This window comes from Podarcis melisellensis (genome assembly GCF_964234715.1).
Source record: "Podarcis melisellensis genome assembly, chromosome: 13".
Lineage (NCBI taxonomy): Eukaryota > Metazoa > Chordata > Lepidosauria > Squamata > Lacertidae > Podarcis > Podarcis melisellensis.
Genome location: NC_138545.1, coordinates 20,229,683 through 20,511,031, shown reverse-complemented (window position 1 = coordinate 20,511,031; position 281,349 = coordinate 20,229,683). Strand labels below are relative to the sequence as shown.

At 47.4% G+C, this 281,349-nt stretch overlaps 12 protein-coding genes and 1 long non-coding RNA gene across 32 annotated transcripts in view; 9 read left to right on the top strand and 4 right to left on the bottom strand.

The window, feature by feature from the left end:
• The window catches only part of PIH1D1 (PIH1 domain containing 1), an 11,097-nt gene extending 7,877 nt beyond the window's left edge, over positions 1 to 3,220 (top strand). For 3 of the 4 annotated variants that reach the window (XM_081886062.1, XM_081886064.1, XM_081886063.1), the window contains exons 10-11: positions 82 to 225; positions 1,340 to 3,220. In XM_081886062.1, the coding sequence (XP_081742188.1) occupies positions 82 to 225; positions 1,340 to 1,387 (192 nt within the window). In that variant the 3' untranslated portion in view covers positions 1,388 to 3,220. Of the gene's footprint in view, positions 1 to 53; positions 226 to 1,339 lie in introns of those variants that run through there. The other variant, XM_081886065.1, reaches the window with a different exon arrangement.
• A 13,538-nt stretch (positions 3,221 to 16,758) lies between these two features.
• On the top strand, positions 16,759 to 70,839 carry SLC17A7 (solute carrier family 17 member 7). The gene is made up of 12 exons (XM_081885974.1): positions 16,759 to 17,620; positions 53,302 to 53,554; positions 54,591 to 54,709; positions 55,440 to 55,554; positions 55,824 to 55,911; positions 57,189 to 57,275; positions 57,808 to 57,950; positions 59,634 to 59,783; positions 61,563 to 61,695; positions 63,475 to 63,585; positions 65,962 to 66,089; positions 69,009 to 70,839. The coding sequence occupies exons 1-12, from the start codon at positions 17,559 to 17,561 to the stop codon at positions 69,363 to 69,365; spliced, it is 1,746 nt and encodes a 581-aa protein (XP_081742100.1). The 5' UTR covers positions 16,759 to 17,558; the 3' UTR covers positions 69,366 to 70,839.
• A 13,035-nt stretch (positions 70,840 to 83,874) lies between these two features.
• LOC309355300 (trans-1,2-dihydrobenzene-1,2-diol dehydrogenase-like) lies at positions 83,875 to 96,361 on the top strand. Its single transcript, XM_081886059.1, has 7 exons — positions 83,875 to 84,022; positions 88,118 to 88,229; positions 90,669 to 90,832; positions 92,498 to 92,750; positions 94,589 to 94,713; positions 95,733 to 95,883; positions 96,131 to 96,361. The coding sequence occupies exons 1-7, from the start codon at positions 83,930 to 83,932 to the stop codon at positions 96,238 to 96,240; spliced, it is 1,008 nt and encodes a 335-aa protein (XP_081742185.1). The 5' UTR covers positions 83,875 to 83,929; the 3' UTR covers positions 96,241 to 96,361.
• Positions 96,362 to 100,514: 4,153 nt separating this feature from the next.
• LOC309355301 (trans-1,2-dihydrobenzene-1,2-diol dehydrogenase-like) lies at positions 100,515 to 106,678 on the top strand. Its single transcript, XM_081886060.1, has 7 exons — positions 100,515 to 100,823; positions 102,740 to 102,851; positions 103,978 to 104,141; positions 104,286 to 104,538; positions 105,620 to 105,744; positions 106,229 to 106,379; positions 106,465 to 106,678. The coding sequence occupies exons 1-7, from the start codon at positions 100,731 to 100,733 to the stop codon at positions 106,572 to 106,574; spliced, it is 1,008 nt and encodes a 335-aa protein (XP_081742186.1). The 5' UTR covers positions 100,515 to 100,730; the 3' UTR covers positions 106,575 to 106,678.
• Positions 106,679 to 108,775: 2,097 nt separating this feature from the next.
• On the top strand, positions 108,776 to 115,633 carry RPL13A (ribosomal protein L13a). The gene is made up of 8 exons (XM_081886101.1): positions 108,776 to 108,887; positions 109,711 to 109,783; positions 110,539 to 110,604; positions 112,420 to 112,521; positions 113,515 to 113,600; positions 113,805 to 113,864; positions 115,048 to 115,170; positions 115,509 to 115,633. Exons 1-8 carry the CDS (start codon positions 108,873 to 108,875, stop codon positions 115,593 to 115,595), a joined length of 612 nt encoding a protein of 203 aa, XP_081742227.1. The 5' UTR covers positions 108,776 to 108,872; the 3' UTR covers positions 115,596 to 115,633.
• A 919-nt stretch (positions 115,634 to 116,552) lies between these two features.
• Positions 116,553 to 127,676, bottom strand: LOC309355318 (trans-1,2-dihydrobenzene-1,2-diol dehydrogenase-like). The gene is made up of 7 exons (XM_081886093.1): positions 127,379 to 127,676; positions 124,151 to 124,262; positions 122,511 to 122,674; positions 119,270 to 119,522; positions 119,030 to 119,154; positions 117,579 to 117,729; positions 116,553 to 116,735 (listed from the first exon to the last, which is right to left on the bottom strand). Exons 1-7 carry the CDS (start codon positions 127,466 to 127,468, stop codon positions 116,596 to 116,598), a joined length of 1,035 nt encoding a protein of 344 aa, XP_081742219.1. The 5' UTR covers positions 127,469 to 127,676; the 3' UTR covers positions 116,553 to 116,595.
• A 6,358-nt stretch (positions 127,677 to 134,034) lies between these two features.
• Positions 134,035 to 158,550, bottom strand: LOC309355262 (tubby protein-like). 6 transcript variants are annotated; one of them, XM_081885958.1, is made up of 16 exons: positions 158,423 to 158,550; positions 154,792 to 154,841; positions 153,006 to 153,050; positions 151,159 to 151,210; positions 150,178 to 150,334; positions 149,266 to 149,391; positions 147,827 to 147,946; positions 145,780 to 145,974; positions 143,946 to 144,137; positions 143,472 to 143,608; positions 141,277 to 141,459; positions 139,341 to 139,453; positions 138,160 to 138,274; positions 136,639 to 136,737; positions 136,353 to 136,524; positions 134,035 to 134,854 (listed from the first exon to the last, which is right to left on the bottom strand). In XM_081885958.1, exons 2-16 carry the CDS (start codon positions 154,839 to 154,841, stop codon positions 134,721 to 134,723), a joined length of 1,890 nt encoding a protein of 629 aa, XP_081742084.1. In that variant the 5' UTR covers positions 158,423 to 158,550; the 3' UTR covers positions 134,035 to 134,720. The 6 variants fall into 6 exon arrangements, with proteins under 6 accessions (XP_081742084.1, XP_081742080.1, XP_081742081.1 ...); XM_081885954.1 differs by lacking the exon at positions 158,423 to 158,550 and adding an exon at positions 157,399 to 157,494; XM_081885955.1 differs by lacking the exon at positions 158,423 to 158,550 and adding an exon at positions 156,942 to 157,287.
• Positions 158,551 to 159,328: 778 nt separating this feature from the next.
• NUCB1 (nucleobindin 1) lies at positions 159,329 to 174,799 on the top strand. Its single transcript, XM_081886015.1, has 13 exons — positions 159,329 to 159,463; positions 160,481 to 160,614; positions 161,821 to 161,928; positions 162,492 to 162,624; positions 163,302 to 163,405; positions 165,131 to 165,316; positions 165,444 to 165,534; positions 166,468 to 166,526; positions 167,708 to 167,800; positions 170,088 to 170,177; positions 172,279 to 172,449; positions 172,748 to 172,862; positions 174,025 to 174,799. Exons 2-13 carry the CDS (start codon positions 160,507 to 160,509, stop codon positions 174,150 to 174,152), a joined length of 1,386 nt encoding a protein of 461 aa, XP_081742141.1. The 5' UTR covers positions 159,329 to 159,463; positions 160,481 to 160,506; the 3' UTR covers positions 174,153 to 174,799.
• Positions 174,800 to 177,738: 2,939 nt separating this feature from the next.
• PPP1R15A (protein phosphatase 1 regulatory subunit 15A) lies at positions 177,739 to 186,769 on the bottom strand. The gene is made up of 3 exons (XM_081885975.1): positions 186,549 to 186,769; positions 181,672 to 183,154; positions 177,739 to 178,674 (listed from the first exon to the last, which is right to left on the bottom strand). The coding sequence occupies exons 2-3, from the start codon at positions 183,145 to 183,147 to the stop codon at positions 178,414 to 178,416; spliced, it is 1,737 nt and encodes a 578-aa protein (XP_081742101.1). The 5' UTR covers positions 183,148 to 183,154; positions 186,549 to 186,769; the 3' UTR covers positions 177,739 to 178,413.
• PLEKHA4 (pleckstrin homology domain containing A4) lies at positions 178,689 to 228,540 on the top strand. 5 transcript variants are annotated; one of them, XM_081885907.1, is made up of 22 exons: positions 178,689 to 178,711; positions 202,672 to 202,780; positions 207,702 to 207,812; positions 208,578 to 208,650; positions 210,418 to 210,518; positions 211,164 to 211,279; positions 212,259 to 212,522; positions 212,690 to 213,251; positions 213,351 to 213,428; positions 214,230 to 214,331; positions 215,220 to 215,288; positions 217,015 to 217,095; positions 217,207 to 217,356; positions 218,447 to 218,545; positions 219,493 to 219,595; positions 219,729 to 219,811; positions 220,628 to 220,741; positions 220,846 to 220,978; positions 221,956 to 222,011; positions 223,351 to 223,512; positions 224,357 to 224,525; positions 224,856 to 228,540. In XM_081885907.1, the coding sequence occupies exons 2-22, from the start codon at positions 202,697 to 202,699 to the stop codon at positions 225,419 to 225,421; spliced, it is 3,276 nt and encodes a 1,091-aa protein (XP_081742033.1). In that variant the 5' UTR covers positions 178,689 to 178,711; positions 202,672 to 202,696; the 3' UTR covers positions 225,422 to 228,540. The 5 variants fall into 5 exon arrangements, with proteins under 5 accessions (XP_081742033.1, XP_081742031.1, XP_081742032.1 ...); XM_081885905.1 differs by lacking the exon at positions 178,689 to 178,711 and adding an exon at positions 184,746 to 184,876; XM_081885906.1 differs by lacking the exon at positions 178,689 to 178,711 and adding an exon at positions 191,637 to 191,908.
• Positions 228,541 to 230,069: 1,529 nt separating this feature from the next.
• HSD17B14 (hydroxysteroid 17-beta dehydrogenase 14) lies at positions 230,070 to 241,820 on the top strand. 5 transcript variants are annotated; one of them, XM_081886068.1, is made up of 9 exons: positions 230,070 to 230,211; positions 233,147 to 233,191; positions 234,327 to 234,427; positions 235,163 to 235,229; positions 236,156 to 236,247; positions 237,373 to 237,477; positions 238,268 to 238,335; positions 239,823 to 239,919; positions 241,292 to 241,820. In XM_081886068.1, exons 1-9 carry the CDS (start codon positions 230,085 to 230,087, stop codon positions 241,454 to 241,456), a joined length of 867 nt encoding a protein of 288 aa, XP_081742194.1. In that variant the 5' UTR covers positions 230,070 to 230,084; the 3' UTR covers positions 241,457 to 241,820. The 5 variants fall into 5 exon arrangements, with proteins under 5 accessions (XP_081742194.1, XP_081742198.1, XP_081742197.1 ...); XM_081886072.1 differs by having other exon boundaries at positions 239,798 to 239,919; positions 241,292 to 241,378; XM_081886070.1 differs by having other exon boundaries at positions 230,116 to 230,282.
• Positions 241,821 to 244,915: 3,095 nt separating this feature from the next.
• On the top strand, positions 244,916 to 275,925 carry LOC309355294 (branched-chain-amino-acid aminotransferase, mitochondrial-like). 2 transcript variants are annotated; one of them, XM_081886049.1, is made up of 11 exons: positions 244,916 to 246,630; positions 264,771 to 264,845; positions 265,035 to 265,235; positions 265,499 to 265,609; positions 266,180 to 266,299; positions 267,662 to 267,825; positions 269,119 to 269,261; positions 270,509 to 270,594; positions 272,797 to 272,937; positions 273,037 to 273,111; positions 275,388 to 275,925. In XM_081886049.1, the coding sequence occupies exons 1-11, from the start codon at positions 246,592 to 246,594 to the stop codon at positions 275,424 to 275,426; spliced, it is 1,194 nt and encodes a 397-aa protein (XP_081742175.1). In that variant the 5' UTR covers positions 244,916 to 246,591; the 3' UTR covers positions 275,427 to 275,925. The 2 variants fall into 2 exon arrangements, with proteins under 2 accessions (XP_081742175.1, XP_081742176.1); XM_081886050.1 differs by lacking the exon at positions 244,916 to 246,630 and adding an exon at positions 249,059 to 249,108.
• LOC309355332 lies at positions 246,637 to 255,683 on the bottom strand. Of its 3 annotated transcripts, none has more exons than XR_014162483.1 (4): positions 255,288 to 255,683; positions 248,969 to 249,042; positions 248,018 to 248,154; positions 246,637 to 247,612 (listed from the first exon to the last, which is right to left on the bottom strand). It is a non-coding gene; the product is annotated as an uncharacterized lncRNA (long non-coding RNA). The 3 variants fall into 3 exon arrangements; XR_014162484.1 differs by having other exon boundaries at positions 246,637 to 247,014; XR_014162482.1 differs by having other exon boundaries at positions 246,637 to 248,154.
• Positions 275,926 to 281,349: the final 5,424 nt, after the last annotated feature.

Below are 281,349 nucleotides of genomic sequence, written 5' to 3'. Positions count from 1 at the left end.
GGTGCTCTGGTCCCCAAGCAGGGGAAATAGCAATGAAATTGTATTTTTTAAAGTGTTTCTTTGTTCTCCCACCCTAATCAGACCTCTGTAAGATCTCTCGAGCTGGACCTGGGAGAGGACCGCATTGTGTTACAGGGACACCCCCAGCTGTACCATTTGGACATCTTCCTCCCCTACATCATTGTTCCCGAGGAGAGTAGGGCCCAGTTCCACAGAGGAACAAAGGTGAGTAACTAGGATGAGAGAGAGAGTGAGACTTGCAGAAACCTTCTCCCTCCTTCCGATCTACACCTGAGGTCTTTAGCTCTTAAGAAGCTTCCCCTTCCTTTGTAAAGGTCTAAGTTGTTAGTGCCTTTGACAATGTGATGAGGTGCTACAGGCCGGTATCAGAAGACCGGCATCACCTTTGTCAGCAGTAGACTGATAACTTAAGAAAGTGTCGCTTTAGTTTAAAAGAAGCCTTGTTGTGGCTGCATCCCAGGCCACTTAGCCCGTTCTCTCTTAGTACATGACCCAGTAGCCTCTGAGGCTGCTTTCCAGGGACACTGGTGGTGTTAGAAGAGCACAAGAGCCCAGCCCAAGTGCATTGCAGCCTTTGCTATGAAAAAATTCCAAAAGTGGAGCTGGTTGTTCTTTTGACCATCGTGAGAACCACTTTGAATAAGGAAGGAACAACTCTTTGGAAAGGAAGAAGTGATACAGGTGTAGGTGTTTGTGATGGACACTAGAACACCATAGTCCTTGCCAGGCAATAATAATAATAATAATAATAATAATAATACACACACACAAGGGGAATGTGTGTCTGGGGATTTCCTAAGGTAGGCAAATTTGCATGCCCCAAGCATTTCCTTTAGGGCTTCCCCAGTTGAAGGGGACGTATAACGACATACAGAGTTTCAATGCTGGCCTTTCCAGCACCCCTACGAGACTCAGGGGCCCCCCTGTGGCCTTGAGCATGTGATCTGGCTTCCTTTCTTCAGCCACTTGCAGCTATAGTTTCCTGGCCTGATAATCCAGCCAGTGGCTTCTCCTAGATTTCCCTGGTCCTGATCAGGACGCTGTGCATTCTGCACTATTTTCAAATAATGGTTAAAAAATTCTTCACCGTCGGTCATTCCAGATTCTGTGATCTGCATAAGTCATGCCAAGCTGTGTGCCCTTAAACCACAAATGGCCGATGAGCCGGCAGCTCCTTCTTTGCTTGGCATCATGCGGTCTGAACTCAATTTAGCTTCTGCACCATTTACCGTAAAAACCCCTGCGCAGCTTCACTGCAGCAGCAAGGGGGTGCTCTAGCCTCTGAAACAACCCATTTTCCTCTCTCCTCCCTTTCCAGGTCCTGACTTTAGTGATGCCCATCCAGCGCCCCTTACTGTTGCCGTGAGCTGGGAGGAGGAAGAACCACCTTGGAGGCGGAGGCATTTCTTTGAGATACCAGCCCTCGGAGGAAACAGCAGGGTGAAGAAGGGAGGTGCCGGGTGAGGGCTGGACTTCCTGTCGAAGGAAGGGGGCTAGGTTTTGGTCAGGGGTGGCAACCTCCACAATGCAGACTCTGCACCTAAATACGCACACACACAGCGGAAGAGAAAGAGAGAGTGTGTGTTGCACACGTTGGATGGGACCCAGGACTTGCCTCCATCTCTCCTCCCACGATTTGTCTTCTCAAACTTCCCTTCCACCCACAACAGCTGCTGTTCTTTTTGGCTTTTCTATTACCTCCTCTTTTTCGGTCTGTTCTTTCGACCTGCTTGTCTCTGTTGATGCCTGCAGTCAGTTCAGCTCCGCTCTCTCTGTGTGTGTTTTGAATTGGGACGGGCTCTGGGCCTCCAAACCTGCCCCCTTGACCCCGTTAGCAAAAAATGGAGGACCTGCTCTGAGTCAAAACATGCTGGGGTGAGAAAGGACAAATGAATCCTGTGGCAGAGGGACGGGTTATATGTACACTTCGGGCTGCAGGTGGGGGACACTTTTTAAAGCTTTAAAAAACAAAACACAAAAAACCACCTACCACATCAGGAAAGTGGGTAGGTCAATATTTTTCTTCCTGTTGTGTTACATTTGCACATGAGAATGCCGAAGGACCACTCAGAAACAGAATACCCCCCTGCCATCTGATATGGTACAGTCCGGTCTACCCTCTGCCACTGCATTCTTAAGGCCTCCTTGCCAGTCCTTGCCTGACTGCAGCTGGCAATGGTTTGTTTTTTCCTCATGGCTGCTATAAGATGCGGACTTCTCTGGGTCTCTTTAATGAGGAGCCCAGGGTGCAAGTGGTTTCATCTTTACTCCCCCCTGGTTCTGAGCTGTGTGGGTTTTTGAAAGCATCCTTGGAGAGAGCAAGGCAGCCTTCTCTGGAGAGAAGGTGTGTTCAGTGATGCTGTATTGGAGGCCCAGCTTCTAACCATGGCAATGTACTCTAAAGTTCATAGCCTCCCAGTTAACCCAGCCTCCCTCATGCATGGTTCCACCTTTTTCATGGATCTTGTAGTAGTACCCTTTATCTAATTCTGCTGCCGCTAGCGCATCCCCTGTATTGCATAATGCTCAGAAGAAATGAGATGTCCCCTCTCCTCCTGAGAATGGTGACCCACACATTTATTTTCCAGAGTCGGTACATTATGTCCAAAATTCTTTGTGCCAACTCTTCATCGTCACAACAACTCCCAATGCAGTTGTGAAAAACTCATTCTCGGGCGTCTTCTGTTCAAACCATGTTCAAGTTTCCTGGGGGGAAATGCCAAGATTTCTACCTTTGAGCTGAAAAGAGAAGTCTGAAATAAGCCACATAGCTGAATTGTGTCAGCATAGTCTCTTCTGAGAACTTTGGGCTAAATCTTCTCTTTGGTAAGAAGATGAAGGATTCCTTATGATGCTGTTTTTAATTTTTGCCCATCTCTGCAACCTCCCAACATTTTGGTGTGTGTTTTTTTTAAGCTTAAATCTCTGTAGGTTTTTGAAGCAAGTAAGTGTGAGCCAACATAACACAGGTTTTTGGTACAGGTGTTGGCAGTGCTTCCTTTGCATGCTACCTGTCTGCCTTTTCAGTGGAAGGTGGGATGGTGTTGAGGCAGGGAGAGGCCCCTCCTGCGTTCCCATACTTAGGGAGACAAGGGAGGGTGGTGCATCTTCTGTAGGGGGAGAGGAGCAGGGGCTGAACTATTTGTATCCTGGATTGGTTTGGTTTGGCATCCATTAAAACATTTCATGTTTTTGGTTATTTTACATGTGGACTTGTGTGTATGGATGTGCGTGTAATATTAATGTACAGAGGACGCTTGGGTTGCGAACGTGACCCGTGCAGGATGCACGTTTGCAACCCGCAGCATTCACAACCTGCAGTGGTGCGTCTGCGCACACGCAGGTTGTGATTCGGTGCTTCTGCAATTGCGCAAATCGCGATTTAGCACTTCTGCTCATGTGCGACCACCGAAATCCGGAAGTTACCTGTTCCAGTACTTCCAGGTTTTGGCGGTCTGTAACCTGAAAAAAACGCAACCTGAAGCGTCTGTAACCTGAGGTATGACTGTACTGTACTTCAAAAGTGCAAACAAACAGAAAACATGAATAGAAAACATAAAATAGAGAGCAGATCATGTAGAAAAATAAAAGAAGCATGGCACATCATGAAAGCCAAATTCTGTGATTTGGTGGGAGAAGAGAGTTTAAAATGTTCCAGGTCTTCTTTACCCCTAGAAACGCCTAGTATGTGAGTTACTTTCTCAGCAATGTCCAGAGTCCCCATATCTTTGCACCACAATGTGTAGGCTAACTGCTGCCGTGCCTTCCACTTCTGGGCCAAGGATGTTTTCAGTGCCGCCAGCATCCACCGAAGAAGCTCCTTAGATCAAAAAGTTGTTGCTTGATTGCTGCACAAGTTCAGAAGGGAAAGTTGCAGAGTGGCTCGAATGGGGCATTTAAAATGTGTGGATACTTCTTGTGTGAACTTAATAATTAAGAGAAAAGGTTAACGCAAAGTTTCTTAGCCCAGATGCAGGCAGACGTCGTGATTTGTGGGAATAAAACGTGGTGTCCATCTGCACACATCCTCAGCCCAGGGGATTTGTTTTCAATACCAGAATTGAGGTCCTTCCAGACTGGTGTGATCCCCCCCCCCCGCCGTATTCAACAACATGTCATTGACGGAACAATGGTGCATTTGTGGTGGATCAGTTGATTGCATTTATATCCCCCCCGTTCTCCCAAGGCCTCAAGGTGGTGTACGTGGTTCTGCCCCTCATTTCATCTCCACAACAACCCTGTGAGGTAGGTTAGGCTGAGAGGCAATGACTGGCTCAAAACCACCCAGTGGGCTTTGTGGCTGAGTGGGGATTTGAACCCCCAACCTACAGTGTCCTAGTCCAGCACTCGTAACCATCACACCACACCAGCTCTTTGATCTTTCAACCTGATAAGTGGGGGATGAAACCTGCAACCTACTGCATGCAAGGCAGGGGCTCTACGACTGAGATATTGGATTGCCCTACTAACCTTCCTTTCCATTAGTTTTAAATATGCAAGTTTCTGGTGTGCACACACACACACACACACACACACACACACACCACTCGAAGCTGCAAATTCTCCTTCCTCTGTTCCTGTCTCAACTTGCTCTCCTCTCCCCCCCTGCTTGTACAGCCTGTTCCAGAAGCACATGCCCATCACTGCCACCCCCGCCAGCTCCCCCCTCGCTCCTTCTGTCTCTTCCTTTTTTTCCTTCATACAACCTGTTTTCCCTCACATCCACTTTGCTGGAGGAGAGAGATGAAGGGGACTGTAGGATATATGTTTACTACAAAGCATATATCCCTTCTTCAGGGTATCTGGCTACAGGGCAGGGCATCTGATGCGGCAGAGTGCCTAGAACATGGCTAGGGAGCCTGTGTCGTTGGACTACAACTCCCATCATCCCTGTCCATTGGCCATTATGTTGACTGGGGCTCATGGGAGCCAAAGTCAAATGTTCCCTATCCCTGCTGCAAGACTAATGGATGCAGCTGGACTACAATTCCCATGATCCATGACCATGAGATATAGTGGCCAGGGCTAATAGGAGTTGGAATCAAACAACACCCAAGCAGGCCACAGGTTCCCCATCCGTGCGGTACGACACCCAGGTGAAGTTGGACTACAACTACCATGATCCACGGCAATTGGTGATGCTGCCTGGGGCTGGTGCCAGCTGGAATCCAGTGTTGGGAGCAAGCAACGAATCACATCGAGTGAAGTCAACTATTATAAAAACAGGCTCTGCACTGGAGTGCCAGGCCTAGTGAGCACAGCAACTCTTCTTTGGTAACTCTTGCCCGCTATGAAGCAATTGTGGAGTAGGATTGCCCCCTCCTCTCCAGGGCTTTCCCCGAGAAATCTGAGACTTTGCCTGCATGTCTGTCTCTGCTCCTCTCATCTCATGCCTCTCTGGGTTCTGGGAGACATGGGGGCAGCGGAAGCGGGTGGGTTGCAGTGGGTGGGAGACATCTGTGACTCTTCACCAGCCGGACGCCTTTTAGCCTCCCTCCTCCCCTGCTTCTGCTTCTGCCTCTGATTCTGGTCTCCTCTCTGCCACAGACTTTCCCAGCTCACTAAGCCCTGTTACCCCTTTAGCTTCCAACACCTCCTCTTCCCCTTCTTCTCTCTTTGGCTGCTCATTGTCATCTCCCCACCAATCCCCAGGCTCTGAGCCTTCTTTCCTTGGTGGTTCCCCAGCTGGTTCCTTCCACCATTCCAACCGGTCCATGACATCCAACAACGCCTAGTGGGCCGCCCTTGCTTTAGTGGGCACTGTTGCCAAGCTTGCTTTGCAGAGCGTCTTTGTGTCCCTGTGAACTGCATGGGAATTTCCACACTGAGCTGCATTGCTAGGCCTGTATGGCAGAGGTGTGATCTTGCAGAAAATAGATACAGCTTTTAACGTACCACGTAGACAGGGCTAATGATTCATGTTAGGTGCCAATTTATATTCCCTAAGGGCTCTTTTGTCTTCCTTTAATGTTGGATTTAGGGACGCGGGTGGCGCTGTGGGTTAAACCACAGAGCCTAGCACTTGCTGATCAGAAGGTTGGCGGTTCGAATCCCTGCGACGGGGTGAGCTCCCGTTGCTCAGTCCCTGCTCCTGCCCACCTAGCAGTTTGAAATCACATCAAAGTACAAATAGATAAATAGGTACCGCTCCCGTGGGAAGGTAAACGGCGTTTCCGTGCGCTGCTTTGGTTCGCCAGAAGCGGCTTAGTCATGCTGGCCACATGACCCGGAAGCTGTACGCTGGCTCCCTCGGCCAATAAAGCGAGATGAGCGCCGCAACCCCAGAGTCGGTCACGACTGGACCTAATGGTCAGGGGTCCCTTTACCTTTAATATTGGATTTGTTTGTTTGTTTGTTTGTTAGTTTAATAAATTTCTATCCCAACTCCAAGGAGCTCGAGGTAATGTACATAGTTTTCCTCTCCATTCTATCCTAACCCCGTGGCGGGGATTCGAACCACTGACCTTCTGATCAGCAAGCCCAAGAGGCTCTGTGGTTTAGACCACAGCTTCACCCACATCCCAATCCTTACAACAACCCTGCGAGGTAGGTTAGGCCGAGAGTGAGTGACCCGGGGTCACCACCATAAAGCCATCCGTCGCAGGAAGAATTCTTGCCCTGTCAGAATTAACCTGGCCAGGGCACCAGTGTGTGTGTGTGTCTGTGTGTTGTGTGTGTGTCTGTGTGTCTTCCCTTCACTGTTTTATTCTCTTCCCCACCCTGCTTCCACACAGCAGCAGTTGCCAAATAGGGAAAAGCTGGGAGAGGGAAAGGGGTGATGATCTAGCGCCGGAGAAATATCCGAGCCCCCCTCCATACTGTCCTCTGCTGACACTGCTTCCACTGTGAATATATTTGCATCTTATTAGCACTGAAACACACACACACAGAGAACAGCTCTCACTGTGGGGGATTTTCTCTTCCCCCGCTGCGATATCTGTTAATTGCCGCTTGGCAGAGAGCGTGTCCGTGAGATCTTTGCAAAGAGCAAAAACGGGCTTGGGTCAAGGGGCTGCCGCTTTCTACTTAAGGGAAATAGGATTGATCTGCTCAGGCCGCTTGCCTCTTCCCCCCCCCCCTCCGAGAAGCGATTTCGTGGGAAAGAGCAAAGGAAAAGAGGCACCATCTGTTGCATTTGTGCTCTTAAGTTGGGGGAGACAGCAGTCCTCCTCCCCAGTTTGTGCTTTAATGGAGACAGGAGACTAACGCCACATTCACACCTTGCCCAGCATGAGTTGCTGGAAGAAGAACAAATCACTCTTGCCCCCTTGAGGGCTTAAGCCGCGGGGGTGCTGGTTGCTCTCCCCTGCCTTACAAGCTTGGCAGCTGCAGGTTCCTGGGCCCAATCCAGTCCCCTGGGGCGTATTCTTTGCCCTCCTCCCTCCATCCCTCCCTTTGGCCAACTATGGCCCTATTAATGTCATACATTTAAAGAACTATGATGCTGCTTTAAACAGCCGTGGCTTCCCTCAAAGGATTCTGGGAGCTGTAGTTTGTTGTGAATTCTGAGAATTGTTAGGAGACCACCCCTCCCCATTCCCCTCTGCTGGTCCCCCTCCCCTGTGAAGAGGGCTTGATAGTTAAAGCACTGTGGCAATTGTAGGTCTGGGAGGTGACTAGGGGCCTCTTAGCAACTCTCAGCACCCATAACAAACTACAATTCCCAGGATTCTTAGCTATGATATTGCTTTAAATTTATAAATTCATGATCATATGGGGACTTCCGGCAAGGAAAAATGGCGGGTGCCATGGCAGCGAGCAGCTCTTGACTGCGCTACCAGGCTGGCTCTGGGCTGCTGAGGCTGCCGCTGCCCAGTGGCGTAGCGTGGGTTGTCAGCACCCGGGGCAAGGCAAGTAATTTCCACCCCCTAACCGGTGGATTTGCGCCCCCTAACCCTAACCCCCAGATGTTGCGCCCGGTGCGGCCGGCCCCCCTGCACCCCCACGCTACGCCACTGCCGCTGCCACATTTCCCGGGGACAGATTTGCAAATCTGGGGACATTCCGGGGACAGAATTTGTCCGGGGACAGATTTGCAAAATCAGGAACTGTCCCTGGGACGCAACTCCCATCATTCTCGACCCACTGGCCATGCTGGCTGGAGCGGAGGTGAGTTGGAGTCAAGCAGCATCCAGCTGAAGTGAACAGGCTGGTGTCATATGTTGGATGGGATGACATAATTGACCACTTTTCAGTATAATGTGGATCCACGTGATTAACCAACTTTGAGCAAATGAAGGCAATTGAGAGAGATAGTGAGACAAGTGAAGGTATTTTAAACAATTGACACTTTCACAAATTCTCTAAGGCCTTTTGCAGGAGCGGGGTGGGGGGATAGGGTGGGGGGGGTGGAACTAAAACCCTGAGATATCCATTTCAGCGTCTAGCAGGTTGTTACACTGCCGGGAAAGTATCTGGGGGAATTGCCATATTTTTTGCTCTATAAGACTTATTTTTCCCCTCCTAAAAAGTAAGGGGAAATGTGTGTGCGTCTTATGGAGCGAATGCAGGCTGCACAGCTATCCCAGAAGCCAGAACAGCAAGAGGGATTGCTATTTTCACTGCGCAGCGATCCCTCTTGCTGTTCTGGCTTCGGAGATTCAAGATATTTTTTTTCTTGTTTTCCTCCTCCAAAAACTAGGTGCGTCTTGTGGTCTGGTGCGTCTTATAGAGCGAAAAATATGGTAGTTCTTGTGGAAGGAATTCTAGCATTGCAAAAAACAGGTGGCTTAACTATTCTCCGCTCATCAACACCCCTGCCTCCCCCCCCCCGCCCCCAAAAGACAGCAGGGTACTGTCAATTTGCTCAAGTACATCTCTGCCTGTACTTCATGCAGCCAGTGGTTCATCTCTGGCATTTCCTCTCCCATAGAGTTCATGCTGCTTGCACCACCTTCCACCATCCTCCAGCCTCCTGTCCTGCTTGGAGAGCAGCAGGGAAGCTGCGTTAAGGACCATGCTGGGCTCAGGGCACAGATTGGTGGAGCCCAAAGGCCCTGGGGATCTCCCAAATGTTGCTGCATGGTTGAAACAGCCGTCTTCTTGTACCCTGGACACTTTCTTTAATTTCAAATAGACAGAGCTTTGAGGCTGCAGTCCTATATACCCATTTCCCTGGGAACAAGCCCTGTTGAAGCTGGTGGGGTTTACGCCAAAGTCAACATGCATAGGATTGCGCGGTTAGTTCAGGGGTTGTAGGGTCTTTGGCCCTCCAGATGTGGGTGAACTACAACTCCCATCAGCCTCGGTAAGCATGGCCAAGGGCCAGGGATGGTGGGAATTATCTCACAGTAGCAGAGGTGGATTTAGGGCAGGGCAACCTGTTCCATCGCACTGGGTGCCAAGCCCAGGGGGCACCATAGGGTGGCTCAACTCTGAAAACACAAATTGAGCTGAACGGAAGGTGGGATGCTGGGAGGGGGATTTTGGCCCCTGAAATTGAAAAGACTAAAGTCCACCCCTGACAGCAGTGTATGGAGGACGAAAGACTAACTTAGGCATCATTTATTCTTCTTCCAGAGAATCCAGGAGTCCCTAGATTCCCACCCAGACATCTTCAAGGGGAGGGACCATAAGAACTTAGTGGTAGTCTAGCTTCGCATGCAGGAAATCCGAGGTTCGGTCACATGTCTTCCAGTAGAAAGGGTCAAGGATCCAGGTGATGGGCAAGACAACAGCCGATCTAGAAGAGTGTGTCTGGTTCTGTCACACCGCATGTGGAGCTTCTGCAGGGCTGCAACTATGATGCCCAACAGAAGGTGAGAGGCGGGGGCACATGCTGAATTTTGCCGTTGCAAAGGGTGCCACTGAAATTTGAGATGCCAAGGTCCACCACTGAAGCTTGGCTTGAGACTCTGGATGAACTAGAAAACACTGGGCAAGTTGGATGAACTGCCTTTGAGTTTTAGCTGTTTTTAATTATCTCATGTGTAAATTGTCAGGCGCTAGTTTTGAAGATTAATGAATCAATTGTAATAATAATAATAATAATAATAATAATAATAATAATAATAATAATATCCTGATATGGTGTAAGATAGCTTCCTTTGCACCTAGAAAGCAGGAGTGGGGAACCTCAGGCCTGGAAGGCTGGATGTGGCTCTCCAGACCTTTCTATGTGGCCCTCAGAACATTCTATTCCCCAGGCCACACCTTGTTATGGCCCAGCTGGACAACCCAATTCTGTTTTCCTGGTTGGAACTCATGATAATGCCTCTTAGGTTGCCTGGAGGAGCATGTGTCAAAACTAGCCTACCATACAAAGATAAAAATTTACATTCCTTGCTCTGCCCATGTTTGGCTCCACCCACCAGTATCATGTGACCTCAAAAGTTGCTCAGAAGGGAATGTGACCCTCTGGCCGAAAAAAGGCTTCCCACCCCTCCTATCAGGCTCTTTGGTCTTGAATGTGGTTATGGACCTTCATTGCAGAGACTGAAAGGAGCAACCTGGCCAGACCACAAACCTGGCTGGGTTTGCGTTGCGGTTTTATTCTCTCCCAGCACACAGCAAGCCTTGCGGTATTGCAAGTGGGGAGAGGTGATGGGGGAGCAGCAGCCAGCCAGAGTGGATGGGAAGAGCCATAGCTCAGTGGTAGAGCATCTGCTTTGCATTCAGAAGGTCCCAGGTTCAAACCCCAGCATCTCCAGGTAAGTCTGAGAGACACCCTGGGAATTCACTGCTGGCCAGACTGTACTGAGGTAGATGGACCAGATGCCTGAGTCAGTATAAAGCAGTTCCCTGTGTTGCCATGACTTGCTGTAAGGAAGCTTCCTGTCTTCAACTCATCTCCCCTTTGCCCTCAGTGCTACTGGCTCCTTCCTGTACATCAGCCCTTTCTTCATCCCGACACACAGTGCCATCTGGGTCCCGCTGGGTCCCCCCTCCCTCCCTCCTTCCCTTCCAGAGTCACACTCCTCATCCAGAGCAGCCAACTCCCCGGCCGTCTGTGACTCAGCTGACAGCTGGCCTATCCCCAGAGCCCAGTGGAGGCTGAGAGATGAGCCAGCCTCAGACAATCCTGACATCTTCTTGCCTCTGCCTGTTTACGGGGCCCAGTGCTGGATTTACATATAAGCTAAACAAGCTACAGCTTAGGGCCCCACTCTCTTGGGGGACCCCAAAAAAATTAAAGGAAAAAACACACAATGGATGTATATTTCCAAAATATAAGATAAAAAATAAAAATAAAACCTACATACAGCAACAGTGTTTTGTGTTGTGTAGGCTCCTGTGATGTAAGTAATGGGCCCCGCCTGCTCCCCTGCTCCCTAAAATATCACTGGTTTGCTTATTTCTATGTATAGGGTGCCTACATTCTGCATGGACTGGTTGCGTGACAACATGTGCAAATGGCTTTAGATGCCTATTAGGTGCATAAATTACCATATAGCATATATTCAACACAAAAAGTCACTGTTTTGTTGTTGATAAAGGACAGCTGAACATATAAAGGGCCCCATTACCTTCAGTAGCTTAGGGCCTTGTCAAGCCTAAATCCAGCCCTGGCGGGGCCCTCCAAGTCCAAAACAGAAGCCCCCGTCTCACATGAGGGAGGGTTGAAGGATGATCGGCTGGGCTTCCTTGAAGCCCTGGTTTGCAAAAGTGTAAGCTGCAATCCTTAGTGAAAGGGAGACCCCAGTGCCACAGTGGGACTTGCGCAGACACCATTTAAAGTAGATTTAAAGCACATGGCTCCCCCCCAAAAAAGAATCCTGTAGAATACTGTAGTTTTTAAGGATGCTAGGAATTGTAGTTCTTTGGGGGAATGTGCTTTAAATGTATGGCATGTACACATGTAGAGGATCAGAGTCTACACTTGTCAACTGATTAAAGAGTTATTTTTAAATCGTTGGTGTGTCCAGCTGTTTCTGTATACCTTTGTATATTCTGCCATGTTTCCAACGATTTCATCAAAACAGCGTGTTCTCTCTCTCTCTCTCTCTCTCTGTGTGTGTGTGTGTGTGTGTGGAGGGGGTTTGGCACCTGCAGGAGATACCTGAGAACTTGCATATTCAGCAAAGGAAAGCTCCCCACTCATTGGCTGAGTCCTCACTAGGGATGGACAAAGCTGTCCGTTTCGATTCTCTCTGCTTCTCATTATTCCCAATCTCACAGTCAGTTCTCCACATTTCTGCAATTTGCAGATTTTAGTTAAACTAATACTCATGAAAAGTCACCAGTATTTTAGTGCGAATTTCTCCTAATAAACACTTTTTCTTTTGTACACAGTTTTGAATAACGTGCACACATTTGCAAGCAACTTCCTCTGATGTGGTGCATTTTAATGTTACTTTCATTCGCATACGCATTTATATGCACACTTTGCAAGAGCATATGAATTTCCGTACACATCACTTGGCTGCAGAACTACGAGTGTGAATTCTGAAGGATGGTTGTATTGCTCCTTCCGAGGACGTGTGTACAAGCCTCAGGCAGCCCAGGCACTTCCAGGGGAAGGAAGCCCCTCTTCTAGCCACAGGACTGGAGCCAAGTTTTTTGCTTCCTGCCCCTGCAGCCAGGAGGGCCTGGCTTTACAGTATAGTGCAAACATAACTTTTATATCCACCAAAAGGTAAAGGGACCCCTGACCATTAGGTCCCGTTGTGACTGACTGTGGGGTTGCGGCGCTCATCTTGCTTTATAGGCTGAGGGAGCTGGCGTACAGCTTCCGGGTCATGTGGCCAGCATGACTAAGCCGCGTCTGGCGAACCAGAGCAGCGCACAGAAATGTCATTTACCTTCCCGCCGGAGCGGTATCTATTTATCTACTTGCACTGGTGTGCTTTCGAACTGCTAGGTTGGCAGGAGCAGGCACCGAGCAACGGGAGCTCACCCCGTCACCGAGATTCGAACCACCAACCTTCTGATCGGCAGTCCTAGGCTCTGTGCGACTCGCTTTATTGCAATATTCACTCAGGTGGTCTGGAACCAAACCTACAATATCTCTGAGGTATGCCTGTACCGTTTTATATATTTTCTGTAAAATGCTTTGAAGCATTTGTTGTTGTTACAACCAAGTGGTGTATATATTTAATGAAAGAAAATGGACTAAACTGTCAATATAGCTTTATGCAGAGTCAAACCATTGCTCCATCTAGCTCAGTTCTGCTTACACTGACTGGCAGAGGCTCTCCAGGGTTTCAAATGGGGAATGTTCCCAGCCTTACCTGGAGATGCTAAGGATAGAACCCAGGACCTTCTGCATGCAAAGCAGATGCTCTACACCTGTGCTAGGATCCTTCTCTCAAGCTCCTGCTCCTTCTTGCTCTCGTCACTGCAGCCCTACTAAAACCTTGGAAGCAGCAGAAGAGAAGCCAGGGTCCCTGGGCAGTAGGTCAGCAGCTGTGGGCCACCTGCTGGGGTGAGGAGCCTCAGCAGGTGCCCAGGGATGCCAATGCTGGATGCCATCCCTGCAGGTGTATCTGATTAGCAGCAGCTGGTCTGGCAAGCAGGTTTTCTGAGAGAGAAGTTCCTGAGCCGACAAACCAGAGGGAAACAAGAACCTTTGCAGGTCGAATTCTTGACATTTTGCTGCGTCAAGTCCTCCTTTCCTCCCCCTGCTGCTTCCTGCTTGGCCTAGGTCCACCCTCCACCGCCTCCCGCAATCAGAATTATGAACAAACCTCATTAGGAAGTCCTTGAGAGCACACACTTTTTAGCTGCTTTGTGCATGGCAAGGTGGGATGGGGAGGACCTTCGGGGTGGGGTGTGTGTGTTTGAGGACTCCTGCTTCCCAGCACCCCCCCCGCCCCTTAACCCCCCCCCCGGCTCATGAAGAACTCAGAAAAGACGTCTCCCCCTGTAGTGTCTTTTTTCCTACCTAGCCTGACATGTCTCAATGCCCGGATTGTCAGCGCCTTTGCTCTAAATTTCTAGTTCCTGCTTGCTTTGCTGGTGTGATGGGACAATTGCAAAGGGTGTATGTGTGTTTTGATTTTACAAAACCTGTGGACCCCAAGGATGCAGGCAAAGGAAAATCCCCCTTGTAAGGCTGGCTTTCGTGATGCATTTAAGGGAGAAGGTTTAGAAATAAGCACTAAAATGTGTGGGTTCTCCTCGGATATTTATCCACATAATAAAATTCTAATTCAATACCCAATTAACCAGGGAGCAGACTTTCTGAACTCCTGTTTTGTGCTACTATTATATTTACTATACTATAGGCTCTATATAAACTCCAAAACCTGAATTCTATACACTGTGGCTGGGGTGTGTGTGTGTGTTGTGTGTGCATAGGTGCATTATTACACTAATGTAATAATATGCAGTATGTATAATTTGTGTAAAAGTGTGTGTGTAATTCAAAAAGGCAATTCTTAGGTTTTTTCATATTGGTGTATGAAGTTCTTTTTTATAATTCCCTTGAAAATATGCACATACGTATTTCAAAAGTCATTTTTCACTGAACTCTTTTATTTTATTAAGAAGAACGCCCCCCAAATCATAATTGATATAGTCAACTTAGTTCTAACCCCCTGCCAAGAAGCTGGCTGAGGGGGCCTTATACCACTTGTTATCTCTCAGCCTATGTGGGGTGACATAGCTGTAGCTCTCCAGGGGTTGGACTACAACTCCCATCAGCCCTAGCCAGCATGGCCACTCATCAGGTTAGCCATAGGTTCTCTTGGTGGGCTACTTTGGGAATTAAGCTCCAATGCATCCCATGCTGAGCTCCTTGGTGGAAGAGAAGGCTAAACATGTGACCCATCACTCATTCAACCAATCAATAAAATATGCATCTGCCTAACCCAAAAAACAAACAAACAAAAAAGCCCTCATCAGCTTCTGCTGATGTCAGTGAGGACAAAAGGAAGCCACACAAGCACACTTCTCTCTATGGCACAAAAGGAAAGTATTACTCAAGTGAAACACATCAGTCCCATATTGCAATGCCCAGAATGTGGAGGACAGGACTCCTGAACCTTTAATACAGGATTTTGCTGCAGAGACAATGTTCAGCAGATGCCGTTTGTCATGCAAGCTCCACCTACTAATATACTGTCAATTAAAGTCCAGGAGCCCTTTTCTGTTTTGCAGTTGCCCACTGTGTTTTTTACACAGTGGCTACACAGTGTATAATGTATTGTGAACACACAAAGCAGGGAGTGTTGGGTTGTTCTCTCTCTCTCTCTCTCTCTCTCTCTCTCTCTCTCTCTCTCTCAGAAGCAACCCCATAAGTGCATGCCAACTGGAAGCCCATGTCACAAGGGGTTGGCCATGCCATTTCCCCCGGAAAGATCCTGTGAATGGGTTGCTTCGTGCCCTTACTACTCATGAAATCATCATGTGCTCACAACAGGAGAACATTGAGAATATCCCTGCTGAATCAGGATAAAGATCCATCTGGTCCAGCATCCTGCTCTTACAGTAGCCAGCCTGATACCTGTGAGAAACCCACAAGCAGGACACCTGAGCACAAGAGTCTTCTCCCATCCAGCCGTTTCTAGCAAACGTAGGGCTACCATACGTCTTACTTTTCCCGGACATTACTGGAAGTTCAAAGGCGGAATTGATGTCCAGGAATTTCCAAAAAGTGCTTTGTCCTGCATCTTAGAGAAGTGAACCGAAAAATCATGGTTTCTTGGGTTTTGTTTTTTAAAAAAGCTCAGCAACTTTGTGTTTTGTCTTAGCTCAACAACTTTCGGGGTGTCCTGTTTTTTACTTTTTGAAATAGTGCAACCCTAAGCAAACGATACTTAGCTAGTAGCCACTGATATCCTTAATCTCCACGAATTTGACTGATCCTCTTTCAAAGCCACCCAGCTTGGTGGCCGTCACTGCCTCTTTGCGGGAGCCAATTCCATCGTCTCCAGAGTCCAACACAATTCCTTAGAAACCCCGAGTACCAGCTTAAAATGTTGGGAGAGGCCCCGCGCGGAGATAGAGGAACGGTCGCCTTGCAGAAAAGCTATGGATCAGCAGCACCTCCCCGCCCCTCTTGTTACGCAACACACCCTGGAGTGCCCGAGTAATCGGGTGCTGCTGGGCTGTATCGTGGGAACGAGCGGAATCCATTCCCAGGTCTGCAGGTGTTCGACTGAGCAGTTTCTCAGGAGACCTCTCTCTCTCCCCCCCCCCGCCGCCCCCAACTGATCTCCCAGCCCCGGGCGCGTCTGAGGTCTCGGGAAGAGCAGCAGCACCCCTTTGCCTCCGCCAGCAAAGAGGCACCTCCGCGCCGCTGTCTGTTTGACCTGCTGGGTCTGCAGTTGCTCCGCTCCCTAAGCCCTTCCCAGCTTCCTCCTGCCTCTGCTTAGTTAAGTACTTTTGAAAGATTAATGACGGAGCTGTTTGCCTGCCTTCCTCTTGGGACGCGCCCGGGACTTGCAGGGAACTCGCTCGCTCGCACACGCTCTCCCGTTGCTCGCTCCGCTTTCTCCAGAGAGAGACGCAAAGCCCTCGTTCGTATTTATTGTGTCATTATTATTATTTTTCCTGCAGACGTCCGTCCTCATTAGAGTGTATTTCTCTTCCCAGCCCTAAAAATAAGAACGGGTCGATACATTTGTCCTCCTCCTCCTCCTCCTCTCTCTTTTCCTAGTTTCCGTTCTTTCTTTTATTATTTTTCTTTCGTGCATTCTTTCTCTCCCTCTCTACTGCCCAGACCTTCCTCCTCTCGACCTCTGCTTTCCTCCCAATAAAGCTCTCTGTCCGCGCACTCTTTATCTGTCCGCCTATCCATCCCCCACACCTCTCTAATCTCGTATCTAGATTCCCCCCCCCCTCTCTCACACACACTCGTTCGCTCGCTCACACTCACACACGCGTAGATTGAGTCCCTTAATCCCGCGCCGGAGTCCTGCGCTCTCCGCGCGCGTCGCTGTCCGCGGTGCTGAAATCCCCTCTCCGGGCGCCGCCCAGTTCTCTGGGACGCTCAAAGTTCTCCGCCGGCCCGGAGCAGCGCCGCGCCTCCCCTCGCAGACCCTCTCGGGCCCGGGAGCGAAAGGCGGACCCGAGCCAGGCTGGTGGAAATCTTGCCTGCGGAGAGGGAGGAGTTGTCTAGGTGTGCGTGTGAAAGAGAGAGAGATCGGATGCCTCTGCAGCGTCCCACGCAGGGCACGGGCATTAGTGCATGTGGGCAAACGCTGCCCCAATGACGCTTCAAGCCCGTGTCGGTGGCGGAACGGGCACGGGGCCAGGCAGGCAGAGCCGGTGATGGTTGCATCCCCACGCACCGTTCCTCAAGTTGAGATCGTGGTGCCATAAGAGAGAGGGGGGGGGGGAGAAAGAAAAGGATTTGCGCTGCAGGAAGAGGGAGGAAGAGGAAGAGGGGGAAAGAAGAAAGAGAGAGAGAAGGAAGGAGAAGAGAGGACAGAGAACGAGAGAAGGAAAGAAGAAAGAAAGGGGAAACGGATAAATAGAGAGATCCTATTATCTGTCCATCGACCGCAGTGACCTCGCGCCCTCCCCAAAGAAACCTCCGCGATGTTTTGGTGGAGTCTTTAATTTATTTTTAACCTCCGTGTCGCCAAAGGTGATACTGGGACATAGCCCGGGGGGACCCTGCCTCTTTCTCTTAGCAGAAGAAGCCAGAAGCCATGGAGATTCGAACAGAAGAATTAAGAAAGTTCGCTGGGAGGACCTTAGGGCAGTTAAACAGGTAAGGTTTGCAGTGTGTGTGTGTCTGTGAACAAGATTTTCAACGTTGGAAGTTAGTTTAATGCAATGTTGGGAAGACGAAAGCTCCAGTTTAGCTTTAACCACAAACAATATTCTGTGTATGTCTACTTCATGAGCTTATTAATAAATGTCATTGGGGTGTGTGTGTGTGGAGTGCCAATGGTTCAGATCTGAAGTGGGAATGCTCACTCCTTGTACACTCATAGCCCCATATGCAGACCCAGATGCTGTGGGCTCACATCCCTGTGCGCACGTACGCTCACAAGTGTGCCCTTGCATTTGCACTAACGCAGCCTATTGTGCTCCCTCTCTGTCACCACGGCTCCCTCATCCCAGCAATATGATCTAGTGCAAATTCTCTTGTTCACGGTCAGGATAGGAAGTGCGGCATAATGGCTAAAGCCCGTGGAGAGGCTTAGGCTTCAAACCCACACTCAGCCAGGAGGCTTGCTGGGTAATCTCAGGCCAATGGCCACCTCTCAGGTCAAACCTACTTTGCAGGACTGTTGTGAGGATAACATGGGGGGGGGGTGAAGAGAATATGTCACATACAGTCTTGAGGGTCACACCCTATTGTCACAGTCCCACTTTCCAGCTGCAGACACACCATATGTTTAAAGTGCAGTTCTCTCTCTCCCCCTCCCCATAAATCCTGGGAACTGTAGCATGTTAAGGGTCCTAGGAATTGTAGCTCCACAAGGAGTAAACTTCAGGATTCTTTGGGTGGGGCAAGTGTGCTTTGAATGTATGGTGTGTGCTCAGCCTTATTATCTTTTCTGACACTCTTCCACAAGCTCTCTCCCGCAACATACCTCTTCCTTTTCCTCGCAACTTTTGTCCTGCACGTACATCATCTCCACCGCAGCCGTAGTCACCCCTCCCTCTCTACCAATCCACCTTCCATCCAGTTTATTTTTAAAACTCTCTTCCCTTGCTTTTAGCCAGATGGAGTCTCTCTCTCTCTCTCTCTCTCTCTCTCTCTCTCTCTCTCTCTCTCTCTCTCTCTCTCTCTCTCTCTCCTGCAAACCTGGGCATTTGGGTGTGCAAAACAAATTTTTGTTGTTATTGCTTTGGCCTTACCAATTGCATTAAAAAAACCACCCTCTCTCCACCCTCTCTGGCACTTTTGGCTTTACCATGTCACCACTTGACACTTAACTCTTACTAACCATTGCGTGTTGGGTCATCAGGAAAGCAGGGAGTGGTGGGGGGGTGGAGAAAGAGGTGAATGCAATAAAAACAAGAGGAGGGAAACAATTTTCTATTTTTAACCTTCATCCATTCATCTGCCCACCCCACTCCCCCCGTGCGGTAATCTCCCCCGCCAACCCCACAACGCACACAACTCCCCAATGTATCTAGGTTTATTTATTTATTTTGCCGGGCTGAATGCTCCGTGTTCTTTTTCCTCTTGATTAAATTTGATCTCTCCTCCACCAGCACAGGGGAAATAATAGAGAGGAGAGGAGCCCCTGAATGGCTTAAAAACAGTCAGATAGGACGTGGGCGGGAGAGAGCAGTGGCGATTATGAATGTATCAAACCCATATTATCTCCTTAAGCCTACCGGGGGTTGAGTTCGGAGAGGTTGCCAGTTTCTCTAGGGTGGGGAAATGGAGCTGGTGGAAAGGAGAGCAAGCGAGGAATCCTTCAGGAGTTGAGCAAGATGAGCTGTGGATCCTCAAGGCTCGGGGCAACCAGACCCACCATGGCTCAACACAACCCTAGTTTAGGGATCAGTAGGGTCTAGATACCTGGCATAGGCCCAACTGAAGAAGCAAACTTTTCAACAAGGAAGGGGCAATGGGGCTTGCTATTTCACCAATCCTCCTCCTCCTCCTCCTCCTCCTCCTCCTCCTCCTCTTCCTCCTCCTCCCAGGTTTCTGTCAAACCAAAGCTCTCCAGGGCTCAGAGAGGTCACGCAAGGTCCTGATTGATGCAGATAGATAGAGGATGGTTGCTTTCTTAAAAAAAAAAAAAAAGTTAAGCCAAGCAGGGGAAATAATAATAAATTAAAATTCCCAGCCCACCTTGGAGAGGGGAGCGAAGGTTGGCGGCCATAAGCAAAATTGCTTTACATAACTGGCATGAGTTCCAGTTCGAAATATGCACCGTCATAGCAGAACTTCATAAAATATTCACCAGAGTTATAAGTGGCTACGTGGAGATCTCTCTTGCCTCTCTCTCCCTATGTATAAATATATTTACTCACATATATTCTGTGGCTCTTGACGTGTTTGGCTGAGATGGATAACTGTGCAGATGCAATGGAACGTCCTTCCCCCAAATGTGGATGCCTGGGGACATCAGAAGCATTTATAAAGCATGTTTCAAATAGGGAAATTCTATAACTAGGGCTGCCATATTTTTTAGGAAAACCCCCAAGTTGTTCAATTGACTTGCCTAAGATCCAAAGGTTTCTAGACCTTATGGCAGCAGAGATGAATTTGGAATTAGTCTTAATTATGCAAAATATATTCTAAAGGGTTTATTTTTCACAATCCATTTGGGTGGCAAAATCTGGCTTTTCATCCTGCAGAATTCAGATTGCATTTGGATGTTTTTAAGGGCTGGGTTGCACATCAGGGATGTGAAACTCTTTTCTGCTTGAGGGCCACATTCCCTTCTGGGCAACCTTCCAAGGGCCATATGGTGGGCGGGGCCAGAGACAGGTGTGGGTGGAGCAACACATGCAAATATTGTCTTTGCACAGTAGGCCAGTTTCTACACACACTCAAGTGACCCGTCTACCCTCCGTCTAGATAAGCAAGAGGCATGATCAGAGTTCAGGGGCACATTCCGACCAGGCAAAAACTCTTGGGGTGTGATGCTTGGCCAGCGAGACAGTGAGGACTTGAGAGAATCCAGAGAGCCAGATAGAAAAGCCAGGAGGGCCACATTTGGCCCCTGGCTTCGAGGTTCTCCAGCCACACTGTATATAATCCTTTTATAAAATGTCTGTTACAAAGGCAGGGTCTAGGATGGGGGTCACAAGATCTCACTGCAATGGTGCATCCAGGCTGAGGGTTTTTAGACCTGCCCATTCCTTGTTCTCCTACTGACAGCTAAAACCACTTTCCATGCCTCATCAAGTACTGCCATCATCCACCATGCCAATTTTCCCTCACTTTTTCGCAGGGCAAAGAGTGGGAATTCTGTATTTAAATCCCTGGTGTAGAAGTGCCCTTAGTCAGAAGCAGCTACCCACAGAATTAGGCTGGATTGAGCCCGGTGCAGAATTAAGCCAAACATTATCATAACTTTCAACTCAAATTTGGACTGATGGGAGGGGGAGAGGGCAATTAGCCCTCCCTCCATCAATTGAAGGGTGGGGTTAGGTGGGTTTTTATTTTATTTGTTTAAGAAAATTATATACTACTTGGTTGTAAAAAAGAAACAACCCTCTAGATGATTTACAGTAGTAGAAAATAAAACATTGAAAGCTGTTGTTAAAACAAGTATTAAAATATTTCAAAAGGTGATGAAAATCAACAGTACAGTAGCTTAAAAAAGAAGAAGATGAAAACAGTTCAGCGTTCTACAGACTTGCCCAAACAAAATTGTTTTTAAGCAGCTGCTGAAAAGAGCACAGTGAAACCCAATGTCAACAGTGAGTTCCAAAGTGTAGTGGGGCCACACAAAATGTTCAGTTTCTTACAGGCATGAAGCAAGTATTAAGTAGCACTTATAGCAGTGCCAGTTCTGCAGATCAATGTGGTTTAGCGGGCCCGGTATGGGGTGAGGTGATCCTGCAAGTAAACTGGTCCCAAAGTTGGGAGGAAATTCGTCACCGTGGCCTTGTGGTTCCCCTTCCAAAATTTCTACGTTACTTGTGGGCGTAGGGTCAGCTTAAGGGGAGCTTCTTGTTCGAGGGGCGGAATGGCACCTTCCACTGGTGACCATCATTCGTTCCTGGAAGCTCCCACCAGTGTCATTACAGAACATTACAGAACTCCCTGACAGTAAGAGCTGTTCGACAGTGGAATTTGCTGCCAAGGTGTGTGGTGGAGTCTCCTTCTTTGGAGGTCTTTAAGCAGAGGCTTGACAGCCATATGTCAGGAGTGCTCTGATGGTGTTTCCTGCTTGGCAGGGGGTTGGACTCGATGGCCCTTGTGGTCTCTTCCAACTCTATGATTCTATGATTCTATGAACATCATTCTGGGGACTTTGGGTGGGTGTTTAGGAAGTGACATCTGCCAACGGCCAACAGCTGCTTGGAGAGCCTCTGGCTTTGGCTGTGACTTCCGCCTCATCCCGCCAAATCATCCCAAGCCCCCTTCACTTTGCAACCTGCAACTTGGGAGGCAGGTCTTTTGAGGACCAAGCCTATGAATGCTCACTTGAGTGGGAAGTAAGTCCAAAAGGATGAGGTTCAGGTAGGACATTCCAAGATGAGCATCCATACTCTAAGGGTGGTGGCAGCTCACTGGAAAGGATGGCTTAGGAACACATGACATTGTCAGCCCTGGGAGTCTTTGAGAAATGGCCAGGCTAATATTTCAGCCGGATCACTTTAGATGGGTTTGATTCATGAGTCAGGAGGAGGAGTTGGATCAGAGGTGGCCAATGAGCCACATGTGCCCCCAAAGCAACTTTATTTCACACACACACACACTACACTGCCCCTGGTAGCTCTACTAAATTTTAATCTAGGTGTGACGTCGGATAATCTGCATTTCATCAGGGAGATGCAATGAGGCTGTCTGTGTATTTCATGCAAGTTTTATTGCATTGGTCTCTCGTGGCCTCTTAAAGGGAACTTTCAGGAAGCACATTCATTCTTCAGCACTGTTCCTTTCATTAATGATGACCTCATAATAACCAGGAATATGTGTCCTCTATATGCTGGTGCCTCAAGGACCTTCTCCCCTGCTCCCCGGAACCTGGGATTGGGATTTGGGGGCCATCTCCCAAGGCCCACACCCCGGCAGGGTCTCCCCAGCTCCTCTCCATGGCCCCAATCCTTTTGCCTGCTGTAGCTGTCTACTCACTTGCAAGCAGGGGCACGAGCAAGGCGAAAGCGTAGCAGCCTGCCTTTGCTTGCCTTCCCTGCTCCTTGTGGACAATGACGCCAATTGGGCTTATGGGAAAATAAATCAAACAGGCAGAGCTGATGGTGGCAAGGAGGTGGGATCATTTAGGAAAGCGGGGATCCCAAGCCCACCACACAGCTCTGAAGCAGACAGTGTGATCCTGCCTGCTTTAGGGGAAATAGATGGATTCTCCTCTAAAACGTGCATTTTGGGGTACTGACGTGTATCTTAGAGCCAAGAATCAGATGAATTCAAGAGGGAGGGGATAAATGCATTCTGATTGGGGTGGTAGAGTTTGCATTTAAAGGTGGACTTAATGGTTCTGCGCTTTCCAAAACAATACCAAAACAGAAATGCAGCCTGCCTTCAAAATTTGCTCTTAAAAAATAAAATAAAAACACTAATCAGTTCTTCAGCCAAGTATTACGTTTTTCAAAAATGCATATAGCAGGGGAAAGTGTGTATAAAAATGCACATATTAGTGAAAATAACTTTGAAAACACTTTGCAAAAATGTGTTTATTGGTGGGGGGGAGGACAATCTTACAACCATGTGCATATTATGAAAAATTAAGCCAAAAATTATCATTAATTTTTATAAGGACTGATTAAACACACACACACAAACTGTTTCAGAATTGTGCAGAACTGGATTTAGGACTGGGGAGAAAAAGAGACAAAAATGAAATGCACCAATTTGCCCATCCCTAATTCTTATCAAAGTCACTAGTCTGGGCAGTGCAGTTCAGGTGTGTTATCTTTAAAAAATGCAGACTCAAAGAAATCCCTGCTGGGCAGATGGACTTTGGTGTGAGTGACCCAGACAGGCACAATTCCTGTGTTAAGGTTCAAGACACCCTCATCCTGCACCAGCTAGGTCATCCTGACTAACAGCAAATCATTTCCCAAAGCTAACGAGGCAGCAAGACAAAATTTGTGTGTGAAATGGGTGCCCCTAGACAGTCAAAGCTGCCCTGTCTTTGAATGCCAAGGCTGGGGGTGAGGTGGAGAGAGGGACGGATTCAAAAGCCTGAAGATTGTTACAACAATTTCGAGTGCATTTTCTGCTAACCTGAGCCTCAGTGCACACAGTGGCAGAGGGGGAAAGGGGGACTTTTTCCATCACCTATAACATCACCTAAGCCTTTCCATTTCCTTACCCATTTGTTCATGAGGCAAGAGTGTTGGCCTGCGCCTGGAGAGGTCTCCAAGTTCAAATCCTCGCTCAGCGCTGATTCTTAATGAGTTAACGCTCGGCCTAGTCTTTCTCTCAGCCCATCCTGTCACCCAGGGCTGTGGTGAGGATAAAATGCTTAGTGGGGTCTTTGTATGCTACTCAGATCTCCTTGGAGGAAAGGTAGGAAATAAATGAAATTAAAAATAATAAATCTGTTCTCCTGCGGCTCCCTTTACTTTCTCTTTACATATCTTCCCTAATCATAGTTTGATTCCAAAGCAGAGTCAGAAGCCATTGCTGGTTTTGGAGGCAAAAATGGTGAGTAGTAACCATGGTTTGCCAGATTTGGATGTCCCAGTAAACTGTGGTTCCCATGACCCAGGGGTCTGCAACCTTTAAGACAAAAAGAGCCACTTGGACCCGTTTCCGAAGAAAAAAACAACTGGGAGCCGCAAAACCATTGCGACATTTAAAACAAATATATCTCTGGAGCCGCGATCTGACAGCGGGCGGGAAGGTGACGTCGGGACGGTGCGTGACTAACGCACGCACTGCCCCCATGCGACGTCACAGCCAGTACAGCGCCTGCCACAGTGGGAATGTTGGGGCGCACAATGCGCCTCCTCCCCTTGCTAGTATCTGCCACGGAGCCGCGGCAAAGGTGTAAAAGAGCCACATGCGGCTCCGGAGCCGCGGGTTGCAGACCCCTGCCATGACCCAATAAGTGCAGGAAGAAACTGAAGCCTGTCTTCAGCACTTTCCAGATATCTATCCCATTGTTTATTTCTGCACCATCATTGCTACACATCAAGGCCTGATTAAGACATGCTTATATATATATATATAAAATAAGGGACGCGGGTGGTGCTGTGGTCTAAACCACAGAGCCTAGGGCTTGCCAATTGGAAGGTCGGCAGTTCAGCCCCATCTCCTGCCCACCTAGCAGTTCGAAAGCATGTCAAGTGCAAGTAGATAAATAGGTACTGCTCTGGCGGGAAGGTAAACAGCATTTCTGTGCGCTGCTCTGGTTCGCCAGAAGCGGCTTAGTCATGCTGGCCACATGACCTGGAAGCTGTCCGAGGACAAACGCCGGCTCCCCCGGCCTATAGAGCGAGATGAGCACGCAGCCCCAGAGTCGTCTGCGACTGGACCTAACGGTCAGGGGTATCTTTAGCTTTATATATATAATAAGATGACTGCTGCCATCACAGATGACTTGGATGTGTGAATAGGCAATCACAGATCTAGCCACAGCAACAGAAGTAACACATCACCACACACACATCGGAGTTAGTTCACACATTCACCTGCCAGTCATAAAATGCAGATAAATCAAGTGATCTTGCATTTAAGAACCTGGTCCTAATACATCACTATCTGTCAGTTTGTTATCCATACGCATACATACACCATCCACCCACTTTGTCTCTTTATAACTCCTATTACAACTAACCAACCATCCATCTGCCCACTGTCTCCTTTTCCTTCCCATTCTCTCCTTCTAACTTTTGCTGCTACCACCTACTTCTGAAATTCACAGCAGACTATGATACATACACAGACACATATATCTATAAAGTCCCCTAACTGGAGAAAATAAACAATGCATAGGCTCAGTTCAAATGTAAAAAATCTTGGTCCAGTAAACCATGGCTTATTGGGCAAAGATTGAGCAGTGTACCCATATACTCCCTCTTCCTTTCATGCAGCCAGTTTCAGTGCTTATATCCTGTTTTGTTAAACCACAGTTTCCCGTGACACCTGAATGAGGAAAGGGTGGTTTTGATGGCTCCCAACAAAACGGGATATGAAATCAGGATCTAATTATGCTGTTGATTTCAGCCGCACTGCAGTGTGTGACTAACTCTCTCTCCACTGAAGCCAAGGTGTTAAAACCTTTCCTTTTCTCTTCCCCTTTTCCTGGCATTCATTCTTGTCTTACATGCCTTTCATCCTGGTATTGTGGGTCATTTAGGCCAGACTTTTCCCAAAGGTCCTTCTTCCACTCTTAGCGCTCCCCAGACCAACACCTTTCCCAATCTAGTGCAAAAGGGTAATATCAACCCTACATCAATCAGTACCAGCGGCCAAAGAACTCTGGGAACTGCAGTTTTGTGTGGATCTTGACATTTCCCCAGTCATCTGTCCATCTAGTTCACCCACCTGCCCATACTACCTCCCAATCTCGCCTTCCACCTTTCCAGCCCAGAGTTATGGCTCTGTCACAGTCAAAAATGGAGTTTCCAAGTTGACTCCAGCCAAATATATATCGGCACCTTCAACGCCTGTAACAGAGGGAGAATCGAAGCTGTATCATTCATTTGCCGGCTCCCTTTTTCTCTGGAGCCGGCCGACAGCTGTAACATTTTGTGTGCGTTTGCAGAGAATAAGACAGCTGGCCCCAGAGCTAATCCTCCGCCTAGCATCCGGCATAAAATCTTTTCATAGATGCTGTTTGGCTTTCCCGCCCCCAATACTCTAACCCTTATATAATGTGACTGTCTCTCTCTGTGTGCGTGTGTGTGTGTGTGTGTGTGTGTGTGAGAGAGAGAGAGAGAGAGAGAGAGAGAGAGAGGGTTTGTGCATTCAGTGGATAGAAGAAGTTCAGTTGCCAGTGCTGTACCTGAAAAACAAAACAGAATTAAAACACACACACACACAGTGGGGAAATGTGTGGAAATTCACCCTGTCAGGTTCTCAGCTATGACTGAGACATTTTAGCATGTGGGAAAAGGCTGCACATTCTCAGATGTATAAGCCCACACAATTAGCCTTTGGCAGATGGACCTGTTACATGATTTAACTTAAGTGGGGCCTAAATCAGCAGTTCTTGTTCTCAGGGCATCTTATTGTGATAATCACTTATCTAAGAAGGGAAAAAAGAATGAAAGAATGCTGTTTCCTTGTTTAATAATAAGTGAGCCAAAGGCTTCCCTATTTGCAAGCATGTGCTGCAATTATAAATGTGCTTACAAGGGAGTAAGTACCCTGCCTAGGACTTCCTTCTGAGTAGACATACAAAATATTGCTCCGCCGAGCCTGTTTTGTGACCATATTACTTCTCATGCAGCTGCCAAAGGAGCCTGGGAATTTGGGGAAACCGCAGCTTAGGGGCTGTGCGTGGCCCTCGACTCCTTTACATGTGGCCCTTCAGGTGCTGTGGGCCCACTCTTGCTACCTGGATGCACCCCCCCAGGACACACATAATGTGTATGTATGTAAGAAAGAGAGAAAGGGGGATGGGAATGCTTCACCAAACAAGAGATGAGAAAAGAGGACAGATATTTGCATAGAATTTGCACATGTTTATTTACTTATGCAATTTATATACTTCTTAGATATCATATTCTATAAAACTACAAAATGAAACTTTAGTTAAAATGCCTGCTGAAATAAAAAGGTGCTTTCAGTAGGTGTCAGAGGTTCAGCAGGAAAGGGGGTAAAGGTAAAGGGACCTCTGACCATTAGGTCCAGCTGTGGCTGACTCTGGGGTTGCGGCGCTCATCTCGCTTTATTGGCCGAGGGAGCAGGGTAACAGCTTCCGGGTCATGTGGCCAGCATGACTGGTGAACCAGAGCAGCGCACGGAAACGCCGTTTACCTTCCCGCTGGAGCGGTACCTATTTATCTACTTGCACTTTGACGTGCTTTTGAACTGCTAGGTTGGCAGGAGCAGGGACCGAGCAACGGGAGCTCACCTCGTCGCGGGGATTTGAACTGCTGACCTTCTGTTCGGCAAGTCCTAGGCTCTGTGGTTTAACACACAGCGCCACCTGCGTCCCATTGCCACCCGTGTCACTCAACTAGGAAGAAGTTCCATAAAATTGGGTCCACAATACTAAGCACATGACTCCTGGTGGATGCAAGCTTTGCATCCAAGCCATAGGGGACCACTAACAGTGACTCTCCCCAAGACCTCAGCAATTGGACACAGATATAAGGGATCAGGTGGGCTGTCCTTTGTAAAGTAGGTCACATGGCCATTGCTCCACCAACAAGCAAAACTTAGGTTGCATCATTCATTCATTCATTCATTCAGCAAATACACCTGCTGCCAAGGAACCTGCAGTGGTTTGAATTGGGTAATGAAGGTTGTGTATACTTGTTGTTCAAACTGTTCATTCATTCATTGCTTAAGCATTCACACTTTTTAATCTTATGATATCAAATAGATATTGTTATATTCATTAGCCTGACTGCCAATCTGCCCTCCTCACCCTGCTGAGGCACTATCATTGTCCTGATCTGCCTTACCTTCTGTCTCCTTACCTGAACTTCCTAATTTCCCTTCAATTCCCCCCCACGACGCCTCTGCTCACCCTCCTGTCTGGCTGACCAAGGACCAGTTACTAGAGAGCAGCATTGGAAGAGTGCTGGGGCTCTTGTCTCCTGCTTATGGCTTTGGTGGGGCATCTGATGAGCCACAGTGAGGAAAGCACAGTGCTGGAATGGCTAGATCAATGGACTTTTATTATGTTCTTAGGATGCTGGTGGCGCTGTGGTCTAAACCACTGAGCTTCTTGGGCTTGCCGAGCAGAAGGTTGACAGTTTGAATCCCCACAACGGGGTGAGCTCCTGTTGCTCTGTCCCAGCTCCTGCCAACCTAGCAGTTTCGAAAGCACACCAGTGCAAGTAGATAAATAGGTACCACTGTGGTGGGAAGGAAAACAGCGTTTCCGTACGCTCTGGCTTCCATCACGGTGTTCTGTTGCACCAGAAGCAGTTTAGTCGTGCCTACCACATAACCCAGAAGGCTTTCTGTGGACAAACGCCGACTGCCTCGGCCTGAAAGTGAGATAAGCGCTGCAACCCCACAGTCGCCTTTGACTAGACTTAACCGTCCAGGGGTCCTTTACCTTTTACCTATTATTTTCTTATGGCCACACACTTTTGAGCCCCTCTTTACACACCCTTAATTGGCTAGAAACCTACCCTAGCTTTAAAAAGCAATGGTGTTGAATTTCAGCTTGTGGAATAAACTCATGCCTGGATTGTGACAATTTAGTCCTGAAATTTACTCAGTCGGTGGGGTGGGATTGAGGAGACATTGCAGACATCAAGTGTTCCCAGATAGCTGCTCAGATTATATTTTAGGTAGAAAAGCAAAGTAGAAATCCTAAGGAGGAAGGGTTTTTGAGGCACCAGATCAATATTCAAAGCATTTCCCCCCCCCACTGGTTTCCCACCACTCAGTGATTTCAACCCCCCAGTAATTTAATAATAATTTTATTATTTACACCCAGCCCATCTGGCTGGGTTTCCCCAGCCACTCTGGGCGGCTTACAGCATATATTGAAACATAATGAAACATCAAATATTAAAAACTTCCCGATACAGGGATGCCTTCAGATGTCTTCTAAAAGTTATGTAGTTCCTTATCTCCTTGACATCTGAAGGGAGGGCGTTGCACAGGGAAGGCGCCACTACAGAGATTAAAGTAAGTCAGGAGCTGGGCATTGGTGGAGGAAGGGGATGCAGTAGGTGTGGCCTGCCCTGGGTGTCATCCCTGGGGGGGGAGTGTGACATCACACACACCCGTCACCCTGGGACGCTCGCCCTGCCCCCGCTCCAGGTGCCAGAGTAGCTAGCTCTGCCTCTGAAGCTGTGTACGCTGATGAAAATTTCTGCAGAGCATCTTCCCTGTTACCGAGACCATAACAATAGCCTTACATAGCAAAGGGTGGAGGAGGGAAAAAGGCATCCTTATGCCTCTTGCTCTCGTGATCATGCCCACTTCCTGTTTCTCAGGGAGTGAAATTGACTAGTCCAGGCAGAGGGTGAAACTTATGATGATCCATCCAATCCATTCCACAAACCCTTCCATGGAATTGTTTTGGGGGTGGGGGAAGTAGTGGAGAATGGAGATCAAGACGAGAATCAACAGGCTTCGGCCAGGCCACACCTCCAGGAAGAAGATACTCTCCCCATATGTTTCCCCCCATTGTCTATAGTATGGCTCTCAAGATGTACTGGACCATTGCAAGGGGGAAGCACTCCCAAACTGCCCTAGCTTTGCTATCTCTGCAGAGCCTCAAAAGTTTACCATCTGTGCAGAGCCCGACTCTTGTCTTATCCCACTGCCTTTTAGGAAGCTGCCTTGTACTTGCTCTGTGGTCTCTACGCTGCCTGGCAGTGGCTCTCCAGGTTTTCAGCCAGGAGATCTGTCCCCGCCCTAGCTGGAGATGCCAGGGATCAAACCTGGGACCTTCTGCATGCAAAGCAGACGCTCAGCTACTGAGATGCAGCCCTCCCCGCCAATGTCCCACCATACGTCTTTTCTACGTGGGTGGGTGTGTCGTGGCTGCTTCCCAGTGTGCCTCTTAAGGCTCTTATCTCCACCCTTTCATCCAACCAGAGAGCCAAGCTCATAGCACTAATAATATTATTAGCACACCACATTCCTAAAGATACACATGCGCAAGAAAAAGCAAAATTGTTATCCTATTGCCATCTGTTGATGCCTAACAGTAGATTTTAAGGCTTCTTTTGTTTCTTGCTGTTCGTGAGTTCTCATCTTAATTGACATGCAGCTGGCTGCTTGCCAAGCTTATCTCGCTTATTTCAATTAACTTGCAGAGAATCTCTTGAAAGAACAGTGGATTTGTGCGGTAGCAGCTCAGCTCTCGCTAGTCTTGTCCACCCTAATCAGAGGTGCTCTAATATGGCCTAGCAGCTCTGTTCCAGTCAAAGCTTATCTAAATTTGCAAAGGAGCGCTTTTCAAAGTTTGGTTTTAGGATCCAGTCGCTCCACTCTGGCCATTATTATTGCAGTTATCCTGGTAGCCTCACAGAGGAGGATTTTCAAGGAGCTTTGGTTTGCTATAGCACCTCAGCTTTTGCAAAGTTCATCTTGCTTTTATTCTGAGATTATTTTGATAAAGGGTGGTATATAAATTTAATTAATAATTAAACTGCCAATAACATCAGCTAAGATGCTTCAAGAAAGAGACTCTACCTAGATAAGTATGCTGCAATGAAAGCAAGGTAGGAAGTAGACTGTAAGGTGGCGAAACTGTAAGGAGATTGATTGAATCAAACGTTAATTGTATTGCATGTCGAGATATCAAAAAGCTCGCCTCCCTCCCTCCACCTGGGTGAAACGGTACAGGCCAGATATAACTGTCAGAATTCCACCTTAGCAAGTAACACAACTGTCAGGGACTCTAATTCAAGGGTAGTCCACAGGGTTCCCTTCCTGATCATGCGGGACTACAACTCCCAGAATCCCCTGCGAGAATGGCCAATAGTCAGGGATGGTGGAAGCTGTACTCCAACAACATCTGGAGGGAACCATGCATTCTGAGGCTATGGATGCCCAGGCTTCAGAGTCCTGTTTAGGAACAGAAGGGAATAGGGATATAGAATAACAGATACTGTGATTGGCAGGTGATAAGAAGAAGCCTCTGGATTGGCCAGGCCTTCTATAAATTCTTGTAGCCTATCAGTCTTTGCTTTTAGAGCCATCTAAGCTACGGTAATTCCCACAGCCATATCACGCAGCTGCAAATCAGCCATGTGTTGTGTGAGAAGTATATTTAGTATGTTCGCCAATCAGTTTCACAGAGTTATCCTGTGATGAGATGGGAAGGAGGGGAGAAAAAGCTTTATCCACTTTCACTATACCATGGATGGGGAACCCATGGTCCTCTGGGTGTTCTTGGACTACAATTCCCATCAGCTTTAGGCAGCATGGCCAATGGTCAGGGATGTTGGAAGTTGTAGTCCATCAATGTCCAGAGGGTCACTGCTTCCCTATCCACGTTCTGCAGTGTGCTTATAGAAGGCTCCTGGTCTTCTGAATCCCCTCTGTGTGTTTGCATCTCTCTCTGTGTGACTGTTCGAATCAGGGTTCAAATCAAATTTTGCAAATTATCTAGAATTTGATGCAATGACAGAGTTCAAATTAATCTGTCACCATTTCAAAACATATCATATTTTGTTTTGGATATCCAAATTTGCAGGAGACAGAAAAAGGCAAGAATCTTTCCTCTTGCTGTTAAGTTGCAAAACAATGAAACCTCAGTACTGTGCCAAATTCACAAGCCCCAGAGTCTTTCTGACATTTGTTTCAGCACATCGTTTTGTCAATCCATCCATTGTAAGCAGTGAACTGTTATTTAGAGACACAGATGCCAACGTTAGCCAGTTAAGACCCTTTCACGCGATTGTATGTTGTGGGATTGGTGCTATTCGTATATGCAAGGTTTTCGCAGAGTCTGTGTGACATTGTTGGCCTCAAAATGCCAACCTGTATTTTCCCTCCCACTGAAGTTGGAAAACACAATAAGTTCAAAACAACAATGATGCGGTTGCCAAATTCACAATATCTGAGTGGCCCATTTGAAGCACAGCAGAAGGTCAGAAGACCCCCGCTGGGTCAGGCCAAAGGCCATTCTAGTCTAGCATCCTGTTCTCTCAGTAGCCAACCCAGATCTCTCTTTGGAAGACCACAAACAGAACCTCAGCGCAAGATTACTCTCCCCGCCTGTGATTCCCATCAACTGGCATTGAGAGCCATACTGCCTTCAGAGGTATACTGCACTTTAGGCATGCTCAGAGGCTGTTCTTCCTTCTGGCTTTGGCCAGGTCTATGTAGTAGAATAAAAACAGAAACCTATACATATGCCATTTTTAATGATAAATTAGTCAATGGTTAAGCATTTCTCTTTTCTCTCTTTTCTCTCTTTTCTTTTTTAAAATTTATTTATTTGGTTTTTCAGATTAAAACTTTACAGTCACATATCCAACATACAATGTAAAAACAAGATTCCAAGGTATCTCTTAGACTTCCCTCCTCCCCTTTGTGGGTCCTACTGTTCATCATTTCCTCCTGCATCTTTTATTATAATCAAAATATTTTACTTCTCCATTGTATGCAAAATTCACCATTAAACTACAAGTGATACTCCAATCCTACTGACGATTTTAGCTGTCTGCAATGGTCTTTAAGTTATAAAATTTCCCCATTCCTTATTAAAATTTTGGTCTTCCTGATTTCTGATTCTTCTGGTCATTTTAGCCATTTCGGCATAATCCATCAACTTGGTCTGCCATTCTACTCTGGTAGGGACTTTATCTACTTTCCAGAGCTAGTCTCAGTTGACTGGCAGCTGACTCCTTGGCAAGCTTGATCTTCAATTCTAAGCTTGAATTCTTACAAGGAGATGTGGCCAATGTCACCACTGCTCCTTTGGTGTCCTCACTCAGTGTTTGCAAGCTTCTCCTCACCTACATACCCCATGCTGGATCAGACCAAAGCTCCAGCTTGTTCATGACTCTCTGTCCAACAGTGGCCAAGAGATGCCCTTGGAATGTGTATAAGTAGGGCCTGGTGGATATGTTTCTTCTGTCACCACTGCCCCCAAGACACTCGTCCCCATGCAAAAAGAACCCAGGAGATCCAAATGCAAGGCAAAGTTAAAAATATTTTTTTTAAGGAAGCAGTGAGGCGGGGGAGGGGGGAGAAAGCACAAGCAAAGTTTTAATTACATGAAATATAGATGGAGGAGGAAGCACTGAGTGCTAGAGGGGCATGAATTATTCAAGATGGCCTGGAGCAGGTTTAAAAGGCATCCCGCGTGCGCATTCCTGCGGTCCCTGGCCACCTTTGTTGCTCAGCATGACAGGAAAGGTTGCGAGACAAGGCACTTGCGTCTCCCAGCACCTTTGCTAGAAGCCATTACGTCGCGATGCCTTGGACTCACTCTGAACTGAAAACAATGGTTGCCTTTGGAGCAACGGATGCTCCGGCCAAAGGGTTAATGTATGTGACCTGAACACCTGGAATCTCCCAGAAGCTCAGCCATTGGCCGGTCCACTGAGACAACACACGGAACCCTTGGGCACATTCCAACTGCTCTGGGGAAAAGCTTTCCGTGACTGCATGTTGACCGGGTACACTGTTCCTGGGAGGAAAGGTTAGCTTGGAAGCTAAGGCTTCCTGTGGGATCATGGGAGTTTGAGTGTGATTTGCAGGAAGGTGGTAGGAAGGATGAGAGCTGGGAAGCATGGTGGAGAGATGGACCTCAGGGGAGCTAAGAGATTTAAGAAACCATTGCGTGGGGTCGTAGTTCTGTCCTGTCTATGCAGAAGGTCCTGGTTTCAGAGATGCCAGCAGGACATGTCAGGGAGCAGAGCTCAGGAAATGCCTTCCCCTGAAGATCTCAAGAGCAGGTGCCTGAAGATCTCAAGAGCAGGTCCTGTCATAGGACCATGTGAAGCAGCTGCTTCACATGGTCCTATGACAGGAAGCCCAGAGAAGAGTTGCCACCTAGCTAAGGAACACAGGGAGCTGCCTCACACACCAGGGCAGACTATCTGTCGTCTGCTCCAGGTGTGGGGGAAACTAGCTCAGCCTGAGGGCTATGTTTCCTTCTGGGCAACCTTCCAGAGGCCACATGCCAGGGGTGGGCAGCGCCAGAGGCAGAAGTGGGCAGGGCAACAAATGTGGATTGGCAAAGGAGGCTTGTCTCAACACATGTGCACCAACACCCCTCTCTGTCCTCCATCCAAGCATGCGAGAAGCATGCATGTTCCGGGTTCAAAAACTAATTCCAACCAGGCAAAAGCCCATTGGCTGGGGAGATGAGATCGCCTGAGGGGGAGTGCAAAGACCAGACTGAAAATTCTCCTAGGCCAGAGTTGACCACTGGGCTGGAGGTTCCCCATCCCTGCCCTGTTGGTACTAGCAGTGGCTTCCCAGGAGCTCCGCTAAGGGTCTTTGACACCCCCCTTGCCCCTTTAGCTGGAGATCCCAAGGCTTAAACCTGGGACTTTCTGCATGCCAAGTTTATTTATTTGATTTATATACTGCCCTTCAGCATAAGATCTCAGGGTGGCTCACAGAATAAAATCTTATTCCATCAAGTATGAATGAAGCCCACTGATTCTTGACCCGATTTGCCTGGTTAGTTAAACTAGACCGAAGGTTTTCAGTTTCTTGAGCAGTGTTCCTAAAGCCGTGCTTCTGCAGCGAGATGATTTGAAATGTCCAAAAGTCAAATTCAGAGCAAGCCGACAAGGTGGCCAACTAAAGAAGCGAAAACTCTGGGTGGGAATTCAAGGTAGTGCTAAGGAGATTGCAACCATTTCTGCTTGCCTGGCAGTAAGATCTCCCTTCTCCTCTCCCACCCCACACTGTGTTGTTGTTTTTTTGGGGGGTCTCCTGCCCCCTCATAGTGAATTTGGGGGAGGCATGGGGGGGGAGAGAAAGGGGAGAAAGGCCTGTTGCTCTAGCAGGAGTCCTTACACTGGCTTCCCCTAGCAGAACAGGGTAAAAAAAATGCATTAAAAAATGTCTTGTAACTTGCTGTAAACTTAGGTTGAACTTGCGAATGTACACCTCTTTCAAGAGAGTTGCCAAGTTACAGAATATATCCAGAGCCCTACCTGCTCAGACCAAAGGTGCATTTCCTCCAGCACCCAACTTTTACACAGCGGCCAAGGAGATGCTCCTGGGAAGCTCATAAGTGGGGCAGGAGGCGAAAACTCTCCCCTGTTGTGTGTCAGAGGTGTGCTGATTTCCACTCATAGAATCATAGAGTTGGAAGGGACCATGAAGGTCACCTCTAGGCCAACCCCCTGCAGATGCAGGAATCTTTGGCCCAATGTGGGGCTCAAACCCACAACCCCGAGATTAAGAGTCTCATGCAGACAGAGCCGAGCCACTGTCGCCACAACCGAGACAGCCTACCTATATATCTCCCCATTCTACATTGAGGCAGGATAATAGCAAGCAGGACTCCAGGGGTCCCAAGTGAAAGGGTCGTCGGGAGGGAATAGAGGCAGGTCTGCTAGCTAGACATAAGGCTGCTGGCCACCGTGACTCTGTTCCGCCTCCACTGTCAAAGCCAGTATTTTTCTGAATGCCAGTCACTGGGTGTCACCAGCGAGGAGAGTTGCTGCTGCCCTCAGGTCCTGCTTGCAGGCCTTCCCTAGACACCTGGTTGGCCAACTGCAAGAACTTGACAGGAATGAACCATTGCCTCTATCCATCAGGGTTTTTCTTGTGGCCATAGGGCCCATATTGCATCCCTCTTGCTGGAGCTGAGCAGGGCTGCATCTGGTCCAGTAGCCGTGTGTGTGGCAGGGCAGGAACTGCTGCTTACCTGGACAGGGATGGGGCAGGGGAGCAGCAAGGTGGGGCCATGCAGTCGCATTGATGTGTTGGGGGAGGCTCTGCGCTCCTTTGTGTCACCTGCCACTTGTGGGAATGTTCAGGGGTGCAGGAGAGGATATATAGCCTTTCCAACTTGTGTTAACAAGTTCACAATTTAGCAGAGTAACATTCCCCTTTTTAAACTCAGTGGATACGTTTGCTCAGGCTCGCTAAAGCCTCTATAATAACTGTTCTGGTGTTTTCCCCTTATTCCCTCATAAAAGATAAGACACGACATAATCTTCTATAAAAGTATAAAAAGAGTTTACTCACATTCTGTTCACGATTGGATCCCAGAAGGCAGACTTAGCTTAGAAAAGTAACATACACTTGGAAACTATCCCATAAGAAGACAGTCCCTTTGTCCTTTCTTGGCTGGAAGCCAAGAGAGCATCTTTGGCTAAGCAGATGTTGCTTCTTCAATGCATGTAGACAAAGAGAGAGAGATGGTTGCCTGGCCTGTGCTTTTGTTGTTACCTGCACAGGTGAGGCCACGCCCACCTCTAGTCACATGCAGAAGAAGTCTGTCCCAGCCCAGAAGGAAACAGGAAGTTTACCTGCTGGCTGGACAAACATTCCTCCCCATGTGTAAACATGTTCACTCTAGGAATGTTGTACTTGACTGCTCTTGTGTTTCACATCCCACACCACTAGCTTCACAACAACCCTGTGAGTGCCTTGCCTAAGCTCACCCTGTGGTCTCCATGGCTGAGCCTGGCTTCAAACCTGGCCCTGCCTGGTCCTAGCCCAGCACTCTCAACCACTCCAGCACACTGGGATAGTTAAGAAACATGTCGCTGGCAGAAATTCACGAGGCGTGGCTTTCTCCCCAGCATGGAGACACCATGTTGGGCAAAGCTTAAACTTCTACATGGCTGCCCTCTCTCTCTAAAAAAATATAATATGGAAAAAATGGACAGTCCTGTAATCACAGCCTAAGGAAGTTGTCGTATTCAGAGTGAGATCGCAAGTCCATCTAGCCCAGTATTTTCTATGCTGGCTGACAGCATCTCTCCAGGGTTTCAGAAATCTTTTCCAGCCCTACCTGAAGATGGCGGGGATGGAACTAGGGACCTTCTGCATGCAAGGCAGTTGCTCTGTCACTGAGCTATTGTCAGAACCCATATATATGCCCACCACCACCCCTTTTTTTTGCTGCCTTTCTCCGCCCTCATTGCCAGGTGTCAAATCTAAGGTTTGACTGCTTCTTGGAAGGGGATCCTTGCGGCTTTCAGACCCCCCACCCTTTGAACCTCCCCGCTGTGCAGTGACCTTCCTGGTAGGGAATTAAACACAGGAGTTAATCCCCCCCCAACACAGGTTCAGGTTGCTGCTGCAGGCTACAAATCCCTCTCCCCTTATCTCCCAGAGGAGTGGAAAAGGCAAGTCACGCACAGCCTGAAATGGAAAACTAACGGGTGGTTGGTCATTTTCTAAGTGGCACCACCAGGGTGGGACTTTGTGGCAGGTGCCCAGGACTCCATGCAGCAGAATGATAATAGAAACATAGAATAATAGAATTGTACGGTTGGAAGTGACCACGAGGGTTGCCTAGTCCCACCCCCTGCAACGCAGGAATCAGTGTGGGGCTCAAACCCACAACCCTAGGATTAAGAGTCTCATGCTCCACTGACTGTCCCTGCTAGCTAGCTATGGTGGCCCTGAGTTTAGCAGGGCCAACTTACCACATTTTGAAGTAATACACAATGCCCTCTAAAGAGGGTGAGGGGTCCCCTTTAAGATGACTAAGTCCAGAGTCTAAAGGCCCTCTCTCCATGTCCCAGGTGCCTTATACCCAGTCAGACTATTGGTCCATCTAGCTGAGTATCATCTGCACTGATTGGCAGTGTCTCTTTCAGGGTTTCATAGGTAGCATTTCGCCTGAAATCCCAGCGCACCATTGCCAGTCCGTGCTGGAGAGTTCTGAAGCATCACTCCCAGTTTCCCAGCCCTGTCGGCAGAGACCCCAGAGATTGAACCTGAGGTCTTCTGCATGCATAACAAGATGCTCTGCTCACTGGGCTACGGCCTCCTTCCCCCAAAAAACATAAGCACCATGCTCTTGCGGTCAGGCACACGTTGCTCAGCACTGATGTTGCTATTTAGGGTCGTGGCTGATTCTCCATCTCCTTTTGCACATCACCCACTCTTTGACTTTCTCCCCCCGCCCCGCCCAACAAATATAGATCATAGATGTTGCCCAAATTTCCGAGTCCTCTGTGCGCGCATGCATGCGTGCGTGTGTAAAACGCCTGCCAGTGACAGCTTGTGAGCAGGATGCTTCTAGGAAGGGGGGAACTGTGTGTGCCCGGATGCCCGTGTGTGTTTGCGCATGTGGTATTCTCGGCTTCCTTGCTGCATATTTCATGAGCAAGGTGATGGAGGAGGAGGGGGAGGCTGGGAGAAGAGGCTTTGGCTGCTGTACAGAAGTGCTGAGCTTTAAAGCTACCTCCATATGTTCCCCGCTGCCTTCTTATCCAATGCCAACAATCTCTCTCTTTCTCTCTTTCTCTCTCTCACACGCATGCAGCGATGGGCTCAGAATCGCACCAGGTTTTGCCTTCTGGTCCCTGTTCCGCAAGGAGCAGGACACAAAGCGTTCTGTAGGGGGTGCTGTGTTGCAAAGGGAAAAGGCTCAGGGCAGGGCAGGGAAGTGGAGGAAGAGAGACGTGCCTCCCTTGTTCTGCAACCTCCTCGTCTCCACATTCTATTTTGGAACACAAAAAAACTGACAAGGTGCCATTTTTGACACCTGTTCCGTTAACACTGCGAAAGGAGGAGAGGGAGGACAAAAATACCAGTGAGATAAGACAGCCACGCAGGGAGGCCGTGCACGTCCCTGTTGCTCCTGGTGATGCAAATCCACAGGGGTTAGCTGAATGGTGGTGCACACACCAAGCATCTAAGGCCCAATTAAAGTGCATTACTTCCCCAACAGAATCCTGGGAGCTGTAGTTTGTTAAGGCTGCCGCATGTCGTAGTTCTGTTTGCAGGAAACTACAGTTCCCAGAGTTCTTGGGCAAATCCACAAGGACAGGAATTACACACCTGGGTTTCTTTCCTGATGTTGCTGGACCCCAACTCCCATTGGCCCCAACCAGCATGGGCAACCGTCAAGGGCAATGGGAGATCTGGCTCTAGGCCAGGCAATGACTGATGGAACATTTGGTCCATCTAGCTCCTTATTGGCTCTGACTGGCAGCAGCTCTCCAAGGTTTCAGACAGAGAGTCTCTCCCAGCCTAATCTGGAGATGCCAGGGACTGAACCCAGGACTTTTTTTTATGCAAAGCAGATGCTCTACCAGTGAGCTACAGTCCTTCCCCTAAAGCAGCCTTTCTCAGCCTGTGGGTCCCCAGATGTTGTTGAACTTCAACTCCCATCACCCCTAGCTAGCAAGGCCAGAGCTCAGGGATGATGGGAGTTGTAGTCCAACAACATCTGGGGACCCACAGGTTGAGAACTGATGCGGTCTAAAGCAAAAGGCACTGGTCTGGTGGCTTCCCCAAGACACTGGGATTTATAGTACAGTGGTACCTTGGGTTACAGATGCTTCAGGTTACAGACGCTTCAGGTTACAGACTCCGCTAACCCAGAAATAGTACCTCGGGTTAAGAACTTTGCTTCAGGAGGAGAACAAAAATTGTGCGGCGGCAGCGGGAGGCCCCATTAGCTAAAGTGGTATCTCAGGTTAAGAATAGTTTCAGGTTAAGAACGCACCTCCGGAACGAATTAAGTTCTTAACCCGAGGTACCACTGTACATCCCTCCCGCCTGGATAGCAAAACTAAAGAAAACAGTTTTGAAAACAGTTAGAGAAAGAAGTTTGGTTTGTCGCAGGTGGTTGGCTAGCAGGAGCCGTGGGCACACTGGGAGCCTGCTTGCATTGCACTATTCAGCTTGTTCATTTGTAACTAAACAATAACAAACTCAGGTGGGCAAGTGCCTATCAGTTTATAAGCACTTACACAGATCAGATCAGAAGAATCTTTATTTGCATCAGCCACTAACCATAGCAATAGCAATAAAATAAAATGTACTGAAGATAGAACTTAACTATGCAAAATACATTTTGGAGGTTTACATCAACAACCAAACAATCGATCTTATTCCAATTGCCCCTGCTAAAAATGTTGCAGTTTTTGCTGTCACCTGATTATCTTGATCTGCTAGAAGAAAGGACACAGTAGCAATGGTTGAGCGACCTGGCATCTGGCATGGAGAATAGTAAAAGGTAAAGGTAAAGGTACCCCTGCCCGTACGGGCCAGTCTTGCCAGACTCTGGGGTTGTGCGCCCCTCTCACTCAAGAGGCCAGGGGCCAGCGCTGTCCGAAGACACTTCCGGGTCACGTGGCCAGCGTGACATCGCTGCTCTGGCGAGCCAGAGCCGCACACGGAAACGCCGTTTACCTTCCCGCTAGAAAGCGGTCCCTATTTATCTACTTGCACCCGAGGGTGCTTTCAAACTGCTAGGTTGGCAGGCGCTGGGACCGAACAACGGGAGCGCACCCCGCCGCGGGGATTCGAACCGCCGACCTTTCGATCGGCAAGCCCTAGGCACTGAGGCTTTAACCCACAGCGCCACCCGCGTCCCTAAGAATAGTAGAGGAGAATAGTAGAGGGGTAATAACCTCACTCCTCAAATCTTTATAAAGAGTGCAAGCCAGAAGCACATGAGCCACTGACTCAATACTGCCATCTCCACATGGACAAAACCATTTTTCCAGCGGAATTTTTCAAAATTGACCCTCAAGTACAGCCAAAGGCAGTATTCTTGTGTAAGTGAAAGTGCGTCTGTATTTTGTTAACTTTTGCAAGTAGGGTGCCAACGTGACAAAATGACTAGGTGGAAAATAATCATACCGTGGACAAAATTTCCTTATCGTGGCCAAATTATTCTGTCGCTCGATATCATATAGGCGCTGTCTAGTTAAATTATTGGCTTTACTGAAGCCCAGTGTTAATAACTGTTGTGGTGATAAACCAGAAAAGTAAAGTTTTGGTGGACAATTTTAGTCCAAGCGCTCTCATGACAATCTTGTGGTACTAAGGGTAGTTAGACCAGTGGGGTTTAAATTTAGCCCAAGCCAATAATTAAATGTTTTGTACATCCAAGGTGAGTGCCTGTCCAAATCTGAGCCCCGTATAATAACTGTGCTAGGGGTTTAGCTTTAGACACTTCCAGTGCTGATGGTATGTGATTGCCACCTTTTGTAGGGAAAAAGCATATCAGAATTTTGGAAGCATTTATATCACATGCCACCCCAAGCTGAATACCAACTGCCTGGGAGCACAGGTGGGGAGAATTCCTGTTGTGCTCAGGGCCTGCTTTGGGGTTTCCTATAGGCATCTGGTTCACCCCTGTGAGAACAGAATGCTGGACTGTGATGGGACTTTAGTAGGCCTCTCCTTATGCCCAGACTGGCCACCACTTTGCACCCACCCACCCACCCACAATGCCCCATCCGCACTATAAATTTAAAGACAGCTCCATTCCAGTACACTTTTGACTAACTTCTTCGTCTTTTTTTACCTCAGGAATGTTTTTAACTGTTGATATCTGTTGTTGTTGTTCTCTGTTTCACAGCTTTATCTCCTTTTGTTTGACTGCTCTTAGTCTTATCCCCTGAGCTGCCTTGTTGCAGAAAAGCGGGATAAAAAATGGTGAAGTAAGGATGGCGGGGGCAGCATTCATTGAAATAATGTGTTTTGAGGACTGGTTTAAAGGAGGAGGCCTACTCTGTGACATGCCCAGGGCCCACCTGTAGATCTCAGGTTTGGGCCCTCAAATCTTGAATTATGCCGGTATATGATTGGATGTTACCCCAAAACAGCCACAACCAGGAAGCACCTTGAGAATTCCAGGCTTAGCGCTGCTTTCAACTATCAGGGAGCCCCTTCCAGGCTGAGCCGCCTGCCAGGCTCTCAGTGCTGGTCTTTCTTTGACAGCTTCCAATTCACACACAGCTAAAGCCTTTGCCAGAACTGGAAACCTTTTATGGTCCTTCCAGCTCTGGAGGACCCAATGGCCAGCCTGGGTGGGCAAGTTCTCTCCAGGCATCAGTCATGGTGAGACAGCCACCTCAGGCATCAGATGCACCCTAGAAACTAGGGATGCAGTCCAGATAGTAACTCCTCCCAATGGACCTGGTGGCTCATTGCCCAGGGCAGCAGCACACAGATCAGGAGATTCCTAATTCTAGTTCCTGCAATTTCTGTCCTGCAATTTGCTAAGGAACCCACAAAGAGGCTTATGACACCCTTAAAACAGGTTTATTGGACCAAGGGCCAAAGTCAGCCTGATCAGATATAGATCAGTTGGCAGGTGTAATATATAATTATGCACACACATACACCATGTGTGTTTATAGGTGGCTCATTGTGTGGCAATGGGATGCAGGGCCTTCTCTGGTTTTCCGTCATGTCGCCTCTGTTGTGGAGTCTCCTCCATGTTGACAGTTCCAACAGCAAGTGAAGCTTTTTCCTTTAGGCTTTTGGCAATGGATGGATTAAAGAGCTGGTCTGTCTGCTGCAGGAATGTACGTTTTGCCGCAAATTGCTTATTGATGCTTATTGGTGTTCTGATGATTTTTTAAGAAAATCTACATGGATAATGTTATACTTTATTGGAATATGTTTGTATACTGCCCTGGGAACCATTGGGTTGAATGATGGTGTTAAAATGTAATACAACAGAATTGTTATGCACACTCTAATGGTGTCGTTTCAGGGGATCCAGTGAGTACATTTAGGTTGGTTTCCTTTGAATAAGAGTGTTTTGTAACTACCGTATTTTTCCGTATATAATTTCCCCCCTTAAAAATAATGTCAAAAATTAGGGGGCATCTTATACACGGATAGATCTCCCCCCATTTTCTTAAATCTGAATCCCCCAAAATAGTCTTATACATGGAGGCGCCTTATAGACGGGAAAATACGGCATATGCATTTAATTGCAAATATACAGGTTGGGCTTGTTTCGCAGCTTAAACCTGCTCCAACAGATATTATTCTCCCACCAGGTTTCGGGGGGGGGGTGTTTCTTACTCCAAAGAAACCCCAGACTAACTCTGCTGCCACTTTAATCTGTTTGCATCTTCCCAGACACTGAATTCACTTTATTTGTTAGGGGAGAGAGTCCTAGTCTTTATAACCCTGTACCTTCTTCCGGAAGGCAGAAGCTGAAAGAGATCATTTCTGGGGTGCGCACTATCCTGCACTATCTCTGCAGCTTTCTTATGGCACCTGGAAGCATAGATTTGATCCAAGGTGGATGAGTGCACCCAATTATTCTCTCCGCAGTCTTTGCAACCTTGGACAGCATTGTTTTTTCCCTGACCGTGCAGCTCCCAAACCACACACACAGACCATAGGTTAATATAAGTTAAAGTTAAAGTTATATGATTCAAAATGCACAAAAACAAACATTTTCTTGTTCCATTAATGCAACACTTGTCAGCCTTACAAGTGAACTGTTTGTTTCAGCTATCGGGCAGACATTTGAGCTGAATGCCTGTGACAGGTGCCCCTCCCCAAAGCCCATTGCCCCTCCCCCATGCCCAGTTCCTAAGGCAGATGCCTGCCTCTAAATCTAGACCTGCTTACTAGGTAAATTGGTGCTTTTGGGAGGTATGCAGTATCACACAGTCTAGGAACACTGCCTTCCAAGCCAGTATCCAGGATAAATGTCCAACCTGTCCAACGTGAGGGACAGGCCCTGATTTTGCGGGTGGGTAAAAAAACAACAACACCCGCACTGACTATTTAGGAGATGGTGTCTTCAGTTAACTGGGGGAAATCTGTCCGTATGATTGGCACATGCAACGATCTGTCAGGTGGACACATGACAGAAAGGTTAGATCACTTGCAGTCCAATCATATGCAATGCTAGGTGTGCATAAGCCCATTGTTTATAATAGGCATAGGGGTCCCTTATTTTGCATAAAGGATAAAGTTGTTTGGGTGAAATTTGAAGAACACAACTGAGAGTAAGGTCAGGTTCTCTGGGATCAAGCAAGCCCAGGATTCAGCAGTTCATGCCTGATTTTGGGTCACCGTTGCGCATGACCATTATAGCACTCATGTCTTTGGGGCTCTCTTTGCGCTTTCAATGGGTTGATGGGATCTGGTGGTGTGAACGTGAAGCCAGGAAAGAAACCGGAGGCTGATAAGCTTATGGCACCACCCAAGGTCACTCCAAACCTGCTGGCGGTGGGCAGCTTAGCCAGGGATATTTAAAACCTCGTCTCCTAAGCTGCCAGCACGGCCGTCTTGAGCTGACGTCAGTGAAAAGCATCATATCCAAAGTCGGGCAAGATCCAGTGCAGGACGTGTGTGTGTGTGTGTTGCTGTATTACAAAGAGAAGGGTGTGTAGCCCAACCAGTAGAGGGCGGTCTTCCCCTTTGGAAGGACTTGGGTGTATCTTCTTCCATTTTTCAAGCAAGGAAGCTATTTGGTTGGGTGTGACCAATTCAACCCTTTCAAAAGAAAGGAAGAAAATACTTATTGTTGGTGTTGCTCTTGGAGTTCTTCCATAAGGCCTGTTTATTGAGCCTGATTTGCTTGCACAAAGCATACGTAGAGGGGTTGTCTATGTTTGGTCTTTACTGAGCATGCCTTCTGCCTAGTTCCCAGGGAGGTTATACAGCAGTGAACATTATACAGCAGTGATTTGCTGGCACCGTGCTGATAAAGTCTGCTTGCTAATTTGTTCATCCTACACTTTTCAGTGCATTTCCCCATCAGCTCCCTAACCGGAAGGATCTTGTGCGTTGTGGTGCTTTCATCCGCTTCAGTCGTGCAAAAGCTAAATTTCCAGCATGCACTCGAATCTTCCCCTGGCAGTCTGGAGGTGGCTTTGCTGCATTTTCATTTATTTTTATTTTCGTTGTTGCTGCTGCTTTTATATTTTGCTAATTTCCTTTTTTCGTAATGGCTGTATCATCCTTGCATTTATGTGTGCTTTGATAGCTGAAAGCTGCTTTGAGCAACTCCTTTGAGGAGGGGAAGAGTGGAGTACGATTCCAGCAAAGCAAGGAAGCCATTTTTCCGTGCGTGTGCTTTTTTTTTTTTAAAAAAGGTGTCAACAACCAAAAAAAATGACAACAACCAACCCTTGGAGCAACCTGGATCCACAACTCCTTCTCCCCTTCCATGCTATAGTCGCATTACCTCCCCAGGCAGCAGCAAGAGGACAAAGGCAGAGAATCTCCCTCCAAAATGCCCAGATCAGCACTTTGATTTGGGCCTGGAAACTGATTGGTAGCCAATTGGTCTCATGTGCTCCTGTGTGGCAAACCCAGGAGCTCAGGGCTCGGTATGCTTTTCTCCCCTCCCCCCTTTTATATCAGAAACAGCCCTGCAAGGTAAAGGTAAAAGTAAAGGGACCACTGACCATTAGGTCCAGTCGCAGACTTTACTGGCCGAGGGAGCCGGTGTACAGCTTCCAGGTCTTGTGGCCAGCATGACTAAGCCGCTTCTGGCGAACCAGAGCAGCGCACGGAAATGCTGTTTACCTTCCTGCTGGAGCAGTACCTATTTATCTACTTGCACTGCGTGCTTTTGAACTGCTAGGTTGGCAGGAAGGCTAGGCTAAATTAATATACGTACATAAGCAGCAGTTACTGAAATGAAATCATGTAGCACAGGAGTGCCCTATAAAATCAGATCAAGAGGCGTGTGATGGAGAGGTGCTGGGTCCCCCAAAGTATTTCTCAGAGAGTAAGGAAGGATGGCATTGCCAGCTGACAACAAAACAATATTCTCTTTTTTTAGAGAGAGAGGGTTGAAAGCAGCGTGTCGCCGCCCAAAACTTGTCACCTAAACACCATCCCCCCCACCGACGAGGACTGCTGTTGTAATTCAAGCAATATATATGGTTTAATGTCAGACAAATTGCACCCAAATGCTTAGGGGTGTTTCCAGCGCTGTGTGTTTGTGCGCACATGTGATTTCAGGAGTCTTTTTTGGTATGTGATAATAGCACATCTTTCTGAGCATTTTGGGTGTTGATGCACGATGTGCTTTAGTCACCGTTTGAAGAAATGGCAGTCTTTCAGATTTTTTTTTCCTGAGGCAGAATGAGTTGTCTGTTAAAGAGACAGCGAAAAGGGCTTTTTGTATTTTAAAAATAGTGGCCCTAAGGAGGCAGTCTGAAATGCTGCCCTCGGGAAGGGCTCTGATGTGTAGAAATCTAGCAGGCAAAGATTTTCCTGACAAGTTGGTGGGAAACTAGTCACTAGCCAAGTAGTTTCTGTACGCTGAGATCCTGTTAAAGGTGTAATCCAGGTGGTCGTCTTGCTTGTGGGATCATATTAGGGGGCGGGCTAAGAGGAAACGAGCCTATCCTAGCAACAGCTGCCACCAGCGTCAGAACTCTGACATAGTCTATCAGATTTCTATATCATTTTTTCATCCAATGAGCCAGTGGCGTAGCGTGGGTTGTCAGCACCCGGGGCAAGGCAAGTAATTTGTGCCCCCTAACCCGTGGATTTGCGCCCCCTAACCCTAAGCCCCAGATGTTGTGCCCGGTGCGGCCGGCCCCCCCTGCACCTCCCACGCTACGCCACTGCAATGAGCTCAGTTGTAACAAAACAGTCCTGTGAGGGAGGCCAGGTTTAATATCTGGCCCAAGGTCACTCGGCAAGCTCTGTGCCAAGGATTTTCGCTCAAATGCTCTCACCGCTACATGACAAATGACAGTCACTTGTAGTTTCTGGCTGGATTAGATTGAACAGCTTTAAACAAGTTTTCATGGAAAAGTGGAGTGTTCAGTGCTCCAGTGATGTGGGGAGAAAGGTAGGGGGGAAGCTCTAAGGAAATCCAGAACCCTCTTCCCTCTAACCACCGCCACTATTCTGGGCTCTTCAAGAATTCAGCACACAGGCCCATGACACAAATTTGGGGGCAAAATAAGATGGTGTGTGCCTGGAGTCACACCAGCTCAACTAGGGCTTGTGTGCACACCATACATTTAAAGCAATTGGCTTCTGCCAAATAATCCTGGGAACTGTAGTTTGCTGCTCACAATTCTGAGACCCTTTAACAAACTACAACTCCCAGGATTCCTTAGGGGAAGCCATGTGCTTTCAGATGTAAGGTGTGTACGCAGCCACTTTGCAGCATGCCAGCAGAGGGTTTAAAAAATAAAAAAATAAAAATTGTGGGGGGGAGGGAGCAGAGATCTGGGGCCTGACACAAAGGACCTGGAGCTCAGGACCCCTGGGCCACAACCTCACAATGCCACCTATTTGCAATTTTAGCCAAATTACGATCCATAGTCCCCTGTAACTAGGGGGCTTGGGAAGAGTGTCACCCGATTGTTTTAAGAATCCCTCCTTGCTAAGATACGGACTCTGCATGTACACCATACATTTAAAGCACATTCCGCCACCTCAAAGAACGCTGGGAGCTGTATTTTGTTAAATGCGCTGCTGGGAATTGTAGCTCTGTGAGGGGCAAACGACGTCTTCCAGGATTATCCGGAGGCGGGTGGGATGTGCTTTAAACGTATAGGATGGGTGCGCAATGTCAGGTGCATATTTATACTCACTAACACTGGTTGGCTTACGGATCTGGCGGAGGCTACGTGTGCAGGAGAGGGCAGGGAGGAGCGAGGGACTGAGGGGAAGGGACGATATGAGGGGGCTCAGAAAGAAGGCCTTTCTGTCACCTCCGTTGCTAAGGGAAAGGAGTTGTTCTCGGGCCCGGTGCCGAGATTGAGCTCAGAGCCCATCTGCACCAGCTCTGATGGGAACAGCTTCTGCGTGGGCACCCGCCGCCTCCCCACCAGGCTGACGAGACAGTGTGTAAGAGCGGGAAGGGGGCGGTGATGGACGAGGACTTGGGGGTGCTCCAAGCCCCTCTGAAATCTTTGGCAGGGAGGGACCTTCCCCACGTCTGAGCCCACCCTCTCTGCTCTCAGGTCAGTCTGGCCCTACTGCCTGCATCTATGCAGAGTCACCTGACAAGGATGAAATGGTGGGCTTAGCTAATGCTATAGCTATCCCATTTCTGCTGCTCCTGTCAAGTCCATATGTAGCTCCCTGTCATCCAAAACAACCCCCCTGCTCTCCTAGGATACGACTGCCACACTTTTCTCCCTCTTCTGCTCTCTGCCTTACAGCTTTGGCGTGTTGAGCTCGAACAAGCCAGGGGTCGGAGGACCAGCCAGAGGGCCACATTTCCTTCAGGGCAGCCTTCTGAGGGCCGCATGTCTGTGGTGGGCGGGGCCAGAGGCAAATGTGGGTGGAGCCATGGATGTGAATTTTACCTTTGCACAGGAAGCCAGTTTGTAGACATGCTCGCACATCCGTATCCTCCATGTGGGCAGTCCAGAGGCACCATCAGAGCTCAGAGACACATTCCAGCCAATCAGAAACATTTGTGGGAGTGAAGGAAGGCCAGAGAAGGGTGTGGTCTGGGGAGATTTCTGAGGGCCACATAGAGGGGCTTGGAGGGCCACGCTTTCCCCCAGACCTGAGATTCCCCACTTCTGTAATACACAAGGGGGGTAAGGAGCCTTTTTCTGCTGGCTTTTGTATTTTAAAAATGGAGTGGCAACACTGCTTTATCACTACATGCTTTGAGGCAAGTCAACCCACAGATTCTGCACAGGACCTTGCAGAGCCAGGCAGAGGCCCGGGCCAGGTAGATAATGTGCCCCCCCTTTTTTTACCTTGGGGGGTAACTGAAGTCTTATAAATAAGTAAGTATATAAATAATTTTCACAAAAAGTAAGTATATAAATAAAATTCACAAAAGTTATGCTGAGAAATAATTTTATTTCAAGGCTTGAACTGATCCTGCATATTTCGCCCCAGCGCATCCCCTGCAATTGTGAATATGCTGACAGAGGCCCCCTTTGGAATCGGTGGCCCGGGCCAAGTGGCCCATATGGTCCCCCCCCCTCTGTCTGGGCCTGATTCTGGACCCAAACTAACCTCATTAGTCTGCAAGACTTCTTAAGTCGCCATCTCAAAACTTGTAATCTATTGCCCATGGGCCTTTCCCCATGGCAGGAGGCCTTCCTCACCCTCTTTCCCTCTTCCTCCACCCAGTTTTCTTCATTTAACTCTGAACATTGAAAAGTTCTGTGAAACTCTAAAGTGAGTGAGATATGATTGGCAAGAGTGGATTCCGGACGCCAGCGGGGCCACCGAATGAAGTTTCCAAGCTCATTTTCAGAGGCAGCCCCACAGAAGGCATATTAGCGTCACTGGCAGAGGAACGGGAGTGTGGAGGGAGTGGACTGCCCTCAGCACCACTATTCCAGTAGGGTGCCATCGCAGTAGCCCCCCTGGACATGCGCTGCACACACACCCCGCGCACCAGGCACCAAGCCCCCATAGGCGGTGCGCCACGACCTCAGAATGTGTGCCACGACCCCCGGGGTGCCAGCCACGCCATGCCTGCTCTCCGCCCCCGGTAGCGGAGCATGCAGCTTCGCCACTGGTTAGCGTGAAGGATGGGGGAGAATTCAGATTCAGATTCAGATCACATTTAAAGGTGAACCTTCCTCACTCACACAGTGGTACCTCGGGTTACATACGCTTCAGGTTACAGACTCTGCTAACCCAGAAATATTACCTTGGGTTAAGAACTTTGCTTCAGGATGAGAACAGAAATCATGCTCCAATGGCACGGCAGCAGCAGGAGGCCCCATTAGCTAAAGTGGTGCTTCAGGTTAAGAACAGTTTCAGGTTAAGTACAGACCTCCAGAACGAATTAAGTACTTAACCTTAGGTACCACTGTACACAGAATGGAACAATATCGTCTGTGAAATTTGCACTTCTCTGAATTTTGCAAGGCAGTACTCCAGCCAAGCAAATGTGTGCAAAAATGCATATGTGTAAAATGTGTGCATAAAAGTAAAAAAATATAGTGATCAAAGCGTGCAAAAATGCATTATCTTAAGGGAAATCTCTTTGCAACAGGGTGCGTTTGAGGCAAAGCTGCATTAAAATGTGTGCTTTAAGAGATATTCACACTAAAATGCTGGTGAATTTTCATAAGGACTTAAAATATATATATCACAAAACTGATGTGGAAATGTGAAGAACTGGAGAACCACTAAGGTGTAGTATTTAGTGTGTTGGATTAGGACCTGGCAGACCAGGGTTCAAATCCCTAGTAGGCCATGAGGCTAACTGGGTGACTTTGGGTCAGTCACTTCCTTTCTCTGCCTCACCTACCTCACAGGGTTGTTGTGTGGATTAATTGAGAAGGGGGGAAGAACCATGAACAGTGGTACCTCGGGTTAAGAACTTAATTCATTCCGGAGGTCCGTTCTTGACCTGAAACTGTTCTTAACCTGAGGTACCACTTTAGCTAATGGGGCCTCCTGCTGCTGCCACCACGCGATTTCTGTTCTCATCCTGAGGTAAAGTTCTTAACCTGAGGTACTATTTCTGGTTAGCGGAGTCTGTAACCTGAAGCATCTGTAACCTGAAGCGTCTGTAACCCAAGGTACCACTGTACACCACCTTGAGTTTGTTAGAGGAAAAGGTGGGTTATGAATGAAATGGATGGATGGATGAATGATTTAAGAATGGAGATATGGGAAACTGAGAAAAACAAAAATGGTCAGATCCACCAACCCCAAGTTAACAGTCAACACAGACCAGGGTATGCATGACGTGTTGTCCATGTTCTAGAGCATGTTTGCAAAGCGCTGCCCGAAAAAGATCTTGCCACAACCGCAGATGCAGCACCATCACATTGATTCTGCCTCCCCTTCCCCCCACTTTTCTTTGGCAGCGTTTTATGTCATAGACAGGTTGGACACAGAGGGATGGTGGGAGGAACCAGCTGGGAAGTCCCCAAGGAAGAAGGCTCAGAGCCCAGGGAGTGGTGGTGGTGGGACAACAATGGGTGGTCAGCGGTAGAGGAGAGAGAAGACTGGGAGGAGGAGGCGTCAGAAGCTGAAGGGGTAACATGGTTTAGTGAGCAGGAAGAGGCTGTGGCCAAGGGCAGTCCAGAATCAGAGGCAGAAGCTAAAGTTTGTGAGTGGGAGGAAGGTGGCCAAGAGGCAGGGGTGAGTCTGGCTCCTTCCACCCTGTCTCCCAGAACCAGGAGATACATGAAAAGAGCAGAGCAGAGATTGGCTGCATGCAGGCACAGTCTCTGATTGCTTGGAGAAAGCCCTGGAGAGGAGGAGACATAGACGGCTGTGAGGAGGTGGGGACCTTTAGTCTTGGCAATTGATTCCGTGGAGTAAAACCACCAAGAATGAGATGCGGTGCTGATAAGGCCAGACACCCAGCCAAGTCCGTGGAGATTGTGTTTCCGCTAATAAAAACTCCAACTTTGCACAGTGTGATTTACTTTTATATATATATATTATATTTTTATTAGTTTTCAAATACAAAAACAAATTTATACATTCCATACATCTTAATTACATCTTACTTCTCTTTTTTGACTTCCCTCAATTTGTCTGCCATTCCTCCCTATTGTTACTTTTTACACATTTCTGCCCTTTTAACCCTTTCCCCTCACAGAGCTTCCTTAAAGCTTACAAACGTAATTTTATTATCACTCGGTTTTTGCATATATTGGATAAACTTTTCCCAATCTTCTGTAAATCTTTGATCTCGTCGATTCCGGATCCTTCCTGTCATTCTGTCCAATTCTGCATAATCACACAGTGTGATTTACAGACTGGCTCGCTCTGTGATACTTCAGGTGCTTCGTAAACAGAGAAGTGAGAGGAGGAGGAGAGGGGGAGACATTAATGAAAATGGAGGAACTGAGAGCTGTGGCGGAGAGGGCATCTTCCAGCTTCAGAATTAGTTTAGAAAATTGTCCCAGTTCAACCCACATTCTGGAGGGCAGGGCGGAGAGTGCGTCCCCAGGGCCTTCCCCAAATAATGTGTTCCCTGAAGCAGGGCATCAAACAGGAGGACTCCCCTGCTGAGAGCCTGAGGGTCCCTTTCCTGCCTCTCTCCACCTGGCCCAGGGCCCAACAGGCTTCATAAGAACTGCTGCTGCAGCTGTTGCCCAGCAAGAACTGGAGTATTTGGGGGAAAGTTTTGTTGGGAGGTTTTGCTGTTACTGATATTAACTCATATTACTGATATTAACTTTTTGTATCTTTATTTTTATGTGGCAGTTGTACAGTTTGGTTATGTAGTTTTTAATGTGTTTTATTTATTTTTATGACTATTTTGCTATGTTTGTAATTATGTGTCGTATTTTTCGCTCTATAAGACGCACCAGACCATAAGACGCACCTAGTTTTTTGGAGGAGGAAAACAAGAAAAAAAATATTCTGAATCTCAGAAGCCAGAACAGCAAGAGGGATTGCTGCGCAGCGAAAGCAGCAATCCCTCTTGCTGTTCTGGCTTCAGCGATAGCTGCGCAGCCTGCATTCACTCCATAAGACGCACACACATTTCCCCTTACCTTTTAGGAGGGAAAAAAGAGTCTTATAGAGCAAAAAATATGGTAAATCTTTTCATATTGTAAGGCGCCTTGAGCATTGTTTTAACTGTGGAAAGGTGGCATACAAATAAAACGATGCTGATGTTGATGCCCCCTTTCTCACCTGAAGGCAAGGTGCAGGGTGGCCAAAGCCAGCCAGGTAATTTTGGCATCTGAGGCAGAAAATCCCACAAGTAGGGATGGAGGAGAAATTTGATTCAGTTCGCGCTGAAAGGCATACCTATCGAATTCTCGCTTTCCAAAAGAATACACCAACAGTAAGAGCGATCTTTCAAAATTTGGACTTCTCCAGGTTGTTCCATTCGGTTTTCTAGCCAATTGATGCATACAAAAATTCATAACTTGGGGTAAAATGTACACATACTTGTGAAAATATAGTGGGAAAATACAGTATTGCTTTGCAAAACTGCATACAGAAATGGGGGTATTAGGAGAAATCCACACCAAAATGCTGGTGGGTTTTGGGGAGAACTTTTAAAACATAAAACAAAGAGGCCACAAGCCAATGGAGAAATGTGGAAAACTGAATTTAAGATTGGGAAAAAAATGAGAAACCAAAACTTCCCAATTCACCCATTCTTTCCCACAAGTACCTCCTTCCTCTCCCTGGCAGAAAAAAATACAACAATAACCACTTAACTGACAACTTGTCGCCCTTTCATGACTGCCTGAGGCAGCTGCCTTCCTTTCCACAATGGTAGAGACGTCCCTGATACCAATAAAGGAGTGGAAAGAAGGCAGTGAGGCAGAATCTGCTCACCTCATGGGAACAGATTTGAACCATTGCTTTTTCTGGGTCGTCAGCTTTCGGTCCTACCCAACCCTTCAAGCCTTCCTCTTATCTCTGACTTCTAGGATCCTTGATAAGAAACAGGCAGGTGGGGAGACCATCGAGCTAACTGAAGAGGGCAGGCCTGTTGAGGTGACCGAGAAGCACCCGCCCATTGTCGACTGCACCTGCTTTGGCCTCCCTCGCCGCTACATCATCGCCATCCTCTGCGGCCTGGGCTTCTGCATCAGCTTCGGAATCCGCTGCAACCTGGGCGTGGCCATCGTCAGCATGGTCAACAACAACACCGTCTACGAAGGGGACAAACTCGTTGTGAAGGTGAGACCTCTGGAGCAGGGGTGGGCTTTTTTTTCTGTTGAGGGACAAGGGACGCGGGTGGCGCTGTGGTCTAAACCACTGAGCCTCTTGGGCTTGCCGATCAGAAGTCGGCGGTTCAAATCCCCGCAATGGGGTGAGCTCCCGTCGCTCTGTCCCAACTTCTGCTAACCTAGCAGTCTGAAAGCACACCAGTGCAATTAGATAAGTAGGTACTGCTGCAGCAGGATAAATAGGTACTGCTGCAGCAAGATAAATAGGTACTGCTGCCCACATGACCTGGAAAGCAGTCTGTGGACAAACACCGGTTCCCTCGGCCTGAAAGCAAAATGAGAGCCGCAACCCCAGAGTTGCCTTAACCGTCCAGGGGTCCTTTACCTTTAATCTGTTGGAGGCCACAGGGCAGTGCTGGGTGGAGCCAGAACCGATTATGGGCAGAGCCAGAGACAAAAGTGTTCTGGAATAACTAAGCCAGAATGAAGTTTTTCAGTTTTTCACCATGCCTAATCAGATCAGCACCCCCAATCCTGCGCAGATCTACTCAGAGATAAGCACCTCTGGATTTTTTTTTTTACTATTGCTTCACACATTCCAGAGCCCTGACTGTTTCCCAGGGCCAGTTTTCTATAACAGATGTGGGGACCTTTTGGCCCTCCAGATGTTGCTGAACTACAACTCCCATCAGCCCCAGCAAGCGTGGTCGATGGCTAGGGATGCTGGGAGTTGTAGTTCAGCAGCATCTAGAGGGCCACTGGTTCCCCACACTTGGACTAGGATGACCTTCCAACTCTATGATTCTATGGTTGGATACACAACATACACTTGAAGCACAAGCTTCCTCCCAAAGAATTATGGGAAATGTAGTTCACTCCTGACAGAGCTACAATGCAGAGTACCATTAACATAAACTACAGTTCCCAGGATTCTTGGCTGGAGGGGGAGCCATGAGCGTTGAATGGATGGTGCGACTGTGACCGAAGTCCTGCTGCTGGCTGTAATCAGGAACGAAATCTTTCCTCTGTTCTTCTCCCCACTTTAGAAAGCGGAGTTCAACTGGGATCCTGAGACAGTAGGCATGATTCATGGATCCTTCTTCTGGGGTTACATTGTCACCCAGATCCCCGGAGGGTTCATAGCACAGAAATTTGCTGCTAACAGGTAAGATGCAGGTAGGGTATTTTTGTTTGTGTGTGTGTGTGTAAATCAAAGAGGGGGAACATGCAGATTTTGGCTCACCCCTGGTGATCTCATTCTCTAGAACAGGAACAGAAAGATACCTTGGTCCATTTGGGCTAGCTCACTATCTGGTGAAAGATAAAGATCATGAAAATTGACTGTACCTTTGTATAAACCAGATTATCACAACAGCAAAAAATTTGGTATTTTGTGTCTTTTTTTAAAGTTTGTAGTTCTTTTCAAGTAAACTTCAGATGATAATTTAAGAAGTTTAGCATGCAAGAAATTTGCAAGCATGAGGAGCAGCACTAATCCCAGAATAAACACCTATCTCGAAACACACATGCGTACATAGACCCTCGCTAGAGAAAGCAGAGGTTCCTTGTGGTGTTTCCTAGGCCTGTCCTCTCACTGTGCAGGTCTCTAGTCTCTACAGCACTTGTGTATATATTATCCTGCGGGAAGAGGCAGGGAGCTGTTCAGAGCAATTGGCTGATCATCAGAATGTGGATGTGGGACATGGGTTCGAATCCTCCTTCAGCCATGAAAGTTGCTGTTGATTAGGGCCATTGACTCCCTTATCACTTCACAGGCTCATGTGGAACAAAAAAACCTCTGTAAATATCAAAAGAATAATGATGAGAGGGAAAACGGGCTGGGCTTTCTTTCTTTTCCTTACAGCTTTTCTTAACACCTGCCTTTCGGTCCACAGGGTTTTTGGCTTTGCCATTGTGGCGACATCAACCTTGAACATGCTCATTCCATCGGCTGCAAGGGTCCACTTTGGCTGCGTGATCTTCGTGCGGATCCTGCAAGGCCTTGTGGAGGTAAGGCCCGCACCCCTAATCTCCATGCTTTCGCACCGCCCCGTAATATCGACCTCTCCACCTTCCTCTCCGAAGCCTCAGCTCCCTTCCCTCAGAGCACCGTCGCTGTCCTGGGGGCACTTAGTCTTCTTGTAAAGAACGGAGTCAAGGTGGGACAGAGTTATGGGTCGGAAGCAGAGCTTGTTCCTTGGGCCTGCCTCTTTTCTCTCTCTCTCCAGTGGAAAGGTAGCTCTGATCTCTATGTAACTCTCTGTGCCCTCCACCTCCAGGGGGTCACCTACCCAGCATGCCACGGTATCTGGAGCAAATGGGCACCCCCCCTGGAACGCAGCCGCCTGGCGACAACAGCCTTCTGTGGTAAGGTAACATGTTCACCGACCATCGAAGTTAAATGGGCGGGGAGGGCCTCCCATGCCATAAAAAAAAACATGGTTGCCCCCTTGAACCTGATGTCCTTTGGCTTCTGACTTGTTGAAACTTCTTAAGCGGAAGCTAGAAGACCTGTCCCAAAGTCTAGATCAAAACACATCACATCCTGGTTTGGTTTTACATGTTGGAACAGCTCTTGGTGAGTGACTCGCTTTAGGAAAACTCACTGGACGCACCCTGTTAAGTTGCTTTCACACGAGGACTGCTTTGATTCTGAGGAATTGAAACAGTGGTTCCATACAGAGTTTAACATAATGCCACGTTGTCTAGCAATTCCTAACTCCACAGCCAGGATCCTTCTCGCTCTCCAGATAGCCTCGGGTTCCTTTCGCTTGTGGGGCTGGCCGAGCTTCCCTCACCGCCAGCCCCGGGGAGCAGTGGGAAGGCACACAGACTTTCCGCTTCTCCCCGCAGCTTGTGGGGCTGGCAGTGGGGAAAGCCGAGCTTCCCTCACCACCAGCCCCAGGAAAGCCACTGCCAGCCCCAAAGAGCAGGTCGGGGAGCAGCGGAAAGGCTGTGTGCAGTCTTCCCACTGCTCCCACAGCTTGTTGGGGCTGGTGAGGGAAGCCCGGGTCCCCCCCCCTCCAGCCCCAGGGACCACACATTCGCTCCGTAAGACGCACAGACATTTCCCCTTAGATTTTAAGAGGAAAAAGGTGTGTCCTATGGAGCGAAAAATAGGGTAAATTTCCAGATAGCAAAGGTCCTTCTCGACTTTCGCAGTTTCCCCCTTTGCAAATTCTGTCCCTCTTACTGTTCTTGCTGAACAGGAAACAGCACAGCTGGTGGGTAACTGATGAATTGCCCCCGAATTGCCCCGTTATTTGACAGTTCCTGTTCCACAAGGAGAGGGTTTGAACACTGCTTTCCTCTTGTCCCCCCCCCCCCAGTATTTCTTCCTTTTTCATAGCTATAACAAAGGATGGCAGCTAGTCATGGAACGGCGAGTGTGGGAGCAACCTCAGAGGGGTAGCAAGGGCTGCTGGGAGTCAGGCAGTAAAGGCTGGTGCAGTCAATCAAATAGGGGCACTGCCCCACTAAGCTCAGCCTGCCCTCAGCCAGACCCCACGCCCAGCTGCCTTCTTACTTACAGCCAGCTGGTCACCCTGACCTCTGCCCTGCCAGTCCCAGTGGGCACCAGTCCCCACTGGAGTTAGGAATCTCGGCTTGTATCCCTGGCTAACCCTTTCCCTCTGCCTTTACAGGCTCTTACGCAGGGGCTGTGGTGGCCATGCCTCTCGCGGGGATCCTAGTGCAGTATTCCGGGTGGAGCTCAGTATTCTACGTCTACGGTAAGCCAGCCAAGAGGCCATGCCAAGAAGAGTGGAAGAAATCTAAAGACTATTTAGCTAGATATTGTAACATACGATAAGTAGAAGTCACTTGAAAGGACCAAATGGGCCTAGGACTAGAGTGAATTGTAAAATATTATGGATTTGGATAATTATGAAAAGAGAAGAAGATTGTAAACTAAAGGTGTTAATTTGATTAGAAAGAGGGTATTGGAAAGCTGTTAAAGAGTGATTCAATGAAATTCAGTAAGGAGGGATTCGAGGAAGTCAGTTAACAATGAAAATTAAATTAGGCCTTAAAGATTTGGTATTTATATGTTTGCTTTTGTTGCTTTTTGTTTTAGTATTGTAATTTTTTTCCCTTTATTTGTATGTCTTATTTGTTATAAATTTGGAAAATTGATTTTAAAATTTGGAAAAAAAAGAGAGGCCAACTCTTTGGCTACCATGCCTTCTCGGTTGCCTAAACCTCGTTGGATCAGATCGTAGGTCCCTTCCCTCCAACCGCTTCTGCAATTCTGTTCCTTGGCAGGCAGCTTTGGTATCTTCTGGTATATGTTCTGGCTGCTGGTTTCCTATGAGAGTCCTGCCCAGCACCCAACCATCACCGAGGAAGAGAGGAAATACATAGAAGAAAGCATTGGAGAAAGCGCCAGTCTTATGAATCCCCTTCTGGTCAGTGCCTTGCATTGCTCTCTTGCCATTCATATGGCGCCATTGTAGCAGGAACCCCCCCCCCCAATCATTCAGTTTGTACAAACTTCACACACACTCACACACTACATACGCTACACTTCTGTTATAAGTTCATAGAAAATCAACCATACATCGGATTTGCACTGTTCCACTTTTATTTTACTCCATGAAGGAAGGACTACAAAACGGGGAAGGTTTGATACAGGGCAGCCATAATCCTTGAGCATACCAGTACATACACAGGAGCCCTGCACAATTGCTATGCCAACCCTGATGGTCCTAGACAGAAGACCATCAAGATCACAAAGAACTTGCGTATGGGAGTGGATTCAGCACGGACTGGAACAAGGGACAATAATCAGCTCTTCCTTCTGGGGGCAGGAAACTGCCAACCCCCCTTTGTCCTCTGGAAATTACTCATCGGGAGGGGGGAAAGGGGGAACCAGCCAGATGACAGGACACTCAGGTTACCACCACAACCCGTCCCTCAACCCCTCCTTTCTGTGATGTATGTATGATGTTTCTGGGGGTGGTCTTGATCTACAGGGTGGCAATTTCAAAAGTCTTTATAAGACCTTGCACAACATTTTTCTGGGTCTTTCCTCTCTCCTGCAAGTGAGGGGAGCACCCTGTTGCAACAGATCAATAAAGGCGAAGCCTACAGGCTGCTGTCTTGCTCCAAGTTATCCTGGTTGGTGTCTTTGTTTTTGTCCAAGGGAGTCCTCGGATTTTTCCATTAACACCAACAAGGTGCACGGAGCCTTAACAGAGTGTGGCGTAGTGGCTAGAGTGCCGGACTACGACACTAGGAAACCAGGGTTTGAATCCCCCCTTGGCTGCGAAGCCTGGTTACTGCCTCTCGGGTTAACCTACCTCACAGGGTTATTGTGGATAAAATGGGGAAGGGGGGAGAACCACATACGCTACCCATGAAGCGTTGAAAAATGAAAATAAGAAAGAAGGCAGGAGGTCAAAAAGACAGGTCCCAAGCTACAGAGTTCCCTGGGAAGAGCGGTTGACTGCTAAACCACTCTGAGAATGGCACCTGTGTGAGGGGAATAGGGGTCTCCTAGAAACACTCGGCACCCTTAACAAACTACAGTTCCCAGGATTCTTTGGGGGAAGCCTAATTGTTCAAAGTGGTAGAATACTGCTTCAAATGCCGAGTGCATATGGGGCCTAGTGGTGGTATCAGGCAGCTCCAAGCATACTGGGCTGCAGGGCAGGTTCATATGAGACATTTGGACAGGTGAGGGTGGTGAAGGTGGAAGAGCAAAGGCCATAGGCAAGGATATGAGAGAGCAGAGAGAAAGAAACTGCGCACACACCATACATTTAAAGCACAACTTCCCCCAAAGAATCCTGGGAACTGTAGTTTAAGGGTGCTGAGAGTTAGAGCTCTGTGAGCGGGAAACTACAGCTCCCAGGATTTGGGGAGCAGGGAAGCATATGCTTTAAATGTATGGTGGTGAGGCGGCAGGCGTTGAAGATCTCTCTGCAGTAGGGAAGCTCTCAGCAGCTTCATGGGGCGCCATTTTTGAGGAGGCAAGTGGCCTCTGAAGTCCTGCGACAGCACTGCGGTGGAGATATGCGAGGATGTGAGGCAACTCCATTAATATTTTCATATTTTTCTCTCTCTCTCTCCTCCCTACCTCTTGGCAGAAATTCAAAGCGCCCTGGCGCAAGTTCTTCACTTCCATGCCTGTCTACGCCATTATTGTGGCCAACTTTTGCCGGAGCTGGACCTTCTATTTGCTCTTAATTAGCCAGCCGGCCTATTTTGAAGAAGTCTTTGGCTTTGAAATCAGTAAGGTGAGAAAAATTGCCCTTGGTTTGAGGTGTGTGTGTGTGTGCATGTGTCGGGGCAAGAAATTGGAGACTTGTCCATAAGTTCTCTTCACTGTTTTTAATACTGAATTTGAAATTGTTCTAACCCGGTCTTGGGACCTACTGGTGAAGAGTAGCGAATATTGCTGTCGTCATTAATTAATTAGCAGAGGGTGCTTCATTCTGTGCTGAGAAGAGAAAGAAAAGATGGCCCTAGCCACGTGCCAATTGTTCTTCCATCGTATGCTGGGGCAAGGCTGAGCAGGAATGCACTCTGAGAGAAAACAGGTTCAAATATCCAAAACAAATTCACACACAAAGAGAGAAGGAACCAAGGTGTTCTGTTTTTTTTATTCTATGGCTCTTTGTGCAGTATAGACTTTTTATTTTTTTAAAAAAGAAGAAAAATATAAAACTTCAGAAATTAGCAGGATCAAATTTCAGGGTTCCAAAACATACATCTACACAGCCGCAGCGCATGGGCAGGGTTTGTGTGTGTGGTTGGAGTGGCAATGGCAATGGCACCCTCCCAATGGCAATGGCACTTGTAAGGAGAGGATTGGGGTAATGTGAGGCTTCAGCAACACCAGGGGCTCCTTGAATCGACATTGACGGCCCTGCAGGTGCACTTGAGTGGCCACTACCAGCCCAGAGCTCCTCTGACCTCATCACACCTCGCCTTGTCTCCTCCCTCTCTTGGCAAGTTCAGTTCCGTCACTCTGCACCCTCGCCTGCCACCACTGCTCCTGCCACAACTTCTACTAGGTAGCAGTCGGTGATGGCGAAGAGGACTACTGGAATTGGATTTGAAGTCCTTTGACAGAATTATATAATGTTTTCAACATGGGTGTCCGTGGAGGGGCAGTTCCCCCACCACCAGGAACCATAATCCTTTGATTCGCTGCTTTCATTTTTGTTTTTAAAGAGAGCACAGGTTATATCCAATGGGTGGCTGGCAACTAAATTTCACTCAGACTAGACCCATTGGAATTAACAGGCCTGACTTAGCAATGTTCATTCATTCAGTGGGTCTGCTTTGAGTAAAACATATTTAAACACCACCCGATGTTATCAGGCTAATTTCTCACCAAAAAAAGCGAGAAAAAAGGTACAGTAGTACCTCGGGTTAAGAACTTAATTCATTCTGGAGGTCCGTTCTTAACCTGAAACTGTTCTTAACTTGAGGTACCACTATAGCTAATGGGGCCTCCCACTGCCACCGCGCCACCACTGCGCGATTTCTGTTCTCACCCTGAAGCAAAGTTCTTAACCCGAGGTACTATTTCTGGGTTAGCGGAGTCTGTAACCTAAACTGTATGTAACCTGAAGCATCTGTAACCCAAGGTACTACTATACCTGCACATTTTGTCTTGTACATCAGTTTTACACAACTTAAGAGTTGTCTTCAACTGAGCCCTACGTATTAGTCAACCCACTGAAATTCATGGTCATGGCAGTCTCACTTTCAGTGGGTCTACTCTGAGTAAGACTTCAGCTGGATAAAACTCTTAAGTTTGCAGAACCTGCTACATGAGACAAAACGTATAGGTACTATTCTCAATTTTTGTGTGAGAAATAAGCCTTATCCCACCCTTCCAGTGTTATACTTGGACACACACACATACACTGCCCTTCTCCCCACTTGCAAAATATCCTGTGGGTGCCCTTGGTCATAAATGTAATGTTCAAAAGAAAAAAGACCCCACACAACAGCTGGATTTTCTTAACTGTTTTTAAGCATCCTTTTTGTCCGTTCCTGTGCAGGTGGGCATGCTTTCTGCTTTGCCGCACCTGGTCATGACGATCATCGTGCCCATTGGGGGCCAAATCGCCGACTACCTGCGGACACGGAGGATCATGTCTACCACAAACGTCCGCAAGATGATGAACTGCGGGGGTGAGAGAGAAAGGCATTGTTGGAGAAAAGGCTCGGGGAGGTTGAGAGATACCCGGACTCCAGTAAGGGGCAGGTGGCTGGCTTGGCAGTGGGAAAGGTTTCTAGAGAAAAGTGCCCAGACCAGGAGTAGGGGACCTGCTGCCCTCCAGAACCTGCTGCTGAACTCCAACTCCTATCTGCATGGCAAATATCTAGGGATGGTGGAAGTTGGAGCCCAGCAGCATCTAGGCAGTACTGAGAGTGCCACAATATTTGAAGCAAATGCATTAGAGACAGAATCCAGGAACTCGCACAGGTTTCTGAGAATCTCTGTTTTCATTTAGATGTCTTTCTTTCGCAGGGACGGGCACACCTCAGTTTTTTAGCACTTGTGGATGCAAAATCACTTAGAGGTTTTCATCTCCCACTTAGAATGCTTTTCTGGGGTTTCTAGTAGGCCTGGGCGATGGCGCCTTCATCCATCAGTATATCGTGGGTGAAACTGCCGTCGCTCCTGAGTCCCTCAGCCACCAACGCCTGGTGCGCAGAGGAAGGAAAAAGCTACATTGGGAGCGGAGGCAGTTTCACCCCAGCACCTTGCAGGGCTGAGGACAATGCAGCTTGCTTCTCCCTCTGCTTTTCAACATTGCAATGTATCACAATGTTTAGCTGGTGATACATCACAGTGTTGAAAAGCTGATATCTCCCAGCCCTAGTTTCCAGTAGGAGGGCATGAGAAATCACCACATATTCCTGTCCTGTATCCCTGTCCTGTGGGTTGCAGTGGACCCTGCACTCTTGCTTTTAGCAACCTCTCCTCTTGCCAGTTCACTTCTCACAAAGTTGCAACCTCCCCTGACCCTCATTTATTCATGAATCAGTCTTATATACCAAGACCATATAATCCAGGACCATACTGCTGACAAAGACCTTAATGCTGGCCTTCCCCAATTTGGCACATTCCGGGTGTGGTTGGACTACAAATCCCATCAGCCCATGGTCAAGGATGATGGGAAGTGTAGTCCAGCCCAGGTTGGAGAATCCTGCCTTACACAGAGAAAGGTCTTTCTCATCACTGCCTTTGATCTTTTCCGCTCAAGGCTGGCTTTTTATTCGTTAGCTCATTTGTTACATTTTCATCCTGCACCATCAGCGCATCTCAGCTCTCAGGACAGCTTAAGACGAAAATAAAATAAAGTTACACAATCAACCATAAGATCAAACAGAGTAAAACATCAGCTATAACACAATAGATTTTTTTTTAAAAGCAACCACACAGTGGATAAATAAAACACAAGCTTCCAGAGTGGCTTAAAAGGATTTTTAACGCCTGGGAGAATGAATTGGTGTTGAAATGACACATGCATACCATGTGTTGCAGATGTTGGGGGATTGAACTTAAGAACATCACACGATCCCTTCTGGACCAGGTCAAAGGCCCTTCTAGTCCAGCACTCTGTTCTCACAGTGGCCAGCCAGATACCAGAGGCCAGCCAGCAAGTGGGATCTGGGTGCAACAGCAATTTTTTCCACCTGTGATTGCCAAAAACTGAGGCCTTCTATATGCATAGCATATGCTCTTCGGCTCATTTGCAGCCCCGCTAAGTTATGACGCCCTTCCCCTTCCATTAGCAAAGAAAAATTAGCAGCACGCAAAGCCACATGTAGGTTTTATGTACACCCTGCTCTAGTTTCTTATGCAGCGCGATCACAGTCAGAAGTTGAAAATAGACACAGCTGTGCTTGTGTGCAGGAGCTGTGTGTCCACACTCACTTTCTCTGTTCTTCCTTCTTCATCAGGTTTTGGCATGGAAGCCACACTCCTCTTAGTGGTTGGCTATTCCCACAGCAAAGGCGTAGCAATTTCTTTCCTCGTTCTGGCCGTGGGTTTCAGCGGTTTTGCTATTTCAGGTAAGCTCTTAGTCACTGGCGGAGGAAGAGGAGTGCGGGGGGAGCGCACTGCCCCCGGCAGCACGATCCTGGTGGGGTGCCATCGCGGCTGCCCCCCGCCTGCACTGGGCGCCACGCCCCCAGAACGCGACCACGTCCCTGCAGGAGATGCACCACGTCCCCAAGGTGTGTGCCAGCCCCGCCCCTGCCTGCTCTCCGCCGTCTGGTGCCGGAGCATGAAGCTCTGCCACTGCTCTTAGGGAGCTGGGTTGACCTTCTGAGGAAGGTGAGACCCTCCAGTTGTTGCTGAACTACAACTTCCTATGTCCTTGGCCACTTGCTGGGACTGATGGGAACTGTAGTCCAGCCATGAAAGATTCCCCACACCTGTGTTAGGGCATTGTGGCATTCCAAATTAAAGGTCCTCTGCTCCCCCCCCAACAAGTAGGGATCAGAGAGATATTAAGTTTGTGCTCCTACCTAAGTTGCACTTTCTGAAACAACACACAAACCCCACAGCCGTGCTCTGAAATGCGAAATTCTCTGAAGTTTGCAATGCACTTCTCTAGTCAAGCAATGTGTATAGAAGAACACATACTGAGGTAAAGTGTGCATCAAATGCATATATTTGTGAAAATAACATATGTTATGTATATATAGTGCATTATATCAGGGGAAATTGTCCTGCAAAAATATGTATACAGTTGTACCTTGGAAGTTGATCGGCTTAATTCCTGAATGTTTTGGCTCTCGAACTTTGCAAACCCGGAAATGACTGTTCCGGTTTGCAAACTATTTTTGGAAGCCGAACATCCGGCAGGGCTTCTGTAGCTTTTGATTGGCTGCAGGAGCTTCGTGCAGCCAATCAGAAGCTGCACTTTGGTTTTCAAACATTTTGGAATTCCGTTTGACTTCTATGGTACAACTGTATTAGGCGAAATTGTATGCAAACATATATGTTAGAAGCAGGGCTTTTTTCCAGCCAGAGTTCAGCTCTAGCACCTCTCAGGTAGGCGCCACTGCCATTCTAAGAGAATAAGGGAGAAGTTCATGGTGAGCTTTGGCACCTCTTTTTCTAGAAAAATAGTACTAGTTAGAAGAAATTCACAGTAAAATACTGATGAACTTTCATGAGGACTGTTTTGTTTTTGTTTTTTCAGCCGACTAAAGAACCAAGTCTAAGATTATTTAAAATTGGAAAAATAAACTGAGAGAACCTGAAATTGTAATGTTCGCCCATCCTTGCCCACAACTCCCACACAGTGGGACGCCTGACATGGAGGCTCTCTGATACCCATATAGTCCAACCCTGTGAAGGGTTCATCCTCATTAGGTGCACCTTTTTTTGCATGGCCTTTGAAGTCTAGTCCATGCCCCCTCTCCTTTGACCACACCCCCTAACCCCCTTGCCCTGTGCCCTCTGAGTGGTTTTGCCTGGCCAGCATATGCATTGAGCTGTGATGTCCTCCATGTTTCTGCTGGCCTCAGCCAGAAGTTGGGCATTTTCTGCCACTGCTCCTAAGCTGTGGAAGGAACACTCTTCCAGCAGAGATTTGGCAGGCATCCCTACTTTTGATTTTTGGGAAAACTCTTTTTTTTTAATGCTATGTGGCTGTTTACATTTTTGGATGAGTAGCCAGGTGTTTCAATCATTTTGATGATCGTTTTGTACTGCGTTTAATGGGTTTTAAAAATCTTTTTTAACCAGAGCATAGGATTGCTCTGTAAGAGGCAATAAGGGTGATGCCTCTTTCAGGAGATCATGATTAGGGAAAACGCAAAAGGAGGGCGGAAAATCAAGGCAAGGGGCCCACATGCTTATTCCTTTGAACTTTGTTTCTGTTTATGACTGCAGAAGTAAGCGATCTTTCAAGTATCTCATAGAAGCAACAGGGAACTCCATGTGGACTCTCTAACTGCAATCTAATACCAAACGACTGTGATCTTGCGTGAACTTACAGGGGCGGGGAATATCCGTTAGTAGTTCTAGTGGTAAACTGTAACATTTTAGCACATTTGGATGCTTCCAGACAACCTGATATGTTTACAGAGAGAGTAGATGACATTGATTATTTAATCAGCATTCATTCTGATTTGTTTGTGGGGAGGTTAGAAGATAGTCCTCAAAACAAGTGTCATCCCACTTTTTCCAGTGCGTATTTTCTGTCATTTCCTTTATTGCAAAAAGTCTGATCAGTTTAGGGAAGCAGGTTTGTTCAGGACTTCCCAATCATTGCGCTACCAGGATTGGCCAGTATATAATTGCATACCACTTAAAAATAGTGATAATCTGGAAACAGCCTCACAGTTAGAGGCAATCTGTGGCCTACGTTAGCTCCAAAGTTAGAGGAGAAACTGATGTAAATTCCTTTCTATAACCCGCCTCCTCGCTTCTAGGATTTAATGTCAATCACTTGGACATTGCCCCCCGATATGCCAGCATCCTCATGGGGATCTCCAATGGTGTGGGAACTCTGTCAGGGATGGTGTGTCCACTCATCGTTGGAGCTATGACCAAACACAAGGTAGGAATCAAAGCTCCTGAAAACAGGGGGGTTGCTTGACTTGAGAACTTCCTGTCCCCATAATTTCTAACCTTCTGATTTGGTTCTCCAAGTGCCGTTTATGTAGCCAGAATGGCAACAGCCATCAGGAGGTCTGAGCATGCTGCCTAACAATATGCTCTCTTCCTGACCGTTGAGAGCAGTTGGGTGGGGAGGCTGAAAAACGGATGGGGGGCAATGGAATGGAGCAGCTAGAAAAGGAGGACAGAGGAAGAAATACGTTGTTGTTGTTTCGTTTCACTCACGTGGGGGTTACGTTTCTGGGAGCTGCGCGTACGTGAAGTCCCGTATAGCGGTAACACCAACTAGAAAGCCTGCAAACGCTCTCTAAACCTCTGGAAACTCTTGAAAAACCCTTTAAAAAACTGCTTACCAGACGTCCTCCCAGTGCTTTTTTTCTGGGAGTGTGTGCAGGAGTACGCATACCCCTAAACATTTTGTGAATCTAAGTTTGGCCTCATTAAGGGGCAGTATTTCAATATGTGTAGGAAAATGAGAGTACAGTGGTATCTCGGGTTACATACGCTTCAGGTTACATACGCTTCAGGTTACAGACTCCGCTAACCCAGAAATAGTGCTTCAGGTTAAGAACTTTGCTTCAGGATGAGAACAGAAATCGTGCTCCAGTGGCGCAGCGGCAGCAGGAGGCCCCATTAGCTAAAGTGGTACCTCAGGTTAAGAACAGTTTCAGGTTAAGTACAGACCTCCGGGACGAATTAAGTACTTAACCCGAGGTACCACTGTATTTCCATGATCCACAGTGATAGGACCTTCTCTTCTCCATTGTTGCTTGACCAGGCAATCCTTTCGTTGCCCACCTTGCTGGTTAAAGTGGTTTTTTGTTTTGTTTTGTTTTTTTGTTTTCTTTGGTCCTGGGCCTAGAATATGCCCAAATTCTGAGTTTTGCACTCTTTGCCTTTTTTCTCTTTGCTTATTCTCTCTTACAATTTAATTGGTGTTATCTGCTGGTGCTTCCCCCCCGCTTCATCTTTCTCCCTCCCCCCCCAACCCCTGTTTATATATTCCATTGATTTTCTTAAGTGCCTCATACTGCGTGTGGCAGAAAGGCAGGGTAAAAATGTTCTCAATACACAATTTTTTTATTAAAAAAGCAACAACCAAAGTGTGAATTTAGAGTGCCTGCTATTAGAAAAGAACACAGATACTGTGGGAATATCAGAAATCTGGTAGGGCAGGGATAATCAATGTGATACAATTATCCCCAGATATAAAATATACAGGAAGGACTGAGGGGTTTGCACTGGTAATGGTGCTGCTCTATAGGTCAAAGAGGACATTGACCGCAATAAATGAGAAACCTGAGGAAGGACAAATCCAGTCAAGAACCACTGCATATGGAAATAACAGTCTAAAAATGTAACACAGTACTGCTAATAAAGCTTCTGAGAAGGAGAAAGAGCCATAATAGCTAAGTGAAACATTCATGTTCAGAAGCAAAGTTAACATACCTAACATGTCAACGGTATATCCACGGTATTCATGTAATATTTTAACCGTTTGTGATTCTAAATGTTAACATTGCACCCTGCCCTGGGACCTGCTGGCGAAGCATTAGTAATACAGGAAAGTCCCCACTTGTGTGAGACCAGCTCGCATGCCACCATGTACATGTGTGGCGCTGCGAAATAAAAAAAAAAATGATTCGAACCCAGAAGTGGTGCAAAAAAAAGGGCAACAATGGCCCAAGAAGAGCACAGAAATGGCAAAAAGAGCAGCTAGCAATCCCATGAGCCATTGCACCGACCTTTGAAACCTGTGGAGAATTGGAGTTTGAGAAAGGAGGCTTGGAAGAAGCAGTGCTTCCCCCCCCCAAAAAAAAATGTTTACGGGTACAGTGGTACCTCGGGTTAAGTACTTAATTTGTTCTGGAGGTCTGTTCTTAACCTGATACTGTTCTTAACCTGAAGCACCACTTTAGCTAATGGGCCTCCTGCTGCCACTGCACCGCCGGAGCACGATTTCTGTTCTCATCCTGAAGCAAAGTTCTTAACCTGAAGCACTATTTCTGGGTTAGCGGAGTCCCTTCTGTTGGAGGAAAATTCAGACTGAAATTCCCAGGTGTCAAAAAAGGTTATTTATGTATGCCACTACTGCAACCCATGTTTTGTTAGCCCAAAAATGGAAACCGAGTGAGGTCCCAACCAAAGAGGAATGGCAGCTTAAGTTGATTGAATATGTACAGCTTGCAGACTTAACCTATAGAATAAGAGAACAAGGAGAACATACGTTTAGAGAAGATTGGAAAACGTTTATTGAATATATGGGAAATAACTGTACAGCTGAAAACGCTGGTGACATTGATAAATTCAAAAGTGTAAATAAGTTTTGATGGGTGTAATAATGGAATACTGAATGGTATAGTCTTTGTAAAATAAGCAGGGATTTATGATATGTAAAATGAACCATGGAAAGAGAAGAAGGGATATCTTAAGGATGTAAAAATTAGTACTTTAAATTGTAAAACAGAAAATTTAATTATGAGAAAAGGTCCTATCACATGTCTCTGTTAAATGGGCCTAGTCCATTAGGGCAAATGAGGCACTATGGTCAATGCTGCAAAACCAGGACGCATGGTTTCTGAACTGTACTCCTGAGTCACATGACCCACATGAGAGAGCAGCACCTAAAAACATGCCTTTGGGGCCACTGCAGTCTTGTGAGTTTTGGCGCGCTGTACTCTCACGTCCCACAAAACAAGATGTCCCAGACAGTTGATGGATACCTGCCATGGACCCTCTGAGTGACCTACATGGACTCCCTGGGGTCCGAGGGCCAACCATTAAGAACCACTGGACTAAACGAATGAAGTACTTTCTTTGGTTATCCACACTGACCTCTTCCCTCTTTCATTCCCCACAGACACGGGAGGAGTGGCAATACGTCTTCCTCATTGCCTCTCTAGTGCATTACGGGGGTGTCATCTTCTATGGGATTTTCGCCTCTGGCGAGAAGCAGCCCTGGGCCGAGCCGGAAGAGATCAACGAGGAGAAGTGCGGCTTCATCAACGAGGACGAACTGGCCGACGAGGAGGACGAAGCGGCCCGCATGGCCGCAGGAGGGGGCGGGGGAGGAGGAGGTGGGGGCTATGGCGCTACCAAGAGCACCAGTTTTGCCAATGGAGGCTGGACGGCTGACTGGGACAAGAAGGAAGAATACGTCCAGGAGCCTGGCAAAGATTCGTATATGTACGGCACACCAGGAGAGCGGGACTTGTAGAGATGCCCCATCCCTCCTTCCGCGTGGGGTGCTGGGGCCTTGGTTCAGTCCTCTGGAGTGAGGGGGGGAAAGCCTGTGTTTAGGTTGCTTCTCCCCCTCCCCTTTCTCTTTACCGTCCTTTCCCTCCCACCCCTCAGTTCTGGTACAACCGTCCAGATCCACTGAAAACTGCCTCCCTCTTCAGTCTCATACGCCTTGGTAAAAAAAACCCCAAGGGCACCCACACACCCCAAACCGCCCTCCTTCCTTTTCCACAGGCCCCCGTGTGTTGTCATGACAGCCGCCATGCCTCACACAGACCCAACGCTACCTACTCTAACCCCTCCAGTGGTGGTACCTCCCCCTACCCTCTGGATATGGGGGCAAGGGGTGGGTGGAGTTAAGTTACACCCACACACCCCTTGAGCCCTACTAAAGACCTTTGGACACAGCGCAATAGCACTGATTTATGACCTATGGCCTTTGGGTTACCCAGGTGGAGGAAGCCCATAGGTCTGTGGCAGAAAATGTGCTTCACATACATCAAGTTCTAGGTTTGATTCCCAGTCTCTTCTAATCAAAGGACGTCAAGGAGCAGCTCCGGGAAAGATGGCTGGCTGAGCCTTGGAAGGCCTCTGCCAGCTAGAGTAGACAGTACTGGCCTAGATGGACCGATGGTCTGGCTCCATGTGAAGCAGGCGCCTCTATTCAGCATCCCCCACCCCCGGGATGGAGCTGTGTTTGGTCGCCTCGCCCCCACTCTGCCACTCACTGCTTCAGCACCTTAGACCAGCCTGTCGCCAACCTAGTGCCAACCAGGTGTTTTGGACTACATCTCCCATCAGCCTGCAGCCAGCCTGGCCATTGTGGCCGGGTTGATGGGAGTTGTAGCGCACGACGCCTGGCAGGCACCAGGTTGACGAAGCCTGCCTTAGACTATGCCTCAGGCCCCTCTCTTTCTTAGGAACAAATCAAATATTTTCCCCTTCCTGTGAATGTATCTGGGGAGCTTTAATTTGCGAGGGGCAGAGCATCTTATGCCTTCAGCATTCATGCGCCAAAAATGACCCTGCACTGAGGAGGGGGCGGGGAGCAGCTCACCTTGACCCTAAGGCAGACCCCTTGCTCCTATGCTGAGAACCAGTCAAGCCATGCTTCTTCTGTGGCACAAATCCAGCCTGTCCGTTAAAAATGCCCACAGGCCATCATTTCTAAATACTCCACTTGCTTGTCACTGTAAACGTGTGTTTATCCCACCCCCAAGCCACAAAATGCTTTCAGTGCTACACTGGTTGACGTTTTCTCAATGGACAAGTGAAAATCTGCATAGTGGTTTCGAGTGACACCGCCTCCCCGCCCCCAAATACTATGGATGGTAGTTTCAAGAGCCCCCCCCCTTTACTCGCTCCAAAAATAACTCTAGGCATGTGTTCACACAGTGTTGTTATAGCGCTTTCAGGCTTACAGTGCTGCAAAATTATTTGAAACCCAAATTTTTAAAAAAACCTAAAAAAATTATAATCCAAGCTTTGTCACCAAAGACCTCGGCGGGGGGCAAAGGGTGGCTATGCTCCCTTCAAATGTTGTTGGACTCCAACTCCCATCAGCCCCAGCCAGCAGGGCCAATGGTCAGGGTCAATGGAATTTGTAGTCCAGTAACAATGGGAGGGCCACAGGTCCCCCTCCCCGCTCTAGATTCTTAACTAGAACATGATAAAGGTTCACACTATGCTTAAAACAGTATATATTAAATGTGTTTCAAGTGCAGTTTTGAGTGGCTGTGAAACATTATGAAACTGGCCACATCTACATTACAAATTTAAAGCAGCTTAGTGGTATTGTGTTTTACCTATTTTGGTTTCTGTCAAAGAACCCTGGGGGTTGTTGGTGCCCGAGGGTGCTGATCTGATTATTTTACTTAGCTAGTTCATAGATCTCTATCCCGCTTTTTAGGATACTCTCCTCACAAAGCTGATTATCATTATGAATTGTCTTTTCACCCCTTTTTTGACTCCCAGAAGGTGATTGCATCCTTTTGTCCTCACATCCACCTCGTGAGCTAGGCTAAACTTATAGAGAATGACTAGCTCAAGTTCAGCCGGTAGTTGAATGAAGAATTTGAACCCAGGTCTCCCTGGGCAAATTTCAAAATTCCAGCCATTATATACCACGCTGAACCATTATCAAATCAGCAATTCCCAGAGATCTTTGCTTAGAGGGCTCGGGGACTGGTTTAAATGTGTAGTACAGACATACTGTGTAAGCGCAAATTAGTTATCCGTGTTGTAAGCATCACAAGCTATTTACAGTGCAATTGTATGCATGTTTACTCAGAAGCAAGCATTGCTGAGTTCAATGGGACATACTCCCATTGCAGCTGCAAGGTGCTTTAACTGCCTTAGTGTGAACACAACGTAGGGTTTTCGCACCATGAGAGGAGCCAGCATAACCCAGTGGACACTAGAATGTTCTGTTAGGATGACCATCCCCAACCTGGTGCCCTGTAAGATGTTTCGGACTACAACTCCCATCAGCCCCAGCTAGCACGGCTCCCTGGCTGGAGCTGATGGGAGTTGTAGTCCGGAATACCTTACAGGGCACCAGGTTGGGGGAAATACTGCTTTAGGGTCTGAGATGTTTTGAGAGTTTCATCTTAAAATGGCCCTCAGCGACGCGTACAAAAAGGAGAGCAGCCTACCTCAGAGGATTGTTGGAAGGATGGGCCAAAGAAGATTGTAAAGCACTCTGTTAGGAAATGATTCCTAACGGTGTCAGCAAATGCTGGGGTCGGTGGAGCTGTTGGTTTCTGAACACCCCAAAACACACCTGCAGCTTTTGCATCGGAAACTAACTTGCTTGAGTTCATTGGAGTTCAAGTCGTTTGCCATATTCCAGAGGCACCTCCAATAATCCCACAGCTCCTTGCGGCAGTTGATCCAGTCTCACAAAAGCCGGTTCCCAGAATATCAAGGGGTTGGCAGCGTCCAGGCCCCATGCTAGGGAAAGGCTCTCTCCCCACCCCACCCCATAAGTTCTTGCCCCCTCCGCCCCAAAGTTCCCTCTGTGGGTTGGTTGGTCTGTCTGGCGTTTGCTCTGTATGTGTAACCTCCCTCCCTGGATAACCCCCAAACAGTTGGAATAAATACCCTGTTCTTGTGTAAATATATAAATATAAATATTATATACGAAACCAAACATGGGTTTGGAAAGGAGCGTGCTTGTGTGCGTGGCGCTGGGGGACTGAACTGCCGCTGCCTAACTATCCTTCACCCAGAAATTTCTCCATATATCCATTCTCTGTTCAATTATGATCAGTTTGGGCCTCTTTCATATAACGTCAGTCACAGTTTCTGCACATGCACCATAAATTTAATGAGGTTTGTTAAGGGTGCTGAGAGTTACGAAGAGACCCCTATTCATAGCTGTCAACGTTTCCCTTTTTTAAGGGAAATTCCTTTATTCCGAATAGGATTCCTCCCAGGAAAAGTTGACAGCTATGCCCCTATTCCCCTCAGAGAGCTACAATTTATAGAGTGGTTGGACAATCCCTCTGGGAACTGTAGCTCTGTGGGGGGAGTAGGGGCCTTCTAACAATTCTCAGCACTCTTAAACTACAGCTCCCAGAGTTCTTTCAGGGATTTAAAGTAGTATCGCAATGCTTTGAAAGTGGATGCGACTTTTGAGTGGAATATGGCATAAGTCAAGCATGAAAGGAGAAGGGGAAAAGAAATGGCAGGAGATGAGTAAAAATTATTTCAGCGTTGTGTGTATAACAGACGGGAGAGTATATATATATATATATATATATATATATGCTTTCGTAGATTTTCACGGGTACAGGAATGCAGGTTTTGGTGTCCTCGGGTGTCTTCCCGTGTAAAAGTTGGGGTGTCTAGGCGACGTTTCGACGAGGTCTCACTCGTCATCTTCAGGCTGGTGCTTTCGGCTTCTTGTTACTGGAACAGAGCAGGATCTCAGTGTTTGAGTTCCTATAAATACTGTTGAGGGGGTGTGGTGTATAGCCTCCAATGTTCTGGGCAGAGAGGAAGTTCCCAGGCTAGTGTGCCTTTTCTTCTTTTGTTCCTTAATTACTTGAGGGATATCTTGAGTGATTTCTTGAGTGATATCCTGAGTACCACTTAGGTGGGTCATTAGGTGTGGATTAGTTGCTAAAGTCTTTGTGTCTTGACCTCTTGAACTTTGTGAAGAGTTTTTCTGAGAAGATGGCTGTACTGCACTTAGTTGTGCTCTGGCTTGGCTTCGTGTATAGGGGCGAGCTGTGGTTTTGTGGCCTGTGTCAGCCAGATCTGTGTAGGGATTGCAGGGGGGTGCAGCATCCGGAGGTGCCACCATGGTTTGGCTACTGGATGGTGTCTGTAATTTATCTGTGGAGAGGGTCTGGGTTTGGGTCTGGTGTGGTTGATTGGTGATAGCGTTCTGTGTGCCTCTGGATCTGGTGTCAGTTTTTGTGGGGAGGGCTAATTTCCAGATGTCTGGCAAGCGGGATGTGTCGTCACGCTTGTTCATGTTGTGAGGGTGTTTCTCTATCTCGATGGCTTCCATGATTATTCTCTTGTGGTGATGTTCCATGTTAAAGAGCAATTTGGAATCTGCAAAATTAATTTCGTGTCCTGTTTCTTTCATGTGTTGGAAAAGAGAGGAAGTTTTTTCTTCTTTTTTGACGGCATTCTTGTGTTCTGCGATACGTGCATTTATTCGTCTGTTTGTTTGTCCAATGTACGTGGCTGGGCAGACTTTGCAGGGTATTTCATAGACCCCTTGGTTTTCCAACTGGATTTTATCCTTGGGGTTTCTGAGGATATTGGCTATTTTTTTTTTTGGTTGGTGCAAAAGGCTGTTTTGATATTGTGTTTATGGAGGATTTTGCTAATTTTATCTGTAGTGCCCTTGATATAAGGAAGGAGGGCCATGCCATTGTTTTCTTCTGTGTCTTGGTTTTTGGGGGGTGTTTCTTTTTGGATTAGCTTCGTAACCCTGTTTTGCTGGTATCCATTGGCAATTAACACATTTGAGAGATTCTGTAACTCAGTTGTCAAGTGGTCTTTGTCAGCCAGGCGTTTGGTTCTGGAGATGAGAGTCTTGGCTACGGAGTTTATTTGTGCAGGGTGGTGGTGTGATTGTGCATGTAAGTAGCGGTTGGTGTGTGTTTTTTTCCGGTAGATAGTGTGTCCTAGGGAGCCATCAGGTTTTTTGTAGATTAGGACGTCAAGGAAGGGAAGTTGGTTGTTGGCTTCTATTTCCATAGTGAATTGTATTTTGGGGTGTAGGCTGTTGAGATGTGTGAGGAAGCTATCCAGTTTTTCCTTCCCGTGTGGCCAAATTACAAAGGTGTCGTCAACATATCTGAGCCAAAGTTTGGGTTTGTGTTCTGACTTGTCTAAAGCATTGGTTTCAAAGTGTTCCATGTACAGGTTTGCGATGACCGGTGAGAGGGGTGATCCCATAGGTGCTCCTTCTATCTGTTTGTATCTTTGTCCATTGTGGATGAAGTACGTGTTGGTTAGGCAGTGGTTGGTCAGGTCCAAGATGTATTCGGGGGGATTGTATTTGTTTTGAATGGCTGTCAAGGCTTCATTAATGGGCACTTGTGTGAAGAGAGATACAACATCGAAGCTCACAAGTAGGTCTCTCTGCCCAGAACATTGGAGGCTATACACCACACCCCCTCAACAGTATTTATAGGAACTCAAACACTGAGATCCTGCTCTGTTCCAGTAACAAGAAGCCGAAAGCACCAGCCTGAAGATGACGAGTGAGACCTCGTCGAAACGTCGCCTAGACACCCCAACTTTTACACGGGAAGACACCCGAGGACACCAAAACCTGCATATATATATATATATATATATATATATATATATATATATATATATGCTTTCGTAGATTTTCACGGGTACAGGAATGCAGGTTTTGGTGTCCTCGGGTGTCTTCCCGTGTAAAAGTTGGGGTGTCTAGGCGACGTTTCGACGAGGTCTCACTCGTCATCTTCAGGCTGGTGCTTTCGGCTTCTTGTTACTGGAACAGAGCAGGATCTCAGTGTTTGAGTTCCTATAAATACTGTTGAGGGGGTGTGGTGTATAGCCTCCAATGTTCTGGGCAGAGAGGAAGTTCCCAGGCTAGTGTGCCTTTTCTTCTTTTGTTCCTTAATTACTTGAGGGATATCTTGAGTGATTTCTTGAGTGATATCCTGAGTACCACTTAGGTGGGTCATTAGGTGTGGATTAGTTGCTAAAGTCTTTGTGTCTTGACCTCTTGAACTTTGTGAAGAGTTTTTCTGAGAAGATGGCTGTACTGCACTTAGTTGTGCTCTGGCTTGGCTTCGTGTATAGGGGCGAGCTGTGGTTTTGTGGCCTGTGTCAGCCAGATCTGTGTAGGGATTGCAGGGGGGTGCAGCATCCGGAGGTGCCACCATGGTTTGGCTACTGGATGGTGTCTGTAATTTATCTGTGGAGAGGGTCTGGGTTTGGGTCTGGTGTGGTTGATTGGTGATGGCGTTCTGTGTGCCTCTGGATCTGGTGTCAGTTTTTGTGGGGAGGGCTAATTTCCAGATGTCTGGCAAGCGGGATGTGCTAATTTCCAGATGTCTGGCAAGCGGGGAGGGCTAATTTCCAGACATCTGGAAATTAGCCCTCCCCACAAAAACTGACACCAGATCCAGAGGCACACAGAACGCCATCACCAATCAACCACACCAGACCCAAACCCAGACCCTCTCCACAGATAAATTACAGACACCATCCAGTAGCCAAACCATGGTGGCACCTCCGGATGCTGCACCCCCCTGCAATCCCTACACAGATCTGGCTGACACAGGCCACAAAACCACAGCTCGCCCCTATACACGAAGCCAAGCCAGAGCACAACTAAGTGCAGTACAGCCATCTTCTCAGAAAAACTCCTCACAAAGTTCAAGAGGTCAAGACACAAAGACTTTAGCAACTAATCCACACCTAATGACCCACCTAAGTGGTACTCAGGATATCACTCAAGAAATCACTCAAGATATCCCTCAAGTAATTAAGGAACAAAAGAAGAAAAGGCACACTAGCCTGGGAACTTCCTCTCTGCCCAGAACATTGGAGGCTATACACCACACCCCCTCAACAGTATTTATAGGAACTCAAACACTGAGATCCTGCTCTGTTCCAGTAACAAGAAGCCGAAAGCACCAGCCTGAAGATGACGAGTGAGACCTCGTCGAAACGTCGCCTAGACACCCCAACTTTTACACGGGAAGACACCCGAGGACACCAAAACCTGCATATATATATATATATATATATATATATATATATATATATATATATATATATCCCACCTCCTCCAGTTAGAACCTTTGAGCAAATGGGGAGGTTGAGTCATTATACTTTCCAAGCCAACGTCTGTACATAGCTCTAAGAAAGTTTAACTATAGAAGTCGCATCTCCTTACCAGAAGAAAGTCACTGTGGCTAAGAATGTGGCCTATTCAAAAAATGCATTAGATGTTAATAGAAAACGATTGCCAGTAATTGCCACCTGATTAGGAAAAACTGCCTCTGCTACCATTTTGTTACTGGCTCTGCCCCAACACTGCTATTTTGTGACTGGTGGGCCTCAGTAATTTTCAGCCGTCTCAAGTGGGCCCCGAAGCAGAAAATTTGAGGGCCCCTGTTTATAAAATGCTTATTCTACTTTTGGGGCAGCATTTTGACATGGGCAGTGACAGAACAGGAAATGGGGATGGATAAATCTGTCAGTTTCTCTCAAGTTTCTCATTTTTCCAGTCTCAGGTTCACTTCTCTATGGTTCCCCATACGTTAGACTTTTTTATTTTTAATGTCAGATTTGTGCCGGCACACACATTTTTATATGCACTTTTGCCTAATATACACATTTTTGCAATGCAATGTTCTCTTTTCTAAAGCCTTCTGTGTGGTATTTTCACAGATTTATACATTTTTTATGCATTCTTTCCCCTAGTATATGTACACATTAGTACACATATGTACACATTTAGTACACGTTACTTGGCTTGAGAACTGCTTTGCAAAATTCAGAGAAATGCAAATTTTGTAGGATGGTTGCGTTTCAGTTTGCATGTTGTTTCGAAAAGTGAAGATTAGGAAAGTGCCCCTTTAGTTCCAAACTGAATCAGATCCCCATTCCCCACATCCCTATCACGGAAGGGATCCTATCATTTCATAGCTCAGCATACATACATTCTAGTCTATCTACACACAAGGAGCTCATCCCTAAAGGACAATCCTACTGAATGTACACAGGCTGTCCCCAGGACTGGAATCCCTGAGCTAGGGACACAGAAACAGAGTCTGAACACCATTAATTCCCTCTGTTTCTCAGGGTCAGGCTGAAGATGCCATTGCCATCCATCCACGAGAGGAAGGCTTGTAGGGTGGGGGGTGGGGAAACCCCACAAAGTTTGCAGAAGTGCCAAGCTTTTTCTAAGGAAGCAGCCTTTAAGCAGGAGAGGGGAGAACTCTTGAAACACCCCCAACAAGAGCTGAGCATGCTCTGTGGCTATGGAATTCTGGCTTTTGGGGAGGCAGAGCGGCAATGGAACGGAGTATCTGGGACAGGGGCAGTCCGCTCTGCTGCTGCTTCTTGCTGCCCCCACTTGTAGAACAACAGGGCACAGCTGTAGACAACACAGAGCTGGGGTAGCCAATTGGACGCCAAGTACCCATCAGCCCCAGCCAGCATGGCCAACGGTCAGGGATGGAGTCCAATACCATCTGCAGAGATGATAGAGCCAGCTTGGTGTAGTGGTTAAGAGCGGTAGACTCGTAATCTGGGGAACTGGGTTCGCGTCTCCGCTCCTCCACATGCAGCTGCTGGGTGACCTTGGGCCAGTCACACTTCTCTGAAGTCTCTCAGCCCCACTCACCTCACAGAGTGTTTGTTGTGGGGGAGGAAGGGAAAAGAGAGTGTTAGCCGCTTTGAGATTCCTTCGGGTAGTGATAAAGCAGGATATCAAATCCAAACTCTTCTTCTTCTTCTGGGTCACAGGTTCCCATCCTAGTAATCTAGAGAAGCAAGAGATGGGCCAGTGTCCAGGCACCTCAAGATAAGGTAGCCAGTTCCGGAACCAGCAGGCCCAGCAGCTATTCCTTTACAAGCCATTTGATATCCAGCTGTGCTTTGCTTTGCTTACAGATTTATTTATTTTTTACATATCATCCACCCCCCTGTTAAAGGGGTAGGAGCAAGTCAGGTTGCTTCCTGGCCCGCCCTGCCTGTTGGCAACTTTATCTGTAGGCGGGAGGGGACAGCTAGGTTGGCACGTGGCTGGCCAGCTGCAGTCGGATTAAACCAGGAATAGACAGTTGGCTCAGGGATTATTAGGCGGAGGAGAGGGGCAGGGTGGGAGCCGAGGGAGAGGTTCAGGCAGGGCAGATCAGAGATGCAAAAGGAACTGGAGGGGAGATAAACTAGCTGGTGTCGTGTCCTTTCAGCCCAGCTTCAGGTTGGCTGCTGGGAAACTGCATCGTTTCAGGGTCACTCAGGTTCCTGCTGTGCTGGCTCAGGTATTCACAGCTGCAAAACCCTGCAGTGTGTACTCCTGGGAGCACAGAGGGGAGAGTACACAGAGTCGATTCACCAGGGATCTCCGAGATAGTGGGAGAGAATCTTGTCCCAGAATGAATCTCATTGAGTAGGTCTTGAGGTTGTGGGGAGGATAAAGGAGTCAATTTCAGGTTCTCTCTGTTTCTTAGTTTAGCTGTCTCCACACTTCAAAATCAGTTTTTCAAGCTCTCACGAAAATTCGCCACTGTTTTAGCATGCAGTTTTGCAAAGCAGTTTCCCCCTGGAGTAATGCATTTGATTTTCTTTAACAGGCTTTAGTCTAGTCTGTGCAGTTCTGTGCATGTAACTTTCCTGGAGAGCTGCCTGGCTAAATTCAGAGAAGTGCAAATTTGGAAAGATGGCTGTGTTTCAGTTTGCAGATTGTTTTCAGAAAGTGCGAATTAAGTTCGTTTGCCTTTAAACGTGGACTGAATCAAATTTATCCTCCAATCCTACTTTACATGAACTGAGTTCTATCTCTTCAAGAATGTCATGAAAAATTATAATTTGTCATCACACATCTCTATTATTATTACTTCATATTTATGAAGCGCCTTATTCAAACATGTCTGGAGGTGGTGTACAATATAAAGTAGCACACATCGGGTAGAAAACCCACATGCAAATTGAAAGTTCAAGGCACAATAAAACAATCAAATGTGGTGAACACATTGAGAAAATATACCACAATCCACAAAGCGTGTTCTCTCGCAGCCATGAGCACGATTATTACAAAATAATTAAAAGAATGAAATCATCCCCAAGGGTGATAAAATCAACACTCAAATACCTGGTGATAGAAACAAAAATTTTGTCTGGCTCTGCTACGTTGTCAAAGTTGGCACCAGGTGAGCCTCTCTTGAGAGAGAATTCCACAAACAGGAACGAAGGCTGGACCACCGAAAGGGCCCTATTCCTTGTTGTCATCCTGTTAAGTTATGGGTGAACATATCAGACGATCAGAACATATCAACAGCGACTCTTCAAACAGCTCTTGTTTATCCACAGGCCAGAACAGAACTGAGCTGAAGGGTTCAGCCAGCCTGCTTATATAGAGCTCAACTACAACGCAACAGTAACAACTTTCTGTAACTATCCAATCACTGAACGTCACTTTCAGTTCCTTATTTTGCATATGTGGACCTGAGTGAAAACTATCGACAGTATCCCCCTGCTGGCCCAGGGTGAGAACTTCAGTACATAACAAATCCTTTACTCAGTAACCAAGTCCTCAAATGGGCTCAGAGTCAATGCCATTCATTATTTCCATAGTATTTTCAGGCTCCATGGCCCTTTCTCTCTCTTTTTACAGTACTTAAGGCTGGCAACCTTGGCTGGAATCTTTACAGCTCCCTCAGCCAGGGTGGGGAACTTTAAGCCTAAAGGCCAAAAGCAACCCTACAGCCCCCCTCTCCCCCCACCCCCCTCTTGCTTGTCTGGGCAGAGGACAGAAGTGTGTGTGAATTTAGAAACGCATGACTTCTATATGTCTGGAACTTGGCCAAACCAATCAAAATCAATTCTCAATAAAGGGCGCCTCCAGACCCCCTTTCTATTGTTCATTCATCAGGCACTTATACAGTGCTGGGAGCTGATGGGAGGCCCCAATTCCCCTCCCAGAGCTACAACTCACAGTGTAGTTTAACAATCAAATAATTGTAGTGAACAGGGGCCTCCTAACAGCCCCCAGCACCCTTAACAAGCTACAGCTCCCAGAATTCTTTGGGGGAAGCCATGACTGCTTACAGTGGTGTCATGTTGCTTTAAATTTATGGCGTGACTTTAGCCTTAGAGCCAAAGGACTGTGGCCACAGAACCCTGCAAGCAGACCAGTTTCGGGTTGAGAGGTGGCTTCCAGCACTTCCTTCCATAGAACCCAGCAAATGACCCAGCCCCAGTCCCTATTATTAATATCACTGGTAAAGCAAATCATGGGTGCCTTAAATTGCACCTGTGTCGTGCACATGGGTTTCAGACTGCAGGCTCGTTTATTTTAATTTTTTGAGAAGCCTGGCACAGGTTGCATCTCCTGCCTTTTTGGTCGCAGCTGGATCCCAATGCACTCGGCTCCAATTTCCCCTGGCTCAGCAGCGCAGCCCTCCATCGCCTTAGATCAGTCTTCGGTGCAGACAGGGAGGGGACAAGGTGACCCGAGCTTGAATTTCACTTGTTATCATGCCCAAAAAGAAAGAGGCCGACTGCTCCCCTACCCCACCCACCCACCCACACCAGAACCCACCTCTCGTGCCTCCTTACATCTATGCCACACGCCTCTCAACAGAGAATCCAGGAGCACCAGCTCCTACCCTGCTCTACTCACTATTGATTATTTTATTGATTTCGAGCTAAACTTTCTGCTAAGGTGCTCAAGGTGACATATATTTTATTTATAGCCTATATGTCGCACACTTAAAGAATATCTAGGCGGCAAACACAGCACAGCCGTAAAAATACTTTGCCATCATTTCCACTGTATAATCCTGATGTAAGGAGCATCAGAAAGTCTGTTTTGGCTTTTGGAAGTCTTCTCAGGCCACACCCCCTATCTCCAGGCTGCACCTCCTCACCGGCCCAGCTTCAGCTCCTGAGTGTTTTCGGCTGGCTAGGAGGTGACCTTGAGCTGATGACGTTTCCTGGTTGCCCAGACAGAGGAAAGAGTGTTTGAGTAGGTGCAGACATTTGCCTCCTGTCCACAGATGACGTTGACATTCATTCCTCCACCCACTTTCACCTCTGGCCCCGCCTACCACCACCATGTGACCATCAGAAGGTGGGCCAGAAGGAATGCAGATCTTGGGCCAAAAAAGGATTACCTATCCTTGTTATAGGGACGCGGGTGGCGCTGTGGGTAAAAGCCTCAGCGCCTAGGACTTGCCAATCGAAAGGTCGGCGGTTCGAATCCCCGCGGTGGTGTGTGCTCCCATCGCTCGGTCCCAGCGCCTGCCAACCTAGCAGTTCGAAAGCACCCCTGGGTGCAAGTAGATAAATAGGGACCGCTTACTAGAGGGAAGATAAACGGTGTTCCGTGTGCTGTGCTGGCTCACCAGATGCAGCTTGTCACGCTGGCCACGTGACCCGGAAGTGTCTGCGGACAGCGCTGGCTCCCGGCCTCTAGAGTGAGATGAGCGCACAACCCTAGAGTCTGTCAAGACTGGTCCGGACGGGCAGGGGTACCTTTACCTTTACTATCCTTGTTATAGAGATGTGGGGGGTGTTATGGATTAAACCACAGAGCCTAGGGCTTGCCGCTCAGAAAGTCAGCGGTTCGAATCCCCATGATGGTGTGTCGGTTCCAGCTCCTGCCAACCTAGCAGTTCGAAAACACACAGTGCAAGTAGATAAATAGGTACCACTGTGGTGGGAAGGTAAACAGCATTTCCATGCGCTCTGGTTTCCATCACGGTGTTCTGTTACACCAGAAGCAGTTTAGTCATGCTGGCCACATGACCTGGAAAGCTGTCTTTCGACAAACGCCAGCTCCCCCAGCCTGAAAGCGAGATGAGCGCCGCAACCCCAGAGTTGTCCGTGACTGGACCTAACAGTCAGGGGTCCCTTTACCTTTACCCTTGTTATACACAATAACTGATGAACGAGCGATACACCAGAGCTATACATCACCTGTGTAAGCAGAAAGCAGATTTGTGCATCCTTCCTCGTCGTCCCTACTGCCGCCTTCCAAGGCAGCCTGTGTTCCACTGCCAAACAGCTAAACGTGCAAGGAGAGCCCTGCTGAATCAGGCCCATTGCAAAGGCGGATTTAGGGGAGCGAAACTGGTTTGCCTGCATGGGGCGCCAAGCCAAGGGCGCTACAGGGGGCACCGCAGCAATGAACAGAAGATGAGAGATGAAGAGGGGATTTTGGCACTGCACAACACGCTGCTGAAATTTGGAAGCTCCAAGTCTGCCACTGTCCATGGTCCATCTAGATCAGCATTCTGCTCTTGCAGCGGCCAACCAGATGCCCCTTTGGGGAGCCCACAAGCAGGACCCAAACGCCAGAGCCCTCTCCCCCTCCTGAGATTTCCAGCAGCTGGTATTCAGAAGCATTATTTCCACCATCTGCAAAGGCAGAGCATAGCTATGGCTGCTAGTAGCCACTGAGAGCCTTTATCTCCATGTGAAAAGGTAAAGGACCCCTGGACAGTTAAGTCCAGTCAAAGGCGACCATGGGGTTGTGGCGCTCATCTTGCTTTCAGGCCAAGGAAGCCGGCGTTTGTCCACAGACAGCTTTCTGGGTCATGTGGCCAGCATGACTAAACTGCTTCTGGCGCAACGGGACACCGCGATGGAAACCAGAGCGCATGGAAAAGCTGTTTACCTTCCCGCTGGAGTGGTACCTATTTATCTACTTGCACTGGTGCGCTTTCGAACTGCTAGGTTGGCAAGAGCTGGGACAGAGCAACGGGAGCTCACTCCGTCACGGGGATTCGAACGCTGACCTTCTGATTGGCAAGTCCCAGGCTCTGTGGTTTAGACCACAGTGCCACCCGCGTCCCTCCATGTAAGACTGTTTGCTCACTGCATGCCATAGGGAAGTTCTTCCTAACATGGCAGCCTATGAAGCTCTGAAAGGTGTAGAGCCCTGTTGCCAGTGTTGTGGGGCGGCGGGAATTGTTCTCTCCTTAGGGCACAGGGTGGGGAACCTGCTGCCCTCCCAATATTGCTGCCCTCCAGTTACTATCGACTTGAATCAGTGGGGCTAATAGTGAGGCATGATGGAAGTTGTAGTCCAGCGACATCAGGAGGTCCACCGGTCCCCCAACCTTGGCTTAAAAGAACCCAGGATTTTGAGGCAGTGAGGTTCCCTTTCCCGGATTCAACCCCCTGCCATTCCCTTCCCTATCATGAGCTTCTGCTGCCCCCTGCTGGCTCCTCGCCACTCCCGAGAGTTTTTAAAAACAGCAAACTCTTAAACTGTTACGAAAGTTTCCCTCCTCGGAGCAGCTCGCAGCTCTGCCATTAGCTTCCTAGATCTGCTGCCTCTCGCCCTCTTCTGCCATGGTGGTCACACGCTGGGGGATCTGCTCTGCAGGGAAGATCGCCCACGACTTCCTGGTCGCTCTGAAGACTTTGCCACCCGAGGATCACAAGGTAGCAGGGGTGGTTTTTGAGAGGGAAAGCACTTGGGCAGCAGAAGCCCATTTTCTATCATTAGCTTCCTGTCGGAGGGGGTGGCACCCATGTGCTTGGGGTTTTGCCAGCATTTCTCGTAAGAAACAAGATCCAGTCCATGTTCCATAGTTGGGAGAATGGCTGTTCTCTTTGAAGCAACTAGTCAGTCTACAATACAGTGGTACCTCATGTTAAGAACTTAATTCATTCTGAAACTGTTCTTAACCTGAAGCACCACTTTAGCTAATGGGGCCTCCCGCTGCTGCTGCACGATTTCTGTTCTCATCCTGAAGCAAAGTTCTTAACCCGAGGTACTATTTCTGGGTTAAAGGAGTCTGTAACCTGAAGTGTCTGTAACCTGAGGTACCACTGTAATTATTTAAAAATAAAAGAGAATAATGGGCCTCTGGTTTGATCTGATGTTCTTAAATGACTGGTTGATCCAGACTCCTAGGTACTCACAGTTTCCTGTTCCATGAACCGTCTGCCAAATCTGAGACTTTCATCTCCTTGGGGCAACAGCTGTCTCTTGCTTAGGTTGTTAAATACCACATACAGTGCTATTTTTCTGGAAAAAGAAGAGCCAGAACTCACCATGAGCGCCTCCCTTGTTCCATTATAGTGGCAACGGCACCCACATGAGAGATGATAGAACTGAGTTCTGGCATGTTGTAGCTGGAAGAAAGCCCTGGTGGTGTCTCATTCCAAAGATTCTTATGAACTGAAAGTGAGACGCTATGTGTACTTTTCCTTGTTTATTTGTTTACACAACAAATTTTTAATAAAAGCTAGTATGATAATAAAAAGTACCACATACAGCAGATAGATGACTTGTTTCGGAGGACTGGGGGCTGGACAAATGGACAGAACCAGGAGAAGTAGTGCTGGAGTTGGCTCTCAATAGCTGACCCCAACCCGCCATCCCAGCTAGGAAATGATGAGATTTAGGTGGCTTCATGCAAAGAGAAATGAAACTCGGAGTGTGAGACTAAGTCTGTGTACACACCACACATTTAAGGCAGTCTCCACCACCCCGCACTGAAAAGAATCATGGGAAGTTTACCCAAGACAGAATTACCATTACAGCACTCTTAGTAAACTACTGTTCTCAGGATTCTTTTCTGGGGGGCGGAAATGTGCTTTAAATGTATGGTGCCTATGCAGTCACAGAAACTAGACTGTTGCCATTTTCTTCTGAGAAACACATTTTTGTATGCCGCTTTGACTGATGTGCACATTTTTGCAAGCAACTTCTCCTGATATAATGCATTCTTATATACATAAAATTTTCGCTGGTATATTCATTTTCAGGAGGAGTTTACCCTGATATGTGCATTGTTGTAAGCATTGTTTGGTTGGAGAACTTGCATTGCAAAATTCAGATAAGTGCCACTTTTGAAAGATGGCTGTGTTGGAATCTACACATCACTTGTTTAAAATGTTGTGAAAATGCTTTTTTTTAAAAAATCGTTTTGAAAAATGCATTGAATTTGCTATAGCTCACCACCGCCACCTAGTGCCACAGTTGTATATTGCACTTTACAATACATTCACAATGTTTTATTTGCAGCTGTATAGCCGAGTCCTAAGTTTCCATTCTCACACTGTTTTGGAAACTGCAAATTTGATATATCTGGCTTTAAATGTGAATCCAGGCACATTTCTCTTGCATCCCTACAGGAAGTGACCAGAGTGGAAGACACAAAATGAGTGGAATGGGGTTAGGCTCTGTGAACACTTTCAGCAGCTTTCTGTCCCAGAGATCTGAAGGGGGAGTTTGGGGCCTCGGCTGTTTATCAGAGGCTGCATACACAACATCCCTTGAAGGCACACTCACCCAAGAATCCTGAGAACTGTAGTTAACCCCCTGACCTACAGTTCCCAGCACCCTTAACAGACTACAGTTCCTGGGATTATTGGGGGGTGAGCTATACATGTCTGGTGTGTACACAGCCCAAGTATTTTTATTTTTTTGTTGTTGTTGTTTTGAGTTCAGCATTTTTACATACATTATATTGTTGTTGTTTAGTTGTTTAGTCGTGTCCGACTCTTCATGACCCCATGGACCAGAGCACGCCAGGCACTCCTGTCTTCCACTGTCTCCCGCAGTTTGGTCAAACTCATGCTGGTAGCTTCGAGAACACTGTCCAACCATCTCGTCCTCTGTCGTTCCCTTCTCCTTGTGCCTTCCATCTTTCCCAACAGCAGGGTCTACATTATATTATCTCCTTGCAATTTTTAAATTTCCTTCCCTTCCCACCCCCCTCCTCCATATCCATTGGAAGGGTTCAAACAATTATCCTCAGCCACGGGCATAGTGTCTTTCATTTCCACCAAATGTCTTTTGTTCCAGTAGTTTATATCCATTGAAGAGAGGGGTTTCATCTGTTCCTTATCGTGGTGGACTTGACCTTCCACGTTGTTTCCTATGACGTGGCTACAACAATGTCCAATTGAATAAATTCAAACAAATAACTATTTCATGCCTCTACTGTCCATTTTTCTCTCTCTTTCCAACCTAAAGCTATTGTTGCCTTTCCCACTAAAATCATAGCTTTGAAGGTAAGCTGGTCACCTTTCTCTATAGCCGTGTTTCCACGTATACCCATTGTCATGAAATCAAAGTCTATTGAAAGCTTCACTTTAAAAAAATCATTAATAACTTTTAGGATTTTATTCCAGAATTCCTTTACCTCTGGGCATTCCCAGCACATATGGGAAAACCATCCCTTGGCTAGTTTACAGTGCCAACAGTTAGAATTCAATCCTGCTACCATTTAATCTAGCTGGGCTGGAGTTCTGTACCATTTTAGAAAGAATTTTAATTCCAGCTCTCCACAGCCCAAGTGTTTAACCTGTGAGCCCCACCTATGGCGCAGGTGCTGGAACTGGAGGCATGTTTGCAGACGACGTCTCTTTCTCGTTATTGGTTGCATGCGCTGGAGAGTGTTTGGTTGAGTCTGTTTGCAAAGTGCTTCGCTGTGCCTTGTGCGTCGGTGTTTGTCCTAGAAGGAGAGAGGGAGGCAGCTGTGGGACTGAAGCCCAGATCTTGTGACCTCAATTGGCAGCAGAAACTTCCTCTCAGCTTCGAGAAGACGCCCTTCCTGGATTGCTGCTCCCTTTCTGGCCTCTCTAGGAAACGGCTTGCGCTGGAACATAGTAACCCTTCTCACTCCTTTGGTGCCAAGGATCCTTCTACACAGGCACTTGACTTTATAAGCAGCCTGGCAAATATCACAAATGGGTTGTTCGCCACATCTTTAACACAAAAACAACTCTTCAGGTTTTCTCTGGAAAGGGAAGATCCAGATTAAAGAGGCAATCCTGTTCACAAGAAGCTGGCCTAAAGCTCGCCCATACAGTGGTACCCCGGGTTACATACACTTCAGGTTACATACACTTCAGGTTACAGACTCCGCTAACCCAGAAATAGTACCTTGGGTTAAGAACTTTGCTTCAGGATGAGAACACAAATCGTGCGGCAGCAGCGGGAGGTCCCATTAGCTAAAGTGGTGCTTCAGGTTAAGAACTGTTTCAGGTTAAGAACAGACCTCTGGAATGAATTAAGTACTTAACCCGAGGTACCACTCCAAGTGTCCCTATTTTCCAGGACAGTCCCGGATTTACAGAAGCCGTCCCGGTTTCTGATTTGATCCTGGAATGTCCCACTTTTCCTTAGGACGTCCCTATTTTCACTGGAGAAATGTTGGAGGGTATGGAGTAATGGAACCCCTGAGCCAAGGAGTTAAGTAACTATACAACTTTTAGAAGACATGTGAAGGCAGATGTCTAAAAGCATCTGAAGGTATATGGCTTCGTATCTTCAGCTGAGTCAAGGTCAAGGGACTTAAGGACAGCTGAGCCACAAATCCAGCTGTGGAGCCAAAGATCCACTGGATCCTAAACTGCTCATCCTGGTGGATCCTAGCCATAGGACTGGCCCCTCAATAAGGGGGGAAAATATGGGTTGGCATTTTGATACCTAAGACATAATGCAGGCACGGTAAGAAAGTTGGGGGGGGGATGAGGCGAGCAGTTCCTGCCTGTTAACTCTTTCTCCTACTCCTCCTCCAGGTGGTGGCCATTGCTTCTCGCGACCTCAGCCGGGCTCAGCAATATGCCAAGATCCACGGGATCCCCAAGGCCTATGGCTCGTACGCAGAACTGGCTGAGGATGATGATGTTGGTAAGCTGCCTTCCCTCCTAAAACAGGGCTGGGGAACTTGTGGCTAAAGAGATGGCAACTCCCATCAGCCTTGACCATCCTTGGCACTGCTGGCCAGGACTCGTGAGAACAGGAGTCCAGCGACATCTGTCAGGCCACAGCTTCCACATCCTTGCCCCCAAACCTGAGTTCCCACTTGTGTGAGTATAAAACTTGCTTCCCGCCGAGACCATATAACACCAGTCTTGAAAGACCTACATTGGCTCCCAGTACGTTTCCGAGCACAATTCAAAGTGTTGGTGCTGACCTTTAAAGCCCCAAATGGCCTCAGTCCTCTATATCTGAAGGAGCATCTCCACCCCCTTCGTTCTACCTGGACACTGAGATCCAGCACCAAGGGCCTTCTGGCGGTTCCCTTCCTGCAAGAAGCCAAGTTACAGGGAACCAGGTAGTGGCACCCTCCCTGTGGAATGCCCTCCCACCAGATGTCAAAGAGAACAACAACTACCAGACTTTTAGAAGACATCTGAAGGCAGCCCTGTTTAGGGAAGCTTTTAATGTTTGATGTATTACAGTATTTTAATATTTTTCTGGAAGCTGCCCAGAGTGGCTGAGGAAGCCCAGCCAGATGGGCGGGGTATAAATATTAAATTATTATTATTATTATTATTATTATTATTATTATTATTATTATTCCCAGCCTTCTTCCAAGGGCTGCTGGGGAGACCTGGGTGGTCTTCCAGGGATTCAGGCAGGACAATCCCAGCCCTTTCTGGAGATGTCGGGAATTGAACTCGGGTCCTTCTGCCAACGAGCTACTATGGCCTTTCCTTCGAGGCAGCACTGGGGTCTTTCCAGGTGCTGTGACCTCACTGTCTGTCCAAGGTTGATGCCTGATGCCAAGCGTCCCCTTAGGGCAGCCATTCTCAACCTGTGGGTCCCCCGATGTTGTTGAACTACAACTCCCATCACCCCTAGCTAGCAAGGCCAGAGCTCAGGGATGATGGGAGTTGTAGTCCAACAACATCTGGGGACCCACAGGTTGAGAACCGCTGCCTTAGGGCTCGTGCCTGCCAGCTGTCTTACAGACAATGCCACATGGCTACTACAGGATGATACAACAGGATCTGTCCCCTGAGGAACACTGATGCCCTTTGTATCCTTCGCTTGCATGTTTCTGAAGCTTTCTAATTATTGTTTTTAGGAACAAAGGATCTATTGAGCTGCCGTAGCGACCCACTTCTTGGAAATATAATTTGTGGCCTTTCTAAACTCTCTCCTCAGAAAGAAATAATCTGTTATCTATGTGCCTAACCACTTTTTGCTACATCTAAGAAAAAGCTTCTGTGCTGGTGAGCAGCTGACTCAGCAAACACGGACATATCAGGCTCATCTGATTCCCTCCCTTCTTTCTTCCAAGGTTATCCAAGGTTATGTTGGGAGCCAGCAGGAGCTTGAGATGTGGGGTATTTAATTGGTTACCATATGCACAATGCGTAACGCTTGATTTGATACCCTGTTGTATGAGGGGCTGGCACTCGTCTGTGCCAGGGGTTCTTTTGTTAGTGAACTGCTTGACAATAATATAGTGTGCAAAACTAAAGCAGACTTGGCTCTGTATACCTGAAGGAGGGTCTCCACCCCCATCGTTCAGCCCAGACTCTGAGGTCCAGCTCCGAGGGCCTTCTGGTGGTTCTCTCATTGTGAGAAGTGAGGTTACAGGGAACCAGGCAGAGGGCCTTCTCGGCAGTGGCACCCTCCCTGGAGAATGCCCTCCCATCAGATGTCAAACAGATAAACAACTATATGATTTTTAGAAGACATCTGAAAGCAGCCCTGTTTCAGGGAGTTTTTAATTTTTGATGTTTTACTGAGTTTTTGTATTTTGTTGGAAGCCACCTAGAGTAGCTGGTGTAACCCAGTCAGATGGGCAAGGTACAATTGTTGTTATTGTTGTTGTTATTTATTATTTCCAACATGCAATGACCTTCCACGTGGAGGTGAGACTGGGTCACGAAAGCAAATCAAAAGAAGCATGGAGACAAGATCTTTTACGATGACCAGTCCTTTCAAACAGTACCTCTATTGTTAGCTGGAGAACAAAATTTCAGCTTACCCTATGTACCGTGCAAAGATTGTTTTTTGTTACCCAGTTCTTTCTTGTAGCCATTAGGTGGTCTGTGAGTCTGATTCACTTTAACACACTTTAGTACTGCCAGGTGGTCTGCTAGCAAAAGACTTCTCTGCAAGGACTGCCCAAATTGTGGAAATGGCTGCTGCTTCTTGACATTGGTAGCAAACACTCAGTACTCGTGGGCATAAAAAAAAGAGATGATCTCAACTGTACAGAACTAAGTAGTCGGGTAGAGTCAGGGTCTTTCCCACTGTGTCTCGCCCACCCCTCATTTCCTGCTGGACTTGGCTATGTACAGTATTCACTCTCTCAAATCTGTGTTACAGATGTGGTCCACATTGGGGTGGTGAATCCATACCATCTCCCTACCAGCCTCCTCTTCATCCAGGCTGGGAAGAACGTGCTGTGTGAGAAACCGCTGGGCATGAACACCGCAGAAGTGAAGGCCCTGGTGCAGGCAGCCCGGCAAAAGAACGTCTTCTTCATGGAGGTACAAGGCAAACACAGTCCCCCTGAAGCAGAGGCAGACTTAGGGGATCCCAACCGGCCCGCCTGCACTGGGCGCCAAGCCTAGAGGGCATTGCAACAATGATGAACAATGGAAAGCATGAGGCGAGGGGGCGAGTGTTGGCATTGCACAGCGGCATTCAGCGCCGCTGGAATTTCAAAGCCCAATGTCCACCACAGCCTGTCGGTTCACATATAACACCAAACCATGGCTTAGGGCTTACCCACGCTTACTTTTCCTCTGCTCTTTCTAAACATGGCCTGCACTTTAAAGTTCCACGTCCAAGCATCCCCCCCTTTTTTTTGGCTTCCCCCACAAAAACCCTCTCTTTAAAGCTGAATCAGAGCAAACGGCAACACATGAAAGACTCAAATTGCCATTTGCTCCAAATGAGCACTAAAGAGCATGTTTTTCTCAGGGAAAGCTCCAGGGCAGGGGGAAGAAAAAAAGGTCCCTTGGACATGGAACTTTAAAGTGTGGACCTGTGCCTGGAAAGAGGTAAGTGAGGATAAGCCCCTAGTGCCAACTAGCAAAGGTGCAACTTCCCAGAGCGGAGATCCCACTCCTGCCTAAGGCCCTGCTGCTGCCACATTGCTGTAAGCTAAGTTACAATTTGCCTGAGCATCAGAATCAGATCCAGGGTTGTGGTTTGTCTGGGGGAGTGCTAAACAAAGAACAAGCATTGCAGCTCATGCTTTGTCTGGAGCAAACTGTGAGCCTGGGTTTGGACATAATGCTAAATCAAACCATGGATTAGCCCCATGTAACACAGCAGCAGCAGCAGCAGGACCAGGGGAAGAACATAGCAGCTGCGGTACTTCCTGTATGTTTGCTTCTTTGCGCTAAACCATGGTTTAGCTTAGCATTATGTTCAAACCAAGTCATTGGCTATGTTTGGACGTGATTACAAACCATGGTTTATTGTGGTGTGAACCAGCCTAGCCTCCCCACTCACCAGGCTTAGACAGCTTTCCCCCTTGAACATTTGACTCCTGTTTTTGATTAATTGCTGCTCATTGCATCATCTGCACTTATGGTTTGTTTGAAGCAAGCTCGCTCCAAACCATAGGTTAAGAAACTGACTTGTTTAAACAAGCCATAGTTGAACTTAGCTATGGTTTAGGGTTCAAATATAAACACTAAACTGTGGGGAATTCAAATGGGAAGCAAATCTGGCCACCCTGGAGGGAGGGGGGAAGTCCTGCTGGAAACTAGACCCCCAATGTTTTGGCATTGCTTGTGGAAATGCTGTTTCTTCTGGCCCAGTACTAAAAGTCCCAAAGGGCTGGCAGCTGGTTGCCAGCATTCAAATCAGCCCTTCTACCTGCCTTCCCTAGCTGGGTGCCTTCCAGATGTTTTGGACTACAACTCCCATCAGGTTGGCCAATGGTCAGGGATGATGGGAGTTGCAATCCAGCAACATCTGAAGGTTCAGCCATTCTTGGCATCAAACTCCCCATGATGTTCTCAAGACTATCAAAAATGCAGGCTGGGGGTTTTATCACTGTATGCACAGCTTGAAGAATAATTTTTTTACCTTGCTGGCTTCTTTATGGGGTTTTAAGTAGCTTGTCTTAATAAAGGACTAGCTCTGCATATCCGCCCCCCAGTGTGCCAACATGGCTACCTGCATTTTTTGTACGCCAGGGTCTGTGGACGCGTTTTTTCCCTGCTTCAGAGAAGATCCGTTCCTTGCTCAGCCAGGGTTCCATGGGGGATGTGATGGTGTTACATGCTGAATTTGGGAGCCCGCAACTCTCTATCCCCAGATGTGTGGAGAAAGAGCTGGGGGGAGGTGGCCTTCTGGATATTGGCTGCTATTGCATCCAGTTTGCCTGCATGGTCTTCAATGGAGAGAAGCCAGAGTCCATTCTGGCCTCTGGATTCCTGCACGATACAGGTGAGTACTTGGCTGGTCACTTTCCTTGTCAGGGGAAGAAATAAGGAGTTTCAGAAATTGTCCATTAAGGAAACCAAACAAAAAAAAAGGGCTGGCCCAAGTCATGAGACAGAAAGTTCCCACAGTATTTAAGGTGCCCTCCTTAAAGAAATATCCTCCTCTTCTTTGGTGATCACTCATAGCCGAGTATGATTATCTTCCATGAACACGGTTTTAACAATGAGTCCGTAAATGACTGTGGAGGCCAATTCTGGATCCACACGTCCTTCCACAGTGGGGACATATGTTTCCAGGTGGGAGTTGATCATGGTGAGGGTTTGCCAAACGTGCCTCCCTCTTAGCGTGTTTCTCCCTTGCGTCCTGAGTTCTTCAAAACCCATGACACCTTTGGTAAAGGCTGTTCTCCAATTGGAGCGTTCGCAGGCCAGTGTTTCCCAATTGTCAATGTTTACACAACATTTTTAAAGATTTGCCTTGAGAGAGTCTTTGAGCCTCTTTTGTTGACCACCAGCATTACACTTTCCATTTTTAAGTTCAGAATAGAGTAGTTGCTTTGGAAGACAATAATCGGGCATCCGCACAACATTACGAATCCAACGAAGTTGGTGTTGAAGAATCATTGCTTCAACACCGGTGATCTTTGCTTCTTCCAGTACACTGGTATTACCGGTAGTTTGCTTGTCTTCCCAAGTGATGTGTAAAATTTTTCAGAATGTGCTCTTACATACGGGGAGAAATTCAGCCCAATTCGCAATTAAAGTCAAATCTATCAAATCCATATAATATAAGAGCTAAAACACAGTCATGTTTCTAAACTCTCACTTTTCCAAATTTTACAGTTAACAGATCCTTCCATCCCTGCAGGACAATAGAACCACTATGTCACATCTGTTCCCCACAGAGGCCACATGCTTTCTGCCATCTCCCTGTCTCTGTCCCTCTTTCTTTCAAACTTCCCTTTGCTACTTCCTGTCTCTGACTATTCAGCCAGAAGAACATCTTCTTCTCCAAACTCTCTCTGGGATCTCATTCACAAGCACAGAGAGTGCCTCAGGTTTTAAGAGACCGTCTCCCAACCATTAGCTGACAAAACAAGATGATCCTGGAATCTGACCCAACAATCCAGAAAGGGAAGGAAAAACAAAGGAAAGGTCAGCCAGGAGCTGTAATTACATTTTACTGAATCATTTGCTGCCTTTTTAAAATATGGTGTCTCATTCTGCTGCCTGATGTTACTCACTTCATTTTGCCCAATGGTAGAGCTGGCCCTTCTTACTGGGGAAGGAAGGGGAGCAGTATGGATGTGGAGGTTTGGGATACCTTAATTCCCACAAACAGATGAGAAGAACTGAGGAGCTACACTAACGTTGAAGATATAGAAATCCAGAAGATGCACCTCTTTGCAACCTGAGATGCGTTCCTCCAGAGTCCATCAAATTCCTGTGACTATAATCTGTGACTATACTGTAAAATGTTTTCAGTTTTCAATTGTTGTCACCTGCCTAGGACTTGCTAGTGAAGGGCAAGTAATACATAGGATGATGATTGTTGTTGTTGTTGTTGTTGTTGTTGTTTTGACATACTATAGAAACTTTTTGCTTTGTCAAACTTCGGGCATAGTTTGGTTTTTCTTCCCTCTGGGGTGAGCATTTATAATCCCTGCCTCTGCTTTTCAGCCTGAGGGGGGACAGGGTGGCGGGTTTGTGCTGTGATGCTAACATTTAAAAGAAGAAATAAAAACTGCTGTGTGTCTGTGAGTGGGTGCCAAAGAAGACTGAGGGCAGGAGAGGTCGTCCCCCGTCCCCCCCAGTGACAGGCTTGTGTTTCGTTTTCCTCAGGTGTGGACAAAACCGTGTCAGTCATCCTGAACTACTCGGGAAATCGCCAGGCTGTCCTCACCTGCACCATGACAGCCAGGATGCCAAATCGGGCCAGCATTAACGGCACCAAGGGCATGATCGAGGTAACTCCTAGTTTCTGATCCAGGGGCTAAGGCAGTTTGAGGGGGGGAAATGTACCTGGTTTGTTAAGTTGTCAGATGACACAGCAATTCTTCAAACAGCTCTTGTTTATTCACAAGCCAGGACAGAACTGAACTGGAGGGTTCAGCCAGCCTGCTTATATAGAGCTCCACTACAACGCAACAGTAACTACTTTCTGTAACTATCCAATCACTGAACGTCACTTTCAATCCCTTATTTGCATATGTGAACCTGAGCGAAAACTATGTACAGCATCCGCCTGCTGGCCCAGGGTGAGAACTTCCGTACATAACATGGTTAGAAATGTATTTTTTCAACCCTGACCCCCTCCCCCAATATTGTTGGACTACAACTCTCATCGTCACTAAGCATTGGCCAAACAGGCTAGAGACGATGGGATTTGTAGTCCAATAACATTAGGGGACCCGGGGTCAAAGAACTGGAGCCCAGGAATGGAGGTAGTCCTGTGCTGCAATCCGAAATGGAGTCCTTAGCTTGAAAGCAATGTCACATTTACTCCCATATTTAAGGCACTACGATACCACTTTAAACAGCTGTGGCTTCCCACAAAGAATTGTGGGAACTGTAGTTTGTTAAAGGTGTTTATAGGCAACTCCCAGAGCTAGAATTGCTAGAGTGGTTTAACTACCTGTCCCTCTTCCAAGGGAGCAATGGGAAATGTAGCTCTAGAAGGGGAATATGGGGTCTCCTGACAGTTCTCAGCATCCTTAGCTCCTGGAATCGTTTGGAGGAAAGCCATGACTGTTTAAAGCTTCCTTACATGTAGGGCATGTGAATATGGCCCAAATGTTGCAACAGAAACACCTTATATGTAAAGAAGGGCATTCTAGGCAGACGAGGAAAAGGAAGCAGGAGCTAGAAGAATACAGGGTGGCGTTGTCCGTTTCCTTCGAAGGTGGCTGTGCGAAGCCAGTTTTGTGGCATAGGCAGGCGTACACACCCTCCCCAGTTCTCTCTCAGTTCCCTTGCTTCCTGCCAGATTCCATCTCATTTCTGGTGCCCAACCGAGTTGGTGATCAACGGGGAGAGAGAAGAGTTTCCCCTGCCTCCCCCGTCCCAGAAAATGCACTTCCAGAACAGCACCGGCCTGCGCTACGAAGCGGAGCATGTCCGGCAGTGTCTCCTCAAAGGTAACAGTTCAAAACACCGCTGACCCACTTTTATTAGATTGCCTGGGCAGAAATTCAATAAGCCACCCTTTTTTAAAAACAAGCTGGAGGGGGTAGAGTGAGAGAAGGGGGAAAGTTTACTTCAAAACCAGCCTTTGGGACTACATCCCCTGGTCCAGGTCCCCCAGTGAGCTACCTGGCCAAGTAGGAATTTGGAAACCTGTTGTTTTGTTTTTAGCCTTCTCTCCTCTCTTCCCACATCTTCTAGGTTTGAAAGAAAGTCCCATCCTGACACATGCGAACAGCGAACTGGTCAATTCCATCCTGGAGGAAGCTCGCCGACAAGTGGGTGTGTTTTACCCTCAGGACAAAGTGTGACACACACTCCATTACCACTCCTGCAAGACCCCATATTCCGTTTCAAAAAATTAAATTGCATGCAGATGGACTTCAGCTGTGGTACAGACATGTATGGCCAATAAAGCAGCTCTTGCCAATTTTGGACGGTGAGTTATTGTGTCATTCAAGGAGGCCGGGATAGGGAGTGGGAGAAGGGACTGGGAGCATGGGCAAGGGGAGAAATTTGGAACAACGGGGCTGGGAATAAGGGCTGTGGGACATGGGGAGTGGAGGGGTTAAACAGCAGGCCAGGTATTCCCCAGCTTAAGAAGGGAGGCAGAAACACAGGATAAAACTGTCCTAAGAAACCAGAGGTGCTCAAGTTCTCCTTCTGCTGGGTTTGGTGATAGCCTTCTTTTACATTTAAATACAGTGGTACCTCAGGTTAAGTACTTAATTCACTCCGGAGGTCCGTTCTTAACCTGAAATTGTTCTTAACCTGAATATCACTTTAGCTAAAGGGGCCTCCTGCTGCCGCCGCGCTGCCGGAGCACGATTTCTGTTCTCATCCTGAAGCAAAGTTCTTAACCCGAGGTACTATTTCTGAGTTAGCGGAGTCTGAAACCTGAAGCGTATGTAACCTGAAGCGTCTGTAACCCGAGGTACCACTGTAATACTTTGGTTTAAGCAGAGTGGGATTCCTGAATGTGCATTTATCCAGAATTCTTTTTCCTTTTTCTTTTTTTAAGATTCATTTCATTCCACTGTTTTAAGACTGAGAGCAGGGTTAATAGAGCCAGAAAGACTGACCTTTTTTTTTTTTTAGTGTCTAGCAGCAGGCCACACACATTTTTGTTAGGGAAATTCAATCAAACTTAAGGTTAAATGGTCCACAATGGACTGGGCTGTTTCCAGATGTCTGTTCATTGGGCACAAATCCTGATTTGTTGGCACAACACATGCCAAGAGGTTATACATCACTTGTGTCACCTCACTTGTTCCATTCTGCATTCATCCGAATTAGCACTTGCAATATTTTTACGAAGTTATACAACATATAATGATGTTATATAACTATCTAGTGGTTGCTAGATAGTGCGACTTTACGTCACCCTTCCACGATCAAACTTTTTGCAGCAAGTGATGAAGAAATGTACAGGATAACAACCGCTAGATGGAGCTGTCCTATAACCACTGCACAATTATTATTTTTTGAGAAAAACGAAATCAAGAGGAACGCTGAATAATTCTGAAGCCCATCTGTTGGTCACCAGAAAGACAGCTGAAAAGACACGGGGTGGAAATGTGTTAGGCAGGGGGAGCCTCAACCGCTTCAAACACCACTACGTAAATTCCATACCATGTGGAGAATAAGCAATAACTTCCACACCTGTGGAGTTTGCGCTATTCCATTATTTTCCTTTTTTAAAAAAAGGTTCCTTTCAGTGTGGGAACGACACAGAACAACTGGTGGGAAATGGACAAAAGGACAACTCTGTCATGTGGAAACACACACACACGTGTAAAATGTTCTCGAACGAGGCATGATCATTCCACATTAAATGCATTGGATTGTATCCAGGTAAGTCATTGTGACTTCCTCTCACACAATAGAGCTTCCTCTCCTCTCGCTGGGTGCCCACCAAATCTGCCCTGAGAGAGCGGAAGGGGCTGGCGGGGGGAGCAGAAGGGGGGGGGCGTTGCACAAGCAGAAGTCGCTTCATGAGTTCAATTATTGGATTCTAGCCTCCCCTCTGCTGTTTGGTTGCCATAGTGTGCATAGCAATGCCAGTCCATATCTCCCACCACCCTCCAGTTTAATTCAGATATACCCTTTCTAGAAAAAAAAATCTGAGAACCTAGAAGAAAGGAACAAACCACACCCTGTGGCCAATGACCTGTTTGTCTCCATGACCCGTTTGCCAATGAAGCCCTGAAGCACTCCTTCACAAGGTGCCCAGTTAAACTGTGACCAATGTAACACTGAACTGTTAACAATTAACTTTGCCAAAACCAAAATTGTACATTTTAACCACTCCTTCAGGAAAGATAATTGGAGCGTAAAGGGAAACGCCATTGAACAGACTAAGACCTTCCAATACTTAGGCATCACTTTCTCTTATAATGCCGAATTGTCAACACACCTGACCACATCAGCTATATCAGCAGGAAATGCCATCCTTAGATTATTCAGAAGGAAAGGAGCTGGCTTCCTCCCGATGGCCCTAAAAGTTTTTCAGGCAAAATCTTTAGCCCAACTCCTGTATGGCTCTCAAATTAACCCCTCTGCCAACCTTAAGACCCTTGAAACAGTACAATCAAAATTCTTAAGATCATTATTTGCTACCCCAAAGTGTACACCTAATGCAGTCTTAAGGCAAGAGGCAGGACTGCCCAGAGTGGAATTAAAAGTCTGGGAGCAAGCAATATCCCTTTGGCTGAAAATCCATTACAATCCTAAGGGATTGTTACCTTGCTTCCTGGCCGCAGTTCCCTATCCTCCTTGGCTTATGCAAATAACTAACAAGATCAGACAAATTGGCCTAAACCCTGAAAATCTTCTTATTGGAACTCTGAACAAGGCAAAAGCAATTATCACTCGGAGACTTTACGATGTCGAATTACAACAAGAAGACGCCCTACTCCCGGAGACGTATAGATGTTTAAAAGCTTGGCCTAATTTTGCAGCTGCCTCTTACTTAACTAACATCACTAACAAAGCTTATAGATGGGCTTTCTCCAGAGCCCGCTTTGAGACTATGCCCTCAGCAGTGCTGTACGGCAAATTCACGCGGGTACCATCTTGGAACTTTGAAGTGTCAGGCATAGCTCTAATGGCTTTAGCCCAAACGTAGCAGAGTTTTCCTGCACAGCGAAGAAGCTAGTTGAGGTGGAAATGACTAGTCAGCTAGACTCAGAATAACTATTTACAGGATTTATTAAAAGGAAAAATAAAACCAGCAGAGTTTCTGCATACAAAACAAAGCACAATAAATCCTTTCTTTCTCTCTCTCTACACAGCACTCCTAACTCCTAACACACCCTCTTCACAAACTGTGCTAGCATTCCTAGATAACAGAGTTGAGTGCTGGTCGTTAACCAATCAGAGTAAGTAGTTTCTAGGTCAAGCAGACCTTGGCTTTCTGCCAAGAGCAAATTGACACGGCCTTGAGTTAATTGTGTGAAGCCAGAATCTGTAAGTTTCCATGAGAATCAATTAACAGAAACTGAACATACCAATGCATGCGCGTCTCTCTCTGCCCCTGTATGTCTAATAAGGTAGAATCTGTCACACACATTCTCCTATTTTGCGAATTTTATAGTGAAGAACGAGTTCAACTTATTTTGCCGCTTTTATCAAAATTTATACCCCTACAACAATATCTGGAATCCTCCCCCGAAATTCTACGAAAATACCTTCTGGAAGACTCCTCAAGCTCAATATCATATGAGGTGGCCAAATTTTGCACTTTAGTAATCAGGAAGCGTAAATCTCTTCTGTTGAATGGCACACTGCGAAGTTCCCCTGTGTAACCTTTTTTTTCTTTTCTGATGTTGTTGTTGATTTCTTTTTGTCTGATCTCGTGGTGTTTAGTGTCACTGGCTTTTGCCGCAATAAAACTTGGAACTCAGTGCCACATGAACACTATTTGGTCTGAATCCAGCAAGGCTCCTTTTGCAGAGGTGATGGAACATCTGGTTTGAATGCAGGAGTCCCTAGGTTCAATCTTCGGCCTCTCCAGGCAGGGGTGGCCCATCCATGAGGCAAGGTGAAGCCACATGCCTCAGGTGGCAGATCTGACCCCTGACTCCACGCTGCCAGCCTGCCCAGGCTTTGCCCTCCCCACTGCCGCAGCACCGTGGTCCTGACCACTTCGTCCTTGCCACTGCGGCTGCATTGTGGCGGCAGCACAGGTGTGCCAGCAGGAGAGTGAGGAGCCAGATCTGTGGGGCAGGGGGTAGCATGGGGGAGCTTTGCCCACAGTGGCAAAACATTATGGGATGGCCCAGTCTCCAGGTATGTGTGGAGAAAACTCCTGTCTAAAATCCTCAGGAGCCGCTGACAAGTCAATGTAAACGAGGCAGCTTCCTACATCCCCTCCAAATGTCCCAAGATTTTCCAGGGACAGTCCCAATATAATGGCTTATCCCTGATGGTTTTCAGAGCACCCAGACACAGATCTTTAAAGCATGGGCCTGGGCCTGGAAAGAGCGGGGCCAAAAGTAACTGTGGATAACTCCTTGTCCAACCACTTCCCCCCCCCAAATTGAAGCCCTCTTAAGATACCTGGCTCCTGGAATAACCCCCACATACATACCTGTGCTGAACCTTCTCATTCTGAGGGATTTGAAGCCCCCTGCTGGTTCTCTCGCTCCATAGCTGGCCAGGTGCCCAAGTCCAGAGTCCAAGCTTCACGAACGTTGACTGAGGGGCAGCGGTCCTTTCCCTGCGCTAGAAGCCACACCAAGCGCTGCTTGCCTTTCTCCGTCCACGCACAACGCCTCTCTCTCTCTTCCTCTCTGCTACCATGACAGCCACCCGCTGGGGGATCTGCTCTGCTGGCAAGATTAGCCATGATTTCCTGGTGGCTCTGAAGACTCTGCCGCCAGAGGACCACAAGGTAATAAGTGGAGCCCAGACTGAAGATGGATGGAGGGGGGCTATTCCCACCTATGGAACTGAATGGGAAGCTCAAACTGGGAAGAATAGAATAGAATAGAATAGAATAGAATAGAATAGAATAGAATAGAATATTTATACCCCGCCCATCTGGCTGGGTTTCCCCAGCCACTCTGGGCGGCTTCCAACCAAGTATTAAAATACAGTGGTCTATTAAAATACAGTGGTCCTAGGGCACCTAGGACTCCCAGGTCTTCGGGAAAGAAGGGAGAACTAGAATTAAAGAGACTGGGGTCTCTGGAGGCCCAGATGCTACAACAAGGGTGGGGAATCTGTCGCCCTTCTGATGATGTTGGACTACAAATCCCATCATCCCTGACCATTGGTTGTGCTGGCTGGGAGTGATGGGATTTGGAGACCCACAACATCAGGAAGGCCAACAGTTCCCATCCCTGTGTGGAGAAGGCAGGTGGTTCTGTGGTTTACATTATAGATGCAGAGAAGATATGACTTCAGGCAACTTGCGATTCGGAAGAAGGCAGCAGGGCTGGCTTTAAGGAAAGGAGGAATTTGGATTCCTTTATTAAAGAATTCGTAAACCTAGAGGCTCTTCCTGGCCTACTAACTAGACGCTCCTCCAGATGACCTATTTGTTGAGCATTCATCCTGATTTACTTGTGTAGCTACTATTCACCAATAGCTGGCAGGTTCTGTCTGATCTGGCCATAGTTGCACTAGCCCGGTGGTTCTCAAACTTTTTTCTCTGGGCCACCCTTTCTCGTGCAACACCATATTTTTTAATGATAAGGAATATGTTGGAATACAAAAAGAAACAACAAGCCGTGCTTGATTTATAAGAACACAACTGCTTCATGATAAGATTGCGGGACATTCAAAAAGTATAAAACAATGCAGCTGGATCGCTGTGGCCCCTAACTCAGTTGGCAGCCTCCCCTGGGATTCATCTGGCAGTGGGTCAAACAGTCACAGACCCTCCAAATGCCCCTATTTTCCAGGGATGTCCCTGATCTAGAGAAGCCGTCCCAGTTTCTGTTTTGATCCCGGAATGTCCCACTTTTCCTTAGGATGTCCCTATTTTCATTGGAGAATTGTGGAGTTAACCGACCCCTGAACCGTCTGAAGGCAATCCTGCATAGGGAAGGGTTTCTTAATGTTTTATTATGTTTTTCTATATGTTGGCAGCTGCCTAGAGTGCTGGGACAACCCACTAAGATGTGTGTGGAGTATAAATAGTAAAACTATTAATATGGGATGGGACATCCCTATTTTCATCGGAGAAACGTTGGAGGTATGCAGTCACACGTCTCTATACAATGTCTAATTCAGTCGACAGCACCAGGAAAAGCACCAGGAAAGGCTTTTGGCTTGATCCAACAGGGCAGATGTTATGTACTGAGTTAAATAGGATCCAAACTGCAGCAGTCTGATTAGTCCTAGAACAATAGGATCCAAAATGCAGCAGTCTGATTGGTCCTAGAACAATAGGATTCAGAATGCAGCAGTCTGATTGGTCCTAGAACAATGCAGCAGTATGATTGGTCAGCAGGAGCCACCCAATCCAGCTCCAGATAGAAGTGAATCCACAACCTGATTGGCCTACAGGAGAATTCCGGAATTAGCCAATCACGTGCAGCCCATTGTGTAAATGATGTATATAAAGCAGATACTTTGAGGGGACTTCCATTCCCTCCTCACCACCATGAGCTGAATAAAGAGCATTAAATCCACTCTCGACTCTTGAGTATATCTCATGTCTTCAGATGGAGGACGGACAAGCAAAAGCTGCTCAATCTGGCCAAGCCCCTCCAGCAGAAGGTGGTGTTTCTTGTGCTCCAGTCCTGGGCTGTTTTAGAGTCACACTCTGTTCCTCTGTCTCTCGCCCCATCCACCTCCCAGGTGGTGGCCATTGCTTCTCGTGAGCTGAGCCGGGCACAGGAATACGCCAAGAACCACAGCATCCCCAAGGCCTATGGCTCTTATGCAGAACTGGCTCAGGATACGGACGTTGGTGAGAAAGCTTCCTCGAAACCCTGGGGACATCGGGAGGGAGGAAACTACCTTGTTCCAAGTCAGACCATGGGGTCCATCCAGCTCAGTATGGTCTACACTTGACTTGCCCCGCCTGGAAATGCTGGAGGTGGAATCTTCAGATCTTCTGCATGTGCAGCAGATGCGCCACATCTGTCCCCCAAGGGAAAAGGGAAATTCCCCTGTACCGTACAATGTAAACTGGGTTTTGGAATGGGAACATCATCCAACAGCAGTGGAGAAGTTTTTCCAACCTGGGGGCCACATTCCCTTCTGGGCAACTTTCCAAGGGCCACATGCCCCTGGTGGGAGGAGTCAGAGGCAAAAGTGGGCGGAGCAACCGATATGCATGTTTACATTTGTACAGTAGAGCATTTTCTGTTGGGAATGGATTGAACTCTGTATGTAGGCTTAGATTTAAACCTCCTATCCCACGTGCATAGGAGAAATAGAAAACATGCATTTGTGATTTGGGCTGCAAACTCCACAGTTTCTACATAAACTCTCTCACCCCTTTCTGTTCTCTTTCCAAACAAGCAAGAGGCATTGTTGGAGTTCAAGGGCATACAGTGGTACCTCGGGTTAAGTACTTAATTCGTTCCAGAGGTCCGTTCTTAACCTGAAACTGTTCTTAACCTGAAGTACCACTTTAGCTAATGGGGCCTCCTGCTGCCGCTGCGCTGCTCCTGCATGATTTCTGTTCTCATCCTGAAGCAAAATTCTTAACCCAAGGGGTTAGCAGAATCTGTAACCTGAAGTGTCTGTAACCTGAAGCGTATGTAACCCGAGGTACCACTGTATTCCAGCCAAGCAAAATACTGAAGGAGGGTGAGAAGCAAGGTCGTTGAGGAGTGGGGGAATGAGGCTAGGGAGCGCAGGGAGGAAAAGTACTAAGAGCAAAGGGGGGGATGGGCAGGCCTGGAGGGTCTCCCCAACCATTCAGACTCTAGCTGCATACATTGGAAGCACATTTAAAGCACAAGAATCCTGGGAACTGTAGCTTGCTAAGGGGTGTGTGCTTTAAATGGCTCTTTCTCAAGAGAAATGTTGGCTGTGGCTGAGCTCAGGAGCGAAGCTTTCCTCTGGACTTCCCTTACCTTTTGCAGATGTGGTGTATGTGGGAGTGATACACCCCCACCACCTGCCAGCCACCCTCCTCTTCATCCAGGCTGGGAAGAATGTGCTCTGCGAGAAGCCCCTGGGCATGAACGCTGCAGAGGTCAAGAAGATGGTGCAGGCAGCTCGGGAAAAGGAGGTCTTCCTCATGGAGGTAAGAGGCAGAAGCTCTCCCTGAAGGCCAAAGGGGTACCGTATGGAACTGGTAGGCTTTGGCCTGGCATCTCCAACCCCTGCAAAGGGAGCACGAGCCCCTGGTGTGGGGCTGCAGCAGGTGAAGGTTCTGGTTTGTCCTCAGGCTTGCTGGACCCGCTTCTTCCCTGCTTTGGAGAAGATCCGCTCTCTGCTCCATCAAAGGACTGTCGGGGATGTGTTAGTGGTTCAAGCCGAGTTTGGTGTCCCTCTCCTAACTGTCCCCAGGGCTCTGAAGAAAGATCTTGGCGGAGGCGGCTTACTGGATATTGGTATCTACTGTGTTCAGCTGGCCTGCATGGTTTTTGATGGGGAGAAGCCAGAGTTCATTGTGGCCTCGGGGTTCTTGCATGAAGCAGGTTAGTGTTGGGTTGGTCCTGCTCCCCTCTAGAGGTCAGTATTTTGCACCAGGGATTCAAGGGTATACCAGATACAGTGGTACCTTGGTTCTCACACTTAATCTGTTCTGGAAGTCCGTTCCAAAACCAAAGCATTCCATAACCAAGGCGCGCTTTCCCATAGAAAGTAATGCAAAATGGATTGATCCATTCCAGACTTTTAAAAACAACTCCTAAAACAGCAATTTAACATGAATTTTACTATCTAACGAGACCATTTATCCATAAAATGAAAGCAATAAACAATGTACGGTGGAACCTCAGGTTGCGGACGTAATCTGTGATGGATGCACATCTACAACCCGCAGCGTTCGTAACCTGCGGCTCCGCATCTGCGCACGTGCGTGACGCGATTTGGCACTTCTGCACATGCACGAGTGGCGAAACCCAGAAGTAACCCTTTCCGGTACTTCCGGGTTTCCCGCGGTCCACAACCTGAAAACGCATAATCCAAAGCGTTTGTAACCCGAGATACCACTGTACTGCAGTCACACAATCAATCAGTAACTGAACTGGGTTCCACACAGTGTCAAAAACAAAGCAAAAAAGCCTCAAAAACACAAAATAAATAGCAAAAACAGACAGACCTCAGTGTAACACGCAAAACGGAAGCGTGGCACTCAAAATTTGGCTTCCGAAAAAAGTTCGCAAACCAGAACACTTACTTCCAGGATTGCAGTGTTTGCTTTCCCAGTTGTTTTGAGTACCAATGCATTTGAGAACCAAGGTACCACTGTACCAGTGTGGTACGGTCACGAATATAAGCTGCACTTTAACTTTTCACGACCCAAATTTGGGGGGGGGCAGCTTATATTTGGGCCAATACAGTACTTAGTAGAAAGGCTGCATTGTGCTTTAAAGGTATGATGTGTGTACACAGCCCAGTTTGTGAAAAATTGCCTTCAGGGGTATAAAATGTGCAAATAGGTCCAGACCAGGTAGGAAAAACAAGATCTCAGTGTGCAGTGGATGCAGAATATGATGTGCCTAACACAGCCTAACTGGCATGTGGATATGACCACTGTTGCTTGTTTCCCCCAAGATGTAGATAAAACAGCTTCAATCATCCTGAACTACTCTGGCCAACGCCAAGCTGTCCTCACTTACACCATGATGACCTGGATGCCCAACAAAGCCAGCATTACTGGCACCAAGGGGATAATCGAGGTAAGTCCTGGACCACATGGAGAAGGGGATACACTTTGCATCTTCCTGGAAACAAAAGGAAGCTTCAGGAGGTTCACAATCCAGGATTCCATAGGCTCTTCTAGGGACCTAACCTCATCCCTCCCTGGCCAAGAGGGTAAGGAAGGACAGTTTGGGTGGGTGAGGGTAGGACAGAGAAAAGCACACATACACACACACATATGTGTATCTGGAGATCGTGGAGTTAAAACAACCACCACCGGGTAGAAATTTATTTAATTTGCACATTTTGCACTGAATGGAAGAATCAGCTTTTGACCTACAGTATGTGCAAAATGTTGTGGAATACATAAATGTCAGCATAAGCACAGCCTGGAGCTTCCCTCCTGGGAAAGTTTAAGCCCCATAACTATATCTTTACAAATGAATTGCCCAAAATAACCCCTTTTTGAGAGCTCTAGGGCCTGCTTTGGTATATGCTTCGTCTCACAACTGTGTTCGGCAGATTCCCGGTCCCTTCTGGTGCCCAGAAGAGTTGATTGTCAGTGGACAGAAGGAAGAGTTTCCTCTTCCTCATCCTTCCCAAAAACTGTACTTCATCAACTCCACTGGCCTGTGCTATGAAGCAGAACACGTCAGGCAATGTCTCCTTCAAGGTAAAAGTCTCGGGCACTCCTGGGCGGACTGTGTGCAGCAGCAGAGCATCCTGCCTTATTCTCCTTTCTCTTTCCTCTCCCTCAGGCCTGAAGGAGAGCCCCATCATGTCTCTTGGAGACAGCGAGCTTCTCCACTCTATCCTGGATGAAATCCGTAGGCAGCTTGGGGTGTCCTATCCTCAGGACCACGCATGACCCATTCCAGGCTTGATTTCAGTGACCTCGCTCATACATGCGAGGCGGCCGCTAGACCAGATTTTAATATTAGAAACACCAGTCTGGTGGGTGGATTTGCAACAAACGTTAGCAAATGTTGATTGTAATCTTTGAAATAAAATGCAATTAGATATGTACAAAGGGGGTGTCTGCTTATTATGTGAACCTCACCCGCCATGAGATGTTGATTTATTTAACATTCTGTAAATAGAAGCCTAAGATTTGTTGTGTTTTGCCTTTTTATGAGTTTTGTAGCCTCTCAATTTTTTCTTTCCAAATCTGGCATTTTAAACTTAAGGTTTAGAGCTGGAGCAGGTGAAAGATCTGACTTGACCCAAACAGGAGTTGCAGGAGCCATCAATCAGCTGACCAGCAGATTGCACTTGCCAAGTGCTAAGCATGGGGCTTGCCAAGTCCTCTGCATAGTGATCTGCAAGCGCTGACCATATTGTCAGCATTTAGCAGGCTGTGTCTTTGTCCGCATGGATTGTGCCAGTATGAAGACGAAGCTGATATGCTTGGTTAGAGTTTAACCATTGCTGACATGAATTAATAATGTTGAAAAAGCTGGGTGTCTGCCCCTCTCTCTGCCAAGTGGTAGCAAAAGCCCATGGAGCCCCAGGCACACACACAGGATCTGTATTCCTTTGGAGAATAGAAGACACAGCAGAAGAAAGATGGTTTATTCACCTATTTACACCTTCAGTCTGCATGGAGGGAGTCCAGACCTTACATGGCCCACAGCAGTGCTGGGAAGCTTTTGTCTCCCTTTCCAAGATGGATCTCAGCCCTTCTTCCTCCTCCTCTCTCCCAGAAACCCCTTGCTTGAAAACTCCCCTTTCCTGTCCTCTCAGCTGGATATCGTTCTAGAGTGAGTGCTTGGAATAATTTCTTTTATGTAATGCACAGGCGGAAAATTGAAGAACCCCTCTTTCACCCCTTTGGTGTTCTCTACTCCGGGCCATTTTGGGGGTCCAAAAATGGGTGGTTGGTGGAAGGACTCTGAGAGGTAGGGAAGGGAAGACCTCCCAAGGTGAGAGACTGGGAGAAGGAAAGCTCCCAGGTGAGAGCTGGGAGGGTCCACCACTTTCTGTGTGAGACAAGAGGTACCTTTGAGAGAGGCCTCGCCTTTTTTATTTTCTTTCTCTCTCTTTGTTTTTATTTAGATTAGTTTCTTTTATTGTTTAGTGGTACCTCAGGTTAAGAACTTACTTTGTTCTGGAGGTCCATTCTTAACCTGAAACTTTTCTTAACCTGAGGTACTACTTTAGCTAATGGGGCCTCCCGCTGCTGCCGTGCCACTGGCGCGCAATTTCTGTTCTCATCCTGAGGTAAAGTTCTTAATCCGAGGTACTATTTCTGGGTTAGCAGAGTCTGTAACCTGAAGCGTCTGTAACCCGAGGTACCACTGTATTATCAAAAAGTTTCTATCAAACTTGGCCACAGGTCGGATGGGATAATGATCTACTGAACCTGACCTTGTCTGACGATCAGCAGCAATCCAGAGCGGCTGCCAACAGGGCAGAGGGAACAATTCTACCTGGAGATCATGCAGATCGAACCTGGAACATGTTGCATACAAAGCAGCTTCTTTACCACTGAGCCACATTGGAGCACCTTGGGAGCCCACCTAGTGAGCCACCTAGACACACTAGGTGGGATAGCAAGTGACACGGAAGGGATCAGTAAACGCCATAAGGCAAGAACAACTGGGTTAAGTACTTAATTCGTTCGGGAGGTCCGTTCTTAACCTGAAACTGTTCTTAACCTGAAGCATCACTTTAGCTAATGGGGCCTCTCGCTGCTGCCGCACCGCCGGAGCACGATTCCTGCTCTCATCCTGAAGCATCCTGTAACCTGAAGCGTCTGTAACCCGAGGTACCACCGTACTTTGCAATATACCGTAATAAAGATTTTTTTAAAAGGAAATAAAAGACTAATTAATAAGCGTGACAGCTCTAATACGTTACAACAAGCTGAGGGTGGGGTGGGGAAAATGAGGACCAAGCAAAAGGCGCCTCGCTCCCGGTCTAATGTCGGAGGTTGCTCCAATACATAGGTACGCAAAAGGCGGCGAGAGGCGAGGCTGCGTTCGACGTCATCAAGCCCGGCCGACGAGGGCGGCGTTCACACTGTCAGCTTCGCCGCGCGGCCTTGTCCGTCGATGTCATTTCCGCCCCTGCGCTTATCCAACCTTTTCGGTAGCAGCCGGAAAGGGTAACCCCGCGGCGTGCGCTGGGCGGAGCCTCTTTTTCGTTCGGCCGCCGAGGAGCAGCCATGGCGGAGCCAAAGGTGCGGCTGGTTCTGAGGGGTTTTCGGTTGCTTTTCACGGAGGTTAACGGGCAGGGAGGCCGCCGGGAGCGCGGGCGGCGAGCCCCGTGCTGGGCCGCATCCTGCCGCCTCCTTCCCTGCCGCTGGCTGGTGGGGAGGGGGCCGGGGGGCCCGTGGCGTGGAGGGAAGCGCGGCCTGGCGGGCGGGACGAGGCTGCCGCCTTTGCGTGCGGGGCCTGACCCGGGGCCACGGCCTCGGACGGGGTTAATCATGCTGATGATGCGCCCGTGTGGAGTGGCTCCCCGTCACCGCGGACTAGCCACTTGGATGGGGGATACATATGGACCGCGTGGTTCCTGCAAGCGGGCCTCGTCCCCCCATCACCACGTTGCTGTTTTCCTTTAATCGGAAGCAACATCTACGGAGGACTTGACGTTTTCAGGTTTATGTTGAATGGAAGGAAGAATTGGGGGTGTTCAACAGCATATGTGTGTTATTTCTTAATACTTAAATGTAAATCGGTAGGCTAGGTATGAAAAAGAAAAAATGACTAGGTACAGGCCAGACTTGCTCATCTGGAGTGAAAGGAGAGGGGCTCCTACAAGCAACGGCTCTCTGCACCTTCACAATCTTTCTCTATATATTAAATGTGGCAGCACATCTTTTTCCAGCAGGAGTGCTTCTGTGCAGGATCCCAGGCAGGAACCTGCACTCCTCTTCGGGATACCATTATAATTGCTGTAGCATTAACATTTACTTGGACTAATAAAATATTTGTTTGCTCCCCCCTCATTTCCTTTATCAGCTTACATGACCCCCAACTAAAACTCATTTCTTTCTCCAGGTATTGGTGATTGATGGACGTGGCCACCTGCTGGGTCGTCTGGCTGCCATTGTGGCTAAGCAAGTCTTGCTGGGTAAGATTCAGTTTCAGAGGGGAAGAGGCTATTACTGGCAGGCAGAGGACACACAGTTTTCTGTGCTGACAATTCTCCTTCCGATATACTTTGGAGTAGACTGTGAGGATGTTTGTTTTTTGAGTCTTGCAACTGTGATAGCAAATTCTTTTGCTCTGGGAGTGCTTCGAACTTAGATTTCTCCAAGGATTGCAAAATGAATGTGGCCTTTCAAATAAAGAGGCATAGTTTCTAGTGTTGAGCATAATAAACCTTTATCTCTCTTGAGGGTTACATTCCCTCAGGGGTATTTACTGGGGGGTGCATGCCAAGTAGGAGAATCAGACAAAACGGAACCAGGGTTCTGCTGTTACTCCCCAAATGCTATTAACCTTGCTACATGGTATGTTCTGAACTGTGGCTGTGCTGGCGGGCACTAAGTTGCCAAAGCCTAGGGTAGGGGCTTTGAACCTAGGTTCTTATACTTGAAACACATGTGCTGTTACATTCATTCATGAGGGAAGATCCATGTGATTTTTGAGCTTTTGCTTGGCCAACTTTTGAGCACATAGCTGAGAAGGAGTGGGATGTGTGTTGTGTACTAGAATGATGGAGTCAGCTTGCAGTTTTCTAGTCTCTAGCTAGGGGCTGGGAAACATGAAATTACCTTGTCTGTAGCAGGCAGGTAAAGTATTGAGTTCCTCTTCTGAACTTTAGTGTCCAGCCTGTGCTCTGGTGAGGACACAATCTCAGTTTGCACTCTTTCCCCTTCCCAGGGCGCAAAGTGGTAGTCGTGCGATGCGAAGGGATCAACATATCCGGCAACTTCTACCGTAACAAACGTAAGTACCATAGCAGATTTTAAAATCTGTCTAAATGTCTGGCTACGATTCTTGTTCCACTGTTGTCTCTCAAAGTACTTGCATTATGTTGTGGACAGAGTGTTTCTCCATGCCTATAATAAAGCAATGTCTCCATCTGTGACAAGCACAGCCAATCCTTCAGTCTTTGAGGCTGAACATTCTTTTCCCCTACAAGGCTGGGAAACCTGTGGTTCTTTAGATGGTGTTGGACTCCAGTTCTCATAATCTCTTAACCATTGGCCATGTAGACTGGAGCTGATGGGAGTTCAAGTCCAGCAGTATCTTTAACATTGCAAGTTAATCTCCCCAGGTGTAGAATAAAGTTGGCATTATTACAGAGACCAAGTAGTACTGACTTTACAGGTTTGAAGCATAAGCGTTATATACTATGAGGCCCAATGTTTTTTTTTGTTTACTGGGGAATGTGTATAATGTGTATGCTTCCTCAAATCGGAGGATTGGCAGTGATCCTTGAGTCTTCAAGAAGACGCACTAGAGAGCAACAGCATTTATATGAAATGTAGCTGAAGACCTTTTTTCTTGCAAGTAATAGCTAGGGATCAGAGATCAACCTAGGAAGCTGCCTTACAGCAAGCTCCAGACCATTGTTTCATCTAATTCCATATTGTCCGTGGCAGCTTTTTGGTGTTTCAAATAGGTCTTTCCCTTGATCCTTTTAAATGGAGTAATTCTCTAGTCATTATAGCTGCAGAGGTCGTTTGGGTCAGATGTAGATGCTACCTGGTAAAGACTCCATAATGAGTATTCCAGAGGACAAAGAGCCAGTTAATGGTGGACTGCTCAGCTCTTTACCCTCCCCCGTGCCAGGTCTAGAGGAAAGAAATAGCGTTGTGCCAACTGACCATCTCTGCAAGTCTCATGTTTGCATAAATTCAGATTCTGGCTTTCCTTCTTGCCCAAAATACATAGCATTGAGCTTATAACTTTAATAATAATAATAATAATAATAATAATAATAATAATAATAATAATAATAATATCCCACCCTATTTCCCAAATAAACCCAGGATTTGGTGTCGTATTGTGTTATAATTTGTTAGAAGTTGCCCACAGTGGCTGGAGGAACCCAGTCGGGTGGGTGGCATATTAATTATTATTAACATTTAAGAGCATATTTCAAAAGTTTACAAACAATTTAAAACCATCTGCAGATATTGAGAACATCTAAAAACATTTTTAATTGTTCTGTTGTCATTCTTGCCAGCTTCCGTTGGCACATTTATGATACTGTGCCGTGGACTAGCTAGCCAGTCGTAACTGCCACTGTTGCTCATTGGTGTGCAATGGCGTTGACTTGAGGAACAGGATGGGTGAGATGGTGGTCAGTGATGATGCCTTTCCACCATTAGTTCGAGTGTCATGGCCATGAGATAACTTTACATGCACTACCATCTGAGACCACCACTCGCCTCATGGCAAGTTCTGCCTCTTTGGTATCAATTTGATATAGAATATTTCCTCGTCAGCATGCCTTGTTTTTGTACAAAAACATAGAGTCTGTAAGACCTGTGGTCTGCATGAAGACCTGAAGCCTATTACGTTCTGCGGGGCCTGTTCGAACTGCTGTGGTTATTAACCTGAGACAGTGTAAACATAGTTTCTAGACAACAAGAAATGAGTAGGTGGGTCATGAAAAGTCTGCAAACTGGCTTGATAGCCATCACGCTTAGGTAAGTAGTATATATATAACTGCATATCTGCCAGCCTTGTGCTCATGGTAACTTTCTTGCCAGCCTGCTCTAACCGTGCCATTCTCTCTTCCCATTCTCCCAGTGAAGTACCTTGCTTTCCTCCGTAAGCGTATGAACACCAACCCGTCCCGTGGTCCTTACCACTTCCGTGCCCCTAGCCGGATCTTCTGGAGGACAGTGCGAGGTAGGTGTATTCTCAACAACTTTTATCTGACCAAGAAGATAAATTGATATGTTGGGGCGTGCCCATCACATGGTATATTCACAAATCAGTATTCAGTGGGAATCAACAGTTCTACTAATTTGTGTTTTACCACTTTTACTAAAACATGTTAAGACTTTAATATGAAACCGTTTCTAATCTGTGTCTTTTTCACATATTCACTCATGGGTCTCTTTGCTTCCATTTCTGTGTTGAATGCGTAAATTTTTATCTGTCTTTTACACATGCACTTAGATACAGGCAAGCCCCAATTTACATGGGGGTTATATTCCAAGGCACCACACGTTGAAATGATTGAGTATATTTGAAACACATTGGAAAAGCCTGCAAACACCCCCTTTTGTGATGTTTTGGGGTCCTTTCCAGGTTCAGCGTGCGTGGTCATGCACATATCAGACACTCCTAAACTGATCACTCACTGCCTGTACATATTTAATGTGTGTTTTATCAAAATACAGAGTTCTCTGTGCATTTTGATGTGTTCTGAGCTACAAACTATATCACAGTATTCGGAGAAGTGTGATATCCAATGGATAGCTATGTTCCAATGCCCGCTCATGTGTTTATATTGCAATTAGCAAAGATCAGGGGTTTTTTAAGCTACCCTAATACTGGCTGGTCAGTATATACATCCCAGTGGGTGTTCATTTCCAGAATTTGCCCTAAAGAGGCAAGTTGTTGTTAATAATAATAATAATAATAATAATTAATAATAATAATACATTTATTATTTATAACCCGCCCACTCTGGGCAGCTTACAGCATAAATAAAACAGAATAACATCAAACATTAAAAACGTCCCAATCCAGGGCTGCCTTCTAAAAGTTATGCAGTTCTTTATTTCCTTGACCCACCCTCAAATTTTTATTCTAAATTTCACGCTTCTTTTTAGAGGACACGTACTGCTCTTCTGTTTCTCCTCCAGCCTCTTCACATCTCCTCTCCCTTTGCAGGAATGCTCCCACACAAGACCAAACGGGGTCAGGCTGCCTTGGAGAGGCTGAAGGTCTTTGATGGCATCCCTCCTCCTTACGATAAGGTAACTTTCCTTCTGTCTTTGGTGCTTTGCCATCATTATTCCTGATCATGTTCTGTCAGTGATGTTTCTCTTATACCTACATTGTTTGACTTGAAGAGTGAGAAAAAAATTCCAAACGCTGAGGCAGATTTTGCACCTCTGGGAGTGCTCACAGTTGCCTTTGTCTTGCATATATTGCTTAATGGGACATGTGTTCTCTTACAGCGCAAGAGGATGGTGGTCCCTGCAGCTCTGAAAGTGGTCCGCCTCAAGCCCACACGCAAGGTATTTTTTACCATTTTTTTTAGTAGACGTCTTACAGCTCCAATGAGGGGCACAAAGTGGTTTGCCAACATTTCTGCACTCCAGCGCCATAAAGCACTAACTGGGGGAGGGCCTATAACGCTGCCACCCCACCCCCCAAGTTAGACCTGGAGCAATACACTTTGCATGAGTAAAGCCTCAGGTTCACCCTCCGGCATCTCCAGTTGAAAATCTTGTGCAGTTTTGTAGAGAGGTAGCCTGAGGCCTTGGAGAGCAGCAATACTGGAGCAAATGGACTGACTCACAATAAGCTTTATATGTTACTTCTGGAAGCCCCCACAAATAGTATTTAAGAACAAAATTCTGAATTTGGGAGCATCCTTAGTCTATTAATGGGACCCATGGCAGCTTTCTTTCTCCATGTGATCATCTTGAAACCTCATGTCATAGTCAAACCTGCCTTGTCCCCTATGCAACTGGTTTCTTTTGGTGCTTGCTTCAGCCTATCAGAAGCAGCCTTAATAGACTGTTCCTGGCAAGATGGCCTTAGCTACTGCGCTCAGCAAGTGTCGCCTTCTGCTATTGGCTGGTCAGTGATGATGACACTCCACCATTAGTTCGAGTCTCAAGACCATGAGACCACAACTCTTCATGCACTACCATCTGAGACCAGCCCCTCATAGTTGGAGCTTTGTGCTTTGAGTGGGGGCAAAACAGCCCTTTGGGTAAGCAGCAAGGCATATATAAATTAGAGCAGTTCGTGTGCAGCAGGAATTTGGGCTCTTAAGGAGTCACCTGTGGGGTCGTTCAGATTTTGTTGCGTTCCAACTCCCATCATTCCTGGTCGCTCTAGTTGGGGCTGATGGGAGTTGGAGCAACAACTACCAGAGGGCAACAGGCTCCACATCCCTGTTTATAACGTGTGCTGCATTCAGGGCTTTGCCTGGTGGTGAAAGTGCTAGGAATGGAGCCAATAGTCTCCCTAGGAATATTATTGAAAGCGGAATTCTGTGGGCAGTAGCATGTGGGTTGGGAGAAAGGCCTTCATGCTGTTGGTGTGTGGGATTCAGTGAATAGAGGCAAGAAGGGGCAAGCAAGGAGGTAGCTCCCAACTTTGTGTGTGGGCAGCGACATCTTGTGCACTGGAACAGCACCCTGCAGTGCTGGAGACTTGTAAGTTAACACGTGTCTTTCCCAACCACAGTTTGCCTATTTGGGTCGCCTTGCCCATGAGGTTGGGTGGAAGTACCAAGCCATCACAGCTACCCTGGAGGAGAAGCGCAAGGCAAAGGCCAAGATTCATTACTCAAAGAAGAAGCAACTGAAGGTGAGTTAGCCTGAACTCATAATTATTGTGGGGAGTGTTCTGGGTTTAGTGGAGAAAGGAACACCTCTCCCTCCCTTCCCCCTTTTAATTTAAAAATGGAGGGGGAACCAGAACCTTTAGATTATTATTACAGGCAAGAGTGTCTATTTATGCCACTCCAGCAGGTGAATAGGCTTCAGATCGTTGAAGATACCTAAGCTGAACTTTGGTTAATTCCCCCCAACTGTCTGTCTTGCATCTGTATGTAAAGTTGTGTGTACATGTTGTGCTCTCTTAACATCAGACCTCTTCTACTCTTACAGAGCCTACCTATGAATTTACCTTTTCTTTTCTTGTAGAAACTCCAAAAGCAGGCAGAGAAAAATGTGGAGGGCAAGATTGCAAAATATACAGACATCTTGAAACATTACGGCATTCTGGTTTAAATAAAACTATTCACAATAAATGATATAGTTTACAGGTTCTTGGTTTTGTGTCTGTGCTTTAAAATCACTTTTAAGTTAGCCGATCAATAATTGCTACAGCCAAATTCTCTTCTGCAGTGGACTGGAGTTGAAAGGAAAAGAGGCGTTGGTGTGAGTAAATGGTTCTTGATTCTCTGGCAGAGGAACTGCTGCACTTGGGAGATCATAGTTCTATGAATGGGTTGGAATGCTTTATAAGAGGTAAACAATGGAAGGGGTATTGGTCTTAGTCACTTTTAAAAAAAATTGCTTGACTGACGCTTTATTTCTCATTTGGTACTCAGTCCTGTAAGCCCCTCCGTCTTTTGACCTTGTGCCGTACACAAACCTCTTTGTGCTTTGACAGTAGGGTTGCCAACTGCTGAACCCGTGTTAAGCATGAGAATAGTCTTAATCATCAGAAAGAACTTCAGCTCCAAGCCATGAACTGTTTTACTTAGGTCACACTTAACAGGTTTGGCCTACTTCAGGCATGGCCAGACTTGGCCCTCCAGATATTTTGGGACTACAACTCCCATCATCCCTGACCCCCCCCTTCTATAAATGTTCTGTTTAGGTACCATTAGAGAGAATACCACTAGGGTTGTGAGTATTGGCAATAAGGAGCGGGAGATAAATATTTTAAATCAAAAACATGACTTCTTACCCCATCCTCTCGCTCAAAATGCTAATTATGGCCTTGTAGAATACATCCAAAAATGGGAGTAACTAGATTAGGAAGGGATGACCATTTCTCCCCTGAGTTCCATGCCATCCCTTTGAGGAATTAACAGGCATGCATTAACTAGGTGTTTTGAAACAACAGTAGATGCAGGGAGAATATATCCTGGACACATTTTCAGATAATTTGTTTTCCAGGTAGACGAGTTTCCATGTCCTCACCCAGACAGTACTCAACAGCATTCATAAATGCAGCCATTCTTCAGGTACTAGAATGTTTTCTGACAAAAAAGTGCAAATTTTATTTTCTGCTCTCAGATTGGTTGATACATTGGACCCGATCTTGTTCGTAGATCACACCCACTTGCCTCCGTGCTTCATCAGAGATGGTTGCTATGATTTCACTCTCGTGTAAAGGCATGACAGGACTTTCCTTCAAACCTGCATAAAAGACAGGTTAATAGAACCTGGATTAATAGGTACAGTTCTGAGGTCTGAGTTTCAAAGTAGATTTAGACTGCAATTCTATGCACATTTTCCTGGGCCTGTAATAATGATGTAGGAAATGGGCCATTCTAAACTACTCTCAAGTTATATAGGATCACATTTATGGCAGAGTTTTTAGGAGAGCAGTGTTGGTGGACAGAAGGGGGATTTGCTGTGATGTCTATATGAAGCTTCCAGATTCAGGGCCAGTATGCCTCTGGGTAACAGTTGCTGGTGCGTAATATAGTAGGAGAGAGGTCTTTCCTTTCATGTGCTGCTTGTGAGATGCTTGGAAGAGGAGGTGGCCCAATAGATTTTCTTTGAGCCAAGCAGCAAATGCTGCCTCAGCCAATCACACCCCATAAAGTGCAGGGCAGGGGCATATAGTGTCCAAGGTTGTTACTTTGGCACCTGAGGCGAAAATATATAATTTATCCTGCAGGTGCCTCTCCCCTCCCTGGTATTACAATAAATTTCCAACAGCAATAAAACATTAAATAACTAATGACTTGCTGTCCTTTCATGTAATTTAAAATTTTGAAGGCTCGCTTTACCTCTAATGTTGCTAGGGGGAATCTTGCCATCCAGATTTTGCTGAACTTCAACTCCCATCAGCCCCAGCAAGCAGAGCCCAATGGTCTGGGAAGATGGAAGGTGTAGTTCAGCAACATTCTGGAGGGCCAAAGGTTCCCCACACCTGACCTAATGGTAGGGCCAGCCCTCCTCGAGACATGTGGTTGCCCTCACTGGTTGAGCTATTCACATTCCTCAAAAACACCACCTCCACAGGAGCCTTACCCTTCAGTAGGCACAGCCGGACATGTTCAGCTTCGTATCGCAGCCCAATGTCGTGCTCGAAGAACAGCGGTTCAGGAGAAGTTGGCAGGGGCCATTCCCACCGCTTTCCTTTGAGAAACATGACTGTGGGGCTGTTCATATGGTTGGGGATCTAGAGAAAGAGAAGCAGCATGCATTTTCTGATGGAAAGCAGAGAAGCTCTGGGATTTGCCGACTCTGTGAGAATCAGACTCCCATCTCCCTGATCAGTCTCAGCTAAAGGTGTCAGAGAATTCCAACAGAAATGGAGAAAGGAGTGGAAGTTGCCCCGGTTGGCATTTTCGTTCCATGTGTGTGGATCAGAAATCAGGGTTCACTGCCATTCTGTGAGGTGAATGGGGAACATAAGCCGCTGCTGCTCAGAGGCAGAATTGCCAGAAACACAATTGGTATTGGTATTGCTGCCCTTTGGTTGGTAGGGGCCTGCCCTTGTCTGTGGGGTGTTGCAGCTGCTTGAGGAGTTCTCACTTCTGAGTATTATAAATGTAGTCGGGTGAGGTGGCTCACACTGAGGACTAGCAACTTGCTAAGGTCACCTAGCGAGTTCATGGCATGCAACTTATGAATCAGAGAGCCATTTGGCTGGCAGCTTGAATTCTACGGGAACTCTACCCAAGCCTAAAATCTCTCTCTTCTTCATTGTCCTTGCCATTTGGACATAATTTCCCTCCAACATGACCAGTGGGGTGTAGATCCCTATTCAGCCACAAAACTCCCTGAATGACTTTGGGCGTCATCGTTCTACTTCACAGGGTTGTTGTGACTTTAAAAGTAGTGAGGGGCAGGCCTATTTGGGAGGAAAAATTGATAGAGTAGTAAGTAATCCTAATTTTTAAAAGTAAGTGTGCATCTTCCTCATCTCCATCATGTATAATTCACTCGCCATTTATGAATCCACAATATTCCATGCTATGGGTGGGCAGAATGGAGATGACATACTTACTATATGATTTACAGTAAATTCACGTGGGTTTCCGACTAGCTTATCTATACTGTAGTAACAACAAAAATTGTGTCCGTCCTGTTCTCCCTGAAGTTTGGTATTTAAAATTCTTCATCTCGAAGTAACTCAGGTCTGGATTTTAGAGCAGTGTTTCCCAACCTTGGGCCTCCAGCTGTTTTTGGACTACAAATCCCATCATCCCTAGCTAGCAAGACCAGTGGTCAGGGATGATGGGAATTGTAGTTCCAAAACAGCTGGAGGCCCAAGGTTGGGAAACACTGTTTTAGAGCATCTCTATCCCAGGGTATGGATCACAGAGTACAGGAGGCCAATGGCTCCGTTTTGCTGAGCCTCCATTTTGTATACCCAAGCCTCCATTTTGTACCTGTCGGTGGACCATGTGCTTCTGGTAAAGTAAACAAAGCCCACCTCACAAGTCAAGCATCTGCCCACACAGTTAGCCAAGTACCTTGATAATCCCATCGGTTCCCCCAATTAATGCCTCTCCTGGTAGATCGATCATCATGGTGCAATTAAGCACAGCCTGCCGGTTCCCTGAGTAGTTGAGGACAATGCCAACGGTTTCATCCGCTCCTGGGAAGCACAGAAAAGGATGTGATGCAGCACTAATCCATATCTCCCAAACATTAATTATAGCCCTAGGGCTCCCACAAACTCCACTCTCTTCACCCCACTGTAGCAGCCTCACCTGACTCAAGTAGGAACCCTGAGGCTGTAATGCTTTGTGGCTTCTCAGGCCCAAAAATCATTGATGCAAACTGAATGAGGTAGCAGCCCAAGTCCAGAATGACGCCTCCACCCAGTTTCTTATCCACCAGCCTTGGGATGTCATCCATCCGAAAGCCTAGTTGAGCTCGAAGCACCCTCAAGTCCCCAAGATCCTTCTTACTTAGCAGAGTGCGGATCTGCTCAGATACAGGGAAGAATCTTGTCCAGAAGCCCTGGAAGAGATGGAGGCTAAGTTATACCCTGCATTTCCATTTGGGAAAAGAAAGAGGGAGTGGGTATGAAGAACAATTTGGCATTCGACGCAGAGTTTCAGAATCTCTGGAACTTCAGCCTGTGTGTCATACTAACAAGTGTCTCAGCAAACCAAGTTTCTAGTCCTTAAGATATTTAAACGTGTGTGGGCAATGCCTGGTGCAAACTGTAAAACTAAGAGAAGGCTGAGAAGCGGGTGAATCTTCTGAATTATTTATTTATTTATTTGCCCCTACACAGTGACTAGTGTTTAATGCAAGGGTCAGCAAACTTTTTCAGCAGGGGGCCAGTTCACTGTCCCTCAGACCTTGTGGGGGCCGGACTATATTTTGGGGGGGGAAACAAATACGGTATATGAAAGAATTCCTATGCCCCACAAATAACCCAGAGATGCATTTTAAATAAAAGCACGCATTCTACTCATGTAAAAACACCAGGCAGGCCCCACAAATAACCCAGAGATGCATTTAAAATAAAAGTACACATTCTACACATGTAAAAACACGCCGATTCCCAGATCAGAAGGTGATTGGGCTGGATCCGGCCCCCAGGCCTTAGTTTGCCTACCCATGGTTAAATGTGTTAGGTGCACTGCAATTTTAGGTAAGAATAAAACAAACAAGCCCATTGGCTTATAAATCCTGCAAATAAAGCACTAGACTGGCTAGGGAGAGCCAGTATAGTGTAGTAACTGGCAGGAGATAAAACTGAAAAAATAAGTGGGATGTATGGAAAATAAAGAGTAATTCAAACATGGGAACGTACTAAAGAACAGGATTTGGGGAAGAGCCATTGCTCAGTGGCAGACTGTCTGCCTCGAGTGCAGAAGGTCGGTCAGATTCAATCCCTGGCAGCTCCAGATAGGGCTGGTTGAGAACTTTGCCTGAAACCCTGGACAGCTACTGTGAGTCAGACGATATTGAGCTAGATGGACCGTTGGCCTGATTTGGTATAAGGCAGCTTCCAATGTAAAAGGTAAAGGGACCCCTGACCATTAGGTCCAGTTGTGGCCGACTCTGGGGTTGTGGCGCTCATCTTGCTTTATTGGCCGAGGGAGACGGCGTACAGCTTCCGGGTCATGTGGCCAGCATGACTAAGCCGCTTCTGGTGAACCAGAGCAGCACACGGAAACGCCTGAGCGGTACCTATTTATCTACTTGCACTTTGACGTGCTTTCAAACAGCTAGGTTGGCAGGAACAGTGACCGAGCAACGAGAGCTCACCCCGTCGCAGGGATTCGAACCGCTGACCTTCTGATCGGCAAGTCCTAGGCTCTGTGGTTTAACCCACAGCGCCACCCACGTCCCTAGCTTCCAATGTAGAATGTGCAAATCAGGCAACTTTTCATTATTTATCCAAGTTGGAGAATCCTCATACAGATTTCAATTTTATCCTGGCAATCATAAGGGCTAGAAACTTCAGGGTGTGTTATAAATCGAAACAAAAAGCTGGAATTCCGCTACACTCACTCACCTCTTCGCCTAAGGTGGGAGATGAACTGGTAGAACAAGGAGGGAGGGAGTGCAGGAGGCAGGGGAGAGAATGAGCAGGGAGTGCAGTAATATATACGGGTTTATTGGAGTCAAAATCTACAAAAGCAAATGTGCAGGATTAGCAGCATGTGACTGGAAATCAGTGACAGCCCAGACTGCTAACAGTCTTGCCAGGAACTTGCCAGTGCCCCAGAGTTCACATGGTAAAGGTTGCAATGTCAGCTCGCGACTTGCAAAACTTTAAGCTTGCCACATTTATTAGACTGCCAGTTTCCCGTCTGTGCCTGTCACAGCTGCACAATGCTGACGTTCCGCAGACAAAACATTCCTCCTCATTATGTCTGCAATCATAAGGGAGAGCTGCACCTGCTGAATTTCTACCTGTTGCACAGTATCTATATGGGAGTGTTGCCAGAAGATGGTCAGTGGGGACAACTCTGGTTCCTGCATTGTTCAGAGCAGCTTAATTGTGTTCTCTTGCTAGCAGTTAACCGCAATTCCTTTGGTAGCTAGATGTCTAAAAGAGAATCTCATCGCTTATATATCCAGCTGATCACCATGCTCTGCAGGAGAGGGCCTTCTGTAAATATCATCTCATTGGGAGGTCCATTCTGTACAATGCAAGAATCGAACCTTTAGCATAGTGACACCTACCTTTTAGAAATCCCTCCCATTCTATGTCAGCCAGGAGCTGTCTCTGTAAGGTAATTTGGGCCCGTGTTGTATAGGGCCATATGAATTAACACGAGACTCTTGAACCTGTTACCAATTTATCAGTCTTCCCATTACCAGAGATTGTGGTTTGTTGCTTTCTAATAAGCCAGTATCAGCAAATGCCAGCAACAAACCACAGCTTTAAGATTGGCTAGCAATCATCAAACAAACCATGATCCCTGGTTGAGATGTAACAGGAAACTAAGGCTTCCTGGTTGCAACAGGGGAGGAATGTGCAATAGCATAGTGCTCATTCACAGTAAACCATAATTAGCTAGAAAGACCTCCTCTAGAATGTCAGTAATTTGCTGGACGGATTCAACTGTTTACCAGAAATTTAGGTTTTGCACAATGAAAGTGGATTAAAATATTCTGTTGCTCTTGTACGACAAATCCACTTTTTAATTTTTTTTAAAAAGGACTTCTTGCAGTTAGGAAAGTGATGCAGAAATGTACTAAAAACTGTGGGATAAACAACTGATTAACAGAAAGATGTAGAACGACTGGGCAAACAAATCAGATGAGTGCTCATTGCCATATAACCTCAGTGCAAATCAAGCAAAATGAATGTTCAATGAAGACCAGACGTAGCCTAACCTCTGTGTAAGCTTTGTGCAAGCAAATCAGCATGAATGTTCAATAAACAGGCAGAAATAGGACTTGAACCCATATCTTGCAGACAGTCTCTACTCTTTTTCTGCTGTATCACACTTCTTCCCACGTTGCCTCAATATTTCCTACCTCCATGAGGAACACATTGTTCTCTTTGGCCACTTGTACCATGTCCCAGACTTCTGCTGCATTCATGCCCATGGGTTTTTCACACAGGACGTTCTTCTTCGCACGGAGGAAGAGGAGGACGAGTGCATGATGCTGAGTATGGACCGACCCCACATAGACTACGTCTGAAGAGGGATCCCAGCAGATGGGGGGGGGAGAAAATGAAAGCCAAAATTTAGCCACAAAACCTGTAGGCTCCACCTCAGTCTGTTTTCTGTGGTCTGAAACTAGTGAAATGATAAAGGTGTTTCTGAGCAAATGTAGAGAGCATTCCCTCACCACTAACTATCACAGCCAACCCCTCAAAGATCCAGGATTAGTGGGCAAAGCTTCTATGTTAGAAGGTGGGACTTTCCATGGTAACTTGAACCCCACCACTACGAAACCACCAGAGGGAAACCAAGAATCTGAGTTTTGCTCCTTATTCTGGCTGGGTTCCAGATCCTGAGAAGGCTGGAGTATGTTTAATATAGGGGTCTGTTTAATATAGCAGCCTATGGGCTTGGCCTGATCCAGCCCACACAGCCTTCCCAACTGAGCCACCAGCATCTCACTGTCTTCTCAGCTGCTTAGCAATCTGTCCATGAGGTGGCGGAATGGCCTTCCCCTTCTCCGTGTGCAGATCATTTAGCTTCTGTTCTGCTCTGCATGAAAAGGACTGTCTTTCCTCATAGCACAGTCCTTCCATGCAGCTTCTTCATGGAGAAAGAGAGACATCTATTTTCCTCTGACTTCTGTGCTGAAGTGGGAAGAGGAAACTCCTGTTTCTCACACAGCTCTGTCTAGAAATGCCACCATCTCCTCATAGAGCTGTGGGTTGAGGGGCTATCTGAGCTGAGCCGAGCTATTGTATTTCTATGCTGCTTTTCATTCAAATGAACCTCAAAGCGGCTTACAAACAATAAATAACAATAACACAATAAAGCAGAATAGAACAAATACAACATAAATCATATAAAATAATTAACGAATCTGCAACAAAATGATTGCAACCTGTAAAACACTATTAACAGAAAATAAGCGAAACATCATGATTACAGCAAAAGTAATGTTATGTGATTAACAAATCAACATTTATAATTTATAAAACAATATTAACAACTCCAACAAATAGCAACTAAAAAATATAAGCTAAGCGCTGTTAATACACACACTCTCCACTCCCCTATGCCTCATAATCTTTCACTCTATTCAGTGCATTAAAATACACATAAGATACATATAATGTCATTGTTAAGCAAGCTCAGCAGTCTGACCGGCTATGAGACAGCTTCCTATTGTTCTTTTGCAGAGTCATTGAGAGATGTGTACAAGGGACAGAGAGAGGGTGGCGTCTGATGTCTTCCTGTCTGAAAGCTGTTTCTAGTTTGATATCCAGATTCCATTAGAATAGCCTTCCCTAACTTGGTACCCTCAAGATGGGTACAACTCCCATCATCCCTGACTCTGGGCATGGGTGCTGGTTGGGCCTGATGGGAGGCATAATCCAGAACACCTGGAGGGCACCAAGCTGGGGAAGGCTGCCTTAGAAGATCACACCTTGTTCCCCTTTCCCCACTCATGACCACTTGGGCTGATTTTCCAAGCTCCATCTGCCTCACCTATGTCAGGGTCCTCCGCCAATTCTTCGTACGATCCATAGGCCTTAGGAATATTATGCTGCTTGGCATAATCCTCAGAGCGCTTGAGGTCTCGAGAAGCGATGGCGGCTACCTGGGGAGGGAAGAGCCAGCCTATGAGACAAGAGATCATGATTGACAGAGCCTCACGTCACCCTAGTTTGTAACTGAATGTCAAAGTAAGTTGCAAACTGATCACTTTTTGTACCATCACAAGAATGATAAGAGTGAGTCAGCATTGGCCCATCTAGCTTTAATATTGTCTGCACTGACAGGCAGCGACTCCAGGGTTTCAGTCAGGGCAGGGGTGTGGGAAGGAGGGGGTGGGGGGCTGCCCTGGGTGTCACCCTGAGGGGGGGGTGTCAAAATGGCAGCCAGCCAAGGGCTACACTCACTGTAGGGCAGCCAAGGTGCATGCGTGCTGTCATTATGGGCACTGCTCAAGTGCCGTTGGTATTGGTGCCACATGTGTGCCGTCTGTATCAGTAGCGTGCATGCACCGCCGGGCGGTTTGCCCCACCCCTGTGGGTGGTTTGCCCTGCTCCTCGACACCTCGCCCCAGGTGCTGGAGAGCCTTCCTTCGCCACAGAGTCAGAGACCTCTTCCCTCATCCCTACTTGGAGATGTCAGGAATTGAACTTGGGACCTTCTGCATGCAAAGCAGGTCCTCTCATAGCTGTCAAGTGTCCCTTATTTGGCAGGACAGTTCCTTATCCCAGCACCATATCCCGCTGCTGTCCCTTATTAATGAGGCTTCATTTGGCTGCTGGCTGGCCTTTCTGCCTTTGGCTCAGAGGAGCTCAGAAGCTGAACATACCTGTGCCTGGAAAATCCCTTATTTTGGCTGCTGGTCCCTTATTTTCAAGGCTGCTGGTCCCTTATTTTCAAATCTGTAAGTTGAGAGCCATGGGTCCTCTGCCTACTGAGCTATGGCCCCTTTCTAAAGTCAATATAAAGAATGGTTCCTTTCACCCTCACCCTCAACCATGTGAGTGATGACAGTGCCCTTTGGTGATTATTAGTACAGAAGCAGGGAACAGCTGCTCTTTTTGCAGCATTTGGCTGTAATGTGCATCAAGTTCTGACAACTCCCGAATCTCGAGGTGTGGCTCCTAGGAGGGATTTCATGCTTGCCTGAGGTGAAGAGGGATCTGTATAAGGCTGCACATCTCAAACCCAGGAACCCAGGTGGGTGATGAAGAGAGGGAGCAGCTTTGCAAAACTAAAACTTGTGTCTCTAAGCTTCAGGGAAATGCCAGGATCAGGGGCAGGTGGATGGGCTTTGTCAGCAAGTGAGAAGTGTGGCGTGCACAAATGTTTAACAATGAGATGTATAAATGCTGCACAATCAGATCAGGATGAATGTTCATTATCACATAACAACACCACAAACAAATAAGAGCGAATGCTTAATAAGAAACTGGCACCATCTAACTATGTGGAAGCTTTGTGCAAGCAAATTAGGATGAATGCTTAGTAATCAGATCATGCGGAGGAGATCGTTTGGAATCTTTCTGGAATCTTTTTGTTTTGTCTGTTTGAATGAGATACCCATCAGAGCTTGAAGAAGATGACACCCTTGAGCTGAGAGAAGGAAGAGGAGAGGTAGCAGAAATAACAGCTGGCAGTTTTTCAAAGGCAAGAGACAGAGATTTGCGAGCTTTTAGCTGATGTTAGCTGAAACTGGGGGTGTAGCCTTGGGTGGATGCCCAAAACGCACTTTTCTCATGAAGACATCTTTTCTCTTGAAGGAGTGGCAGTCGTGCTCTGCTTGATGTTGTTGTTTTTGTCAGTTGGTTAAAAGAAAAGACTACTACTCAGAACTGCAACAAAATGTTGCAGTGTGAACTGCTGCTTTTCAAGACGCCAGCTACTCTTTCCCTTGTAACCCTTTCTACTCTGGAGAGCTGCTTCTAGGCAGTGGAGACAGGCTAGCCCAACCTTTGCCGGCCTGCTGCCCTCCAGATGTTTTGGAGGGCACCAGGTTGGTAGAGCCTGGCCTAGACGAAACCATGTGCTGACAATCCTGAGCTAGATGGACCAAGTGGTTTGACTTGGTATAAGGCAGCTCCCTGATAGATCACACAGGTCCTGCATGCAGGTTCACACAGACAGTGTTATATGGAAGCAAAGTGGCCGAGACTGGAGCACCAGCAGTCAAAGAAAATGATGGTTCCTGGAATGGAAGGTCAGGAGAACAGCAGCCCATCATGTAATGGAATAAAACTGCTGTTGGGTTCCACCCCTGCACTTCATGGTTTTAAGTTACATTTATACCCCACCTTTCCTCCAAGGAGGTCAAGGCGACGTGCATGGCAATCCCCTCCCCATTTTATCCTCACAGTAACCCTGCGAGGTAGAGATTAGTCTGAGAGACCGTGAATGGCCCAAGGACACCCAGCGAGCTTTATGGCTGAGCCATTCAACACTCTAACCCCAGTTTTTTCTCAAACTTGGGTCCTCAGCTGTTTTTGGACTACAACTCCCATTATCCCTAGCTGGCAGGGCCAGTAGTCAGGGAGGGTGGGAGTTGTAGTCCAACAGCAGTGGGAAACCCAAGTCTGAGAAACACTGCTGTAACCACTACGCCACGTTCGCTCTCATTTTCAACAATTTATGGCAGGACACCTGTGTCTTTTAACATCCGCCTGTGAAGCAGAAACAGAGAAGGCAGGGGCTTTTGAGGCACCAGAAACCGCCCTACACCATGTTAAACCACTAGTCCACCTCACTCGTTCGGTATTGTCAGCACTGACTGTCTGCAGCTTTCCATGGTTCCAGGCAGGGAGCCTATCCTAGCTTTGAGCTTCCCCTCAAAGAAAATGGGGCAATTTGTCCCTCTACTCCACTGTTCTCTACTCTGACTGGCAGCTGTTCTTCCAGGTCTTTCTCCAGAAAGTAATTCTTTCTCCAGAATCACTACATGAGAATCTATTTTTTTAAAAAAATAACTGGCAATAGCAGAGATGCAACTTCTGCCTGCAAAAACCACGTGCTCCACCACAAAGCTAAGGCACCTCACTTTTCTAGCATGGGGAGGGAAAGCTTTGCCAGCTACATTTCTAGCGACAGGGAGCTCTTAATGGCACAGAAGCTCTCACAGAAGAAAGCTGGCAATTCTATCCGCAAAGTGTGACAGAATCTGGTTTTGGCTGCCCTGTGCCCCCATGCCACCCACCCACCCCATTCATTCCAGGCCTGTTATCCAACCTTGTGATCCACTGCCGGCAAAGTCTTCAAGGCCACGATGAAATCGTGGCTGATCTTCCCAGCAGAGCAGATCCCCCAGCGGAGAGCCATTTTGAATTCCTGAAGCGATGCGGCGGAGAGGTGCTGTTCCTTCTGCCTGTTTTCTTCAGGAGGGTGCAGCAGTTTGTCACTCAGCTGCCCACACAGAGGGCTGAGGCTTAGCGTAAAGAGGCAGGCTGGGGAGCCCAAGGGCAGGTAGAGGCCTGCTTGCCTACTTCCAGAAGTGTTCGCGCAGGTGAGAAGAGGAATGAGGCAATGATGCACAGGACAGGGAGGAGGAATCCTGGCTTTTCAGGGCAAGCGCGTGGGGTGAACACATGACCAGCGCTAACTTATACTGAGTCAGGCCACTGATCCATCTAGCCTGGTAGGGTCTATTTTGAGTATGGGCCAGAGGGTGGGGAGGAAGACTCATTTCGCATTTCAAGGTAAATCTGTGTAATCTTAACCTTCCGAGACAACAAAGCCATCCTTTGAAATTCTCCGAATTCTGCCATGCCACGTAAAGTTCGGCAAAAAAAAAAAAAAAAGGATTTTCAAAGGTCCATAAGAATTGCAAGAATTCATGAAAATAACGTTCAAAAATTGCATCGCATCAATGGAAATTGTTCTGCAAATGTCTGTATATTAGGCAACATTGCATACAACCATGTGTGTGTGTATGTATATATGGGGAGAAATTCTTACGAAAATGCTGGTGAATTTTCATGCGGACTTAAAAAACAAACCCAAAAACCTGATGTGGAGATTGGAGGATTTGGGGGGGTGTGTGTGAGAAATTGAGGGAACCCAAACTTGACAGTTTCCCCCATCCCCAATTCTAAACCTGATTGCTGTTCAATAATTCAGAGAGGGTGGGATTGGGCCCTTCCCCCAGTCTTGGCGCTAGAGATTCTTGTAAATGGAGATGTAAGAAACTGAAACATGGACCATCTTTCTCAGTACTGCGTCATGAAGCTGCAGCCCCTTTCCCCTGATTCCTGAGGATAAGTGGATGTTTTGCACAGTTTCTCCACCCCCACCCAGCTGTCCATTACTGGCTCCCACCAGCAGGCAGCAAAACTGGGCAGCGGCTAAGTTCAGCAGACAGCACAGAGCTGCATAACAGGTAGAAATCAACTGACAAAGCTTTTTCTCAGTGATGCTGGCGAAAGCTTGTTTCCTGCTACTTAGGTTCTGTGTCTGTTACAGGCAGCAGTCTTCACCCTGTGAATCTTCCTCTCTCTCACACAGCTCCTTCACTGCTTGCATTTCAGAGGGTAGTGAAAACTTTGCCATTTAAACAGGCTCTTGGGCCCTCCTAGTTATTTGCACAGTTGTGGGTTTCATTGTTTTCTGTCATTCCTTTCTCTCATCTTTCTTTGTTATTACAATATTACTGAATGAGCGCTATTTGGATAATGTGTTTGTTTTTAATTGTTCTTAAGCTTTGCGTGTGTTTCATGGATCTGTATGTCACTTTGAGACTTTTTGGTGGGAACTTACGAATAAGTGAAAATAATAATAAAATAATAATAATAATAATAATAATAATAATAATAATAATAATATATTTTATTGGGTTTAATTGTACACTGCTCTGCACTTTAGAAAGGAAGAGGAGATAAATAATTTAAATTAATCAATCAATCACTCAATTAGCTTTCTTTTTTCTTTTTTTATTATAATTCTTATGTTAAATTAATAAACATTATCATATTACATCACATCACAGGACTTGTTATACTATATACGTACAAGGATAATATACAAAAGGGGGAAAAAGGAAATATTCCAGAGCCATATATGTACCAACACTTTGGACTTCCTGTCAATCCCGTTGTATATTCCTTTTTTACAAATGAATGTACTCTTATTGTTATAAATTTATTCACATTTTATCTAAGACATTCCTATATCAATATGTACCCTTGATCTTATTTCTCAACTCAATCTCTCTCCAAAGTCAATCGAATGCTAGCACAGATCGTGAACCCTTACTGTATATTTGAACATATATCTTATATCTATCCCACGTTTCCATAATTTTTTGTTTTGAGCTGTCTCTCAGGCTATTTGTCTACTACGCCATTTCAGTTACCTGTCCTCTCCTGCAACATCCCATGGCTGGTTGCAGCAACATAATCATACAACTGAAAACAAATGTACGAGTTTATATATAATTATAAACAGTGGCGTAGCGTAGGTTGTCAGCACCCGGGGCAAGGCAAGTAATTTGCGCCCCCTAACCCGTGGATTTGCACACCCTAACCTTAACCCCCAGATGTTGCGCCCGGTGCGGACGGCCCCCCCTGCACCCCCCACGCTACGCCACTGATTATAAAAGCAAAGAAAACACCTCCAGAGAAAAGAAGTGGGTACCACAAAAATATCTTAACAGTCAAAGGCCACAGTAAAGAGGTGTGCTTTCAGCATATGAGGGAGGATGTGCAGTGAAGATGCACCTCTTCACCCTGCTCATTGCACCATTGGCAGAGGAAGGGGGTGCGGGAGTGCGGTCTGCCCTAGGTGTCATCCCTGAAGGGGGTGACATTGCTGCCCCCCCCCCCCGGGACGCTTGCCCCGCCCCTGCGGATGGCTCGTCTCACCCCCGGGTGCACAGCAACTAGCTTTGCCTCTGCATTGCACACTCCCTTTTCCCCATGAAACCCAGGCATCCTAGAACCTGTTTTTAATTAGAGGAATTAGCTTTGGAATATAGTGAGTCATTGTGAGGAACTTGCCTCTAGGCATGTGTGAAGTGCGTTGCTGTTCCTGAACCATTAATGCCATTATTCTCATCACCCCCAGATCTGAGGAAGCTGTGATAGGGTTTCTAGGTAAAAAGTGATGGTTGTTTCCTAGAAGGGTTGTCTTTTATGTCTCTCATTTGGTCATTTTTGTGACTAGCTTGATGAAGAGTTCTGAAGCTTCTGCATACTATTTCCTAACAACTTGGTTGGTCTAACCTTCCTATATACATAAAAGTGTAACGCTGTCATCACACAGCTACTGTTGATTTCAAAATGGTAGTTTCGAACAACTGAAAAGCTTTGGATAAAGCTGTTTTTTCTGCAAGAGGGGTAGGTGGGATTGGCAAGCAATGTGAGCAGAGGTGCACCCCTTAGTCAGAACATAAGAAGTCCGTGCTGGATCAGGCCAATGTCCCATCTAGTCCAGCATCCTATTTTTACTTTGGCCATTCAGATGTCCATGGGAAGCCCAGAAACAGGACCCAACCCCCAAAGTTTCCAGCAATTAGGATAATAATGGCAATGCGGATTTTGAAATTCTCCTGAAATTCATAGTAGTGAGTGGAGCCCAACAACACTGAGCTGACTGCAGTACAGTGGTACCTCAAGTTACAGATGCTTCAGGTTACAGACTCCGCTAACCCAGAGATAGTACCTCAGGTTAAGAACTTTGCTTCAGGATGAGAACAGAAATCGCCCGGCAGCAGCAGTGGAACACCCCATTAGCTAAAGTGGTACCTTCAGGTTAAGAACGGACCTCCAGATCGAATTAAGTTCTTAACCAGAGGTACCACTGTAACTTACTGGGCCGCCAGGAATTTGTGTCTTCTGTTTCCTTGTTCCTCCTCACCTGCTCTCTTAAGCTGGGTGGTTGCAAGATTTTATCTCTTAATCCCTCCCTTGTTGTTTTGTCAACCTTCTCCCTGGAAAAATGGGGTGCTAATTTTAATTTCAGGTGCCATCTGTTTTCCTGGCAGCAGCGATGCATTTTGCAACACCCAGGGTGTAAAGCCTGTGTCAAACTTTGCCTTTAAACTGGCTTGATTAAAACTGCTCTGCTATCCAGACGCAATCTCCATTTAGTTTAATGAGATCTGCATCCTAGGATGGATCATTAGGAACAGTCTAAACACTCATTATTTCCTCCCAAACAAAACTTGGAATTGTGGGTGTCTTGAGAATACTTTAAGCATGCTGCAGAGAGCCTTGTGGGTGCGGCAGCCATGGTGTGTTGTACAGTGGTACCTTGGGTTACATACGCTTCAGGTTACATACGCTTCAGGTTACAGACTCTGCTAACCCAGAAATAGTGCTTCAGGTTAAGAACTTTGCTTCAGGATGAGAACAGAAATCGTGCGGCAGCGGCAGCAGGAGGCCCCATTAGCTAAAGTGGTACCTCAGGTTAAGAACAGTTTCAGGTTAAGAACGGACCTCCAGAACAAATTAAGATCTTAACCTGAGGTACCACTGTACTTCTCTAGGTGTGTACTGAGAGATTCTATTAGAAACATATCCTTGCTGACTAGAGCTCTCAAGATCTTTTGGACTACAGTTCCCAAACACCTTGAGAGCTGTAATCGGGACTGCTGGGCTCTGCAGTCTAAAGCATCAGGGGAGGGGGGACCAGGATGGCAAAGGCTGCTCTAGAAGTAAGACCTATTTATTTCTACTTCCCTTAATCTTGTTTTCCCCCTACACGCCTACACAAGCTCAAATAAAAGCCAAGCCTTTTTGATCTGTAGTGTGACTGTTTCTTCTCTGATCACAGTGACTAGACAGCCAAAGCTTGTTGCCTTCAGCAATCTTGCAAAGCGACTGTGACACCTGGCCTAACAGAGCCCATTGTGTCCCAATAGCCCAAACCTAATCCATTATTCTAGGTGTTTCCCCATGCTATTCTATTGAAATATTAATTTTTCACAGCACAATCCTATTCAAGTCCCGTTGAATACAATGGAGCGTTTTCTGATTGCCACCACCTTTGTCACATTTTGCATGAAGATCCCCAGGCAACTTTCTCCCTAATCTTACAATAGCTCCTTTCTTTAATCTTCTTAAATTCTTGCCAGCGCCCAAATTGGTTGGCTGGGATGAAATCTTACAGGCTCAGATGGTGTAGCCTGGCTCACACCGTTCCATAAAAAAGATGCTGAACGACTGACACTGTTGTGGCACCTGCAGCCCAGGGAAAAGCACTGAAAACAGCTCTGTCCGGCACCTCTTGTGGTGTAGTGGTTAACAGCGGTAGACTCGTAACCTGGTGAACCGGGTTCGCTTCCCCGCTCCTCCACATGCAGCTGCTGGGTGACCTTGGGCTAGTCACACTTCTCTGAAGTCTCTCAGCCCCACTCACCTCACAGTGTTTGTTGTGGGGGAGGAAGGGAAAGGAGATTGTTAGCCGCTTTGACACCCCTTAGGGGAGTAATAAGGAGGATATCAAATCCAAACTCCTCTTCCTCCATTTTGTGTGCTGTTACATAAATGCTTTTCAAAGGGTGACCTGCCTAACTGCTGGAGTAAGCTGGTATTGACATTAATAATCATACTGAGTCAGCCTATTGGTCCATCTCGCTCAGTAGTGTTTACTTTCCAGGGTTTTGGGGTGGGGGTCCTCTCCCTGTCCTACCTGGAGATGCTGAGGAGTGAACCTGAGACACAGTCCTTCCCCCATATCCTATGCCCCCTCTTTTTCCATTGATCTCTGTACTGTCAAACCAAAGGGATGTGAAATTCGCAGAGTACTTTTCTAGGCTCTCGATCCAGCTGAAGTTACTTGTGAGTGAGATGGTGACCCCTGTGCACGCTTACTGGGTAAGGGGGACTTGCTTCTGTGTAAACTTAAGAGAGCACACTGAGCTGCCTGTCCCATTGAAAACAATGGAGCAAGTTAAAGTCACGACAAAAAAAAAAACTTCTGCCCCATTGCTTTCAATGGAAATTGCTTGTCATGGCTAATTTTAATTGGGGCCTAATCTTGGAGGCTGTATTGGATATTTTTCAGCTTACTGTATTAAACCAAACTGCCATCTTGGAAGTTAGAGATTTGCTATAAACACACACACACACACACACACACACAGAGAGAGAGAGAGAGAGAGAGAGAGAGAGAGAGCGCCCGAATCTAGTGGATGCAGTTCATACTACTTTGCAATCTACACTCCATTACAGTACTTAGATGTTATAAACCACAGGGGGGAGCAACCTACAATCTAAAATGCAGCCTTTAATACCTCCTGATAAAATAAACAGATATTCTCTATATTTTGGAAAGCTGTTTGTTTGTTCACTATACATTTGGGCACCTTTTAAGATAATGGAACCAAATTTTGTAAGATGGTTCCTGAGATCAAGGAGCCAGGTTTTCAACGAAGTTTGTATATGATTGGGTGCCATTTTGAATCAAGATGGTGGGCTGAACTTTTCAAAACTGCACCCATTTTTTTGTTTCAGAATTCCCAAACGGTGCCTGGTACAGGCTATTAGTAATATATGATTATATGTTGTATAATCTCATCCATGCTTCCTCTTGCCCTCCCCCTTCTCCCCAGGAAAACCTGCTGCTTATTGTTGGATCAGAACAAACATAAACTGGCTTTTATTGACGTTTGCTCTGATTGAGTTTTCCAGGGGAAAGCCACTCATGCCAGTGCCAAAAAAGCATGGGACAAGTACAAAATTGTTTGTGTTTTCTAGGCAAGTGACAAGAAGACTGGGTGAGCCCTAAAATACAATATAAATCAGTATCTCTGGTTGTGATGAGGTTGGAAACAGAGATGTGATGAAGGGTGGTTTGGAATCCCCAACTGATGTAGTCAAACCCCTCTAGAAGCAGGTTTTCCTGGAAAGAGCCCCATCTTCTCCCAAAAATAAGTCAGGAGGCCGGACTGATCTCTGGGTAAGCTTTATTTCCAATCTATTACCCAATTTGATAGAGAAGGGAAAATAGGTGGGGTTGCAGCTTCAGCCCATAGTTTCAAAATGGCTGCCCCTTCCCTTGTTCTGAATTCATGAAGCTGGCAGAAGTTGCTGTTTCTTCAAGTGCTTTGTTGTTTCTTCAATAACGGAGCTTTGGTCCACATCTGGTGAGATGGTATGTTTCTTGCATAGATGGATATTAATTAGTTACTTTGAAGGGGGGGAGGCCGGGGGGGGGGAGAGAGTTAGGACATAACAAGCCTTAACCAAAGTAGCAAGGTTCAAAGGTTAAGTGACACAGGTCAGAAATCAGGTTGGGCAGGGGGAGTTTCAAAGCGAATAAAAAACCAGAATCAAAACAAGAAAGATGGAGATGAAGTCGAAGGTTTGGGGGCTACAGGAAATGGTGAAGATACTTTGGCAGGAAATGGCTTGTCGGGATTCAAATGGGGAGCAGCAAAAGGGGAAATCACATGCCAGCTTGACGGCAACAGGTCATGTGGAGGTCCAGCCTGACAAAAGTGGGGAGGTCGGAGGTAGAAGGTGGGCAATACTGAAAGCAAAACAGTTTGTGTCCAGTTTTACGAGGCAGCAGGAAACAATCCAGGGCAAAAGCCAAAGAGGTTGGATGTGAGAGAAGTCGGCGGGATGGCTCTCTACTCGCAAGCAATTTTCCCGTCGAAGCTAGACAGGCAGATGGCAAAGGCCTGCACTGCACAGAGAGGGAACCGGTAATCCATGGTGAACACATCGGGCGCCACACGACCAAACTGCAGCATAATGTAGTTAGCTGGACAGCAGGGATGGGAAGAGAGCACCAATGAGACAGGAAACTCTGTACATAATCTCTGCTGCTAAACATGCAGACAAAACGCCTTTGAATACATCCACCCTGGTCCACCACCTCGCCGGCCTGCCCACCTGTTATGTACTGAGTTGAATAGGATCCAAAATGCAGCAGTCTGATTGGTCCTAGAACAATAGGACCCAGAATGCAGCAGTCTGATTGGTCCCCAGGAGCCACCCAATCCAGCTCCAGGTGGAAGTGAATCTGCAACCTGATTGGCCTACAGGAGACTCACGGAATTAGCCAATCACGTGGGGCCCATTGTGTAAATAATGTATATAAAGCAGACATTCTGGGGGAACTTCCATTCCTCCCCACCACTATAAGCTGAATAAAGAGCATGAAATCCACTCTCGACTCCCGAGTATATTTCACTACCCATCTTCCCATTCTTCAAAACAACATGCTCAGGGACCTCTCCTCCAAAGATACATACCCCACCACCACCTCCGTTTACTAAAGGTAAAGGTAAAGGTACCCCTGCCCATACGGGCCAGTCTTGACAGACTCTGGGGTTGTGCGCCCATCTCACTTAAGAGGCCAGGGGCCAGCGCTGTCCGGAGACACTTCCGGGTCACATGGCCAGCGTGACATCGCTGCTCTGGCGAGCCAGAGCCGCACACGGAAACGCCGTTTACCTTCCCGCTGGTAAGCGGTCCCTATTTATCTACTTGCACCCGGAGGTGCTTTCGAACTGCTAGGTTGGCAGGCGCTGGGACCGAGCAGCAGGAGCGCACCCCGCCGCAGGGATTCGAACCGCCGACCTTTCGATCGGCAAGTCCTAGGCGCTGAGGCTTTAACCCACAGCGCCACCTGCGTCCCCTCCTCCGTTTACTACATACAGCCAAATCTCTGCTCAAACTTTCCTTCAGCCTGTGATAAACAGAGGGAGGGGTGTGTATCTTTGAGAGGTCCTGTTCTTTTGAAAGATGGTTGCTGGGTGGTGCAAATAGCTTCCTTACACCTATGGAGCTTGGTGAATAGAGGTAACTTGGTTACACAGAGATCCTCGTGTAGCATGTCTGCACCAGGCAATATGTAAATATGTAATTTGTGCACTCAGGTCTGCTGTGACCTTTATGTCCAACGGTTTCTTGTGCACTGCCAAGATGCAGCAATATCCAGGCTGAGACTGTTAGGCCAGAGCCGGTCTCCCTTAATTTGGTGCCCTCTGTTTGTTCTGGACTACAACTCCCATCATCCCTGACCATTGGTTCCACTGCCTGGGGCTGATGCGAGTGGTTCGTCCAACAACATCTGGAGGGCACCAGGTTGGGGAGGCCATACCAGAGAATCCCTTGCCCACAAAGGAAGTGGTCCTTCTAAGCCTGTTTGATTGGAAGGAAGTCCCGGCCTCGCTTATGAGCGGCTGTGGCTTAAGTTACTGGGCTGCAGCACATTCGCCTCAAATCGCCTCCTCTCAACTCCGCCCACTACTCACGGTCGTCTTCTGAGATGATCTGGAAGTTCTTGACGGAGGCCTGTGTGACGCGCCCTCGGAAGTTGAGAACGTAGGACTGGGTCTCCTCATTCCAAGCCGGCATCTTGTTCTGGAGTTTGATCAGGTTCTGCATGTTCCGGTTCTGGTACCGAGTCAGGAGGGTCTCATGTTCCTACCAACAACACAGACAGGCGGGGATGTTTTATGCTGCCGGTTTCAAGCCCTAGAAGGGCACTGGAAGGAGCGGGACTGCCTGCCAGCCTCCATTCCGCAGTGAACCACTCACATTCTTAGGCCGGATGCAGATCCTTTCGTTGTCCGCGTCCACACCAGGGATTATCACTGTCATTTTCCGTGGGCCTCTGAATCCCAGCACATTGGTTTCCTATAAAGGAGGCGAGGAAAGGAGCAAAAAGCAACATAAACTCTCCTATTGCCCCACGTTGGACAGAAGATTTCTGCATTGCAGGGGGTTGGACTAAATGACCCCTGGGGTCCCTTCCAATTACAGTGGTACCTCGGGTTACAGACACTTCAGGTTACAGACTCTGCTAACCCAGAAATAGTACCTCAGGTTAAGAATTTTGCTTCAGGATGAGAACAGAAATCGTGTGGTGGCACCGTGAGGCCTCATTAGCTAAAGTGGTACCTCAGGTTAAGAACAGTTTCAGGTTAAGAACGGACCTCTGGAACGAATTAAGTACTTAACCCGAGGTACCACTGTATATGATTCTATTCACTCCGCCATCGGGTTGTTACTGTCACTTTATTATTCATTTATGTAGCATGTTGAGAATTCTGCAAATGCATATCCAAGAAGCCACCTCGTACCAAGTCAGACCACTAACTTATCCACTCAGTATTGTTTACTGACTGGCAGCAACCCTCCAGGGTTTCAGGCAGGGGTCTCTCCCAGCCCTACTTGAGGGTGGGTGGGTGCTAGGAATTGAACCTGGGGCCTTCTGCATGCAAAGCAGCTGCCGCAGCAGCAACTCTTCCCCTATCTGTGTGCAATGCAGTGGATAGATTCTAAAGCTATCACCTGAAACAGAAGCCAACATTCTCATTTTGTAGTAATAATAATAATAATTTGTACCCTGCCCATCTGGCTGGGTTTCCCCAGCTACTCTGGGTGGCTCCCAACAGAATTAAAAGCACAATAAAACTTCAAACATTAAAAACTTTCTTAAACAGGGCTGCCTACAGATGTCTTCAAAAAGTCAGGTAGTTGTTTATTTCCCTGACATCTGATGGGTGTTCCACAGGGCAGGCACCACTACTGAAAAGGCCCTCTGCCTGGTTCCTTGTAGCCTCACTTTTCACAGTGAGGGAACCACAAGAAGGTTCTCGGAGCTGGACCTTAGTGTCCGGGCAGAACGATGGGGGTGGAGATGCTCCTTCAGGTATACCGGGCTGAGGACTCAACCATCGTTGTCCCACTGGGAGAAAAAGCTGCTTCACACCAGAGAAAAACACCACAAGTGGCCAGAAGGTGATAAATAAAGCAGGGTGGAGGAGCTCTGGGCCTCCGAATGTTGTTGGACCCAAACTCCCGTCAGCCTCAGACTAATCGCCAGGGATCGATGGGAGTTGTAGCCCAACATATTTGGAGGACTACAGGCTCATCTCATCTCTGTAGTAAAAGCAGCACCATAGCAACAGAGGTTTCTGCTTCTACAGGCCATTCCCCCATCTAGCTCAGTGTTGCCTATTTTGGCAGCTGGTGGCTCTTTGAGATCTTGCGTCTTTCCTGCTGCCCAGGCTCCTCCCCTCATTCCAACAGGGCCCACTCTCCATTCAAGCTTACGTAGCAAATGGCAACCAGCTCTTGCCGCAGCTGGGCTGTTTCTGGAACAAAAGGTTTCTTATCTGGGTTCATCCCATTGTCAAACACGGTAAATTTGGTTCCTAGTACGTTGGACCTAGAAGCAGGGGGTTTTTTTGGGGGGGGGAGGAAAGAAATGTTTATTGTAGAAATGTTATACCTTATCCTCAACTCCCCCACTTCCCAATTAATAAATAACAATACAAAACCCAATATCAAAGGAAAATATAAATTAAGAACAAGAGCACTGCTAAAAACAAAATGCAGCGGCCTAGAATGAAACTTAAGTGTTCTGTGTCTCCCAGCTAAGGATCATTTGTGCATATGTTAAAAAATTAGGACAAATGCTCAATAAACATGATGCTTGAAAGGACAATGGCTTAATAGTCACTTCCTGCTCCTTATGGGAATTGTTTTTGAACACCTCCTCCAGAAAAACTGGGCAACTCAAAAGATCACTATCATCACTTTGAACTTTAAATTGCTCTAAGAAAAGAGGCTGCCTCGCTTGCTCTGTGGTTTTCTTTGGCGATAACTTATAGGAGGTGTTGTAGGTCCTTGCCTATGAATGCTCTCAGCCCAATAAATGGGTAGGTTACTAGAGACGCGGGTGGCGCTGTGGGTTAAACCACAGAGCCTAGGACTTGCTGATCAGAAGGTCGGTGGTTCGAATCCCCATTACGGGGTGAGCTCCCGCTGCTCGGTCCCTGCTTCTGCCAACCTAGCAGTTCGAAAGCACGTCGAAGTGCAAGTAGATAAATAGGAACCGCTCCGGCGGGAAGGTAAACGGCGTTTCTGTGCGCTGCTCTGGTTCACCAGAAGTGGCTTAGTCATGATGGCCACATGACCTGGAAGCTGTACGCCGGCTCCCTTGGCCAATAAAGCGAGATGAGCGCTGCAACCCCAGAGTTGGTCACGACTGGACCTAATGGTCAGGGGTCCCTTTACCTTACCTACTAAGGTGCTGCAGGGCTGGATGTTTGGGGTGACGTGACCACAGCAGCGTAACGCTGAAAGGCCCTAGCACTCCAGGGTCTCAGTCTTTCACATCACCTGAGCTTCCTGAGATGGCAGGGATTCAACCTGGGGCCAGCTGCACGCAAACCAGACACCCAACTGTGCCACAGCCCTGCCAACGCAAGATGGGGTTGAAACAGACATACCTGACTTTCCCAATGTAGTTATCTCCATCCCTTGACAGATCAATGGGATCCAGTGAAATGAGGTAGTTGGAAGTCTTGCTTTTCTTCCTCTTCCGCCCAGACATAATGAATCGCTGAGGGAGAATACACAACAACAGTCGGTGAGACGGGTCCCTGGCAAGCTTCCCTCCCAAAATGGCCAGCTTCCCCTTTCTGATCCACACAGGTATCTTTACATGTCCCTTTCTCTGGATGTTGTTGGACTACAACTCCCTGACCGCCAGCTGCGCTGAATGGGATCAATGCGAGATGGAATCCAAAGGTATCTACAGGCCCAAGGCTCTCCGTCCCAGTTCTAAGCCACTTCCATCCAGAATAATTGCAGAGACTTTATTGCAGGTGTGGGGGACTTGTGCACCCCACAATGTTGTGGGACTACAACTCCCAGCATGCATGGCCATGGGAGCTGTAGTTTGGCCAGATCTGGAGGCCCATGGGTCCCTCATGACCTACTTTTAACATCTCCAGTGAAGTTCCAAATGTATTGGGAAACAACCCTGGGATATAATTGCTAAGCAGTGTCAAATCACAGGAAGCGGTACAAATTGCACCTCCTTCTAGAGTAATTACCTATAGGTTCTTGTACAATATTATTGATAAGATCACTAGTCTGGATATCCCCATTGGCAGCTTCCTCCTCTGAAGCTTGTTGCAACCTACTAAGAACATGGATCCATCTAGCCTTTCATTACTGTCTACTACACTATCTGACAGCAGTTTTCCAGAATTCCTGGCAGGGGTTTCTCCTGGCCATGCCTAGAGATTGTACCTGGGACCTCCTCCATGGAGCATCTTTCGAAGGTGAGATAGAATACATATACCAGTGTGAGGGCTGGCATATGTGAGGCACTTGCCTTTTTGCCTCCAACGACATCGCTGAGAGGTTGGTAAGGCCAGGGCCCCAGTGGTTGCCATGGCAGTGGGGAAGGCCCTCATGAGGCTGGAAGCCATCCATTAAGAGAGAGATGAGCTCCCAGGATTGCCGCCTTAACTGAATTGCCAGACATTTCTTTCCTATTAGACCCCACTGTTCACCATTTCTGACCTTTTCTTTCTCACTATATATCCCCACCAAGTAAGGCTAAAACATGGGTAGGCAAACTAAGGCCCGGGGGCCGGATCTGGCCCAATCGCCTTCTAAATTTGGCCCACAGATAGTCTGGGAATCAGCGTGTTTTTACATGAGTAGAATGTGTCCTTTTATTTAAAGTGCGTCTCTGGGTTATTTGTGGGGCATAGGAATTCGTTCATTCCCGCCCCCCCCCCAATATAGTCTGGCCCCCCACAAGGTCTGAGGGACAGTGGGCCGGCCCCCTGCTGAAAAAGTTTGCTGACCCCTCGGCTAAAACTTCATTCATCTGATGGACTCCAGTCCATGGGTCGGCAAACTAAAGCCCGGGGGCTGGATCTGACCTAATTGCCTTCTGGATCCGGCCCGCGTATGGTCTGGGAATCGCCATGTGGATCGGCATGGGGATCCTGATTGTTTGGGCTGCACCATCCCCCCCCTCTCCCTCACACACACTGCCGCCTCCTCCCTCCCTCCTCCTGGCTTCTCCCCGCCCTGCCTAGAGGAGGAAGGGGGCTGGGCTTTGTTGAGCTGCAGTTGCCTGACCACCATTTTAAGCAGCCCCTCTCCAGAGCCAGCCCTTTCATCCCTCCACTGCCGCCAGCCCTTGCCGCTCGCAAGACACAGGTAAGCAGCCACCGGGGCTCGTCTGGTGCTGTGGAGAAGGGAGGGGAGAGTCGTGGGGGGGATGCCCCCAAAAATATAGTCTGGCCCCCCACAAGGTCTGAGGGACAGTGGACCGGCCCCCTGCGGAAAACGTTTGCTGACTCCTGAAAGCAGGGTTGTTGTTGTTGTAAAGGCACAGAATTCCTTCTCGCTTGCAGATACCTTCTTTCCGTTTTCCATCTCCAGATGCAGATAGTAGAAGGGGAAGATGCCCTTGTCCATCCCCTTCCGGTCCCGTGTGATGCGACACTGGATTGTACTGCCTTGAGGAGCGGGTTTCAGTACAAATTCTTCTAGGTCATCCAAATTGAGGGACAAAGGGGTGCTACATTCTTCACTGGGAGACTGAGAGGGGAGAAAATAAGGATAGGCTGCTTCTTAAGGCTAGTTAGAGACTGCTTTGGGGGAAAACCTCACAAAGCAGTTAACATGGAAATAGGAAAACAATAAGCATCAATTGAAACAACATTAAAACAACCAGGACAAGGGGGAACAAATCCTTTTGGATAACTCAACCTTCTCCTCCCTTTGGGGCAAGGTGGTCCTTAAGTAGACCATCTGAAGGAGGGAAATGCCCTCAGGTGGAATACTGGGAATTAGATGGCAGCTTTTCGGACAATTCAGTCTTCTCTCTTTCCTTCCCAAAGCAAGATTGTCCTCAGATGGGAGGTGTTTTGGAAGGAATGAGGTGGGGTAGCTCAGTCAAAAGCAACTGTTCTCTCCTTTAACTGCTTGCTTGGCTCCTTGCTCTTATATGTGGCCCACAAGTGCTTCAAACACATGGAATCCTGTGGATTATAGTTCTGTGAGAGGCTAAAGCAGGGATGGGGGACCTGTGGCACTTGATATGTTATTGAACTACAACTCCCAGCTTCCCTGGTCATTGGCAATACTTGGTGGGGCAATTGGGAGTTGGAGTCCAACAACTTTTAGAGAGCCAAAAGCTGACAAATTTTATGGAACACCTCAGGCCATGTGATTATTAATTCCCTCAAAGCTAATGTCGGATCAACTTGAATATCGGGATTTCCCATACAGGCTCTCTGTTCCTGTATGGTTTATGACCTTGTAAAAGGAATACTGTACTCTGTGCCACGGCCATCTTGCCCATGAGGTAATGTGAGGTGACCGCCTCAGGCTTCTGGATCCACTGGAGCAGCAGATCCCAGTGTAGATCTTTACTCCCCTCCTTGTTCCTGATGTAGATATTCACTCACCCCTTCTTCCCTGGTGGGGAGGGGGACACCATTTTGCCTCAGGTGCCAAAAGGTCTTGGGCTGGTCCTGCTCTGTGCTAAAATCTTAAAATAGCAGATTTTGACTCCCTGGTTTTTAAAAGGTAGTGTGTTTAGGGTGTGTGTGTAAAGCTGGAGAAGAAAACCAGGCACTTGTTATGTAGGCCTATGCCCGGCCAATCTTCTCCTGGCCTAAAAAACCTCTAAGAGAGAATTCTCAGCAAACCCACAAAAAGAACCAGAGTTTCCAAGTTACCTCAGCAGAAACAGAGTGCTCTTGTGCTCATGTCCAGTTTGCAGACTCCCCACAGGCCTCTGGTCTGCCACTGTGAGAACAGGATGCTGGACTAGATGGGCCACTGGCCTGATCCAGCAAGCATGTCTTATGCTCTTAAACTATGACAGTTGAACCATTTGAAGACCCTGTTTTAAGTTTGCGGCACCGCCCTTCAAGGGAGCAGCACAGCAACAGATGTGTTCCACCTGAACCCATTTTTTAAGTCCTTCACCCACCATACTTTCCACATATTTGGGAGTGCCTTTTTCCACCTTTTGATAAAAGTATGTTGAAAGGGAAAAGCTTCTCCATTTCACTGTGGCCAGTTTCCATTACTGTTCTCTAGCCACGGGTAAGGGGGAAGAGAGAGACAGCGTTGTCCATTTCCACAAATGGAAATGGACCACCCCAAATTTGTCTGTCGAAACTGACAATAATTTCCCCCAACCTTGTCCGTTTCTGTGGAGACCAGGGCAGCGGGGCAATGAACGAAATGGCGCTGGGGTGAGGTGAAGGTGTACCTATGGAATAGCAACCGAGTAGAGTTGCAGGACATTGGGGGCAACAGCTAGGATAGGGGGGTGGGGGGCCTTCTTTCATATTAGCACAACTGCATACTGTACCCACCATATATTTAAAGCATGCGACGTTTCCCCTAAAGAATCATGGGAACTGTAGTTTGATAAGGGTGCTGAGGATTGTGAGTATGTGTAAACTACACTTCCAAGGATTTTGGGGGGGAAGCCGTGCACTCTAAATATAAGGTATGCGCCCAGCCACACATATCCCGAGTGATCATTCAGATGCTTGAAAAGGGGATGCTCAATTTCAGCCGTGGGCTCTTACGGTGGCCGAGTCAATTTCCTCACGGAAGTACATAAGGATGTCTTGATCCTTGTCCTTGAAGTCTTCATCTTCGTCATCCTTCTCTTCGTCGTCTTCGTCTTCCTCACTCTGGCTCCTCCTTCCATTGGTGAGAGACCCTGAGAAGAGCAAGGAGGATTGCGAAGGATGGGGTGGAATCCAGTCACTGACCTCTCTCTGTCTCTCCCTTCTACCTCTTTAGATCAGGGGAATGCATAGCCTATACATTGCATACCTATTTTAACAGCCATTAATGCTAGAAAGTTGTTTTTTTTAAAAAACTAGCTACCTAAGGTCCTCATGACACTTAATTCTGTGCCAAACATCACGCAACTGGATGTTTGCAGAGAGCTGCAGAAACACACACAACTCTTGGCTATATCTCAGAACTCTTTGCCAAGATCAGTGAAAGAGCAGTTCGGCAGATGATCCCTTTCCAGATGGAAGGCCACTCACCTCTGTGTGCAAGCATCCTGTCCCGGGGCTTTTTCATGGGTGAGGGTGGGACTGTCAACTCCTGGGATGACTCCCCCTCACTGTCAGAATTGCTGAGCAGTGTGTCAACATGGCAGGCTTCGCCAGTGGTATCCTTGGACCCTGTAGATTCTAAGTCCATGTCTTCTCTCTGAGGTTCATTCTCGAAATGGTCTAAGATGTGAAATCAATTCTGTTACTGCCCTCTTCTGGCTCGTTCTCGTCTCCACGCCACCTTCTACCTCCTGTCCCAGGGCTGCTTCAGACCTTGTATCAGGCGTGTGGGGAGTCTCAGGCCCGCTAGATGTGGCTGAACTACAGCTCCCATCGTTCCTACCCATTGGCCCCTTTTGCCGGGGCTGATGGGAGTTGTAGTTCAACAACGTCTGGAAGGCCAAAAGTTCCCCACACTTGCCTTATATTTTAGAGACTGGAAGTACATAACACACAAACCATGTCATTCACCAATGTGTCCCTGTATACCCCGCAGCGTTTCCAGGAAAAAATACAAGTGAGCAACAGCCTAGCAAGGATTGATGTCAGGTAACAGTTGATGGGAAAGACTGGTCCTGAGACCCTTAACTGCTGCAAGTCAGAATGGACAATACGGGTGCGATGGTCCATTCGCTTGGCTCATATAGGATAGCTTTGTGTGTCTGTATATTCACTTCAGCATATATTTTTTGAACATCAGATGTAATTTCTGCACCCAGGGAATACACACATCAGTCTATATTCCTGTCTGCATGCAGTTCAGGAATAATGGCTCATATTTGACATGAGGAATAATGTAAGAAGATGGGCCTTGTTGTCTTCCTACTTCTTCCTTGTTTGCTCCCTCCCTCCATGAACCCATTGGACACTCTTTGCAGTCTGTTTTATTAAACACAAATCCACTGTGCATCCCCCATACTTGCTCGCTCATTCCCATTCCTGATCTTGTGCTAAAGCACAGGGTGACCAGTGCTGGACTAGGACCAGGAGGCCAAAGTTTGAATCCCTACTCAGCCATGAAGCTCTCTGGGTGACCTTGGGACAGCCACTGCCTCTCAGCCTAACCTACCCAAAGGGTTGTTGTGGGGATTAAATGAGGAAGGGAGCCATTATGTACTCAGTGGTCTGTGTTTGCTTGAGCTTGAGTCTGGACTAAGGATTCTGAGCTCCTGTGTTCTGATTCGATACATGCTGTCCAATCACAGAACATTTCAAGATTTGGGCTTCTGCCATTGGCCCTTGAACTCTTGAGTTGTGATTCGCAGCTTCGAAGTTTAGACAGCCAATCACGTTGGGAATGGGAGTGGCCCAGGCTTTCAGAAATGTATATAAGAAGTTGCTTTGCCCCCGTTTCCCAGTCATGTAGTTCAATAAAGGTCCTTGCTGTTATCACTGTGTCTTGCCTCATGGGAACCCACCTAAACTTCAGGAGAGAACTGTGTATGTCACAGTTGTATGAAAGGTGGGGAAAATGTAATTTATTAACCAACATGGTCATTTGTATACTACATAATTGTCAAGGTGGCTTCCAAGCTTGAGCCAGGAAACTGTTTAGCAACCAATGAAGTCGATGCATTTAAAATGGAAGTTCCTGAGCTGCCTTTTTTTGCAGCTTTTATACAGAAAGCATTGCAGCAGTGGCATTTTATCTTACTACTCGCATATGCACAGCTTTAAATGCAAATTTTCCTGCCCTGTTAAGAGTATACATGCTTCCCTGGCAGTTATTTAGAAACGGGGCACATGCTCAAAACACAAGCTCATACTCTCTTGCCTCAAGAGTGGGCTCCCTGTACTCTTATGCAAAATTCTGGAGTCTCACCTTCCATATCCATGATGATGGATGGAGCTTTCTGTATTGGGGATGAGGCCTCCTTTTCCAACAGGGGTGCCTGGAACTCGCAGCCAGGAGCCTCGCCTTCCATGTCCACAATGTTAGACGGAACAGCCTCTCTGAAGGATAAAACTTCCTTCTTTGACCTGGAAGCCTGGCTATGTCGCTGGGCGTTGGGGCGCCCTGCAGGTGGTAAGAGAGAGATGACAATGACCTCAGGGGTTATGCATGAAATGTGCCTTACTGTAAATAGCAAGCCAGCAAAAAGTCAGTTCTGTAACTTGGGGTTAAAGGTAAAGGGACCCCTGACCATTAGGTCTAGTTGTGACCGACTCTGGGGTTGCGGTGCTCATCTTGCTTTATTGGCCGAGGGAGCCAGCGTTTGTCCGCAGACAGCTTCCGGGTCATGTGGCCAGCATGACTGAGCCGCTTCTGGCGAACCAGAGCAGCACACGGAAACGCCGTTTACCTTCCCGCTGGAGCAGTACCTATTTATCTACTTGCACTTTGTGCTTTCGAACTGCTAGGTTGGCAGGAGCAGGGACCGAGCAATGGGAGCTCACCCCGTCGCGGGGATTCGAACTGCCGACCTTCTGATTGGCAAGTTCTAGGCTCTGTGGTTTAACCCACAGCGCCACCTGTGTCCCTTGTAACTTGGGGTAGGGGGGGTATAAATAAGAAAATGTGCATTATTTATGCTGTTAGTTTCCAACCAGGGGAAGGGAGCAGGAAATACAGTATAGTAAGCCCTGAATTCCCACTGGAATTTGATCAGTGGAAGTCTGGCTCAGTCTCATTCTCTGGTTCCTGTGATTTCACCAGACTGTGCTCTCACATTTTTCAGCTTATATCTGCACCAGAACTAGAAACTTGCCATTTTAAAATGAGGCCCAAAGTATGAGATTATTGATTGGATCTTCCGGTTTCTTTTTGTAAAACCTGCTGCAGGAAGACCTATGAGGAGGCTGGACTGAGGCCCTGTTCCTAGGGGACTGGGGGTAGGTAATTTAATTACTCTTTTATTATTTATTAAAGTTGTATGCCACCCTTCACCCGTAGATCTCAGGACGGTTCACAACATAACCCTTTTTGTAGCACCATTTCGCCGATTTAATTTGCCACTTCTCTTGAAGCTGCTATTTCTCGTATTATACTCATCTTCCCCAACACCAGTTCATAGATAAAAGCAACTTTGGTGGTGACTGTTTCAGAAGTTGGCACAAGGGAAAGGGTTAAATCCCTTCTTTTATTGATTTTGCTACAATAGAAAATAAAAGACGGCAACAAACTAACAATGAAACCCTTCTCCAAACCCCGTTACCAGAGTGACTAATTAAGCAGCAATTCCTCACAAGCTCTGCTGAACAGGAAGAAATAAAATGGGCAGAAGCTTGAAGGGGGAAGTTTTTAACTAAAGGCACATTAGTTCTGAAGCCTCGGTTGAATTTTGCCTACCTACACTGGGCAGCTAAGCCCTATAATTTTTTTTCTTTTTCCCACAGATCAGGTCTGGGGGGAAACACGGGAAGAATACTGGAATGCAACAATCTGGTGAGTGGCAACAACATGATTATCCATTATAAAGCCCCCTAAAATTCACTAAACGCTGTATATCTGGAATGAACAGGGGTAAAAACTTTGCTACTCCTTATTCCCACAGCAACTCCTTGTAGAAACCACACCACCAGCTACCTCCTCCTCATAAATTTAACTTTTAGACCTTCTCTTCCTTCACTGAGGAAGCGACTAGTAGCGGGAATCCCCTCAAATCAACTAGGAACATTAGCTGGGGTATTTCCCGCATTGGGGTACCTGTGCGCCCTGCGGACTGCCTAATATAGCTGACTCTGCCTTTAGGGAACCCCTCTCTGCATAGGAGAACTTCGTCCTTGGACATGTGCAAAACAGTACGAGTCTTGTTGACTCAGCTCTGTTGCCTGGCAACCGAGCATCAGAGGCAGTTGCTTAGCAACCGCTAACTGTATCACAGTGGAGAATGTTCAGCAACCTGGTTCTCCTCCCCGCCCCCCCTCACCTTCTCTCTGTTTGGCCTGCCAGCCGTTCTTGGGAGCTGATTCGTTCCTGTTGATAGGCTGGGTTTCTTCCAAAATGGCCACTTCCAGCTCCTCCTCCAGCTGGGCCTCATCAAAGAAATCTGTGGAGAGGACAGGGCACAAAGACCACATAGAGGCTGTTCAATCAAGCACTGTATAAATTTTGTTGAATAAAATAAAAAAGAAATAAAGGTGAAAGGGTGCTGAAGACCTCAGGGAATAGAGGAAACAGGTGGTGGGGATTATAATAATTATACGTTCTCAAATATAGAATACATGTTCATAAACGTACAAGGCAAACAAATACATAAGTATATAAACCACATGTCCGAAATAGTACAGGAAGCCATTTTGACTCTCCCAAATTGACCTCAAATATTTCTCTGCAAGGAGGAAGAAAATGGGAAAAGCTTCCAATTGACTTTGGACTGTAGGGCCTTACACCTCCCTGTAAATACAGTCTAGCAAGTATGCGTTAAGCTGAGCAAACTATGATATGCCTAAGAGATTAGGGAACTAAAGTATTTACCATCACAAAGTGATGGCCAGGCTACCCAGAAAATGCTATCAAGTAAGGCATTATCAGGTATCCTGGCAGACAGGAGAGAAGCAGCGCTCTCACATTTCTGCTGCGGACCACCTCTTTCTGTGATGTATGTATGATGTTTTGGGGGGTGGTCTTGGGTTACAGGGTGGGCAATTTCAAAAGTCTTTATAGGGGCTTGCACACCATTGTTTGAGGGTCTCCTCCCTCCTGCGTGTGGTGAGTGGGGACCCTGTTGCAATAGCTGATTCCCTTTAATAAAGATCAGGCTTATTAGCCACTTTGCTTTCAGTATACTCTGGCTGGCCTCTGCTTTCTCTCTGACCGATAGAGATTTCCTGAGGGACTCCTAAGGGCTCCCCATAAGGAAAATAGAGATATTTTCTTATAACAGGGATAATCACCAGCTATTCCTGGAAAGAGAAGTGCAAGATTTCAGAGCCTATGGAGTGGGGACCTTTTTTCTTCCCAAGTGCCATATTGCCTTCTGGGCAATTACTCTGAGGGCCACACGTGCTGGGCGGGGTCAGAGGGCAAAAGGGGGAGGAGCAATGAAGGTAAATTTTACCATTGCACGGTAGGCTAGTCCCCACCCACCCTTGCCTCTATCCTTCCTCCAGACAAGCAAGAGTCATTATTAGCCATGCAAAAACACTGAAACCAGGCTAATGAGGAGTGTGGCCTGAGGAGAGGAAGTGTGGCCTGGGAAGGGTTATGAGGAAGTCTCAAGGGGAGAGACGGCTGTTGTGGTCATTGCCCTGATTGTGGGCTTCGCAAGGGCATCTGGCTGGCTACTGCGAGAATAGGATGCTGGACTAGTTGGGCCACTGGCCTGATCCAGCAAAGCTCTTATATGACCGTACATTCTTTTGTTACCTGGAAAGGGTTCCTGGCATTCCCCTTGGCCGTTGTGTGTCCGGTTCATCTGCACAGAGCTACCCCACACATGAGCGCCAAGGTGGGCCTCTGGGACCGATTCCACGAGGAAAGGGTTGCTTGTACCTTTGGAAAGACAGGCGGATTATCGTTCAGCGGGCATCAAATCTCATCCGAGAAAAACTCCGAACTCTCCACACCATCCATTTTATCTACCATTTAGCTGAAAAGGGCAAATTTTGGTCCAGTACCGAAGTAGGTTGGTTGTGGACCTCAAGGATCTGAGTTCAAATCCACCCACAGACCCACTGGGTGATCTTGGTCTAGTCACGATCTCTCAGCATAACCTACCTCACAAGGTGGTTGTGATGATATACCGGGGGGCAGGAGAACCATTTACACCCCCTCGAGCTCCTTGGAGGAAAGGGGGGGTGCCTTTAATATAATTATCAAAGCTCCTCCCTAAGACTGCTTTCCCCCTGAATATTGCCCCCTTCTGTAGCCTTCAAAAGTGCAAGTGTAAATGCATGCAGTTTAAATGTGTGCACATTTGAAGTTACTAATCACTCTGCAGCTCTGTTTATTTAAAAAATAATTATAACAATAAAAAAAGGGTCTGGTGACTTCTGTTTCAGTGTATCTGAAGAAGTGTGCATGCACACGAAAGCTCATACCAAGAACTAAGTTAGTTGGTCTTTAAGGTGCTACTGGAAGGAATTTTTTTTGTTTTGACTATGGCAGACCAACACGGCTACCTATCTGTAAATTAAAAAAAGCCTCCTCTTAGATTGGAATTTCATCCTACGCGATGGGATATGTCAACGTTCCGGAAGCCCCACCCAACAAAAGGATTTAAATGCCGAAAGGAGGCTGCTAGGCCATATGATCTCTCTGGGCAGTGCTGATACTCACTATTGCACAGGCTATGCTCGCTGCAAGACTCCATGAGTGGGATGCGTTCCTCCGGCTTGCGCCTCCCACGGCGCCCCTTCACCTTGGCCTCCGTGTTGGCCTGGACCATGAGCGGCTCCTGGCGCTTGCGCCGTTGCTTCTTTTCGATGATACGGCGCTGGAAGGGTGTACAGAGAGATGCTCAGAAACGGAAGCAGGGTTAAATAGAAGAAGAAGAGTTTGGACTTGATATCCCGCCTTTCACTCCTCTTAAGGAGTCTCAACGTGGCTAACATTCTCCTTTCCCTTCCTCCCCCACAACAAACACTCTGTGAGGTGAGTGGGGCTGAGAGACTTCAAAGAAGTGTGACTGGCCCAAGGTCACCCAGCAGCTGCATGTGGAGGAGCGGAGACGCAAACCCGGTTCACCAGATTACGAGTCCACCGCTCTTAACCACTACACCACACTGGTATAGAGGCGGTGCTGTGTATACTCAGACATATTCAACACTTTGGTGGCTGTGGTTTGCAGTACAGTCACCTCTTTCTTTGCCATTTTATGCCAACACCCACAGCACTTTTATCAATATATGAATACCGACATCCCATTTTTTTACCATATAAAATCACTGGATTGGGGATTAGATGACCTTTTGTGTCCCTTCCAATTCTACAGTTCTATGATTCTAAGACTCACGTCAACTGCATTGATTCCCCTCTATTTGCCTCCCCCATTAAGAGATCCCACAGACGAGTTCTGTCAAAAACCCAGATCTAAACCCTTGTGCTGGAATACAATGCAGCAGCTGAATTATAGGGTGTGTTGCCCTTGCCATACTCAAGAACCTTTTAAACAAGCATTGCCACTTACAGATAACACATGTCAAGCGACTGCATCCCTGCACCTCGAGAGCTGTTTACCCCACCCCACCAAGAAGGTCCCCAGCAATGTTCAAGCTCCTCCCCACTCCTGAGAGTTTGGCCCGCTCCTAAGATCCTAACCTGGATCTCCAGTTTCTGCTTCCGGATAAACGCTGCTTCGTCGTTGCCATTGCTAGAAGAGAAAGGGGTACCAGCATCAGGAGGTGAATTGGAGAGGGAGTGGAGGCGGCGGTACAAATTCCGGTACATTCTGAGATGTGGCATCACTCTGCCAGCTCCGGGGCAGCCCCACCTGCTAGAGGGGTCAGTCCCCAGGATTGCTGCTCCCTGGGGATTCTGAGTGCCATGGCGCTGAAAGGATTTTGTGACCTCACAAAAGCCTCAAAGGCCCAGCCACGGTGGAGGCGGAAAAGTGGACAAGGCCATGTCCACACGCTCATCGTAACTTATAAGTTATAACGCCCTCAGTGCCCTCGAACTCCTGCATCACTCACAAAAAAATGGCAGTGTTGTGGCACCTTAAAGACTATGGTCACATCCACACGGCACATTGAAAGCACATGGCTTTCCCCAAAGGATCCTGGAATTTGCTGCTTACCCCTCAGAGAGAGCTACAATTCCCAGCATCCTTAGCAAAGGTACGGTTCCCATGATTCCTTGGGGAAGCCACACGCTTTGAATGTACGGTGTGGATGATGTGACCTGCCACAATTGCACTGGCATATAAGCTATCATGGACTATGGTTTTATTTCAGCAAATGGAGTCCACTAATTCTGAGGTGCTGCTCAGATGCTGTGGATTGTACAACTCCCATCAGCCACAGCCAGCAGAGCGAACTGACGGGGACAATGGAATCTGCAGTCCACAACATCTGGCTTAGGTGCCATAATAAATATGTTCAGGTGGCTCAAAGACACACTGTGATTTTTGGTGGAGCAGAATAACATGGATACCCTCTGTATTGTTCACACTGACGGACAGAGGAGTTACAAGTGAGGAAGAAACTAGATGGGCTCCACTATTTTTAAAGTAGACCCGTTCCCTAAAGCAGGGATGGGGATTCTGTGGCCCTCCGGACGTTGTCAGATTCCAACTCCCATCAGCCCCATTAAGAAGGCTAACAGTTAGGAACGATGGAGCTGTAGCAAGACAGCATTTAGGACTGAATGGAGCTGAGTTTTAATCAAAATAAGGCTTAATAAAGATGCTAAGGATTTCCAAAGTGCTTTGAAACATTCAAGGCCCTTTACACGCACAATTGTACGGCAGGCTGGTATTATTTAGAGGTGCTGCCTGAATAAGTAATGGATTCGTTCACTCATGAGACCCGCACAGATTTTCTTATGACTAAACCGATAGTTTTGAAGGGAGAAAATATGCTGGGCTTTTCTTTATATGTATATATATGATGGCAATGGGGCCAAGAGGCATCCCTTCTGTGTTACAATTAAAGGGGAATGGCTTTTTTCAGCTGAAGTTTGTGTAAGTGCTTTTACTTAAAAGTAGCGAACATTCACCGAAATGTGTTGCCTGATTAATCGGTGTCGTTTCCGTCAAAAAGGGCCTTAATATATCAATCCAACCAATGAATGGTTGCAGTCCTGATGTTCGTTTACCTCTGTTTTATACCATTTTGAAATAGGCGTTTTTGTCAATAAGTGCATAGCTAGGGAACATACAAAGCTGTCCCAACTGCTGGCCCACCTGGCTCCATATTGTCGACACTGGCTGTGGCTCTCCAGGGTTTCAGACCTGGGTCTGAGCATCCCAGTCCTAACTTTCTGCATGGAAAACAGGTGCTGCACCTTCCCATTGACACAGCTGTAAATGATTCCGCGTACAACCAGCCTCTGCCTCTTAACCACTATGCTGTTATCTCAGTTGCAATACTCAGCTAAGCAGCTAGCTAGCTAGGCAGACTAAGAAGCACCAGTTCTTACTAAACCCCCTTCCTCCCCTTCCTTACCTCCCAGGGGTGGGTGAAGCATTTTTACTTGTGGATTCCGTGAGGCTGCAAGAAAACGGTGCAGGTGGGTCAGACCACCAAAAAGAAAAATGCTTTCTGAACGCTCGGGCCCTAAATATGTGCTGACACTAAGCGAGCAGAAGAGTCGTCTTTGCTGCAAGATGTCCAGTGCACCTACAGGCAAACCACACAGGGACAGCGCCAGTCCCAATTGCAGGCTGGGAGATTAGCGCAATCTGCAAGAATAGTGCAGCACAGGCAAGGGATTGCCGAGACAGTTGCACAACACCTCTCTTTATTTAATTACGCTCACATACCGCTCCTCCTGCCAAGCTCTCTGGGCTGTTTGCATCTACTATATATTTTGGAAAGTTGTTTGTTTGCTATGCCTTTGGGATGCATAACGGCAGAAGGAAGCAGGATGGTTTTCACTTAGCACCCAAAGGACTACCACATTGGCAGCCTCAAGCAAGTGTCTCTGGGAGAGAGCATCCCGTAAGTGGTATATTCATTACGTTTTATATGGAGAGGCCAGGGACTGAACCAGGGACCTTCTCCAGCCCAAGCATATGCACTGCCAAAAAACTGCAGCTACTGGAAGCCTTGAAGAGCCAGTCTGAAAGAACCAGAGGAACCCGACTCAAACTCCCATCATCCCTGACCATTGTCTATGCTGCCTAGGGCTGATGGAAGTTAAGAGTCAACAATATCTGAAGGACATCAGGTTGAGGGAGGCTGTAGGTGCATCGCTGCAGCTCTACATGGGGCTACCTTTGAAGGTGACCCAAAAACTACAACTAATCCAGAATGTGGCAGCTAGACTGGTGACCGGTCCTAAAAGACCTACATTGGCTCCCAGTATGTTTCCAAGCGCAATTCAAAGTGTTGGTGCTGACCTTTAATGCCCTAAACAGCCTCGGCCCAGTATACCTGAAGGAGCCTCTCCACCCCCATCGTCCAGCCTGGACACTGAGGTCCAGCTCTGAGGGCCTTCTGGTGGTTCCCTCACTGCGAGAAGTGAAGCTACAGGGAACCAGGCGGAGGGCCTTCTCGGTGGTGGCGCCTGCCCTGTGGAACGTTTCCCATCAGATGTCAAGGAAATAAACAACTATCTGACTTTTAGAAGACATCTGAAGGCAGCCCTGTTTAGGGAAGTTCTTAAATGTTTGATGTTTTATTGTGTTTTTAATATTCTGTTGGGAGCCGCCCAGAGTGGCTGGGGAAACCCAGCCAGATGGGCGAGGTATAAATATATTATTATTATTATTATTATTATTATTATTATTATTATTATTATTCCATTTCTTTTACATACATTTAAGCTTCAGTGCAAAAGTGGGAAACCTGTGGCCCTCCAGATGTTGCTAAGCTATAATACAAAGTCCTGCGCCTTCACAAACAAATCTTTTAGGTGCCAAAAGGCTCTTGGTTGCTTTGTGCAACAGACAAACACAACTGCCTGCCCTGAAATGTATTCCTAGGGAACATTTTTGGGGGCGTGAGGGGCGTTGAGCCAGAGCAGCTAAACTGACTTTTAGAATTGATTAAGTCTGTGGCACAGACATCTCTTCTGACAGCAGCCGAACAAGTGGGTTCTTAAACGAAAATGACATCCGGAGGCTAAGAGCATGGATTAAAAGCGTGAAGGCGAACGGGCGAGGCTATCCATGCAAGGCATCTGTTCTCTTTCTAAGGTGGACGGGATAGAATTAGCCTCAGGAGGGATTAGCAAGAATAACAGCCAACAGTACACACCCACCCACCCAGAAGAGCCCTGTTCGCTTACATTTTATGCCTTGCTGGAGATGGTTGGACTGAAGCAGGATCGAACTGCATCTGCCAAGCAGAAAAAACCAGATGATGGATAGATAGAGAGGCACAATATTACATACTTTTGATTTTTAAAATCAATTTCCCCCCTGCTGTCACCTACGACACAGCCATCTTTGCCCTGAGCCTTTTGGACTTTCAATTCACTGCCAATCATGGCTTCTCTTTGCTAGTGTCACAAATCACTAGTTCTCGCTCCTCGATCCAGAGTTTCCAGGTGTGACTCCTGACACCTTCCAACACTCCCTTAAAAAAACGGTGTCAGATATTTATCTTTCGGTAGAGAACGAGGAGACAGCTTGCCGCGATTTGATCAATGCAATCAAATGACACCCTTCACCCGGATTCCTGCTCAAGGACGAGCCCAAGCTCCCTTCTTAACTCACCGCTTTCACCCAGGGAAAGCCCCAAACCGCTCAAATCCCCAACCTGCAAGGCTGAGGTTGGATCCTGTCTTCTCCCTCCTAGCTCTGGTCTTCGGACTGCAGCTGGCGAAGGTAGGTGTGGAAGGGCGGGGGGAGCAGGCAGTGGAGCAGCTCCTTTTCCCCCGCCAAACCAGCACCAGATTCTCCTAATCAGCTTTGTGACTTAAGTCTGCAGGACCTGTGGCTGCCTTGAAAGGTGGCTGCTGCCCAGTGGCCTTGGGAGTCAGGTGTGCGAGCAGCCAGTGGCTGGGCTGCTGAACCCTGAGCAAGTCTTTCCTGCACAGTGCATGTCTGTTGAGAGCAAGAGGAAAAGCTTGCATTTGAGTGAGCAGCTGCAGCACTACGGCTACATCCATGCACGTATATACGAATAGGAAAGTGGTTCCCAATCGTCTCCCCTCTCCCTGCCCACTTGAAGGCCGCTGTAGGTCTTCACAGACCACTTCATAGTTTTTCTGCCAGCTGTAGCAACTGTACTGCGCTGTGGTAGGCAGGGTTGCTAAGTCAGGAGCATTTCAGACCCTGACATCTCATGGTCCAAACCTGAGACCCGGGGGCAGCCCCTGGTGATGTTATGGTGGGGGCCCCCCAGTGATATCTCAGGGCAGGCCCTGGAGATGGAGGTTAATTGGGAGGCAGTAGCAGAGGAGGGCTACCCCCCCCCCCAGAGTGTCTATGCTGCAATTTGCACCCAGCTCCTGCTGAGCTGAAGCTTGCAAGATGCATGAACAGTAAAGGCACTCTCTCCCACCTGCAGATTCAGACTGGCAAGCCTAGTGGTAGATGCTGCATGATTTTTAATGGTGCTTTTTATTGCTGCTTTTATTTCCTATTGATTGCACTTTATTGTACAGTGGTACCTCGGGTTACAGACGCTTCAGGTTACAGACTCCACTAACCCAGAAATAGTACCTCAGGTTAAGAACTTTGCTTCAGGATGAGAACAGAAATCAGGCAGCGGCGGTGTGGCGCCAGGCGCCATTAGCTAAAGTGGTACCTCAGGTTAAGAACTGTTTCAGGTTAAGAACGGACCTTTGGAACGAATTAAGTTCTTAACCAGAGGTACCACTGTACTACAATTTGAATTCCCAGAATTCCTCCTGGCCCCGTTGCTCCTCCTTGCTGGCCAGAGCAAGGAGAAACAGCACCAAGCGTTAGTTGCCTCATGCTCTCCCTAGCGGAAGTTGGTCCATTAGGGCACATGTTGGCCCTGCCCCACCAGCCTCAGCCTGCCCTGAGCCAGCTCACATCTGCTGACTTTCTTACCGACAACCAATCCAGGGACGTGGCACTGCCTCTCCACTTCCTCTTACTTACTCTCAGTGTTGCCCCCTGTACAATTTGGCAGGGAGCAGGATGGGGGCAAGACTAGAATTGGTCGGCTCCCCTGATTGCCACTGGCTCTAGCGCCACCTACTGTTGACCTCCAAGGTATTCCACCCTCCCCGTCCAAAGAGCACAGTCACAACTGACTCTCCCCCTGGTGGTTGTAGAGACTGAGCCCAGAGGTAGGGGGCAAGCAGATGGGCAGAAGGGAGGAGGAGGTGGTGGACCCACCACTCAGCAAGGGGGTCCACTGGACATCTTGTCCGACAGCCTGAAGCTGAAGACACCAACTGTTCTCCAAACTGAACTAAAAAATTTCCCATTAGCTTCACCATCCTCCTCTGTGTTAGCTTACCTCCTCTGGCGAGATCAGTCTTAGTGACATGTTGATATCATTGTTCCAATTGAGCATGGCTCCAGCGTCCTTTATATCCTTCCAGGAAATCCACGAAACCTACGGCTTGTATGTTTTGAGTCCGCTTTGCGTAAAGGAGCCCTTTCAGGCTTTGCAAAGACACCACAAGTTCTAAGACAGCATTACAGCTGGGAAAGAACAAATTCCAGTTCAGGAACTGAGGTCAGTAGATCAACCAGAGTTGAAAAACTTAGAACTTGCGCTTAATATATTTTCCCCCCCGTCCTCCAGCTCTCAGCAACTGCTTTACACACTAGTTCCTTCAGTGCTCAAGGTCACCATACAAGCTACCGTTTGCTGATTGGACAATGGGTAATCTTGGCGATGCCACAAAGGATTAAAAAGATGTTCCATTCTGGAATAAAGAATTCCAGAATGTAGAGACAGAGGCACCCACCATTCTACTGGATGCCAACATAGACGTGGCTTGGCTGGTTCCAGAGGGGCTTAGTATCTGTGCCAACGGAGGCTCTTCCATGGGCAGAGGGGAGTGGATTCCAGTCTTATCCGTGCCCTAACTTTCCTCCAAAAGGAGCCCAGAGCAGCAAACACATGCAAAATAAAACAATTTTAACATCTAAAAATAATTCAAATGCAGATACAGACTGAGAAAGGTCTCTGTTATCATTGGAAGCCAAGTTGTTGGCTTGCTGGGAGAGGAAAGTCTTCACTAGGCACTGCAAAGACAACTGAGGCAGCACCTGTCTTATATTTAAAAGGGGAATTCCAAAGAGGAGGTGCCATCACATGAAAGGCCTGGTTTCTATATTGTGCAGAATGGACTATCTGCTGCAGACCTTCACCTGCAGAGCAGTGATTGATTGGGTATATAAGGGGAAAGAAAAATGCTCAGGCATCCTGGTCCCAAACTACATATATCTTCCAGGTGGCTCATTGGCAGCCTGTGCAATTCTTTTAGCGGTATGCGTCGTAACATGGCGGCAATATCCTGCTCTGGTGAATGGTAGAGCCACTGCTTTTTGCACTAGTTGCCCAACAGTAAGGGCTTATTTGCTCCACCCATGGCTACAGATGCAACTTACCGGTACATTTCATATGCAGTGGTACCTCAGGTTAAGTACTTAATTCGTTCCGGAGGTCCGTTCTTAACCTGAAACTGTTCTTAACCTGAAGCACCACTTTAGCTAATGGGGCCTCCCACTGCCGCCGCACGATTTCTGTTCTCATCCTGAGGTAAAGTTCTTAACCCAAGGTACTATTTCTGGTTTAGCGAAGTCTGTAACCTGAAGCGTCTGTAACCCGAGGTACCACTGTATACACGTACTAGCTGGTACGCTTACCATTTCTTGCAGTAATTGAGAAATGCATACTTACCATGCAGATAAAACTATCATTTCTGACATTTCTATCCCCTATGCATTTTGGAAAGTTGATTGTCTGTTTGATATGCATTTGCACACCTCTTAAAATCCTGTAATTTTGCACGATGGTTCCTGAGATCTTTGTTTGGACTCCACTGGACACCATTTGAATCAATTTCGAAATGGCTCTGATTTTCTGGTTTCTTTGAATTCCCAAACAATGCTGGGTATGCGGCTGTTTGTGAACTATAAACAAGACTTCTTTCGTTTTGCTGCAAGAGACAAACATAATTAGCCTTCTGGAAATACTACCAACAGAGTTATTTTTAAATTATTATTTACTGGAATGACTTCTAGCCACTGTTATCACTGGGTGGCATTCGGGCAAGTTTTACTCAGAATACTGTAGACCCACTGAAATGAATAAGACTGAGATACCTTAGTTAATTAACCACTCCACAATCTTTGTTTTGCTCAGTAAAGATCTCCTCCTTTATTGTGTCTCCATGCTGAGGCATCTGCTCCTGTTGAATTTCTGCCTGACACTGGAAGCAGCAAAGCCTAGTGCCTCCGTCAGCAGATTTTTAAAAGCAGGCAGCCTTACGAAGGCAAATTTCAGAGGGGTAACCAGCATATTAAGGAATACATTTTACTGTAGCAGAAGCTTTCCCGGATCAGCGCTCGCGAAGCGCCTTATACCTCTAGCTTGTGATTTCCAATGCACTCTGCCCATGCTCAGAAATACATTCGCCAGTTAGCAGATCACATGCGGCCGCTGCTAAATTCTCGCTCTCCAAATAAATCCGGGCTCTAATTGCGCCTTAAATTAACTTCTATCGCCTTCCTCTCTGCGCCCTCTAGCGTCCGTTTACCAGAAAACACGGGTAAAGGGGGGATGCAGCTCTTTGGGAAGGAGGAGGACGGGGGCGTGGCCGTCTATGCAAAAGAGGTTGGAAGGTGGGGGCATGACGCAAATAGAGCGCCGGACGTGACAGAGCGAAGGTGGCGTAGCCGGCGAGGCCCGGACTAGAGAGGGGGCGTGGCTAGGCATGCAGATATAGGGGCGGGTCCTGCTTGGGAAAGAGGAAGCGGACTGGAGAAGGTGGCCGAACGTTCGGTCGCAGGCACCTTTGGACTCAGGTGAGTCGCGGAAGGGTCAGCGCCGGGACCTTTGCTTCAGGCGCTAGGGCCAAGCGCTAGGGGGTCGCCAACGCCGGGGGCTCCTAGCCCTACGACGTTCAGAAACAGTATCACAAAGGAGGGGAAAGCGGCCCTCTTGAGCATGTCCAGAGTGCATTTCGCTGGCCGCCCAACCATCGCCCGCCTCCTCGGCGTCTCCGGCAGGAGGGATTGGGGTTTCCAGGTCAAAGGATGCAGCTCACCGCTCAAGCTCTCCCCACTCCGCTTTTAGGTTCCGGGGACTGCTGAGGTTGTGTTTTGAGGCTTGTGAAATGTCGGGGATTACAGCTTTGCTCTGGGACTTGCAAGCCCTGCCCCCTGATCCAAGATATGTTGAGGGGACATAGCAAGTGAGGAACTGCTCTGCACTTGCTCTAGGGCTCCTGGCTTTTATTGTTGTTGTTATTATTACTACTGTTCTCAAGTGCTGTATTGAACTTTGGCATTGGCAACAAATTACACTGGTCAGCCGCAGTCTGTGGACTTCAGATTTGCATTTGCCACGTGGGACAAACTTGCCCATTCCTGGACTTTTATGCATGCCTTTTCTTTGGGGTGGGCAGTGCCGGATTTACATATAAGCTAAACAAGCTATAGCTTAGGGCTCCACTCTCTTGGGAGCCCCCAAAAAATTTAAAGGAAAAAACAAACTGGATGTACATTTCCAAAATATAAGTTCAACAATTACTCTGATAAAATATGTATTTTTTATGTGCAAATGGCTTTAGATACCTATTAGGTCCATAAATTACCATATAGCATATATTCAACGCAAAAAAAAGCGGCAATTTGTTGTTGACAAAGGACAGCTGGGCGTATAAAGGGCCCCATTACCTTCAGTAGCTTAGGGCCTCATCAAACCTCAAACTGGCCCTGAGGGTGGGGGGAGGTGTGGAGAAACGATTGCTCTTGCCATTTCCTTCCTTTTTGGGAATTCCATTTCTGCATTCCTAATATAGTGTTTCCTGGTTTCCATAGGATCTCGGCGACAGGCACGCAAGGCAATGCACCTGACGTGGCTCCTGAGCGCTGCCCTTTTAGGGTTGGCAAGCTGTGTGCCCATTGAACGGCCCAAGGAGAAGCAAGAAGAGGAGACTCCCCCTGAGGCGCCAGTAAGGAATCCTAATCCTAAACATCTCTGTATTCTTGAGTAGTGCCCTAAAGTATAATGGTGGTTGGTGATATTATCATTATCCTATCTCCTGGTTAGCAGAACTTGGAGTCAGGAGCCAGTCTCCTCCTACTTCAGAATATATATTTTTATTTCTGATTTCAGTCCAGGAATTGCTTATGTTATTCTTTGCAAGCCAGTACCAGAAATCATTCCATTTATCAATTGGTATTTTTTTACTTGTAACTCTGAAATGGGAATATTTCATTTTTGCTTGAACAAACCGGAATGCAGTGTAGGAAATGGTGTAAAGAGGGATTATAAAACATGAAGTGGACATTTAAGGTCTTTGATGTCTTCCCATGTTATCTGGTGACTATATAGGTATAAAATAAATTCAAGGATGGAAGTTTAGCTCTTAAAATGTTTTGGTTCATCATGAGACAAAGCAGATAACTTTTAAATCAGTGAGTAAGTAAATATAGGTTCATATGAAATCTCAGGTGTTTAACATGCAGAACATCTCTCTGGGCTTGTTGTTTTTTGTCCCATCTTGTTGCTGGATTTGCTCTTACATAGTTTTGCTGTGGAAATTGAGAACTTCATACTTTAGTGGAAGTGAATAATCTCTCGTTTCAGAGAGAGAGAGATAGGACTAGGTGGCCTGATTTTTGTCCCAAAAGTTTGATGAATCCCACACCATATATATGTCACTAATTGTCTTTGTCTCTTAAACTGTATCTTTCCCATATTTCAAGGATGAAGCCTCTAGTTTGAGCAGTTTAGGTTGTGAAAGGGAGGGGAAGATTTACAGCCTCTGTCTCAGCCAGAGACCAGATGGCACCAAAAATTTGTTGGTCTCAACAGTATTTATGAACTGATTGTGATAAGGAAGTTGATAGATCTTGGGGTGCAAGAGCAGGAGCACGTCACACTGCAGAATTTTGTTACAGCTCTCCATTTGTTATTGATGATGATGAGGATGATGGATAGCACATGGAGTTTGCTTATGTTGCATTGGACCTCTTGAGTCCATTAAGCCCAGTTCTGTATCTTCTCTAACCAAGCATCTCTCCCAGGTCCCCTTCTCTGGAGACCCCAGGGACTAAATCGGAGAACCTTGCGTGTGCAAAGCAAACACTTTACCTCTGACCAACAGCCCTTCCCCGGATGGTTGCCCTGACCCATTGCTCTCGCTTTTGCACAGGACACAGGCCTCTATTATCACCGCTACCTCCAAGAAGTGATCAATGTGTTGGAAACAGATGGGCACTTCCGGGAAAAGCTCCAAGCAGCCAATGCTGAGGACATCAAGGTGATCTGAACTATGTTGTGTGGTCATGTGTGCTAGCAAGATAGTTTTCTTCTTTAGCCAACATTCAGAGGTTTGGGGTTTGGTGGATAGTGAAATATGGCTTCCCTGGGAGCCGGACTTGGATTTTTGTGGTAGTGATGGATCCATATCACTCTGCAGTGTGGTAACACTTCACTTGCTGAACGTGGACTGAGAAAACCTGGCCTTAAATCAGGGTGGGGAACCTTTTTGACTCCATGGACAAGACGCTTATCAGGCCAAATATGACAGCCTTGGCCACTCTCAAAATCCCTTGCATGGGTTTTTCAAATGGCCTGGTGGGCCAAATTGGACTCCCGGTGGGCCAGGGCTGGCCCCTGGGCTGGAGGCTCCCCACCCCTGCTTTAAATCCCAAAGCTCACTTAGATGACTTTAGTCCAATTGCTGTCACTCAGCCTATCCCATCTCATAAGGTTGTTGTGAAGATGGGATGAGATGCATGTTCTGCGTTGGTTTCCTTGGAGGAAGGGTGGAATTAGCATGGCTAATAGTAAACAAAACCTGCCATCTGTGGCTTCTTTCAGAGTGGAAAGCTCAGCAAAGAGCTGGACTTTGTCAGCCACCATGTCCGCACCAAACTTGATGAATTGAAGCGTCAAGAGGTCTCCCGGCTTCGGATGCTTCTGAAGGCCAAGATGGATGCAACCATGGAACAAGGTGAGCTGGGACAGAAGTGGGTGGCGTGAGTGGGGGCTCCTGGAGGGATTTGGGGAATAGAAATAGGGGGGTGCTGAGAGTCAGGGATCCTGGTTTTGTGGTTGGGACGGTGGCATTTTGGATAGTTTGTGTTAGATCAGGGTTCCAGCATGAGAAGCTCAGGGCCACTGCAGAGTTAATCTGTGTGTACACTGAGTGGTCTTTGGACACTTATCCCTTCTGATCAGGGATTAATTGTTTCTGACAGCCTATTGCACATACTTATTAGTTGCATTTTCAGCCTGGGCTTCTTCAGATGTAGCCATAAAAATGGTCTTGTTAGATTGGTCCATCAGCAGCCAGCCTGGTCTCCCCACCCTCACACTTACTTTTCAGGAGACTTATGAGTTAGGCTTCATAGTGAGCCCCATCCCCTGTTGTCACCAGGAACTGATACAGTCTGGAAGTTCCATTTTCATTTGTTCTAACCAATAGCCATTGGCTTAAATGGAAGGTGGGGGATCTGCTGCCTTCTGTGTGCTTTCCCTGGCCAGGTTGGTTGGAGCTGATGGGATTTGTAGCCTGACAACCTGTGGAGGGGTGCAGGCTCCTCATCCCCATTCTCTGTGACCTGTTGGAGCTTCAGTTGTGAACCAGCATCCTTAACCTCTCCCCTGCAAACTCCTCTCCCCCTCCAGATGTACAGGTTGATCACCTCTCTTTGCTGAAGCAGTTCGAACATCTGGACCCTCAAAACCAGCACACGTTTGAAGCCCGGGATCTGGAGTTGCTCATTCAAGCCGTATGTCTGAACTTATTTCTTACCAAAATCGATGTGGCTGTCTTGTCAGCCTGTGGTGTGCTGATCCCCTGGTGTTTGCTCACCTCACCCTGGTCCATACAGCGTACTTGTGCAACGTAACACAACTGCCTGATTCAAGTGCTGTGCAAGAAGACATCCTTGTTGGCAGCAATGGGTCTTATTGCCCACTTAGCAACCATCCTCTGTTGCTGCTGCTGCACTTTTTGACAGCTGTGTGAGCCGTGGCAATTAACAGGTGATTGCATTTTGCTCCAGGGTGGAAAAAGCTTCACTTGCTAATTAATATCTATAAGTATGGGTGACTGGTTTAAAAGCAAGGCCTTTTGCCTAACGCTCCATGTGGTTCAGTGTGGGATCAGCCATGTGTGTCGTTTTCTCCTCCCCCCATATTGTTTAAAGGAGTGAAGGTTTCTTCCTTATGCTCTGGAGGAAAACAGCCACAAAAAGAGCAATTCTTTGGGAATTAAACTGGAGGTAATTGCCTGTGTTGCGGATTCAATTCCTCTGGAAGGAGAGCCAAGACAATAATTCTCATGCACAGTTTGTTCGAGGAAGTAAGATAATCTCTCTTCCCACCCCCACAATGCTCCTCTGCTTTTCTGTAAAGTGTTTTCTTTATTGGCTCATCCCCTTTTGAAGAAAGGCAGGCTGATCAGGATGGGAGATACTGTGTTTTTGTTTTGTGCATGTGCATTTAGTAATCACAGCACATCCAGATTTTTAATATGTATCCAATCTATTCTGCTTTTGATCTCAAGGGATGGGTGGTGGATGGCAGGTCTGAGATCAAGTGGGGTTGCAAGACCCAAATCCAGAATAGCCTTTGAGTTTGCAGTCCTAGTGCAATTCTGTCTGAGCTCTGTCTAGCTCAGTAAGACGGTGGCCCTGTCTGCACTATACATTTAAAGCAGTATTATACCGCTTTAAACACTCGTGGCTTTCCCCAAAGAATCCTGGGAGTGACTGTAGTTCATTAAGTTGTTAGGAGTCCCTTATTCCCCTCATAAAGCTGCAATTCTTACAGTGGTTTATTGAGAGAACTGAGAGAGGAGTTAGGAGTCTCTTGTTTTAATAACTGAGTCAGATGTCTCTAAAGAATCTGTTTCTATATGCAACCACGGCAGCTGGGATCGTATATGCTCTGAAATGGGAGGGAGGGAACAGTACCAACGAAGGAAGAATGGCAGACGAAGCTGGAGGAATATGCAGAAATAGCAAGTTTAACCAGCAGAATAAGAGATCGGGAGGAAAGAGTGTTTAAGGGAGATTGGAAAACGTTTGTATAATATTTGAAGAGTTATTGAAAACAAAACGTTGGCAGGATTAGAGTAAATTCAGCGGTATAAATTAAGTTGAGAAGATGAGAAAGAATTAATATGGCGTTAATTAGAATATGCAGCAGCAGAAGATAATTAGAGTGAACCATGGAAAGGAGGAAAGTCAACGATTGTTTATTTTTTGTGAATGCAAATGTGGAAAAAAAATTGTAAAAGTTAAAATTGTGTGTGTGTATGCTGCACTAGATGGATCACTGGCCTGATCCAGGAAGCTCGCCTTACATTCTTGTGTTTACTTTGAGCTTTGCGGGGACTTCAGGCATCCGTCTTCCAGCATCCCGGGTTAGAGCAGGGGGAGTTGCTTTTGTCCCAGCTCTCCCACCCCACTTTGTCACTGTTGACATTATCTTGCCTCTTCGCCCCGCAGGCTACTAAGGACCTGGAGAACTACGATGCTGCTCACCACGAAGAGTTCAAGCGTTACGAGATGATGAAGGAGCACGAGCGCCGGGAGTACTTGAAATCTCTGGATGAGGAGAAGCGCCGGGAGGAGGAGGCGCATTTTGAGGCGCTCAAGAAGAAGCACAAGGAGCATCCCAAGGTCAACGTCCCGGTAAGGGAACCACTTCTAGGGGTTTTTTGTGGGGGGAGGGCGTGCGGGTGTCCCTGTGGGAGGCAAAGATGGGAGCTATTACTACTTTTGACTGGCCTTGATTGCCTCATCTGTAACCCCAATGCAGGGGAGCCGTGATCAGCTCAAGGAGGTCTGGCAGGAGACCGACGGCTTGGACCCCAATGAGTTCAACCCCAAGACTTTCTTCAAATTACACGGTGAGGAAGGGGAGGAAAGGTGTTCCTCTATTTCTGTCTTTCATCACTTCTCTGAAGGGAGCTCTGGTATCAGGCTTATAGCAGTGGAGGGCTGACAGGTTTAGCTGACGATCAGTAGATTAGTGACATTTTATAGTAGTTGGAAGCTGCTCTGGATGGCTTCCAACACATAAAAACACAGTAAAACATCAAACATTAAAAATCTCCCAATACAGGGCTGCCTTTGGGTATCTTCTAAAAGTTGTATAGTTTTTTATCTCCTTGACATCTGATGGGAAGGCCCTCTGCCTGGCTTCCTGTAATTTCACTTCTCACAGTGAAGAAACTGCCAGAAGGCCCTCGGAGTTGGACCTCAATGTGTGGGCTGAACAATGGGGGTGGAGACGCTCCTTCAAGTATACAGGACAGAGGCCATTTAGGCCACAGTCTTGAAAACATGGTTTATTTCTGAACGTGCCTCACCCTGTCCCTGCACAGCTTCTCTCTTCTCCCTCACCTCCACATGTGCCCCAAACGAGTCACATTATTTTCTAGATCTGATTTATTACTCTCCCTTCACCGCAAGGTCCCAGGGTAATGTAGAAACACAATCTTGAAATTAATTCAAACAATGGACAAAGCCACATTCTTTTGGCTGTAATGTTGTTCAAACCCAGAGCAAGGTTTTTTCCAAACCTGCCACGTGCAAAAAAACCAAGGTTTGTTCTTGGATTAATTGGTAGCTCACCATATTGTTTGAAGGCAACAAGGCACAGCCTAGGCTTTAGGTAACATGACAGGCCGTAATTTGTGTGGGGTTGGGGTGGGCATAAAACTCTGGCATATTGTGATGTACAAAACCAGGCCACTGGCTCTCCCATAATTACTCATTGGGGACAGAGAGAGAGAGGCTTGCTTAGGTCTAACTCTATCTTCCTTACTTTCCCCCCTCAGACACAAATAGTGATGGAGTTCTAGATGAGCAGGAACTGGAGGCTCTCTTCACTAAGGAGGTAAGTTCTCTGCGTGGTTCTTAGAAATAAGCCTGTGCCTAGGCTGTACCACAGCAGACTGCAGCTGGGAGGGGCATGCATGTTTCAATGCTCTTCTATACAAAAGCAAGCCCGCAAGCCCCTCTGCATGTAGAAAACTAGCACATGGGAGGAAAGCTTCTCTCTGACACTTTGTTATCTGTATACAAAGAAGTTTTTTCTTGTATTTGGGGGCAGAAGGGGATGCATTCAAGCATTTGAGCCTCCCCTTGCAGTCTGCTGTGGTGCAAACTTGAAACAGGTCCTCATAAGTCCTCTTGCCTGCATATAGTGACCAGTTTTATCTGGCAGGGGTCCCTTTACCAGCCCAAACTGGAGGTGCTGGGGATTGAACCTGGGAAATTCTGCGTGCAGGGCAAGCACTCTCCTAACTGAGCTACAGCCCAGTTGTCAAGGGATGATCTTATAAGAGGGCTGATAGGTGTGGGTTGTGAGTAGTCTCGAGAGGCAGGTTTCCCTTCTGGGGAACGACATGAGCTCAGGCATACAGCATGCATATTGTGCATGCCAGAGGTCCTAGATTTGATCCTTGGCATCTCGAGGCAGGGCTGGGGGATGCCTCAGCTTGAAGAGCCAGAAAGACACTGGCAGTCCAGTGTAAAGGTAAAGGGGACCCCTGACCATCAGGTCCAGTCGTGGCCGACTCTGGGGTTGCGGCGCTCATCTCACTTTGTTGGCCGAGGGAGCCGGCGTGCAGCTTCCGGGTCATGTGGCCAGCATGACTAAGCCACTTCTGGCGAACCAGAGCAGCGCACAGAAACGCCGTTTACCTTCCCACCAGAGTGGTACCTATTTATCTACTTGCACTTTGATGTGCTTTCGAACTGCTAGGTTGGCAGGAGCAGGGACTGAGCAACGGGAGCTCACCCTGTCACGGGGATTCGAACTGCCCACCTTCTGATCGGCAAGTCCTAGGCTCTGTGGTTTAACCCACAGCGCCACCCGCGTCCCGGCAGTCCAGTGTAGACAAAGCTAAATAGACCCAACTGGTCTGATGGGGTAGGAGGAAGCCTCCTATGTGCCCGAGATTTAGGACCTTTGGACCTTTTTTGTGGGGAAGAAGTTCCTCATGGTTAGAGAAGGGAGATGAGCACAACAGGACTTCTAAGCCTCTCACCTTGCCCTTGTTCCCCACTTTGCAGCTGGAGAAGGTCTACGACCCCCGGAACGAAGAGGACGACATGTTAGAAATGGAGGAGGAGCGGCTGCGCATGCGGGAGCATGTCATGCACAATGTAAGCATCTGGGCCGGACTTAGAGGCCGATACAGCGCCATTGCTCCTGCGATCAGAGAAGGCAAGGGGGGTCCACCTGCGAGACGCTTTTATTATGACACCTTAGCTTTTCTCCCAGTGAAACACTTGCTTCTTTCCCTTTCTGTTCTATCCCTGCGAGGCTGGTTAGCCCTGGCGAGCTTCATGGCCGAGTGGGGACTTGAACCCTGCTCTCCCAGGTCCTTGTCCCAACGCTAACCACTGCACCACGCTGCCTCTTTCGCAAAGCAATCCACAGTGCTAGCGTATCAGCTGAGAGTGAGGTGCCAAGTTCCCACAGCCTGTTGTCGTTGGTGGGAGGACTTAATATACCTTTCCTCCAACTTACAGCCCTCCTGATTTTTGGTCTGCCCCAATGACCCTCAGCCCCAGCAGTCACAGTCTGTGGGAGTTGCAGTCCGGCTTACTGTCTCTCAGCCCAGCCTATTGCCCGCAGCATGGCCCTACCGTACAGGGTTCTTGTGCGTAATGTCCTACGGAAGCGAGTTCCACAGTTTATGCTTTGTGGTGTTGCCTCTGCTCATTCACAGTACAGTGGTACCTCTGGTTACGTACTTAATTCATCCCGGAGGTCCGTTCTTAACCTGAAACTGTTCTTAACCTGAAGCACCACTTTAGCTAATGGGGCTTCCCGCTGCTGCCGCGCCACCGCCACGCGATTTCTGTTCTCATCCTGAAGCAAAGTTCTTAACCTGAAGCACTATTTCTGGGTTAGCAGAGTCTGTAACCTGAAGCACATGTAACCTGAAGCGTATGTAACCCGAGGTACCACTGTACTGATCTGGGATGTCTAGAAGACTCATCTTAGTAGAAAGCTTTGCCAAAAAATAAAAAAATGCCCAAACCCCAGAATTTGTGGGTGAGGGTGAACACTAAGAGACCACAACAGGGGTGGCAGACCTCATTGCCAGCCTCCAGGTGTTTTTTTGAACTCTTCACCATCTCTTCACTCATCCCTGGGGCTGATGGGAGTTGCTGGAAATGGAACGGAGGCAGCAAGCGAGGTCATTGAATCTCTGCTAATGTGCAGCAAGCACAGAAAACATTGGCCGTCTATAGTGACGGAAGCAGCTTGCAACTGGAGCGGAGGAGGACTGAACTGCTTCCCTCCAGTTAACATCCTTTCACTACTAGAGTGGTTGAAAGGGCCAGACCACACGTTTCCTTTCCCCTGAGAGGTTGTGGAGAAAGAGACTGACTTCAGGAAATATGTGGGTGGCAGAGCCTGTGTGTTTATTTGTGTGTGTGTGTGTGTACTGGGAAACTTGGCTTTCCCCTTTTCTCTCCCACACATTTCGCTTCTGAGATCTTTCTGCATATTGTTCCCGTTGGTGTCATCTACACCTCGGTATTTTTCCAAGTATCAAGAATAGATGACTGGAACTTCCCCCAACCTGATGTCGCCCTCCCACCTGAGGACCCAAGACTGGGGGAAAGGCTGTTGTGTTCTGAATGTTTACCAGCTTGACTCATCACTGGGGCTCTGTTTCTGCTTTCCCCACCTTTTGATGTGAGGAGGATTGTTAACGAGAGCAGCTTTTGCCAACCTGGTGCCCTCCAGGTTGGGGGTGATGGGAAGTTAGCCAACCTGATGACTTCCAGATTTGCTAAGGCTGAAATGGAGACGGGGCCTTTTTGGTAGTGGCACCCAGCCTATGGAATTCCCTCCACAGGGAGGTTTGTGTGGGTTCTCCCTTCCTCCTAAGGGCAAGTCAAGGCTTTCCTTTCTAGAAAAGCCTTTGTGGGGAAAGCAGTTGTTTGTCCTGTCCTGCTCCTGCTTATTGTCATCTACTTGCTTCTGTTTCTGTAGGTTTGATTGTCAGGTTTGTGGTGATTGGTTTTGTTTATTTATAATTCTATGTTGATTTGAATTGGGGCCTGTTGTAAAATTAAGATGAGGGTTTTTTTTTTCCTGTGGGTTCAGAAATGCAGCATATAGATAACCAAAATTTACTTCCAAGTCTGTTTCATAGCAAACAAGGCTAGAAGCTTGCTCATTATTTTCTTTAAGAAGTGAAAGCTTTAAGACGTGTTGTTCTGTAGCCAGTATAGGTATGGAGTGACCCAGAGTCAAGAGAGAAGGGTGGAGGACCCATAACTCATACGCTGCAAATTTCTGAGGCGCCAACAGGCTTGGAGGGGAAAATGTCAGAAAAGCAGGGAGGGGCTGAAATAGATTGAGGCCTAATAGAGGGATTGAAGGCTCAGGCAGATTTCTGTGGTCAGTTCACAATTTATCTTCTTGCAGGTGGACCTTAACAAAGACCGCCTGGTGACTCTGGAAGAGTTCCTCAAATCCACTCAGAAGAAGGAATTCAACGAAGCTGACAGATGGGAGGTGTGTGGGTTTGTGGAGGGGAGATTGCTGTGCAAAAAAGATTCTGAATGTCTGCTAACAAGGATCAATGATGCAGGTCACTAGTAGCAGATTGCAGGCCCAGGGGTGTGGGGCACCTCAGTTGCAGGGGCCAGAAATTATCTCTCTCTCTCTCAAGCCCTGGGACTCTCCATGGGCCAAACACTTGTTCCAGCCTTGTTCCAAGTGCTTTTCCCTGTCTGAAACCTGCCATTGGAACTGTGATTATGCCTTGGATATGTAAGGATAAATTTAGGTGGGTAGGTGCTTAGAGAAGTCTGGGTTTGGCAGACCTGGAATGTAGCCTGCTGTACAGAGGTAAAGAGTCAGATCATTAGCCACACCCATTTTGGTTCTGGCCACACCCACCTTTGCCTCTGGCCACACCCACTACTGGCATGATGCAAGGTTGCCCTTGAGGGAGTGAGCTCCTCTGGTTAAATAAGGTCTGCCCATCCCTAGGCCAGGAGCAGACAAATCTAACACACTCTCTGAAACTAGGTCAATCTTGCTGCATGCATGTGAAGTTTCTAAAAAGCAAATCATCTGTCTTTGCTTGAGGCAAGCTAATTCCCTTGGCGTGGAAGGAGACTTGTCTTAAATTGTTTGGGGCTGTGTATCAAGAGGGCCTACTGTCCCTGATATTCCTTCGCTATAGTGTGGGAATTTTTGAAAATTGATTTTATGAGAGACTTCAGAGTCAAGAAAACAACATTTCAGTTTCATTGTCAAAACGTGCTGACTTTTCCTTGGCTGTCTTTGATGGCCCTAAGCCTCAAGGTTCTGGTATTTTTAAAGGTAAAGGTTGTTTCAAGCTTTTTTAATAAAAAAATGTGTCAAATGATTTGAAGCCATGCAATTAAAAAAAAAAGATTGGGGCAGAATATGTTTTTAATGATAAATGAAGGTGACTGGTTTTTCCTGCCCTATGTATGTTAGGAGAGTTTTCTATAAATTGCTCAAAGTTGCTTGCAGCATTTCAAAAAATTAAACTGATTGCTTTATTAGATCTGACAGTTGTTTTTGCAACTTTATAAAGCAGTTTTAATATGCAGCATAACTACGAAGCCAGCAACCTTGTGTGGCCATTTCTGATTCTCACCCCTCAGCTTGATTACAGTACATTTTTATTTGTTGAGCAAAAATGCTCAGAACCTTTCATTTTTGCAGCAACAGCCTTTTAGGGGCTATAACAGTATTCTTCAGCGGGTACTTGTTCCAGCCATGGGAACATAAGCCCAGTAGCTGCCGGTGCCCATTGGGGCAGGTGGGGTAGAAGGCAGTGGGCCCAAGAGCCAGAGACTAGTGGAGTTTGTACTCTGTTTGTTCCCATCCTCATCTTCCCTGTTGAGTTCTATGGGGCAGTGCCCCATTTGCCCCAATGGGCCAGCCTCCTCTGCTTAAGACTTGGTATTTGTGAAATCTGCAACAGAGGTACTTTGATCCATATTACAGGCAACTCCCCACTTAGGCACATTCGAGGCATATGCTACTTGCACACCCCAGAAGTGGAACAAAATGGCATGAAAACCACGTTTAGCAATCCCACAAGCCTTTGCGAGTGCAATCCCAGGAGCCTTTGCACCAACCTTTGAGGCCTGCGGAGAGTGGGAATTTGAAAAAGGAGGTTTTAAGGGAGTGATTGCGGTGGAGAGTTTGGTGTATTTGGGGGGTTTTCAAGAGTTTCCAGAGGCTTGCAGGATTCCTCAAACTTGGCCTTCCAGATGTTTTTGGCCTACAACTCCCATAATCCTTGCCTAGCAGGACCAGTGGTCAGGGATGATGGGAATTGTAGTCTCAAAAACCTCTGGAGGTTTGAGGAAGCCTGGTTTAGAGGGTGTTTGCAGGCAGGCTCTTTCAGTGATTTTCCCAATATACACAATTTCACTTAAACGTGCGCTGCCTCGGAACGTAACCCCTGCATCAATGGGGAGTTGCCTACATACACAATCACCACCACTATCACCCTTCGTTCTGTGTTGGACCAAGTCCATGTCACGTGACCTAAAAGAGCTCCCAGATTCAACGATCTCTCTCGTCAGTTAAGCCAGCCGCTCTGTTTCTCACTTCTTCCCCCATCCAGACTGTGGAAGAGACCCAAGTGTACTCGGAAGCCGAGCTTCAGCGCTTTGAGGCAGAGCTGGCGGCCCAGCAGGCGGAGTTAGGCCGGCAAGCCGAGCAGCTTCGCCAGCAGCACCAGGAACTGCAGCAGCGGCAGGTGGAGCTTGATGCCCAGAAGAAGGAATTTCAGCAGGTGGGAAGCATGAGGTTGCAGGGTGGTGGTGGTGTGGACATTTGGTTGGCATAGCTGTTGGGTGAGAGAAGTTGGATTGGGAGACAGGTTAACTGAGGGGAAAGGGCTTTGGTGTGGCGAGAAGGGTGCAGTTGCAGCCCTTTCTTCTGCAAGAAGATCAAAGCATGGGGGGAACATGTGCAAAAACCAAAACCAAAGAAGGTCCCAGCATTTTGTAATTGCGTGCATGCCGTTTTCAGGATGCAATTGCACTTTGAGGGTTTGTGTGTGAGCTCACTCGGCTTCCCGTTCCTTACAGGTTGTGCTCCAGATGGAACAGAGGAAAGCCCAAAAGCAGCCTGAGCAGGCACCCCATGTTGGACCTGACGGAGAACTGAAGTTCCAAGCCCAGCCGCCGCACGCAGCCCCAGCAGGTAGGAGGAGCCGTGTCCCCTGGGTTCTCTTGGAAAATAAGGGAGTCTGGTCCGTTGAGAGAGGAAAAGTGGTTGGCAGCTGGGGTCTCTGAGCTTTCTTGAAAGGGACGAGGATCTGAGCCTGTATGCAGTGCAGCTCTTTAAAAAGTACTTCGAAATACGCTCCCAAACGCCAGAAGCTGTGTGGCAAAGTGACCAGAGTGTTGGTCCAGGACCGGGGAGACCAGGTTTCAATTCCCCACTCAGCCATGGGACTCGCTGGGTGACTTGGGGCTAGTCCCTGTCTCTGAGCCTAACCCATCTCACGGAGGGGGTGGTGGACAATGAAATGGGGAGGGGGAGAATCATGTAGGCCACCTGGAGCCCCTTGGAGGAGAGGTGGGCTATAAACGGGGGGGGGGGGGGTAAATTAAATCACAAGTAAAACTGGCTTCAGAACTGTTTATAATGTCTGGCAGTAGTTCTCCTGGGTTCCAGAGAGGGAATATTCCCAGTCCAATACGGTGGTACCTCGGGTTAAATACTTAATTAGTTCCAGAGGTCCGTTCTTAACCTGAAACTGTTCTTAACCTGAAGCACCACTTTAGCTAATGGGGCTTCCCGCTGCGGCCGGAGCCCGATTTCTGTTCTCATCCTGAAGCAAAGTTCTTAACCCGAGGTACTATTTCTGGGTTAGCGGAGTCTGTAACCTGAAGCGTATGTAACCTGAGGTACCACTGTATGGAAAAGTTGGGGAGTGAACCTGGGACCTTCTGCATTCAAAGCAGTTGCTCTACCACTAAGTTACGGCCTTTCCCCATAGCAGGAGAGTGCGGGGGGGTGGGGAGGCTTGCCTGGCCATGGCGCTCTGGATTCTTTGCAGTCTCCACCAGCCACCTCCCCAATTCTGATGCTGGGGAAGGAGGGAGGGATGTCCCCGTGTAGCTGCCAGGATGATCTCTGCCTGCAGCTTCAGATTTTCGAAGAGGGCTGGTCACTTCTGTACCCTCTCCAGAGGGTAGCACCATCCATGACAGGTGGAACCATCTAAACCTGTGTAGTGGGCACCTGCGCCAGGAGGGCAAGCGAAAGGGAGGAACAGGATTCCCATGCTCTTTCAAAGGCAAGTGAAGTCCTGTCGATGACAACAGCTCCACGCTCTTGTGTTCTCCTTTCCCCCCAGACCAAACACCTCCTCCTCCACCCGAGTCCCATGCTGGAGGCCCTGCGTTGCCGGATGCTCCTGCCCTGCAGAACCAGGTGGAACCTCTCCAGAACCAACAGCATCACGCGAATCCTGTGGAGCACTGATGGGTGTGGTTGTGGGGAATTAGGGTTGCCTTTTCCTCTTGTTTCCCCATCCCCTTTGCACCTGGAGCTCCCAAATCCAAACTTTCCCGGTACCATGGGCAAAGGGAATAGGCAAGAGATCTCTCCTATCGCAGAAAACTGTGGGAAGAGTCTTTAATGGAAGCCCTGCCCCTTAACCAGTCTCTGCCCACTCCTCTTCTGGTCGCACACAAGAGAAAATAGGTATGGGAGCTGTTAAAAAACAACGCACACACATAAATCCTCCCCTTTTTAAAATTTAACCGATCGGGGCTCTCTGCTTCTCTCTAGCCACAATGAGCCTCTGAGGGAGCCCTTAGCAGGGCTCTAATGAGGGAGGTGGAGGAGCGTTTGCCATGGAAGATGAGCAGAGGGAGGGAGAAGAAACTGAGCGAGAGACCGGCACCACACCTGCCCTGGTCATTTTCTACTATGTTCCTGGATGCACTGGGGGGAAACCAACAGGGTTGGGGGACATGATGTCTCTCTTGCTGATGTCAGTATTGTAGACTCGGGCCACTACCTTCCTCCTTTTCAAAAGTTGATTCCTTTATAATGGGATTGCAGTGTTGACCTTTTTTTATTTTTAATTATTTGGGCCCTTGTATTTAAATAAAGCTCTCAAAACACATCTGATTTCCAGCGGCTTCTCTTGCTTCCTTCTGTAGGAACTTATCTCAATTCACATACATCTGAGAAAGTCCCACTGTGTCCTGTGGGGTCTTAAGGGAAGGAACAGCAAAAATTGCTCTGAGTCTGTGTCAGTATCAGTCGGGGGCCCCAGGCGGAGGTTGAGCCATCCTTACTTTACAATAAATAAACTGTGTAGATGTGTGTGTATATCCACCCTGGCCACACACACCCTCCATGCCAGTGGTTGCATCCTGACCTCCACATGGAATCTAGAAAGTTGCCTTGTACTGAGTCAGACCATTGGCTCATCTAGCTCAGCACTGTCTGCACGGACAGGCAGCAGCATTCCAGGCAGGGGGATCTCTCCCAACCCTCCCTGGAGATGACAGGGATTGAACCCAAGACCTCGTGCATGCAAAGCGGATGCTGTAACCATTGAGCTGCAGCTGGGCCCCCCTCGTTTCTGAGTGGTCATGTGGTAAATGCAGGCAGAGCATTTATCCGCAGTCTCTTCTTAAGAGGCCTCCTGTGTGCGCAACCGCTTCCTGCAGCAGCAGGACCATGGAGGGGGCAGAAATGAAGGCAGGAACGGGGGTCCGGTGCAGCAAGACTTTGGAAAGGGTTGCAAAATGTCAGGGGTTGAAACTCTTTGGCATGTCCCCTGCACGCAATTTGGGCAGAGGGAAGGCTTGTAAGTGGCTTGTTTATTTTTAAAAAATGTTTTTATTAGCAATTTCAACATATGAAAACCTATCGTATTCATTATTCTTCCCCCCTCAAACCCTCCCCCCTCCCCCAGAGACTTCCCTCAGCTCCTCTCTCATTTCTCAGCCCATATTATTCTCTGCATATTGTAAAGTTATACAAATCCTTACGTTATCGGTCTACCATGTTGTATGTGGCCTGTTTAAATGGGCCAAAGCGCAGTCCTGTGCCAGCTGCCATCACGTGCCCAGGTGAGTAGCCTTTACCCACTCTCTCATTTCATAGGCACTCTCCCCCTTGGATGGAAAATAATGTGGGTGTGACAGAGAGCAACCTGTTCCTTCCCTGAGTTGTGCAGTCTGCTCCTGAGCTCCACCCACGTGCGTCTCATGTGCCCTGTGGTTTCATGCATCTGCTTTTGATGTGCCACCTACCTTCCTTCCTCCCCCCCCTCCCAATTTAGAAAAAACAAAAAAAAATCCTTCCAGTAGCACCTTAAAGACCAACTAAGTCAGTTCTTGGTATGAGCTTTCGTGTGCATGCACACTTCTTCAGATACCAGCTGACTTAGTTGGTCTTTAAGGTGCTACTGGAAGGAATTTTTTTTGTTTTGACTATGGCAGACCAACACGGCTACCTATCTGTAACTATCCCAATTTAGAAATTCACCATAGGGCCAGGCCCCACCTGCACTCTACAGGTAAAGCAGCATTGCACCACTTTCAATGACCCCCAAAGCATCTTGCGAAGGTTAGTTTGTTAAGGACGCTGCTTGAGGGTTGTTGAGACCTCTATTCCCCTCACAGAGTGACAGTTCCCTGTGAAGAGGGCTTGACTGTTCCCCCTTTAGATGTCAGGCTCCTGCTTCCGTCAGCTCCAGGCAACATGTCCAGTGGCCGGGGATGATAGGAGTTGGGAGTCCAAGAAGCTACAGCAGGAGTGAAGAACCTTTACCCAGATGTTGCTGAACTAACCCCCCGCCCCCCAAAATTCCCGGCCATTGACCGTGCTTGCTAGGCTGACAGGAGCTGTCATTTAACAAGTTTGCCTTTTGCATAGCAAAAGTCTACCTTTGGGTTTCATAGAACCAGATCTTTCTTTTTCTTACTTGTCCTCTCACACTAGGCCGAACAGTATGGTACCAACAGGCTGCCATTTTGCTTAACTGTTTACCTCACAAAACCCATCTACCACCCTCAACTCTAGTTAACAGGACAGAAGCTCAAGTTATTTCTAGTAGGTGCTGGCTTCAGTTTGCCAGTCATTTATTTTTAAGGCCTTGTGAGTCAGTGCCCTTTGGTATGCAAGACTGCATTCCTAAGCCATGAGAGAACAGAAACATCATCCATCATTAGGTTGTTTGCGAAGAGCTGATACTGTTCTGACTGTTTTCTTACTCCAGTGACTTTTTCCTTCCTCTTTTGTGTAAACTTGGAAGTTCTGCCTACTTGCCAGGCTTAAAACTAGGTTCCGATTTAACAGTTCCAGGAAATAAAATCTAGCAGAAAGAAAGCAAGGGACCAAAATGGGAGAGGTGGCTTGGCTTTCATCCATTATTTTACTATGTCTGTTGCCACCATCCTAAAATAGCATTGGGGTGGGAAACAGTTTTCAAGCTGAAGGCCACATTCACCACTGGGCAGCTTTCCATGGGCAACATTTCTGTGGTAGGTAAGGGCAAAATTAGGCTGAGGAACAAATTTAGAGAGGCTAGGAGAGCCAGGTTAAGGGCCCAGGGCCTGACTCTCATAGCTACAATTCTCAAGAGGGTCAATCCCTCTTCTCAGGGATCTATTGAGAAGTGTAGTAACAACACTTGGCACCTGTAACCTACAATTCTCAGGATACTTTGGGGGAAGCCATGACTGTTTAATGATGTTGCTTCACTTAAGAATGTCGATGGGGTTTCAGAGGGAAAGTAGCAGCAGGCTTGGGGGAAATCCCAGGCTTTGCAGAAATGCTAAAAAATTAAGTGGGAGGGTGGATTGCCATCCTACACTTTCCTGTGATTCCCACCCTGCCATCACTTTTATCACATAAAGTCTGATTTTGAGATACAGCTTTTGAGGCATGTTCGTTGCTCAAGACACCCATGTCCCCCTGGAAAATAAACTCTAGTGGGTGCTTCTAGTCACAAATAAGGGATAAACACGTGTTGTGGGGAGACTTCTGAAATCAGCCTTCAATATTACATTTTCAATAACCAAGAAGATGAGGGAAGACACAGTAATAGCTGTAATGTTTTTATTATTTAAAAAAGTAATAATTTGTGGACAGATAAATTATACATACAGACATCAAGTCTCTGCTCCATCCTGGGAGTTCACATCACCATTACTAATAATTTAATACATATTTTGAAATTAAGGGGGGGGATACTACTTAAAGAAATCTCAAAGGCTTGCTTTGAAAGATAACTAGCATGTAAAATAGAAATACATTAGGAAATTCTGTTCACTTAACATCATGTGTAAACTAGAGCATGCACATAACACACTGGCGTGTCCACCAGGGCCACCAATTCCTTGTGTTATGCTACACACATTGTAGACTAAGGGCCTGGCAGCCACATCCTTCAAATCAACTGAGGTAGTAGCAGCTTTACATCAGTGCATTTATTCAGAAATATCAGAGCACAGAAGCTCTTCCTCCTCACAGCAACTTCAGGGCCCCACTCCACCCTGAGAGAATGTGGATTTCAGGCCCAGAATTAAATCCTGCTACATCACACACACATCCTTTCAGACCCATGAGCCTCCCCTTACGATCTCCAGTGTTTAAAAAAAGGATTCAATTTGGCTCTCAACCTCAGAACCCTTTATATGTATCTCTAATGGATGGTTTACTTCATGGCTGCCATATCTTGAAGAGCCATTTCATTCCTGACTTAATCTGGAGCCACAGCTTAATCTGCCTCAGCAGAACCAGAAAGTAGAGGGGAGTTGTCGTTGCCGCCTTCTTCCTGAACCCCATAGATCTCCCTCCAAGCTTTGGCCCGGTGTTCCGCCCTCAGGCAAGGCTCCAAGATGGCTCCCACTTCAGCAATCCTCCGGCGGAAGCGGCATCGGTCGCGGGCCATTTCTTCCCAGGGGCCACGGCGGGCAGCCCGAGACGCGTAGCTCCAGGCCACCAGCGGGTGAACGGTCACCACCGGAGAGAATCGGACCTGAGGAAATTGAGAGGCCATGAGGATAGTGGGACAGGTATTTTCTTGCTCTTAAGCAAATTTATGCCAATGCTACTAAACTAAATAATTGGCTAGACCTCATACAGTTAACAGGTTGGTTTTTTTCGTCCTGTAATGGCCCTGCTGAATCCTACTGTCTTTACTCAGCTAAACAAGCCAAGTATCATGTTTTAAGGCCATCACTGTGCTCCAGGGGTTGGGAAGCTGCTTCTCTCCAGATGTTTCAGGTTATCATCCTGGCTGTAACTATTCCAGCCAAGGACAGGGAAGAACAGCCTTGTGTTGTCTCTAGTTTTAGTCCGCTTCCTTTTCTGTGGGTACTGAATCAGGACCTTAATTTAAACTTGCCCTAGGCAAGAGAGATGATGCAAACCACCTCTTACTTCTATTTAGACACCATACATGAAAGCCAGTGTGATAGAATAATGGAACTGGAGAGTTAGATGGGACCCCAAGTGTTATCTAGTCCAACCCCCTGCAATGCAGGAATCTCAACCAAAGCATCCAGGACAGATGGCCATCCAACCACTGCTTAAAAACCTCCGAGGATGGAGAGTTCACCACCTCCCAAGAGAGACTGTTCCACTGCAGAACAGCTCTTATTGTGTAGTAGTAACGGGTGTTGCAGTAGGACCTGGGAGCCCAGGGTTCAAATCCCCTACCAAGCCATGACTTTCACCTTGGACCAGTCTGCTGCTCAGACTAAACTACCTCACAGGGTTGTTATGCGGATTAAATGAGAAGGGGGGGAAACCATGTACACCATCTTGAGCTCCTTGGAGAAAAAAAGCGGGATATAAACACTAACAATATATTATCTATTATTTTTATTTACTACCTCAAGTGATAGGTTTCTGGAGGCTGGCTGTGGCTGCTCAAGACTAAGGCAAAGGCGCACTCTACCCATGCTCAGAGGAACACTTTTCCACGACTCCTTGAGTTCCATTGCTAATCTCTAGCTGCGTCTTGAGCATTGCTTGGGTTTCACACAACTGTGGGCACTGCACACAGTTACGTTTCCTAGCTGGAGGAAGAGAGGCTGTATACAACTGAGTCCTACTCAGAGTAGACCCGCTAAAATGAACCCAAGTTGGTCATGTTAATTAACTTCAATGAGTCTACTCTGAGTAGGAATAGCAACCCTAGGTTTCTGCTGTGGTTGTCCACTTTGCATTGTTCTCAAATTGATCTTGTTATTTTGTGTGCTGCTGTTCTTCTTATATTTGGGGCATTTGTGGAAGGTGACTAAGCAAACTACTAAGCTCAGCTTCCAATAGATCTACCGACACTCTGTGGACAAAAGGAGGGAGGGGGAACAGTGAGAGTAAGGCAGGGGAGTCCTGTCTGCTGGGAAATGACCCAGCCTTACATCATCCACTTCCTGGCTGGTCACGTTGTATGATAGGGATGTTACACGATATTTCAGGATGGGCGAAACCAACAGCAGAACGGGGGAGGCCAAGGAGCATTAAGGAGATTCCAGGGTGGTGCTAACAGGGAACAAGGTGGGGTGTAGAAAGTAAAAACTGAGGGCTGAGTAAGGTATCTTTAGAATGGGAGAGAAGGCAGCTTAGAAAATGAGAACGGGCGTAGCCAGGATTGATGTAAGGGGGGCAGGCTTCATGTTGGGGGAGCAGAACCCAGTGGCGTAGCATGGGGGGTGCAGGGGGGGCTGGGCGCAACATCTGGGGGTTAGGGGGCGCAAATCCAAAGGTTAGGGGGTGCAAATTACGTGCCTTGCCCCGGGTGCTGACAACCCACGCTATGGCACTGGCAGAACCCAACATCATTGATTTACTTGGTTTTAATCTTTGTTGGAAGCCTCCCAGATAGGTACAAATAATATATTATTGTTATTGTTATTGTTGGGGGCAGCCCCTTTCTCCCTGCGCTACAACCATACAGTGGTACCTCTGATGACGAACTTAATTCGTTCTGCAGGTCCGTTCTCAACTCGAAAGCGTTCTTAACCTGAAGTGTGCTTTCGCTAACAGGGCCCCTGGCGCGTGATTTCTGCTCACATCCAGGGGCAAAGTTCGCAACCAGGAGACCTACTTCCGGGTTAGCGGAGCTCGTAACCCGAAGCGTTCGCAAGGAGGACGGTTTGTAACCAGAGGTATTACTGTTCAGTTCTCACCCCAAGACACACACAGCATGCTCACTTTTCTTCCTTTGAGGAAGAAAATCCCTGTGAATACATAATTTCAACAGACAGAGCTTTCCCCATCGCTCCAACTCAGGCCGATTCTTTAAAATGGTTTAGAGCTACAGCATCACCAGAAACACTTTGTTCCCTGCTATGACCATACTGTGCCCATCAAGACCACCAGAGTACCCTAAGCTGGGCATCCTTTACCCTGTGAGATGCCCGTTTTCAGGGTTTTTTTAAAAATAGCTTTTCAGTTCATCAGCTAAGATTTCAAACCGCTCTGATCTACTGAAGCTGACAGAAAGAATTGTTTATCATTGTAAAAGCCTGTCTGAGATGCCTTCAATTGTTTAAAAAAACTTGAAAAGAAGAGCGTTATTTTGATTAATTTATGTAAACAAAAGCTATACCTGTTTAATTTCTGCCTCAACTTCAGCTGTCAAAAAGGGCACAGGGTGGGGTGGGGAACAGCTTCTGTAACACCCAATTTTCTACTCATAACCACTGTTGTGTAAACATAGTAGTTATACACAGCAGTTAAGTGATAAAATTAGGAAGACTTCCTGAAACATTTGTGAATGAAATGGGCAACCTCTAATCCAGGCTGGTAATTGTGAGGGGCAGAACCAAGGGCATTAGCAATTCCTAATTATGGAATGTCTCTCTCTCTCTCTCTCTCTCTCTCTCTCTCTCTCTCTCTCTCTCACACACACACACACACACACACACACACACACACACGTTTCTAAACTGTCTCCCTCAAGACTCATCCTCTGGAGAACCTAGGGCTTCTGGTTAGTCCACACAAAGTATTTAAAGCAACTCACCTTCTTAATCACCTGGTTTGCCTCCTGGGAAACGGATGACACTTCTGTGGTCACAGGATCAGAGTTTTCCTCAGAGTCTGGCTGGCAACATTTCTGAGCGGGATGCCTGGAGGAAACTCTTGGATTCCACTTGAAACGTGGTCGCGTTGGTGGATTACATAGCTCCTCAGGCTTAGAATCCAGCCTTGTCTGATAGAAGGTGACTGTGATTTCCTTGTGCTTCTTGGCCTCAGGCTGAGGGGCAGATGTGGGGGCTTCAATGGGCTTGGAAAAGCAGAGTGGGTGAAAAGGGTCGTTCCTTGCAAAAAAAGATTCGCAGAGGCTCTCCAATACATCCTGATGCAGAGAGTCTGCTTCCGCTTCCAGATGGTTCTCCCCGTTCCCCAAGGGCCCTCCAGACTGAATGCTCTCTTCCATCTCGTCTTCGCTCCACCAGTCCTCTGAATCGTCACTGCCATCCTCCTCTTCCTCTGATGGACTGTAGAACAAGGATAGGACAATGGGGCTTTTGGAAACACAGGAGACTGAGTTGAACGCACCCTTATCTCCACCTTTCTTGTATGCTTCTATCTCTTCCCCATCCTTTGGGGAATTAGATGGACTTTCAAAGCTTTTCCCGTCACGCATCACCAAATCCCCACTAGATCCCGGGCCCTCCTCGTTTCCCTGGGAAGCGGAGGTACTTTCCAAACAAAAGCCCCCTCCAAAATCCTTTAACTCTCCGCGGTGGCTACAGGAACCTTCCACATTCTCCCTACAGTATCCGCCAATATTCAATCCTTTCATCAATGCTTGTGGATGGCAACAATATTCCAGCCATTTCTGGGGGGAACTCCCAGGGTTCTCTCTGCCTTCCAACGCCATGTCTTCTTCTGAAGAAACGTCCCAGTCATTTCCAAGGTCGTAGGCAATGGAAGTGCTGATCAAGTACGGTTCAGAAATGCCATCCTCTTCCAAACGCATGCTATCCATTTTGGATGGACCATTAGAAGCAGGCAGAAGAAGTGCCAGGTCCTCTTCAAAATGTCCGCCTTCAGCCAAGCTTTCTGTATCCCTTTGAGGGTAACACTTGTGACTGTCCAGGGAAAAGTGCCCTAGATGGGCAGCTTTCAAGTTTCGTCCCTCCACTTTGCTTTCTTCTCTTCCAAGTTCCTCCCAAGTTCCTCTTAAGAGTTGCTTCGTCTTCCCTAAGATGGGCATTGCCCCCTTGGCAATGCCCATCAACACAGCCCTCACCAGGGTGGCAGGGCTATGCTGCCAGAGGTGCAACCACCTCCTTACCCAGTCCAGAGCAATCTGGGCCATACGTCCAAGAATCACGGCCGCCATGTTGAATTTGCCAGCAGGGCTGGACCGGCTCGATTCGGCAGGGAGGATTTTAGCCATTTTGAGCCTGAAGGGGTCACAGCAAACCAACAACCTCTCTGTGTCTGAGGGGGGTGATGTCAGATGGCTGGGTGTGATGTGAGGGGGCATCTTAGACCTGAAAAGAAGCAAAGTGAAAATAAGCTACCAGCTATTAAAAATTTGAAAGTGGTGCTGGGGAAAGCCCAGAGAGTCAGATTCCAATATGCTTTGTTTTGCTGCATTATAGGAAAGGGTCAGACTTGGGCCCCATCTGCACTATACATTAAAGTAATAGGACACTGCTTTCAAACAACCATGGCTCCCCCCAGAGAATCCTGGGAACTGTCATTTGTTGAGGGTGCTGAGAATTGTTAGAACACCAAGCCATCTCACAGAGGTAAAGATTCCCAGAGTGGTTTAACAGTCAATCCCTCTTGCCAGTTCTGTGAGGGGAATTGTGTGTGTGTCTTAACAAACCTCAGCCCCCTTAAACTACACTTCCCAGAATTCTTTCAGGGAAGCCATTACTATTTAAAGCAGTATGATACTGCTTTAATATATAGGGCATATTTGTGCCTCTAGTTCAGCATTGTCTTCTTTCAACTGGCAATAGTTCGCCAGGGTTTCATCTCCACTACCTGGTCCTTCCCTCACCGCCCACATTTTCTTTTTTTCCTGGAGATGCCAAGGATTGAATCTAGGAAGTTCTTCCTGCAAAGCATTTCATTTACCACCAAGCTGTAGTCTCTCCTGTAAGCAAGACATTTAAACACACACACACAGAGATACAAAACCTGAAACCTATCAGGAATCCACCTGAAAGGCCTGTTCCCTTAATCCAGAGTGTGGAAGAACAGGTTGTTTATACTCAAGTTGTGAAGTATTACTTATTTATGCCAGGTATTTTATATGCTGCTTAATTTCTAAGCTGTGAGTAAAGGCCTTCTGTGCGTAACCAGGGCTGCTATGACTAAGCCCAGTATGGACTGAGACTTGGCACCAACAACAGATTCTGGAATGGAGGCCTTAGGCAAGAAATGCCCTGAAGGAGAATGGGTTATGGTATCAGTAGCAAATAGCACCCTTCCCCGATTGATACTGCATTTTTGGGAGCTCAGGGTGTATGTATTATTTGTTCCAAGCAATATAATGATATGTACAATGGCATCCTGTTTTTTTGGAGGTTGTTTGAGGGCGGAATATGAATGGTTTCAGTGTTTGTTTAACTGTTCTTAACAAGAAATCCTTTGGTGAGTGTTTTCTTTTGTAACAAAGTATTTTTTTTAAAAAAAGTTAAAAATAAGAGGAAACTTTAATACACACCTTAGCTTTGTACACAACACCCCCCCCCCACACACACAAAAGCCTGGGAATTGTTACCAGTCATAGAACTTACAGTTCCAAGCACCATTAACAAACTACAGTTCCCAGGATTCTGGGATGTGCTTAAAATGTATGGTGTGTACGCACTCATGAAGTGGATTAGGAAAAGCCCAACTAAGAATAAGACTGTGGAGTAAAATAGGAGGTAGGAAGTTAAGGCATGGGGCAGGAATCCTGCACTTCTAGGCCCTTATCCCCACATTCCAGCAAGATTACTTCCGCCCCCTATGTGTGCCTCAGTTTATCTCTTTCTTTTTTTCCTATGGGTTGTTTTCCTGGCTTGGATGTGTAGGTTGGTTTAATCCAGGGCGCGCCCCAAACAAGCTCAAGCAAGTGCCCCTGGAACGCTGGCAACACCCCAGTCCGGAAGCAGAAAGGGGGGGAAATAACACAACACACACACACACAGTCTGGATTCCGGGTGTGCAGCTGTCGGGGAGAGAGGAAGAACAGCAAACCTTCTGACCCACAACAGGTTAGAACGGGAAATGGTGGGTAGGGGGAGAGGAAGGGAGGGGAGGGGAATGTTCATTTGAAGATTTCCAAATGCCCTCAAGCAAAAAGATGCATGGATTCCCAGGATTGTGGGACAGCAGCTGGAGAGCACCCCGCTTTTGACAGCGATCTTAACGATCAAAGCCCTCCTCTAAAACAGGAAGGGGGCGCATTCAGAAATAGACCCCCTCCCTGTCATACAGGACAACTGTCACACTCTCCAGGGTTATAGCTGTGGATATTCCTAATGTGAAGTACTGTAAATATTAAGTTTGGGATAGGGGTGCCGAAACAGTGGCAGTAACAACCTCATTGTCATTCATCCTAGTCCGGTAGGTAGGATGGGATATTTTTGAAAATGTGGAGCGAAAAGGAAATGGTGCAGTTTCTTAACTAGGTGTGCTAGGGAAGGTAGAAACCAAATGAGGGTGAAGTTCAGTTTCTGCTTTCTGGCCTTCCCTAGGAATTCGGTATTGGGGGAAATGGAAAATTGTGGCAGCATGAGGGCAGAGAAACAGAAAACGAAATCTTGGAAGAGCTCAAAAAGAGTAGTGGATATAACTAATGCATTTTTACAAAGGAGAGGGGAGGTCTGGGGTGCAGGTTAATGGGGGGAATGACCCCCCCAAAATGCAAAAGAGGACATAGAGGCATAGATAAGATACAGAAGGCTATTGTTTTAGGACTAGCAGAGGGGTTCAACATAAAATAAGGATACTTTAAAAAAAAAAAACAGCAAAAATATAGAATATTTGTTACTGAATCTTGAGGTAACTACTGGAATGGGGTATCTGGAGATCTCCCCCACATAGATAATACTGGGGTATAGATTTGGGGCTGGGCACGAAGACACCATTCTGAGCCCCGCACATAGCTGTCAACTTTTCCCTTTTCTTGCGAGGAATCCTATTCGGAATAAGGGAATACGTTGACAGCTATGGACCCGCATTAAGCGGGATGTGAGGTCAATCTGGCTGCGACATCTGTCACCCCATTGATCGCCAGGGTTGATTTGGCTGGCTAGGCCGCTCCATGTGCATCCTCGGTGGAAGAGGACGACCATCCTAGATAAAAGGAGTGTACAGTTCTTGGGTCAAGGGTGTACGATAGCTGCGCTCCCCTTCCAGAACCTCCAAACAAGCTCGAGAACTAGTTTGCATTAAGCAAGGACGAGGACGTAGCAATTAAAAAGGGTGTAGGTCTTGGGTGGATACCTGCGGAAGAGATATACGGGGGTGGGGGTGGGGGCCGGCACAGTGCACGCACCACCAGCGGGAAGGAATCTGGGGAGGCGGGGTGGAAGGCAGGACTCCTGGGTCCTCCGCAGGCAGAAGACCTGGGTCCTAGGGCTGAGGAGCCCAGGCACCTGGGCGGTGTGGAAAGAGGCGTGGTGGGCGGTCTAACTCCCAAGTACAAAGCGAAGGAGGGATCCCGGGTGCCGTGGGCGGGGAGAAGGCGAGAAGCCGGCCGGGATTCCTGGGTTTTCTAGGAAGGGATGGGAAGATCGAGCGGTTAACAAGCGGTCTGCAAAATTCCCTGGTCTGGCGTGGGAGCGGAGTCTAGCCGTTCACAGTACCTGCGGGGGTCCAGGACTCCTGGGTTCCAAGGAAAGGGGAGAGAGAGGACCCCACGGTGGACTTTTGCCTCCTTACCTCTCGAATCGATTTAGCCAGTAACAAACTCGCTCCAGCAAGCAGCTGCGGGGTTGGCGCGGTGAGCGGGCGATCGAGCGGCGGGCTTGGCAGAAGAGCGTTCGGTCGTGGCAGAACCCATGTCTCTCAATCGGCGGCGGCGGCTGTTTTTCTTCTGTGAATAGGAATAGAATGTTTGGATGCGTCGCTGTTGACGCCGAGTCTATATAAACACTCGTTCTGGGGGATTACGTCACCACATTGTGACGTTGTGGAACGGGGCGGGGCCAGGGAGAGACGTGACCGACGGAGGGTTCTGGGGAGGGGGAGAGGGAGGGGAGAGGGAGTAGCGGCGCTGTGTCGGGTGGGTTGGGAAACAAAACTTGAAACGAAAGTACTTCCCGCTGTTGTGGACTCTCCTAGTAGAAAAGAGGCTTCGTTCAGAAAATGCTCCTCGTACTTTCCATTTTCATTTTTTTAAACTGGTGGGATTTACCATGACATACAGAAATGAACTTTTCTTTTTTTTCTGCCTGGAGCAGCCATTTGCAAGGTTTATTGTGGCATAAGCTTTGTTTCATTACAGCTACCTGGCCATTTATTCTCAGCTGGCAAATAACTGTCTGTGACTCCTTTTTAATTCCACCCTTCCTCCAAGCAGCTCTGGGTGACTTGCAAAGTCCCTTTTACACCCCCTGTTTTATCTTCCCCAACAGGCAGGTTAGGCCGAGAGAAAGTTAGGTTCTTCCTTATATAAAGCAAAGTTGCTCACTTTGTAGGCACAGAACAAGAGGCTTTTTATCAGGGAACAGGCTAACAGCAACAATAACAACAGCAGCAAGAGGAAAGTCACCAGAAGGACAAGCTAAAAGGTGGAGTCTTGGCTCCAATCCATAATTTGAAACAATAGTCATTATCAAGTATTAGTCACTTTCTATGCAATAAAGATTACCAAATTACCACTTTTTCTGTTTTTACCTGAAGCCAGTGACCATCGCCAGTACACATTTGCATGCTTCTTGCTTCTACTTTTCATGCAGATGGTCCCAGCTACATTCCTTGTAATCTCCAGGTAGAATGGAGAAATATTACCTGTCCAAAACCCTAAAGAGCCAATGCTAGTTCGGTGCAGAGACAGTATTGAACTAGATGGGCTCAGCATAAGGCAGTTTTCCAGTGTTCCGCACCACAAGATCCATAGCCTTGCCCCATTATGCAACCACATTTATTCTAGCTTGTTGGACAAAAACGAATACAAAGGATTTACATCAGGTAAATGTACCCACCCGATGAAGTTGAAAAAATAAATTGACAAGGCCAGACCAGTACAGTGTTACCTTGGGTTACAGACGCTTCAGGTTAGACTCCGCTAACCCAGAAATAGTACCTCGGGTTAAGGACTTTGCTTCAGGATGAAAACAGAAATCGTGTGGCGGCAGCAGGAGGTCCCATTAGCTAAAGTGGTACCTCAGGTTAAGAATAGTTTCAGGTTAAGAATAGACCTCCATAACAAATTAAGTTCTTAACCCGAGGTACCACTGTAAAAGGAATAATCTACTACAGGACACACAACCCAATATGTATACTTGCTATTGCATACATATTGTTTTACACAGCTCTGATATTTTGGAGAAGACAGCATATCAACACTTTTACAAATAAAAGGACAGAAACGTCACTTGTTACCCACAGCTCTTTTGTTTTTTAATTCCCCAAGATCAGTGCTAATTTTTCTAGAAAAAGAGGTGCAGGGACTTGCCATGAAAACCTCCCTTGTTCTCTTATTATGGCTATGGTGCCCACCTGAGAGGGGGCAGAACTGAGTTCCCGCTGGAAAAGAAAAGCCCTGCCCAATATATTATCAATGATCTACAGCCCATTTTGAACAACAGTATTAGCTGTAAGGCCTGTGCTTGCTTTCTCACAGCCCCCTGGCATTTAGGACCAAATCTGAACAATGACTGAAACAACATAAGAGAGAAACAGATCCAGGTGTCAGTCAGTCAGGCAGATGAGAATTACAGGACCTAATAACATCTGGGTCACTTTCAACCCAGTGGTACAGTATTGCTATCACCTGCCAGTAATGTAAGAAACCAATTGTGAGGGGTGGGGTGGGGAATTGCACCTGATTAAGATCTGTTGTAGTTTGATATTCCCTGTCCTGTTTCGGTTTCTCTTTCTGTTTTCCCCACTCGTTTTCATTTGTGGACAAAATATTTCTGGAGCATTCCATGTGCAAGAAGAAGAGGTAACCAGAACCACTAGATTATTGGAAAGGGAGGAGGTTTATAGGCTAAGAATCTGGGTGGGTTGTGTAAGATGACAGGAAGAGTGTAGTTACAGGGTAACTCGAGCCCCAGGTCTTTTCTGTCAGGTCCTAGATCTATCTCTCTCTCTCTCTCTCTCTCTCTCTCTCTCTCTCTCTCTCTCTCGTGTGTGTGTGTGTGTGTGTGTGTGTGTGTGTAACTTACTGCTAAGCACAGAGCACAGTGTGAGTAACATCCCAACAACCTACCATTGTAATTTGTCCGGAGGTCTATATACATGTAAATCAGCATATACGAATTTGTATTATGGGCTTGTGCACTTTTAAGTACTGTACCTAGGAACACTGTGCCTCATCCTGGATAACAGACTGGAAATTTTCTTGGTGCCCGCCAGATGATTTGGATTACTACTCCCATCAGCTGGAATCCAAAACTCCTAGGCTGCATACATGCTATAGGTGACTTCCCCCAAAGAATCCTTGGAATTGTAGTTTATCCTCCACAGAACTACAATTCCTGGCATCCTTAACAAACTACAGTTCCCGGCATTCTTTTGTGTGTTTTTTGGGAAGGGGGGGCATGCACTTTTAAAAGTATGGTGTGTATACAGCCCTAGGCTATTCTAGGAGTTTAAAACGGGAGGAATGGTTGAGGGAGTTGGGTATGTTTAGCTTCGTAAAGAGGAGACAGAGGAGATGCAATAGCCATTTTCATTTATCTAAAGGGCCGCTACATAGCGAATGGAGCAACCTTGTTTTCTCTTGCTTCAGAGGGTAGGGCCCGAAACAATGGCTTCAGTTTAGAAGAAAGGAGATTCTGACTAAACATCAGGCTCTACAATTCTATAAATCTATGACTAAGAGCTAGCAGGTCAGAGGTGAAACTTGATGGACTCATGCAATAAGGCTGTAATAAGGCTGCATTATTCTGGAGTTTCTCAAAACTCCAAGCAGCTTTCTAGCAAGCAGTGTTGATGTAGAAGCAAGTCTGTTTCGTACCTGCAACTTCCGCCCCCTGTACCATCTCCAGGAACTTAGTAGGTTTTAAATTACAGAAGCTGCTGTGGATAAGGGTGGCTTAAAAGGGAGGCCCGATAGCTACATGAACATTTAATGTACCGATTAACAACTGCTTGAAAGCAACGTTATAAATCAGGGAATCAAAGCACTGCAAAACTGCTTTTAAACGGGTCGAGCTCTATAGTGCTGGCATGAATCGTTCTGCCATAAAGCACTGCAGTTGCTGAAAAATGCAGTAGGAGGACAACACACGAACCCTCCTGGCTCAACGAAACCTGCGAGGGAAGGCTGTGCAATACGCACATGTGCCTTGAAGCCTCTTAACATAAGAAGAGAAGAATGGGCCTGCTGGATCAGGCCAATGCCCCACCTCGCCCAGCATCCTGTCTGTCCTCATAGCTGTCAAACATATGCATGTGGGAAGCTTGCAAACTGGACGTGAGCAGCAGCAGCTATTTTCCCCACCTGTGATTCCCAGCAAGTGGTGCTTAGAGGTATAGCACCTCTGACAGTGGAGGTAGAATGTAGCCACTGTGGTTAGTAGCCATTGATAGGCTTGTCCTCCATGAATTTCATAGAACTGTAGAGTTGGAAGGGACCCTGAGGATCATCTAGTCCAACCCCCTGCAACGCAGGAATATGCAGCTGTCCCATACAGGGATCGAACCTGGAACCTTAGTGTTATCAGCTCCACGCTCTAACCAACTGAACTATCCAAGTTCCAATTTGTCTAATCCTCTTCTAAGCTATCCAAGTTGCTGGCTATCACTGCCTCTTGTGGGAGTGAGTTCCATAGTCTCATTACGCACTGCACAAAGTGCTTCTGTTCTGCTGCTGGTGAAATGGTGTGTTGCTACTGAGCTCAGTGAGGTTAACGCACATCTGTGAGATGCACCCTTCAAGCATAGTTCTGGCCTTTACATACAAAATTCTGGCAGCTGGCCAAGAGGGTTTTCCCCTTTTTGTTTTTTGTTTCTTTAAGCTTGGAAGTTCTGTTACATCCTGGTCATATTTCAATCCTGTGAGCAGGACACCTGGGTTCTCTGCCAGGCAAAGAGGTGCGTGGAAATAATAAGAATAAGTAGAGAAATTATGGGTGTTGTGTAGGACTGGGAATCAAGCCCCACAGTCTGTTTTCACAAACACACCCCATTTGATTAAAATATAGCACGGTATCCCTGCCAGACACATGGTTGCATTTATATTATTTTTCAAATCAGGATAGGAAGCAGATTCTCTGCTGGAACAACGTCCCCTTTTGGGGGGAGAATCCCACCAGCAGGCGGCGCCAAAGGATGCACCTTCTGCTACACAAGGAGACATCCATATCACACACCAGTCGAAGAATGTCTTTCTTCTTTGACAACTTCCCAAATCCCTGTTTTTCTAAAGCTTTTGTGGCCACTCCTCTCTCTAAAGTTAAGGTCAGGAATTCGGACTCCTGTCTCCCCCTCTCATTACTCTCCTCGCCCCCCTCTCTCTTTCTCTCTCTCTCTCTCTCTCTCTCTCTCTCTCTCCTTACCCTCCCCTCCTTCTCAAGCCAAGCCCCCAGGAAGGTGGAGTGGTGGGTCCCAGGATTGAAATTCAATCGCTCTGCTTTTATTCCTCCTCTCTCTTCCCCCCAGAGCTGCCAGGGAAAGGGAAAGGAGAGAAAACCGCGATTGGGAAGGTCGATAAGGAAGGGCTGGGAAAGGAGGACGGTTGAAGACCGACTTACGCTGCTGTGTTGATGAAAGAGCAAGAAATTGGGCTGGTGGAAGGAGGAGAGAGAGAGAAAGAGAGATAAGAGGAGTGGAGGGTATAGTGGGGAGGGGGCGAGAGAGATAAGGAAGGGGGTGGGTCATACTGGAGGCAGAAAAATAGAGGTGAATGTGTTCGAATGAAGAGGAGAGCAAAGCTGGACAAGCAGGGCTTTGATCCCAAGTTCTGCTGAGCACCAGAGATCTGATTCTGTAGGGTATGAACCCAAGAAAGACTATAAAGTTTCCTGCCGCCAATGAGCCGATAAGGGGCTGCCTTCCTCCTCCTCTTCTTCCTCCTCCTGAATCTGCTTAACCCGTAGGAGATACCTCTGGCCAACACCAGTGACCAGGTAAGACCATGGCGCCATGACATTGTTGCTCTTGTGCCTGGTGGCCTTAGGGAGATGGGGGAGGCTTGTCCTCAGAAATCTGTTCCTCAGGATTCCCTGCCCCTCTCTGCCTTTTGAACATGGGTGGGTGGGAACCAAGGAATAATAATAATAATAATAATAATAATAATAATTTTATTATTTATACCCTGCCCATCTGGCTGGGTTTCCCCAGCCACTCTGGGCAGCTTCCAACAGAACACTAAAATACAATAGCCTATTAAGCATTAAAAGATTCCCTAAAGGAAGGGGCAGGTTTTGTGGGGCAAGCAGTTGTCTTCTAGTTGTGCCTCCTTCCTGCCTTGTTTGAGAAGAAGAGCATCTTAACAGAGAACAGTCCCTGTCTTCAGATCAGTCTCCTGCCTCTGTGGGCCCAGGACCCAAGATTCCTGAAGGATAAGGCTATCAGGGATGCTAGCATTGATGCGAATGCTCTCCCTCCCCTGTTGTGCCTCTGAATGCCAAGTGGGGAGAGTTGCTGGGCCCTGGGGGGCTTCCCCCTGGGGCATCTGGTTGGCCACTGTAGGAACAGGTTCTGTAGGGCTAGATGCAGAATCTCTGGGTGTCACAGTGTCTTCAGAGGATGCTACTGAGGCATAGCAATGTCTCCGCTGCCTATCAACCTCTCTACATCAGTGGTCCCACGCTAGGTATTTTGGACCCTGCAGCTTTCCTTAGGCAATGCTCCTCTGGATCTAGGATTGCCATTGTCTTTCTCTGTGTGTTTTAAACTGGACTTCTCCCTGTGCTATGCAGAATGGAAGCAGGTGGATTCCTTCCCCAATCCCCCGTCATGGAATAATGGAGAAAGCTTCTTCTTCTTTTGCTATGTTTGGCTGCTGTTTCAATAGCAGAGGAGCAAGGGTGGGGTGGGGAGTTGGCAACTTAGCCTGGTCTGCCGTTCTTCCTCACCACGGCGCCTCCTCTTTACCACTGGTCCTGAACGGGTTAAAATGCCTTCTAGCACAAGCTCTTTCCGACTGCTGGGTGTGCCGGGGTTATGCATGCGGACACACACACACACACACACACGGACCCCTGTGACTGATGCAAAATATGTTTCCTCGCCCCCGCCACCAGCTGCCCCAGCGCCTTTTGTCTCAGCTGCTGCGTCCAAATGCCAGTGGATGAATAAATAACAAGAGCTAACGGCAGCCTGCCAGCTATTTTCACCCCACAGCCCTCTCTCTGCACCCCCTGCCCCGCCCAGCCCTCAGAGAAGATAGGCCCACTTTTAGCTGTGGTCAGGGACCTACATCCCTCGCACTGTGGGCTGCCCAACGAAGATGAGACCATGCCTTGGGTCAGGGTGTGTGTGGTTCGTGGGCATATCAACAGGCGGATTGAACTCGCTGTTGGCTGGCCCAGCCTCCTGTCACTCCCAGGGTCTCGTCAGTCAGCTCATCCAGGGGCTTCAGTCGGCTGCACTGCTAAAGTTGCGCTGCAAGCTTTGGCCAATTAACCACTGGCAACTGGCAGACTGATGCTTGGATCCCTGACTCATCGGTGAGGCTGCTAGCACTTAAAAAGACTGGGAAAAGGCTGGTTCTGTGCAGGCCACAGATATGATCTGTGCCAGGTTCAGTCCCCAGCACCTCCAAGTATAGTGCTGCCTGAAAACCTGGGGAGTCACTCAGTGTAGACAGTTCTGAGGTATTTGGTTGGACGAATGGCCTGAGTCAATATAAGGTACCTTCCTTTCTTGGCCACTAGAACGTTTTGGGATAACCTGACCTTCAACGCTCCAGTTTTGATGAAGAATCTTGGGGAAGCGTTTCCCCTCTTACTCTGGTGCACAGATAAAATACAGTGGTACCTCGGGTTAAGTACTTAATTCGTTCCGGAGGTCCGTTCTTAACCTGAAACTGTTCTTGACCTGAAGCACCACTTTAGCTAAGGGGGCCGCCTGCTGCCGCTGCACCACCAGAGCACAATTTCTGTTCCCATCCTGAAGCAAAGTTCTTAACCCGAGGTAATATTTCTGGGTTAGCAGAGTCTGTAACCTGAAGCGTATGTAACCCGAGGTACCACTGTACAGCTGCAACTGTATGTAATTTCACATTTACCTACCATAGATGGCAGGAGCCTGTCTTAAATCCTGTGTTTATATGGCGTCAGACACAGCTGCGGGGTGATAGAAATAATAACAGTAGTAAGAGCTGGTGCAGCACGGTGGCTAAAAGGCTGGGCTACAAATCAGGAAATCCGGCCGGTTTGAATCTGCCTCAAGCTCACTTGATGGCCTGAGGCAAAATCCTCTCCATCGCCCTCGGTTCTTCCCTTCTGCAGTATTGAGGAGGGACCTACTTTACAGGGTTGTTGTAAAGATTGCAACTGGATACTACATGTGCATTGAACTCTCAACAGTGCTATGCGAATGCTAAATGAGCTTATTACCCACAATAATACTTTAGTTCCTAATCTCCCCATCCCTACAGACCACCTGAAAATTGCTGAAGGACATGGCAGAGGATTTAATGATTAGACTGCCTTGTGGAGCAATTGTAACGAGCTGTTCTAGATGTTCTGCGATTTATGTTGATTGAATCAGGATGAAACTTCCTAATTCTAGCCCTGCATTCACTTCACTGCTGATCCTCTCCCCTCCTTTCAAGTGCCTCTTCCGTACCCAGCCGTCTCTAAACCATCCCACTCACACCTTCTGGGCAGAGGTTGGGTGGCCACCTGTCTTGGGTCCTTTCGTTGAGGTTTTCGCATTGCAGGGGGTTGGACTAGATGACCCTTGGGGTCCCTTACAACTCTCCGATTCTTTGATTCTATGGATTGCCGGGAGCAACTGCGTCTGCCATTTACAGACACTGCTCCTTCTGTTCTTCACCGCCCCATTGCAGAGTAGCTAAATGAAGCTCACAGACCATTAATGGCCCATGGAGCACAGTTGGGGAATCCCTACTTTAGAGAAGGGGCTGTCTTCATTGTGGGTTTTGCAATAGAGTGAGCCTGCAACTTACACAAGGGTTACATTCCGGGGATCACCAAAATCATATATAGTGAAAACACGTTGGCTTCAATGCTGTGTGGGATTGCCAAAGTCTTTATTCCCAGATTCCTGCTCCCTTTCCTCCCCGCTTTTAAAAATTTTAACTTATTTTTTTCTACAAGCGTGTAAAGCTGAATGTGCACAAGTTGCAGTCATACTGTACATGAATGTACACTTAAGTAATGCATTCACTGAATAATAAGTCTGCATAACTCGTTGTATTAATAAATCCTTATTGCTTGGCCGTTCCTGATCAACGTATGGTCGTCTTCAATTTGCCTTCTTGGGAGTGTTTTTGGAAAGGTTCCTGCAGAGGAATCCATGTGGAAAACATTATAGAACTGATCATTCTTGTGGGTTCTTGAGTAATGAGTCGGAGCCAGCAGGAATCTAGCAGGCTTTTGCTTAAAAATTCAAATGAATGACCTATTCTGATATAATATTTTCCATGTGGCTTTAGGCATCAAAGCACTCCCACTAAGGAAGGCATAACCTTAAAAACAACAACACCTAATTGCTAGTTTTATTTGCTGTGATTTCTTGAGTACTTTACCAACCAGATAAAAAAGATAAGCTTTGCAAGAGAGGAGTTGCAGGATCAAAGCTTCTTGCCAAAGTTCAACTGCTTTGTAGGTTAATCAACTGCCCAATCCTGCTCAGGGAGGCTTACCTCTTAGTTGAGTTGGACTTATTCCCGGGAGGATAAAGAGTGCCTAGAATTTCAGTCAAACAGTGCAATCCTATATGTGTTGACTTAGAACTAAGTTCCATCGAGATGAATGGGGCTTACTCCTAGGTAACTTGGGAATAAGATCTTAAGTAATTCTATGTACAAAGAGTCAGTCACACTTTCTTGGCACTTGTATATGCAGCAGTTTACATGCCTGCAGTACAATCTCATGTTTCAACCAACATATGGGAATCATGTTACTAAAACAGAAGTTACTTCCATGTTGAGATCCGGTAATGGGAAACAGCCTATAGAACCAGAGCAGGCGGGCGGTGAAAGAATCTTGAAAGAATTTCAGTCAAATTTTGTGGCTTTGAAATATGGCAGTAGAAAATACATTGAATATTTTTGCTCTTTATGCATCTTTAGGAATCTACCTTGAACAGTTTGCTTCCTTGCTTGCTACGTGTTCACATCCCTTTTAAGATATCTCGTAATCAAATTCTGCACAATGGTTCCTGAGATCAAAAAAGCAGGTTTTCTTCTGTGTTTGGATACAGTTGGGTGCCATTTTGAATCGTGATGGTGGATGGAACCCTTCATAATTGCTCTGATTGTGACCACTGATTTCAAAACTGCACTAATTTGGGAGTTTCTTAGAATTCCTGAGAAATGCCTGGTATGAGGCGGCTAGTGCAATCGAAACAAGGAATTGGTGTTAGATAATCAAGGTGATAATTAAGAATGGAGGAAGGAACATTGAGTGAATCAAGAAAAGGATTAGAGTGAAAGAAGAGTAAAGTCAAGATAGAAGAAGAGATTAAAGAAATAATGAAATGTGTTTAAGCTAGTTGGAAAAATAAAGTAGCGTAACAAGAACGGCTGGAAGTCAAGTCTCTTGCTGGGTGTACGTGTGGGGTAGGTGTTATAGGTATGTTGATATGTATAGTATAGGTTGGTATTATATGGAGTAACGTAGGTATGTTCTTTTTATAAAAATAAGGTAGTGTGTTGTGTATGTGTATTGTGTAAATGTATGTGTTTTATATGTTAATAAAAAAAAGGGATAAAAAGAATGGAGGATTGAAAACTAAATCAGCAGAGGGACTTACGGTAACTTTTGGACTGTGTACCAGGGAGAGGGAGGACCATAGTTAGATGCCAAAAGTTACCGCAGTTGTACTTTGTTGGTGTATTGATACACCTGAAGTTTAGAGTACAGTGACAGCTGGCTGACCTTAGTTCTTACTACAGTCTGATAAATGTTTGTTTTAGATATTTCCAGGGTAGTTGACAAATGATGTAGTTGGAATGGACCCTAAGTATCATCTATTCCAACTCCCTGAGGTGCAGGAATACGCAGCTGTCCCGTACAGGGATCAAACCTGCCTGCAACCTTGGCATTATCAGCACCACGCTCTAACCAACTGAGCTGTCCAGGTGATGTAATAAAATCTAAAGCAACCCTCTACCACTGCTATTTAATATTTATTGTTTTATGCCTTTCCTCCAAAGAGTTAAAAACATGGTTCTACCTGCCCTGCCCCGTTTTATCCTCACAACAATCCTGGGAGGTAGGAGAGGCTGAGAAATAGGAGACTTGAAACAAGATAGAGAAGAAAGCTGCGTAAAAGGGTACCATAAAATGGAAAGTTTAAAAAGCCCAGGAGAATTTTTTTTGGAAAATTATTCTTTGGTGCCCGAAGTAGGTGGGCTGCAGGAGTGCCTCCCCCCCCAGTGAAAAGGAAAGCTTTCCTTTTGGGAATTATAGGGACAGGACTACCCAAACGCTATAGAAATTTATTCATGTATGCGACTACAGCGGCAAAAATGTTACCTGACCAAAAAATGGAAAGAAGTCGTCCCAGCAAAAGAAGAATGGTACAAAAACTTATGGAATATGCAGAAATGGGGGGAAAAGAAAAGAAATCAAGATAACAAACTTTTTATAAAATAATGGAAATTGTTTACTGAATATTTACAAATAAATTGTAAACAGGTAAGAACATTGGTGGGATTATAACCTGCAGTTTTATGAGAGTATATATTTAAAGTAGATGAATGAGTAAATTAAGTTAAATTGGATATGCAAAAATATTTAAAAATGAATTGAAGGAACTGCAGAAAGAGGAGGAAGGAAGTCAAGTTTTCAAGTGTTAAAATGATTATAAAATTATTGAAATGTATAAAATAGAAAATCATAAATAAAATAAGAAAGGAGTGCCCCCGGTGGAGAAAATTCCAGCAGTGAGAGGCCACCACTGATAAGGCTCTGCCTCAATATTAGGAGTTTCCGGGTCTGTCAGTTTATATGTTGTGGAGGCAGGGTGGTGTTGGGGGGAGAGATGATGGCTGATGATAATGTGTCCCCTTGCAAACTACCTCTGCGGTGTCCTTTTCATCCTGCTCCTCATGGAACTGTGCACTCTACTCTCCAGAAGCAGATGGGGAAGAGTTAAACCTACCAGACAGCTGCGAAAACTCAGTCAGCCATGCAAATACTTCATTTCACCCTGACCTTTGGCCAAACTGTGAAGTACCATGATGTGAGGGCATTTCAAGAGTTTCTGCTGGGGCCCTGCTCTCTCTCTCTCTCTCTCTCTCCCTGTGTGTGAGTGAAACTTGAGTTAGCATCCCTAACTAAGGAAAGGCAGTGCTATGGGGAACTTCTCTGTGCCAAAGTCGGGGGCGTAATGACATATTCAACCGTGAATGCCAAAACCTCCCTCCTTCATCCGCAAAAGGCTACCTAGTTTTAAGTGGTGTTTGTAATGACTGTTTCTTTTTCTAATAGGATTGCTTCCCCACCCTTTGTTCTGGTTTTATCGCATTTGTTTTCAGGTTGCACGCTCGTTTTTTGCTTTAAAGTCATGTTCGTATTTTGTTGTGAGAACAGTTTTGGTTGAAGGGCGAACCGCCGGCGTATAGAATGAAGAGGATCATTTTTTAAAAGACCGATTCCTCCCACCCCACCCAAAACGGCTCCCTTCTCTAGCCCCTCGCCTCCCCATCTTTTTGCTGATTTTTCCATCTTTCCGGATCGCTCCAGGCAAAGCCAGTGACGTGAAGATCCTTGAACCCAGTGTGGGAGGTTAGGGGCGGGGCGGGGAGGAAAGGGACCATCGCAAACAGCTGGCACAATGTCTCCCCCACCCCACTGCTAAGGGTCAGGAAGGGGGGTCCTGCCAGCATCAATGCCCTATTCATTCGCCTGGCGTCACTGCAAGGGTGAGAGGTGGGAGGAATGGAATGCGAGGGCCAAAGTGTGCCAGGGAATATAAGAGGTGCCCCTTCGGATCACGAGGCGCAATTGTATTCCCAGCCAGTAGCATATGGGAAGGGAGGTTTTTTGCATCAATAGACAACTTTGTATGGATTATATCCAGAATATACTGCCACAACCCCCTGCCACTGGTTGTGGCGTTACACTGGTGCTTCTTCCAGTGGTCGTTGGTTGCAGGGAGGGTGTCTGTGGACACTTGACTGATGACCCATCATTGGAGCACAGCATCATAGCCTGTGTGGATACCCAGAGCTTCCTGAAATGCATCTTAAGTTGCGTCCACCTGCCAGGTAGGAGGAGAAGGAAGTGAAAAACTGGTCGGGTCAAGCTAAGGGTGTGGGGAACAGCAGTTGAGCTTTGGCAAGCAGGAAAGATAGTTTGGTATTTCAGGATGCTAGACAGATGCTGCTCTCTCTCTCTCTCTCTCTCTCTCTCTCTCTCTCTCTCTCTCTCTCTCTCTCTCCCCTCTTGCCTTTCCTCTAAGGAGTTCAGGGTACTGCATCTGGCTCCCTCAAGGTCCTATTGTTAGGCAGAGTTAGACCATGGTGGTTTTTGCAGGGAAAGCGCTGTGGCAAAAACAAAACGAAAAAACAACAGTACCGTAAGTGCTTGAGCACAGACCTTTTAAGAACGGACCTGTTCCTAGACACACTGTGCGAAAGGAAGTCTGGATGAGCCCTAACACAGCTACCCCATCTGGAAGGTATCTGAGTTGTGTCTGTACTTACGGCTGCTGCAAATTAGGCTTGAAAGTCATGCCTGCTGCAGTTGGCAGAAGTTGGTCGGGGTGTGAATGTGCATTGCTGAGAGAGGCGCACGTCTAGTTGTCTAGGATTGGTTCCTTGGCCCAGGAACTCTTCTTAACCCCCCCTGGGGAAAGATTTGCCAGAAGCAATATAACGAGGCACATCTGCTTATTTTGTGCGAGAGACACCCAGCGCAGGGAACTGAGCTTCCCCTGGCAAAGAATGTGGATTTGCTTTTTCAAGCCCAGGGAATTTGCAGCCTAGAGGCTAACGTGCTTTCCATTGTTGCAGCGGTTCTCTGAACCTCTTCCTTTCTGTAAGCTGAGAACCAGTAAGATCCTGCCTATCCCTGCCCTGGAGAAATCTAATTAAAGGCAGCCATCTATTCTTTTGAATTCACCAAAGTGGGGTATGCTAGGCTTCCTGCTATATCTTTCTGCTAGGGGTATTAGCTTTGGCTACAAATGTTAGTCAGGAGGAGCCACATAGCCGTGTAAGGGACCATGATGTGTTCTGTATACAGGACGCTGGTTCAATCCCAGCCATCTCCACTTAAAAGGATCTCTGAATGTTTTGGTAATGGTATGCACAGCAACTGAAAATGTGACTTGAAACGCAGCAGGGAGGGAGGAACGACCTTGCTGTGTTTTCAGCTGCTAACATGTGCATAGCTTTAGTCTCAGAGCAGACCCATTGAAATTAATGGACATGACAAGCCCATGAATTGCAATGGGTGTACTCTGGATTACTTAGTTGACTAAAACCCATAGTTGTAGGGGGGGCATAGATGGCTGGCTGAAATCCCACTTACCTAAAGCACTAGATATATACCCCCAGCATGGTTAGAGTGTATGACCTGGGAGACCAGGGTTCGAATCCCCACTCAGCCATGAAGCTCATTAGGTGACCTTGGACCAGTCACTCACTCTCAGCATAACCTTATTTTACAGGGTTGTAATGAAATGGGGAGGAGGAGAAGCACCTTGAGTTCTTTGGAAGATAAAGGTGCTATATAAAAATGTAATAAATAATAATAGAAATAAATAACGGAATCAGTAACGCCAATGGACAGGAATGCCAAAAGGGTGTTTTCCGACAGTCACTGTTTCTGGGTGGTATTCAGTCACATACCGCCCAATTTAGGTTGCACAGTTAAAGTTGATTGGGAGGCCTCGTGCAACAGATTCCCTGAAAAACCTTGCTTTTTAATGACAAGGAAAGTGATAGGCAAAGGCCGTGAAAAGTGTGGGGGAACACTTGCTTTGATGCAACGGTCATCTTAACCTCCTTGCAAACAAATGTATGCCCACTGGATAGTCAACATCATCTAATCTCCCTGAAAACAAGTCGGGATGAATGCTCCGCAAACTAGATGCCTAGAAAGACCATGAAGTTCTAAATGTCTACTGAAAAGGGACTCAGAAATCGCTTCCAGGTGTTAAAAGCCTCCGTTATTAAGAAATGCAGGCCTGAGTGATTAACAACAAAGGTGTTGTGTACTGAAGTTCTCACCCTGGGCCAGCAGGGGGATACTGTAGGTAGTTTTCACTCAGGTCCACATATGCAAATAAGGGATTGAAAGTGACGTTCAGTGATTGGATAGTTACAGAAAATGGTTACTGTTGCATTCTAGTGGAGCTCTATATAAGCAGGCTGGCTGAACCCTTCAGTTCAGTTCAGTTCAGTTCTGGCCTGTGGATAAACAAGAGCTGTTTGAAGTATTGCTGGGTCGTCTGATATGTTCACCCAGAAAGACCATGAAGTTCTAAATGTCTACTGAAGAGGGACTCAGAAATCGCTTCCAGGGGTTAAAAGCCTCTGTTATTAAGAAATGCAGGCTTGAGTGTTTAACAACAAAGGGGTGATTTAACTGTAGAATTCTGCTGCCAAGAGAAGGGGTGGAATTTCCCATCTCACCAAGTTGACACTCTCTCGAATGAGATGCTTTTGCCAGACACAAGCAGGTGGGCTTGATCCAAAAATAACTAGAGGGAATTTGCTGGCAGGGGTTGAACTGGGGAGCAGGTTTAATGGTTTCAACACTCTATTCTGACTTTCAGTTCAAAAAAAGAAACGATGAAAAAGAATCAATGAAGCCTGCAAAATTAACACTGTGTGTGTGTGATATATACTGGAATAAATGGAAAGATTTTAACGGGCTGATTGGTGTCTCCTGCTGCTTCTAAAAAAATTGAATTCTGTGCCCAGGAAACTAAAATTTGATGCTCAGCAATTTAAGTTAGGTGAAGCAAAAGAACATATGTTACTACACTTATTTTTCACAATGCTGCTTTATTCTATAATTTATAAATGTATTTTGGGTTTTTGTTGTTGCCAAATCTGGAATGGGAGGGCACGAAAGGGATGCAGGTGGGAGAGAGAATGGAGAGAAAGAAAGGGATTTGAAACCATGTTTGTCAGATGGGATGGGACGCGGGTGGCGCTGTGGGTTAAACCACAGAGCCTAGGACTTGCCGATCAGAAGGTCGGGGGTTTGAATTCCCGTGACAGGATGAGCTCCCGTTGCTCAGTCCCAGCTCCTGCCAGCCTAGCAGTTCAAAAGCATGTCAAACTGCAAGTAGATAAATAGGTACCGCTCCGGCGGAAAGGTAAACGGCGTTTCCATGTGCTGCTCTGGTTCGCCAGAGTCATGCTGGCCACATGACCCGGAAGCTGTATGCCGGCTCCCTCAGCCAATAAAGTGAGGTGAGTGCCGCAATCCCGGAGTCGGTTACGACTGGACCAAATGGTCAGGGGTCTCTTTACTTTTACCAGGAAATGCAGGGCATGCTGGGCATGCTGACTTTGCTGTGAAGCCCCTCCAGATGTCACAGAACTACAGTTTCCATTATCCCTGGTCATTGCTGGTGGGGGCTGGTGGGAGCCTCTCCATCCCTTTGTTAAAGGCACAATGTTCTGCCTTACATTCCCCCAAAGCGCTGGCCCAAAGCTGTGGGATTCTGGTACTGTGAACATCACACGAAGCATTCTTGCAACAAGCCAACATCCTCTTTTCTTTTCCAGATCAGCATTGGGTCAGCTGAGGACCATGTCGGAGGGGGACCGGCCTACGAGCGGCCTGAGCCAAGCCAGCAGCACAGTCACCATCTCTTCCGTCTCCATGGGAACGAAGGTGAGGAATTGGAAGTGGTCCGAGCCCTCTGGACAGGTGCTGCTGGGGCGATAGATAGGCTTCCAGAGATCCTGCTCGCTTTGTCTTCCTGAGCTGAGCTGGGCTTTGCAGCTTCATTTGCAAGGAACACCTGAATAGTATTTACCTCAGGAGTTGACAGCTTGTGCTTTGAAATAAACAAATAACCAAAGCCCTTTTTCGGGAAAAGGAGAATTCCACAATAACCATGTAAACAAGTCCACAACATTTATGAGGCCTCAAAACAGTCACACTGGCAGATGTATCCCTGCATACCTATGTGAGGGCTTATCCATATTTCCCGCTGCTTTCTCCCAGGGAAAACCGCTCTTTAGTGCCCAATCGGAGCAAACGGGGCAGTCTGGTTTGACCGCAGAGTACTGTTTTCCATGGGAAAACCTCTCAGATTGTGCTTTCAGGGCTCGGGACAAGTGTGGATGAGCCCTCGGACATTTGTGGCACATTTGTGACCTGAAAGGAAGGGAGGAGGGGGTAATCATTCTTCTCTTGGTTTACAAAGGCTTTCTTTCTTTCTTTCTTTCTTTCTTTCTTTCTTTCTTTCTTTCTTTCTTTCTTTCTTTCTTTCTTTGCTCTGCCTTCACCCTAAGGTCCCAGGACAGGTTACAACAATTAAAACATAATGTTTAAAACAGTATAAAACAACTTACAATCACAGAAATAAGTCGAGTCCTAAAAATCCCAGGTGTCAAACGCTAGGGTAAAGAGGTACAAACCTTTATATGATGAAGATGCCAGACAGTGCCGGATTTACGTATAAGCTAAACAAGCTATAGCTTAGGGCTCCACTCTCTTGCCCCCCCCCCAAATATACTTCTTCTTAATTGTATTTCACTATCAATATACGTCTTCTTAACTGTATTTCAGTTCAACAATTACTTTGATAAAATACATATTTTGTTATGTGCAAATGGCTTTAGATACCTATTAGGTCCATAAATTACCATATATTCAACACACACAAAACGGCGACAATTTGTTGTTGACAAAGGACAGCTGGACATACAAAGGGCCCCATTACCTTCAGCAGCTTCATCACACCTAAATCCGGCCCTGCCAGACACACTGTGAGGCAGAAATTCCACAATTTAGGGGTTGCCATAGAGAATCCCCTCTCCTGGGCTGTTTCCCCCAGCTTCTGAGGGTGATGGACGAAAAGTACCCCCACTGCCAATCTTAATACCTGAGGGTGTTTGTAGGGAAGGAGGCAGTCTTTCAAGTATTTGGGTCCTGAGTCATGTAGGACTTTAAAACACTAACATGAGCACCAGGAACAAACTCATAACCTGCGATTAGGAGCAGGATACCTGAAATTCACCATGAACTTTACAAAAACCATAAATAAATATATGGTTAGGGTTGAAAAGACTTGCTTGGGAGATGGTAATTAAATTAATTTGAATGAGCTGTGAACAGCCGCTCAGATGTCCACTGCTTATACCATGGGAAGTAGCTCATTTCACCAACATCAGAATGGTTTCATAGGGATTTGGGATATTTCCATTATTACAGTGATAACGTATTGCACCTGAGTATTCAAGGAACATGACACATTTTTATTTCACTTAATTATATCAGAATTTAGAAGCCACTGTACATTCAAAGAATCCCCAAATGCTGTACAGAGAGAGAATTATAGAACAATACAGATCCCAGAACTGTATGAAAACATAAAAAAAAACCCAATAAGGATTAAAAACTGCAGGAATAAGGCAGACCAGTCTTTGAAGGCTTGGAAGACAAGAAAAGTTTTCAACAAATGTCAAAAACAATGTTGGAGCTTGCTTCACTCCTAAGGGGAACCGAATTCCTGAAGTCTGGTGCCACAGTGTTGAAAGCGCAGGCTCAAGTCTCAGCACGCCTTGCCACAGGGGTGTTGGGCATCAGCGGCAGATCTAAGTGATTGGAATAGGACGGGGGGGGGGGGGCGGAGAGAGAGAGCTTCTTAGATGCCCCGATCCAGAATCATATGAGGCTTCTAAATACCAGATTCAAATACTTGAATCTAGCTTGGTAGCCAATTGGCTACTGGCACAAGACACAAGCATATGTAGAAAAAGGCAATGTTTACCTTGCTCTTAAACAATAGATCTTGAGATTGTCAGAGGCCATATGCACTCTGCCACGATGTATTGGGAATATTCTCTTGGTCTGTTTATGTATAAAATATTTTATGTAACAGGGACGCAGGTGGCGCTGTGGTCTAAACCACTGAGTCTAGGGCTTGCCAATTGGAAGGTCGGCAGTTTGAATCTCCGTGACAGGGTGAGCTCCTGTTGCTCGGTCCCTGCTCCTGCCAACCTAGCAGTTCGAAAGCACACCAAAAAGTGCAAGTAGATAAATAGGTACCGCTCCAACGGGAAGGTAAATGGCATTTCCGTGTGTTGCTCTGGTTTCGCCAGAAGCGGCTTAGTCATGCTGGCCACATGACACGGAAAAACTGTCAGTGGACAAACGTCGGCTCCCTCGGCCAGTAAAACAAGATGAGCGCCCCAACCCCAGAGTCATCCGTGACTGGACTTAATTGTCAGGGGTCCTTTACATTTACCTATTTTATGTAACATACATTCAGTGGGGATACTCACCACTGTCAATGAGGCAAATGGATGTTTACAAGTGCCTGCTGCATAGATTTTGCAGTGTATCTATGTTTGAGGCTGTCTTAAGGGATATAAGAGGGAAGAAAGGAGAGACAGCACATCCTACATTCACCTTGAAATAGGCTCTAGTCCAGGCATAGGCAAACTCGGCCCTGCAGATGTTTTGGGACTACAACTCCCATCATCCCTAGCTAACAGGACCAGTGGTCAGGGATGGTGGGAGTTGTAGTCCCAAAACATCTGCAGGGCTGAGTTTGCCTATGCCTGCTCTAGTCCAGCACTGTTGAAAGCACTATACCTTTAAAGCACTTTTGAAACATACTCTTTCCCTCAAAAAATTCTGGACACTGCAGTTTACCCTTCATAGAGCTACAGTTCCCTTAACAAGCGACAGTGCCCAGAATTATTTGAGGGGAAAGTCTGTGTCTCAAAAGTGCTCTAAAGGTATAGTAAGGAGACAGCCAATGACAACAAATCTGTTTGTACTGATGGGTCTACAAGGCTCTCTGCTTTTGCTGTAGTAAGCACCCCTCCCAGAAATTTCCAGTTTCTAAGTCACACTCATAAAGAGTGCCAGTTCCTTTGGCTAATCATCCTTTCACTTATCACTTTCCTGGGGTAAAAAGTTTTAGGGCTGCAGCGCTTACTCAGGTTTGGTTTCCTTTGGAAGGAGGTCATGGGAGGCCTATTGGCATTGTGTAATATTTGCATTCGAACTGATTTACATAGGTGGAGGCAGGCACAGCTTCAAACACTTGAACTGATAGGCAACATTACATCAGATCTCTAGGGAGGCAGCCAGCAACCAGAGATCACTTCTTAGAGCTCCAAACTCAGCTTTTTGTGGCTTTCCCAGTCAAGCTGAAACTGCAGACTTCTCTTCACATAAACACCTGGATTACATCATCCTTAGTCAATGGGTGACTGGGGGTGGGAGTGGTCTGCCTCCGATGCTTCTTTCTATCTACATTCCCACAACATTCCTGCAACAGGAGACAAGGGGCTAAGTATTTAGTTCCCTATTACAACAAATCTCAGGGCTATTGACCACTCTTTTGTCAGCTTCAGGTATTGCCTCAGGGAAACCTGCCCAATAACCCTATTTACAGAAATCTGATAGGAAACCTGTTGCTTTTTTCAGGTGGGATTTAATCAAATACTGGCAAATTCAATTTGTGCAGCTGAAGTTGATTTGGAGCTTTTGAGCAACAATATCCACTTGTTCCTAAAATTGGGCCTTTGATGATAAAACAGGTCTGGAGGGACCTTTGGCCTCCCAGATGTTGCCAGACTACAGCTCCCACCAAGTCCAGAGAGTGTGGTCAGTCACCAGGGATTATGGGAGTTGTAGTCTTAAAACATCTGGCCGGCTGAAGGTTCCCCACACTTGTGATACAGGAAAGTGATTATCACCAGGCTTGTAAATAGCATTAGCCCACATTCTTCCATTTCTTTCCTTGCTTACCTCTTCCCACTGCTGTTTGACCACTGCCAGTTTTGGATTGTAAGCTCCTTCGGAGGAGGGACCATGCATATACTGCCTAGGTAAGGCTTTGCAGTTCGTAGGGTAGTTTGTCCACCTTGCTCCCTGGCTTGCATTCAGCTCTCACCTGTGGTTCCTAGAAGTTGTCAGCATGTGACAGCAGCCACACATTGTGAAGGGCTTTGACTGGCCGGCTAAACCAGGTGAGGGCTGCCGATGGGTCTCAAATCCTAGATGAGTTGGGGACTTCTCCTGCATACAAAGACAGGCTCCAGCAGACTGAGCAGACAAGACCGATAGCAGGTCCAACGGTCAAGAAGACGGTTTCTCGATGTGCTGCAGAGGGAAGTGAGGGGCAGATGGGCCTCCTCGGCTTGGGAAGGTAGCCCATCTAGGAGAAGGAAAACTCTGGTCCTAAAACTCCACTGCCTTGTGAGATATCTTCAGGAGAAGAGAAGGCGAAGGAGTAAAGCCCACACAAATCTGGAGTCCCTAAGACGGTTGGGTGGCGATTTGTACGCCTCCTTCCATCATCTCCTGCGACCAAGCTGGGACCAAACGTATTGCTCTGCTTTCCTTTGGACCACATCAGTGAGATGGAGAGCGGGGAGGTCTTGTTGTCTGCGCAGCCCAGGACCTCCATGCATGCTGCCCAGGCTTGCGCCCCGTTAGGCAAGGTGAGGCCACGGTTTGACATCACCCCACAGAGGCGCACTCCATTGCCTTGAGACAGACCGATGCCAACACTGATGGCGTGCTATTAACAACCCAGTATTGCATTTCACCATTTTGTCTTCCGCAGCCACGCTCAGCCCGGCCTGTCCGGAAGGTTCATGCATTTGGGAAGAGGGCAAACTCCATCAAGAGAGACCCCAACTCGCCTGTCATCATGCGCGGATGGCTTTATAAACAGGTAAAAAAGTGCATGAGAAACGAAGGCGGTCCCTTAGCTCAGAAGCAGCCAACGTGGTTCCCTCCAGGTGTTTTCAGCCACATCTCCTCCCATCTGCCCCAGCCAGTGTGGCCATTGGTCAGGAATGAGGGGAGTTTTTACTCACATAATATGGATGTTATCACGTTGGCTGTGCATTAGCCTGAAGGATGAGTGGCTGAATGTTGGCATGGGAAGACCCAAATAGAGCAAGGGAAGCCAGAGGCTGCTGGTGGCATCACACGCTCAGCATCTGTCATTCTCGGGCAGCTGTTAGAGCTCCAGTGTCGCAGCAGCAGGGGCCACCACAAATGAGACCATGCTCCCCACCACCCTTGTCAGCGTTGCCAATGCTGCAATAGATCAAGATATTGCAGAGATTTTGAGATCTCGCCCAGAGTTGTCATGATCTTGCCCCAAATCAGTGTTGATGGCGGTGTCACTTAATGAGCAATAGCTCAATAAATAGCCAACGTCATGTCATCTTCCTGCAAGCAAATCAGGACAAATCTTTGATAGAGAGGTCTTCTGGAAGTAGCCGATGTCCTCTAGCCAGGGGCAGAATGTTTCCCCTCCAATTATGGCAGAATGCCACATGTGTGACTGTTAGCAGCTTGACTACCAATTCTGTACCCACTGATAAAACAATATGTTTGACGTAACCAAGCAGAATGATCAGGGGTTCTCCTGGGAATTGATGCCCTGGCCACCTTTGACCTCCCCTTTTCCTTTCCTTTCCTCCTCCAGGACAGCTCTGGTCTTAAGCTCTGGAAACGGCGTTGGTTCGTCCTTTCTAATTACTGCCTCTTCTACTACCGAGGTAATTGGGAGTTCCCCAAGGTTCTGCCAGAGGTGGGCGGAAGTGATGTCATTGTGCTTTTGGAGGGAGGGCTTTTTTCAAGTCTCAGGCAAGGTAGGCTGGCCAAGCATCGGAGGGTGTGCCTCCTCCTTCCTCCTGTTGCTTTCTCAGCCTATAACATTCCTTATGGTCTGTCTGGGAGCAGAGCTGGGAAAATATGCTGTAGGTTGGGGTGGAAAGCTCATGGGCCTCCAGCTGTTTATTCCTTTTACTTACTTATAAGCATATTTTTATACTGCTGCAGCAAAAAATTACATCAAAGTGGTTTACAACAAGAATTTCTACGTATTCTAAAAGCCCACATATTCTGTATCCAGATCTGAAAAGGGTCTGCTGAGAATTTAGTTGCTTTCATTTCATTTTCGACTCTGCTCCTGACTCTTTCTGGTGGAGGAGTTTAGCCTTATATATATCCTTTTTCTTCTGATTCCTCAGATTTGCACAAAACCGGATGTTGTGTTCTTTTGGTCCGTCAGATTTGCCCAAAGCCAGAAAACTGCGCAAGCAGCTATACAGTTGCCTGGCTTTGTGCTTTTGTGTACTTCTTGGGTGGGGGATATTAAAACAAAAACAAGATGAAGACACAGCTATCTGTGGTCATGCCCTGTTGGCACTTAACTGGGGTGATAGAATCCACAAACTAGAAGGCAGGGAAAAACACAAAAGATAACACCTGCTGGCAGGGGCGCCGACTTATAAAAAATATTGGGGGGGCCCAAGACCTCCAAACCGCTGCTGCTGGGGGAACGAAAGGGGCGAGCCCCGGGCTGCCCCGACCTTAAGTGAACCTGTGAGGGCCTGCCCTTTGCGGCAGCCGATTGGCTGCCGCCGTGGGCGGTGAATATTAATGAGCTAGGGGGAATCCCAGCCCCACGAGATTGTTGATGGGTCGAGAGCCCGCAACCCCACCCCCTCTCTAGATCGGGAGTGGCTTTGTTTTAACTCATTACTGAATGTATTTTAAAAGGTAACTATCGTCAAACAAGGAAAATAAAAAATACCAACATAATTTTGTGATTTTACAAAGTATAATATAACTAATAATTTTCTTAAATTATTGGGGGGGGGCGGAGCCCCACCAAACTAATATTTGAGGGGGCTCAGGCCCCCTCAGGCCCCATGGAGTCGGCGCTTATGCCTGCTGGTATGAATAGGAAAGACCGAAATTGCTTCTCATACGGAAATTGAAATACGTGTGGGTGGACTACTCCAGTGTAATTCAAATTGTGTGCGTATGTGTGTGGATAAACAACTATATAGTGCTCAGATGTGGACAAGCCCTTTTGTCCCCAACTTAAGCCCTATGGTTGAGAGAGAAGGCCTTGATTCTTCTCCCTACCAGCTGCACCTTAGGCAGTGGAGTGGACCGCTAGCCAGGTTTGACGAATTGGAATCGCTAGTTCAGGCCCCAGAGATCTTGAAGCCCTACAGGGCTGGAGGGGAGAACCTGTGGCTCTTCAGACGTTATAGGGATCCAACTCCCATCAGCCCTGACCCTTGGGCAGGTGGGCTGGAGCTGATGGGAATTGGAGTCCCAGCAACATCTCAAGGGCCACACAGGGTTCTTTCCATCTGGGCTTTAGGGAAAAGTGCATTGAAGCGACTTCTTAGAATCATAGATCTCAAGGGTCCTCTAGTCCAAACCGCCACCCCCCCAATGTAGGACTCTCCTGTGACTTTTTTCTTTCCTTTGGTGGGGTTGGAAATGTGTGTGTGTTTGTTTTCCAGACAGCCGCGAAGAGAAAGTTTTGGGCAGCATCCTCCTCCCCAGCTATGAGATCCGGACAGCATTCTCCAAGGAGAAGAAGAACCGGCGCTTCATATTCAAGGTCAGGCCCCCCCCCCCCGCCCCCACAAGTGGAATGCTTGTTTTCTTCCAACATCTGTTATTTTGCTGTCACCCAAGGTCTGTTGACAACCATGAGTGATGGGTGAGAGATTCAACTTAGTTTGCATTTGAAGGTGAACTTAAGTCCCACTGTGCAAAGCAATAGGAGAACCTGTACAGAATCGCCCTTCTGAATCTGCATTTCTGCATATTTTGCAATGCACACAGTGTGTGCATATACTAGGGGAAAGTGCACACGTAAATGAAAACAGCATTATAGTAGGGGGAACTGCTTTGCAAAAAATGTGTACGTGAGTCAAAATTGCACACAAACATACGTAGATTAGGAGAAAATTGCCGAAGAATTTTCACGAAGCCTTTTTTTTTTTAAAAAAGAAAGCTAATAAATTGCAAACTGATGTGGAAATGTAGAAAAACGACAGGCAAAATGAGAAATGGAGAGAACCAAAGCCGACAGATTCTCTCCTCCATTAGCCAGCCATGCAGAAAGCCCACCAGAAGCCCTCAAGCCCACCCTCGCCTGCTCTCCAGCTGTTGTCCACCAGAATTTCCGTATGCCTGCTGCCCCCTTGAGGATGCGTTGAGCCACTGCAATGACCCCTCTTTTTCTTCTTTTACCTTCCAGGCCGAACATCCTGGCATGAGAACCTATTATTTCAGTGCAGACACCCAGCTGGACATGAATAGCTGGATCCGCGCCATGAACCAGTCAGCCGCCGCCGAGTGCGACTATGGAAGCTAGTAAGGGCTGGGGACGGGTGTATTCTAGGCACAGCCCTACGCTGGCTGGCTGTAACCTTGCCTCTGGGGTTCTCTGGTTTGGGGATGGGACATGAACCCATCAAAAGAGGGACTGAGAAATAGGAACTTTTGAAAGGGAAACAAGTTCCATTATGGGCAGGATCGTGGAGAGATTAATGGTGCAGATGTTTTTAAAGTTTTTTAACTTTTCTAGGAGAGAGATTCGGTTTGCTTAGGATGGGAGACTCTTCTTCCTGTTGTGGTTCCTTGGGGAGGGGGCGTCACCGATCAAGGACCACATCCAGCAGCCGAGACAGACGCCCACTGTAGGGAGGAGGGCAAAGCCAAACGTAGGCAGTGTTGCTCACCTTTCTTCCTTTCAACCATCGCCTTCTCTCTCTCCTTCTGCCACTCCCGCCATCGCCCTCTGCTTCCCCACCCAGCAGGCTGCCCAGAGAGAGACAAGTTGCTGCTGCCAGACACCCAGACTCATCACTTTGAGATTAGTTTTGAAATTAGCCCGTGGACACCCTTATATTAGGAATGTGGGGTGTCTGGATTCATGGGTTACCCAGAAGCAACGTGGGCGAAATGGGGAGGTTAAGCCGTGAGCTTTGAAAGAGCCAGCTAGGTTGCGGCGCAGGCTGGTCCATTAGGGCGGAGCAAGGCATGGCCCCACCCATCTCAGCCTGCCCTCAGCCACTCTACACCCACCTACCTTCCTTCCTTCCTTCCTTCCTTCCTTCCTTCCTTCCTTCCTTCCTGTCATTAACTCTGTGGTGCCACCTACTGTTGGGCTCCCTGCATTCCGCCCTACCAGCCTCAACGGCCACCACTGTGAGGTTGGACGCTGGGTGGGGTTGGAGGGGGAGGAATCTTGATTTCAAACTCTCTGCGGGCAAAGGGGAAGGTCATCGCAGGGGAACCAGCCACCTGGGCTTTGATACAGTCTAAAAAAATCTTCCCTTCTGTCCCTCAGCAACCGGAGGGGTCTCCAAAGCCAGTCCCCGTCCACATGCACCAGCATTGAGGACGTCACGCTCACGCAGAACGACTACGCCAAAAGCGCAGAATCCCTGGAGATCGCCCGTCTCTCGGAGGCACACGACGGGGAGGCCTCGTCGTCCGACAGCCTCCACGTGCAGGACAGTCAGCAGGGGACTCCACGGCTCGGGAGGACGTCGTTGTGCAGCTCGCTCAATGGCGGATACAGCCACATAAGGAAAGAGCAACCAGATTTAAGGTAAGTTGGTGGGTGGAGAGGGAAGCACCACGTTTCCACCAGGGGGCGCCGTGGGGAGCTAATGATGATTGGCTCCCACAGGTGCTGTTGGGGCGGGACTTGGAATGTCATGTTTGTTGTTTGATTCTGTACCTTCCTATTTTTCTTCCCTCTGTTTCCATTGGCAGCTCCCTGTCTTCCCAGACTCACGGAAGCCCCTCGCCCGTCATCCACCCCAAGCTCTCCTCCCGGCCGCGGTCCCCCTCTGAGAGCCCCACGCCTTCCTCCCCATCCCGGACCCCTCAGCCTTCCCCTCTGCTTTCCATCCGCTCCTCTCGTTCCTACTCCCTCCCCCTGACCCCTGCCGAATCACCTCAGATACCCGACGCCCGCCAGTCGCCCCCTCGCACCCGCAGGAAGCCCCCGAGAGCTGCTGCTGCCGCCGCACAGGCCATCTCCTGCGAGGACCTGTCCTCCGTGACCTCCCCGAGGGGCCTCGGGCGCCCCAACACCCCCATGGGGCGTGTGGACATTGCCCCCGGCGAGGGCCCTCCCAACAACCCCTACGCCACGCTGTCGCCCACCACCAGGGGGCGCACCCTGACACCTGCTGACCGGTATGACGTGTTCCCCTCCTCCGAAGACCCCTATGGCAGGCGTTACGCCCGGAGTCCTCACCACAGCAGGGCCCGGCCCGTGGGCGAGGAAGGCCTGGCGCCCTCATTGGCAAGGCAGCTGCCACCCAGCAGAGTAAGTAGAGGCTGCGGCAGCAGTGGGCAGGGCAGCTCTGAGTTTGGGGCTTATCTTGACTTCGATCCACCCGGGCGCTAACCTTTCCTTTCCTGCCAGTTTGCAGACCGAGGTTATCTCTCCCCGCCAGCTGGGACGTCCCGTGCTCTGGTCATGTCTCGGTTACATGGGCGACTGGTGAGTACCAGGGGCTGCGTTCTCCATCTTTCCCATTCGCCATGGTCCTCCTCTCCCTGGCCTTCCTCTCCCTGTGACATGAAAACAAACGAGTCTGTTGGCTTGAATGTCTCTTTCCCCGCTTGTGACCTGAGCTGTGTGTACCCTGTACTTAACATTTCTGAAATCCTGAGCCAAAGGAGTCTTAATTCTGCAGCAGGAAAAGCTCAGTTCCGCAACTTGCGTAAATTATGCAAATGTTGAGCTACAAAGTTGCCTCCTTTAAAAAATGAAAAGATTTTTTTCTTTCCCTTTTTTCCAGAAAGTTGCATTGTGCGGCCGGTATTATATTGCACAGTCTTTCCATGCAATTTGTGGCATACCCTGTTTTGGGAAGTTTTTAATATTTGATGTTTTATCGTGTTTTTAATACTCAGTTGGGAGCCGGCCAGAGTGGCTGGGGAAACCAGTCAGATGGGCAGGGTATGAATGAATGAATAAATAAATAAATACTATTACTATTATTATTACAGTCATACCTCATGTTACGGCTGCTTCAGGTTACATGTTTTCGGGCTGCGGACCATGGGAAACCCGGAAGTACCGGAACAGGTTACTTCCGGGTTTCGCCACTTCACACATGCGCAGAAGCACCAAATCGCGTCCGCGCAGACACGGCGCTTCAGGATGTGAACGCTGCAGGTTGCGGACGTGCCTCCGTGGATTACGTCCGCAAGCCGAGGTTCCACTGTATATCACACAGTCCTGCTCATGAGCTTCCCTGGCTACTCTCCCTAACACTTGCCTTCCCTTTCCCTACAGATCACCCCCCACTCCGCCTCCTCCAGCTACCTCCACCTACCACCCCTGCCCCCCCTGCCTAACCGGCCCACCCCTGGGAAAAGGACGTCCTTGGGAACCACGGTATGTGATTTCGTGCTTGATCCTCCCTTGAGTCTAGGACTTATCAAACGCTGGCTTAGCAAAAAGAATAGGCTGGCCAGGAAAGGACAGCAGCACATTCTCTGAGCTCTGCTTTAATACCAAATCGTCCTCCCGTCTGTCGTGGTTAACACTGGGCTCCACCATTTCCCCCCGTTAGCTTAACATTGGATTGAACAGCCCTTGAAGTAGTTAATCTTGAAGCCATGGGCAACTTATCCTGATAAATACTCCCTCTTAATGCTGAACACATAAATGTCTTGGGCATATTTAATTTTCTTTTTTTATATATATATATATATATATTTATTTTTCCATTTAACAATATATAATCACATCATTATTATCCACTTTGCCTCTCTAGCTCTTTCTAGCCTATTGACTTCCTTCCCATGAGATTAACCTTTATATCATCGCACTTTATGCATTTTTCAATTCTAATTACACTCATTGCAAAATACGTCAAAATTTAAGTAAATATAAAAAGGGAGAAAATTCTCATTACAACCCTGCTAGTGATGTCAATCGCTTACAATGATCTTTCAAATATCGTATGAATTTACTCCAGTCCTTTTGAAATACTTGATTGTGCTGGTTTCGGATTCTTCCCGTCAGCTTTGCCAGTTCTGCAAAGTCCATCATTTTCACCTGCCACTCTTCTTTTGTTGGCACTTCTTGTTGTTTCCATTCTGGGGCTCAAAGAATTCTTGTTGCTACTGTTGCATACATAAACAGTCTTTTATGGGCATATTTAACTTTCGTGGTACAACAAGCTGGGGTTTCTCCTAGGAAACCATGTGGGAAGTTCGGGGGCTTATCCAGACATGCCTTTGCATGCTATTCACACCAACCATTTCTCTGTCTTTCCAGTGCCGGACTCTGGTGCGAGAGAGGAGCATCCATTCTACCGGGGGGCAGCGGTTTGAAAGCGACACTGATGTACGCACTTCTGCTTCTTCTCATATCAAGGGTTCATTTGTGTGTTGTTGTTGTTTTTTTAAAAAAACTTTTAAAATTATTTGCATCCAGCTTAGGAAGCATAGAGCATAAACATCACTTTGAGCAGGGGCAGGGGAACCTGTGGTCCTCCAGGTATTTGCTGGACTCCAACTCCCATCATCCCATCAGGGATGATGGTAAAAAAGGTAAAAGGACCTCTGACCATTAGGTCCAGTCGCAGACGACTCTGGGGTTGTGGTGCTCATCTTGATTTATTGGCCGAGGGAGCCGGTGTACAGCTTCCGGGTCATGTGGCCAGCATGACTGAGCCGCTTCTGGCGAACCAGAGCAGTGCACGGAAACGCCGTTTACCTTCCCACCAGAGCTGTACCTATTTATCTTCTTGCACTTTGATGTGCTTTCGAACTGCTAGGTGGGCAGGAGCAGGGACCGAGCAATGGGAGCTTACCCCATCGCAGGGATTCGAACTGCTTACCTTCTGATCGGCAAGCCCTAGGCTCTTGGTAGTTTAACAATACCAGGAGGGTCACAGGTCCCTGCATCCTTGACTTACGAGTAAGTTGAGACATTCTTTCAGAAGAAGGAATGCCTCATTTATAAAACGGTGTTTGAAAGCTCATTTTTGAAATCTCTTGCATAATAAGTAACAAACCTACTTCCAAGAAAACGGGGTTGGGATCCACTGTGGGGGTCACTGCAAAATAATTAACATTAAACTGGGTTGGAATCCACTGTAGGGTCACTGCTCAATGCTGAATTTACAGAGAGTTAGTTCTACAGCTTGTTTTATTGTCACCTGTGCAGCTGTCAAGAACACCCCCAGATTTTTGCTACTTTCTGTTTACATTTTCAAGCAAAAACCAACTCGGAGAAGTGCCTCTCTTCTGACACTCAAACAAAGGCTTTGTTTAAGACATTTTACTACACACTGAAATTGGCTGAAGGTGGAATAATTCCCCCCAATAAAACTGTGTGCATCAGTTTCATGCTGCAACACGTCATTAGAAGTCGCCTGGGGTTTTACAGGGTGGGAAATCACCCTGTAAGTCTGATGTGCCCAATGTTTTGTTGTCTTGGGTGAGGTCAGGACAGTCAAAAAATAAAGTGATTTTTCACACAGTTGGACTGTGGAACTCACTCCCACAAGAGGCAGCGAAGGCCACCAAGCTGGGATGTTTTTAAAAGAGGATTAGATACATTCATGGAGGGTAAAGCTATCAAGAGCTACTATCCCATGGGCAGAGTGCAGTTGTGCTCATGTCCTGCTTGTGGGTTTTATATGGCCTCATCCAGCTCTCCTTATGGATTTTTTTTAAAAAAAATCTGTCTGAATTAATTTGGATCTCATTTTTAGTCCATTAAGAATTTGAGTTTATTAATTTAAATGATTAACTGACTGGCCTTTGGAACGCTACGTTGTTAATAGCGTAACCCATCTCTGATTTGGAAGCTCTCAGAAAAAAAGAAAGAATCTCACCAGGGCTGTCTTAAGCATATGCGGTGCCAGGGTGCAGGCTCTTCCTCGGACTCAACTCTCGGGCCCTGGAGTCTCAACCTGGCGCCCCTGAGAGCCTGGCGCTCTCACAACACCATGCCAAACATTTGTCCCAAAGTGGGTTTGCCTGCTTTTATAAAGCCATGATTGTATGTGCCGCAGCACCTTCTGGTGGCTTCTCTTAGAATTGCACCCGCTTTCTCTTTCTAGGCTCTTTTGACAAAACTTTGCGGCCAGGACAAGGTGCTTCGTGGTCTCGAAGAGGACACGGCACAGCTCCGGGCTGAAAAGGTATGTCTTACTTTACCACTATTCCCTCTTTCCCTTACTCCTGCTATTAAACCGGCCATCTGATTTATTTTGGCTTACGTTGAAATGGTTGGCCCTTTTTTTTTTTTACAGGAGCGGATTGAGAAAGCCTTGGAGGTGACACGTCTGAGGCTGGAGGAGTTTAAAGGCCAAGACGCCACAATGGAGAAAATCTGCTACCAGCAGAGGCAGCTGCAAGACGAACTGGTGCAAACCCGAGCTCGCCTCTGCGATCTAGCGCTGGTGAGTTGCTTTTATTCCCATGCTGGGAGCCTGAGCTGAGAAAACACTGTACAGTGGTACCTCAGGTTACATATGCTTCAGGTTACAGACACTTCAGGTTACAGACTCCACTAACCCAGAAATAATACCTCGGGTTAAGACGTCTCTCCGGGGATTCGATCTGCCAACCTTCTGATCAGCAAGCCCTAGGCTCTGTGGTTTAACCCACAGCGCCACCCGCGTCCCAGTTCTCGGTTAGTTCTCGGTTAATACTACAGATCAGAGATGAGGCAGAGGCACCTTTTGGTTTCCCGTCAAAATTCCTCCAAGTTGCAGCAAAGGTCAATCTACTTAAATTGCCCCCTCTCACCTCCTTTGAAGCCAAATTGAGAACCTGGTCACATGGGGAAGTCTCCTATCCCAATTGCCTTGCATACAGACTGGTTGGACCTTTAAGACTTTTTTCCGCACCTGAAGTTGACCCAGCGTAGAGCAGGGACTCCTGCCTTTGACGCCAACTTTTTTCTTTCAAGCCCCTCAGCCACAATGCTCAGGCAACACCCTCCCACTGGATACACAGCAACGTTTTGTTGCTGTGCCTGCTTTTCCTTTCTATTCGACCAATGTTCAAAGGTGCATGCCCGGTACTTAGAGGGCCAGAACTTCTGTGGAGAAGAAGCAGCAGGCTTACAGAGACCCCCAAGTTTACAGAAGTACAAAAAACTTTGGGAGGGGGAAAACATAAATGCATATTGGGGGCACCCTCAAGATAACCCAAGAAGGACTGAGAATGCCCAGTGGCCACTGACTGTGGAGTGACTATTGTTGTTGTTAGGGGGCAGTTGCACACAGAATGGTGGGTGGGAATGGATGGGAGCACTCCATACTGCAACATTTTGTTGCAGATCTTGTGTGTGTGTGTGTGGGTGTTTTCATAAAATATTTTGAAGGAGGCATTGAAAATAGCATCCTTCACCTGAAGCGATATAGCCCACCCAGGATTCTACGACCTCATTTTGCAGCAGGGGTTTACCAGGCCTTATCTGCAGTGAATCAGCACTTCGTAAGGGATCTGGATAAGCCGCTGAGTCTTTGTTCTTCCCCAACTCAGGACAGTGAACGAGCGTGGGAGGATTACGCCGCCTTGGAAAATGACCTGCAGATGGTGAAGGGCTCCTTGGAGCATATCCGGACTGTGGGGCACCCCCAGGTATGTGCTCCCCATTTCCAAGCCTCTCCCTACCACTTTTTTGTGGTTCTTTGCAAGCATTCGGGCTGTGCATAGTTGCTGCAAAAAAGTGACAAAACTCCAAATTCTGTACTCCGAGAAGTCAGGTTTTGTAATCTGAGCACTTTGTGGAAATGAAGACAATTTTGTCAACCGTGCTTATTTTGATATATATATTCTGCTTTTCAAATTTATTTCTTTTGTTTCTGCTGGGTGGGAAGATGAGCTATCCACCAAATATTAAAGTCCTCCTCTTCTGACCTGTGGAAATCCACCTCAGTCTTCGTCCTGGCCCTGTATTTTCTGGGATTCACGTCTCATGTTTATGTCTGCTGCTGCCACACGGGCTAAAAACTAATTCAAAAATAATAACAAATGATAAAAGGCATTGTTGATTCTGTGCTTCGTAACTGCAACCTGCTCAGTAGTTGGTGAAATAATCCAACCCCAAAATGGTCTTCCTCAGAAATAAATGGCAGGGTTGAGCATGTGGAATCACTGCTAGATTGAGCTCATGGCTCTGATCTGGAGGTAGTGTGTGTTGGGAGGTGGTGGAAACATGGTACCCCAGGCCCACAGCTCAGCAGCAGAGCATCTGTTCTGCATGCCCAAGGACCCAGGTTCTGCCCCTGGCATCTCCAGGTAGGACTAAGAAAAACCCCTACCTGAACCCTTGAAGTAAAGGAGAGAGAGGGAGCTTCAGGCCAAACCTCTCTCTATCTGTGACTCTTCCCCAGGCCATGCCCCTTACCAGACCTGCATTGCTGAGCTGGGAATGGAAAAGTCCTGCCCCAAATCCCGCCTCCCCCTGCCCTGGTGTCAACAATCCTGAGCTATGCAGGTCGATGGCCTGGCTTGGTTCAAAGCAGCTTCCTATCCTTCCGCACTGATTCCTGTTGCCTCCACCTGTCTGATCCTTTTCTCCTTAGGACCAAGTAGCTGCCCAGCAAGATTTGTGGAGGATCCACGACATCCTGGCAGGACTGAGATCCAGCCCAGCCAACCACCACGCCCTAGAAAGCAGAAGATCAGGTGCTGAATGCAGTACTGTCCTAGGAACTGGGAGCCGGCAGCCCAGGAGGAGGAAGAGGGAGGGAGGTGGATATTTAGCAGGTGTTGCCCCTTATGAGTCCTCGTTTGTAACATCTGAACCTCTCCATTGCAGGTGTGTCTCCAGCTACCACCCCAACCCTGGATTCTCACCTGGGGCCAAGCCACACATCCCAGCAGCTTTGTGCAGGAATGGAGGTATGGGGTTGGTCTCTGGGTTCAAATGGTACAGTGGCTTCACCATCAAGACCTTGGGCTCCAAAGCACTTTGAAGTTAGGGGTTCGGTGTTTTAATTGTGGGTGTTTTTGTATTTCAATATTGGTGCCCCTGGTTTTGGTAAGCTACTTAGAAGCCCATTTGGGCATTAAACTGTTTGTGTGTGTGTGTGTGTGTGTGTGTGTGTGTGTGTGTGTGTGTGTGTGTTTATGTACTTACTTTATGGCTAGATAAATACAGTCATACCTCATGTTACGTTTGCTTCAGGTTGAGCGTTTTCAGGTTGCGTCCTGGAAGTACCGGAAAGGGTTACTTCCAGGTTTTGCCATTCGTGCATGCGCAGATGTGCAAAATGACGTCACGCGCATGCGCAGAAGCGGCGAATCGCGACCCGCATGTGTGCAGACGCACAGATGCGACTCACGTTCTTTTCAGGTTGTGAATGGGCCTCTGGAACGAATCCCGTTCACAACCAGAGGTACCACTGCAATATTTATTTCATGTACACAGCATCATTGTAAAGACAAGCTCAAAGCAGTTTACAAAAATAGGAAAAGCAACTGACAAAAAACAATTTAAAACTTTCAGAAGTTAAAATAACCGTAGACTAAAAACGGACTTAAACTTGCATCAGCAATCTGGATAGGCTTGTCTAAACAAGATTGTTTTTAGCAGGTGCTGAAAAGGGGAATAGTGAAAGTACCCGCCTGACAGCTGTCTATCTATAACACACACACACAGGCAGACTAAGGATGCATCACTAATAATGTTCACTCTTTTTCTATGGGCGCCCGAAGGAGTTTGAACCGTCTCCTCCTCCCAAATCCACCCTGTCCTTCCACGAATCCACCACCAGCCACTTGCCAGCCACAGTGGGCCAGCTGGACAGCCCTCGGGCAGGGAATCCGCCTGTAAGTTTCTGCCCCAACAGCATCCTCAGTTCCCTCCTTGCAGCCTTGCCCACTTTCTCTTGGCAGCGACTGAGGTTTGCTGATGTTGTGTTCTTTGCCGGCAGAGTCCACCCGCTTCCTGCAGAGGGCAACAGGGGTCGTCACGGCAGTCGGATGCCACCAGGCGACCTCGATACAATTCCTCCGGGGAGCCCGCAGAGTCCGAGAAAGTGAGGGCAAAGGATGTGGTTGGTCCAGGTGAGTGAGATGCGGAAGGAACACGGATTTACGTATAAGCTAAACAAGCTATAGCTTAGGGCCCCACTCTCTTGGGGGCCCTCAAAAAAATTAAAGAAAAAAAATTGGATGGACATTTCCAAAATATAACATAAAAAACAAATAAAATAAAACCTACATACAGCAACAGTGTTTTGTGTTGTTTAGGCTCCTGTGATGTAAGTAATGGGCCCCGCCTACTGGCCTGCTCCCTAAAATATCACTGGTTTGCTGATGTCTAAAAATAGGGTGCCTACATTCTGCATGGACTGGTTGCATGGCAACATACATGGCAAATGGCTTTAGATTCCTATTAGGTCCATAGATTACCACATAGCATATATTCAACACAAAGAACAGTGACAATTTGTTGTGGACAAAGGGCAGCTGGACATATAAAGGGCCCCATTACCTTCAGTAGCCTCATCAAACCTAAATCTGGCCCTGCACACACAAAGGGTGCCTTCTCAGGTCTCAAGTTTTCAGTGTGGGTTGACTTGGGTAGTTGACAGTTGCTTCTTAACCCAGAGTGTGTTTTGGGCGCTTCTGGTAAGCGGGAAAGGCGGATCCCTTCATTCTTTTCACAGTTTTAGTTGTGAAACTTTGGATGCTTTAGTTGAGATTGGACTAGATGACCCTTGGTGTCCCTTCCAAGTCTCCCGATTCTATAATTCTATGAACTCTTACCTCCCTTTTGAATTACCCACCATTCCCTTTCCCCGCCCACTTTCAGAGTGCTGCTTTCCCATTGGTCAAGCAAGGATTCCGCCACTGGTGCTCGCCATTGGTGGCTTGACCTGCCCTGATCTTGCCACAGAGTGTGGTGCATAAGAGCTGCCTTTTGAGTTGCGTTGAGGGCCTATCCCTGCCAGGACAGAGGTGGGAACTAGGAGAGAAAAGCAGAAAACTTGGGTTCTGCACCCTCCGAATGAATGCTCTGTCTCCGTCCTCCTTCACAGATCATGGGAGCCACATCAGCAAACTCTGTGAAGACACTGAGCACAGCATAATCAAGGTACGCGGAGGACCCTCAGAATCATGGCAGCAGATAATCTATGCATTGCAGGGGTGTGGTGCCCCTCCAGATCTTGTTGGACTACAACTCCCATCATCCCTGTCCATTGGCTGGGCTAGGCTGTCTGGAGTTGATGGAAGTTGGAGTCCAAGCCTCTCTGGAGGGCACTGTGTTGGCTATCCCTGTTCTAGTGCATGACAGGGGAAAGAAAGGCTTTGTTTTATTACTTATTAATATGTTTATGCTCTGCTTTCCCTAAAAAATACAATTTAAGCTTCGCGGCTCCTGTTGAAACTGGAGTGGCTAATTGACATCTTGTAGGTGGGTGGGTCTGATCCAGGCCCCCAAGCAATACCTCGGGCCTGACTCTTACCTATTTCAACAGGCAGGAACCACCAAGGGGAGAAGGCTCAGAGCCAGGGGGTTAGCAGTGGGGTGGTGATGATGAGTGGGCAGAGGGAGAAGCCTGGGAAGAAGAGGTGGAGAGAAGTTCAGAATCGGATGCTGAAGCGGGAGAGGAGTCCTGCTGTTGTAGAAGCCAGGGTGTCTCCCCTTCCTGCTGCAAAAAAACCCTTCCCTCCTCCCTGGTCTCCCAGAACCAGGAGAGGCATTAAGAGGGCGGAAGAGAGGTTGGCTTCATGCAGGCGCCGTCTCTGATTGCTTGAAGAAAGTCCTGGAGAGGAAGGAACTAATGGCTGTGATGAGGTGGGGACTTTCACTCTCAGGAACTGACCAACTGGGAGGGGGGAGCTGCTACGATCATTAGGCCTGAGACTCAGGCAAGACTGTTCTTGCTAATAAATAGTTAATTCTAACTTCAACGGTGTTATATACTGCCAGCTCACTCCTGACAATGGATAGGAAGGGAGGCTGCTAGGACTCTTGGGGTGTACCTCGTACACTTCAGAGGCTGACCAGGATGGCGGGATGCTGTGAGAGAATGCCAGCCTGGCTGGACACTGGCAGTAGCATATAAGCAGTTGTTGAAAGCAAAATCCCATTTGTGGCAAAGGCAGGGACCCGGAGACGGGCATTGTGTTCTGGTCTGACGCTGGATCCCACACAGAAAGCAGCAAGGCTGCCAGACCACAGATAGCTCCCAGTGAGCAGCTTGCTCCGACAAAGGTTGAGAGCAGGCTGAGGCCTTGTGAGTCCAGCAGTCTGCTCAGGGGGCCTGATCCTGACTCAGCTCCCTCCCAGTGCCCCTGCTGCCTCCGACTCCGAATCACTGCCAGATTCAGGGGTCATGAATCTCATGGTCATGAATGAGGTCAGGTATCATGAACGAGGGCCACTGGTCGCCGGCATCTCCTAACTCCTGATCTTGCGTCCCATCTAGGTTGTCCCCACAGAAGCAGTCGCCTCTCGCCGCCCTCGCATGAGTGCCCAGGAACAGCTGGACCGGATGCAGCGGAACCAGGAGGCCAAAAGGAAATCGGAGGCTGCCCAGCCAAACGCTCTGGGCCACTGGCGAGACTCTCTCAAGCGCGGGTCCGGCCGGGTGGGTGAGAAGCCTTTCGGAGGGGGGCACCCAGCGCTCAGCGGGGAGGGGCCGAGAGGCAAGGGCGAGGTCTCAGCCACCTTCTACAGGGAGGCCCCGCGTCCTTGACCCTGGATGTCTCGGGACAAGGGGTGGGGGTATGGTCAGAAGGGCAGGTGCCTGAGGGGGAGGGGAGCTGCATCCAGTGGGCAGTGCTTGAGGGGCTGGGTTCGTTTTTCCTCGTTTTTCCTGCCGGGGAACAGGTGGGTAATGTGGCTGGGAAGCAGATATACCTTTGAGTTATGTAAGAGGGAGAGGGAAGTCTCATCGCAGCTGGAGCATGGAAGAGGAAAGCCAGGACTCCTGGGTCCCAAGAGAGAGAGAGGACTTGGAAGGGCTGGAGCTCCTCCGGCAGTGGTGTGAGATGCCATGACTTTGGCCAAAGAAAGGCTGAAATCAGGGACTCCTGCCATTTTATGCAGCAAAATCATAGCTGTCAACTTTCAGATTTGAAAATAAGGGATCAGCAGCCTCGAAAATAAGGGATCGGCAGCCTCACCTGTCCCGGGGACAGTCTATGGGATATCTAACAATCCCGGATATCAGTGGGAAATGGCGCTGGAATAAGGGAATTTCCTGCAAAAAAAGGGAAGGTTGACAGCTATGAGCAAAATGGGATTGTGTGTGTGTGTTTTAGAAGAGTCATCCGCATCTTTAATTAAAACCACAGGGAAGGTTATTATTTTCATGGTGTGCTTAAGTTCCAATTTGGGTTGGTGAACAAGGGGACGTGCTCTAACCCTAAGGTGGGAACAGCCTTGTTCATGCCCCGTTCCCCTTCCCCGTGATTTAATCTCTCCTTCAGCCCCTCCCCAATACCCCCCCTGAGCCATCACCCAAGGAGGGCGTGCAAACTGGGGGACTCAAGCCTCCTCGGTGCCCCCCGACCCCTGAGTGGGAGCGACAGCGAGTAATCCAGCTCTCCTACGCCCTGGCGACAGAGGCTTCGCAGCAGCGGGGGAAGCGCATCGCAGGTACTAGGAGAGGCAGTGGGGGCTTTCCGGGGTCTGTGGGACGGGAGGGTCAGGTAGTCAGGGGGTGGGACTCATATCTATTTGTCTGAAACATTTCTATTCTTTCTTTCTCAATTCTCAACCTCCATTCCCCCCCCCAAAAAACCCATTTTCCAGCTGCTGCTGGGCCTGATGGTGTCCCTGCCCTGCCTTCTACTGGAACGCAACAACAGCAGCAAATGCTAAGCAGCCCACTCTATAATATATATGCCAATATCTCCTGTTTGCTGTGCACAGAATTCACATGTCCATGTGGTTGATGGGAATTCTTAATGTCGTCTTTCTCCCCAGGAAGGACCAGCTCTCACTCCTCCCTAGACGATATCCCTGTGTCCCATGAAAGCCTGAACCATCACGGCCTCCCCGGTGACAGCCCCTCCAAAGAGCCAGAGCTCCGTGGACCTCTGCTATCTGAGCATGACCAAACAGCTGCTCGGAACTCAAGCTGCTACGATAACTCCAGAACGGCGAATCAGGGGCCACCCCATGCAACCAATCGAGTGCCGGGTGCTTCAGAAGCATCCGATTGGCCGCCGCCTCCTCTTCCCAAGGAGGCGGGCCATTTAAAGCCCAAGACTCTGCAGTTGGAGTCACACCTGCCGGAACCAGCCAATGAAGAGCTGCCCTTGGTCAGTGGTCCTCCCTGGGCGGTGCCTTTGCCTCAGCCAACCAGCCAGCACCTGTCTATCTCTAGAACAGCCAATTGGGCATCTGAGCAAAGCCTCGTGGGCGGGCAGGGTGCAGCCAATGGTAGGTGCCTGAAGTGGAGAGGCGAGAGCCAGTCCCGCCACGTGGTGGCCTGCCTTGGCGAGACGGCGCAGCCTGTCAGGGTCACTCTGGTAAAATCCAGCTTTTAGCTCCAGAGGGTGGAGGACCAGGATTGAGAGTGGGGGGGGGGGGTGAGGAAGCCTTGCTGCCTGGCTCCATCTTTCTCTAACAAGGACAGGGCAAATGGATAAGTTCAGTCCCATAGAGTTGGCAGGCTCAGAGCGACCGTTTCCATAGGAACATGAGAAGCTGCCTTATAACAAGTCATGCCATTGGTCCATCTAGCACAGTACTGTCTACACTGATTGGCAGCAGCTCTCTTGCATTTCGGGCAGGGAGTCTTTGCCAGCCCTATCTGGAAATGACGAGGATTGAACCTGGAAACTTCTGCATAGAAAGCAGATGCCATACCACTAAGCATCTCTTCCACTCCTTTTTTTGTAACTTTCCAACCCTAGATAGCATCATAAAAAAAACTTGTTATAAATCCCAGGGATCAGAACCGCAACACTGCCCCCCCCTGCTCAAAGCGCATGCACTCACACATGTATGAACATGTTACACGTGTCTTGGCACACAAGGGCACAAGTCTGGCAAGATGCACCATTCCATCGCTATCACGCTGACTTGCACACACAGGTTTAGGAGAGTATCTTCGACAGGGTTCATTGCTCTCGTCTCCTCCAACAACCTTTGCAGGGTGAGAGTGGTGGGGGACTTACACAATGGCATGACTGTGGAAGCACAGCCGGGATATGGGGGTTCTGAATTCAAATCCCTGAGGCAGAATGGCAGAGTTCTCAGTTGTTCCTAGTTTGCCTCCGGAACCCGTGCCTGAGGTCAAGCTACTTGCCCAGGTCTCTACAATGAGTTGGTGGCAGAGATGCTTCCTTAATGCTGTTCTGGACTACAGCTCCCATCCGCCCCAGCAGCATGCTTCTGGCTGTGGGGTAGATGGGAATTGTAGTCCAAAACAGCTGGAGGGCATCAGGTTGGAGAACGCTGCTCTAGGATGTGGCAGGTGCAGGTATTTATTTAGCCCTTCCCAAGGAGAAGGCCGGGGGGGGGGGAATTTTTCCTAAAGAAATGAAGCATCTGCGCTTACAGATGCATAACTGCTAGTTTATGATAGGAAACACACACTCAGGCAGCCATACCCATTCATGCCCATCTTGACACCCTGTTTGCTCCCATCAGGGGAGCCAACTTGAATAAAATATTGTGGGGGCCCAGGTAAGCCCCGCCCCACATAATCAGTCAAATGATGCAATGCTCACACCATTTGAATGGGAATGCCAATCAACTTTGTGGAGGCCTGGCCCCCTCAAATATTTTATTGTGGGGGCTGGAGCCCCCACGGCTCCTAGGAGTGGGCTCCCATGGCTCCCACAGATTCACATCCACCCAAGCCCATTCCCTGAGGCACCCAATACAGCTAGAGTGCCTTGCTCCATGCAAATTCAGCTCTGCAGCTTAAGAACTTCAGAAGTTACTGGCCTACAAAGATGGTTTAGGGTTCTTGCTCACAAACGCCTGTGGTCCTCATCAGTGCACACTTGAAAGAAAGACAACCAACTCTTTTCTTCCAGTTTACCTTTCCTAGTTGCCTGGAGGTTTTTAGTAATAGCCACAGGCGATCAGAGAAGGGGCTTTGTAAAAGCCTGTGCTTTTGCCTCTTGCAAGGCCAGCGAATTTAGAGGGCAAGGTGAACATCTAGGCAGGCAGAGCAGCTCCACCGGAAGGCGAGTAGGAAACAACAAATCGGGTTTTCCAGCATTTATTAGGCTACATTTGCACAGGCCCTCCTTAACGGCAGGTGTTCAGGGTTTCCTCTGCCCTGGTTGTCTGTAAGAGGCTTTTCTAATGCTCACAGGCCCTTAGGTTGTATATTGGGCCAGGGTTTGTTTTTTAAGAAAAAGCAATTGCCAGCAATCCCCCCCCCCCTCTGCAAATAGTGAATGCATCCTCTGCCTCTGGGTGATTCAAATTCCTAGAATTGTACAATGTTGGGTGGGGAGAAATGAAGATGTCTGTTGTTGGAATGTGTACATTAGGGGGAAAGAAGGGAAAGCAGAATGTGAATAGCTTTAAAAGAGGATCAGACAGATTCATCTATCTTATGGCTATTAGCCATGACGGCTAAGCTTTGCCTCCACAGTCAAAGACAGTGACACTTCTGAATGTCAATGGCTGGAAAACACAGGAGGGGAGAGCACTGTGTCACTCACAGGCTTCCGGTTGGTCACTGTGAGAACGGGATGCTGAACTGGCTGGGACACTGGCCTGATCCTGCCGGGCTACTTCTCATGTATTTGTGGAAGGGGAACGGTTGGCCGAAGGCAGTGATGTGAGAGGCACCGTGGAACGTCTATCCAAGCCAACACAGGGGGTGGTATATGAAGGTTGAAAAATGCCTGCTTAAAACAGGGCCCTCACTTTTATGTCAGGACAGCCGGGTTTTGGCAAGGGATAGGTAAGTGTGGCAATGTGGGCTGCACAAAGCTAGGCAAGGGCACATCTTGGAACAAAATTGCTTGTTGGATAGGCAGAGAGAGAGACGCAGCTCAGCGGGAAAGGGAGAGTGGATTGGGCAAGGTGATGGGGGGAAGGGGAAACTGCAAGGGAAGAAGAGGGGAGAAACAGTGGGGAGAGGGACACTGGCTGCTGCAGAATTTGGAAGGGGGACAGGGGATTTCAGTTGCTGGGGTGCCCAGATAAGGTGCCCTGCCAATGCAGAATGAGTTAACTGGTGAATCGTAGCCCTAGTGCGCAGGTCCATTGCTCTGCCAAGGTGCCCTGGCTCCATCACCAGCTCTGTTGCCAGGTTTGTAGCCCCACCAAGAAATGCAATTCCTAACGTTCCTGAATGGAGACTTTGGCATGGCGAATTAACAAGCGGAAACCCAAAATCAGGGCTGCAAAAGCAAAACACCGCGACCCTGGGCCTGCCCCGGGGAGCTCAAGGGACGCCGGAGCGATGCAGCTTGAACGAGGGATCCCTGCGGTAACACCCACCTGCATGTCTGCCAAGGCAACTGCTGCATCTCAGCGCTTGGGGGGGGGGGAGAGGATTCCCTCTACGAAGACTTGCTTCTCCCCCAAAGGAGGCAGCTTCCACCTCCCTTTGCATTTTAACACTAGCGGCTGCCTGCTCCCCACGTGTGAAAGATTCCAGTTCGTATACTCAATAAAAGATTAACACAATATACATCCCGGAGTCTGCCTGATATATTTATTCCAAGGCCCAGTCTTTATGCTACTATGTTGAAATTCACTGTGAGTGATAATTTAAATGCAGAGGAGTGGCGGATGCAGGGACAGGGAACCTATGGCACTCCAGGTGGACTACAACTCCCAGCATCCCTGGGCTCAGTTTTTATGGATTATTGAAACTGCCAGCCCTCCAGGTGCAGTAGAGCTACAACTCCCATCAGCACCAGCCAGCACAGCCAATGGGCACATCCCTGCAACACTGATCTGTTAAGGGGCAGGAGGGGGTCCCGCAGGGAACTTGTGGGTGTTCCTTTTCCATTGAAAATCCTGGGCCTGCGACTGAAAACAAGCAGCAGAGCTAAGCACCTCTTTAACCTGGCATGCCAGGCTGTGTTCAGGTCAGCCATTTGGTGCATCAGAGGGACGAAGGAAGCAGGCCATTGGAGGGTGTGTTTCAACCACAAAACAATTGTGATCTGTGCTCAGGATGTAATGGGGCAGTTACGCATGGCTGTTCTTTCAATGGCCATTTGCGCCTGCGAAACCTAACCAGTTCATATCCTGCTGACATCCTGTAATTTTCCATACTGCAAGCCTCCTGCTTTTTGTCATCATTTTTGGTCTTGCTTCTGCTGTACTATAGCAGAAGAGTGCCCCTCTCGCTTCAGCCATGAAACTCAACCTTGGGCCAGTCCCTGTCTCTTAGCCCAGCCCACCTCACAAGGTGGTTGTGAGGATAAAATAGGCAAGCGGGAAACCACCTTGGAGAAAAGGTGAGGAAAAGAAAACAGATGCTCACTAGATTAGCCTAGCCCCTGCGCAAGGATGTCACACAAATCCGTGAAGCGTCCCATAATTTAAAAAAGAATAATAGAAAAGGTAAAAAATAATAATAATGGATTGCTATATGGATGGTCCAGTATGGATCCACTAACGCCCTGTACATCCATAACAATACACCTGCAAAAAAAGATACATTATTATATATTCTACCAAACAAGATGCTGCCTGACCCTGTCCACCTTTACTTGGAAGCAGTGCTGGATTTAGGTCTGATGAAGCTCTAAGCTACTGAAGGTAATGGGGCCCTTTATATGTCCAGCTGTCCTCTGTCAATAACAAATTATCACTGTTTTTTGTGTTGAATATATGCTATACGGCGATTTATCATTGTTATGTTATAAGTAAATCCGGAACTGCTTGGAAGTAAAAAATGTTGTTTAGAATCACAACCGTGGACAGTGAACCTGGATTTTACGCCTGCTTGCAGTCATTTGCACTTGCAACCCTGATTGCACTTACCTGGGAGTAAGTCCCACTGAATTCAATGGAGCTTACTTTTGTGTAGACCCTGGTACGCTGCAGTCCTAGCTCTCTAACTATGTTCATAGGATTGCAACCTTAAACGCACCCCCACCCCACCCCACCCCCCACACACAGGAAATGCACGCTTATTTAGGAGTTTGAGTAAGCTTGCGCAGGATCGGGCTGCACCGAACACGAGAACGAAACGGAGGAGCAAGGACTGCATTTCCCAGCATGCCCGGAAACACAGAGCATGTGCAATGGGCGAAAACACATGTTGCAGCGTCTGCGTCCAAAGTTCAGCTGGATGTTCGTGATTTGGAGGAGCCGCGACAACATCTGGAATGGCAACTGGGCTGCGGTACCCGGGCAAGGTCGTCATAGTAACGGGGGGCACCCGGGGTATTGGCGAAGGCATCGTGAGAGAATTTGGTGAGGGTGGAAGGAACGGGGGGGCGGGCGGGTTGGGGGCAAAGGAGTTTCTGCAAATAAGTGCCGGGGCTCAAATATGCCAGGAAGTCTGGCCTGGAAACCTTGTTCCCCAATCTGTATGTGTGGAGATCGGAGAGGGACTGGATAAAGTTGCTTCTGATAGGAATGTGCTCTGCACGAGCTCAGAGGCGATGTTGGCGTTATTGCAAAACCGAAAGTTTTTGGACATAGTTGAGGCAGGGCAAAGAACATTTCCTAGCTTCAGTTCCCAGCATCTCCAAGGCTGGGAGAGAGACCCCTTCCTGAATCCCTGGAGAGCTGCTGCCAGTCAGTGTGGACAACACTGAGCTAGATGGACCAATGTGTTTGTAAAGACCATCGGATTTATTGCTGTCATGAGGCATCCATAAGGCTTCTAGCAGGCAGCAGCTTATGCCACAATACATTTTGATGAGACTTTAAGATGCCTCAGTCAGAAGGACTCTGGACTGACCCTTCTCTTTAATATGGTTGTTTTTTTACTGCATTGGTCAGTGCTGAGCCCTTGAACTGAAAACAGGAACTGGTGCCCGGACATGAGCTCTTCTTTTTCAGAAATAGGGAGGTGGGGGAAAGGGGAACGTGTTGTTGAAGCAATTTCAGTCTCCCTACCAGGAAATGAAAAGGGGCGCGGGTGGCGCTGTGGGTTAAACCACAGAGCCTAGGACTTGCCGATCAGAAGGTCGGTGGTTCAAATCCCCGCCACGGGGTGAGCTCCTGTTGCTCGGTCCCTGCTCCTGCCAACCTAGCAGTTCGAAAGCATGTCAAAGTGCAAGTAGATAAATAGGTACTGCTCCGGCAGGAAGGTAAATTTCCGTGTGCTGCTCTGGTTCACCAGAAGTGGCTTAGTCATGCTAGCTGGCTCCCTCGGCCAATAAAGCGAGATGAGTGCCACAATTCCAGAGTTGGTCACGACTGGACCTAATGGTCAGGGGTCCCTTTACCTGTACCAGGAAGTGCAGGACATGCTGACTTTCTCTCTGAGGTGAAGCTCTTAAAGTGGGAAAGAGGAATCTATAGCCCCTCCAGATGTCACAAAAGTACAGTTTCCATTATCCCTGGTCATTGCTGGTGGGGGCTGATGGGAGCCTCTCCACCCCTGTGTTAAAGGCACTAAGTTCTGCCTTTGTGGCTTTAGGTAGAGAATCCTCCTCCTAATTTTGCCCTCTCACATGTTGGGCTGACAAAATACGCATATTTCAAAGAACAAGGTGGACATCTTTTTCTGGCAGGATTTCTGTACATATGTGGCTTTACTTGGTGATTTTCCACCTGTAAGTCGCCAGAGCCTAGGGGGTTGGATGGTAAGGCCTTAATCTGAAGTCTAAGACAGGCTGAGCAGCCTCAAAAGGAGCATCTGGATCTAATTGCCTAGGAAGCATAAGAAAAGCTGGTTTTGCTGACATGAAAACATGAATCTTGTGGTACCTGAAAGACTAGAAGATTCATCATGGCATCAACATGGACTACAGTCTCTTTCATCAGATGCCTGAAATTATATCTTTGGTTGGTAGGCTTTTTGCTGGAGGGGAAGTAAGTGTGGAATGCAAACAGGGAATAAAAGGAGTAATTAAATTAAGAGTTTGTGACAGGTAGGCCCTCTTTGACATCCCTTTTTTGGGGATAGGCATATATTGAATATCTGCTTGTCACTAAAGGCAGGGAGTCTCTGACAGGATGCAGAAAGACAGGAATCTGAGTTCCAGCTAGGTTAATATGTTTCGCTGCCAGTCATCAGTTGTACAGTACTTGAAGTCGTTTATGATGCGTGCGGAAGGTCCAATTTCTGTCTTCCCAGCTCAGGCTTGGAAAGACCTTGTCTGTCAGCTGGTGTAGGTCAGTGGTTCTCAAAGGGTGTAGCAAGGGAGAATGGCAAGTGTGGCAGGAAGATGCAAGGACAAAGAAACATTTAAGCATTTCAGTATAGTGTAATACAGTCGTACCTTGGTTTTCAAACAGAATGCGTTCCGGAAGTCCGTTTGACTTCAGAAGTGTTTGGAAACTAAGGCGCAGCTTCTGATTGGCCTGCAGGAGCTTCCTGCAGCCAATCGGAAGCTGCGGAAGCCGCACTTGACATTTGGCTCCTGAGGCAAAGTTCGCAAATTCGAACACCTACTTCCAGGTATGTGGCGTTCGAATTCCAAGTTGTTTGTGAACTAAGCTGTTCGAAAACCAAGGTACAACTGTATAGCATAGTATAGTATCAAAATATTATTATTTTTCCAGAGCATTGGCTACACTTCTACAGTTCTCCGCAACATATTATTGTGACAGGGATTTTCAACTCTGACAAATTTGAAAGATCAGAAAAGAGAAATATTTATTTGTGTTGATGAGGAGATGATAGTAATTATTTGTCTCAAATTAGACCTGATATAAATGAGAAGATTACCTGGCAAAAGCAAGCTCATGCCTCTCATTGTATTATACATACTTAAGATACATATCAAAGAGGCTTGTTTATAATTCTATTTTGGGGATGAGTCATTTTTTTTTTGCAGCTGAATTTATACTTTCTGGATGCCCCATGCCCTAAAGTATTTTATTCTATGTTATAAATCATGCACTGCTAGGAGTTGTTTCTTTTTGTTTTTCAATGTATTTCGTATCAATTAAAAAATTGGTGTGGCATGAGCAAATTTTTATTCTGTAAGCCTGGCCCAGAGAAAAAATGTTTGAAAACCTCTGCTGTAGACAATGAACCAAAGGTTGACTCTGGGATGATTTCTATGCTCCTGAGCAAGTGAGTTGCGTGCATGTCTGAGAATTGGGCCTCTGGGATATTTCATCTTGCATTCATTTCTTCCCCTAACTTTCCTTCCCAGTTCGCCATGGAGCCAAAGTAGTCTTCTGTGCCCCAGGATCTGAAGGTGAGGCCTGGAGATCTTTCATTACCCCCACTCATTGTTAAAGGGCCCCCTCGGTCTCTCACTCCCAATATGTGTATATCCAAATCAGTTTGGCTGAATCAAAGGAGATGTGCAAGGTTAAGACAGCAGAGGGCAGCAAAATGTCCCAAGAAAGTTGAGAAAGAAAAGCATGGCTGGAAAAACAGTCCAGTTTTGTGGCAGAGGTAGATATTCTACAGGTGCAGGCTTACAAAAGATGCAGTGATGAAGCTGCACCTTTGAATTTCTGTCTGTCAAGTAGGTGTCAAATTGTATAAAGAGCCCTGCCAGGAAAAGGGGACAACCTAAGTACCTGAGTACTTGCTGCAAAAGCAAACATACACACTGCACTTCAAGTGACAATATACAGCCCCGCTCTCTTTCTTTCCTCCTGGAGATTTTCTTCATTTAGGAAAAAGGTGTGCGTTTGGTCCTGAGAACTAGCAACCTGTGCAGTGGTCTTTTTGTGCGAGGATTTAAACCTGGGTCATGTCACTAGGGCAGCCTTTCTTGGCTCTTGTTCCAGACTGGGCCAGATACAACACCAGCCACTGGGAGTCCCATCACAGAGCTATAGTTTCCACAGTGGTTTGACAGTCAGTCCCTCTTCTCAGGGAGCTCTGGGAATTGTAGCTCTGGGAGGGGAATGGGGGGGGCACCTCCTAACAATTCTTGGCACCCATAACAAATAATGTTTCTCAGGATGCTTTGGGAGAAGCCATGGCAGTTTGAAGTGGCTTCGTGGGTCCACTGACTGGGGAGAACTTTGTTCTGTGTGTGTGTGTGTCCTTCCTTCCTCTTCTGCTCCTCAGAAGGCCACAGTAACTCTGTTAGTTAAGACTAAGAGCCAGTGTGGTGTAGTGGTTAAGAGCGGTGGACTCCTAATCTGGTGAACCGGGTTCGCTTCCCCGCTCCTCCACATGCTGCTGCTGGGTGACCTTGGGCCAGTCACACTTCTCTGAAGTCTTTCAGCCCCACTCACCTCACAGAGTGTTTGTTGTGGGGGAGGAGGGGAAAGGAGACTGTTAGCCGCTTTGAGACTCCTTAAAGGGAATGAAAGGCGGGGTATCAAATCCAAACTCCTCTTCTTCTTCTGAGCTTTTATATTTTCCTTCAGGGGAAAGGGGGAAAGTTATTGAAAAGGAGCTGAATGATTCTGCAGGGCCTGGGGAAGGTCACTTTGAGGTCTGTGATGTCCTTCGTGAAACAGACATTAAGGTAAGCTGAAACTGGAGGAAGAAGAGTATTAAATTGGGGAAGTTTCTCAGGCACCTCCAAGACCAACTTTTCCTTTGCTGAACAGGTTGCGGAAAGCCCTACCCCAAATTCCAGCTCTCTGTTATTTAAATTTTCTGCCTTTGGGGGCATTCCTCTTGGTTTCTGTGTCTGACCTTTTCCCACAGATTCAGAATAATTTCCCTGTTATTTGCTAAGTGCTTTCCTCACCAAAGTGACCCAAAGCGCTGTAACATTAAAGCCAATGTTGATACATGTCTTAAATAAATACTACACTAATGCATGTGACACTGTGTTTAAAAGAGCACCCTTATAGTAATAAATGTGATAAAAATGAAAGGCAGAAGTCACCCGAACGTGACTGCTGAATAGAGCAAACACATTTCCAATAGTTAGAGAAGCAATTGCCAAATAAACTAATTTAATATAAAGCACCTTCTGTTTCAGCCTTTAAATACCTGCTGAAAACCTGTCTATTCCACCAGGCTTATGCATGCAACTAAGAACACATATTTCCATAACCATTCGTTGATGATCTCTGATTTTAAACATCTATGTGTTTTCATTATCTATAGATATTACTCTACACAGCTATGATATTTTTAGGTGATAGTGGCATAGCTCCTCACTCTCCTTCAAGTAGCTGAATGTCCTAAAATTGTAGAGATTTTTTGGTTCTCTTTACCGCGGCAATTATATTCATGCCCCTCCTTGCAGACTTTGGTTTCTGTGACCATAGAACTTTACGGACAGCTTGACTGCCTGGTGAACAATGCTGGAAGCCGTGAGTTGTTTCCAAAATTTTGGGGGGTGTGGGAAGAATCGGGATCGTTGTCTCCTGGGAGGTGGGGCCTTCTTTGATTAATCAACGACAACAAAACAGCCATGAGGACTAGGAACCTCGGAGGAAAGACAGCTTTGTGGTTGTCTGTTTACAAAACCGAAGAGAAAACCAATCACGATGAATATCTGTGTTTCTTTGACAGTTTAGGACAGGGGAGGAGAACTTGTGGGCTGTTTTCATAAAATTTGGTGGAAGCCTGTTGAGATGGAGGGGGCAGGGAGACATGGGGGGGGGCAAAGCTCTCTGCAAACAATGCATCCAGACCCCTGGCAACAGGATAGCAGAAAGAGAGCGTAGAGGAGTTACAGGGAAAAGGAGGGTGGTGGCCCAGCTTTTAACAGGCTCTGGCCTCCAACAGATTACCATTGAGTGAATGCATGGCCCTTCCCTGGTGTAGGGCATTCCAAGCACTTCATATGAGTTATTCCATCAGCTCCAAGGCTTACTATTATCCCCATTTTGCAGATGGAGGACTGAGGTTGAGAAAAAGAGAGAGAGAGAGAGAGAGAGAGAGAGAGAGAGAGGGGAAGTGGCTTGCTTAAGGCTGCTCTTGGAAAGGAGTGAGGAGGGTTGAGCCTATGGGAACATTTTGACTCCAGCTGCTCTGTTACATGAACTGCCTTTATTTTCTGAGCTCACGCTCTGACCCACGAATATCCTTGCAGGTGTTGTACCTTCTATGTCAAGGAGCAAAGCCTAAGCCTTTATTGGAAAAGGAAGTAAAACTAATTAGGATACTTTTCATTGGGGGGGGGGAGAGGGACACCCAACTCTCATTTTCATATCTGATGTTGGATCTGTAATATTTACATCCCTTCTAAGATGGTTTAGGAACGACAATGAATGTTGAGTCTTCTTGCAAACAGATCCTCCAGACCAAACCATAGACGACGTGTCTGCACAGGAGTTCCGCAGCCTCATGGACCTCAATGTGGTGAGCTGCTTCTTAGCCGCTAAGGTGAGCGATTCCAATTTTGTACTTGGGATACTGCCTTTATACCAAGCCAGGCCATTGGTCTATCTGGTTGAGAATTATCTGTACTGAATGTTCTGAAATTGCAGATATTTTTTGGGGGGGGGGTGTCTCTTTCCCCCTTGTACGAAATCTTGTCTTTTTATATCCCTGCTTCTCTAGCAGTGGCTGAGCTCCTTAGGACTGGTATAGGTAGAAGGCAGGGACACATGGAACCAACTGGGGACACTTCTCCACCATACATTTAAAGCCCTGTGATGCCACAGTCATGGCTTCCCCCAAAGAATTATGGGAACTGTAAATTGTTACAGGTGCTGAGAGTCGTTAGGAGACTCATATTCCCCTCCTACAGTTCCCAGAGCTCCCTGGAAAGAAGGGTTGATTGTTAAACCACTCTCAAATAAACCAGGTTTAATCCCTGACCTCTCCTGTTAAAGTAATAATTATAATATAATAATAATTTATTATTTATACCCTGCCCATCTGGCTGGGTTTCCCCAGCCACTCTGGGCGGCTCCCAACAGAGGACTAAAAACAGAATAAAACCTCAAACATTGAAAACTTCCCTAAACAGGACGGCCTTCATATGTCTTCTAAAAGTAAGATAGTTGCTTATTTCCCTGACATCTGATGGGAGGGTGTTCCACAGGGCGGGCGCCACTACCAAGAAGGCCCTCTGTCTGGTAATATTGGGTAGGCCTCCTGGGAAAGTCCTTCAGTCATAGTAGACCAAGCGTGTCCTCCAGATGTGATGGACTACAACTCCCATCATCCCTGCCTGTTGGCCATGCTTGCTGGGGCTGAGTCCAGAAAATCTGGAGGTCACATTGGTTATTCCTGGAGTCAAGACCATTAATCTTCAACTGGTGGGTCATGGACTCTACAACGTGGGGATCTAAGATGATCTAAAGTGGGTTGCAGCAGCAGTACTTACCAACAAACAAACACACAATGAGAACAGTTCGGAAGTGGGTTCCTAAATGCATGTTTGGGTTAAGGGTGGGTCCAGCTGAGCCACTTCTGGAGTAGACAACACTGTGCTAGATGGATCAATGGTCTGGCTCCATTCAAGGCAGCTTCACCTGTCGGGATCTTTCCTCTTGCAAGCAGGCTGCCCTGCCTCACCTCCGCAAAACGAAAGGGAACATCATCAACATCGCCAGCCTTGTTGGGCTCATTGGGCAGAAGTATGCGGTGCCGTATGTTGCAACGAAGGTAATCCAGAGCAACACCTAGGACTTGGATTCAGGCGCCATCCTTCCTACCCTCCCCTTCTCATTGTAAAGATTGGGCCATCAACTTTTGTTAACAAGCATCTGCTTCTGTGCTCTTAATCACAAGGGATAATCCCAAATGATAGTGCTTGCCTTTGTGCCATTGAAAATCCATTCTGATTTCCACATATCCAGCTGCTGTTTAACGACACAGGAGCGGGTCAGCTTTCCCACCCTGGTCAGTTGGCAATTCTGTGTAAACCTCTGTGTGTGTGTGTGTGTGTGTGTGTGTGTGTGTATGCACACGCGTGTGTGTTTACTTACTATGGCCAAAACAAATTGACTAGCTTTATAACACAGCAGGCTTAAACCTCCCTGTAACACAAATGACCAGTGCAGTTTTTTTTGTTTTTTTTAAAAAAACAGAACTCCATAATTTAACTAAGGACTCTTCTGTCCTTCAACCTATTCAGTTTTGGATTAGCCTCTTGTGGTTTATGTAAATCAGTGGGATTACTTATTTGCAACATCATTAAAATAAAAAAAGGCACCAAAGATGGGAGCAAAGCGGTAAGAAAACATTGACCTGTTATTTGGGTTGCCAACTTTTAATTATCGACTCCTTCTTTCATGCCATTTGCCAGAGGAACGCGAGGGATGTTGTCAATTTACATGCCAAGAAAAGCTTCAGATTGTTTTCTGTACAGCAAGATGCTGTCAGAGGCTGTGTCATTTCCTCCTCCCCTCTGGTCCGTTGATAACCCTCCCTATTAATGCCTCTGACTTTGCAGGGTGCTGTTATTGCGATGACAAAAGCTATGGCCATCGACGAGAGCAAATATGGTGTCCGAGTCAACAGGTACTGTAGTGGCAGCTGGCAGTGAAGCTCTGTTGTGCACGAGGCCTTCCAGGGCGATCAGCTTTCCTCCTTCCATGTGTGCAGGATGTTTGTTTGGACACCTTTTCAAACAAAAGTATGGGAAGTGTAGAGGACCTCCAAAAGGATTTTGCACACAAAGTTCTGAAAGGATCCCTCCGGACTTGGTGAATGGGCAAATGGCAAATGCGGTTCAGTGTTAGCAAGTGCGATGTGATGCACGCATTGGGGCAAAATAGATCCTAATTTCACATCTGAACTGGCAGGTGGCTTGACCAGGAAATAGTGGATAACGGTGGCTGGCTCAGTGAAGATGTCAACCCAGTGTGTAGAGGGATGCTAGACATGATTGAAATCTAGACATGATTTAACGAAGGCAGGTGTTACCCTGGCCATATCTGCAGTCTCCAGGAATGGATGTAGCTGGAGCACAACTTATTTATTGGCAGGACATTAGCAACCAAGCATAAGATTTTCACTGTGAATTATAATTATAAATTACCTTGTATACCACCTTTGTCTTCCAAGGAGCTCAAGGTGGTGTACGTGATTCCCCCCTCCCCATTTTATTCTCACAACAACCCTGTGAGGTAGGTTAGGTTGAGAACTGGCGACTGGCCCAAGGTCACCCAGCGAGCTTCATGGCTGCGTGGGGATTTAAACCCTGGTCCATAGCTGTCAACTTACAGATTTGAAAATAAGGGACCAGCAGTCAAAATAAGGGACCTGCAGCCTCACCTGTTCCAGGCACTCCAGTCTTCCTGTCCTCCTGCAGTCTGGTCAAACTCATGCTGGGTAGCTTCGAGAACACTGTCCAACCAACTTTGTAACCAGAGGTTCAACTGACTAGAATCTGAATCACATGCACCACAAGGCCTATGCAGCCTCAACTTAAGATGGCTCACTGGCCTGGCTTTGCACTGCAAAGTTTGCAGCAGCATGTGCAACAAAATGGTGCCCAGCATTCAAAAAACCCCTTAGCTTGCATTAACTAGCCACACACAAGGCATGCAAGCTCCACCCCCCAGTCATTCTTAGACTTCTTATTGGGTGAGCAACACAGCCAAGCAACACAGTTGGAGCCTTCCTCCTCACTGGCCGGCAGGGAGGGAGGGAGAGGAGCTGCTTCCTTTGAAATTTAAGGGACATCATTTAAGTGACATTTAAGGGACATCCTTCAATAAGGGACAGCAGCGGGACATGGCGCTGCAATAAGGGACTGTCCCTTCAAATAAGGGACACTTGACAGCTATGCCCTGGTCTTCCAGGTCCTAATTTGATACTCTAACCACTGGCTCTCTGTGAATCAAATTTAAAGTCGATATGGGAGTCTCTACTTCTGGAAATAACAAAGAGGGGACATCTTTCCTCACTAATTTTGAAATGGATCTGCTCTATTTTCCTTGCTTTCTACCTCTCCACCCTCCTCTTTTTTTTAAAAAAGAAACCCCCAACTATTTGAATTCCAGCATCTCACCTGGCAATATCTGGACTCCTATGTGGGAGAAGCTTGCAAGCCAGACAGCTGACCCAGAAGCAACGATCCAGGAAGGCATAGATGCTCAGGCAAGTGCATTGTGGGGAAACAGGTCTGGTGCAGCTAGAGAGAAAAGGTTCCATCCTACATACGGGGGGGGGGGGCTGTGTAGCTGTTGTAAACAAAAATTGCCCTTTTCCCTTATGGGGTATCCAAGAGCCCATATAGAGTCCTTACATAGGTTCCCTATTGGTAGGAGAGAATAACAGAGGCCAACCAGAGAATATTGAGAAGCAAAGCAGCTAGTAAGCTTGATCTTTATTGATCTGTTGCAACAGGGTGCTCCCCTCACCCGCAGGAGAGGGAGAGGAACCCAGAAAAATGGCGTCCAAGACCTTATAAAGACTTTTGAAATTGCCACCCTGTAGATCAAGACCATCCCCAGAAACATCATACATACATCACAGAAGGGGTGTAACCTAAGACCACCCCTCAGATACATTATAAGTGCATCACATAAAAGGTGGTCTAAACAGAAATTTGAATGTTGTTTTTCTCCTGTCCTTGTTTATCTCCTGTCTGGCAGGTTATTTGATTGGATTGCTGGGGTAGCCTGGCCAGTCTTTTGTAATGATAAATACTTAGTTCCTGGGCCATGTCACAGGCTCACGCCCTATTCAAACACAGACATACCCTTAAGACAGGATTTGTGAAGGAAAAGACAATGGGGAGGCTTTTCCATTTTCCTTTGACCTTGCAGAGAAAACATTTGGTCATTTTGGGACAGTTTGGGAATCAAAATAGTTCCAGGTCAGTCTTCCTGTGCTGATCTATGTATGTTCTTGGTTGGTACACTTATGAACATTTAACATATATATAAGACCTCAAAATTCCTATCACATAGCCAACACTGGGGGTGTGGGGAATACGGCCAGATCTCTGCACCAAGGAAGCCCTGATCCTGCAACCTCCCTATAGTGTGCAAATTAATGATATTTGCATATATGAGCTATTTCTGCCTAGATCAGGTGTCAGGAACCTGTGGCCCTCCAAGTGTTGCTAAACTACCACTCCCATCATCCCCAGCCATTGGCCATGCTTGCTGGGGCTGATGGGAGTTGTAGTTCAGTAACATGTGGCAGGCTGAAGACCTCCCACCCCTGGTGTAGCTGCCGATTTTTCTGTTTAGTTATGGGAAAAGCCAAAATGTCATGCAAAGCATTTGACGTCTCACTAATCAACTTCTCGGCCTGACCTTTTAACTTTTGAGATCTTATAGCTTTATGGACTAGAAACTTGTTTTGGTGTTTTTTAAACTGAGTCTCAGGGGCTAGAAACTTGTGTCTTCTTTTAACTGAACGCGAAGTGTATGAAGTAAAAGCACCAGTTAGGAGGAATGGGCTGTGCACACTCATAATATAAGGTGCAAAATACTGATTTCCCTCTCAACTGTATTTGCAGCTTTTGGGACGAATGGGGACCCCAGCGGAATGTGCTGCAGCTGCTCTGTACCTTGCTTCTGAGGCCACCTTCTGCACTGGCATCAACCTGGTGCTTAGTGGCGGAGCTGAACTTGGATACGCACAGAAGAGCCACAGAGAGCTGAATCCCAGCTTGGAAGACTAGTTGGAGTCCGCGAGGAAAGCACGAATGTCTTCAGTGGTTAGTTGATAAGGTGGGCTGATCAGAACAGCTGCAGCTCCAGTCTCGATTTTACTCAAGCCATCCTTTCAAAAAGACAGAATGTCCGCAGGATAGCGACTACGTTTTTATCTGTCTTAGCCAAAACAGTAAGAGCCCTGTGGCACTTTTAAAGACTTAACAAATCCAGATATGCCCCAGGGATGAAGGGGATTCTTCTCCACACACACACACACACACACACACACACACACACACACACAGCAGGTTTCCACGCCTGTATCTGACAATTGTTTAGCAAGCAGAAAGGCAACAGCTCAAGCTTTTCCAGTACAGTGGTACCTCGGGTTACATATGCTTCAGGTTACATACGCTTCAGGTTATAGACTCCGCTAACCCAGAAATGGGACGCAGGTGGCGCTGTGGGTTAAAGCCTCAGCGCCTAGGACTTGCCGATCGAAAGGTCGGCGGTTCGAATCCCTGCGGCGGGGTGCGCTCCCGCTGCTCGGTCCCAGCGCCTGCCAACCTAGCAGTTCGAAAGCACCTCCGGGTGCAAGTAGATAAATAGGGACCGCTTACCAGCGGGAAGGTAAACAGCGTTTCCGTGTGCGGCTCTGGCTCGCCAGAGCAGCGATGTCACGCTGGCCACGTGAACCGGAAGTGTCTCCGGACAGCGCTGGCCCCTGGCCTCTTAAGTGAGATGGGCGCACAACCCCAGAGTCTGTCAAGACTGGCCCGGACGGGCAGGGGTACCTTTACCTTTACCTTAACCCAGAAATAGAACCTCGGGTTAAGAACTTTACCTCAGAATGAAAACAGAAATCGTGTTCTGGCAGCGCGGCGGCAGCAGGAGGCCCCATTAGCTAAAGTGGTGCTTCAGGTTAAGAACAGTTTCAGGTTAAGAACGGACCTCCAGAACGAATTAAGTACTTAACCTGAGGTACCACTGTACTTTTATGTTCCCATGTAGGGCAGGAGAAAGGGGACCTCTGGCCCACAACCCAATTATGGCCTGCAACGCTGTTTCCCCCAAACTAAACCCACCTGTCCCAAACCCGACCCCATTTGTGATGTCAATTGGGGAGCAGGTAGAGGCATCGCTGGATCGGCTGTGAGATCCAGATTCACACAGCCAGTCCTTGTAGAAAACAGGTTTGAAGTCACTGCCTATCTTGAGCCTGAAGATAAGCAGTGCTTCGAAGCCCTGAGGCTTCGATAACATTATGTAATTGTGACATCAGGCGGTTGACAGGTGCCCACCTACCTACCTATCAAATTTGGTCCTTTGAAGGCTAGGGGAGAAAAGGATCTGGCCCACTGGACCAGTGAATAACCCTGTTTGCCATGGAGCTAAAGGCATAGGAGCGTAGTCAGAAGAACGGTGGGTCCTTAATATTGCTTTACATGTTCTAGGCCTTAATACTGAAAACAGGTTCTACAGCTTAGCCCCAAGGAGTTCCTAGATAACACCATAGGCCTGTTTGTCATGCAAATATCCTCAAGGTCAGCTGGACCTTGAAGCTGAACATGTGGTGGTGAAGATTTTGTTATATTTAACATGTGCCTTTTGATCAGTGACCATGGAAATTCTTATCCTGAATCTGCTTGTTAAATAAATACGTCAGAAAAGACTGCCTTAAAAATGCGACGCCTCATTGGGCTTCAATGCTGTTGGCCAACAAAGATTATCATCTAAAAAAAAGCACCACCCCGCCTGATTTCTCCAAGAAATCGATGAGCTTATGGGGCTTATCCTCACAGCTATCCTGTGAAATCAGCCAGTCCTTGTGTCCACAGTGCTTTAAAATGATTCGAGTCGGAGAACCCACCAGAAGGAGTTGGGCCTCCTGGTCAGAGACTAGATTCTGCGGCATCGTTCCCATTTTTGCACCTTACCCAGGCTTCTGTTCTGTTCCTCTAACTCTGTTCAAATGGCATGTGGGTAGATTGCTTTTATCTGTTTGCAAAGAGAACTTCCAGCACATCCAGCTGATCAGGGGTGAGGTGGGCTGGGGGTGGAATGCCCTGACTTGCACCTGTTCCTTTAAGAACAGCTTGATTTGCAGAAATCAGCCACTGAATGTGTTCATGGCCATGAGATACCCCCCCCCCGCCTATTAATTGTAGCAGTACCCTCCTTTTTAACAAACACATACAGCCAGATCTCCATGATGGGCAGTATATATGCTATCTAAACAGGGCCATTGTGTTTAATTGTGTGAAGTGGTTGTGTTTAACCCTTTGAAAAGGATCTCTGGCATATCTTTGCTCCAACTGAGGCTGGCTGTGAATGCTGCCTTGGAAAAGGATATCTGCATAAACAGAATAAAGAGTTCACAAGGAGACCTGGGCACAGTTCCTGTTTTAACAGCTGTTCCCACCCCAGAGGCAGCTGTGTCTCTGCTCTGTTGCGGGGGGGGGGGGGGGGGAGAGGTAGCTCCGTGAACAGCCAGCATCTTCTGCAGTAATGAGCAGTCTATGCAGCAAAATCAATTACTCCAGGGCTCCCTTAATTGCTTCTTTCAAGCCAATTAACTAATGTCCTGGAGAAACAGAGCATTAGCTCTTCATTGACTAGGTACATGCTAGAATTTCTGGTTGCCACTCCATGCCCCCCCAGTGCCTCCAAGAACATCCAGTGCTGCATGAGAAGTGCAGATGGGGAAGGCAACTTCACATGTTGAGTTTCTGGCTGCCAACATGAACAACAGTACTGCCCTGAAAATATAGCAACCCTCTTCATAAAACCTCAGTCCCTCTGTCTCCTATGGGTAGGTTGGTTGTGGTCACTCTCTCTGACAATGTCGTCATTATATGTGTGTGTCAAATTTATAAATTTTCTACTGCTTAATGCTTAAGATGGCTTCTAAACCAAAAGATTTAAAACTAACTCTATAACGTCTGCATTTAAAGCAGTATCATGCCACTTCAAACAGTCATGGCTTCCCCCAAAGAATCCTGGGAAGAGTAGTTTGTTAAGGGAGCTGAAGGTTGTTAGGACACACCAATTTCCCTTCCAGAACTATTATTCCCAGAGTGCTTTAAAGTCACCTCTCGTTCCATGGAACTAAGAATGGTAGCTCTGGGAGAGGAAGAGGGGGCTCCTAACAACTCCTAGCACAAAACAACAAACTTCAGCCCCCAAAATTATTTGGGGAAAAGCTATGGCTGTTTAAAATGGTATGATATTGCTCTAAATGTGCGGTGCAGATGGGGCCTTAAAATACAGTATATTTAAAAAGGGACCATAAAACAACCCTATTAAAATATAAACCTCCATGATTAAAATGTGAAATTAAAACAGCTAAACAATACAGGAGACTCAGGTCAAGCAATCAAAGGAATTCTTATGTAAAAAAAGTGCATCTTCAAAAGCTGGTAGAATAACAATACAGATGTTGCAAGAGTTGGTGGATAAGTGAACGGTTTTGTTTTAGGTTTTCCCATCTGGATGATTACTCCTCTTCGTTTCCAAAACTCATGAGTCCAGGATGCGCTCTTTCCGCTTTAGGCAAGCACATAAACACTTTCTACACCATTCAGATTTTTTTTTTAAAAAATGTGTTTATTGTCTCCCCTCCCATTTTTATAATAAATGAGCTAAAATAAATAAAATACATGGTTATCACTTGAAAAAAAAATTCATTGTCTTCAAGTGCTTAAGACCTCCTCTTGTTCATCATCCTAAGAGCCCTGTGAGGTAGTTAATTTTTACTATTTTAACCAGTAAGGCTGGGAGATCTTGCTGTCATTTGCTCAAGGACATGGCTAAACAGGGAGAACATCAATAACATTTAGGATTTAAATGAGTTTTTGTAAGTGCCTAAAGCCTTTGCATACATGATCCTAGTGATCTTTGTAAGTATAGCCAGCGTTTATGGTAGGGTAGGATTATAATTATTTTGCCCCCTTTTTCTTACAAAATGGGTGAGAGGGAGAGACTGAAGCTCAATAGTGCCTTGCCAATGGCCAGTCAGTGAGTTCACAGCTGTGCTGTGAAGACAAAAACAGGGGCTTTCCATCTCTTAGCTCATGATTTTAGCAACCACAACTCAGGACCCAGATTAATGCTTTAGACACTGATTCACACAGCAGCTCCTGTGCTGCCTTGTGCATTGCAACTCTTGGATACCTAGACATATTTTTACTGGAGGTGCCTTTCCACAGCTGTGGTTAGTCCAGCAAGAAGTCATGCTTTTCAGTTTCCTTCTGTTGTGGCTTTCCAGTCTAAACCGATTTTTAACTGAACACTTGATGTGTTATGCCCTCCCATTTACTGTTCCCTGTTCTAAGTTTATGAGAGGGCTGTAACGTTTAAAATAAATAACACCCAAGCCAGATGACGTGGGTGTTTGTGCACATTCTTGAATCCTTCCCTGCTGTTGGCCATGCCCCTGTGCTGCTGTTTGCTTGCTCTGTGCATAGTCAGATGCAAAGCTGACACATGTGCTCCTTGAAGGGTGTATGTGAAACTGCCAGCTTTGCCATTGGGTGGGTGAGTGGGCGTGTGTAGGGAAAGCGAGTGTGATTGGCTGCAACATCCCCCCCTACTTTGTAGAGGGTATTTGTGCCAAGAAAAACGAAGATGTGTTTGTGTGTCTAAAATACGTGTACACATTTCCAGAAATCCTTTCCTAACACACACCCTTCATTGTTCTTGCATCATCAGTGCTTCTGATCTTGCCTTTATCAGCTACCCTAAATGTAGCCGTTTCTGTAAATGTTTCTGTTTTGCTCAACTTGCTTGTTGTTTTTTAATCATACATAAGTAAGAATGTGCTGAATACATCGCAGTACTGAATATAATCTCGATGTAATTCCTTATTAGGGTTGTAGAGCCTTCGCATTTTAACTCGACGTTTAAATGAAGTCGACCGGGGGAAGGGAAGCAAAGCCCTTTGTACATACTTAGCGGCGCACTCATCCTTCAAAATTTGACATTGAAAACAAAGGCGTCCTGAGCTGCGCCCTCTTTTCAGCTCGAGCCTTTTTGTCATTTAGAGCCGCATGGAAAGTAGGCAAATAGAGGTGGAGCTGGAGGCGGGCGAGGGGCGGAACCTTTCTGCCCCGGCTCCAGCAGGCCCCGCCCGGCCTCATTAGACAGAAGCACCAGCAACAGCATGGCAGCGACGGCGGGAGTCCCGCGCTCTTTGGGGCGGGTAAGTTGGGGAAGGGGAGGGGGGCCAAGAGGGAAGGAGACCCGGCGGCCTTTTCCCGCAGCCCATCCCCAAATAAAAGGGAAGGGGGCTGCACTTCCGGTATGGGGGTCACGGTGGTCGGCTCAGTTCTGTCCTTAAATAGCTCCGGGCGGGAACGTAGCTCCCACGTTAAAAACATCCAAAAAACACCCTCGTCTTCTTTTAGCCAATCTCTTCTCTAAATCCCTTGCCCAGTTCCTAAACAGATACTCACTTATTACCCAGTTCCTTCCAGATGGGTATTAGCTTGCTTCTTCCCCAATCCTTCTTTCCAAGGAGGCACCCCCAACCCCGATATTCGCCTGGACACTCACTACCTGGCTCTTCCAATGACTGTTTTTCAGCCTGGAAAAGATTGGGATCAGTAGTAACACGTTACCTATTTCCCCCTCCCTCAAGCCCCATATCTCTTCTCCAACAGAGGAAATTTACTGAACTGGATAGCCCCGCTCCAGCTGGCTTCTCTCCTTCAAATAAATTTCCAATTTGATATTTCCCAAAGGCACATCACTGCCAAGTTGTTACAAAACACACTTCTCACCGCCCCTTGACATCTTTTAGTCCTAAAAAGATGGCTAAATCTTTTTGTCCTAAGAATAACACTCTCCTCTGCTATATTTCCTTTAATTCCTCACGAGAAATTCCTTAGGGCACCCAGAGCAGTACTTTTCCACACCTAAGGTACTGTTCTCATACTCTTTCTTTTTTTTTTACAATTTTTGACACAAGGGATGCTTTGTACAATAGGAAGAATTTTGATTTTTAAGTCTATGATGATGGCTACTCCCCCCCCCCACCTGGTCTTGCTTGAAATGGCATCGATTTGACCCATGCAGCTTATCCCGCTCAAAATTCCTCCAGGCTTAGGGTAGATTTTTTCCAAGAACAACTTTATCCTGCTTCAGTGATTGGAGTGTTATGTTCCTCAGCAGCTGTAACTTCCCTGTGATTTTTAAGAATGGCAATATGCTTAAACGGAATAAGGAACAATTTAAGTGTTCACTACACAGATAAACCCTGTGGACTTTAAAAACAACTGCTAACATTCAGTTTATGCATTTCTGATGCGAATGTGTTTTTGTTGCTAACTTAATAGACACTAAAACACGTGGGTTTGGCAGTGGGGTTATGAAAGTTCATGTTGGTTAGGAGGAAATTGTGGATTCTCTATCCATTCCTTGTAAACTCTGCCTGGAAATATCAACACCTGGAGCAACCCCATTTTGTCATCATTCTTGTCCTGACCTGTTATACAAATCTAGGGGCTGCCCCTCCCTTTGCAGCCACAGTCCCATGGCAGCATACCTCCTGCTTTCTTTATTTAAGTTGGCATGATATTCTCACTTACCTGGAACACTGTGTTCTCTCTTCCGCTTCTTTTTTCTACCGCTCCACCCCTGACTTTCTGACATGCATCTTGCGAGAGAGCTGCAACTTCCTGATAAATAGAGCTGATTGTGTTCAGAGGCCTGGATTGGGTTTCTACTGGAGGAGAGAGAGAGAGCAATTTCAAAGTGTTATATTGCTTGTCGGCAATGAAAAGAGGAACAGTTGCCAAGGCACTGAAAATTCTGCAAAGGCCAAGAATTATGGTTGCCACTACTGCTGAGTTTCTCTCTTCAGTCCCCTGCTGTCATGCCAAGAGCAGGGAAGTGTCCTTTCTGGTTATTTTGAGATCCACACTCATTAACAGAGGTCAAAACAAAACAAATTTCCTTCCAGTAGCACCTTAAAGACCAACTAAGTTAGTTCTTGGTATGAGCTTTCGTGTGCATGCACACTTCTTCAGATACACTGAAACAGAAGTTTCCAGACCCTTCTATATAGTGAGAAGGTGGGGAGGGGTATTACTCAGAAGGGTGGTGGGAATGGGTGATTGGCAGATAGCTGTGATGAGCCTGTTGACGACTCTTAACAACTCCCAGAATTCGGAGCCCGGGTGCCCCGCACCCCGGGTAAACACGGCTCTGCCAGGTTGCTAATGCTAGCTTTGAAGACCTGGATGTTGTAGTAGCACCATTGGCTGATTGCAGTAGATCAGCAAGGACTCCTAACTTCCAGCGGTAGAGTAAGAACAACAAGGCTTTCCTCCTTTAAACTGGAGTTTTAGAACCCCTGATCTGTAATAACTGAGATTTGTATTTGTCTATGTAGATAATCCTAATGTATGGCTCATGAATTGCAGGAGGTAGGTGGTTTTGCCTCCCTGAGCCACCATTTTGCACTTGGTTGGTGCACCTCAGGGTCCAAGTAAAAACAACAGCAAAGTAGATTGCACCAGTAGATTATCTGCCCATACCTGCTTTAGATCATAGGCCTGATGGGTGGGCAACCACTGCCACCGTTTTCTTGTTTTGTTTTGTTTATGCTTCCCTAAGAGAAGAAGAAAAAGAGGAGAGATGAGAGAAACCTTAAGGAAAATTATAGAGAGAGACAAAGGTGTGCAAACATATATGATATATATATATATATAATTTATAAAACAAAAACAGGTCCCATATTTCCCTGGATTAAAGGAAGCAACTGCACATTAAATCACATTTTATTTAGTTTATATATCCTCAGTTCCATATGTTTGCTTCATTGGTATTCTTTATTCCATTCCCAGTAGCTGAGTTCTGCAGAACATTTAGTTAGGAATGAGTGGGGAACGATTAGTTGGTGAGAAAACATTCCCGCTTAGATGTGCCCTGGCTACCAGAAGGTAAAGTGGCTGTGGTTCAGTGGGAGGTTAACTACAATGGGGAATAAGGCTATCATAGCTACTAGCCATCATTCCTATGTTCTGCTTTCACTGCCTCTGAATACTAGCTGCTGAGAATCACAGGGAGTGCTCTTGCTCTCAGGTCTTGCTTGTGGGCTTCCCATGGGCATCTAGTTGGCCACTTTGAGAACAAGATGTTGGTGCAGATGGACCTTTCATAGGAGGATTTTTCTTATGTGCATGTGATATTTCTATTTCCACAGGTCCAGTCACTGTCTGTTTAAGGTCCTCCCCATTTTGTTCTTACAACAGCCCAGCGAGGTTTTAGATTAGGATGAGATACAATCACTAGTCCAAAGCTACCTAATGACTTCCATGACCAAATTGGGGGTTTGAAAACAGGCCTCCCCAGTCTTTGTCCAACACTCTAATCACTACACTGCGCCAGTGGCGTAGCGTGGGGGGGTGCAGGGGGGCTGGCCGCACTGGGCGCAACATCTGGGGGTTAGGGTTAGGGGGCGCAAATTACTTGCCTTGCCCCGGGTGCTGACAACCCACGCTACGCCACTGCACTGCGCTGATGATTCTCATAATAGATCTCATATCCACATGTGATGTCAATCTCCATGATGGAAAAGCTTGGAAGCGGTAGTATCAGATTACCACCTGCTGCTGCCTTGTGTGTGTTTAAGGTGGCTGTTTTTAAATTAGATTGTTCAGTGATTTGTGACAGGGCCTGCAGAAAAAGCCAGCTGGCACTGCACCAAAAATATAATCCACTTGATCAAAAGCCTCCAAGCAGCATACAGATAATAGTAGATACAACCTGAATCAAAACCCACCATTAAAAACAACAACCCAAATATATCATAATTATAAAACAAAGACAAAACTTTAAAAACAAATATAAGTAACCAGGTTATATGTCTGGGTAGGCTTGCTTTTCAGCACGCGTGTATCAAACAATGTAGTGAGGGCATCTGTCCAATGTCAGTGGGCCAGGGAAGGTCTGAGACAAAGATGCTGGTTCAGGGACGTTGGTGTAGTGTTGAGCTAGCCAATGTGGTTCCCTCCAGGTGTTACACTACAATCCCCCTAATTCCCAACCAGCATTGCCCACAGAGTTTATGGGAGTTGGAGTCCAGCAGCAGCTGGAGGGCACCACCCCACTCGCTACCCCTGGTGCACTGTCTCCCTTTCTCCTCTGGAATAACTCGGGCCAAGTGGTATGGGGAATCGGGACTGGCAGAGCAGAGACCCACCGCAGAAAGAGTCTCCTTGAATTACAGTGGTACCTCGGGTTAATAACTTAATTCTTTCTGGAGGTCCGTTCTTAACCTGAAACTGTTCTTAAACTGAGGTACCACTTTAGCTAATGGGGCCTCCCGCTGCTGCTACCGCATGATTTCTGTTCTCATCCTGAAGCAAAGTTCTAAACTTGAGGTAAAATTTCTGGGTTAGCGGAGTCTGTAACCTGAAGCGTCTGTAACCCGAGGTACCACTGTACTGCAATGGCTTTGAGCAACCTGCCCTTCTTGTTCAGTTTTGTGGCTATTGCTTCTGCAGACCAATGCTGGCTTCTCTATTTCACAGGAGAGCATTAAAACGCTCCCTCTTGTGGTTGTTATTAATCTCTCACAATCCCTCATTTGCCTCCTAATCCCCTTAATTAGAGGTTGACTTAATGCTCGGAGGCTAGAATTTCATGTCTGCTGTCAAGCTAGTTTGCTCTCTGCCACGTGGCTCTTGAGGCCTTCAGCAGTGCTTCCTGGGGTATCTGATTTCTCTCAGCGGCCCTTCTCTTTCCCCTCAGCTGATTTTGTACATTTAGCTGGCATATCAACTGAATCCCCTGTTTTGCCTTAATTTATTCAGGGCCTGCCTCCTCTGTCACGTAAAGCAAAGGGAAGCAAGGAAAGGGGTGTTAAGGAGGCCGGAAGCTGAAAGCAAAGCAGGTACTGTGGTTAAGGGAACTGGTGCAGAGCATTATAAACGGGCTGGGAGACCATTTTACAGATGGCAAACTGAGGCCAAGAGCCAGTGATGTGTCTCTGTGACTGAAGTAGAGTTTCAGCTCAAGTTTCCTGGGCCCACAAGCTACCCACACAGGATTGTAATGCTTGTGGAAGTTGAATGCTGGAAGAATTGGGGCACACAAAGGAAAGAAGTCCTTCACACAAGGGCATAGTTAAACAATGGAATGTGCTTCCATGAGAGGTAGCAATGGCCGCCCACTTGGATGGCTTAAAAAGAGCATTAGGCAAGTTCAACAAGACCAATAGTGAGTCCAGCGGTCAAGAAGGTGATTTCTGCATGTGCTGTAGAGGGAAGTGAGGGCTTGTCAAACTGGGAAGGTAGCCCATCTAGGAGGAGGAAAGCTCTCATCCTAAACCTCTGCACCTTGTAGGCCTCCTTCTGGCAACTCCTGCAGCCAAGCTGGTGCCAAATGTATTGCTCTGCTTCCCTTTGGACTGTCTCTTGAGACAGACAGATGCCAGCAACAAGAACTAAGGCCAGCAGTGGCCACTAGCCAGGATGGATATGTTCTGAATAATTGGAGAGCATGTGCTGTTGCCCTCAGGTCCTGCTTGCAGGCTTCCCAGAGGCACTGTGGGAACAGGATCCTGGATGGGCCACTGGCCTGATCCAGGAGGACTCCTCTTATGGAACTATATGTCACCACCTGCCACCTCTCACTGCCCCCTTTACATGCTGCTATTCTGTTGGCTCAGCCCCCATTTCTTAGAGGCGGAATCTTTCACGCTCAGTCTTGTCCTATTGTTCCTCCAAGGAAAGGGGAATTCTCTGGGCCTGCATTGGCTTTGATCCCAGGCACCCATTTAGAAGAAAGGAACTGGTTCAGTCACCCCCAGGGTTGTTATATGTATTCCAACCTTAGCAGGTTTCTTGCTCGAGGGCGGGCTCTTATCTGGATTGGAATGCGAGGGCTTAAGAATCCTGTGTTCCATTCAAGCTTGCACAACTTTCTAGTCCTTGTGGTTTTGGAGAAAAATGCATTTTCCTTAGCTCTACATATTTTCCCGTATTAAAAAGCAAAGCAAAGCAAAACAACACAACTTAGCTCAATCTCAGGATTTCAAAATTTAAAAACTGGTCTTGGGAAAACAGAATGATGTAGGCAAAGTAAGGAGATGCATGCAGATATATTTCATTTGCATACCTGACCGTTAGGTCCAGTCACAGACGACTCGGGTTGTGTGCTCATCTCGCTCTATAGGCCGAGGGAGCTGACAGTTTTTCCGGGTCATGTGGCCAGCATGACTAAGCCGCTTCTGGCGAACCAGAGCAGCACATGGAAACACCGTTTATCTTCCCGCCAGAGCGGTACCTATTTATCTACTTGGACTTTGATGTGCTTTCAAACTGCTAGGTGGGCAGGAGCTGGGACTGAACAATGGGAGCTCACCCCATCGCAGGTATTCGAACCGCCGACCTTCTGATCAGCAAGCCCTAGGCTCTGTGGTTTAGACCACAGTGCCACCCACATCCCTTCATTTGCATAAATGAGGCTAATTACTGATTTTTGGATGTGCAAAATTTGAATACTTTTGGGATAGTGTACACGCAGCCCAAGAAGTATACCGGCTAAAGGCTGAAACACTTTATGGACCATTCTAAATAGCCATTTACCTGATCACCAGTGAACTGGACTCCCTTCCAGACAAGGAAAGTGTCTGTAAACAGAGAGCTGGTCATTTCAGGTCATCAATGTAAATGGTATATATGTGCTGTAAAGATTTTCCAAGGTTCTTTGCCTCTTGCTGCCCCCTGCTGTTGGAATTGTTTTCTGCATCCATTTAAACAACCTTTTCCCAGATTGCAAAATCTGCTAACTACACATTGTCTGGAAGCCTGTTGATGCTTAACATGCAGAGGACCCTGCACTCACAGTCACTGCCTTTTCTTTTTCTGAGTCTGTGCACCTTTAAAATAGGTATCTTGCAGACAGAAATTCAGTAGGCATTTCCCTCGCAGCATTGCAATTTTGTGCTGGAAGATCTGCTGAATTTCTGCCAGACACACAACTGAAAAATATACAGCAGTTCTGTCATGGGGAGTGGGAGGCAGATATTCAGTCTTCAAGACTCCCTGTCATCACCCATAACAGTAAACTGCCTTTCCAGTAGAAGGAAAACCAGAAATAAATAGTTTGTATTACTTTGAGCCTCCTCCCACCCTGTGTGGAATCCTTGCCTATCCTAAGTATGAAATGCTACAGCCCAGGCCCACTTAAAACTCATTCTTCTTCCAATAGATATTGGGGTCCTAGCTTCCAGGCCGTTCTGCAGTTACCGGTTTTAAACCCCAACACCATCTTTGGGCCACAGGTGAAATGAGTTGTGGAAATGACCATTGCTCAGTGGTAGAGCACATTGTGAAAGGCTCCAGGTTCCTGGCATTGCCAATTCAACTGGGCCCCATGGGGGTGAGGAAAAGGCAGGAGGAAAGACCTCTGTGTCCGACACCCCAGGGAGCCACCACCAGTAGGACTACGCAGTGCTGGAGTGGATGGAGAAAGAATCTGACCAGCTTCCCACATTGCTTCAAGAACCCTTCTTCAGAACCACTCTATGGCACTTGGCAGCCGTGGTCCAACCTGCCCCCTCAAGATGTTTTGGACTTTGGACAAGATGCTGCCCGAGGATGATGGGAGTTGTGGTCCAAAACATCTTGATGGAGGCAGCTTACACCAAGGCTGGCTCACAGGTAATAGGCTGTGCCCTATTATTTTGCGTTTGGCCTGGCCCCTGAGATGCCATTATGTTGTGTGGCTCTGCTTGGCGAAACTGTATATTCCAGCAGTGAGAACAGAAGCGAGCCTGTTCACAAGCCTGAAGTCTCCTGCTCACTGGCCTGGTTGCCTCGGCCTTCCTGTCCCCAAAACGAAGCCGTTCTCCTTGATGCCGGCTTCTAAAATCTACCCCAGCTTTTAATGCTGTGATCTCTAGGTTTTGTCAATGCATAGGCTCTCTTGCTGGCAGTGCTTGCATGTGAAATTTCTATCCAGCTGGAGCCAGCGCCGTATAAGAGTCAGAGTGTAAAACTTTGGCCGGGGAGATCCAGAGTTCAGATTCCCCCTCGGCCATGAAGCTTGTTAAGTAACCTTTGACCAGCTGCACGCTCTCTCTCTCTCTCTCTCTCTCTCTCTCCCTCCCTCCCTCCCTCCCTCTCTCTCCCCCCCTCTCTCCCCTCCCCCCCCCCGCTTAGCCTCATGTGGCTAATGGGGTGGGGGCCATAATCTACTCCACATCTGCCATACTAAGCTAATGGAAGGTAGGCCAAGATACAAATGCATTTTAATAATCATCTAGGTTCTTCTAAAGTACAGTGGTACCTCGGGTTACAGACACTTCAGGTTACAGACTCCCCTAACCCAGAAATAGTACCTCAGGTTAAGAACTTTACCTCAGGATGAGAACAGAAATCATGTGGCGGCAGCACAGCAGCAGCGGGAGGCCCCATTAGCTAAAGTGGTACCTCAGGTTAAGAACAGTTCCAGGTTAAGAATGGACCTCCAGAACGAATTAAGTTCTTAACCCGAGGTACCACTGTAATAAACTCTTAAGCGTGGTGTCTTTCCTTTCCTTTCCCTGAGTTGAGGAGGAAAGCAGAGTCTCCTGCCATCCTTCTGAAAGCTGTCACTTCATAAATCATCATAATTCATTGCAAGCAGCTCACACCGTCAGGCCTGATCAAGAACTCTGTGTGGCTTCAAACCTTGCATATTCTTACAGAAGCTGGCTCACTAGCAAAGGGTTTCCCTGATCCCTTTTCCCACCCATGGGATCCACTATCTCCCTGTTCCTCACTTCCCAGTGAATTCCCAGTTAAGGGTAGAGGACAGGAGGAGAGGATCCAAGCCACCTTAGCGCCCATATTCATGCAAGCTTACCTTTTTAAATCTTCCCCCTTTTCTTCACCAAGACGAGCTGTGCTTTCTCCGTGCTTTGAAAGAAAATAGTATTTTAAAAGAATCTCGCTGTACCAGTGATCTCCGCCGCTCTTTGTCCCTGCTGCTTTCCACCCTGGACTGCTGTAATGCAACAGGGGCTGAAGTTCAACTCTGGGAATTCCTCCCCCCCCCCCAAAAAAAAGATAAAAAGGAGGGGAAGGAGTGGGAGACTTGTTCCCGCCTCTGATTGGGGAATGGCTGCCTCACAAATGGAAATTGCAGTGTTCCCACGCTCGGATCACCAGCCTTTTGTGCTCCCTTCGCTGAGCCTGGCAATGAAGGCAGCTCTTTTGAAAGCCATGGCACTGGTTGCCAATGTAGCAGCAGCAACAGAAAGCAGGCAAGATCTCTCTCACACCCACACCCACCCAGGGATGTCAGCCGCTTAGCTCCCTGAAGGCCCCTCTGCCTCATGGCTCCCCTGGTGTTTGCAGATTACACATTAACTGAATCTGTTTGTTCATGGCGAATGAGTGATTAGAGAAGTTGGGTTAGCAGCAGTCCTGGGCTGAGGCTGCCTGGCTTGTTTGTTCTTTTTAATCCTGAGGCAGAAGACCCAGCAGCATGACCAGGAGGGTGCTTGTGGTGTCTCTGAATGAGTCCCTGCTCTGGGCTTTCCTCTTCCTAACAAGAGACACACACACTCCTATGAGAGCATAAGGGTTTCCTGGAGCCTGGTCATGGATCCGCCTTAGCGACAGGACTTTGATTGGCAGCAGCTCTCAGAAGATCCCAGTAGAGCAGGGGTCAGCAACCTAAGACCCATGGGTCACAAGCGGCCCACAGGGGTCGTTTAACTGGCCCACAAGCTACCCCTGAACTGAGCCGCACGCTTGGCGAGTCCCCACATGCTGCACTAAAACAGTGCGGTGCAGGGACTCGCTTCCATGGCACCGGAAATTGCGTCTGCGCAGACGCCGGAAATTGTGTTTGTGTAGACATAGGTGCGCGTGCGCAATCTGGCCCACAGAGGGATCGCAGCTGGAGTGAACCGGCCCAGGCAAGGTAAACCTTTCCACCCCCTGCAATAGAGGCTTTTCTCGGCCCTGCTTTCCGATTGCCTTTTTGATTAGGGTTTGGAGCCAGGGTGGGGTGGAAACCCATAAGCCCCCCCGGATGTTGTCAGACTCCAACTCCTATCAGTCCCAGCCAGTATGGGCGATGGACACTGTGTTTTCTCAGGAATGAATACCTCTGGATTAACATTCACTAGGCATGCTCCTGCTGCAGCCGCTGAGCCAGGGGCAGGGTAAGAGTTAGGGCAGAGGGAAGACTTGTCTTCCAGAATGGGATGTGTGAGGCCTAGTAGCTCAGTCCTGCTCTCTTACCTCAGAGAACAGTGCTGGGAGCTTTGGCCTACTGTAGCACCCTGCTTGTGGTTAACGCTTAGCTGGAATGAAATATTCAACGCAGCAACAGAGAAATTAAAATAATAATTTATTTGTCAGACAAATAAATGAGAGGCTCAGTGGTATATGGTTACCAAGCTCTGGCCTGCCTCCTGCCATTATGGCCAGCACTTATATTCCCTTAATCCAGCCCCCTTTGCTCCTCCTTGGGCTGCCTCTGTTCAATCAGCCTGGTTGGATTTCCTATTGGCTGATTGCTATAACTAATCACAAAAGATACACCCATATCCTCCTGTCCTTATAAGGGAGACAAAGAGCTATATATTTGACATATAAGTAATAATATATCTTACATGGAATCTTAATTACCAGCTCACCTCTTGCCCTATTGCCTTCTAAAACAAATGTTTAATCTTACATTTTTATGTTCAACAGATGTCAAGGATCTTGAGTTCACATCAACATTGAAAGATCTCCTTCATTTGAGGGTCTTTTAAACAAATGCCTGACAACTATATATCAGAAGTGTTCGATGGCGTCTCCTGTCTGGCAAGGGGGGCTAGGCTCATTTGCCCCTCTGGTCTCCTATTGCAATATGACTCTATGAATCTAGCATTTCTTAAATCCTTTGCATAATTACATTTAAGCCAATATATTTAAGCTATTATATTTCATACATTATCATAGGTAGCCTTTTAAAAGAATAAAGCTTCTCAAAGTAAAAAGGAAGGAACTCAGTAAAAAACAGCTTTTAAAAAGAAACCTCTTCTGTGTACACCCCTCCTTTCACCCCCCTTTCCAGCCTAAAAATAAAGTAAAAAGAAGCTTCTTCTCCAGCCAAGTCTGTTGTCTTTTTCACTGCTCTTGGCCTTTCAACCTTAGGAAGAAGATATGGCTCATTTTACTGGGAGGCACATTGGTATTATTTTACTATTTACCCATTCTTAATTGTGTTTTTTCAGCCTTGGGGCAGCATATGTAATTTCCCCTTTTTTTTATGACTTTGAGAATTGTTTTTCTACTATAAATCAATGGGGCCCTCTTGTCTTAGGAGAAAACCTCTTGCCAAGGTTTTTTCTGCCTGGCATGAAACCTTTGAAAATCTAAGCCCATTTAATTTAGGAACCTGATCAAGATATAAGCCAATATAAGTCTTGATTAAAAATGCAGTCTATATTCAGATGCCACATTCCCCCCTTTCAAGCTCAAGGACCTTGCTTACCAAGCGTCCTTGATAGCTTGATCTTCATCATATTCCTGAGGTAAAGCTCTGTATAGGGCCATGATATGAGGTAGAGTTTCATTCGAAATCATCTTGCTAATTGTACTTCTAAAACATGAGATGATACATGGCACCATACATAAAACCATTATTACTACCGTCAAGAAAAACAAGCAAGACAATAATATCCCTTTGAGTCCCGCAACATTAGGTAACCAATTGGTGAGCCATCCCATATCCCATCCTTCCCATGTTTATACTTGGACATGTGCTATATTCTCCATCTTTGTAGCCAACACACGGATTGCCTCACCATTATCAGAAATGTTAAAGCAACAGGCATTCCCTGTCAAGTTCAAGACTCCACATAGGCCTCCCTGCCTGGCAAGTACATAATCCATTCCCATTTTCAGCTGCATAATGGCGGCTCTACTTTCATCCAACTGTTGTGCAATAAGTCTCAAACTCTGGGCCGTTGCATTGGTTACAAGTTCCACTACTGCTTGCAATCGAATTATTCTGTTTAGATTATAAATAGGATCCCGTGCCCCTTGTATGAGCTCACCAGGATTCCAGGAGGCAGGATCATAATAGGCTATAATACGCTCTGGCGGCCAATCATCAGTACCGCTCCAACTTTGGGTACTTCCTCCTGCTATACGAGAAATATCAGCATTCCTTCGTGTTCGCTTAGCTGAACTAGTGGGCATAATCCACATTGGTGGTAATACCCATCCCAGGAAACAAGTCCCACTCCATTTGGAAGGGAGTTTCTTGTATGCCCATTCTCCACATATCCACCACAACCATCGGGTCTGAGGTTTTTGGTACGTGGAGTACAGAAGGCGAAAATATCAAAAGAGGTAGAGAGTTCACAGTGCAGTATGTTAGATTGCCTTTTTCTGTCACAGTTATGTTCCACACCACTTTCCATGCATAAATAAAAGGAGGTGCACAGGGCAAGGTATTCCGAGTTCGATACGTAGTACCGTTTGCCCAGGTTTGACTATTCTTAATATAATCCCAAGTATAGTGGCAATGAGAAGAGCCTATCATGGTAGGGTCAGCTGCATCTGATGATTTATGTACACAGATTTCCCCTTGCACAGGTATAACTCGTATTGGTTTAGTTGAGTTCCAACCGGGGAAATTCTGTACTTCTGTTTGGTGTGGCATTTCGCTTACCATACCAATGGCACTTAATGGTATTGGTAATAAGGGCATACCTCCCTCTGAATCATCTGGCCCAAGAGAGCAAACAAGGCAATTAGTCCTATTTGCAACATTGGCTATCATCTCAGCTAAGCCTACCCACATATTGTGGTCATGGCGGAATCCATATTTAGCAAATTTGGTCAGATTCATGGACCCTTCCCCTTCCCAAGGGATCAGGATTAATAATAAAATCATGTTGATGTCTAGCATATGCATTCCTTCCACAAAAGATTACCTTATTGTGATAGCAAATAATTATTAGTCCCAATATAATTCCCCCAGTGACAGAAATGGGGAACCACCAAGACCAAAACATATATCCCGAGGATCCCCAATGAGTAATATCACTTATAATTGTTCCACAAGGGGGCAGTCAATCAATTGTATAAGAGAATCTTCCCGTTCACAATTGCTGGTTTAGACGCTCCTCAAGCTTCAGGCGTGCGCAGGTCAGCCAGCTTCCAGGTTGTGGCTGCAGCAGGCCGGTCGTCAAATGTTGCCCGTGACCTAACCCGCTCCCGGTAGGGCTAGATACAGGGGTTTTTGGAGAGAGTCAGTTTTAAAGGATTAGAGGGGTCACCTTTGCATGTCCAACTGCCTTCAGACTTCTTTAAACGAGAGTGATGAATCCAGGGGGTCACCTCAGCTACCTTCACCGCTGTTAGAATAGAGAGCAGGACGGTGTAAGGTCCACGCCACTTAGGTGCAAGTGGATCACGTTTCCACTCTTTCACCCATATGCTATGCCAGCCTGGAGCTGATGAATCGGCTTGGCAATGCTGCACGGCGTGTGCTTGAGGGCCCACCTGTTAAGATAAAAAAACAAACAAACACGGGAGAGAGACAAAAACACGGGAGAGATTGCACTTGTCCCTGTGTCACATGGTCTCCTATTTGTTTGAGGTCAGTTGGAATATCCTGAACAAAGGAGGGCGACCTCCCATACAGGAGCTCAAAAGGTGACAACTTAAGTCTTTTTGTGGGTGCGCACCGAACACGAAACAGTGTTATGGGTCAGCAAGCACATGGGGATATTAAAGCAGCCTGTGCTTTTCCTTTGCAGGCTTGGCACAGCCCGGCCTGGTCCCTGGGGTGCAGGGCCGTAAGAGATGGAGGCAGGCTGGGCCCTCTCCCTCCTGGGTGAAGCACCTGCCGGAAGCCTCGTGGCAATCATCCCCCCCCCCGGGGGCACACGCAACAGACACTGGGGCCAACGGAGCGTGGTGGGTTAGGGTGGCAAATGCCTCTCTGAGCTCCGCAGAAAAGCTGAACTTGCACCAGAGCCGCCTCTGACCCACATAATGGGCTATTGCCAGCTTGTATTTTAGGGAGCTGGTTTCTTGTTTTCAGCCTTGCAGCAGCAGTACCCGACTGCACACACTTAATGTGATCTCACAACAATCCTAGGAGGTAGGCCATGGTTATTCCCATTGTAGAAGAGAGGAGAAACGGAGTGATATAATGCCAGCAGTAGTATAAATATGTCCCCATACATGCACCATACAAATAAAGAGTGGACACATAGTCCTACAGATACAACCGGCCCTTTGAGGGTGACCAAACTGTTGATGCGGCCCCCGATGAATTTGAGTTTGACACCCCTGCTTTAGACATATTAGTGGGCTTCTGGCATGCCCTGCAGATGCCTTGCACAAGTGTCTGGCGGTAGGTAGTAAGCCTGGCCAGGTGAATTGCATTGTTTGGATCCCAATTAGGATCTTCCAAGGGAAAGTTGTCCTGGAGATGATGGTCAATATTATAAATATTTCCCACTCTGGCCTGCTCACGCAAATATATCTGTGCCTTTTCAATTATGTCTCTCCTTTCCTCAGTGGTGAAAAGAGTATTCAGGAGCTGGCGACAATCTGTCCAAATAGGACTATTACTATTGAGGTCACCAAGTCCATCATAGCCTGAGGTTTTTCTGCGAAAGATGGGGTGTTTTCCAATTCATCAGATCTGTAGTTGTGAATGGAATACATTGCAGGGTCGAAGTTTGAGGTGGCCGTGGTCCAGGTTGCCCATTAACCAGCACAGGCTCCTCAAGTGCATCAAATACTCTTCTAAGAGGGGCTACTACGTGACCTTTTTCTTCACTTTGCTCTAGGGGCCTCAAATCATAGGGGATGGTATTTGTCCCAAGGCGTTCTTTTAGCAGCTTTATACGCCTGGCTGTATTGCTTGCTGACCGATTAAGGTCTCCCTGTAACTTCTGTAATAATTCTCTAGGACTTGGATGTACAGGGGTTTGGGGTAGGCAATCAGTTGTTCCACTAAAAGAGACTGTAGATGGAGTTCTACTGGGACTCACAGGTGGAATAACCACTTCTGCTTGGGCTTCATTATAGGACTCCAATGCCTCCTGAAGATATTTATCATAATCTATCAAGGAATCAAGCTCTGTGACTCCACCCCCATTATTCATTCCAGTTTCTTGCCTTGGGGTTACAACTGGTGGAGTGTTTGGATTAGGCTCCCTTCGTTGTGGAGCATAGGGTGGAGGTGGAAGCACCTCTTCCTCTGGTCCCTCAAAATGGGTTTGAGTTTATTTGGCAAGATTCCTTTCCTAGCTTCGGCTTTTACAGCCAATAATTTGCATCGTTGGACTTTGCATTCCCTTATCCATGGAGGATTTTTTTTTTTTTTTTAATGTGCTCAGCCAGGAATCTATATATGAAAATTGTTCTGGGCACCCTCCAGTTTCTTTGGTGATGTTAAACCAAAGTTTGCTTACTAAATTTATATCAAAGGTTCCCTGGGATGGCCATCCAGTACTTTGTTTTGGCTACCCTAATTCACATAACGTTCTCAAGCGCTCTGGCGTCATTTTGACTCCATATGCCCCTGAGAAGGCTTTCTTAAAATTATTTAACATACATTCAAGAGGTGTATTTCCCCCTTTGAACCCCCAACTCCCATTGTATGGCCCTGTGAAGTATCCACTCAGTCACTCACACACACGCCTTACTGGGAAACGAAGTAGTACTCACTCCACACTTAGGTCAGCTACACATTGTACTTTCTCACACATGCAATGCGCTAGATACTTCAACCACACTCTACCTCCCAATCTTCCCTTTGCCCTACACCAGATCACCATCTGATGTACCCAGCCACCTAGCGTACTCAGTTCCCCTTTACTGAGACGCAGAAGTTTGATCAGGACTTCTCTTCCTCCCAATTAATTGGAGGGCCAAAACCCCTTAGTGCACTTACCCTTAGCTGGTTGCCTGTTTATTTCTCTGGTCCCCCCCGGTCCGTCGCCGTCAGTGGGCAGGGTATCAGACAGACGAGACTTCTGCGTTCCCCCTGGAAAAATTTACCAGTGCGCGCTGGGAAGCAGTTTAGAGATCCTCTCTCTTGTACCCTGTCCAATAGGGCGAAGGGGCTGCGTTCCAGCAGACCACTTATCCGAGTCGCAGGCACCATAAAATGTAGCACCCTGCTTGTGGTTAACGCTTAGCTGGAATGAAATATTCAACGCAGCAACAGAGAAATTAAAATAATAATTTATTTGTCAGACAAATAAATGAGAGGCTCAGTGGTATATGGTTACCAAGCTCTGGCCTGCCTCCTGCCATTATGGCCAGCACTTATATTCCCTTAATCCAGCCCCCTTTGCTCCTCCTTGGGCTGCCTCTGTTCAATCAGCCTGGTTGGATTTCCTATTGGCTGATTGCTATAACTAATCACAAAAGATACACCCATATCCTCCTGTCCTTATAAGGGAGACAAAGAGCTATATATTTGACATATAAGTAATAATATATCTTACATGGAATCTTAATTACCAGCTCACCTCTTGCCCTATTGCCTTCTAAAACAAATGTTTAATCTTACATTTTTATGTTCAACAGATGTCAAGGATCTTGAGTTCACATCAACATTGAAAGATCTCCTTCATTTGAGGGTCTTTTAAACAAATGCCTGACAACTATATATCAGAAGTGTTCGATGGCGTCTCCTGTCTGGCAAGGGGGGCTAGGCTCATTTGCCCCTCTGGTCTCCTATTGCAATATGACTCTATGAATTTCTTAAATCCTTTGCATAATTACATTTAAGCCAATATATTTAAGCTATTATATTTCAGACATTATCATAGGTAGCCTTTTAAAAGAATAAAGCTTCTCAAAGTAAAAAGGAAGGAACTCAGTAAAAAACAGCTTTTAAAAAGAAACCTCTTCTGTGTACACCCCTCCTTTCACCCCCCTTTCCAGCCTAAAAATAAAGTAAAAAGAAGCTTCTTCTCCAGCCAAGTCTGTTGTCTTTTTCACTGCTCTTGGCCTTTCAACCTTAGGAAGAAGATATGGCTCATTTTACTGGGAGGCACATTGGTATTATTTTACTATTTACCCATTCTTAATTGTGTTTTTTCAGCCTTGGGGCAGCATATGTAATTTCCCCTTTTTTTTTATGACTTTGAGAATTGTTTTTCTACTATAAATCAATGGGGCCCTCTTGTCTTAGGAGAAAACCTCTTGCCAAGGTTTTTTCTGCCTGGCATGAAACCTTTGAAAATCTAAGCCCATTTAATTTAGGAACCTGATCAAGATATAAGCCAATATAAGTCTTGATTAAAAATGCAGTCTATATTCAGATGCCACACTACTAGGCAGAGGCTGAAGACCAAGGAGGAGGACAGGAAATGCCACCTGGATCGTCCTGGCATTGCAGATGCCCTGTGTTGATTCTATTCCTGATACCAGACTTGACTGGTTTTTTTAGTAGCAGGATCTATAACCATGATCTAGGGCTGCAGAACCAAAGGGAGGCGTACTCCGCCACCAGCCAGGGCACTGCTGGCCACTGGGGAGCTGCACCCACTGCCCCACCCACTGGCCCCATCCATTAGCCAGAGAAGGACCAGCTGCCCCAGAGATTGATTTCCTCTTCCCTCCTCATTCCCTTGTCCTTTTGTATCGTTGTCTGTTACTACAGGTCATTGGAACCTGCAGGCAGGGGCTGCCTTCTCTTTGCCTGCAGGTTCCACTGACCTGTAGTAACAGACAACATACCGACTTAGATGTTATTCTTTCTTCCTCTCCGTCACTCTTGGCACCTCAGTGGCTGGCTTAATTGGCAGATTAATTCCCCCCTCCTCACTTGAAGCATGTCCAAAACTTAAATCCAATTTTTCATCTTAAGAAATTGAGCTTGGTGCGCTCGCGGGGACAGCGTCCAGGAGATCTGAACTCCCTCGGGGGCTTTCTATCCAGTGCCCCCACCACTCCTTCTTTACGAACTTGGGGGTGGTTTATTGGGCATCCGCGGATGAGACTGCATCTTCCCTTACACTGGGAAGAATTTGGGAGGCTGATTACTCCCATCTCAGCCTCTAAATTGCCTTGTGGGAGCTGGAGAGATGGTATTGTCGCCCATCTTCCGTGGCGCTTCAAGCAGAAGTCCAACCTGAAACTGTTCTTAACCTGAAGCACCACTTTAGCTAATGGGGCCTCCCACTGCCACCCCGCCACTGGAGCACAATTTCTGTTCTCATCCTGAAGCAAAGTTCTTAACCCGAGATACTATTTCTGGGTTAGCGGAGTCTGTAACCTGAAGCGTCTGTAACCTGAGGTACCACTGTATAGGGACAGGCTTTAATGCGAGTTCTTAGCCCTTTTCCATCTTGCCTTCTAGGTTTTGAGAGGGAGGACCAGCGATGCGCTAATTTCTCTTCTCGGTCCCCAGAGATTTTTAAGCACCACGTTCAAGGTGAGGAAACTTGCGAGCTCATGAACTCCTAATCTGGGGGGAATCTGAGCTAGGAAGATGTGGGTTGGATCCGAACCCTCACAGGGGGAGATCCCACCTTTTAGTTTGATATTGAAAAAGCAAATTCCTAGCCCTCATGGAGGCCTGACTGATGAACGGTCCCTGTTTTTTGTTTTGTTTCAAAACCAGGCCTCGGACCTCCAGATTGAATTGAACAAGCACCCAAAGTCCAAACCGGACCCCAAGGACCTGGTCTTTGGCAAGTATTTCACTGACCACATGCTCATGATAGAATGGAGCCAGGAGAAAGGCTGGGGGAAGCCACACATCAAACCGTTCCAGAATCTCTCGCTGCATCCAGCCTCTTCCGCCCTGCACTACTCAGTGGAGGTAACTGCTTCCTATATAAAAAGAGTCTCCGCTGTCAGTTTCACTAGGTAATAATAATAATAATAATAATAATAATAATAATAATTTATACCCCGCCCTCCCCAGCCAAGACCGGGCTCAGGGCGGCTAACAACCAATAATAAAAACAAGTTGATTAAAATACAATTTAAAAACAAGATTAAAATACAACATTAAAACATTAAGGTAGAGTCTCTAAATAGCTCGTTTCTTCCATACGACTCTTTTCTCTCTCTCCCATCTAGCTCTTTGAGGGGATGAAGGCATTCCGGGGCCCAGACAAGCGCATCCAACTTTTCCGTCCCATGATGAACATGAACCGCATGTTACGTTCCGCGCTCCGTACTTCCCTGCCGGTGGGTACTTCCGGTGAGGCGGCCCCTTGCCTCCCTCTCCTGCAGGAACTTTGGGTTGCTGCATCTTAAGCCGTCTTCAGATATGCCCCCCCCACAAGTGGTGCTGCAAGGTTTGGGGGCTGAGACCCAGGCCCTCCCCCCCCCGCTCATCCTCGGGTCCCTGAACACAGCAGGGCTGCCTTGCCACCTTCTCAAAGGGATGCACAGATCTCTGAGCCTGGCATCTACATTGACCCAACCACCCCAGGGCAAAGCCTGAACTTCTTGCATTCGGCTCACCTTTTCTCTCCTGGGCACAAACGGCGATGCAGTCCCTTTCTCTGCACAGTGTGCGAGCGTGTTTGAAGAAGTGGCCCTCCAGGGTTTCTACCTGGGGAGTCCGGGAATCGAACTCGGGACCTTCTGCATGCAGGGCAAGATGCTCTGCTGTTGGGCTGCAGCCCTAAAGCGTCTTTCTGTGGGAGTGGGGAAAGAGGCTCGCCTTGAGACTCTTGGGGTCCAGAAAGGAGAGGGGAAACAGCATCACCGGTCTTACTTGCTCTTTCCCCACCCCTCCCTTCTGCACAACAGCCCTTCGACAAGTCTGAGCTTCTCGAATGCATCCGGCGGCTGATCCACCTGGACCAAGACTGGGTCCCCCACGCCGAAGCCACCAGCCTCTACATCCGCCCCACCTTCATCGGCACTGAGGTGTGTTCCCCAGCCCACCTCCCCACTCTTTTAAGTATACCTTGGAAGTCAAACGGAATCCGTTCCAGAAGTCCGTTCGACTTCTAAAACATTCAGAAACCAAAGCTCGGCTTCTGATTGGCTGCAGGAAGCTCCTGCAGCCAATCGGAAGCCGCAGAATGTGGGGACGTTTATATAATTTAGCAGAGTTTAAACCATCCCCTGTTTGAGTTTATGCAGCGATAAACAGGTTGCTAACCGTTTGAGTCCCATCAATAATTATACCTTCCTGGATGATAATCCCTTTCTGTCCCCTTTAATGAAAACGGACATGAATCTGAATCATATTAACATAAGCTACTTTCCTATCAGATTCATTCAGGTTTACAGAGTTGTTCCTGAAGGCAGGCTTAGTTTACATAACAGATAAACTATATACTAGACAGTAGTGAGTCATGAGAAGACTGGTTCCGAGCAGTTACCAGTTAACACTCCTTGCAGCAATCGACCACCTGACAAAACTGCCTGCCCCATAGAGGCAGTTAGTCCTCTCAAAATGTTGGACTTGACGGACAGCTTTATATCCCACACGGAAGCCCCGTCAGACATTCGGCTTCCAAAAGAACGTTCAAAAACCGGAACACTCCAGGGTTTGATCGTTCGGGAGCCAAAACGTTCAAGAAATAGGCTGTTCGAATTCCAAGGTATGACTGTATTTTATTTATTGAGAAAGAGGGTGTATCCCTCTCTTCTGCTAGAAAGGCTCCCTCAGCGGCTTACGGGCAGTCAAAACAAGGCATTCTCTACCCACAGCCCCCCCCCAAAAGGCCACAGCACCCCAGGGAAAAGGGGGAGGAGGAAATAAAAACTCAGGCACCCCCAGTTTCTAAACAGTGGTTCCTAGATTGGCCAGGTGGCGTAGTTTGGGGCAGGAGGTGCCTGATGGAGCGAGGCCATCAAACCTGATGGAATGTGCCCTGCTTCCTGTTTCTCCCACGGGGGCAGCCTGATGGAATGGTGACTGTTGAGGGAACAGGAGGGAGGCTTGATAGAGCTGGCCTGTCACAGCAGAGCCGATGGAGGGTATTGCTCGACTGCCAATTAGGGGAGCTTGGTCCATTGGGGCGCACCATCCTCAGTCCGCCATCTTACAAGCAGCCCAGCCTCTCGGTGTCCTCCTTCTCAGGGTCACCCTTGAGGGAGGAGCAGCGGGAAGAGGATGGGGACAGAACCAGAATGAGCTGGCTGCCCCTGCCATTGGCTCTCGTTGACTCTGACTCTGTCCCCTGCGGGGCTGCCCTTCTTCCCACTCTGCCCATTCCAATGGCCGCCAGCCAACGCCTGTGCCAACACCTTGCTCTCTCTCTCTCTCCTTCTCCACAGCCCTCCTTGGGGGTCGCCAAGTCCAGGCACGCCTTGCTCTACGTGATCCTGGGCCCCGTGGGAGCCTATTTCACTACCGGCACCTTCAGCCCCGTTTCCCTATTGGCCGACCCTCGCTTTGTCCGTGCCTGGATGGGCGGCGTGGGGGACTGCAAGGTGGGCGGGTGAGTACGGCTTCTGTTTCAACAGGTACGGTGGCAGGATGGTCTCCAGCCCCACGCTGCCGAATCCAGGGGCAACCAGCGTGGTGGCCTCCAGGTCTTGATGGACTGCAACTCCCATCAGCCCCAGACAGCATGGCTAATGATCGGGAGAGATGGGAGTTGTATTCCAGTAACATTGCATTGGCTACTCCTGTCTAGCCCAACTGGCTGTGGATATCCAATATCTCAGGAAGAGAGAGAAAAGGGGGCTTATTTCCCAGGTGTTTTGAAATAATTTAACTGGAAATGCCAGGGACTTCACAGGGACTTCATGTCGCCCAGGACCGGTATGAGGAGCGGACCGCCATGTCAGCTTCACTCAGAGATATAACACTGGTGAAACCACCACTGTGCCTGAGTCCCTCCGCTAGCAGGAGTTTCACCAACGATAGGTCACTGAGTGAAACCGCCATTGTACCCTGCCCTCATTCGATGCAGAGGGAGAAACAAGCTTAATAATAATAACAACAATAATAATAATTTATTATTTATACCCCGGCCATCTGGCTGGGCTTCCCCAGCCACTCTGGGCGGCTTTCAACAAAATACTAAAATACAGCAATGCATCAAACATTAAAAGCTTTCCTAAACAGGGCTGCCTTCAGATGTCTGGTAGTTTTTGTTTTCTTTGACATCTGGTGGGAGGGTGTTCCACAGGGCTGGTGCCACTACCGAGAAGGCCCTCTGCCTGGTTCCCTGTAACTTGGCTTCTCGCAGTGAGGAAACTGCCAGAAGGCCCTCAGCGCTGGACCTCAGTGTCTGGGCTGAATGATGGGGGTGGAGACGCTCCATCAGGTATACTGGATTGAGGCCGTTTAGGGCTTTAAAGGTCAGCACCAATACTTTGAATTGTGCTCGGATACATACTGGGAGCCAGTGTAGGTCTTACACCACAATGCTGAAAAGCTGATATCGCCCAGCTCTATCTAGACTACACCTAGGACTGTCTTACCTGCATCTGTATCAGCCTCCTTCATCACTGGATTGGGGAAAGCTGGTCCCCACTCTCTTAAGCTGACATTTGCACAGCTGAGGCTCTTTTTATCGCTGTCACTGAGCAAAATTATTTTTGCATGTTGTTGTGATTTGCATTTTTACCTTTCATGGCTTTGCGAACTGCTCTCGGCGGGTACTTTGCCCTGCCTTCCCCACATCTTCAAAGAGAGGGTCGACTCGGCACTCTCTACTACCTGCAGATGCCTTTTGTAAAAAATCTGATGGTGGAATCCTGCCTTGCTCTTGTGCTTCCCTTAGCAACTACGGCCCCACCATTTACGTGCAGATGGAGGCCGCCAAAGAAGGTTGCCAGCAGGTTCTCTGGCTCTACGGGGATGACCACCAGATCACAGAAGTCGGGACTATGAACATCTTCGTGCTTTGGAAAGACCAGCAGGGAGGTGAGGAACTGGGTCCCTGAGTTGCCGAGAGCTGCGATTCTCAGCAATGGGCGTACTGAGACTCACTGCCTCCGAGAGTGGAGGCAAATAACCTGAATGAAATAAAATAAATGCAACATTGGCTGGTCTATTAGGGCATGTGGGACGACACTGCTGCATCGACCTCCATTGGCAGTCCAGGGGGTGGCAGAGCCTGCCAGCTTCCTGCCTTGTAGAACTCAGCAGGGAGGAAGGAGGTGGGAACAGAACTAGCCTTACTTGGCCCTGCCCCTCATTGTCTCTGGCTCCGCCTCTTGTTGCCTTTGGCTCCACCTCCTCTTAGTCTCCTTACCTTCTGCTGTATGACTTGCGATGCGCACCAGCCACCACTTAGTAAAAAATATTTGAATGACGCCCTGTATGTGAAGGAAAAAGGAATGGGTCTCCTAAAGCAGGTGCTTCCAGGGACATATGAATACTTCATTCAGAAGCAAAGTATATTTCTTTTCCCTGTAGATGAATTTTTTTGTATGTTTCAAATGCAAATATATGCTGATGAAATCTGATTAATCAGCTAAAACTCATATGTTCAGTCAAGCAGGGTTTCTTTAATCAGGTGGCAGCTCTAGCTTTTCTTTTCTTTTTTTAAAAGAAAGAATTTGGACTTTTATTTTAAAATTTTGCAAACTGACTTAAAATCCCCCTCAAAGATGAGTCCATTCTTAATGCTGCCGTTGCATTATAACACGTTGGAAGAAAATTAAAAGCATATGTAAAGGTAAAACAATTTGCGTCAGCTATTACCTCATCATATTTATGGAGAAAATAAATGTATGCAGGATTCTTTTTTCTGAACCTTTTCTTTACTAAGTGCAATCCGGGTAGATAATTCTGCCCTGTCCCCCTCAGATTTTCTTCCCCTTTTGATCTTGTTTGCGGTTTATGAAGTGCCTAGATATGTTGGCTCACATTCCTGGCAGCCTGGTATGTGTTGAACCTGCACCATTTAAAAGCAAAAGACACACAATCTTCTCTATATTGTTATCGAAAAACCATTACCTTCTATGGCTTTTTGGATTCATCCACGTCTTCGGTTTCTGACAATTCAACATGTGTTGCCCACGCAGTTTAAAGTATGTTATCTTTGAAGTTATGAGGATGAGAAAATTGGATATTAACAAACAAACAAACAAACAAACAAAATTGTAGGGAGTTGAGCTCTCTCTCTGTGTTTTCTGCATGTCTGTCACTGCATCCTTCCCTTCCAGATCTGGAGCTGGTCACCCCTCCTCTGAATGGAATCATCTTACCCGGTGTGATACGGCAAAGCCTTCTAGATCTGGCACGCGAATGGGTGAGTTTGGCGAAAACAGGAGACTTTTGATAGGGTTGGAATGGATCTGAGGGTTGGTGGCGGATTTGCAAGCTGGAATTTTGCAGCAAAAATCTTTTTTTGCTTTCTCCGGATAATCTTTCAACACACCCACAACGCCGTTAGAAAGGAGGGGAGAACAGTGCATTTTGTTGAATGAGCTAAGTTAGAGAAGCATATGAAACTGCCTTGTAGGGAGTCAGGCCGCTGGCCCACCTAGCTTAAGATTGTCTGCACTGACTGGCAGCAGGGTTTCAAAGTAGGGCACTCTCCCAGCTCGTGTTAGGAACTGAGATATGAAAGCTAGGAGCTAAATGGAACATTAAACCTAGGTTGTGGGCGCAACAACGGAATGCCTAGGTGCGTTTTTTTATATATACCGTATATTTCGCCCCATAAGACACACTTTTTTACTCTTAAAAAGTAAGTGCAAATGTCTGTGCGTCTTATGGAGCGAATGTGTGGTCCCTGGAGCCAAATTGCCGGAGTGCGGCACGTTCTTGGACTGCTCTTTGGTTGGGGGGGGTCGCTCCTCTGCCGGCAGCCTCGGCTTCCCCCTGCAGCCCCGGGAAGCTTTGGAGCAGTGGGAGGGCTGTGTGCCCATGCCCTGCACTCCTGGGCTGCTGAGTGGGGGCGGCGGCGGGGGGGGAGCCGCGCTCATCTGCCGGCAGCCTCGGCTTCCCCCTGCAGCCCCGGGAAGCTTTGGAGCAGTGGGAGGGTTGTGTGCCCATGCCCCGCACTCCTGGGCTGCTGAGTGGAGGTGGGGGGTGCTGTTCTCCCAGCAGCCTGCCCTTTCCTCTCAAGCTTTGCAGCAGCGGGCAGCTTGCTCCACACTCCTGGGCTGCTGAATGGGGGTGGGGGGGTGCTGTTCTGCTGCAGCCTGCCCTTTCCCCTCAAGCTTTGCAGCAGTGGGCAAGCTGTTCGGTGAGAGAGGGGAGGAAGAGGACGGAGAGGAGGTGGACCAAGAAGCTGGGTGAAGGGAGAGGAGGTACCATAGGTTGCCATGAGTGGAGAGTCATGGTGGAGGTCAAAGGAGAGGGAGCAGCGAAGGGGAGAAATTGCAGACGTCACCTGAGGAGTTTGGGTGAATGGGATAGAGAGGAGAAGGCTGGACAAGGGGACTGTGCTGCTTGGGGAGGGGGAGAAAAACGTGGGGAGAAGGAAAGCCTCCCAAGCCCGCCGCTGAGAGGCTCTGCTTAGCTGTTTCTTGACTGTAATTCAAGTACAGGGAATGTTTGCGAGCAGCAGGCTGAGAGAGGGGAGGAAGAGGACTGAGAGGAAAAAATGTGTCATTAGCAATGCTTTGGATGGGAACGAAGATGGTATTTTACATGAAGATAGCAAAGAAAGTGATGTCAGTGACTGTGAGCAACTGAGCTTCATAAATTCTGACTCTAGCAGTGATGAGTTCTTGGGGTTCACAGAAGACTAGAAGAGTACTCAAACCTTAAAGTCTCTCTTCATTTGTTAATGACAGTGAAGATGGTTCTTAATGCCATTGTTGACTTCTGTTCACTTTACATGGCTGTAATGTGATTCTGATATACCGGTTGTTTATTAAATACAGTAGTTTATACAACATTCGATTCAGAATATTTTTTTCTTGTTTTCCTCCTCTAAAAACTAGGTGCGCCCTATGGTCGGGTGCGTCCTATGGAGCGAAAAATACAGTATATAACAAGAATACAAAGCTGAAAATTAATGAACTGCAGCTAAAATTTTAAGTTCATTTTTCACGTGCTCTAGTCCTTCCCCTGCCCACCCCCATAATATTCTGAAGTGGGTCTATTCTCCAGTCTTCAGAGAGTAGCTAGAAGTGAGGAGGCAGAAAAAGGTCCTCCTTTCCTTCCGCTCTGCAGTTTTAATCTGAAATCTTAGGCGCAGTTCTGCACCCAGAGCTCAGAAACTGATCACACTAATTAAATTCCTGTTCCCAAAATGTGTCCAGAACAATGGGAGTTTCGAACACGGCTCCCGGCCCTTCCTGGAGATTGAACCTGGAAACTTCTGCATGCCGGGCAGATGTCCTGACCACTGAGCTATAGCCTCTTTCCTCAATGACGATTGCCTTGCTACTCCTTCCATACTGAACTTGAGAGTTTTAATGTTGCTGCTTTTAAAGTAGCTGGCAATGGGTTTGTTTGTTTGTTTCTTGTTTTTAATCCTGAATCTCTTTCCACCCAGGGGGAATTCAAAGTTTCTGAAAAGGTTATCACAATGGCTGAGCTGATCCAAGGCCTGGAAGAAAACAGAGTCAAGGAAATGTTTGGCGCGGGGACGGCCTGTGTCGTTTGTCCCGTGAATAAAATCTTCTACCAGGGCAAGGTGAGAGTTAGGACATGGAGCCAACACTGGCCTTTTCTGAAGCGTCCGAATTGTGATTCATGTTTCGTGACGAATCTCTCCTCTCCTCTCTCATGTCAGAATTACCATATCCCCACGATGGAAAACGGACCTGAGATTGCAAAACGGTTTCTGAAGGAGCTGACAGATATTCAGGTATAGCTTAGCAAAGTGGGGCGGCGGGGTGGGGTGGGGGGATGGACAAGTTGTTTTTCATTTTAAGAAAACAGTTTGTAGGCAAAGGGCAGAGTCCTGGGTGCTTATCCTGCCTGTGGTTCCCTGTTTGGCCACCAGTGGGCGCAGCGACCTTGTGGAGTAACCTGCCTTTGGTACGCACTATGCAAGAGGAATTTAATACAGTGGTACCTCAGGTTAAGTACTTAATTCATTCCGGAGGTCTGTACTTAACCTGAAACTGTTCTTAACCTGAAGCACCACTTTAGCTAATGGGGCCTCCCGCTGCTGCTGCTGCGCCGCCAGAGCACGATTTCTCTTCTCATCCTGAAGCAAAGTTCTTAACCTGAGGTAATATTTCTGGGTTAGCGGAGTCTGTAACCTGAAGCTTATGTAACCTGAAGCGTATGTAACCCGAGGTACCACTGTAGGTTGATTTAACCTGGAAGAATGAAGTGTAAAGGGATAATTGTGCACAACTGCACACACTCCAGGAACAGTAGGGGCTGGCAGCAGATTCCACCCGTTCTGATCTGGAACGATATGCCCTTTCCATCGCTAGGGGAAGCCACTTCCCTGCTTTTCCACCAGTTCACCCCACATGTTTGATAATCTCTTGATGACTTTCAGCTGCAGGTGTGTGGACACACACAGCAATTTTCTTTTTGTAGGGATGTAAGACCTACAAATAGGGACGCGGGTGGCGCTGTGGGTTAAACCACAAAGCCCAGGACTTGACGATCAGAAGGTCGGCGGTTCGAATCCCCGCGACGGGTGAGCTCCCGTTGCTTGGTCCCTGCTCCTGCCAACCTAGCAGTTCAAAAGCACGTCAAAGTGCAAGTAGATAAATAGGTACCGCTCCGGTGGGAAGGTAAACGGCGTTTCCGTGCACTGCTCTGGTTCGTGAGAAGCGGCTTAGTCATGCTGGCCACATGACCCCGAAAAGCTGTACGCCGGCTCCCTCGGCCAGTAAAGCAAGATGAGCGCCACAACCCCAGAGTCGGTCACGACTGGACCTAATGGTCAGGGGTCCCTTTACCTTTACCTTAAGACCTTCCCAGAATTTTTGAAGCTGTGTGTTGGGTGGGGGGAGTGGTTTGTTTCCACCCCCAAACACACACCCCACCTCATAAATTTAAGGGGAGGTGGGAAAATAGACTTTCTTTTGCTCCCTTACTGCATTGTCAGGCAGGGCCCATTTCTGCCTCTCCAGTCCTTATCCCAGTGTCAGGCAGCTGCAAAGCCTAGAGCTAAGCAGGGAAGTGGCCGCAGCTCAGGGATAGGCCCTAGACTCAACCCCCAGCAGCACCTCCAGGAAAAGACTCACGGGGGGAGCTGCTGCCAGTCAGGGTTGACATTATTGGGCATATCATTGTCTGTGAATTTGCAGGCAGGTGGCATTTCCAGCCATGCTAACCGACTACCATATTTTTCCATGTATAACACCCCCCGTGTATAAGACGTCCCCTATTTTTGGGGACTCAAAATCAAGAAAATGCACTATGCACTATCCGTGTACAGTGGTACCTCGCAAGACGAATGCCTCGTAAGACGGAAAAATCGCAAGACGAAAGAGTTTTTCGTTTTTTGAGCTGCTTCGCAAGACGAATTTCCCTATGGGCTTGCTTCGCAAGACGATAACGTCTTGCGAGTTTGTTTCCTTTTTCTTAAAACCGTTAATACCCAGGGAATCTGTGCTTCGCAAGACGAAAAAACTTGCAGAACGAAAAAACTTGCAGAACGAATTAATTTCGTCTTGCGAGGTACCACTGTATAATGGCCTCGGTCCTGTATACCTGAAGGAGCATCTCCACCCCCATCGTCCAGCCCGGACACTGAGATCCAGCACCGAGGGCCTTCTGGCGGTTCCCTCATTCTGAGAAGTGAGGTTACAGGGAACCAGGCAGAGGGCCTTCTCGGTAGTGGCGCCCACCCTGTGGAACACCCTCCCTTCAGATGTGAAGGAAATAAGTAGCTATCTTATCTTCAAGAGACATCTGAACGCAGCCCTGTTTAGGGAAGTTTTTAATATTTAATGTTGTACTGTTTTTAACACTCGATTGGGAACCACCCAGAGTGGCTGGGGAAACTCAGCCAGGTGGGTGGGGTATAAATAATATATTATTATTATTATTATAAGACGACCCCTTATTTAAACATCAAAAATTTAGGAAAAAATATACTTCTATACGGAAAAATACAGTGTATCTTCCCACCTTCCCTTGTTTATTTATTTCTCTCTGTCTCCCTCCCTGCAGTATGGACGTGTCGCCAGTGACTGGGTCTACCCAGTCTGACGCAGGCTGAGCAACACCCCACCGGAGCCGCCTCTTCTTCCTCCTCCTCCTCCTCCTGCTACAGCCTCTCCGTTTTTCTCTCTCATCTTACCAATGCCGTATTTATGACTTGGTTCTATAGCTTTGACAGTCCTGCCTTTTTCTCTGTCAGAGTTTGTACTGGACCGGTTATGCTCTCGGATAAAGGTGGCCTTCTTCTGCCTGTTACAACTGCAGGCCGCTTTGTGGCCGCGAAACACTCCACTCTGGGATGTGCCCAGAGCTTAGAAGAGCTCCTGCTCGCATCTTCCGTGCAATGGGAAGGAATATCTGGACTGAAATCGCCGCTGCTCTCTCTGCTCCAAAATTCAACCGCCTCCTGCTTTTAAAGTGCAATATTGAGAGAGAGAGAGAGAGAGAGAGAGAGAGAGAGAGAGAGAGGGAGAAACTGATGTGTCTTCAAAACTGTTTAAATCCACACAGAAACTCACACATGTTTTGTGTTTGTTTGTTTTTTGTTTGTTTTTTTAAAAAAGTAGTTACACATCCAGGATCTGTCCGGAAAGACTGTTTTTAATTTTTTATAAGTATGTTCTTGGATTCACGCAGAAGCACAGAAGTCTCAAGTCTAAACTTTTTGCTCTGGCAAAAGTTAGCTTTCGTACACTACTCACTGGTGCCAAAAAAAGTTAACTTCTGCTTCCTGATCTGCAGTTCTCCAGACGTTTCAAATTTACCGCTTGAACATTCTTGCCGCCTCTTTTTTAATATTCCAAATCTGTCTTGGCTTAGAGTTAAGAGACTCCATCTGCGTTTAGGGGTTGCAAACTAGCTTTGAACGCCAAAAGGTATTGGGAACGGGAGGCAGGTTTTTTTTACATTTAAAAAATGCTATTCAAGATTAAAAACCATCTCCTGGAGAAGCTTCTGGGCACCTGTTTCTGATTTCCCCACATGGAACGACAGTCCGCTTCTTTTAAGCAGCCACTTGTTCTGCGAAGAGTTCTGAGGAGAACGGTCTACCACAGGAGGGGGGGAAGCTGTGGCCCTGCTTGGACCTTGATGGACTCAGCTCCCATGAGCCCCAGCCAGCATAGCCAGTGAAAGGGAAGATGGGAGTTGTAGTCCAACAGCATCTGGAGGGCCACAATTCCCGCACCCTTGATCTGAAGGGTGCTGTGTTGTGCCAAGAAGGATAAAGCTAGATTAACACCGTAGTTGTGGGTCACATATTCCATCATAAAGAATATCAGACGCAGGGGTGAAGGGATGTCCAGCTTGGGGGGGGGGGATGTGCCAAGCCTGTTGCCCAGCTAGAAAGTGTCCTTCAACTCTCATGGTGCCTTTTTGCCTGGGTGAAAGAGAGAGCGAGGTGCGTGAAACTATCCTGCTATATGAAGGTAACATTGATGGTCGTTGCTCCGCCCACTTTTGCCTCTGGCCCCGCCCACCACTGGCATGTGAACCCTGAAAGCTTGCTCAGAAGCGGTAGTTGCCCTCGGACTGGAAAAAGGTTCCCCACCCCTGACTTACACAAGGCACCGATGATTGGTTTTGACTCAGATGAACAGTTGTGCCTTGTTCAAGGCGGCCTGAGGCATTTTGGCACCTGAGACAAAACACCTCGCTCCCCCCGACCCCGCCCCCCCGTGATCGGGGCACAAAGTCCCTGAGGAGTCTCCCCCCACCAGGCAGTTCGTCTCCTGCTCAAACCTACGTTATCTGTCTCGCTACCTAATGCGACGGAAATGAATGTAACCCATTGACTGCATAATTTCGATGCATTTTAGGGAACGGAAAATGTAAAAGAGAGAAAAGGAACAAAATGTATGTGGACTTTAAAAAAAAAGGATAGTGAATGCTGTTCATATTTGCTCGTGTGATTTCTGTTCCTAACTGGGTGAATGAGCAACTTGTGGCAATTTCCATTCCTCTTTCTGTTTCTGATGGAATTCTCCAACATCCTGAGTACCTTGTGCAAGTGGTGGTCATAAGGCCCAAGGATGTCTCTGGGTTTGATGGAAGCCCAGGGGGAAAAACCCCTCTGGAGTTTTTTCAGACTTTGCCAGCTTAAGGTAAAGGGACCCCTGACCATTAGGTCCAGTCGTGACCGACTCTGGGGTTGTGCACTCATCTTGCTCTATAGGCCGAGGGAGCTGGCATTTGTCCACAGACAGCTTCCGGGTCATGTGGCCGGCATGACTAAGCCGCTTCTGGCGAAACAGAACAGCGCACAGAAACGCCGTTTACCTTCCCGCCAGAGCGGTACCTATTTATCTACTTGCACTTTGACGTGCTTTCAAACTGCTAGGTGGGCAGGAGCAGGGACCGAGCAACGGGAGCTTACCCCGTTGCGGGGATTCGAACCGCCGACCTTCTGATCGGCAAGTCCTAGGCTCTGTGGTTTAACCCACAGCGCCACCTGCGTCCCTTATTTTTCCAGCTTACTGGACCACAATTTCAAAAGCAACAGCAGCAACACTGGCAGCTAGGAGACGCCTTTTAATTTCACATAGTTTTGAGTGCCCAGCTTAGTGTCACTCCAGACATGGCCTTTGAAGTCTGTTCACAAGAGGTTTCCTGACAAACTGCTTGGAAACGGACTTCAAACTGAAGTTGCTCTGCACCAGTTGGCACCGAGAAACTTTGCCTTTGAAGTCTATTGAAACTGCTTGCAAACTGATTTCAAAGGTGAGCCCTTTTCAGGTTGTCACTTGACCTCAGAGTTGGCCAGCAGGGTGAGGGGAAGGAATGATCCATTCAGTGACCATATCCAGTCCCCTCCCTCTGCTGCAGAGCAATATGGGAAATCAGACTGAAAGCCAGCCTGTGGCCAGCAGCAGAGTAGAGAGTTGAATGTGGCTATGGCAGACCTCAGTACTTGCAGGTGGTGCTGTGGTCTAAACCACTGAGCCTCTTGGGCTTGCCAATCAGAAGGTTGGGGGTTTGAATCCCCGTGACAACAGGCTGAGCTCCCGTTGCTCTGTCCCAGCTCCTGCCAACCTAGCAGTTCGAAAGCACACCAGTGCAAGTAGATAAATAGGTACCGCTGCAGCAGGAAGGTAAATGGTGTTTTTGTGCGCTCTGGTTTCTGTCACAGTGTCCCGTTGCACCAGAAGTGGTTTAGTCATGCTGGCCACATGACCCGGAAAACTGTATGTGAACAAACGCCGGCTTCCTCAGCCTGAAAGCGAGATGAGCGCCACAACCGCATAGTCGCCTTTGGCTGGACTTAACCGTCCAGGGTTCCTTTACCTTTGCCTTTTTTTACTTGCAGGCCTTGTGGCACCTGCCCTGGGATTCAGGTGTTGGTGTGGAGCCTGGTTAAAATGCATTTATTTCAGGGGGCCCCAAACTGTGGTCTGCAGACCACCAGTGGTCCGTAAGCGTCATCAAGGTGGTCTGTGGCATGTCTGTGGATTTGCGATGGAACAGAAGAGGTCGCCTATCCATGCATTAAATGGAATTCTGTATGTTGTGGAAAAATTAATGACATGTTACAAATGCACAGGGATAAGTGCATCTGCACAAAGATGCCCACAAAACACCCAGCCCCCTACATGGGACTCCAAGAAATGCAAGAGGAGCTCTTCTGCAAATGGCCTTTGCAACATAAGTCAGTTAAATGGGAACAAGGGATCCCGATGCAACTATTGACAGCAGTTGTTTTCACTTCGCCCTGTTTTATCCACGAATCCACCAATTTCTTGATGAAATGTCGCTTTTACTGATAAAATCTGAGCTGGAATAGTTCAGAGAGAGCAATACAGCAGTCGTGCATGGCCCCCTAGTCGGCCTGAAGACTCCTGGTCACAGAGCAGGAAATTCTTCCTAGTCTCCCCTCTGTGAAACTGATTTAACAAGTATTGGTAGGCTATCCAAGCTGACTTGTCAATGAATGAAACAGGCCTGTGACAATGTATTCTGGAGTCAAGATATTCACCATTTCAAAAGAACGGCCCAAACTCACCGGGAATAAGCAGGTGTCTTGACCGACAGGCACCAAGTCATACTCTCATGTTTCTGTTGTGGACCACCTCACTCTGTGACATTTGTATGATAATTTGGGGTGGTCTTTGGCTAAGGGGTTGGGCAATTTCTAAAGTCTTTAAAAGTTGTTGTGGGTCCCCTCACCTCCTTGCGAGGGCGGCGAGGGGTGGGGGACTCTGTTGCAGCAGAAAATAAAGATATTCCTTGCTTTCTTCACCTCATTCCTGCCTCCATTCATTCATCTCGTAGAATTCCATCCACGTATTCCATAGAATTCAGACTGTGAGATAATAAAATGCAATGCATGAGAAATAAAAGAAGCGATTAACAATACGGCATCCAGCACAGTGTTTTACCATTGATACAACGGGCAGGAAAAGTGGTCCACCCAGACGCTCAGTGATGTTCATGTGGTCCATGGGTGGGGGAATGTAAGAGAGACATTGATTTGTTTCATTTGATAAATTTATATCCTTCCTCCAAAACGGTGCACAGGGTGGGAGTGAGGTGCCAGCAGTGACCATGAGTGGCAAGGCCCACTGTCTGAGTCCAGCATTCTGCTTTCGCAGTGGCCAGTGGGATCCCCGTGGGAAGCATGCAAACCGGGCATGAGCGCCACAGCACTTTGTCCATCTGCCCAAGATGGCAAAACAATGAGGCAAGAGGGAGAAATTAGCCTTTGAGCCAGTTAAAATGGCCTGCAGGCTATCCATTGATTAACAAGTCCCCAGGATTCTATTTTGTTTTCATGTTTGTGTGTCTCATGCCAATGCAAGCAAGTTTCTCATGACCCCGTTTAAGGACGGCCACCGGGATCTTCCGACACGGGCAACAGGCCACAAGGCCAGAGGTGAGGGAATTGGCATCTTTAAAATTAACCAAAGTGGTTAAACAACAAACTGGATCACAGCCCTTGGCCCTACCGTTGGGCAAAGGGGAAGGGGGGCCACCGCCTCAGGCAGCAGAATGTGGGAAGAGTGGAAAAGCAGACAATTTTCTCCCATCAACCCCCCACCCCTGGCATGGTCAGTGGTCAGGTTGATGGGCATTGCGGAACGACGACATCAAGAGGACCACAGGTTTCTTCATCCCTTTCTGAGAGAGGTGAGCTTTTACGAGCCGTACTCTGCAAACACAGGCCAAGGGCTGTGGTGCTGAGGATTTTCAGACCAACTCAAATGTACACCACCCACACCTTTATTTGTTATAAGCGCAGTAAAAAAACAACAACCAGATAAACCACACCTGCTGTCTTTTGATCCATCATTGCATCCTCTAATTCACACTAAAACTTGTCCAGGCAAGCCCCACGCTTCCTGTTTGCATAAGGTCGAGGGTTGGATTATGAAACTGTTTGCCAGGAGGAAGGAAGCAGATGCATATTGGCCAAATAAACGCTTCTGCTCGAATGTCGGCTTCGGTTTGTTTGTTTTTTTATGAGTGAGATTTCAGGGGGTGGAAGAAATGGAGCGACCAGGTGCGGAGGGGTTGGTGAGCTGAAAGGAGGTTGGGGATTAGGCCCCATCCCAAGATGACTGAGGAGCCTTTCCTGAGAATCCACTTAGTGGGACATTCATCTTGATTAGCTGGCCCGAAGCTTACATGGAGATTAGGCAACAAGCATCCATTCCGATTTGTTTTGGGGGAGATTATCCAACAATTAGCATTCTCATCCGGATTTAATCTGTATTAAGCAGCTATTATGCATCCTCCCCTTTGCCTGCCCTTTATCCCATACTTTCTAGTGCATATCTGTGTACACACTATATACTTAAAGAATATCTGCCCCCCCCCCCGAATCCTGGGAACTGTAATTTACCCTTCAAAGAGCCACAATTCCCGGTACCCTTAGCAAACTACAGTTCCCAGAATTATTTGAGGAAAGCTGGTTGCTTAAAATATATGGAGTATGTGGCTGGGGCAACCTAGTCATATGGACAATGTACAGGGTAAC

Excerpts from the sequence above, each read along its gene's own strand:
- SLC17A7 (XM_081885974.1), top strand. The coding sequence starts at position 17,559 with ATGGAGATTCGAACAGAAGAATTAAGAAAGTTCGCTGGGAGGACCTTA. Across the intron at positions 17,621-53,301 it reads ACCTTAGGGCAGTTAAACAG|GATCCTTGATAAGAAACAGG; the intron begins GTAAGGTTTGCA and ends TCTGACTTCTAG. Across the intron at positions 55,555-55,823 it reads TCCTGCAAGGCCTTGTGGAG|GGGGTCACCTACCCAGCATG; the intron begins GTAAGGCCCGCA and ends CTCCACCTCCAG.
- LOC309355300 (XM_081886059.1), top strand. The coding sequence starts at position 83,930 with ATGGTGGTCACACGCTGGGGGATCTGCTCTGCAGGGAAGATCGCCCAC. Across the intron at positions 84,023-88,117 it reads TGCCACCCGAGGATCACAAG|GTGGTGGCCATTGCTTCTCG; the intron begins GTAGCAGGGGTG and ends CTCCTCCTCCAG. Across the intron at positions 92,751-94,588 it reads TGGATTCCTGCACGATACAG|GTGTGGACAAAACCGTGTCA; the intron begins GTGAGTACTTGG and ends CGTTTTCCTCAG.
- LOC309355301 (XM_081886060.1), top strand. The coding sequence starts at position 100,731 with ATGACAGCCACCCGCTGGGGGATCTGCTCTGCTGGCAAGATTAGCCAT. Across the intron at positions 102,852-103,977 it reads GGCTCAGGATACGGACGTTG|ATGTGGTGTATGTGGGAGTG; the intron begins GTGAGAAAGCTT and ends TACCTTTTGCAG. Across the intron at positions 105,745-106,228 it reads GCACCAAGGGGATAATCGAG|ATTCCCGGTCCCTTCTGGTG; the intron begins GTAAGTCCTGGA and ends TGTGTTCGGCAG.
- RPL13A (XM_081886101.1), top strand. Across the intron at positions 110,605-112,419 it reads CAACTTCTACCGTAACAAAC|TGAAGTACCTTGCTTTCCTC; the intron begins GTAAGTACCATA and ends CCATTCTCCCAG. Across the intron at positions 113,601-113,804 it reads TCCCTCCTCCTTACGATAAG|CGCAAGAGGATGGTGGTCCC; the intron begins GTAACTTTCCTT and ends GTTCTCTTACAG.
- LOC309355318 (XM_081886093.1), bottom strand. The coding sequence starts at position 127,468 with ATGGCTCTCCGCTGGGGGATCTGCTCTGCTGGGAAGATCAGCCACGAT. Across the intron at positions 124,263-127,378 it reads TGCCGGCAGTGGATCACAAG|GTAGCCGCCATCGCTTCTCG; the intron begins GTTGGATAACAG and ends TTCCCTCCCCAG. Across the intron at positions 116,736-117,578 it reads CCGGCTGTGCCTACTGAAGG|GTTTGAAGGAAAGTCCTGTC; the intron begins GTAAGGCTCCTG and ends TCTTTTATGCAG.
- LOC309355262 (XM_081885954.1), bottom strand. The coding sequence starts at position 157,479 with ATGGAAGAGCCTCCGTTGGCACAGATACTAAGCCCCTCTGGAACCAGC. Across the intron at positions 150,335-151,158 it reads AGCAGAAACTGGAGATCCAG|CGCCGTATCATCGAAAAGAA; the intron begins GTTAGGATCTTA and ends ACACCCTTCCAG. Across the intron at positions 144,138-145,779 it reads CATCATCATGGATATGGAAG|ACCATTTCGAGAATGAACCT; the intron begins GTGAGACTCCAG and ends TTCACATCTTAG.
- NUCB1 (XM_081886015.1), top strand. The coding sequence starts at position 160,507 with ATGCACCTGACGTGGCTCCTGAGCGCTGCCCTTTTAGGGTTGGCAAGC. Across the intron at positions 165,535-166,467 it reads GACTTTCTTCAAATTACACG|ACACAAATAGTGATGGAGTT; the intron begins GTGAGGAAGGGG and ends TTCCCCCCTCAG. Across the intron at positions 172,863-174,024 it reads GCCGCACGCAGCCCCAGCAG|ACCAAACACCTCCTCCTCCA; the intron begins GTAGGAGGAGCC and ends CTTTCCCCCCAG.
- PPP1R15A (XM_081885975.1), bottom strand. The coding sequence starts at position 183,147 with ATGCCCCCTCACATCACACCCAGCCATCTGACATCACCCCCCTCAGAC. Across the intron at positions 178,675-181,671 it reads CAAACCAGGTGATTAAGAAG|GTCCGATTCTCTCCGGTGGT; the intron begins GTGAGTTGCTTT and ends CAATTTCCTCAG.
- PLEKHA4 (XM_081885904.1), top strand. The coding sequence starts at position 199,163 with ATGCATCTTAAGTTGCGTCCACCTGCCAG. Across the intron at positions 212,523-212,689 it reads AAAGAGCAACCAGATTTAAG|CTCCCTGTCTTCCCAGACTC; the intron begins GTAAGTTGGTGG and ends TTCCATTGGCAG. Across the intron at positions 215,289-217,014 it reads GGTTTGAAAGCGACACTGAT|GCTCTTTTGACAAAACTTTG; the intron begins GTACGCACTTCT and ends TTCTCTTTCTAG.
- HSD17B14 (XM_081886068.1), top strand. The coding sequence starts at position 230,085 with ATGCCCGGAAACACAGAGCATGTGCAATGGGCGAAAACACATGTTGCA. Across the intron at positions 236,248-237,372 it reads GCTGCTTCTTAGCCGCTAAG|GCTGCCCTGCCTCACCTCCG; the intron begins GTGAGCGATTCC and ends TCTTGCAAGCAG. Across the intron at positions 237,478-238,267 it reads TGCCGTATGTTGCAACGAAG|GGTGCTGTTATTGCGATGAC; the intron begins GTAATCCAGAGC and ends CTGACTTTGCAG.
- LOC309355294 (XM_081886049.1), top strand. The coding sequence starts at position 246,592 with ATGGCAGCGACGGCGGGAGTCCCGCGCTCTTTGGGGCGG. Across the intron at positions 264,846-265,034 it reads TTTTAAGCACCACGTTCAAG|GCCTCGGACCTCCAGATTGA; the intron begins GTGAGGAAACTT and ends TTTCAAAACCAG. Across the intron at positions 269,262-270,508 it reads TTGGAAAGACCAGCAGGGAG|ATCTGGAGCTGGTCACCCCT; the intron begins GTGAGGAACTGG and ends CTTCCCTTCCAG.